Source organism: Polypterus senegalus, chromosome 1, assembly GCF_016835505.1.
Source record: "Polypterus senegalus isolate Bchr_013 chromosome 1, ASM1683550v1, whole genome shotgun sequence".
Classification (NCBI taxonomy): Eukaryota; Metazoa; Chordata; class Cladistia; order Polypteriformes; family Polypteridae; genus Polypterus; species Polypterus senegalus.
This window is the reverse complement of record NC_053154.1, coordinates 205,023,098-205,263,064: the sequence shown is the minus strand read 5'-3', so window position 1 is coordinate 205,263,064 and position 239,967 is coordinate 205,023,098. Positions and strand designations below refer to the sequence as shown.

At 37.8% G+C, this 239,967-nt stretch overlaps 1 protein-coding gene across 1 annotated transcript; it reads right to left on the bottom strand.

Moving 5' to 3' along the window:
- Positions 1-57,750: 57,750 nt before the first annotated feature.
- On the bottom strand, positions 57,751-223,276 carry ints3 (integrator complex subunit 3). The gene is made up of 30 exons (XM_039767729.1): positions 222,879-223,276; positions 192,403-192,486; positions 183,782-183,865; positions 181,964-182,077; positions 181,608-181,692; positions 181,433-181,499; positions 168,383-168,527; positions 168,165-168,294; positions 159,477-159,574; positions 145,382-145,573; positions 144,481-144,568; positions 144,313-144,392; positions 141,817-141,908; positions 141,614-141,720; positions 141,264-141,383; positions 140,172-140,301; positions 140,012-140,066; positions 137,822-137,925; positions 136,705-136,749; positions 130,556-130,675; positions 128,561-128,714; positions 127,000-127,068; positions 104,478-104,553; positions 103,984-104,097; positions 98,660-98,708; positions 95,049-95,216; positions 91,862-91,962; positions 87,817-87,889; positions 72,952-73,108; positions 57,751-59,198 (listed from the first exon to the last, which is right to left on the bottom strand). The coding sequence occupies exons 1-30, from the start codon at positions 222,960-222,962 to the stop codon at positions 59,121-59,123; spliced, it is 3,063 nt and encodes a 1,020-aa protein (XP_039623663.1). The 5' UTR covers positions 222,963-223,276; the 3' UTR covers positions 57,751-59,120.
- Between the last annotated feature and the right edge of the window lie 16,691 nt (positions 223,277-239,967).

Here is a 239,967-nt window from a genome sequence, read left to right as displayed (position 1 = left end):
CACATTAGCTGTCATTGTTTCTGGTTCCTTAGCAATCCAGATAAAAATAGCCTGATCCAGCAATGCAAACATTAAACAAAAGGCTTGCAAACAAGCCGTGACGTAATGAGAATGAAAGCGGAATGAAAACAGAATTCTAGAGAACTCATTCCCAGCATCAAGCACTACACCATAGAACACAAATCGACTAAGTGTCAAACAAGGTCGACCAAGTTAAGAATGAAGGTTTTATAAAAGACTGCCTGTGTGACCCACTTATAAGGGCCTTCATTTTGCATTTTGTACAGCGCACGTCAGAATGCACATAATCCACAAGCTGTTTATGCAATATATGTTGCAGGGTTTTTTGAGCAAAACGCTTCCCTGTCTGTAGCTCAGTCAGGCAGAGTGAAAAATTCCAATCTAATAGTCTCACTGGCTGAATCAGCGACTTTAGGAGTTAAAACCCCTGTAAGCATCTAACTACATCTAAGCTCCATTGTTTTATTTCAACTAGCTAAAGGTGTCCACAGTCCTTCAGTGTTCCTTGTTGCCCAAGGGTGTCAGGGAGTACACAATGTTCTTTATGCCCCCTTGTGGTGTGACCTACATACTACAACCATACACACACTTTCCAGTTCAAGATTATGACACTTTGGGATTTGGGAATGGGATTGGGATTCAGGGTGGGTTGCAGGAGTGTGAAGGGGGGAGTTCAACCCCTTAAAAACCTGGTTCAAAACCCAGACTGGTTGTTATTGGAGTAGAGACTGCATATTTTTACATGTCTGCATTGTCTTTGGCTGGATATTTTGGTTTCCCTCCACATACTAAAGTCGTGTTGTTAAGGCAGATAGATAGATGGGTCAGTCTAAAGTTGGCAAGTGTTGTTCAGGTTAGGACTGGGGTCCCAGATATCTAACTCTAGGGAAGGCAGGCTCAGAAAATACAATAGATGGATGCAGTATTTGTTCAAAATAATTGTAAACAGTTATATTGGTAATTATATCTGCAACACCTTCATTTTTTAAGCAAAAAATCCAGCTTTTGAGCTAATTCAGGTGATATTTAAATGGTAACACAAACATGACATAAAGTTCTTAAATGTGCTTAATTCAATTAAGGGTTTCAGGAGGTGAGAACTTGGGAACAAGGCAGGAGACAGTTGTGGACAGGGCTTCAGATCTTTACAGAGCCCACTCATGTTCTGCAGGGACAATTTACAGTCACTAATATAACCTCTACATCATTTTGGAGGTGTGAGAAAAGAAAAGACAGACTACCTGAAGACAAACCCACATACACACACACACAGTGAGAACATGCAAATTACATACAGAGAGTGACCAGGCAGGAGAAAAGAGTGCTAGCTACTGCACCATCCATATTCCCCTTCTTTGTTCACTCAGTCATTGCAAAGTTATGTAGTGAGTATACAATATATACATACGTCTGTCGAGTGTGGTGATGCAGAGGCAGAGCAGTGTTTTCTGTTCTATTGTAGTAGTGTTTGCTTGTCTCAGGTAACATGTAAGTAATGCAGATATGCAAACCTGAATATTCCTTTTCATTTATGTAGAAGCTAAACTGTATGGCAGCTTTGATCTTCATTTTGAGCTGTATAAAATGTAAACTTTTCATCCATCTATTTTTGATCCTGCTTAGTCATTTCAGGATCACAGGGAGACACATTAGCAGCATTAGATGCAGAAGCATCAAGCACTACACCATAGAGAAGTCAGGAGCTACACGCAGAGGTCAGGAGCTAAATCTGAATGGTCTGACTGTCGTTCACATAGCATGTCATTTTGCGCTGAGTAATGTCTGAGCTCTCTCTTTCCATCTTTGCTGTACCCTTAATATGCTATTGACATTTCCTGGCTTCTTGGTTATTGACCTTACACATTTTGCCCACAGCTCTTTCATCTGTAAGTCATGACTTCAAGTGACACTAACATTATTGTCAACATCTAAAATGTTCTTCTAGCTGCATTAGGACAAATAAATCACTATGATAAAGTATGGCATTCTATCATATTTCTTTGATCAAAACCTCCTCCTGTTGTACCTTGGTGTTTCATTGTTCAGTATTCAATGAACTATCTGTCTACTTATTAATTATACAGTGCATTTTCTATCTATCTATCTATCTATCTATCTATCTATCTATCTATCTATCTATCTATCTATCTATCTATCTATTTTTTCTCTGGAGATCTAATAAAAGAGGCAGAACCTCCTGAATGTGACATTACAATTAAACCGAATGTTAAAGAATTTATCAGTCCTAAAAACTCAATTTTAAAAATTAATCTCATAAATGGAATTTTGTTCCAAGATTTAACAAAAAAAGAATTGTATGACTGGTGTCTTAAAGTATCCAATTTTATGCATTTGAAGGAGATGACTGATACCCTCTGGAGGAACACTCTCTGTCTGCATGACACGACATCTCCAGCATGAAGGACTTAATATTAACCTCCCATTGAAAAAAGAGTTGGGGACCTGCAGTGGAGGATTCTACATGTAGCAGTAGCCACCAATTCATTCTTAAAAACCATTTGCGCTAGTGCAACAGATCAGTGTCCATTTTGCCTTCAGAAAGAAACAGTTTATCATTTATTTCTGTTGTGATAATTAAGAGTCCAAGACATTATAAAGGTTTGGGGCAGCCACCCGTATATTGTTTTTCACAGCTTCAAAAGGGTTTTTCGTATCAAAAGCACAATGTGCATATCACCGAGTCCAAAACAGAACTGACTTTAGTAGCCCAAGATGGAGGCTTTAAAGGGTTTGAGAGGAAATGATGTCATCAGAATGGCTGAAACCAGAAGTGACGTCAGCAAAGGGGCCGGCTTCGGAAGTGACGTCTTCTGAGGCGCCAGAACCTTGCAGGATTTCCCGGGAAAGGTCTGTAGGGAACTGAGAAAGACAGTCAGTGCACTCCGCCGTGACACTGTATTGTACCAGATTACAACCACTGCTGCATTTCCTTGCTTTATTGTTGATGGATTTGGGAATTGTATTTAACTAACTCATTTATATTTCTGGAATGTCTGTGTCAAGAATTTGTAAAAGGGAATGTTTACTTTGCAATTTTTTATTAGGGCAGGCCAAGATGGCAACTTTAAAACAAGAAGAAATAGAGATAAAGATCTGAAAACCACTGATGCTCTATTAATGTTTAAGGTCCTCCTTCAAAGGAGACTGAAGATTGAATTTGCATGTTTTAAACTAATTAATCAATTAGATATATTTAGAGAAATCTGGGCTGTAAATGATGTTTTATGTTCCATGGAAAATTAATGTCTAGTACTAAAGCATGAGTAGAAAAACTTTATTATTAAATGTTGTTGAATTTTCGCTGTTAATTTGACTGCAATTATGTTGTAATTGTTAATAAAGGTCTATTTAAAATTTTAAAAAATCTATCTATCTATTATATAGTACCTTTCATATTTATCTATCTACAGTATCTCACAAAAGTGAGTACACCCTTCACATTTTTGTAAATATTTTATTATCACTTTTGTTGCCAGCGGTTTAGACATTAATGGCTGTGTGTTGAGTTATTTTGAGGGGACAGCAAATTTACACTGTTATACAAGCTGTACACTGACTACTTTACATTGTATCAAAGTGTCATATCTTCAGTGTTGTCCCATGAAAAGATATAAAAAAATATTTACAAAAATGTGAGCGGTGTACTCACTTTTGTGAGATTATCTATCTATCTATCTATCTATCTATCTATCTATCTATCTATCTATCTATCTATCTATCTATCTATCTATCTATCTATCTATCTATTATTATTATTAAATTCTTATTTGAGGCAAATAGATTTTTAGCTCCTCGCTGGTCTGAAGTCAAACTCTGAAGTCAGTTAACCCCTGACGGTCTCTCCACACACTTGTCTCCAGACCCTCTCTAGTCCATTTTATACTGGAAGGTGAATGAACTTCTTAAAGAGTCAAATCCTAGCTGGATCACAGACAAGGTGTTAATCCTTTGTGTTTTTATAAACTGTGGCGAGCAACTGGGGGTGGTAGCTAGCTGGGACGCCCAGAAGGACCAGAGGGGGGCTTACGCCTCCTCTAGACCATGAGAGGGCGTCCGCTCTGGTGGCTTTGGAGACCACGGGAACAGAGCTTAGAAGTTCAACACTATAGGGGCCTGTGGTCACTGCCAGGGGACGTCACAATGCCTGTGGAGCCATTGCCCTCAGCACTTCTGCCACATCCAGAGTTGCTTGGGGAAGGAAAACCAGGGACACCCGGAGTGCTTCTGGGTGCACAGCCAGGACTTTCGCCACATCTGGGAGGACCGGCAGAAGGTTATCAGGAGGCACCCGGAGCACGTCCAAATGAGCATAAAAGGAGCCGCCTCCCTCCATTCGATGGCTGGAGTCGGGTGGAAGAGGACCGAGCTTGGAGGAGAGGAGTGGAGGTGGACCTGAAGAGAGAAAGAGGCATTGGAAGGGCCTGGACTGAGGGTAATTGGTGCTGCGGCACTGGGTTGTGTGTAAATATTGTAAATAAACGTGTGTGGGTTTAAACAACGATGTCTTCCTGTCTGTGTCCGGGCTGTTTCCCACAAAACGTTTAGTCATCCTACATTAGAACATCTTTCTGATTCTATCTTATGTAGCACCTTTCTTATTCTATCTGTCCATCAATCTGTCTGTCTGTTTTATGTAACATTCTGACAATCTATCCAGTATTGTTATCCTAATGTATGTATGTGAATTTCTTTTTCATCTTCTCCTACATGCTGAAAGAGATAGGACATATTCAGCATTGAGTGTAATTAATTTCAGCTTTTAATCATGGTAATGGAGCAGAGTAACAAAGGAGTCCCAGAGTATTTCTCGGCTGCTATAGGTGTTAACTATAGTCAACATCAGCTTGTCCTACAGCCTCTCCTTGGGGAACTTGCTTTCTCAATTCCAGGCACTTATGGGCCCCTACTGCTATCAACACCAAGACACTAATCAATGAACTTGTACGTGTGAGTGATATATTGTAGGCTTTCATCTTGGACAATTAGGTCTCTTTGGGTCACACGTATATATATATGTGTGTTTTATATATATATATATATATATATATAAATATATATATATACTGTATATATATATATATATATATATATATATATATATATATATGTGAGTTTTTCTTTCTTCTTTCAATAAAAGATCACACATTGCTAAAATGCTTACAATAAACGTGTCTCACTGAAGCTGTCATTTTCATTGGTCTTCAAACGATTACCCACACAGTGACAGAAAATAAATTAAACCTCTTACTGTCTTGCTGCTCTTTTGCTCTGCTGCCATTTTTCCACTCAGCATCTTCAAAGTGGTGACTTCATGTTACTACAGTCCTGGAGAGTCAAGACAACAGAAGAAAACTGAACATAGGTAGTGCAGGCCAAAGTCAAGCAAATGCTCACTCAGAATATTTCGACATATCCCCTGAAAAAAGAAAAACAAGGAAAAAATGTGTGAATACTCTAAAACATTTTTAAACATTTTTTAAATGCCAAAATGTCTATAATATTTCATTTTTAAAGCTCTGAAATGGACAAATTCTAAAAGACATGCACTGTATGTGGTTTGACTCTAGCTGTGAGAAATAAAGGAATGGGTAAAACTCTTATTTATTCAGCTGTTAGGAAGAATGACATCCTTTTATTCTCCTTATTGGTCAGATGTTGTGTTAAAAGCAGCAATACAGCACTGTCACCATGGCATGGATGTGGCAGGCGGCAGTTTTTCTGATTATTGTTTCTTCAGTTTCCCATTGGGATCAATAAAATGTTCAAAGTGAATCACCAATTAACCTAACATGGACACCTTTAGGATGGTGGTGTGTGTATGTGTGTGTTTTGGTGGTTCAAATTAACTGGAGGAAAACAACCCACCCAAATATGGAGTGAATGTTAATTCACACAATTAATGACTGGCACAGATTTGAAGTGAGGCGTCTGGAGCTGCAAGACAGGAACACTAACCAATATGCCACTCTAAATCAAAAAGAGCAAATTGAAATAGATATTAAAAATTATAACATTGACAGGTACCACAAAGAGCTAAGGGGTATAATTTAGCAAATTTTAAGCAAAGTTCCGTCAAAAGAACCTTTACAGTTCAAATATTCAGGAGGTACAATGCATATCATCGCAAGTGAAGAGCTCAGAAGAGCTCTACTGTAACGCTTGATCCTGAAAAGTACCCTGACTGATGTTTACTCGATTGTGGCATCTTTTATAAGTCACTTTGGACAAAAGCGTCTGCTAAGCAAATAAATAAACAATGTACTTGGACATGAGACCCGGTTATGGTACAGGATGGCAGAGTCTGACAGCTAGAGGTCCAAATCTGACTGACTCGGTTTTAGGGTTGTGCTGCTGATGCATTCATTCAGCACCCTCCCCAAAAAAATAATTGTAAAGTAACCATTTTCTAACCCGCTTAATCCAGACCTCAGGTTAGGAGGTGAAGCTAGAGCCTATCCAAGTTAGCATAGGGCACAAGGAAGAACAAACAGGGTACCAGTCCATCATAGGCCAAATATGCACACACACCCACACACACTAAGTCCAATTTTGTATGGCAATTCACCTAACCTGTATGTCTTTGGACAGCGAGAGGAAACAAGAACACTTGGAGGAAACCCACACAGACACAGGTAGAACATGTCAACTCCACGTAGGTAGGATCTGGGACATGAACCCTGGTCTCCTTACTGTGAGGGAGCAGTGCTACCACTGCACCACCCCAGAGGAAATTAGCAAATCCAGGATCTGTCATATTGACACCATATGATCAGTGACATTTCAGCATTAAGGCCCAGTGGGGCAGAGCCTACCAAATGTTGTGCAATAAATGTGATCAACTTCTCTCAGTAATATAGCCTAATATTGACATCTTTATCCCAACATTCCACTCTATCTTCTTAAACATATTTTTCCAATTTTCTATCATATACTCAAGGAAAAATATTGTTTTTGTAGTATGTGAAATTGTTTTAATTGTGGGTGCAGCAAGCCTGTTTCCGGCCAAGGGGCAGGACCAATTGGCCCTGCAGTGTTTTCTATACACTTGTGTGTGGGGGGGTATGTGCAACGTGAACTTTCTAGTCATCGTCTGTGTTAAAATGAGTAACACCTGCTATTGTTTTGTTAATTGTATGTGTGCTCTTTTGGTCTCCAGCATCATTTCCTCCCTTAAAGGTAGGTACAGACATTTGAAAAAAGACAAGGAGATCAATATCAGTAATGCATTGTCAACGAGACTTAATTAAAATCTGGATTCACCCCATACTGTGGAAAAAGGCTTCATAGAACATTGTTTTTTCAGTTTGTTGGCCTTGTGATCACCAGAAAACACTTGGCTACATGGTAGTTAACACTGCTATGGACATGCACGGAGCTGTCTGAATGGTGAAGTGCATGTAGTTGGTGTGTTCTTGTCAGATTATTTTGGTTTACCCTTTTCTTGATCTGATGCCAACCAGGACAGACCAGGCACCGGCATCTTATTGTCTGATTGATTTCTGTTACATTAAAGATGTGTATAGATGCAGCTTTCACTAGCCATTTCACTATGTTCATAGATAGATAGATAGATAGATACTTTATTAATCCCAAGAGGAAATTCACATACTCCAGCAGCAGCATACTGATAAAAAACAATATTAAATTAAAGAGTGATAACAATGCAGGTAAAAGGACAGGCCGGAAGTCATTCAGCTCACTAGGACATGATACCTTTGGGACTGGGGTGATGCAAGACGTTTTCCAAAGCCTTGGGACTCTCCCCTGTTCCAGGCTCAGGTTGAAGATGTGCTGTAGAGGACTCCCCAGCTCCAACGCACAGGCCCTCAGCAGTCATGGCGATACTCCATCTGGGCCCACTGCTTTGCTGGCACGAAGTCTCCTCAGCTCTCTGCTCACCTGGGCTGCTGTAATTGTGGGTGGAGATGTCTTTCCTATGCTGGTCTCAGCAGAAGGATGGGTGGAGGGTGCAGTACTCCAAGGTGAGAGTGGGTGTTAACAATCGAGAAGTCTGCACATATTGAAGAAATTTCCCACCAGAGGTTTTAAGCCAAAACCAACACTGAACATGATTACATTCCCATGGAAGACTATAACAAAGTCTGTCAAAATACATGCATGATTGTTTTGTGAAATTCATGAACTATTTTGGTGATAGATAGATAGATAGATAGATAGATAGATAGATAGATAGATAGATAGATAGATAGATAGATAGATGTGAAAGGAACTATATAGTAGATAGATAGATAGATAGATAGATAGATAGATAGATAGATAGATAGATAGATAGATAGATTTTTTTTTATTTTTAAAATGACCTTTATTATGAACAATAACAAAAAATACAGTCATAAGACAAACAATCCCAATATTCAGGATATTAACAAAAAAGTCTGTATCAGACAACCACCACTATTCCCCCTTTACACTCCTCCTACTCCGCACATAAATAATATAATCAAAAATTTAACAATTCATTATAATACAAATACCACCACTATTCCCCCTTTACACTCCTCCTACTCTGCACATTAATAAGAAAATCAGATGGTAATTCATTATAACACAAAGACCACCATTACTCCCCCTTTACACTCCTCCCACTCTGCATATTAATAGATTATTTTAATATTAAAATTAAACTTTACTTCGTGCAATGACAAAAAAAAAAAAAAACACATGAACACAGCAGTAATATGCAGTTAATAAATATGTTGCATTACTCCACTACTATTGCCCCGTGCACGCTTCTTACTCCACACATAAAGTACAGAATTTCCATATTAAATAAGTAATTCATAATTTGTTCATTAACCCACTATTCCCTTATACATGCCTCCAGATCCACAAATATAAATAATTGCTCATAATAAACACACATTTCATAATCAGTTTACTCCACCATCACTCCCCCTGTACTCGTCTCCTACTCCGTACATCGCTCTCCATTATACACACAGTATTGTATTCCCCAGGACTCTCCTATTCTGTGCTTTCAGTCATCCAGTATATAAATATTTTGAAGGACACTTAAAGAAGTCACCACCCAGTCACCAGCTTGCCCTTCTCAACAGAACACAAAGCCCCCCCAAGCCCCCATAAATCACAGAAGGTCTGCATGTCTCCAATGAGTTGATGGTAAGTGAATTCCAACTTCAATCGGCACTTTACCAGCACTTTAAACATCAAGAGCACATCGGTGGTCTTTGAGTTTTTTTCTCTGTTCCTCCTGGTTTTGAGGATTGACAGTTTTGCTTGGCCCAGTAGATAATTTCCCAGCACACACTTGTTTCTCTGTCTCTGAGTATACTTAATACCAAAAATAAAGCCAACAGTTGACAATGACAGTCCTATTCTATCCAAAAGTATCTTGAGAAATATAAAAAATGGTTCGAGCCGTTTGCAGTTAACAAAAAGATGAAAGACAGTCTCTCGCTGTTGACAAAACGGACAACAGTCAGATGTTCCTGGTGAAATAACCGATAAAAAGGAGTTGGTGGCGAGAGCCCCATGAAGAATCCTCCATTGCAGGTCGCCAATTCTTTTTTGCAGTGGTTGTTTATAAAAAGTTCTCCACGCTGGAGTTTATAGATAGATAGATAGATAGATAGATAGATAGATAGATAGATAGATATGAAAGGCACTACAGTATATAATAGATAGATAGATAGATATGAAAGGCACTACAGTATATAATAGATAGATAGATAGATAGATAGATAGATAGATAGATATGAAAGGAACTACAGTATATAATAGATAGATAGATAGATATGAAAGGAACTATATAGTAGATAGATAGATAGATAGATAGATAGATAGATAGATAGATAGATAGATAGATAGATGATTTATTGATCTCTATAAATTGAGAAATTACTTTGGCATAGACGTAGCACCAACAATCTGACAACCACAAAAACTACAGTTTTTCAGGTAAAGAAGTCATAGTTAAGAAAACAATGAACCACTCACTGTTATAATCTCATTTATGTGTGAGTGGAGAATCTTAATGTATTTATTATGGAAACACTCACTAAGCATTTAGTGACAATGGTTGCTTATATCCAAAGTGATCATTTTAAACATGCTCTAAAACCACAGTACTCTACAAGTAAAGCAGCCTCTAGTTGATGTGGAAACTGTTGTAAGGGAAACATTACACAACAATCCACAAAAGAAAAAATGCAAAAATAAATAAACACCTCTTTCCAAAAAAAAAAAAACAAACTACAGGTTTTCCTCTTTTTTGAATTTGGAGATTTGAGAGTCTGTTTTGCCAAATATGTAAACTTATGTTCTTCTTTTCTCTGGTAATTAGCTCAGAAGTGCAGCCCCAGTTTTATTACAAAGAACACTAAAACTAAATTAGGAAGTTTTCTAGAAACAAGGATGGGCATGTGTGAAGATTGCCCTCACCCACCCCCCTGCATAAAGGCATAGGCATCTCCTGAGACTGGCAAGGCTGGTAAAAAGGACATCATTGGAGATTGGGTAATGTCAGGTTAATGTTATAGCTGTAAGAAAGAACTAGCAGGGCAAGTTCTTAAGCAAGACAAGGAGAAGGCAATGAGGACAAAACTGTGATCTAATAACATGCAAAGAGTAAAAGTTACCAAAAGCAAAACATGAATCAATACCTGAAGTATAAAAACTGAGCAAAAATCCCAACACGAGTAAAGGCTTTTATTGCTAAAAACTCACGCCATGACAATTCATTTTCATGTCCAGGATGAAGGTCATAGCATACCACTGTCTTTATTGCTATCCCAGCTGTGACGTCATGAATCTTTGCTTCCAATGCTACACCATTATTACCAACAAACTACTGTGGCAGTGACTGTGACCAAAACAAAATACTCAATGTTGCTGTATAAATACATTTATACAAAGTCTGAGGTATGAAAATGGATGGAAACGAAACCAGAAAGCTCAAAGTGCTAACATCCTGACATTTTCAGGGACTACTAATGAAGGAGTGGCTGGTTAAATGAGCTGTAAGTGACTGCAGGATGTATGGTGGATATAAAGCCTCAGATTCTGTTTTTGATTCTTTGTTTATTTCAGCAGATGATGCACACAGATTGTTTAGTTTGCCTTTGATGACTGGTGATGACGCTACTTACCTGCACAGAAGCGTATATATGCAACTTTATTTTATGTTACGTGACACTGGCAATGGGGAAAAAAAGAGGATCACTAAATTAATAAGAAGAATGAGTGTAAAAACGAAATCCCCAACCGTGAAAAGAGCAAAACAACTTCAAATTGCTATGAGCAGCCATATAAAGCAGGGACCTGCAGCTCCATGAATGGACCAGGTAAGAAATCAGTGGAAAAGGCAGGTTAGAAATATACTGCTCAAAAGAATTAAAGGAACACTTTTTAATCAGAGTATAGCATACAGTCAATGAAACTTATGGGATATTAATCTGGTCAGTTAAGTAGCAGAGGGGGTTGTTAATCAGTTTCAGCTGCTGTGGTGTTAATGAAATTAACAACAGATGCACTAGAGGGGCAACAATGAGATGACCCCCAAAACAGGAATGGTTTAACAGGTGGAGGCCACTGACATTTTTCCCTCCTCATCTTTTCTGACTGTTTCTTCACTAGTTTTGCATTTGGCTACAGTCAGTGTTACTACTGGTAGCATGAGGCGATACCTGGACCCTACAGAGGTTGCACAGGTAGTCCAACTTCTCCAGGATGACACATCAATATGTGTCATTGCCAGAAGGTTTGCTGTGTCTCCTTGCACAGTCTCAAGGGCATGGAGGAGATTCTAGGAGACAAGCAGTTACTCTAGGAGAGCTGGAGAGGACCATAGAAGGTCCATAACCCATCAGCAGGACCAGTATCTGCTCCTTTGGGCAAGGAGGAACAGGATGAGCACTGCCAGAGCCCTACAAAATGACCTCCAGCAGGCCACTGGTGTAAATGTCTCTGACCAAACAACCAGAAAGACTTCATGAGGGTGACCCAAGGGCCCCATGTCCTCTAATGGGCTCTGAGCTCACTGCCCAGCAGCATGCAGCTCGATTGGCATTCGCCATAGAATACCAGAATTGGCAGATGCACCACTGGTGCCCTGTGCTTTTTACAGATGAGAGCAGGTTCACCCTGAGCACATGACAGAAGTGAAAGGGTCTGGAGAAGCCATGGAGAACATTATGCTGCCTGTAACAACATTCAGCATGAGCAGTTTGGTGGTGGATTAATGATTGTCTGGGGAGGCATATCCATGGAGGGTCACACAGAACGCTACAGGCTTGACAAAGGCACCTTGGCTGCAATTAGGTATCAGGATGAAATCCTTGGACCCATTGTCAGACCCTATGCTGGTACAGTGGCTCCTGGTGCACGACAGTTCCTGGCCTCATGTGGTGAGAGTATGCAGGCAGTTCCTGGAGGATGAAGGAATTGATACCATTGACTGGCCACCACACTTTCCTGACCTAAATCCAATAGAACACCTCTGGGACATTATGTTTTGGTCCATCCAATGCCACCAGGTTGCACCTCAGATTGTCCAGGAGCTCAGTGATGCCCTGGTCCAGATCTGGGAGGAGATCCCCCACAACACCATCTGTCATCTCATTAGAAGCATGCACCGATGTTGTCAGGCATGTATACAAGAACACAGGGGCCATACAAAGTGCTGCGTACAATTTTGAGTTGCTGCAATTAAATTTTGGCAAAATGGACTAGCCTGCCACATAATTTTTTCACTCTGATTTTTGGGGCGCCTTTGAATTCAGGGCTCTGTAGGTTGATCATTTTCATTTCCATCAAACGATGTGGCATCCTTTTGTTCCTAACACACTACCCAGTCTATATCAGTATAGATATCCAGGAGGATTTCTTTTTCCCATTGAGATCTGATGTGTTTTCAAAGTGTTCCTTTAATTTTTTTGAGCAGTTTATATGGACCTTGCACTGCAGAAAGGTTATTTGGCTTACATTGCCACCTCAAAGTCACAACTGTAACAAAATAATTAACAACAACAAAAACAATTCACAACTTAAATAACAATTTTAAAAAGAGCTTGTATTAAAGAATTTTTTTCAATATAATAAATCATGTTGGTTTCACCAGGCACATTGAATAATGGCAGGGTGAATGTTGCTGTAGCAATCAGGACACTCAACGTCTCTCTTTTATACTCTCCTTCTCTGTTTGCTGAGGCTGCCTCAGTGCGCTGTCTGTTGTCTGGTCACTGTGTGCATTCAGGTCTGGAGGCTATAAAGAGCTGCAGTCAGCAGTTGTGGTGCTTAAGTGTGTCTGGAGTCCAGTGGTTGTGGGGTCTAAATGCCAAGGAATAGTAATGCATCTTCCAACTTTAAGATAATACTAGCTGTGCTAGCTTTCTGAGACAAGTTGAAATCTAAGTAGTAAACATAGAACTCAGCATTAACATTTGCAGTGCACCATCTATTGAAATGTATTTTGTTATGCATGTAGTAATAAAGTGCATTGCATTTGTCATTCCACCAGATGAAACATCACAAAATTTTTCTAATAATAAAATGCATTGCATGTGTCATTCCAACAGAGGGTGCACCACAAACATTTACTTTAATAAAATGCATTGGATTTGTCATTATACCAGATGGCACATCACAAACATTTGCACAAATAAAATGCTTACCATTTATTATTCCAACAGATGGCACATCACAAACATTTGTAGCAATAAAACAAATTGAATTGGTCACAAGCATTGCCAATGTTTTAATGAATCTCATATCAAATGGAATATAACAGAGAATACCAACCAATCAGACACACAGATACACAGACAGTTGTCCTTATATTAAGATGGATTTATTTGGTACAATAAACCAGTTGGTGTTTAACACAAAGGTTCACCAATCCTCACCCATGCCTGAAATCTAAAAATGATTCCTGGCAAAGCCTAAGAAATACTTCCTCATAGACTGATACGGTGGAGGAAGACGAGGTTAGGAGCACACACTGATACAGTGCATTGCTGCGCCCACCACACGACAAACCAACTCAGGATCCAGATTAGGACCCGAGTGCAGCCATGCAACGGGTGACACCTCAGCACCACACTAGTTCAGAGCATTACTGAAAATAAAAATAAGGATTGTTGAATAAAACCAAGCAGCAAGTACTATATCTCCACAATAGGAAGGAAATATACACTGCATATGAAAGAATAACATGCCATAAGTCTGCTATGTATTATAGTTCAAAGTTTTATTAAATACACAGATGACTTTGATCTATTGAGTACTGACTGAACTATACTGCTGCCTAGTTAAAGTCAACGATGCCTGTGTAACTTGCAATGCTGACATTATGAACACTGTAGTAGGAAGATATTAAATTTGAAAAAGATATTCTATTCTGAATTGTTTTCAATAGACTCTGGTAAACCTGATTATTTCTATTGATAAAACAATATTTAAACCCCACACCCAAAATTCTGAGAATTTGCTCCCACATTGCACTGCATTCTTCTGTGAGGTCCTGAGAAGTGGTGTGTCTTGCATGCATGTCAGAGGGTCACTAGCCGGGTTCCTCCCAGGTATGTAATACCACAGTTGGTCGACAGGGGGTGTGCCACTCGCTGTATTATCTTCCTTTGCCTCCACAGTGCTGAGAAACTGCCCATTAAGGGCAACTGACTCCGCCCCTTCTGAGCCCAGACATTTAAAAGCCCTGCTGCCCTGAAGGAGGTGTCGCTCACTGAATGGACAGTAGAGGAGTTGGAGCTCCTACAGTCTCAGAAAAAGCACCCGAAAGAAGTATTGAATGGCAGTGTCCTCATTTGTTAGAACACCAGAGGGCGATATTTTTGCTTGTACTCTCACCATCAAGCACTGTTTAATTTTTCTTTTTCAAGTAAACAGGGAAAGCCGGGTTGGTACCCCAACATTCATCTTGCCTTTTGACCTGGTATACCATTGGACGACTGCAGAAGACCACATCCCTCCTAGCACATTAATTGGTTAATGGCTCTAGCTATCTCTCAGTCAGGATTCATGGTGCTCCTGGTAATCTGATCCATCCCATACAGGCACCAGTTTCACACATCCTTGAAGTGAAGAAGTGGGTGTAGGTCTAAAAATGAATGGCATGAACTTTGACAGAATGGACAGAGAGAGAGAGGCATTCTAACTGCAATGTAACCAGGTATATGCTGGCCAAAGCATGCTTGCTGCCTCTGTCTTGCTGGCCAAAACACAGTTTTATCCAAAAACAATGGTGCCAAGGCTGATTTTTCCCCACACAGAAGGAGTAAGCACCTCTTCCTTGGCTGCTTTGTGTTGGTGATACATTCATAGCTTGCAATGCAACCCACTGTCATCATTAAGACATGCTGACTGACAAGAGTGTTGACTGCAGTGAGAGATTATGTACCTTTCATGCTCCTTCTTTGTTTTGCAAGGAATATGGAGCATAGGCAGGATGCTATTATTCTCTAGAAAGAATAAGGTTCTTTTTTACCTAGGGATGATGCTCTTATTTTCTAGGCAGGATGCCTTTATTCTGAATACATGGTGGTCTTATTATGTAGATAAGATGTTCTTATACTGCATGGAGAGCGTTCTTGGAGGCAGGATAGCCTTGCTCTCCAGAGGTGGTGTCTTTATTTTGTAGTCAGAGTAGACTTATTTTGTAGGGACTATGCCCTATTCTGAAGGCAGTGTGCCTTTTTTATAGAAACTGCTCTTATTTCATATCTAGTAAGTGCTATGAAAAGTTGAAATCTAGGTAATCAACACAGACCTAAGTGTTACTGTTTGCAGTGTACAATGCAAAGTGTATGTCTCTGTTATGTGCCATTTGGTATGGAATTTGTAAAAGCAGTGATAATATCTGTGATGCACCATCTATTTGAATGATAACGGCTATGCATTTTATTACTAAAAATGTTTGTGATGTGCCATCATATGGAATGACAGAGACATAGCAACTGGACAGACACACAGATAGACACGCAGACACTTATCCTTTTATTAAAAATGAAGAGCAGTTATGTCTATGCATTAAGAGCAAGTGTGGAACTGCTCTCACATTCCCCCTGTTGTGCAGAAATTCAATATGCAATGAAGTTGCCTCAATACTTTAACGTATTGTTAAAATTTGTGCCACAAACTCAACCTAGTCATATTCTTCCATTTGTCTATTATATATGTGCTACAATTTCTTATCAAGAAACATATTTCATTTTTTTTTAGTGTATGTGAATTTTCTTTATGCCTGACATTGCTGTCCTGTTTCTGGGTTGCTTGGGCAGCCTCACGCAATGTTCTTACCAGACATTTGCTGATGTACTGTATGTCCATGTGTAGCCTGAATGTTTTGGTTCCATCTTGGGGATTGAACACTAGCGTCTGCTTTAGTGTTATATTGATTGATTTTTTTTTTTTGTAATGCAATTTATTGGGTGTATGAACATGCACATCTCATTATTTTGGAGTTGTCATCAACATTATCATGAATCACAAAGATTATTTACAAAAATTGTCAATTAATGAATATTCACTTTGATTTGTGTTTTCGATGTTGAACATTTGATGATGTTAAGATATCTTTTAATACGGTCCTTTAATTTTAATGTATGACAAAATAATATGTCAACAGCTGTTCATTTTGTGTGATGACATTTGTGACAGATTAAGGGCTCTCTTGCTCCTCTGAACCCTCAGGCCACTCGTCAGACACCAGGTAAAAGTCCAATAATAATATTTATTATTATAAAAAAGTGTACAAAGCACACTCCTCTCCACAATTCTCATATAACAAACCAATAATCCAATAAACAATCCTCCAATCTCCCAGACGCTTAGCCACCCTGCCTCCCAACTCAGCTCGTCTGTCTGGGATCGCCCACAGTCCTTTATAGTCCTCGACCCGGAAGTGTTTCTGAGCCCTCAGTCCATGTAATTATCCAACACTTCCGGGTCAGGTAAAAACTGCTCTTTTTCTTCAGCCCAGAAGTATATCATTTCTTCCATTCCCGTGACTTGGAAATACTTCCAGGCTATACGGGAAATGTAAATCCCTGGGCCTTCCTGCAGTGACTCCTGGCGACCCCCCTGATATCCAGCAGGGCTGTATATTATAATCCCACTGTCCATGATTCCCTGCTGGCATTCGGGGCACCTCTATGCTGCAAGGAGGGCTCCATCTGGCGGCCTGGGGGTATTGGCCGGGATGAATGGCCGGCCATATCTCACACATTATATAGTTGTCATTTTATCAACCCTGGTGTTGGCAGCCTAATACCTTGAAAACTGCAGCGTCTCTCCCTCACTTAATGATGCAAGGTTTTCTGGAGGATGTTTCCATCTTTGGTCGCAGTTCAATGGCTTCTTCCATGCAGCTCCAATTAACTTTTGTCTGCCACGTCCACTGACTGCATATTCACGTTGTTTGCACAACCTCATACCACTCACGTTTGGTCAGGGGCACCAAATCTACACTCAGTGTCTCCAACTCTACCAACCAATCCAAGTCAGGCTCCTTCCTAAAATCACTGGTGGCCATCTGCTGAAGCCAACAGATGTAAACAGTATAGGTTCTGCTCTTGAGATGCTTGATTATCCAACCCTCACTCACACAGATAGACACACTATGTCTGTATGGCTATGCCCATTCTGATGGTGTCTCTTCCAGGATCATCTTGTCCCAACAGAATTTTCATTCCAAAGATCCTACTGATTAAGAAGGCACTTTTGTTCCAAAAGAAGGTATCCTTCATTTATAGTGTCTATAAAAAGTGTATTTTGCCTACAAGTTTTCACATTTTAAAGTTATGCAACATTGAACCACAGTACATTTAATTTGGGTTTTTTTCATGCTGATCAGCAGAAAAAACTCTTTAATGTCAAAGTGAAAACGAATCTCTGCCAAATGGTCGAAATTAATTACAAATATAAAACACCAAATAATTGATTTAATTAGTATTAACCTCCTTTAATATGAGACCCTAAATCATTACTGATGCAGCAAATTTATCTTAAAAGTCACAGCATTAGTTCAATGGAGATCATGGGTCTGTAGTCAAGGGGTTTAGTACAAATGTGGAAGGTCCAGCTTATGGTGAGACAGTATTGTGACCTAACCAACACAATGCAGACAAAAGAATACTTCAAGCAAGTCCTTGATTGAGAATCATACGACAAGGAGATGGAGATCAGAAAAAATCCAAGCCACTGGACAATCATTTAGAACTGTAATGAGTTTGGCACAGCTGTACATCTGCTTTGAATAGCGAGGGAGACCACCATGAGACCTCTGAGCTCTAGTGGCTGAAATTGGAGAAACTGTGCAGACAAGAAGTGTTTCCTGGGTGCTTCACTACTTCTGGAAAACAGAAAGTCACTGTTTAAAAAATTGGTAGTGGTCTCCCTAGTCTTTTTTGTATAGTCAGATACAGGGAAGAATATTTGAGGAGTGAACTGCAAGACAATGATTATATTTTTATATTATGTACATTATAGAACCATCAGCAACAAATCAAATCAAATGAATAATATATTGAACAATTATCATAAAAGTAAAGTAAAGTAAAATCAGACTCCGCAGCGGCATGAAACAAAAAGAACCACTTCCGGTTAGTGGAAATAGCTCAAAAGTTGAAAGAAATCTACATTTTGTACCTAATACTTGTGTGTAAAATTTGGTTCACCTAACTGAAAGCGTACTCAAGTTATCGTGTTGACATACAAACACAAACAGACAGACACACAGAGAGAATTCTAAAAATGGTAGTTTTGGACTGAGGGAGGTCTAAAACATCGAGATTCATGAAAATCTCGAAATTGAATTTCTGGACGATTGCAATACTTCCTATACAAGAAAGTAAAAAACACACACATTACATCTCGGCAGAAGGCATAAGGGAGACTCTGAAGTCAGCTGGAAGAAGGATCTACGGTCTGATTAGGCACAAATTGAGCTTTTTGGCCATCAGACTAAATATCATGTATGGTGTAAGCACTATACATCATCAAAAATACACTATCCCCACCATGAAGCATGGTGGTGGCAGCATCATGCTGTGGTGATATGTCTCTGCCCTGGAAGACTTGAGAGGGTAGAGAATAAAATAAATGTGGCAAAATACAAAGAAATCAGGAAAACCTAATGCAGTCTGCAAGAAACCTACAACTCGTAAGAAGATATGTTTTCTAGCAATACAACAACCCCAAGTATAAAGCCAAAGATACACAGGAATGGCTTAAAAACAACGTTGATGTTATGGTGTGGACAAGTCAGAGTCCTGATCTCAATCCAATTGAGAACTTATGGCTGGACTTGAAAAAGGCTGTTCACTCATGATCTCCATGCAACTTGACAAAGCTTGAGCAATGGTGAAAATGTCCAGATGTGTAAAGCTGATAGAGACAAATGCACAAAGACTCAAGGCTGGAATTACTGTCAAAGGTGCAGCTACTAAATGCTGACAGAAGGTGAATACCTATTTTGTGTTTTATATTTGTTTAGACTACTTAGTAGAGATTAGTTTTCACGTTGACGTTACAGAGTCTGTTTCTGTTGATTAGTGTCCAACTTTGTTTAGTAATAATACTAAAATGTGTAAACTTCCATTAATCCATTTTCTAAAACAGCTTCCATCCGAGTAGGATGGACATCAGCTCATCACAGGCCGAAAATACACACACTTGAGACAATTTTGCATCACCTATTCTCCTAACTTGTATGGCTTTGAATATGAACTCTGGTCTCCCTGGCAGCAACACTACCAATGTGCCACTACACTGCCTATATAAACGTCCAAGAGGGTGAATACATTTTATAAGCAGAATGCCCCCGCTGCACCTAGCTAGCTGGCCAACAGTTTGGTACACAATATGCAGCAAGCACTAAGGTAAACAGTGTCACATATGGTTGTCTGGGGATCAACTACAGGTTTTAAGCAAGGTAAGTAATGCCACCCTGAACTGAGAGAAGGTGTTGTCACTAACTGTCTTTTCCCTTCCATCTGCAGTTCTCAGAAGAACCCCAGCAAAGGCATGTGACTTTGCCCAGAGTAAGGCCCGCCCCTTTTGGCGAGGGATGATATAAAAGGAGGTGTGCCCAGAGAGAAAAGTATCACTTTGGATCTGAAACTCCTAGGAGACGGAGCTCCTAAGTTACTCAAAGCATACACTCAAATATTATCTGTTGTAATGGCTGGATTGGCCTAATTTTTGCTTATTATATCTACAGGCTTGTTTTGTTCAAATTAAATGGAGTTGCTTGGCTGGCTCCCCAACTATTATGCTGGGCTCCTTGAGTCCTTCAGGCAATTACAACAGCATCTGAATAGGTGGGACACAAAAACCCCAGAGATGTCACATTAGCTGAACTCACCAAATGCAGCCTGAAATGGTTTCTAACAACTTAAGAAAATGAAAGTGAGTCAACATGAGGTATTATAATTGTCATTGTGATTTAGTGGGATTTAAATGTATGGCTTAAACCAGAACTCAGGAAGGCGTCTAGTCAAAATTCATGTAAAAATGTAATAAATTCAGTTGCCGAATCGAATTAACTTTGAAGGTGTAAAATTAGTATCAGTTGCATTGTCATGTATACAGAGTATAGAGGTCTGACATTGTGGTTAGCAGCAGGGCACTGTACTTTCTCCGGTCCTGTTCAGCTGGAAATACATCGGAAATACATTGGATTTCCAATACAACTCGGAGTCCTGCCACGTTCAGAAGTTCACTGACGACACTGCTATTGTGGGTTGCATCAGGAGTGGGCAGGAGGAGGAGTATAGGAACCTAATCAAGGACTTTGTTAAATGGTGCGACTCAAACCAACTACAACTGAACACCAGCAAAACGAAAGAGTTGGTGGTGGATTTTAGGTGGCCCTAGCCCCTCCTGGACCCCGTGATTATCAAAGGCAACTGTGTGCAGAGGGTGCAGACCTATAAATACCTGGGAGTGTAGCTGGATGATAAATTGGACTGGACTGCCAATACTGATGCTCTGTGCAAGAAAGGTCAGAGCCGACTATACTTCCTTAGAAGGCTGGCATCTCAACATCTGCAATAAGATGCTTCAGATGTTCTATCAGACGGTTGTGGCGAGTGCAGCATAAAGAAGAAGGACGCCTCATGCCTGGACAAACTGGTGAAGAAGGCAGGCTCTATTGTAGGCACGGAGCTGGACAGTTTGACATCTGTGGCAGAGCAACGGGTGCTGTGCAGGCTCCTGTCAATCATGGAGAATCCTCTGCCTCCACTGAACAGGATCATCTGAAGACAGAGGAGCAGCTTCAGCAACAGACTGCTGTCACTGTCCTCCTCCACTGACAGACTGAGGTGATCGTTCCACCCCCAAACTATGCGACTCTTCAATTCCACCCGGGGTGTAAACATTAAAATTATACAACATTATAGACTGTTATACCTGCCTCACACTTTCCACTTTGCATTTTTTAACTTGCATTGCGTTTTTATCACTCTTTAATTAATATTGTTTTTATCAGTATGCTGCTGCTGGAGTATGTGAATTCACCCTTGGGGATTAATAAAGTATCTATCTATCTATCTATCTATCTATCTATCTATATACTGTATATATATATATATGACTAGGAATATCTAATTACACAATTGCTTTATGGTATTTCATCTCTGGTTAAAATTTTTGCACTGTCCCAGGAAACTATCATAAGGTCATGTAATTTTGGCAACCAACTGCACAAAACATGCAGGTTCCAAAGTTTGAAGAGCCTCTTGAAACCCTGACCTTCCTGTTTTCCCTTGAAGCCACCTTTTCACTTTACTTCTTGTGGAGTTTGCACTTCCAGGTAAGTGCTCATTGGCTGGAGGCTCTTGCTATGAGAAAATCAATGATTTTGATTTTTTAGTATTAAGTCAGACAGAGTTGTAGGGCTGTGAAAGGTGATATGACTGAGCTGCTGGTGGTGTCACACTACTGGCAGTGGTGAGCATGTTCTGTGACTGTCTAGAACTCTCCATGGCTTTCTTAAGATTATGTAAAAAATATAATATTGGCCTGCGGTGGGCTGGATGGATGGATGGATGGATGGATATAATATTGGCTTTAAGAATATATATACTGTATAACATAATTATTAAATGGACATCAAAGTTGTGAATATACAGCATTTATCTCAAAACACAAGGTGAACTACCACAGCTATGGCAGATGACATGCAGTTTTACCAATCTATAGAACCTGATGACCTCTGGGCTTCCTGACCTAACATCTGTCTTGTCTTTCTGAACGGACAAATAGTAATTTCCCTGAGCTAAATAAAAACATACTGAAATCTTGGGCTTTAGTAAAAGTGGAAATAATCAGGGATTTAGAAATGCACTAGATTATTTAGAACTGAAAATCAAGGCAGAAGTAAAGAAGGCAATCATTGGCTCTGACCTAAATTTTATATCACATATTAACCAGCTTACTAAGGCTGCATTTTTCTCTTTAAGGAACATTGCCAAAGTTATTCCTCTTATAACACTGCATGATGCTGAGAAATTAATTCACACTTTTGTTTTTATTCAGTTCAGATTACTGTAACACACTCCTAAGTGGTTTACCGAAGAAAGACATCAGAATGCAGCAGCAAGAATCTTAACTAGAAAAAGAAAATCTGAGCACATCTCACCAGGTTTAAGTGTCATTACATTGGCTACCTGTGTCTTTTTGAATTGACTTTAAAATAATACTAATGGTAAATAAAGATTTAAATAATCTTCCTAAATTTTGGAGTGCCTGCCCCCCCGTACATTCCAAGTTGTAGCTGTAGATCTTCTAATAATGATCTGCTTATTATTCTAAGAGTCAAGCATAAAAAAGTGGTGAGGCAGCCTTCTGCTATTGTGCACCAAAAATCTGGAATATTTTACCAGTAGAGATATGTCAGGATAACACTATGGATAATTAATAAAAAAAAAAACTCCTAAAAACCCATTTTTTTTAAATTTGGCTTTCTTATAACTACAATTTAGTTCTACCCTTCATAAACTAGACATGCATACAATTATCATACTTTTCATTGTATGAAGAGTCTTCAATGAATTTATAATCTTTATTAATCTTTACTTTTCTCTTTTTTTTTCTGGTTCTTCTGTTATGACGTTCTGTGCCACCACCACCTGATTAAAGTCCTGAGCAGATGCCTGTGATTTGGATTTTGATTTAATACACTTTATTAATTCCTAAGAGGAAATTGTCTTGTCACATGACCTTTGGGGGTCAGAGCATTAGCGTCTGTTATGTTTGAATGTCTGAGTAAAAGTGGATACCCCAACCTGCCGTGAGACCCACTGCATCCAATCCTCTAAGGCGAAGCTTTACAAAAGCACCAACTTAAGAACATTTATGTTAGGTGGAGTGTCTAGTGGGGGCTCGGCAGTCTTTTTTAAACTTAACTGGAGTTTTTCTTTTTCTTTTTTGTTTTCTATCCATCCTGGCCAACTGACTTCATCATTGAGAGACTTAAAAATCCAATTGTACTAATATTTCTCTTAATTATGTATCTATCTTATGTAAGTGTGCATTATTAATTGTGTTGTATACTATTTATGCAGTATTTGTTTGATCTAATTTTAATTTGTTTTTCTTTGCATGTAGCTACTTCTTTGACATCTTGTAAAGTTCTTTGAGTTACAGCATTTGTAGGATAATGTGCTTTAAAAATGTTGTTGTTGCAGGTTTTAACATGTCATACAGTAATTAGTAGTAGCTTTATGCCATTTTCAGGATACAGTGAAATTCTCCCTTGCATGTCTAATCATGCAGCATGTCCACTTTCTAGTGCCATGATTAAAAAGCTTACTTATACTTTTTAAATTATGTTAAACATTTTCAGATTGTTGCCAGGCATTATGGCTATTCTGCTTATTGTGATGTTGGCACTTACAGCTGTGTGGGTAAAAAGGATAAATAATATGTAACTTGCTCTCTTTCTTTTCATACAACCCCACCATTACCACCCTTCACCGGGTCCCAGTCATCTGACATGCCAAGGGACAGGGCACATCCAGAACAAAACCAACCCCCAGTAGCAGTGTGGTAAGGATTGTGGAATAATAAAAATTTTAATCAATATATTAAATAATAGTTGAACAAAGAATCTTGGGCTGAGGACCTTTTGACCTAGGGAGGGGAAAAAGATTTCTGTCAAACTGCTGACCTTTTAGTCTGTACTCAGGAAACTGTTAATCTTAACAAACATCTAGGACTGTAAAATCAACAGCAACAGACTTTTTTCACTTCATCTTTAGTAGTTGAACAAATGTGTTGTCATTTTTGGGCATATTACTGAATCCCCCCAAAGAATTGTGTAACCTTGTCTCGTGATAGGATATCTCTGTAAGATGTAAAAATGTCTGTTATAAAATGGAAACTCACCCCGCCAAGATTGGGCTATTGCTGGTGACTGTCAGTGACACTAGCTGACAGGGCTGGAGTGGTCTCTCTGCCACCAAGAATAAAGAAATTGCTTTTTACTTTACATTGGCTGTCTGCCTGCTGTTTGCCTCGAACCTTCGTCCACAGGACTAAATTGAGATATCCTATGATAGTACAGTCCAGATACAATAAAGCTAGGGTATGATGTTAAATAGTCTTAAGAAAAGAAAGGAAAAGAAAAAAGTGGAAAGTTTAATGTCACATTCAATTGCTACAGGTGTTTAACAGTTACCTAAATACAACTGAATATATATTTAATATAGTAACTGAAAAAGTAGTCACAAAAGGAAATAGAGGGTGTAGTTATGGCAAATGCTACATTAAAGATAGACCAAGTTGCAAGAAGAATCTCTTTCGCATTACCAAGTCATAATATGACTCATGTTTATATTTTAAAGGACGTCATGGTCAGTGTTTTCAGCTCTTTTTCTGCTTCTTCAGGACAACTAAATATACAGAACTGTTACTTTCAGTTTATTAGGAAAACAAGCGGTTGTATCTGATTTCATCTTTGCCTAAGTTTGCTATACTGTAGAATGCAGCTCATTTGGCAGCTATTGAATGAGAGAAATCTGTGAAAATACGAATGTGCTTAGTTTCAGATATATTCTCTTTCCTTCTGAGAGTTGATATCAAATTTTCTTCAACCTGTAGTTTGTCAAATCTGACAATCATATTTCTAGGCTTTGAGGAATCCAATCCAAGTATGCGATAAGCTGCTAAGATCTTAGGGCCTGATTTAAAGTCTTCTACTATTTTGGAAAAGGTTCACTGGGTTTGGACTTTTGAAGTCCTTTAATTCTGATTGTTGTTCCTTCTGTATCTGTCTTCAAGTGCTGCTAATTTATCACAAGGCATTTTGCATTTTGGAGTTGGCTTTTGTCGGCAGTGGACGTTAATTTGTTCTGCTCCTTCAATACGACTTGTAATGTTTGCTTAACTTCTTCTAGGTGAGCACTAATTACTCTGATTTTATCCTCAGTTTTGCTCATATATATATATATATATATATATATATATATATATGCCAGTGCTTCGCGCCATTGTAAAGAGTGGGGCTGAGCGCATCGCAAGGAGATGCAGCCGCTCCTCTGAAACCCCTCTTAAACGGTGATACATTAGGAAACAAGTAACAGTTGGTTTTTTTACCTCCTCTTTGCTCAATCAGCTATTGGCTTGCTGCTGCCTTCGTTTCATGTGATTGGCATTACGGGTGGTACTTCAAAAGTGTAAAAGCCTGTACAGCACCTGTCCTTTTGTCCTATGTGATCTCTTTTTGCTTTTCCATTATTTCACAGAGGAATATTTTCTGTTTGTTTCTGCTAATGTGATCTTTTCACTCCTTTTTTTGAGCCTTTCAAATTTTCCTACTTCCATTATCTCTAACCTGCTCTGCACGTGTATCACAGGACTTGCTTACAAAGGTTGTAAGTATGATGTGACGTGCCTGTCTCATGGGATCTTGGGATATATATATATATTTGAAGTCCCGTGAGAGACACATTAACTTGCTCCCAGCTCTTAAAACAATGACAAGTGACAAGCAAAACACGCAGCTCGCAGCCAATGATCTGACCACTTCTCCTTGCGTGCGTTGAGCCTCGTTAACCCCCCTCTTCACAATGCGAGCAGCAGAGACACGAAGTGGCAAAAAGGACAGCGGCTGTACAGGCTTTAAAATGATTGATGGGCAGCGCGACAGCAGCTGCCCCCCCCCTTCACAACGCAAGCAGCATTATACATCCTGCGAAAAAAAAAATTTAACCACGCCCGGGGCCGGAAATAAAGGACAAGTATTGTTTTTACAACATCATGCGAGACAAGGCAGTGAGCCATCATTTAAAACAAGTCCACGGTCATCTAACCTAGGAGTTGTTGGATTGCTTTTGGCAGACACGCATCATGTGCTCCCAGCTCTTGAAATAATGACATGCAACAAGCAGAACAGGCAGCTCGCCAGCAGCAGAAAGACAACAGATGATCCGACGGCATCTCCTTAGCGTACATTCAACCGCCCCCTTCACAATGCGAGCAGCTTTATACGTTCTGCAAGAAAGAGATGTAACCACGCACGGGGCCGGAAATAAAGGACAAGTATTGTTTTTACAAACGTTTTTAAAGTTAAGGTGAAAATAATGCATATAGATAGATAGATAGATAGATAGATAGATAGATAGATAGATAGATAGATAGATAGATAGATAGATAGATAGATAGATAGATAGATAGATAGATAGATAGATACTTTATTCATCCCAAGAGGAAATTCACATACTCCAGCAGCAGCATATTGATACAAGAACAATATTAAATTAAAGAGTAATAAAAATGCAGGTAAAAATAGACAATAACTTTGAATAACTTTGAACTGAAGCTGCTCCACTGTCTGTAGGTAATACTGTTAAGTGGATGCAGTGGATTCTCCATGATTGATAGGAGCCTGCTCAGCGCCCGTCGCTCTGCCACGGATGTCAAACTGTCCAGCTCCATGCCTACAATAGAGCCTGCCTTCCTCACCAGTTTGTCCAGGCATCCCCAGCACAACACCGCGTAGAAGAGGGCACTCGCCACAACCGTCTGGTAGAACATCTGCAGCATCTTATTATATGTAACAATTCCCATGAAAATAATAATCTCTTTAAATTGTATATCCGGTAAACCAAACAGGGGGGTGGGCGAGCGAAGCGAGCAGGGGGCAGAGCCCCCTAGTGTATATATATACAGTGCATCCGGAAAGTATTCACAGTGCATTCACACCTATCCTTGGCCAGTTTCGCTCATTCCTCTTTGCAGCACCTCTCAAGCTCCATCAGGTTGAATGGGAAGCATCAGTGCACAGCCATTTTAAGATCTCTCCAGAGATGTTCAATCAGATTCAAGTCTGGGATCTGGCTGGGCCACTCAAGGACATTCACAGAGTTGTCCTGAAGCCACTGCTTTGATATCTTGGCTGTGTGCTTAGGGTCATTGGCCTGCTGAAAGATGAACCGTCGCCCCAGTCTGAGGTCAAGTGCGCTCTGGAGCAGATTTTCATCCAGGATGTCTCTGTACATTGCTGCAGTCATCTTTCCCTTTATCCTGACTAGTCTCCCAGTTCCTGCCGCTGAAAAACATCCCCACAGCATGATGCTGCCACCACCATGCTTCACTGTAGGAATGGTATTGGCCTGGTGATGAGCGGTGCCTGGTTTCCTCCAAACGTGACGCTTGGCATTCACACCAAAGAGTTCAATCTTTGTCTCATCAGACCAGAGAATTTTGTTTCTCATGGTCTGAGAGTCCTTCAGGTGCCTTTTGGCAAACTCCAGGTGGGCTGCCTGTGCCTTTTACTGAGTGGCTTCCGTCTGGCCACTCTACCATACAGGCCTGATTGTTAAGTTTGCTTCAGAGATGGTTGTCCTTCTGGAAGGTTCTCCTCTCTCCACAGAGGACCTCTGGAGTTCTGACAGAGTGACCATCGGGTTCTTGGTCACCTCCCTGACTAAGGCCCTTCTCCCCCGATCGCTCAGTTTAGATGGCGGCCAGCTCTAGGAAGAGTCCTGGTGGTTTCGAACTTCTTCCACTTACGGATGATGGAGGCCACTGTGCTCATTGGGGCCTTCAAAGCAGCAGAATTTTTTCTGTAACCTTCCCTAGATTTGTGCGTTGAGACAATCCTGTCTCGGAGGTCTACAGACAATTCCTTTGACTTCATGCTTGGTTTGTGCTCTGACATGAACTGTCAACTGTGGGACCTTATATAGACAGGTGTGTGCCTTTCCAAATCATGTCCAATCAACTGAATTTACCACAGGTGGACTCCAATTAAGCTGCAGAAACATCCCAGGATGATCAGGAGAAACAGGATGCACCTGAGCTCAATTTTGAGCTTCATGGCAATGGCTCTGAATATTTACGTACATGTGCTTTCTCAATTTTTTTATTTTTAATAAACTTGCAAAAACCTCAAACTTTTTCCATGTTGTCATTATGGGGTGTTGTGTGTAGAATTCTGAGGAAAAAAATGAATTTAATCCATTTTGGAATAAGGCTGTGACATAACAAAATGTGGAAAAAAGTGATGCGCTGTGAATACTTTCTGGATGCACTGTATATATATATATATATGTATTTTTTCATTAATTTTTGTTGATGTTTCTTAGGTTTACATGGAAGTTATTGCTTAAACATAATTCTTGCTCTTTTATATTCTGAAGCAGCTTGTCTATTTTGTTGTGTGGTTGCTTTAGTGTATATCCTTTTTTAGATCCTCCTTTACATCACTTATTTTTATCCCGAGTGCGGTAATCAATAACTTCAGCTCAGACAGCTTGTTTCCATCTTTTCTGTGTTCCAATGGATATATTTATCCCAATGAAGCTCATGTTGTTGACTCACGGGGGTGTTGGTAGCAGTTGACAGCGGGGACAAAGAGGCCATGCTCGGTTCTGATACACTGCCTGAGATTGGCAATTTTTAATTGCCCACCTCATTCACAGTTTTGCTCCCAGATTCACTCTCAGTTGGAACAGAGGCTGTAGCGTGAGGTCTGGCTGCTCCATTCCTTCACCTGTCCCTTCCAGCTCAGTCTATGGCAGGCTATATAGTGAACTTGAGACCGGCTAAGACTTTTATGAAACTTTAATAACCTTTTCCTTCTCTTTCTGATCTCTTGCTCTTTTGCTGAAGTTTTTAATATACTGTACTTGTAACTGATTCCTCTCAGAATGATTAAATACATGTTATCTTGCATAGATAATAACCTATATACAGAAACCAACACCAGTGGAGCACCATCCCAGACATCCGTCTCTCGCAATAAATGAGACCAACTCCATTTTAAACTTTTAAAAGAGACCAAATTGCCCTAATGTGAAAGTAAACTATCTATGGGTGGCAGAGCTTTCAGTGTGATAGCCCCTAAAATTTGGAATGCTCTTCTTCTCAGCCTTCATGAGGAAAAATCTATTATTCATTACAAACTCCTGTTAAAAACACATCTCTTCAATGAGTATTATTTATGTCATTTCTATTGTCTTGTTAATGTGTTTATTGAATTGTAAAGTGTCCTTGAGTGTATGAAAATAAAACTTAATATTATTATTATTAAACACAATTATCATCTCCAGGAATGCTTGTGTGAATACAGTCTCTGATGGACTGGCATCCTATTCAGGGATGGTCTTGGGTCTGCCACTACCTGAATAACTTCAGTTTCACCACAACTCTGTAATGCGAAAAGTTGAGTATTAAAAGCAATGCATAGACAAATTATTTGACTGCTAGGAGATGAGTAGCAAAATTAAATACAGACATACATACATAAATAAATTGGGCAGTAAGTAGTCCAAGGATCAGATTAGAGTGTTGAGGTGGCTCATTAACATTATTGTATAATAGTGACAGAAATTTTTATTTCATTTATAACAAACTTTAAACAATCAGAATTATTTATTTCCTTTTTTGTCTGGAACAGCGCCTGTGTCAACACGTTTAGAGACAAGATTGAAACACTCTAGTGCAACAGGGTGCAAATTGAAATAGCAGCATGATTGATAGAAGTACTCACAATGCATTCACATTACCAAGAATGCTTGTTAGCAACCTGAATAAACGTAAAGGAATAAAACTGATTTTTTTACCCACTCAAAGTCTTCTGTTTAGCCAGTCCTTTATCTGTAGAATCCAGCAAGGGGATGTGTCATAGGGTTTATGATACCGTTAAAAAATAACAGCAATCTCTGCTATACAAGTGTAAACACATGGCTTGCAAAAGCTTATCAGCCTAGAAAAGGACAAGAGTGGTTCAATATTGAGTGTATCAAAAATCCATGAATAAATGAGATGTGGTACTAAAACACAATGTGTATTATTACTTTTTAAGTAATACTTGGGGCTTTCCTGTCCAGGACCCTCACTCACTTCGCACCTCTTTTGAACTTTCTTCTTAACCGCAACAGAGCCAACAGAATGTCTGATCCAGCAAACCGTCCTGGAGACTCTTAAAATGATGGCTGAGCAGATGCAACAACTCCAAATTGCCAATCAATAAACAATGATGTTAGATGGGGATATTAGGAGAGTGATGGACGGATGATATTTCAACCCCAGAGGAAATTGGTTAAACCAGCCCATTTGCTTCTTTGACTGATCAGCCATGTGCTATCATTTGCACCAACAAGACTAGGCCAACAACCTCACAGTCACTTGAAAGAGCTACTTGGGGAGTGTGGCCACATCATGGCAAACTGCCCCGACTTCAGAGTGCCTAAGGGGTTCAGTTGGGAAACCTCAAGTGGTGCTATGTACCTGTGGATCTTTTTTTCTTAATCTAAGAAACACACAACCCCATCACCACTATTGTAGCCAACCAAATGGTACCCTTGCAACAAATTAGTTACAAAATTGGCCAATAACTTACTTATGTGGGATGGAGAGACAAGACCTTATCAGACTGATGTAGTTTTTATAATGTTAAGGAGTGTGAAAGGATATGTCTGAATAGCAGTTCCCCCCAACCTATTATATGAGGTAAGCATAGGTTGTGATTGGTCTAAAACTAAAAGCAGGATGCAGAACCAGGAGCAGCCTTCAAACTCCTAAAGAGTCGGTGTTGGTGTAGAGCATGGTGGACAAAAAGCTCAGTGTGGTGTTGCTTATTAACATCATTTAAAGTATTGTACGGTATATAGCAGAAGTAGTTTTTATTTAATTCCCAACAAATCAAATTCAGTATGCTTAGAGTAAATGGTAAAATGAAAAGCAAGGTTGTCATAATGCAGTACAACCTATCAGGCAGCATAGATGATATATCTGAGGGCACACCACCAATGGCTTTGATAAATGAGATGACATCAGAACCAGATGGACAGCCCCTGCAATGTTGCTGCTTGCCAATTTATGATGCGGTTTCACAACCTAGAAACATTTTCCCATATGATATTATCTCTTATTATTGAAAAGATAATAGGGGAATGATGATTTTTTCTTTAAGCATACAGAAGATTCATTTGTCTACATGAATGGACATCCTTTTGAGGGGTAATGCCACAGGGACCCTATTTAATGTCTTGTGATTTCATTCAAATATTTTAATGTACTGCATGGTTAATCGGTTAATCACCAGGATGAAGAATGGAAGTAGTAGCTTTTACCCATCAGAAGAATAATGAAATATAATATGTCTCTTAGTACACAACACAACCATATTATGGGTGTTCACCAGGAACTAAACAAACTATGGTTTTACTGCCCAGTAACAGATGCAGAGTTTAGATAATTCTGTGCATCCTGCCTCGAGTGTCACTTAAACCAGTTTCCTACAAGCTAGTGTGCACAGATTCCCCTAACTCTAATAGACATATCTTTTGAAAGACTCAAAATATGGTCATAAGTATATGCTGGTCATTGTTGATTATGCTATCCTGTAATTATGAAGCCATGCCTCTTGATTTCCAAATTCTAAAATAAGACCACAGGAGTTATTTGTGGTCCTTTTACAAATTGCAGGTCTTAAAGACTGGGGATCTCCATTTACTTTAGAATTCTTTAATAATTAGGCTGTTTGCTCCTAAAAAGTCACCAAAAACAATCTGTAAAATTAATAAAAGTTAGTCGCAAGAATTAGGATCGAGTATTCCATCTTGTTCTATTTGCATATAGAGAAGCACCCCAAGTGCCAAGCAGCTTTTCTTCCTTCCCATTTGTATACAGAAGGCAACCCAGAGGGAGGCTAAACTTGATAATGGAAGTTCGGTTGCTCAAAACAAAAGGTGTAGGCTTGGTTACTGTATATAATCATGGAACCATGCTACAAAAATTCAAACTAGGGGAACAGGTTATGGTTTTAGTCCGTTCTTCTCATTTAAAGTCACACGTTTATGGTGGCTATATTTCAGACTAATACAAGGCCAAGAGAGAAGCCCTATCACCTTAACCTGCTGAAGCTCTGATGTTCCAAAAGAAAGCAGATTTTGTTGCCTCCACACCAGGGCTCACTCATTTACTTTCACAAGACACCAGGGGTTGGTTCAAGAAAAATCATATTGCCTTCCTACAGTGACGTTTGTAGAGGTGACACTGGAAAGAAGATGTTAGTTCAGAGTTAGTAAGGAAAGTGTGTCTTCCTGCACCAGACCCACTGTACCTTTTTCTTAAACCTGATGGCTCCTGGTGCTCACACAAAGTGAAAAGAAGTTTATGGCATTCTCAGTGGACATTAGTGATGTTGTGTCCTACCCTTTGTTTAAAAACCACATAGGCATGTAGTAGCTGGCTTTGGTTGATTACTCATATTTTAGTTTTGTTTATTTAACCTTCCATCATGTGCTTTATTTTTTGATACATTAGGCCTGCTTGGCATTATTTGTATGTTTTGTTGGACCACTGAATACAGCACAGGTTTTTTGAGATAATTCGAGAACCTAAGTGATGATGATACTCCTGGAAATGTCACCTGTGTAAGGAGACCCAAGACACCCTTGAGGAAGAAGAACCAGGGAAGATTAAAGATTAATTGAATATTGCTGGGGATACAAAGGTCTGAAGAGCCCATTTCGGAAAATTCTCACCAAATGAGAATGAAAATCAGAGGGGTGTGCTTGTGAAATGTTTTTTCTGCTTTATATAAATGTTTTATGTGAATCTTCTTCTTCTTCTTCTTTCGGCTGCTTCTGTTAGGGGTTGCCACAGCGGATCATCTTCTCCCATATCGTCCTGTCTTCTGCATCTTGCTCTGTTACACCCACCACCTGCATGTCCTCTATCATAACATCCATAAACCTCCTCTTAGGCCTTCCTCTTTTCCTGTTACCTGAAAGCTCTATCCTTAGCATCCTTCTCCCAATATACCCAGCATCTCTCCTCTGCACATGTCCAAACCAACGCAATCTCGACTCTCTGACTTTGTCTCCCAACCGTCCAACTTGAGCTGACCCTCTAATGCACTCATTTCTAATCCTATCCATCCTCGTCACACCCAATGCAAATCTTAGCATCTTTAACTCTGCCACCTCCTGCTTTCTGGTCAGTGCCACTGTCACCAACCCATATAACATAGCTGGTCTCACTACCGTCCTGTAGACCTTCCCTTTCACTCTTGCTGATACCCGTCTGTCACAAATTACTCCTGACACTCTTCTCCACCCATTCCACCCTGCCTGCACTCTCTTTTTCACCTCTCTTCCACAATCCCCATTACTCTGTACTGTTGATCCCAAGTATTTAAACTCATCCACCTTTGCCAACGCTATTCCCTGCATCCTCACCATTCCACTGACCTCTCTCTCATTTACACACATATATTCTGTCTTGTTCCTACTGACCTTCATGCCTCTCCTCTCTAGAGCATATCTCCACCTCTCCAGGGTCTCATCAACCCGCTCCCTACTATCACTACAAATCTCAATGTCATCAGCAAACATCATAGTCCACCGGGACTCCTGTCTAATCTCGTCTGTCAACCTGTCCATCACCACTGCAAATAAGAAAAGGCTCAGAGCCGATCCCTGATGTAATCCCACCTCCAACTTGAATGCATCTGTCACTTCTACCGCAGACCTCACCACTGTCACACTTCCCTCTACATATCCTGTACAACTGTTACGTACTTCTCTGCCACTCCCGACTTCCTCATACAATACCACAACTCCTCTCTAGGCACCCTGTCATATGCTTTCTCCAGCTCCACAAAGATGCAATGCAACTCCTATTTAAAACAAATTTCCCAAATGACTAAATAATTAAAGCACTTAGGTCTATTGATGCACTATGGTTGCAAAAGTGAGGAAAGTCCATTTTGTATTCAAAATTACAGTAATATATTTATAAAAAATGTCATAGTGACATATGTAAGCTACAAAATGGCATGTTTAGGTGGTGTTAGAATGACACCCAACTTTCTAAGCTTTCAGAACTCTTACTCTTTGAATGTCTGTGTCTCAAAATGCAGAGGTCAGATTCAGATTCTGCTACAGATGAACAACACCTTCAAGGTAAACTCTTTAAGAATACCCTGAATGATCCAAAAATCAATCTGTTCACCTCCTCCTCCTCTTCCTCTACTCCTACTCATTCAGAGTTCTTGAGATTAGTTCTCCCCCTTGGTCAAGTGAATCAGAAGAATAATCCCACTCATGCTGTCTTTCGCTCTTCGCAGTTGCCCCTCCATCACCATATCCACACCAACTCCATCACTCACAATTAATCAGAGGTTAGTTAACACATCCCCTAATCCCTCTTCTCTGTTTTGCCTCTTCATCAGACCTGACTTGATCCAAATGATCCTGTAGAACTATACAAACTGACAAACTCTAGGGAAAACTTAATTTTAGTGATTTCACCCTTTCAATACTTATTCAAGCCTCTAAATGTGCCTCTGGGGAAAAGCTCAGTTAATCCCCTTATGCCCTCAATCATCACCTCATATCTCACATGCTGGTGTGCTCCTGACAATGCTTGATTCTCACTTGTGCAGAATTCCTCAGTTACACTGTTGCCTGTGTGCACAAATACCACCGCATACATCTGGGCTCCTTCTTTCTATTGAAACCCAAATATACTGCTGAGGGCAGCAATGCACTGCAAGCACCTCCACTCTATCATTCAGAGCACCCATGCACCACCACCCTCTTTCTGTTTAACTATTTACACTTAGCTAAGCCCAAAATTAACCTGAATGTTAAATTACACTGTGACGCTTACAATGCCAGGCAGTTGTGGCATTGGTAGAACAGAAGCAGACAAAGAAGACATTCTACGCTTTGGCTATAGAAAAAATCATTTCTTCCAGCCCCATGGGGAAGAAAGAGAGGGATTGGGAGCATGCACTGATTACATGGCTTTGCCGCTCCCACCACACAGCGAACCACCTGGATTTTGAACCAAGTGCAGCTGCACAGAAGGTGACTCCTCAGCACCACACTGAACAGTGTGAGGTTTTTTACGGAGGCTGGAGTGCCAATCCTGCCTCCAACCCCAGAGTTTTCCCTGCAAGTTGGAGGACCTGTTTGCAGAGCTGGATGCAGATAAGAAAGAGTTTGTTCTTTTGATGACTAAATTTACCTCATGACTGTATGAGAAGCCAAGTGATACAAAAAGGACATAGCAGCGCTAGAAAAGGCCCAGAGAAGAGTAACTGGGCTGATTCCAGGGCTACAGTGGATAAATTATGAAGAAAGATTTAAAGAGTCGAGCCTTTTCAGTTTTAGCAAAAGAAGATTAAGAGGAGACATGACTGAAGTGTTTAAAATTATGAAGGGAATTAGTACAGTGGATAGAGAATTATTTTAAAATTAGTTCAGCAAGAACACAGGGGCACAGTTAGGAAGTTTTTCTTTACACAAAGAACCACAGACACTTGGAATAAGCCACTAAGTAGCATGGTAGACAGTAGGACTTTAAGAACTTTCAAGACTCGACTTGATGTTTTTTTAGAAGAATTAAGTGGATAGGACTGGCGAACTTTGTTGGGCTGAATGGCCTGTTCTTGTCTAGATTGCTCTAATATTCTGGAAAAAGCAGGCAAAATAGAGAGACCAGAGGAACTGGAAACTTGGCCATAAGCAGTGTAAGCATTGGCCAGTGAACTGAAGATCCGTCAGAGCAGTAGGTAGTCATCAGGGAAACCTTACAAGAAGAGAATAAATTGGCAGGATCTCCTCAAGTGATCATTAAACAGTGTCATAGTGAAGGGGTGGATTGGGCCTACATAGAACTGGGAACAGGATTAGCATTCCAAAAAGACTGCTGGAAAAAAAAGGTGCACTGAATCAAGTGAACTTCCATTTTCAAAATCTGCTGTTTTTCTCTCATGGGCTAGACAACCCCAACATGAAGGAGGTGGAAACACACATACATCAGGTTCATTTGGTGGTTCTAATGAACTTACTGTTTGAAATGAAAGTTCCTGTAGCAGAGTTAAAACACGCAAAGTCAACACAAGATAAGGTCCGGCTGAACACTAAATCCAGGTCACGAAGCTGCAAAAAGGCAGTACCACAGCACATGAGGTGGACAGTTCAATTTGATAAAGGTTTAAGTTAGTTCAGCTAAATGAGCCGCTCAAGCCGTGATTACTCTAGAGGATACAAAGTGGTTCAGTAAAAGTCTCTTCACTGGCTTGGCTGCCTTTGATTGCCATGGCTGTATTTGAAATATTAATTTTCCATGTTATATTTCCATCCATCCATTATCCAAGCTGCAATATTTTAACTACAGGGTCATGGGGGTGTGCTGGAGCCAATCCCAGCCAACACAGGGCACAAGGCAGAAAACAAACCCTGGGCAGGGCGCCAGCCCACCGCAGGGCATGCACACACCAGGGCCAATTTAGAATCGCCAATGCACCTAACCTCCATGTCTTTGGACTGTGGGAGGAAACCGGAGTACCCAGAGGAAACCCATGCAGACACAGGTAGAACATGCAAGCTCCAAGCAGGGAGGACCGGGGAAGCGAACCTGGGTCTTCTAACTGTGAGGCAGCAGCGCTACCATTCTATCCCATGTTATATTTTCTTAATCTATTTCATGACATCATAAATACTAATCTGTGGTGCTACCTTCAATACATGTAAAGCTGCTTTCAGGTGCTATGGGAGAGATGCATACAGGTGCATATGGGGACAAGGAAATGTGGTATTTGTCTGGAAAATCCTGGGAGGTCTCTAGTGATGTGTTAGTTTATTTATATATATAAACTTAAGAATATGTATATTGTATATCCAAATTTTTATGTATACTCTGGCAGGCCGTGTGGTGTAGGGATTAAGGTTTTAGACTTCAGCCCCTGAGATTGAGGGTTCAAATCCTTCTGTTGACACTGTGTGACCATGAGCATGCCATTTCACCTATCTGTGGTCCAATTGGTAAAAATAAAAGTAATGTATTTGAAATGCTGTAAGCTGCCTTGGATAAAGGCATCAGCCATATATGTGTGTGTGTAAATATATATTGCTCAAAAAAATTAAAGGAACATTTTTTAGTAGAGCATCAAGTCAATGACACTTGTGGGCTATTGATCAGGTCAGTTAAGTAGCAGAGAGGGTTGTTAATCAGTTTCAGCTGCTGTGGTGTTAATGAAATTAACAACAGATGCACTAGAGGGGCAAAAATGAGATGACCCCCAAAACAGGAATGGTTTAACAGGTGGAGGCACTGACATTTTTCCATCCTCATCTTTTCTGACTGTTTCTTCACTAGTTTTGCATTTGGCTACAGTCAGTGTCACTACTGGTAGCATGAGGCAATACCTGGACCCTACAGAGGTTGCACAGGTAGTCCAACTTCTCCAGGATGGCACATCAATACGTGTCATTGCCAGAAGGTTTGCTGTGTCTCCCTGCACAGTCTCAAGGGCATGAAGGAGATTCTAGGAGACAGGCAGTTACTCTAGAAGAGATGGACAGGCCATAGAAGGTCCATAACCCATCAGCAGGACCAGTATCTGCTCCTTTCGGAAAGGAGGAAAAGGATGAAAACTGCCAGAGCCCTACAAAATGACCTCCAGCAGGCCACTGGTGTGAATGTCTCTGACCAAACAAACAGAAACTGACTTCATGAGGGTGGCCTGAGAGCCCGACATCCTCTAGAGGCCCTGTGCTCACTGCCTGGCACCATGCAGCTCGATTGGCATTTGCCATAGAATACCAGCATTGGCAGGTCCACCACTGGCGGCCTGTGCTTTTCACAGATGAGAGCAGGTTCACTCTGAGCACTTGTGACTTCCATGAAAGGGTCTGGAGAAGCCATGGAGAACGTTATGCTGCAACATCATTCAGCATGACCAGTTTGGTGGTGGGTCAGTGATAGTCTGGGGAGGCAAATCCATGGAGGGACACACAGATCTCTACAGGGTAGACAACGACACCTTGACTGCCATTAGGTATCAGGATGAAATCCTTGGACCCATTGTCAGACCCTATGCTGATGCAGTGGGTCCTGGGTTCCTCCTGGTGCACGACAATGCTGGCCTCATGTAGCGAGAGTATGCAGGCAGTTCCTGGAGGATAAAGGATTTTATACCATTGACTGGCCCCCACGCTGACCTAAATCCAATAGAACACCTCTGGGACATTATGTTTCTGTCCATCCGACACCACCTGGTTTCACCTCAGATTGTCCAGGAGCTCAGTGATGCCCTGGTCCAGATCTGGGAGGAGATCCCCCAGGACACCATCCATCATCTCATTAGGAACATGCCCTGATGTTGTCAGGCATGCATGCAAGCATGTTGGGGCCACAGAAAATACTGAGTACAATTTTGAGTTGCTGCAATGAAATTTTGGCAAAATAGACTAACCTGCCACATCATTTTTTCACTTTAATATTTAGGGGGACTTTGAATTCAGCCCTCTGTAAGCTGATAATTTTCATTTCCATCAAACAGTGTGGCATCCTTTCATTCCTAACACATTACCCAGTCCATATCATTATAGATATCCAGCAGGATTTTTGTTTCCCATTGAAATCTGATGTGTTTTCAAAGTGCTCCTTTAATTCTTTTGAGCAGTTTATATATATATATATATATATATATATATATATATATATATATATATATATATATATATATATACATACAGTGGTGTGAAAAACTATTTGCCCCTTCCTGATTTCTTATTCTTTTGCATGTTTGTCACACAAAATGTTTCTGATCATCAAACACATTTAACCATTAGTCAAATATAACACAAGTAAACACAAAATGCAGTTTTTAAATGATGGTTTTATTATTTAGGGAAAAAAAATCCAAACCTACATGGCCCTGTGTGAAAAGTAATTGCCCCTGAACCTAATAACTGGTTGGGCCACCCTTAGCAGCAATAACTGCAATCAAGCGTTTGCGATAACTTGCAATGAGTCTTTTACAGCGCTCTGGAGGAATTTTGGCCCACTCATCTTTGCAGAATTGTTGTAATTGGGCTTTATTTGAGGGTTTTCTAGCATGAACCGCCTTTTTAAGGTCATGCCATAGCATCTCAATTGGATTCAGGTCAGGACTTTGACTAGGCCACTCCAAAGTCTTCGTTTTGTTTTTCTTCAGCCATTCAGAGGTGGATTTGCAGGTGTGTTCTGGGTCATTGTCCTGTTGCAGCACCCAAGATCGCTTCAGCTTGAGTTGACGAACAGATGGCCAGACATTCTCCTTCAGGATTTTTTGGTAGACAGTAGAATTCATGGTTCCATCTATCACAGCAAGCCTTCCAGGTCCTGAAGCAGCAAAACAACCCCAGACCATCACACTACCACTACCATATTTTACTGTTGGTATGATGTCGTTTTTCTGAAATGCTGTGTTCCTTTTACGCCAGATGTAACGGGACATTTGCCTTCCAAAAAGTTCAACTTTTGTCTCATCAGTCCACAAGGTATTTTCCCAAAAGTCTTGGCAATCATTGAGATGTTTCTTAGCAAAATTGAGACGAGCCCTAATGTTCTTTTTGCTTAACAGTGGTTTGCGTCTTGGAAATCTGCCATGCAGGCCGTTTTTGCCCAGTCTCTTTCTTATGGTGGAGTCGTGAACACTGACCTTAATTGAGGCAAGTGAGGCCTGCAGTTCTTTAGACGTTGTCCTGGGGTTTTTGTGACCTCTCGGATGAGTCGTCTCTGCGCTCTTGGGGTAATTTTGGTCGGCCGGCCACTCCTGGGAAGGTTCACCACTTTCCATGTTTTTGCCATTTGTGGATAATGGCTCTCACTGTGGTTCACTGGAGTACCAAAGCTTTAGAAATGGCTTTATAACCTTTACCAGACTGATAGATCTCAATTACTTCTGTTCTCATTTGTTCCTGAATTTCTTTGGATCTTGGCATGATGTCCAGCTTTTGAGGTGCTTTTGGTCTACTTCTCTGTGTCAGGCAGCTCCTATTTAAGTGATTTCTTGATTGAAACAGTAATCAGGCCTGGGGGTGGCTACGGTAATTGAACTCAGGTGTGATACACCACAGTTAGGTTATTTTTTAACAAGGGGGCAATTACTTTTTCACACAGGGCCATGTAGGTTTGGATTTTTTCTCCCTAAATAATAAAAACTATCATTTAAAAACTGCATTTTGTGTTTACTTGTGTTATATTTGACTAATGGTTAAATGTGTTTGATGATCATGCACACATGCACATATATCTGCAAACAAATGTGGAAACTGGACTCTACAAGTATATATTTTTCTTTTGTAAAGGGCAACTAATGAGGAGATGATGAGAAGACGTGGAAAGAGCCCCTTGAGAATTGGTATAAAAGGTGTGAGGTGGAGGTGGTAATGATGAACATGAAGGTTTTATGTAGTTTGGTAAAAGGAAGAGAAATTAAATCCATTCATCACATTTTATTGTCCCAGATGTGAAAAACAAGAAATTAGAGAAATCAGGATCCACAGAAGTGAGTGTTGTCTGGTGATGACCTTTTCTGTTGATAAACTTTGCCAAAAATAATCAAACGTGAACAATGGGAGCATCACTGCCACCTCCTGACTGATTCAATCCGCCATGTGAAGAATTACATTAAAGACTCCATTGACATTAATCTTGTATGACTATTTTATTGTTCTCTACTAAGTAAGCAAATTCTAATTTTTATTTTATTAATAAATGTAAAACAAAATCAGACTTACAAAAATGACAGTTTTAGTTTGCACCTCACCTGAAAGGTATTGGAAGGTGCAGAGTGCAACTGAATGACTGCTTGGTTGGGGCAGACGGAGTCTGGATTGTTTTTCTTTTGATTGACAACTGATTTGCAATTAGTGTATTCACAATTTTTCAGGTAATTATTAATAATTAAAGGCAGAATTTTGAAGAAGAGTTCCCTGCACAGATAATATGCAGTATTTCTAAAGTGTGTGGGCTCTTGTGTTTTTCTGTATGTGCAGCACTCTTGGCTTGCAAATGGTGGTAATTCGTTAAAAATAAAATTCGGCTGAATGCCTTTTCACAGTCACAGCTGTTCTCCATGTATAAAGAAATCCAAACTGTGCTGATCGTCCCCTGTGGTCAGCCTTCATGCACTAGAAGTGTGGACAGCTGTTTCTTTTTGGATGCCATCCTTTTAAAGCATCATTTTGGACCAGTGTGGTCCCAGAGCATAGACCTTCCTCACTACTATAACCTACTTGCGTTGATAATTCTTTTATTTTAAATCTACTATGACTTCACATTCACATTTTTATCTACACAGTATGCAATATTTTGTGCCCTAAAATACCAGGCGCCTCATGCATAACGCTGTGCGTAGAATTCGCACTATAACATGACATAAGCACAAAAGCAGAAATGTATGGCAAGCCGAATTAACATTTAGAGATATCTCAAAATGGATTTTAAGATATCTGGAAATGCATTTTAGATATCTCAAATTGACTTACAGATATCTAAAAATGCATCTATTTTACGATATCTAAAAAGCATTTTATGATATCTTAAATAGATTTCAAGATATCTTGAAATGATATGCTGTACATTTTGAAATATCTGAAATGCATTTTAAGATATCTTTAATGCAATTCGAGATATCTTGAAATACGTTCCTGTGCATTTTGAGATATCGCAAATACATTTCGAGATATCTTAAAATAACTTCCTGTGCATTTCAAGATATCTCAAATACATTTTGAGATATCTCAAAATCACTTCCTGTAACATTTCCTATTCTTTCAATGGGACTTCCTGTCTATTTCGAGATATCTCAAAATGAATTTGAGATATCTTGAAATACACAGGAAGTTATTTTAAGATATCTTGAAATGTATTTGAGATATCTTGAAATGTGCAGGAAGTCATTTTAAGATATCTGAAAATGCATTTCAGATATCTCAAAATGAATTTGGGATATCTTAAAATGAGAAAGAAGTTATTTTGAGATATCTCGAAATATAATTTAGATATCTTAAAAGCATTCAAGATATCTTGAAATTCATTTTTTTTCAGATATCTGAAATACATTTTTAGATATCTAAAATTAATTTCATGATATCTTAAAATGGGTCTCTGCTCCATTTCAGATATCTAACAATGTATTTCAAGATATCTAAAATGCATTTTAAGATATCTTTTAAAGGACACTCAATTATTTCAAGATATCTCAATAGCATTTTCAGATATCTACAATACAATTTCAGATATCTCAAATACATTTTAAGATATCTTATAATTAACAAGTAGTCCCATTGAAATAATAGGCAATTTTACAGGAAATGATTTTGAGATATCTTGAAATGCATTAAAGATATCTTAAAATGCATGAAAGGTCAATTTAAGATATCTGAAAATTCATTTGAGATATCTTGAAATGCAGACACAATTATTTTGAGATATCTGAAACTGTATTTGAGATATCTTGAAATACATTTGAGATATCTCAAAATGTATTGCAGATATCTTAAAATGTAAAGGAAATTATTTTAAGATTTCTCAAAGCGAGTTTCAGATATCTTAAAAAGTAAATTACATTTTAAGATATCCAAAATTCATTTTGAGATATCTCTAAATGTTAATTTGGCTTGCCATAGAAATGTGCTTATGCACAAAAAAATCCAGATGCATAAATCTGTGCAAACGCCAACTTCCACGTTCTTCCGCTCCATAAATCCCGATCAGCATGAAAAGTAACGCACGTGCATGTGCCTGCTGTCCCGCCTCAAGTCCTCCCAGAATTACACCTCTTTGAATATGCAAATCAATATCAATAGCCCTTAAACTCAGCCTTCTGTGAAAAGACAATAGCAAAAGCACAGGGGAAAATATAAGAATTTCAGTGAATACCAAGTGGAGGCAAAGAAAAAAGTACTATTAGTTGGTTTAAACAGTTGTATAAACAAGAAAATGAAGTTGATCGAGTGACATAGCGTGTCTGAGAAACTCAAAAGCTCAAGTTCACAAAGTCACACAGTGCTTGAAATAAAGAAGAAGTTGTCAGATATCGAAGTCCCCGTGAAAAGACGAGTCGTAGCCCACCGTCTGAGTGTCATATGAAAGCTTATTAGGGTACAGAGAAGAAAAAATAGGCACACAGTCGGGAAAAAGTACAAAATGTCAACTTTAATCTCTAAATTTCCACTTTAATCACGTAGTTTATTTTGTCATTAAAGTAGAACATCATAAAGTTCATCTTAAAATCGTTTAATTTACTAGTTTCTCAAATTCCATCGTAACTAAAGTAGCACGTTAAATGCTTTGCTTTGTATTTGATCTTCTATGTGCTCTATGTGTGTGAATCACTACGTGCTTCTTAAATAGGCTTTCTCTTCCTCCGACAGGACACAGAATCCATTACATTTGTAATATTACAGCTCTCTGAGTAATTAAAATATTGAGATGTATACGTGATATAATTTTCACGATGATAGGAGTTAAATCATGTTATTAAACATGGGAACATGGTGGAGCAGTGATTGTTCATGCCTCATGCAAGATGCTTGCTGCGCCGTGCGCGGCCTTCGATTAAATAGTTTATTGTAGCAGTACTGTCTCTTTCAAACGTACTAACCTCCTATTCCTTTCCTTACTTTTCTTTCTCCAAGTGACCAATCGCCACACAATCAGCTCTTTAATAGATGTTAAGCCATCTGTAAGTTTAGAACAGCGATTCTTCAAAACTTTTAAGGAACATTGAAATATCTTCATAGTACGTGTTTAATTATTCTATCCATCTATTCTTCCAGTGTCGCGCCAGCCCAGCAAGAATACAGCGTGAGGCGGGAACAATCCGTTAACGGTGCACCAGCGGCTCACCAGCGCTGCTGCACCGTGTCCTCACATGTTTAACTATTAACAATATAGATTATTTAAATGAAGTTAGCTTTATCTGTATAATATAATAAACATATTTTGCTGCATTTCATCTTAAAAATGATATCGTCATCATATGTAAATATGCGCTTTATAAAGTGACTCAGGTTGTGCAATATTATAACTGTATCATAAGTTTACAGTGAGGTGATTGTACTTATAAGTACAAACAGTTCTACAAGGAGCACTTGATGGACTGAATGAGTGCGTTTAGAGTTCTTGGGATTAAAACTGTTTCTGAACTGCGAGGTCAGTACAGGAAAGGCTTTGAAACATTTGCCATATAAGAACAGTTCAATAGACAGCATGACTGAGGCAGCGTATGCTTGATGCTGTATACCGATAATTCTCTTTCCGATCAGCTGCTGCTGTGATTCACACTCAGATACAGTGATATAAATACTCCGAGTCGTGCAGTGAGAGTAATATGGAAAAAGATGATCCGATGTGGCAACCCCTAACAGGAGCAGCTGAAAGAAGAAGAAGAAGGAGCAGTGAGAGTAACAACGCTAAAGCAGTTATGGTATTTAGAATAGTTTGGCCATTCTGTGGACCATTATATTGTTACAGGTTAATTACAATCAGATGCATTAAACTAATAAACAATATGCGGTTAATTTCAGTGTATTTATAAAGCCGCATCAGGGATGTGGATCTAAAAAAGATAGGGAAACCACAAAGGAACAGTAGATGTGCTTTGACGCTGGGTGCCGCCAGTCTGCAAAACCGAGCACAGAACTTGCGTACGCCAGGGTATGAGGTACCGTGGAAATTTGCGTGGCTTTACGCTAAATTTAGGTTTTATACATCACAATTTGAACGTGGAAACGTTCTTATGCAACATTTTTGTGCATACACACCATTTATACATGAGGCCCCTTTCTTCACTGCTCTGCAAGTAGGTCAAAACTAGAATTAACAATGAATGGTCACATGGAATGAAGCAAACAAAAACTCTCTACACTTACTTTACTTTCCATTTTCTGCACCCTGCTTACAGGATCATGAAGAGCCAGAACTCACAAACTGTCTGTGCATGGGGTGCCAGTCCATTACAGGGAACACTCCCTCACTTTTTAAAGAGAAATTAAGCAAATTTATATTTATGTTTTATATGGGATGAAGACAGAGGAACAGGGAGAACATTATTGAGAGATAAGGCCAGGATTGAAACCCAGGACACTACAGTGTGTAGGCCACTCTGTGCCCCATTCTGCCTTTATCTTCTTTTTTATAAATTCATTTAATCAGTAGTAAGTATATACAGAATTTTAGTATCACTGTGCCATTATACTATACAGAGTATTCCAGATCTAATTATGCAACTCTGAATGCAATGGAGGAAAACAATACAACTTCGGGTGATTGACGCTACCAGTCCGGTCAAACATTTCATTGATTTGGGAGATCGTGTTCCTGTGCACTGCAGGCAGTCCAAATTCCTCCAACATCCTGCGTTGCATGTTGTTATAATGTAATGAAAATTGCATAATTAGATCTGGACCAACCTATATTATACTGTTTCTATGCTGGTCAAAGGCAAGAAAATGGCAGTTAAATATATGAAGTTTCTGTTTGTGAATCTTAATATAAATGTAATGCGTATAAATTGTTAAAAAAAAATTTAAAGGAACACTTTGAAAACACATCAGACCTCAATGGAAAAATAAAATCCTGCTGGATATCTATACTGATAAGGACTGGGTTAGGAATGAATGGATGCCACATTGTTTGATGGAAATGAAAATTAACCTACAGAGGGCTGAATTCGAAGACACCCCGAAAATCAAATAGAAAAATATCATGTCCTTTTTACCGAAATTTCATTGCAGCAACTCAGAATCGTACTCTGTGGTTTGTTTGGCCCCCACATGCTTGCATGTATGCCTGACAGCGTCGGGGTGGGCATGCTCCTAATGAGACGACGGATGGTGTCCTGGGGAATCTCCCAGATATGGACCAGGGCATCACTGAGCTCCTGGACAACCTGAGGTGAAACATGGCAGCGTCGGATGGACCGAAACACAATGTCCCAGAGGTTTTCTATTGCATTTAGGTCAGGCGAGTGCGGGGGCCAATCAATGGTATCAATTCCTTCATCCTCCAGGAACTGCTTGCATACTCTCGCCACATGAGGCCAGCATTGTCATGCACCAGAAGGAACCCAGGAACCACTGCACTAGCATAGGGTCTGACAATGGGTCCAAGGATTTCATCTCGATACCTAATGGCAGTCAAGGTGCCATTTTCTAACCTGTAGAGGTCTGTGTGTCCCTCCATGGATATGCCTCCCCAGACCATCACTAATTCCACCAGCAAACCGGTCTTGCTGAATGATGTTACAGGCAGCATAACGCTCCTCACACCTTCTCCAGACCCTTTCACATCTGTCACATGTGCTCAGGGTGAACCTGCTCTCATCTGTGAAAAGCACAGGGCGCCAGTGGTGGACCTGCCAATTCTGGTATTCTATGACAAATGTCAATCGAGCTCCACAGTGCTGGGCAGTGAGCACAGGGCCCACTAGAGGATGTCGGGCCCTCAGGCCATCCTCATAAAGTCTGTTTCTGATTGTTTGGTCAGAGACATTCACACCAGTGGCCTGCTGGAGGTCATTTTGTAGGGCTCTGGCAGTGCTCATCCTGTTCCTCCTTGCCCAAAGGAGTAGATATCGATCCTGCTAATGAGTTAAGGACCTTCTATGGCCCTGTCCAGCTCTCATAAAGTAACTGCCTGTCTCTTGGAATCTCCTCCATGCCCTTGAGACTGTGCTGGAACACACAGCAAAACTTATGGCAATGTCACGTATTGATGTGCCATCCTGGAGAAGTTACACTACCTGAGCATCCTCTGTAGGGTCCAGATATTGCCTCATGCTACCAGTAGTGACACTGACCATAGCCAAATGCAAAGCTACTGAAAAAAAGATGAGGTAGGAAAAATGTCAGTGGCCTCCACCTGTTACACCATTCCTGTTTTGGGGGTCATCTCATTGTTGCCCCTCTAGTGCACCTGTTGTTAATTCCATTAACACCACAGCAGCTGAAACTGATTAACAACCCCCTCTGCTACTTAACTGACCAGATCAATAGCCCATAAGTTTCATTGACTTGATGCTATACTCTGATTAAAAAGTGTTCCTTTAATGTTTTTGAGCAGTATATAATATAACGTATAAAGAAGAGGTGAGTATTTTGCTACATGCAGACATGCCCTCATACTCACAGTTAATTATTTATAGATTTTAAGGTGCTGATGCATGGCAATGAAGATACTTCAGAGGCAAAAAGGAATGCCTGATTTTAGGGTGGAAGAAGTTAACCAGTTGTTGTTAAACTTGGAAGAAAGAAAGCAGTTAAAAAGGAGCATAGCAGGTCCTATGGGATGGTGGGCTCAACCGAGTTCAAGGTCTTCTCCACCTTGTCAATTTCACAGTCTTCATAAACTGGCCAGTGTTGTGAGGGCTCTGCGTGGTGGAGTTTGAAACATAAAGTACAAAGAGTGAGTCAGCAGCCTTCCCTCGCTAAAAGAAAAGCGTCAAAGTGTGAATCAGACTTTTATTCACAGTCCAAGACTAATCTGGAGCAGCAACCATTTCTAGATGCTTAGTATGTGCAGCTCAGTATTGAAAGGAAGGTGCAGAATGCAGAAGAACCGTAATTGAAGTAACACCCTGCCATATTTGGAGAGCTAAGGGAGTCTAGAGTTTGTAAGCCATGTTAGACGGTGGCACAGTGATGTCATGATGGTATTGAAATCAAAATGAAAACAACCACTAAACAACCACTACTTCTCTTTATTCATCCATCCATCCATCCATTTTCTAAACCTGTTTTATCCTCTGCAGGGTGGTGAGGAAGCTCGAGTCTACCCCAGCAAGCATAGAGCTCATTTGTTTCTGTTTTGCTCCCTTTGTTCATCCCTCCCTTGTGTCTTTTTGGTACAATAAAGCCATGATTACCTAAAATACAGTCAGGTCCATAAGTGTTTGGACAGTGACACAATTTTCATAATTTTGGCTCTGTATGCCACCACAATGGATTTGAAACAAAGCAATCATTATGTGATTAAAGTGTAGACATTCAGCTTTAATTGAAGGGATTTAACAAATATGTTGTATGAGCTGTTAGGAATGACAGCCATTTTTATATATGGCCCCATATTTTCAGGGGCTCAAAAGTATTTGGACAAACTAACACAATCATAACTATAATGATCATTTTCAATATTTGGTTGAAAATTCTTTCAATAACTGCTTGAAGACTGGAACTCAAGGCCATCTCCAAGTGCTGGGTTTCCACCCTAGTGATTGCAATAAGTTTATATGTTTAATATGTCACTGTGCTCTGTACAAAAAATATTTTATAAATCTGCTTCTTCTCGCATGTACAGATAACACAAGGCCAGATTTAGCACACGGAGGCTCATCATTTAGAACTGCTAGGCAAGCATTAGAAGACAAGAAAGGGACAACTGTGAAATGGGCATTGTACTATTTCTGTGTGACAGAGTCAACATGACATTGGATCTTCTTTTCCTTGTTTGGAATGGCATGATTTACCTAAGTAGGGGCCTGCACATGGAGAAGCCTTGGTACATTGCCCGGCCCACCTTGGAAGCCGACAGACGGATGGGAGATAATGTCATCCGATTATGAAAATCAGATGAAAATGGCAGACAAAGGTTTTGTCATGGCTTCCCGTCTGTTATGCCACATAAATCGTCATTAAAGAAAGCTAAGTTATTTCACTATGTGATTTCTTACCACCGTATCACTAAGGGAGGGGTATCACCTTTTAAGATTATATCTATATAGTTTCGGGATACTTAAGATGCCGCAATTACCAAACAAATGTATTTCCAGGGAGCTAGTGCCCCCTATAGGAAAACGGTGATACTTTGCTGCTGCTGCTGTCTTCAGGTGCTGCTTGCTCATTGGACTTTCTGCCATGAGCTTTGTCTTCAGTAAGTGAAATCCAAGTCTAATTGGATTGAGGTCAGGTGATTGACTTGGCCATTGAAGACTATTCCTCTTGTTTGCATTGAAAAGCAGTTGGTTTGCCTTTGCATTATGTTTTGGCTCATTGTTCATTTGTACTGTGAGGTATCATCCTATTAGTTTTGCAGCATTTGGCTGAGTCTGAGCAGACAAAATAGCCCTATACAATTCAGACCAGCAGTCATATCATCAATAAACACTAGTTACTGACTTCATTTGCAACCAAACCTGATCAAGCCCTAAAACTGCTTCCACCATGTTTCACAGATGATGTGGTATTCATTGGATCATGAGGCATTTCTTCTCTTCTCCGTGTTCTTCTTTCTAACATTCTGGTACATATTGATCTTAGTTTCCTTTGCTCAAAGAAAATTGTGCAGAACTGGACAGGTTTTTAAAAAATGTCATTTAATCTTCCTTTTCTATGCTTCATGTTTACTAGTGGCTTGCACCTTGTGGTACACCCTCTGTCTTTAGTTTCATGAAGTCTTCTCTTGATTGTAGACTTTGGCAATGACAGGTCTACCTCCTGGAGAGCGGTCTTGGTTTGGCTAAATATTACAAAAGGATTCTTCTTCACCAAGGATAGAATTCTGCAGTTTTACAGCACAGTTGTTTTCTGTGGTTTTCCAGAAATTCTGATGTTGCTGAGTTCACCAGTGTGTTCCTTCTTTTTAAGAATGTACCAAATGGTTGATTTGACCACTCATTGTGGTCAAAGATTTTGTTTCATTTTCTCATCCTAATGATGGACTGTTTTTACTTGCATTGGCAGCTCTTTGGACCTCATATTGAGAGTTCACAGTGACAGCTTCCAAGTGCAAATTCCACAGTTGGAATCAATTCCACACCTTTTACCTACTTAGTAGTTAATGCAGGAGTGTCGAACTCCGGGCCTGGAAGGCCACAGTGGCTGCAGGTTTTCATTCTGACCCTTTTCCTAATCACTGACCAGTTTTCACTGCTAATTAACTAATTTTCCCTTCATTTTAATAGCCCAGTTTTTAAGGATTCAGTCCTCTGAATTGATTCGTTTTTTTCATTAAATGGCAGTCAAACAGAAATGAGATGTGAAATGAGCCAACAGATGACTAGCTAAATGGGAACGTCAAACTCCAGCCAATCTCTTAATGAAAAGCTGATTCTTGCTGTTAATTAAACCCGTTGTTTAATTCCACGGCCTGTTGCTGCTCTCATTCTGCCACAGGAGACATTTCCAAAACCGTTGATTTTTCTGTTTTTTTTCTAAGAACACCGTTAAAATGTTTTGGTCACTCGAGAAATCAACCTTCCTGCGACCTTCACCTTTTTTTATTTTCAGATATTGTGTGATGGACACAGCTGAGCTGGTCATGTAGTGGCTTGTTTTGTGTCTCATTATTGTTTAGCTGCTAAAGGAAAAATAAACCACTAAGAGGCCTGAGTCAAGTTAATTAAATTAAGACAAAAGAACTTAATTAGCAGCAAAACTGGTCACTAGTTAAGAAGATGATTAGAATGAAAATCTGCAGCCACTGTGGCCCTTTAGGACAGGAGTTGGACTCCGGTGAGTTAATGAAATCATGAGGATCTGCTCCCACATGGCTATGGAATAGCTTGTCAGTCAAATGTCCACATATTTTTTAGTCCCTGGAAAGGTTTGGGGGTTGTTGGGGGTTTGGTTTGGTGCTATACAGAAAGATGGCTGTCATTCCCAAACGGCTCATAAGATATTTTTGGTAAACCTCTTAAATTAAATCTGAAAGTCTACACTTCAATCACATGATGATAGCTTAATTTCAAATCCATGGTGGCAGCATACAGATCCTAAATTATAAAAATTGTGCCACCGTCTAAATACTTATGGACCTGACTGTATATGATATTTCATTCTTTGGGCTACAGTGTCCTGTAGGACTCGCTCTTCTCTTAACATTTTTAACACTTTCAACCCCATTTATATCATTGTATGTGTCCAATCAACTGGTAACTCAACACTGGCCTGCCTTGACCGAGTGTGCCCTGAAACATACTAGGCCTTCCGTTCAATTTGTTGTGCTGAATAAAGAATCAGCATCAGAGAAAGGAATAAAGGACCATCCATCCTCAATATGAAAACCAAAAACGCAAGTCGAAAATATGGAAGCCAAAATGTTCTTCAATATTAACCAAAAAAATGGAATGGGAAAATGAATGCAAGCAATGGCTTTTAAGGTGTTCCTGCCATCTTGGATAGTGGCCAGGGCAGATGGGTGATCCTTTTATCTTGTCATGTAAATGATGTTACACACAAGCTCTAGCAGGTCATAATCAGGGCAAGAAAACAACTAATGTTGGTGTCCTTGAGAATAAACATGACAAGAAAATAATTTTAGACTGGGGTGGGCAGGGTCGGTCCTGGAGAGCCGCAGTGGCTGCAGGTTTTTGTTCCAACCCTGTTCCTTAATGAGAAGTCAATCATTGCTAATGAAGCATTTACTGCTCAAGTGACATTTTTTGGTTCATTTTAATGGTCTCGCTTGTTAAGGTTCCCTACCCTTATTTGCTTATTTCAGTCTTAAAGAGCTGCAATCTCTATTTTTAATAGCTCCTTATTAGCAATAAGATGCAAATGACAAAGGAGCCAGCAGTTCTCCATCCAACTTGTTTCCATTTACATGTGGATTCATCGTGAACTGTTGAATTTAATAAAACACCTAAGATGGTGGTTCTCAACCTGTGGGGCGAAGGGAGCGCAAAGATGTGAAAAAAAGAAAACAAGAATCAAAAATATGAAAAATACATCTATTGAAACCAAAACAAATTAACTTAAACTACATTCTGATACTAGAAAAATAAATATAGAGTTAGATAAATGTTGATAAAAGTTGGTAAGTAGGTATAATAAAACTTGTAGCGGTGTATCACCAGCAAAAAAATATAGGAATAAATTTTATTAGGGTTTCAAAAAAACGTTAGGGGGGCGCGATTAAAACTGTTATCAAAACTCAGGTCTCAAATACTTAAAGAAGAATGTGGAACATTGAAAATTATCCATTTTAGACTTCAAATCTTTTGGGTGATATCCTTGGAAAGGAATAAATCTACAATATAAGAACCTAACATTGCAGACTAACAAGCCATAAAATTAAATAAGGTTTGACACTGGCAAAAATTGGTTTCTAATTAAGTAACTGGGTTGGAATGAAAATCTGCAGCCACTGCGGCCCTCCAGGACTGAGACTGCCAATCCCCGTTTGAAATCATTCAAATAGCCAATAGTATTAATTACTGCTGATATAAATTCTCCAGAATTCAAAACGTCAAAGGGATTAAAAAAAACAGAAGAAAGATGATAATAATTTAACATTAAATAATGAATAAAAATAATGCACAATACCACATTGGTTCTCCCTGTTGCTGTGAGACACCAGCTTTCCATACCACTAGACGGATAACTGATCAATCCATGGTGAGCATCCCCTTCCCTGATAAGAGGATTTTTTTTGGACGGTTTTCAGCTATCCCATCCATATTTGATTCCTACCTAGCATTTAACGCTGTCCAGATAAACATCTGCCTAAGGACTCTTAACTGAACAATGTGGTTATGGAAAAAAAGTGATGAATTTATTAGTAAAGGATGTGTCAGTAGGCAGGCCTGATTTGCTCAGCAGAACATCTTTGACCAGCCTGCTTATGAGATTTCCAATTAGAAAAACATAAAAGATGCCTAATTTAAGGGCGATTTATAGGATTTAGAGAAATTTGTCATCACCGCACAACATTCAGTCGTGTATCTGGAGTTATGCCATCGAGAATTGTTTAGCCGGTGATGATCCACTGCTGCCGAGAGCTGTGAGATACGCAGGATAATGAGAACTTGTGAGATTGTCGTAATCGCCTGCTGATTAAAATGAAGCGTGAATTGGAGGAGCATAATGCTGAGATTTATTCATTGGCTACCACAAAGCTCACATATGCAGTCTTGGTTAGCTAATGAGAAGTAGAGCCTGTCTCAGCTTTGTATAAAAACTGACATTAAAAAAAAAAACTAAAAGGAGCAACCAAAATACTTTACAAGCATTTCAGACCTTGTCCCAGTTGCACATCTCACATAACCTTGTTGGTTTGTATTTCTTTTTCAAATAATGAGTCGAGAATGAGCAGGGAGACATAAAATGCCACCTGAACACAAAAGCACCCCTGCACACCAGTGTGGGAAGTCAGGGGGCAACTAGTCGGTAATAGACCCAATGCTCAATACTGGAATCGCAAAAGCGGAAACTGCTTATGCCAGTGGTTCCCAAACTCAGTCCTGCCACACCAATGTGGCTGCAGATTTTTGTTCTAACTAAAATCACAGTAAGTGATATTAATTGATTCTAATTGTTATCATTTTGTTAGCTAGTCTTTTTTTGGATCTCTTCTCTTATTCTGCATTCAGAAAAGTACAGCAGTATGATTTTTACTCTTTAAGACATTTATAAATATCTCTGTTTTTTGCTATGGATTTAGTAGTAGGTTGTGAGGTACCATGTTAGCCATTATGGATGTAGTGAGAAGTCAAGTAAAATGATACCTTTTATTGGCTAACTAAAAAGATTACAATATGGAAGCTTTTGAGGCAACTGAGACCCCTTCTTCAGGCAAAATGTAATTACATCTTACCTGAAGGTGTTGAAAGCTTGCATATTGTAATCTGTTCAGTTAGCTATTATAAGGTGTCATTTTGCTTGACTTCTCACTGTTGTGGCTTTAAATGCTTTGCTTTTTTGTTGTTTTTCTGTTAGTTTTCCCTTATTCTGTGTAATCTGCTCCCTTCATCGTATCCTAACAGTGACAAATAAAAACACAGACACATTGGCAAACAACAAATGATGAACGGCTGCAAATGCTTCAGCATCAGACCCACTAATTAGTCAATAATGGACAGACAGAACAGAAAATTTAGGATGAGCATAAATAAAAAGTAAAAAAAAAAAAATATATACTTTATCCACATGTAACTGCTTAGTTTTTATTAAAATATACTGACAAACTTATTTTTGTAATTTCTTCATTGATCCCAAGACACGGAAACTGCGAGATAACAGCTCACTTAATAGGGCTAGGAGTCCAGTTTGGTTGGAACAAAAGCCTGTAGCTCCAGGGGGTCCCCAGAACTGAGTTTCAGAGCCACTGTCATAGAGCCGCAGAAAGTGTGCGAGGCTGAGGAGAAACTACTTTCTGAATGTTCAAGAACAGAAGGGCAAAAGATGTTAACCACAGGACGTACATGCCTCATGATGGCACTAAGGGGATATTCCTTGCAGAAGCAGACACCAAACTACCTCCATGAAGAACAGCATATCATCCCGAGGGTCTGTCAAGATGCCATAAAACCTCCACACTTAGTTGAAAGCTCCTAGCTCGAAAAATGGGGGCTATGTTTTCCTTTTAAAGGTGAGTGTGGTCAACACTGACAAGAAGCCAGTAGTTTCTGCCCAGTCTGTTAGACACCAGTGCATGGGGATGAGTGGGACCTGTGTTTCTAGGCATACACCAGACTCATGGAGAAAAGAGAGAGAGAGAGAGAGAGAGAGAGAGAGAGGAGGATGGGAGCATGCGCTGATAGCGCGTTGCTACACCCACCACATAATGAACCACCTGGACTGAGTACAGTAGGTGATACCACAACTCCACACTGGAACAATGTTTTTTTTTTTTTTGCAATGGCTGGAGTGACAATCCTACCACCAACCCAAGGTTTCCTCTGTAAGTTGGAGGACCTGCTTGCAGGGATGGATGCAGATTACCCAGGATGGAGCAATTAAAGGTTAAGGGCCTTGCTCAAAGGCCCAATGGAGTAGAGTCACTTCTGGCGTTTTCGGGATTCGAACCGACAACCTTCCGATCCCTAGCCTCAGAGCCACCACCCCACCGAGAAGGGGGACTGCTAAAGGGAAGTGTAGTGTACTAAGCACTTCCCTGATCTTGGATTTGCATTTAAACAGCACTGGAGGCTCAAGGCATTTTGAAGGAGAGAATGGGGTGTAGATCAACTGGTAGGCAAGGATGAAACCAAGATGTCAGGCAGACCTGAGATTTGGGTAGATGGGCAAGTCAGCGGAGCAAACAGTTAAGGGGTTAAGCCTGCACAGCAAAATCCTAGAATGATAAGGACAAGATTTTTTTTGTTTTGTCTGATCCCTGCGAATTAAAGTTGCCCCCTACTACTATATACTGCACTTGTTTCCTCTGATGAGATGACTTACAACCATAATGCCAAAATTATATAAAGCTGTCCGCAACTACAAATACAATCTCAAATAAGATTCCATTTCGTTTATATGCTTACCTTTCAGCACCTATCATATGCTATTGTTGAATCTACGACCTGTAATAATTGTCATAAAAAATGCAATTCAGAAGTGGTAAGGAACCATGAAAGAGCACAGTATACCAGACTTAAACAGAATTTTTTGATATGGACCAGTAATACAAACCCACCTACTATCGACCCTCAGTTTAGATTTGTTTTTGATCCTCATTCATTTTAGCAGTTCCCAATCCCAGTTTGAAATAATTTAATTTAATCTAAAGAAAAGAAGCTGGAAAATATGAAATATGATTAAAGCAATCATGGCCATACATGCAGAAGCCAAAGAGGTTGTAAAACCAACATGATATCAATTAATCAGAGTTAGGATGCTTCGAGAGGAGCTGTGGTATTGTATGAGTTAGTTGGGAGTGGCAGTGAAGTACGTAAGAGTTGTACAGGATATGTATGAGGGAAGTGTGACAATGGTGAGGTCTGTGGTAGGAGCGATGGATTTATTTAAGTTGGAGGTGGGATTACATCAGGGATTGGCTCTGAGCCCTTTCTTATTTGCAATGGTGATGGACAGGTTGACAGATGAGATTAGACAGGAGTCCCCATGGACTATGATGTTTGCTGATGACATTGTGATCTGTAGCGAGAGTAAGGAGCAGTTTGAGGAGACCCTGGGGATGTGGAGATATGTTCTAGAAAGGAGAGGAATGAAGGTCAGTAGGAAAAAAACAGAATACATGTGTGTAAATGAAATAGAGGTCAGAGGAATGGTGAGGATGAAGGGAGTAGAGCTGAAGAAGATGAATGAGTTGAAATACTTGGGATCAGCAGTACAGAGTAACATGGATTGTGGAAAGAGGTGAAAAAGAGAGTGCAGACAGAGTGGAATGGGTGAGAAGAGTGTCAGGAGTGATTTGTGACAGACGGATATCAGCAAGAGTGAAAGAGCTGGTCTCACTACCATCCTGTAGACCTTCCATGTTATATGGGCTGGAGACGGTGGCACTGACCAGAAAGCAGGAGACAGAGCTGGAAGTGGCAGAGTTAAAGATGCTAAGATTTACACTGGGTGTGATGAGGATGGACAGGGTTAGAAATTAGAGGGTCAGCTCAAGTTGGATGGTTGACAAAGTCAGAGAGGCGAGATTGTGTTGGTTTGGACAGGTGCAGAGGAGAGATGCTGGGTATGTTGGGAGAAGGATGCTAAGGATAGAGCTGCCAGGCAAGAGAAAAAGAGGAAGGCCTAAGTAAAGGTTTATGGATGTGGTGAGACAGGACATGCAGGTGATGGGTGTAACAGAACTAGATGTAGAGAGACAGGAAAATAAGGAAAAGGAGGATCTACTGTGGCAAACCCTAACAGGAACAGTTGAAAGAAAAAGAAAAACCATAGCAATGAAACTAAGAGTGTCTCAGACTCTGTAGATTTTTGTAACTTTCTCCCTCTAAGGAGTGGCATATAGTGAGCAAAAAGCATTGTTTATGAGTGACATTTTGTTTAAGCCAAAAATTTATGAGCACCAATTTTCGGGATAAGTACGAGCGACGCCGTCGGAATGAGCGATCATGCGGGAAGTAAGAGCGATGCTCTGAATTCGTGTGACCGATCGCTCACGCGCTCAGCTTAAAGAGAACATTGGTCACAATTAAGCTTACCTGATGTAGCAATGTAGCAAGTCTGGATAAGTCTATGGAATCTGGAAGATCTACTCATATTGCAATTTAACCATTGTATTTGTTAACAATGTTAATGTTTATAAATGAGTACCTGGTATCACCTTTAAAAGTTGGAAATAACAGTAAAAACCAAACAATGAACACCATCAAAATGTTGTATATAAATGTTTCAACTTTTCTTCATCACTTTCTCATATGAAAATTTAAAATGTCTGTGGGTATTATTACAAAGTGCTGTTCAAGGAATGCTTAAAAAAAAACAAAACAGTGAGACACTGCCACTTGCTGGATATCAGAGGTAGTATTTCTTTTGAAAAATAAAATGTCTGCTAGTTACAACTGGATAATGCAGACAGATTACTGCAATGGCTACTTTAATTTTTTTTCATTAATTTCACTATATTTTGGCATTAACCTAGCTATACAGAGGTACACAGTAGAACATTGATCATCCTGGAAGTGTCAAGGATTCTACCATAAATTAGCCTTACCTTTGAGGTCGTAGTTCAGTTAAAAACCTGTATGACCAAACAAAGCAAAAATGTGCAGCAAAACACTATTTTCTTTGTTTTATTAAAAAAATACAAACAAGATTATCAGATTTAAGAGCTTTCACTAAAACCAAGGCTGTGATATCTGTATGGGGGTCTCCAGGTAATTATAAAGTGTAATATTTTTTGCCAAGATTTCAAAGACATACAAATCATGTCTGACATTAACAAAGAGGTTAAGTTTGCTTTTGTGAAGAGTTTACTCTCAAGATGGCGTATGTTGTTCTAGGCAGCTTTCTTAAAGTGATTAATCTTAATATGGGTTACACAGAATGGATTTCACTAAACACTTAACATACTATGTTAAAGGACTGAGGCGCTTGTGGGTAGGGAGAGTGCCAAGACTATCAACATTGTCATTTGGGGTTCATTCTGCAGAGCACGGCTACATTAGCCTCTTAAGCAAAGCATACTGGGTGCTATAATTCATCACCATTAAAAGGAACCTCTCATTTTCTTTTGATGGACACTGAGGGATGACAAATGTTAACAGTTGTGAAGATGAACATTTTCAAAATATAGAAATTGAGTGGTGAAGGCAAAGGTGAGAAAGGCAAAAGAATAAACCCAACTAAAAACCATATCTTGCCCAAGTGTTAATAAAGTTGTCCCTTCATCCCTGAGTATGGGATAGTAGATTAAATGTAGGAAACAATCATTTTATCTCCCCAACTGTTATAAAAAGTGAGGATTAAGTTGCTGTTGCTACCCAAAGACAATTGTAAAAGTATACAGGTCCATATTAATAACTTTTTCGCAAATGAAAATGGGCCAGCACATACAGTGGCTTTGAATAAAAGTTTATAGTTCTTTCCATGGACCAATAACTCAATGTTTGCCTCCACTTTTTGTCTACTGACACTTTCATATGGCTGACCATTTTACCATAAAAGTCCCAAAAATAAAAGGTCCTTTACACATGGGACTTGACTGAAATCATCAGCCTCACAACATCACAGCTAATAGGATTGGTAGAAAAGTTAGAGTGCTTTACAAAACTTAATTCAATTGGTTTAGAAATCTTGCCATTGGCCTCCATAATCTTCTTCCTTTTGCCAAATGAGGGAGGAAAAAGAACAGTTTTCAGACTCAAAGTTGCAAACTAATGTTGGTCTAGTCTTGCAGGCAAAGAGGAAACTGTCAAGAAAGAGTCACAAAAGCCCCAAATGACACACCAAATCAAGTGTATGGCTAACTGTGTTAGACAGGGCCGCTCCATCAGCAAAGCAGATCAAAATGAAAGGCTGAGCTGGGATCTCCATTGATCAATCTGTAAGACAGATAGAACAGTCAAGTACTTAGCAGCAGTAGACGCACTTGGACCATCTTCTTGGCTGTTAGGTGTAGTAAGAAGCAAACAGTGAGGTAAGACTTCAGTCACTGTCTGATCCTACAGCTGAAGAACCTTTTCTTTTTCTCTTTGGAGCTTTAGGCTTGGTATCTTCCTCCTCCTACAGGGAAAAACAGAAAAAATATTAATACAGGGTTGTGGCAAACTATTACACATTAGTAGAAAAAAATGAATGACCACACACAGTACAGGTGGGTCAGTGGCTAATGTAGTCTCGACTCAAAGAGGTTTTGAACATATGACGTTTGTGGACTTAGTTAACCGGTTTAAAATTTGGAACATTTTGCATTTTTTGTTACTGTACATTTTTGTTTATATAATAGTTTTGTAACAGTGAGTCACACACAAAAGTAACAGTGATAACAGAATGCAATCACATCCATTAGTAGATATACCATACATGCTTTTTAATGGTATTTTACAATATTATGCAGTTAAAAACACAGGCCAAACAGACTTACAGTGGGCCAAAAACTTTAACAGACAAACAAAATAAACTAGCTTTGATGTGGATAAATCTGCAGCAACCATCAATAACAGTGACGTACAATACTGTGTGGATTGTACTTTGTCACCATTTTCAATCATTTTGTATGCTTTAAATTTTCACTTGTCATCAAATGCACAGTCATGTAAAAAAGAAAGTCCACCCTCTTACAGTTCTATGGTTTTACATATCAGGACATAATAAAAAAAAATCTGGTCTTTTCCAGGTTCAAAAATCATTTAAATCTAACCTCAGGTGTAAAACACCATGCAACAGATTCCACCGTGTCATTATTTATTTAACAAAAATGAAGCCAAAATGGAGAAGATGTGTGTACACCCCATGATTCAACAAGCTTGTAGAACCACCTTTAGCAGCAATAACTTGAAGTAATCATTTTTTGTATGGCTTTATCAGCCTCTCACATTGTTACTGAGGGGTTTTGGCCTGCTCTTCTTTACAATGTTGCTTCATTGCAATGATTTTTGCAGGCATTCATTTCTGCACAGGTCTCTCTAGGTTCCTTCCCAATTGGATTGAGGTCAGGACTTTGCCTGGACCATTGCAACACCTTGATTCTTTTCTTTTTCAGCCATTCTGTTGCAGATTTGCTGGTGTACTTGGGATTATTGTCTTGTTGCATGATCCAATTTCATGTTTATTGTCCTGTTGAATGTTCCAATTTTTTAGCTGTCGGATACATGGCCTCACATTTGACACTACAATAATTTGGTTTACAGTGGAGTTCATGGTCAACTCAATGACTGCAAGGTGCTCAGGTCCTATGGCTGCAAAACAAGCCTAAATCATCACCCCTCCTCCACTGTGCTCGACAGTTGGTATGAAGTGTTTGTGCTGATATGCTATGTTTGGTTTTTGCCAAATGTGGCGCTGTGCATTATAGCCAAGCATCTCCACTTTGGTCTTGCCTGTTGAAAGGACATTGCTAGAGAAGTACTGCGATTTGTTTAGATGCAACTTTGCAAACCTAAGCCGTATTGCCATGTTCTTTTTAAGAAGAGAAGAGGCTTTCTTCTGGCATCCCTTCCAAACAAGCCATACTCACTCAAGTCTTTTTCTAATTGTACTATCACTTTAACATTAAACATGCTAAGTGGGGCCTGTAGAGTCTGAGATGTAGCTCTTGGGTTTTTGTTTTTGAAGTTTCTCTGAGTATTACCTGGAATGATCTTGGGGTGAATTTGCTGGGAAGTCCACTCTTGGGAAGACTAGCAACTGTCTGGAAAGTTTTCTACTTGTGAATAATCTTTTTCACTGTAGAATGATGGACTTCAAATAGTTTGCAAATGGTCACAGATTGATGGGCTGTAACAATTGCTTCTCTGAGATCACTTCTAATCATTCTGATGTCTTTCTTCCTTGGCATTGTGCTATCACACACATGAATGCTCCGGACCAGCAAACTGCCAAAACGTCTGCTTTTATAGAGGTGGACACATTTGCTGATGATCAATTAATCAAGTGTGGCTGCTACCAACTCTCTGGATTCCTATGGAAGCAGTAAGTGTGTACTTAATTTCTCACACACTGCTTCTACATTTTGGCTTAGTTTTTGTTAAATAAATAATGACACGGTGTAATATGTCATATGCTGTATTTCATCTGAAGTTGTATTTAACACCAGAATTACCAGAGCCTACGAAAAAACTCAAAAATCCATCCCACCTTAAATCGCTTCTCACCTTTCCTTCAGCGTCCTTTGTCCTGTAAATGTGTGGATAAGCACCAAACAGCAAGCAGCCTGCTATCACATCCCCGACCCCACTCAGTTTTCTCAACTCTAGTCTGTTTACCTGCGTGTCAGTTGCTTAGAGGTGTAGAGTGAGAAGTCAAGCAAAATGACACCTTTTATGAATACTATATCGTTATTTGGAACACTTGCATTTCATGTGTGTTCTGTGTCTACAATGATCTAAGCACAGTAAACACATTTTTAAAACAGAAACGTTTTTCATATTTTAGTAGTAAATGCAAAATATAGGCATAAACTATATAATGTATGAAGCCTGAAGTCCAAAGATCAATTAAACACTTTCACAAAAGGTTCAAGGAAAAGACAACAGCTTCCGTGGCATAGCGGTAAGAAAAAAAGCAGCGTTAGCATGCGACATTGACACACATTTATTATGACTGCCTCCGAGGCGCAACGGTATCAGCTGCTGACTGGTAATCAAAAGGTCATGAGTTCGATTCCCGACGAGTCCGTATTGAAAACTGAGCTGCTCATATTCTTACTATTTTAAAATAAAAACATACATTTGATTTAACATTCCCTATTTACCTTTATTTATTTACTTACTTCCCACAGCGTAAAGTCACGAGTGCAGAGCTTCCCATGTACATATACAAAGTACAGAGATGGCAAAAGTGCATTCTTGATCCGATGTAGAATCGTCTTTGTGATTTGTGTTTACCTCTGTTATAGCGCGTCTATGTGAACACAGCAGTGTCAAATGCGGGGGTGGGGGGTTTGGGGAGTTAGGATCGTGAACGCGGCCGAGAGAATAAAAATTTAAAAAAAAAAGCTAACCTTTACAAGTACCATAAATTACACTGGCTGTTACAGACTGGAATCAATGTATATTTTTATTCTAAAATAGAAATTTGTTTTATGACCTGTATATTACACTTCGGAAAACTTTGTGGCACGGATGCAACATTATTCATATTCATTCGCATAACATCTTACGGTTTGTAATCAGTGACCACATGTTTTTTTTTCCCCCGATCTTGCCAGTCCCCACATGTTGCTGTATGCTTTTTCTTTTGTACTCCAGGACATGCAGAGGTCAGAATAGTACAGAGCAGTAAGTTCAGCACTATATGCAATCATCAGATTCAAATGTTAACAGTTCACACACACGCAAGGATCGTCCTTCCTACATTTACAACATGTGTACCTGTTACAATGTATACACTTCTCTCAATGCTGTGGTTTCTATTACACACCTGAAAGAAAGAGACAACATATGTGAAAACATCATTGCACTAATGCAATATTATTTGAAAACGAACAGCGTCAGATTGGGTGTGAATGTATGCTGGCACTGTTACTTACAGTCAGATCAGGAGTTTATTTAGTGTGCGTAAGAACATGCAGGTGGCCAGTTGCTGTGTGCTACGACATGCTGGTGGTGATCAACGAACATGTATGGTGCAAGGCATGCACGGGGGGCCACTGTGAAAAGAAGAGTGTTCATGGCTTAGCTTGCAGAGGAACTTTGTTGTCGCATCTTACTAGAAAAGGCGATGGAAAAAGAAAAGGAGGATTCAACATCGACAAGCTTTTGTTCCAGACAGCCGCTTTCCCCAGGAAAGTAAACTGAGTCAGTCACCCCAACCTGCCCCACCGAATTTGCTACGAGCGCTTTGGTGGCGCAACGTTATCAGCTGTTGTAGACTGGTAATCAAAACTTCATGGGTTCGATCCCTGACGAGTCTGTTTTGAGAACTGAGCTGCTCGTATTCTTACTATTTTAGAATAAAAACATACATTTGATTCCAGTCTGTAACAGCCGGTGTAATTTATGATACTGGTAGAGGTTAGGGTTTTTTTTTTTTTTTATTTTCTCAGCTGCGTTCATGATCCCAACTCCCTAATACACCCCCACCCCCCTTTTCACATAGACGTGCTATAACAGAGGTAAACTCAAATCACAAAGACGATTCTACATCGGATCAAGAATGCACTTTTGCCATCGCTGCACTTTGTATATGTACATGCGAAGCTCTGCATTCGTGACTTTACGCTGTAGGAAGTAAGTAAATAAATAAAGGTAAATAGGTAATGCCTTATCGTGGTGGAGGGGTTTGCGTGTCCCAATGATCCTAGGAGCTATGTTGTCCGGGGCTTTATGCCCCTGGTAGGGCCACCCAAGGCAAACTGGTCCTAGGTGAGGGATGAGACAAAGAGCGGTTCAATAAGCCTCCAATGAAAATAAAACTTGGACGACGCTTTCCCTTGCCCGACGCTGGTCACCGGGCCCCCTCTGGAGCCAGGCCTGGAGGTGGGGCTCGATGGCGGCGCCTGGTGGCCGGGCCTGCACCCATGGGGCTCGCCGGGCACAGCCCAAGAGGTAACGTGGGTCCTCCTCCCCATGGGCTCACCACCTATAGGAGGGGCCAAGGAGGTTGGGTGCAGTGTGAGTTGGGTGGTGGCGGGCGGGACCTTGGCGGTCTGATCCTCGGCTACAGAAACTGGCTCTTGGGACGTGGAATGTCACCTCTCTGAAGGGGAAGGAGCCTGAGCTAGTGCGCGAGGTGAGAGGTTCCGCTAGATATAGTGGACTCACCTCGGCGCACAGCTTGGACTCTGGAGCCAATCTCCTTGAGAGGGGCTGGACTCTCTACCACTCTGGAGTTGCCCCGGTGAGAGGCCGAGCAGGTGTGGGCATACTTATTGCCCCCACTGGAGCCTGTGCATTGGGGTTTTACCCCGGTGGACGAGAGGGTGGCCTCCCTCTGCCTTCGGGTGGGGGGAAAGGGTCCTGACTGTTGTTTGTGCATATGCCGAACAGCAGTTTGGAGTATCCACCCTTTTGGAGTCTCTGGAGGGTTGCTAGAGGGCATACCTTCTGGGATTCCCTCGTTTTGCTGGGAGACTTCAATGCTCCGTGGGCAATGACAGTGAGACCTGGAAGGGCGTGATTGGGAGGAATGGCCCCCCCGATCTGAACCCGAGCGGTGTTTTGTTATTGGACTTCTGTGCTCGCCACGGATTGTCCATAACGAACACCATGTTCAAGCATAAGGGTGTTCATATGTGCACTTGGCACCAGGACACCCTAGGCCTCAGGTCGATGATCGACTTTGTGGTCGTGTCGTGGACTTGCGCCATATGTCTTGGACACTTTCGGGTGAAGAGAGGGGCGGAGCTGTCAACTGATCACCACCTGGTGGTGAGTTGGCTTCATGGTGGGGAAGATGCCGGTCAGACCTGGTAGGCCCAAGCGTGTTGTGAGGGTCTGCTGGGAGCGGCTGGCAGAGTCCCCTGTCAGAAGTAGCTTCAACTCCCACCTCCGGCAGAACTTCAACCACGTCCCGAGGGAGGTGGGGACATTGAGTCGAATGGGCCATGTTCCGTGCCTCTATTGTTGAGGCGGCTGACCGGAGCTGTGGCCGCTAGGTGGTCGGTGCCTGTCGTGGCGGCAATCCCGAACCCGTTGGTGGACACCGGTGAGGGATGCCGTCAAGCTGAAGAAGGAGTCCTATAGGACTTTTTGTCCTGTGGGTCTCTGGAGGCAGCTGATAGGTACCGGCAGGCCAAGCGAACGGCTTCGGTTGTTGCTGAGGCAAAACTCGGGCATGGGAGGAGTTTGGAGGCCATGGAGAGCACTTTGGACGGCTTCGAGGAGATTCTGGTCCACCGTCCGGCGTCTCAGGAGGGGAAGCAGTGCAGTGTCAACACCGTATATGGTGGGGATGGTGCGCTGCTGACCTCACTTCGACGCGTTGGGTCGGTGGGAGGAGTACTTCGAAGTCCTCCTCAATCCCACTAACATGCCTTCCAATGAGGAAGCAGAGCCTGGGGACTCTGAGGTGGGCTCTCCCATCTCTGGGACTGAAGTCACCGAGGTGGTCAAAAACTCCTTGGTGGCAGGGCCCGGGGTGGATGAGATACCGGAGTTCCTTAAGGCTCTGGATGTTGTAGGACTGTCTTGGTTGACACGTCTCTGCAACATCGCATGGACATCGGGACAGTGCCTCTGGATTGGCAGACGGGGTGGTGGTCCCCTCTTTAAAAGGGGACCGGAGGGTGTGTTCCAACTATAGAGGGATCACACTCCTCAGCCTCCCTGGAAAAGTCTATTGGGGTTCTGGAGAGGAGGGTCCGTCGGATAGTGAACCTCGGATTCAGGAGGAACAGTGTGGTTTTAGTCCTGGTCGCGAACAGTGGGCCAGCTCTTCACCCTTAGCAGAGTCCTGGAGGGTGCATGGGAGTTTGCCCGACCGGTCTACATGTGTTTTGTGGACTTGGAAAAGGCATTCGACCGTGTCCCTCGGGAATCCTGTGGGGGTGCTCGGGAGTATGGGGTACGGACCCCTGATAAGAGCTGTTCGGTCTCTGTACAACCGTGTCAGAGCTTGGTCCGCATTGCGGCAGTAAGTCGAGCCCGCTTCCAGTGAGAGTTGGACTCCGCCAGGGCTGCCCTTTGTCACCGATTCTGTTCATAACTTTTATGGACAGAATTTCTAGGCGCAGCCAGGGTGTTGAAGGGGTCGGTTTGGTGGACTCAGGATTGGGTCACTGCTTTTGCAGATGATGTTGTCCTGTTTGCTTCATCAGGCCGTGATCTTCAGCTCTCTGGATCGGTTCGCAGCTGAGTGTGAAGCGGCTGGGATGAGAATCAGCACCTCCAAATCCGAGAGCATGGTCCTCAGCCGGAAAAGGGTGGAGTGCCCTCTCAGGGTTGGGGAGAGATCCTGCCCCAAGTGGAGGAGTTCAAGTATCTCGGGGTCTTGTTCACGAGTGAGGGAAGAATAGAGCGTGAGATCGACAGGCGGATCGGTGCGGCATCCGCAGTGATGCGGGCTCTGCATCGGTCTGTCGTAGTGAAAAAGGAGCTGAGCCGTAAGGCAAAGCTCTCAATTTACCAGTCGATCTACGCTCCTACCCTCACCTATGGTCATGAGCTATGGGTAGTGACCGAAAGAACGAGATCGCAATACAAGCGCTGAAATGAGTTTCCTCCGCAGGGTGTCTGGGCTTTCCCTTAAAGATAGGGCGAGAAGCTCAGTCATCCGGGAGGGGCTCAGAGTAGAGCCGCTGCTCCTCCGCATCGAGAGGAGTCAGATGAGGTGGCTCGGGCATCTGATCAGGATGCCTCCTGGACGCCTCCCTGGTGAGGTGTTCCGGGCACGTCCAACCGGGAGGAGACCCCGGGGAAGACCCAGGACACGCTGGAGGGACTATGTCTCCCGGCTGGCCTGGGAACGCCTTGGGATTCTCCCGGAAGAGCTGGAAGAAGTGGCCGGGGAGAGGGAAGTCTGGGCCTCTCTGCTTAAGCTGCTGCCCTCGCGACCCGACCTCGGATAAGCGGAAGAGGATGGATGGATGGATAAATAGGTAATGTGAAATCAAATGTATATTTTTATTCTAAAATAGTAAGAATACGAGCAGCTCAGTTCTCAAAACGTACTCGTCGGGGATCAAACTCGTGACCTTTTGATTACCAGTCAGCAGCTGATACCGTTGCGCCACAGAGGCAGTCATAGTAAATGCGTGTCAATGTCACATGCTAACACAGCATTTTTTTCTGCCATGGAACCTGTTGTCTTTTCCTTGAACCTTTTGTGAAAGTGTTTATTTGATCTATGGACTTCAGGCTTCATACATTATATAGTTTATGCCTACATTTTATCATTTACTACTAAAATATGAAAAACGTTTCTGTTTGAAAATGTGTTTACACAGATTACTGTAGAAAAGGAACACACATGAAATGCGTGTGTTCCAAATAATGATCTATTATTTCCACTCTAAAACTCCACTTCACTCCCAGATAATCAATCAAGGCATGAGCTGGGAGAAGTTCGTGCATATTCTAAGTTGGCATGGGCAAGGAATAGCTGGCTGCTTGCAGATTGTCTTTATCGGCACATCTGAAGGACAAAAGGGGAGAGGTGCAAATGGATTTAAGGTGAGCCGGATCTACAAGTTTTTTCGTAGACTCTGGTAATTCTAGTGTTAAATAATTTTAAGACCTTCTAAGGATCAGATTATTTTTATGATGTCCTGATATGAAAAAACTTAGAACTGAAAGAGGGTGTACTTTCTTTTTCACATGACAGGTAAACAGATTGGCAGTCAGCGTTTTAGCTGAGCAATAGAAGCTGACATACTGTACACACCTAAGGTTAAATCCCTATTAGTTTAAATTATTTTGTATCTTGTGATTTAAACTAACATAATATTGATTCAATGCTATTTTATTAATAAGTTTGAAACCTTATTGAGTAAACTTAGCAATACAGTGCAATGGATTTTGTGCCATTTTCCTATTAATAGGAATTTTTCAGAGAAGGTTCTAAGTGCCCAAACACAATAAACAAGACTTGAACGTCAGCAGAAAATAACTTGTAACTCAAGTCCAAAATCTGTAAATGCAGGTTAGGTCCATATAAATTTCAATGTAATTTAAAACATTTCATGAAGACATAGTAATCCAGGTCAGTATTCTCAAAGTACTACTCTTGAAAACATGTAAAATGTGTTACTAAAGAATGCTACACAGAATATGAGAGAAGGTTAAGAAGAAGTTGTGCCTTCATTGTTTTATAAATAAATGCTCATCACATTTCAAATTGGAAATGTGTTCACTTTATGTACAATATGGTCTGTGTTACTGAAAACAAACCTTTACAATAAAACCACACTGTATGTGAAAGTTAAAAATGTGTTTACATTTGGAATTGCCTTAAACTGAACTTAACAGATCATTTTAGGATTATTGTGACTTTTCACCATTAAAAAAACATAAGCTACGTTTACCCTTAAAAACCTAAAACATTTCCATTCCGACACAGACTGGCATATCTTCCAGAGTTAGCTTCACATGCCTTGTGACTGAGGCTGTTGAAATGTGCTCCACTCCCCAGAGTCCCACAACCTCCAGGATATGATAAATTCAAACTGATTGAGAAACATGGTTCTCTGAAATAGATTAACTGATTCCTGAAAGTAGATGGAAGAATAAATGGGAGGCACTCAGTTGCTCTCCTCTGCACAGCTTTAACAGTCATTAGGTCTGTTTTATAGAGTGGTGACCAGAACTACACACAATACTTCAGATGTACAGTAGTCTCATTAGTGCATATACACTGCATATACAGTGCATATGAGTATGATGTCCCTTGATTTATATTCAAGTTTTTAAGACATAACCTAACTGTCTTGCTCCACTGACAGACTGAGGAGATCGTTCCTCCCCAACACTATGCGACTCTTCAATTCCCCCGGGTTGGTAAATGTTAAAACTACACAATATTATAGACTGTTATACCGGCCTCACAATTTCCACCTTGCATTTTTTAACTTGCACTGTGCTTTTATTGCTCTTTAATTAATATTGTTTTTATCAGTATGCTGCTGCTGCTGGAGTATGTGAATTTCCCCTTGGGGATTAATAAAGTATCTATCCATCCATCCATCCAATTTTTTTTCTCTTCATTTAATATTCCACTGTTTATTTTGTCAATAAATATGTCTAACTGCCATCATACACATGCGCATGGGAGGCAACTAAAGGGCTCAATTAAATGTAATTATATACTGGAGAAGGGGATGGCAGGGTTTTCAAACTTTTTCTCCCATTCCTCTGCAGACCAGCCAAAAGAAATACCGCCCAAGTCTAAAGCCATCACTTCTGGTTCCAGTCCTTATAACATCACTTCCAGTGCCTGTCAGTCAGTTCCGACTCCAACCATTCTGACATTTTTTCCAGTCTGCCGATAGAACCTCCTTGTTGATAGTTACCCTAAATTCTGTTTTGGAGTATACGAGGTGGCTAACCCAAACCTTTTTTCTGCCTTTGTGACCTCTTTTTATCTCCACACTGACAAATTAAATCAGTATTATACTGTATACAATTAAATGTAACATTGACGAGTATAAAAAACAGCTACCCAATGAGCTAGATCAACCAAGAAATCCGACATAGTGCCTAGTAAAAGTATTCAGTTCTTTAATCAAATCTCCAGTTTTACTGTATAATAAACCATGACTTGAAGATTTGTTCTGTTTAGGGCTGCAACGATTAGTCGACATAATCAATGACAAAAAATCGTCGACACGGACTTTTTATTGTCGACGCGTCATAAACAGAACATTCAATAGAGGCTCCAGTCACATAGAACCACATTGGTTTTTGTAACTGCAATGAACTACATGAACGTCTGGGGCAGTATCGTTTGTTATTGTTTGTCCAGATGCACACAGTCCTACCAACGCAAGCATCCTGGAGCTGTGATGTCGCCGTCTCTCGAGAGGTAAGTTTTAGCGAGTAAAGTTAGTGTCACGTGTTAATGTTGATGTTTGTACTATAATGTGTATATTAAGGTTTCGACAATGATAGTTAACCCTTAAACCAACACATACTTGGGGGTTAATGCACCCCTGGACACCAAATACTTTTTAGCTGCACTTTTTAAGTAAACATGGCAATTCACAAAGAAAATGTGAGATTTTAACAGAACACATTTTTTTCATGCAAAGAGCATCACAATTACTGCAATACTAATCATTTTACACACTGCAAATGAACTGTAAAAACTATAAAAAAAAAAAAAACCTACTGCAACAATCTATTACTATATGTTCAATATGCAACTGAAGTCACTGATGAAATTCAGTATGTCACCAAGCCAAATGCGCTTGAACTGGCTGCATGCAAACACACAGGGGTAAACATTGATGATTACAGGCTCGTCTAGTGCAGTGGCTGAATCTCAGAGACAGTGTTGCTGTAGTTCTGCTGGGGTTGTGAGCTGGCTGCTCAATGAATATACAGCACTGACTGATCAGCTCCGGCGTGCTGGCAATTGCACCGAGAAACAACTTTAGCCGGTTGCAGAGTTCAATGAATGTATGTCGCTGAATATATGTCGGCGCATATACTCGGCTTCAGCATGCTTCAAAATTGCACTGGAAACCGACTCTAGCTGGTTGCGGCGTTCAACAAATGTACTTTTCTGAATATAATCGGCTCTGGTGTGCTGGCAGTAATTACCTTGTTACATATTTTAGTCTGTTATTTTTTTATTTTGGCATAATATAGTACATGATGTGATAAACTATAACACTTTTCTTTCAGAGTGTGATGATCAAAACATCTTTCTCTGTCAGCAATATCATTGTTATGTATTCCTGCTACCTCTACTCCCTCTGGGCGTTGCTTCTCAGCAGCTGGGAAAATTGTCTCAAAGAAGAGAGCCAGCCTCACATCAGAGCACGTCGAAATGCTCAAGTTCCTGCACTGCAATCAGGAATATATATAAATTGAATCTTTTATAAACTGTACATTACTGTTTTATTTTATTTGGATTGAAGCTTTATTTAAACTTTTGGACTTTAAGACACATCAGTGCCCATTTTTGGTTAAGTTAAATGCACTTTTTGCATTTAAAGACTATGTGCACTTTAGTTTGCATTGTTTAATGAATTTCTTTTTTATTGTGATGGTCACACTAATATAAAACATTTGATTATTTTCAAATTTGTATGTTTCACTGGTTGTTATTTTAATTTGATTATTATTAATTTTAATTGTGTTAATACAGAGACATCAGGGTGACATTCACAGGTGGACAGACGTGAGCAGATGAGGTAAGACATGCACTGGAGCCAAGAATAGGATGTGCAACCACAGGTCGCAGGCATCAAAATAGTCAGACATGAAATAAATGTGACTAATCAAAAAAAAATTGAACATTTAGTTGACTACCAAAATAATCATTAGTTGCAGCCCTAGTTCTGTTATAGTAAAATTTCATAGAACTGACATCAAAATTTGCTGTTTTTTCTTTTTGCAATATTGTGACATTTTTATGTTAGAAAACAATTTTGGGAATAAAAGGAAATATGCCGTATTCAGAATCGCATGTTATACATTTTGACAGGTAAAAATAGTTGCCTAATGAGAACACATTTGCTTTACAACAGGATAAACCTCACAGTTAAGGTATCATTATGCAGGTTAGGAATTTGTATAATAACTCTGAAAAGTTAGACTGAACAGTATTCCACAGAGGTCAGAGATAAAATATTTGACATGCATACATTAGGAAAAAGATAAAAGCAACATCCAAGTGTAATGATGTAGCCAAATAAAATCAAATAGATGTTGCCTAGAAAAGCTTTTTGATGATCATTTCATCTTCTACTCACTTAACTATTCACAGTAATAGACATTTTAAGCAAGGGTGCCCAAGCCTTTACATGCTACTGTATGCCAGATAGATGCTGTTACCCAGTGCCCTAGGGAACACGTGTTAACCTCCATACCAGGCAAAGGAATATCTTGGCTGGGATGAGCACCATTCGTACTATACAATCACGTTAGTTTTCTGGCACAGTAAGGGAGCACCATTCATCCAGATCGGTAAGGCAGTCCATTAACGACATCAGTCACAATGGGTAATACTTTTTAGTACAATGTGACACTCCTCTTTAGTCAAACGTATTATGCCCCTGGCATGCTTTCATCATAGGATCACAGCAAAGTATGTCTAATCTATTAATTATTAAATCTACATAGCCAGGGTTCAGGGTGAAAAAAGGTCAGAGCCTATTCTGGGAGCAAACAATCACACACTGACCATTTAAAATTTGCCCCCTGTCTTTCCTAATAAAAGTATGGTATAGGATTCAGATGGTATCTATGATCACAACCACTAAATAATTAGTAAATACCCATATTTGACATGTACTGTATCTCTCTGCAACCTTCCAGGATATTATAAATCTAAACTGATACAAAAACATGCTTCCCTTAAGTGCAAATAAAAAATTTACTTGGAAAAAAATTCCTTGATTTAGCAAGAAGAAAGGGCGCATAGAAACCAACACTGCATAAGGCTCACTACCCCTTTTACCTACAAGGAACCTTAAAACACATTGTGTCTACCTTAACACATACACACAAAATGTGCATTATGGCCACATAAAAAGAGGTTTCTAGTAAATAAAATGTATAAGTACTATACATTCTGTAAATAAATGTATAAGTACTATACATTCTGTAACTGAACTACTTTTTATTTAAAAAAATGTACAGTAAATGTGTTTCAGCTTCCTAATTATGTTAAGGCTGAAGCATGCTTTGTAAAAACAAAAACTATACATTACAGAAAAAAACAAAACACATATGTACATGTCAGAATAAACTTTCATTAGACCTGCTGGTGAAGCATTTGTTGAAAGAATCAACAATGTCCTTAGATAACATTCTCAGAGGTAGAATCTTTTCGATTCAATTATGTATCTGTATTAAGCCCAAAAGGAATGTGTTCTTTTGTATGCTTCACTTTTCTACTCCTGCTTTTAAATGTTACTTTATAAATTACTGTCACAGAACTATAAGCCTTAAGCAAGGAGGATACTTAGAATTTACAAAGAATGAATGGAAATAAAAATACTATACTTCTTAATAGTGCAGATCAGCCTGCTTTTAAAAGGAAATGTTAAAACAAACTTTAGTTAGTTTAGTAGTGGATTGAAACGCTGCTTAGAGAACTAGTGTGAACGGGAGTAACTGCAGGAGAAATAGACAATATAATCTCTTTGTGAGTTCAATTTTATATTATGGGCCTGTTGGACCCTCAAGTGTACGGAAAACAAAATACTCACTGAGGCACTGCTGGAGGCACTCTCTTCTTCATTGCTAGTGGGCTGAGCAACGCCCTTTCGACTTCGGGGACTACAAACAGTTGCTTTTCTTCTTGACTTTGGGGGCTTGGAAGACGAGTCTTCATATTCTTCAGCCAGAGAGAATAAATCACTGAACCTACAGGGAGAAACATAAACCTGTCTTCAAACTAGGTAGTTGAAGAGACGTCATTTGACAATTCCATCCCCGACAGCGATTCTAGCCTGGTTCCAAGCATCTGTGTTAAAACTAATTTCAATCTGAAAGAATTTTAAAACAAAGTAATCTTCTACTGAAGTCTGTGAGAAATTCCTCTAATTCTTCAGTAACAAAATTAAAGATCCAAATAATTCAACTAACATAAATACATCATCTGTTTATATCACTCCCTGTTTTCCCACTCCATCCAGCTCCTTCTCTAAGTACTCATCAGTCACATCTGCTTTTGTTAATGACCTGCTTTGTAAGATGAGGCCGACTACTTGTGTACTGGACCCCATCCCCACTACACTACTTAAATCCTGCCTTCATGCCATAATCCTGACTATTACAACAATAATAAAGTCATCCTTTGACACTGGCTTTGTGCCGCTCACTTTTAAAATCGCTTCTGTAACCCCAGTGTTAAAAACGTCTGGACTTGATGTTGACAATCTTAACAATTTTCTGTCAAAAGTTCTTGAGCATTTTGTAGCTTCGTAACTTACCAACTACTTAACATCTAATAATTTGATGGAACCCTTTCAGTCTGGTTTCAGAGCACAGCACAGCTGTGAAACTGCTCTGCTACAGGTAACCAATGATTTGCTTACTGCAGCAGACTGTGGACAAACCAGCATATTAATTCTGTTAAACCTCAGTGAAGCATTTGACACTGTCAGACATGACATTCTACTGTCCAGAATGGAGAACATGCTGGGTATCTCTGGCACTGCCCTCCAGTGGTTCATGTCCTATCTGACTGATAGGCAAGAGTTTGTTAGTCTTGGCAACAGCAGATCCAGCTCAGCGCAAGCCACACAAGGTTCCTAAGGGCTCTGTCCTCGGTCCTCTGCTTTCTATGTATTTATATGTTTCCCCTTGGGCATATTATTTGTAGCTTTGGACTGGGTTATCATTTTTATGCAGATGACACTCAACTCTATTTCAAAGTTAAAAGTGGAACTTCATCAGAGCTTTCTCAGCTCACAACTTGCCTCAGTGAAGTTAAAACCTGGATGGAGCAGAACTCTTTAAAATTAAATTATAACAAAATTGAACACCTGCAAATTGGGACTAAAGTGCAACTTATAAAATGAGCTCCTTCCCAGTCAATCTTGGAGCTGATCTCATCAAACCTGCCTCTACTGCAAAGAATTTTGGTGTCATTTTTGATTTGTCCCTTTCTTATTCCGCCCACATAAATAACATTAAGAAACATTCTTACTTTCACCTCCGTAACATATCCCGTGTTCGTTCATTCCTTTCCTTTTCTAACGCTGAGAAACTTGTCCATGCTTTTATCACATCCTGCATCAATTATTGTAACTCGCTGCTGGCAGGTGCCCCATCTAATCTTATATCACAGCTCCAGCTTATTCAAAACTTGGCTTTAAGAGTTCTTACATGAACCAGCAGCAGCAAGCACATAACACCCATCCTGCTTTGTCTTCACTGGCTCACTGTGGCTTACAGAATCGAATATAAAATTCTACTAATAAACTACAAAGCCTTAAACGACCTTGCGCCAAACTACATCAGTGACCTACTAAGGTCCTCTGATTCTGGCACTCCATGGGTGACAGGGCCTTCAGCTGTATAGCGCCCAGACTCTGGAATGACCTACCGGAATTAATTAGATCAGCTGACTCCATGAATTCTTTTAAAGAACAACTCAAAACTGATCTGTTCAGGAAGGCTTTTAGCTCTACCTGACTTTATTACCCTTCTCTCAGTTTACCTCTATGTCAAGATGCTCATGTAACCTGTGCGTGTGTGCTAGACCATCAATTATGTTGTCTGTTAGGCTTTTTCTCAGAATTTACTATCTTACTCTTCTTTATTTATTTATTTGGTTTAGTACAATGCTTATCTATACTAATAAAAGGCAAAGCCCTCACTCACTCACTCACTCACCACTAATTCTCCAACTTCCCGTGTAGGTAGAAGGCTGAAATTTGGCAGGCTCATTCCTAACAGCTTACTTACAAAAGTTGGGCAGGTTTCATTTCGATATTCTACGCCTAATGGTCATAACTGGAAGGTATTTTTCTCCATTAACTGTACTGGAGTTGAGCTGGAATGACATGGGGGGGCGGAGTTTCGTGTGACATCATCACGCCTCCCACGTAATCACGTGAACTGACTGTAAACGCAGTGCGTAGAAAACCAGGAAGACCTCCAAAAAGCGCTTAAGAAAACATGCATTATATAATTGAGAAGGCAGCGAAACAGTAAGAAGCGAGCGAGTGACATATACTACCATATTCATGAGTGCTGCTACCTCGGATAAGAAAGCAAGGTGTAAACCTAAACTTTAAATTAAGTTCATAGACAGGCTACCACTGTCGTTTCACATGCCCACAGGTAATGCGGGATACAAGTTTAATGAGAGGACGCAAGATATAAACGAGAGTTTTGATCACTTTGTAACTAAGTTAAAATTGTAGGTGAAGGGGTGTGCTTATGCAAATTCCGAGACTGTGTTTGTGGGGGATTGACAGTTAAGGCGGGTGGGGGAGTCACATCATCATCTCCCCTCCCATTCATCTCATTTCGGTCTGAGCTGAGCTCCGCGGCTAACGCCGTCTTCCGAAGCAACTTCGTCAGACTGCCACCAAATACTCACAGAAAAATCCACAAGTTAATACACACGCTGTCTCTAGAGTTTCTCCACACTGAATCCTCCAGGCACTACTTACAAAAGGTTACATTGACAATCGTGTTACGTTATTTTTAAAATCTTTCCTTTTCTTAGCACAAGCACAGCTGAGAAGCTTCGATGCATGTGCTCCATAACGCGCTAAAAATAATGCATTTAATCACACTTTGCATTACAAGCAAAGGGAGCTTTTGTCAATGCATGATTTCCTGGTACACCGATTACATTGATCAGCGCATCCCGATTCATTTTACCCTCGCACCACCTTAGTTTGAGAAGAAGTATGAAAAAATATGAGGTTAACACAGAAAAACAGATCACCAATTCAAGCTTTATGAATAATCGATTCAGCCATCAATAATTGTTTTGGTAAAGCCATCCTCCTTCCATTATATAATTTTTCCGCCATTAGCCATGATTAAATGAACGGTAAATAAAGTAAGAGCAAAGCGAGGGTGACTTATTTAGGCAGGCATATATATGACAGCAACACTCATGACAATGTCAATCATGTTACGTTATTATTAAAATGTTTCCTTTTCTTTTTCATTACTTCTTTAACACACTACTTCTGCACTGCGAGGCGCGGGTATTTTGATATATATATATATCATATAATATATGAATGACCTCCAAAGAGCGCTGAGACTTTTGATATCATGAACATGTCTGCAAAAACTGTGGTCTCCTGCCCTGCAAAAGTCGAGCAGCCAGCGCGCGTGCATAGCTGTGCCGGCCTTTGAGACGCTGACTGCGCTTCTGCCTTAAGTCAAAGTGAGCACTTTTAATTTTTTTCATCCTCCCCCTGTGCTATAGCCCAGACAAGTGCAAACACAGGACCCCTTTTCTACACCACGGCAAAATAATATTAAGGCGATTCACACTTTCTTTTGCACGTATACGATTATGAGGTCCTCACCTCGGATTATGAAGACACGCACATGAGTGGAGGACTGACAGTGCCATCACAGCCGATTAATGGCAGGGACATCTCACCAGTCTACACAAGACCCACCGCGACTGTCCCCAAAAGGCGATCATAACGTCAGCGAACACATCTCTCTATACTATATAAAAGAAAAAGGCAACTTTCCTTTCTTTACACCTTTTTTCCTTTTATCCCAAACCAAAGCCTTTCTCTCTTAACACTGCAGAGGACACAAAACTAATTTTCTTTAAATGCCGGTAAGGCACATTACCAGAGGCACAAATTTGAACGTTCACATAGAAAATGTAATTTCTATACCACAGCCGTCGTGTAGCGCCTTTCAAAAGGGATCTACTACCGAGAGATGATCCATATATATTTTAGCTGCTGTTAGTTACTTACCTGTTGTGTTACACAGTCTTTAAAATGTAGTTTACCATAACCACTCCAGTAGTGCTCAATGTACCTGTACTTCTTAAAACGTTAATGTTTTACTGTTTAATAACTTATAGACTATATTTTATTATTTTTCCCTTGCACTCAGTGACCATATACACACACATATAGACACATACAAACATACACACAAGTATATGTATGTGTGTATATATATATATATATATATATATATATATATATATATATATATATATATATATATATATATATATATATATATATACACACACACACCCATCTACATTTTTATATATATATATGTATATATATATATATATATATACACACACACACACACATACATACATACATACACACACACATATATATAATTTGTGTGTGTGTATGTATGTATGTATGTATGTGTGTGTATATACTATGATGTAGAGAGGTATGTGTATATATATATATATATATATATGTGTATATGTAGATATGTATATAGATATGTAAATATGAAGATATGTATGTGTATATATATATATGTATGTGTGTGTGTGTGTGTGTGTGTGTGTGTATATATATATATATATATATATATATATATATATATGACAGCAGCAATCAAGCTGTGAGAAAACAGTAAAAGGAGGCGTGTCAGGCGTCGTGGTACATTTTCTGATGCAGCTACGAAAACAACTTCGTGACGCCGCCAAATACACAAAACAATTACTTTGACAATCATGTTACATTATTTTTAAAATGTTTCCTTTTCTTTTCATAACTTCTTTAACACATGACATCGCTAAGCGCTGGTATTTTATATATATATATATATATATATATATATATATATATATATATATATATATATATATATATATATCTCACAGCGACACTCATAACAGTGACAAAACAATTACATTGACAATCATGTTACGTTATTTTCAAAATGTTTCCTTTTCTTTCTCTTTCCTTCTTTAACACACTACTTCTCCGCTGCCAAGCGGGGGTGTGTATATATATATATATATATATATATATAGATAGAGATATATATATATCTATACTAATAAAAGGCAAAGAAAGCACGCACGCACGCACGCACTCACGCACTCACGCACTCACTCACTAATTCTCCAACTTCCCGTGTGGGTGGAAGGCTGAAATTTGGCAGGTTCATTCCTTACAGCTTCCTTACAAAAGTTGGGCAGGTTTTATATCGAAATTCTACGCGTAATGGTCATAACTGGAAGCAGTTTTTCTCCATTTACTGTAATGGAGATGAGCTTCAACGCCGTGAGGGCGGAGTTTCTTGTGACATCATCACGCCTCTCACGTAATCACGCAGTACGTAGAAAACCAGGAAGACCTCAAAAAGCGCTGAAGAAAACATGCATTACATAATTGAGAAGGCAGCGAAACAATAAGAAGTGAGCGAGTGACATATACAACCATATTCATGAGTTCTGCTACTTCGGAAACAAAGCACGATGTAAACCTACACTTTAAATTAAGTTCATAGACAGGCTGCGCTGGCGTTTGTAATTTAGTGCCTGCCCATATAAGGCCGTCCGTCAGCGGCAATCCAATAGCAAACTGCCACGGGTAAATATTCACGGGTGAAGGACTGTGCTTATGGAGAGGAAGATGAGATGGTCAGGGTGGTGTTTGACACAAACTCAGCGAAACTGCGAGAGAAAGTTTTAAGTGCCAGGACTAAGGTAACATTAAATACAGCCATGGACATAGCACGAGATGGCACCAGCACAGCTGGGAACCTTCGATGCATGTACACCGAGTGGCTCACGTGAACTGGCGCAGTGCACAGATAAAAGCAACAGTTCCAAAGAGCGCTGAACAAAAACCGAATTACACAATTGAAAAGGCAGCAAAAAATATGAAGCGTCTGATAAGCATATTCATAAATCCAGCTACTGCGGAAACAAAGCACACGGTGGAAAAGTCAATGTCCGCTAAAGGAAGACAGTGTAAAAAACCCGTGCATGCAGTGTGTCAGGTCTCAGATAAAGAAGAAGACGAGCTGTTTATTGATGCAGTAAGAAACGAATCGATGAATGAAACCTGTCATCTTTACACGATTGACAAACACGGAATGTAACTTGAACACAACACATCCTACAAATACGAACCTGATTGAAAGAAATAATGATAATCAAATCCTTGATGACAGCAACACTCAGTAACACTCACAAAACAAATACTGTATATTGACAGTCATGTTACGTTATTTTTAAAATGTTCCCTTTTCTTTTCTAGCTTTTTTAACACAGTACTTCTCCGCTGCGATACGCGGGTATATATATATGTATATATATATACCGATCTACATACTCGAATAATGGATACTTTATTCGCCATCAATGATTGTTTTGGTAAAGCCATACTCAGTGTATTCATTAGATGAGCGGTAAAAAGTAAGAGCGAGGGAGGATGACTCATTGAGGCATGCAGGCTGTAGTCTTGGCGTCAACTCTATCTGAATTGCGCGATCACATTTGAAAAATATATCTTTTCAAGTTCTATTTAGTCCATATGTGTCAAACTCAAGGGCATGGGCCACATCCGCCCGGCGTAATTATATCCGCCCCGAGATCATTTTATATACTGTATTATTGTTATTAATGGCCCGGGTATATGAAGCGCTGGTAACACAATAAACTACAGATCCCATAATGCAGCACTTCAGCTGCCTTGCCGAACACTTACCGCGTTAATCAAGTCTACCTTATGATGATGCAAGTTATTGCGAAGCTAGAGTTATTGCGCACTGAGTTTGCGGCGCTTTGGTGACTTTGAAGAACAAAAAAAGTCCGTCTACATGCGGCTCGAACCTTGTGCATGTTTGGTAGCACATATCTGTGTGAGAAGCTCTTCTCAGTGATAAAGACTAACAAAACAGCACACAGGAGTCGCCTCACTGATGAGCACCTGCAGTCCATCCTGAGAATCTCCACAACACAGAACCTCACACCAAACAGAAACAAACCTGTAGCCAAAAAGATGCCAGGCGTCCAGCTCTAAAATGACATATGAGCAAAGACAACTGAATGATTTGATTTGTTATTGCACGTAAGAGCGGAGTCAACGTTTTAACAAACAGCGTATTGCACTGATCTGAAATAGCTGTGTGTGTGTATATATGTAGATATGTATGTATATATATATATATATATATATATATATATATATATGTATTTGTGTGTATATATGTGTGTGTATGTATGTATGTGTGTGTATATATGTGTGTGTATATATGTAGATATATATATGTATGTATATATGTGTATATGTATAGATATGTATATATATATATATATGTTTATGTGTGTGTGTGTAAATATATATATATATATATATATATATATATATATATATATATATATGTGACAACAACACTCATCACTCACAACAGTGACAAAACAATTACATTGACAATCAGGTTACGTTATTTTCAAAATGTTTCCTTTTCTTTTCATTGCTTCTTTAACACACTACTTCTCCTTTCTAAGCGGGGTATTTTGCTAGTAGATAGATATGAGAACAATATATATATATATATATATATATATATATGTATAGATAGATATGAGAACAGCACTCATATCAATGACAAAACAATTACATTAACAATCATGTTACGTTATTTTTAAAATTTATCCTATTCTTTTTCGTACCTTCTTTAACACACTACTTCTCCGCTGCGAAGCGCGGGTATTCTGCTAGTATACTATATACCCTGTCATTCTTTCTTAAACTCTGTGAAGTGCATAGGAAAGGGGCTATATAAATAAAATGTATTATTATTATTAATCTTATTGTAGCTTTATATAACTTTTGGGCAATTTATAAAACTATGAAGTATATCAAAGTCACAGCTTTCTAACATAAATAACTTAAACTGATTGAAAGAGTTTGGTAACATTTATAAAAGTCTTTAAACATTTTCCTAATTTTGTGTTTTTAAAAGAAGGCTTAACAGGTTAGGAACTGTGGATGGCAGGGTGAGAAATGATTGTAGTAGTACACATAATATGAAAAATAACCACAATTCAAGTGATTTAATCAAAATGTTTAAAAACGCAACTATTACATTAACAGAATATAATAATAGCCAGAAATTACTCAAATTTGAAATTATTTTACTTAAGCTATACGTCAGCAGGTAAAAATTAGTTTCTCAAGTGTAAAATGTCACGGATAGATGAGGTACCTTGATAGTCCAACTTCTACCTATAAAACTGGGCCTGACAAATATAATTAAATATAATAATTATTGCATTATTTTGCATGGTTTTAATGCTTTATATATTCTGTGGCAGGTAAATGTAAATAGGCTTTTTTTTTTTTAAAGTAATTTTGTGTACACAAAGATACATATCCTTTAATGTACAGCCAAACTTGGGAAACAGTAGGTCTGGCAGCAGATGCCTGAATGACATGATATCATCACTACAAGGTCCAAGTGTATTATTTTTTGCTTCAGGTTTACTTAAAGCAAAGAAAAGCACAGCGAGGAAAAAGAATGTCAATGCTTATATGATGTTTGTTTATATTTATATTCATATTATGTTTGTCTATATGATCACTGTATCATCCACTAAGCAGCAGTTAATATAGAAGAAAAAAAAACTATGACTAGTTGGGAAAGAGTGGGACTGTTTATTTATATTAACTGTCAGAATATGACAGAGCAAGCACTGAGTCAGTAAAGGTTGAAAATAAAATCCTTTCCTACACGCAGACGGTTGGTAATTGTCAGGTTAACCAAGCCAGGAATTTGGGGAGTTTTATGTTTCAAACATATCACAACAGCATGGCACTTTCCAATATCAACAGTGTTTTCACATGTCAGTGGTAACAATTTTGTTCTTAGGTATTATCCAGGATATCTGTTTGTAATTAACAAAATTTGGAAACTTTTAGCAGCCGCAGGAGCAGACTCATTGCTGAGAAGGATCAAAAGGTTGCAGACACTCTTAAAAGACCAATGAAATAACAGACCACAGCACCATTTCCACATTTACAATCAAATTAACGCAGAAATTACTTTTGTTAATATTACTAAACAGGTTTGTTTCTGTTGATCTGAGTGCCCTTCTTGCAAAACTGAATTGCATGTATAGCAAGGCATAATATTAGGTTACTGCAAAACATTACCTGCTACATTATCAAACCTCTCAAGTCATTCACTTGTGTAATACTTCATGTGTATATTCCACCAAGCTAATTTCTAAACACAGGTTTATCTACACTATGTGGTTAAAGTTTGCACAATTTTGAAAGACTTTTGATACTTCACAAGTAATACAATGCATACTGCTATGAAAGAGCTATTGAGCACAAGAGGTTTGAAATTAGTAGTTGCTATTATTAAATTTATATTTTTGATAAATATAAGGTATGCTATTATACTTCAATTTCATCAGTCTTTTCCATTTTATTTTGAATTATACAATTTCATTTTAAGGTGAAAAAATTCTCTATATAGCCATAATATTTATTATGTTTGTTTAAGAAATGTTTTTGTTAAAGCAAAGTTCATATCCTGAACTGGGACTGGACCCCAGATTCCAATGCCAGTCACACATTGACACCATTACTCCAAGGCACCACTTTGTTGAAAAGGCCAGGCAAAATACACTGTTTAAAAAATTAGGGGGACACAGGGCTCTGGCAGTGCTCTTCCTATTCCTTCTCACACAAAGGAGCAGATACTGGTCCTGCTGCTGGGTTGACGCCCTTCTACAACCCTGTCCAGCTCTCCTTGTGTAATGACCCATCTCCTGGGATCTCCTCCATGCTCTTGAGATTGTGCTGGGAGACACAGCAAACCTTCTTGTGGCAGCATAAATGGAAATGCCATCCCGGAGGAGCTGGATTACCTGTGTAACCTGAATTGGCTGCAGGTACTGACTGCCTCATACTACCAGGAGTTACAAGGACACTGGTAAAACACAAAACTTGAGAAGAATCAGCCAGGAACAATAAGGAGAGTGCAATTGTCTGCAGCCACCACCTGCATTCTCTTTATTGGGGGTTGTCTTGTCCCTCTCCAGTGAACCTTTTGTCACTTTCATCATTCATTCAACACTGAATAAGTGTTCCTTTAATTTTTGAGCAGTTTATTTCCAACTAATTACAAGTGAATGAGTTGAATGCATATGTCATCAAATAAAGTGCACTACAGTAATACTTCAAGCTACTTTGCATACTTATGACTGATAATGTCTATCTTAGGGTCATTAGCCTGTCTACAATTGGTATAGCATTGCCATTACTGAAGGAACAGAAGTGATGGAATTCATTATCATATTTAGTGTATAAAGTTTTGTTGCTGGGCTATGACAAATATGTTCTAAAACTTTTTTGCCAAGAAAGACAGATTTGAAGGAAGGTAGTTATTTTAAATTAAGGATGACAGCTGTTTCAAGGTAGTTCTACTCTATTAATCATGGTGAAGGAGAGTGACAACGTATTGTATGTTTATTAGCAAATGTAGGTATAATTTTTACTGTGCTCTATATATATGACCATAATGTCCCTATTAATTTATATAATATACCGATATACTTAAATAAATAGCAATTTTAATTTCTTCAGACTGACGAATTTATATTATATATAAAAGTATGTATTATTTTATTGATATAATGAGCTGTAGTATTCACAGAAAAGTTTAAATCATAAAACGTTTTTATTAGCATGAGAAACATTACACAGTCAGTATGGGTATCTTTAAACTTTCCAGAATAAACCACAGTACAAGGGGGGGACCGAAATATTTCCAGAATTGTAAAAAAAAAAACAAAAACAAAAAAAAACTATATTATAAAACTTACTGCTATAAAATTTCTGCAAGCGCTTCTCTCATTCCAGGTAACATTTCCTTTATACATCTTTTGTTACCATATCTATAGCCTATGGTGATTTTTCCTGTATTTCTTCTATTCACTCGCAATTTTAACAAAAACAAAAAAAAAAAAAAAACTCACAGTGAGCAAGTAATGGTGAATACAGGGGGTTTGAAGTAACAACCATAATGTTTATAATCAAAAACTTTTTGATAATCCAATGTGTGCAACTTCTCTGAACAATTTTTTTCTGATGCTTTCCTCTAGACACTTTAGCACTTCAAAGCAATGTCACTGTTTGAATCTGTTCATGGGGAACAAACTCTTTATGAATGAGTCCATCAGTGTTGGAAAAAGAGATCAGCATTGTCTTTTGAATAGCTGCCCTATTCATTTGGAGAAAACAATATTGCCAAAGTCAATTGCATAATTGTAGAAGAAACACCAGATACATGCAATCATTCAACCCAGCACAGTGGCACCTGGCGAAGTGATTAACCACACTTGTAGGCACACGATACCTAGAAGCAAACTTGAGTAACTACATTCTATTCTTGTGTTATTGATGGTTTCTAGGAAGTTTTGGGTCCCCCTTGTAAGTGAAAAAGTAAAATTGACTCTCCAGGCACTGTGCTATGCATAAGCCTTTTTACAGAAGCATCGTTTTTTTTTTTTTTTTATAAAAAGAGATTTTAAGGAATGTAAGGTGGGCTATATTAAAGATTCCTGTACTCAGCTGGTAGCACTGTGATCACCACCGTCAAAGGAGCTACCTCAGACCATATCAGTGGAACTGCTCGCCCGGGGATGGCAAGGACAAAGATTCAGAGTGATGATAAATGTCAAGGTGGAAATGAGACAAAACTTGAGAGCCTAGATTGCTTTTCAAGTTGAAAGAAGTATCACATCTCATGGTTGAGTTACAGCTAATTCAGGTAAGGCATTTTGGGTATTTTGCATAACTGTCTTAAAGCTCCTACTTCAGATACTACTTAATAGTGGATGGGTTTCATCTGATATGATCAGATGGGAATGGAAAAAGCAGGAGACGGTCTGAAGGAGACTTAGGTGAATAAGATATACTAAAAAAGTGAGCATATTTCAATTTAAGCTGTAATGTGCAATCCAGACTTGGAAATGCAGTCTGACTTCATCAATGTTATCAACTGGGGGGTGGGGGTGTTGCACGATTATGTTGGTGCTTATTTTTAAAACTCTGAAACAGATGATTCACTCTGTTCTAAACATTTTGAATATTAGTCATTCAACCAGACATATTTGGAGGGAACGGACTACAAAATGGCATGTTGCTTTTGTGGACAAGAAAAACTGGAGCTTCTGTATTCAAATTTTAATGACTTTAAATGCAAAGCTGTGGTACATGTTCACAGATCTCACCATTTTGCTGCCACCTACAAGCCAGTTATTGACAGTAGTATCTCTTCATTATCCAAGCCAGATGTCCTTATGTGTATATGGGGAGGAGTATTGTTTATTATAATATTTAGATCAGGGTTCTCTAACCTTTTTTCTCCTCAGAGCTACTTTTACAAAATGAAAATGGCCGACAGCTACTCATTTTTTCTAACATTTATTCTCATAGCTTATTTTAACCCAAGCAAACTGAATAAGCTTGTTTTGACTGAACACTTACAAAATGTTGGTGTCCACAACTCACATTTTGAATTAAAACATCACAAAAAACATTTAGTTCACCTGCAAGTGCATTTTGTATGTCTGTATGCATTTTCTAGAGTATCTCACACTATTTAATTAAAACATGAATGCTGTCAAAACAAAACAATGCAATTACAAATACACAGATATCATTTATTCATTTGTCATTTTGTTACATGCAATTTCACTTCACAAGAGTATTCACATGTCCAGTTGCATGTGTGATGTGTTTTTTAGTTAGTCAGATGACTTGCACTGCATGGAGTCAACAAGAGAGGTGTATGGTGGAGTGTGTTCACTCTTATGGAGTCATTTAAATGTTCATCTGTCAGTCTTGTTCTGAACTTTGATTTCATGACATTCATGTCAGAAAAGGCAGACTCACTGAGGTATGTAGACCCAAATAAAGCAGACATTTTCAGAGCTGCTTGGTGAAGATTTTTATAGTTATCTGGCTCTACTAAGCTCCAGAAATGCCGAGAATGCTGTTGAGACTGCACATTATTTTGAAGGTTTAGTAATATATAATATATAAAATCCAATTTCTGTCTGTCTGTATGTATGTCTGTCCACTTTTCACGAGAGAACTACTTAATGGATTCAGATCAGGTTTTTTTCTATAATTTGCTTGAGTATTCTGGTTGATTTTGCGACTTCTCTCATTTCGCTATATATCATAGTTCGTTTGTGGTACCGATATATTTGGGCAAACCACACTGCGGGCCAAGGGAAGAGGCCTTCCTCACTCACTCACCAGCTTCAGGGCGTGTTCCTTAACTCCGCTTAGCTAGTGAACAAGAGAACAATTGAATTCAACTTTGTTTGATATTTAAAATAACGTGTTACTTAGGTCTCAATGAGTTTGAGTCCAGATATTCTCTTAAGCGTATGCCACACTGAAAAGATAGATTGCAATTCAGATTGTGGATCGTGATATGATTTTTTTGAAAGATTGCTCACCCCTAATTTGACTAATCAAGTTTTCAAATTTATGTAGGATTCATTAACCCTTTGGCGAGCTACTTGGAAAGGGGTTGTGAGCTACCAGTAGCTCGAGAGCAATATGTTCGAGACCCCTGATTTAGATAGATATCACTTTTCTTCTCGAGCGGTTGTAAAGTTACATTTAATTTCACCTTGGGGTCAAATAAAAGTACTGTATATCTAAACACTTTGATGTATAAAATGTTTATGAAGAAAGTGGAATATTGTGTATTTTTATTTAAACTATCACTCTCAGTACAGTACACGGTTTGATAATATATTTACATTCCTAAATTAGTATCATGATATTCAGAAATGCTATAAGCTGCAAAAAGTTTCTTTAACTGTAAATTTCCATGTAAACATTCCATATTTGGCAGGTTGAACAAACACGGTAAAGAGATTTAAGGAAGAAATTGCTTCATTAATAAGTAATGCACGACAAGCACAACTAGCCAGTCATTTTGGTCAGGCAAGCATGTAGTACAGTTTTACCATGCATTTTGAAAGGTTACATCTAAAAATTCTCACACCATGTGAATGCAGCACACCTGTATTGTGCTTTGTAAGCTGGTTTCAGTTACAGAAACTGCTACTGCAGTGAATATAAGAGGTACCGGTACAACTTTTGGTACAAATATTGATGCATTGTCAGTACTACTGTATATATTACAAACACATTATGCCAATGTAAGCAGCAAGACACATTTATGCTACTATTAAAATCAAATGCAAGCACTAATATAATGAACAAAAAAACATATCAGAAACCTCAACAATTCTACTAGGAACAGTAAACTCTTAACACTTTATATAAATGACACAACATTTTAAAAGATGAAGTAGGAGCTCCAAGAACACTTGGGTAATCTTACATTTCAATAATATTTTCACTTCCCCCAAGTCATTATTGCATGTGAAAATGAGATTATTCAAAATCCACTAAGGCAAAGTGCCATAAATTGGAACAACAGATTAAATAGAGAAACATTATTTTAAAAAAATTCTAACTTTCCATTGCTAGCTAATCTTAAAAAACCCTCATTAAAGGAATAAAAGTAGACCAGGATTTATCTAGTCATTCTTCTAAAATAATGTAGTTAAACAATTAAATATTCCTCACCGCATCTTGTGAGCTTCATCACAGCTTGCCTGGACATGTTGTAATGCCTGCAGAATAGGGGTTTGGTTGAAAACTAAAGGGAAAAAAGAACAGAGATAAGTCTGAAAAACAATGTACTCATATCAAAGTCATTAGAATTATGATAACAGGTTAATTCCGAGTGTTGCTCAGAAAGTTATGTACTGCCAGTCTATAGATGATTTTGACATATTTTTTTAATATTATTAAGGTAATTAGGTATAATATACAACTTATAAAAATAATTTTTGGTATTATGTTCAAAAGTCTGCTGAAATAACAATAAAGTACTTTAGAAAAGTATATTTATTTTCAGGCATCAAAGTATTTAACTCTAGAAAACTTCCATAGGTCTAATTTAATTTCATTCTAGTGGTTTACATGAAAAGCAGTAATTGTTCAGTTTTTTTCACAGCCAGCAAATGACAGTGAAACAGGCACGTGAAAGTTAACACACAAACTTGAAAAAATAAATGTTAAATAGAAAAGTGGCTAATATAATCAGATTTGGTGTAGTATTAAACTTTGGTATCATGTTGAATGCAACCACAAAAATAAAATATTTCAAATTATATTAAAAAAAAAAAAAAAAAAGGAAAACTCATATATTGCTGATATTCTTTTAACATCAGTGTTTTAACTATAATTTGGAAAGGTAATTTCTTTTGCCATATTTGATTTTTTTTTTGCCACGGTCACTCTGCTAAGTTAGAGTGCTGAAAATACATGCATACATGTGTATTTACAAAATATGGATGCAAAGAAACTTATGTCTCCGTCTGTGCAGAAAACTGTTTATTTTTTTCAGTCTTGTATGCAAAGGAAATCAAAAACTCTAGTACCATACAGATACAAAAAAGCAGCGAGTACAGCACATCAACTGTGAAAGGTGCATTGCTCATTCCGAGTCAAAAGGTAGGAGTGGGGTAGAAAAGTGTAGGTTTCAGACTAGTTGTCTATTGGGCTCCAACTGGCTTTTATACAATCTGGACGAAGACGGGACAATGTGCAAGTACTGCTGCAGCAAGCCCAATTTAGCCTATAAACAGATTTTATGGCAGCACCACAGAGTTTCAACTATGAAAATCTACCAGCACACGCTTGACAGCAAATGATATGCAGCAGGCTGCGACAGTATGTTCACTGCAAATAAATATGCCAAAGTATCTGCAATAGTAAGAGGTTTGCAGACAAAAAAAAATGATGCAAAAAGACCTTTCAATTAAAATAAACAGCATATTACCAGAGGAAGAACAACACACAAATGAAACCACTTGTTTTGCTGCAAAAGAAAAATAATATGGACATTTCCCCAATATGACAACAATGTTTTTTGTGCTGAACTAATTTCAAACACTGCTGTAGACCTAAACAAAAAAAAAAAAAAATGAAACTAATAAAGTAATGATGGTGCAACAGACTTCTGTGGTGAACTATTGTGATGGTTGCATATTTTTATTATGCTTTACCAGTAAGACATAGCTTTTACAGAAAATAAAACTAGTAACTTAAACTACATGTTTAATTTTGAAGTGTTTATTTAATGTGATTATAAATGTATAAGCCACTTTACCAGTTTAATACTAGAATTACCACAGCCTACAAAAAAACTTGTAGATCCGGCCCACCTTAAATCCGTTCGCACCTCTCCGCCAGCGTCCTTTGTCCTGTAAATGTGGTGATAAAGACAAGCAGCTGGCTATTCCCCCCCACGACTTAGAATGTGCATGAACTTCTCCCAGCTCATGCCCAGTTTTAGAATGGAAATAACAGATAGTTATTTGGAACACACGCATTTCATATGTGTTCCGTTTCTACAATAATCTGTGTGAACACATTTTTAAAACAGAAATGTTTTTCATATTTTAGTAGTAAATGACAAAATGTAGGAATAAACTATATAATGTATGAAGCCTGAAGTACAAAGATCAAATAAACACTTTCACAAAAGGTTCAATTAAAATACAACAGCTTCCGTGGTGTAGCGGTAAGATTTGCTGACTTGTAATCAAAAGTCCCCGGTTTGATCCCGGCTCACTCCTATATTTACCGTTTTAAGTAGTGAGCTGCTTTTACTGTTAATATTATATAGTACACACATACACTTGATTTGCGTCTGTAGCACACGGTGTACATTTATAGCACTTGTAAAAGTTACCTTTTTTTTCACTTTTATTCTCTCTTAATCACGATCACGATACATACTACCGCCCCCCACCCAGGGATCTGATGCTGTTAGTTTTTATTTGAAACTGGGAATAACTGGAGAGGTGAGTGGTGTTTTGAGACAATGAAACTGGACATTCTCTCATCTGGAGGGATTAAAGCTGACACACAGACGCTGGCGAATTTGCCTTCTTTGTATCTCACCGTCACTTGATTTTTTTTTTATTCAGTTTTATTGAGTGTTCCTGCTCACGCTGAATTAGTATGCACCTTATGGTGTATGATGTCAAAAAAAACCCCCCAAAAAACACAGGTATATATGATATTTGGAATTATTCATTTTATGACCTATATAGTACATTTGAGATAACTTTGTGGCATATTATTCATATTATTCATATTCATTCACATAAAATCTTGCGGTTTGTAATCAGTGACCGCATTTTTTTTCCCCTGATCTTGCCAGTCCCCACATGTTGCTGTATGCTGTTTCTTTTGTACTCCAGGACATGCAGAGGACAGAATAGTACAAAGCAGTAAGTTCAGCGCTATATGCAATCATCAGATTCAAATGTTAACAGTTCACACACATGCAAGGATCGTCCTTCCTACATTTACAACATGTGTACCTGTTACAATGTACACACTTCTCACTATGCTGTGATTTCTATTACACACCTGAAAGAAAGAGACAATATATGTGAAAACATCATCACACTAATGCAATATTATTTGAAAACAAACAGCGTCAGATCGGGTGTGAATTTATGCTGGCGCTATTACTTAGAGTCATATCAGGAGCTTATTCAGTGCGCGCAAGAACATGCAGGTGGCCAGTTGCTGTGTGCTACAACATACTGGCGGTGATCAACGCACATGTACTCTGCAAGGTATTCACAGCGGCCACTAAGAAAAGAAGAGTGTTCATGGCTCAGCTTGCTTGTTTTATTAAAACATGAAAAACGCTTCTTTTTTAACTATGTGTTTACATAGATCGCTGTAGACACGGAACACACATGAAATGCATGTGTTCCAAATAACGATATAGTATTTATAAAAGGTGTGATTTTGCTTGACTTCTCACTCTATACAACTCCAAGCAACTGACACGCAGGTAAGCAGACTTGAGCTGAGAAAACTGTGCGCTGGTGGAGGATGTGATAGCAGACTGGTTGCTGCTTATAAACACATTTAAAGGACAAAAGACAATGATGGAGGGGTTAGAAGCGATTTAAGGTGGGACGGGATCTACAACTTTTTTCGTAGGCTCTGGTAATTCTAGTGTTAATTAATTTAATGAAAATTTTGGGGTTTTTAAGTAGCTGTGTGTGTGTGTGTTCATTGCACAACCAGAACCACAAGTGCCATTAAATGTTTTATTTTTATTAACATTTACTTTCAATTTATTATATAAATGTTTTATAAAACCTATTATTTTGTTTAATATATCTACAAGTAGTTCATTTTAAAAACACTTTTCTGAAAATTATATACAAGCTTGTTTTTTGGTGAAAAGTTCCATTCCATACACTTTAAGCATTTAATTTGAAATGAAAAAAAAAAAAATCTTGGATTTCTTTAAACAATCCAACTAATCGATTAATTGACAAAATAACCAACAGATTAATTGTCAATATAATCATTGTTGCAGCCCTAATGTACTGCACATTTTGTTGCTAAATTAAACAGTTCATTTTGTAAGAGAACTGATGAGCAAAGTCTATCATTACTTTCTAAGGGAGAAAACACTTTTCTTGGCCATATTATAACATAACTATCAGTCTTTACTTGTGAATGGCTACAGGAGTAGTGACTGCACCAAGAGTTTGTCAAGTGCTTAAATTTCTACCTGTATACTTACAGTTCTGCTTGGTGTTAATCAGACTCAGCCTCAGGTTGTCCAAATGCTCTAGGATCTGTTCCAAAGTCAACTGGGCAAGCTTACTGCTTGAACTTCGCAAACTGGACAGTGAGAAAGGGGAAACAAAGAAGTATTAAAAGCTAACATTGACTCTGAAAAATAAATCACAATTAAGACCATTTGAAAAAATTAGCTCTGCAACTAAAAATAAATGTATGTTTTTTACTTGTCAAATAATTTAAGAACTTATGGTACTGAAATTAAGAATTTGAATATGTATTTATATTTCTCATAACTATAAAAAATGGCTCATCACTACATTCAGCTACTGGGCCAGAAATTCAGCTCTACAAATATAAAAATGTACTTCTTTTCAATTTTACATAAAAAAAATTGCAGATGACATCAATAAGCATAAATGACAGTTCTTAAATGGAAGCCCTGCAGGAGCCCCAGCTGGCAGATGGAGAACCGCACCTTATACTTTTATCAGCAAGGGCCCTTCAGTGAGAAGGTGGGTTACACAGAGAAAGAGGGAGTAACAGAAAAATGAGAAAAAATGCATACAGGCTCAAGTGAAGAGATACTTTATTAATATCATCCTACTTTAGCTCTGAGGATTGGGTGCAGAGGACAAGGCTGCCAGTAACTTAGGCACAGACCCATATAATGAGTTACATACATTTCTTTTTTTACATCACATCTGTACTAAATACTAGGCAAGTAAATAAAAATTACATTTTTGGTAGAGCAGCAGCTTTCATTAGAATAATACTGTGACTGTTTAAATTAGAAGCGGAGAGAGACATTTCTAAATGCTAAACCATTTATGGGGGTGCATTATAAAAACACACTACATACAGCCAAAAAAAATCCTTTTCCAACCTTATACACCATAAAAAGACAGATGAAAACTATTATAATTAGCTAACATAAATAAATCAGCAGGTGGCACTCAAGCACTGGTGATATAAAACAAGTTACACTTGCAAAAAACTGTAAATATTACGGTTCAGCACAAATTAGACAAACAAATGAACATCAACCTGACTTAGCATAACTTAAAATTCAAGAAATTAAGTTTGGTCAGATAACTATTGTTTACACACTAAGGTATATTTTCATACTGAGTGTCGCCATTAGAGGAATAGGACCAAGGTAGTTTCTTACAACAGGGCAAAACTCTTCTGACGCAGCCTCATTTTGAAGTGAAATTACACATTTATTAAACAAAGCAGCAGAAACAAATCTGCATTATCAATTCACTTTTTTTTGCCACTAAGGGGTTGCTGGGAATCAGGGCCTAACATGAACCAATAATGCCAGTTCATCACAATGCACAAACAAATATACACCTAAAGCAACAGTAGGCATAGGATTTCACGCACTGAGCAGTCTAACCATTATCAAAATGCAAGCTGTTGCCCTACTTAATCATCTAAAGCTCCAGTGGATTCAGAAAGTATTTCGACCCTTTCTCTTTCTGTACTTTATTGAGTTGTATATTTAATTTAAAATGGATTAATTTGCCATTTTGCCAATTCCATCTACACTCGATAACCTACTACACTCATTTATTAAAAGTCAAAAACTAAAATCTTGCATTCACACAAGTATTCAGAACCTTAATTCAGTATTTTGAAGAAGTTACTTTGGCAGCAATTACAGCTTAGAGTCTTCTTGAGTAAATATGGAAATGCTTTGCATATCCAGATTTGGCCAGGTTACCCCAGTCTTCCTGACAGACCTACTCAAGCTCTGTTACATTGGACAGGAAGCAACAGTAAACTGCCATCTTCAGGTCTCTCCATACGTTCTATGAGGTTTAAGTCTGAATCCTGTCCTGAAATCACCCCAGCATTGCCTTGGCTATATGCTTGGGGTCATTTTCAGGCTGAAAGATTAAATTTTGTTCAAGTTTCAAGTCGTGGGCACTCTGCAGGAAGCTTTCTTCAAGGATCTCTCTGTATTTGGCTGTAATGATACTTCTCTCAATTCTGACCAGTCTCTCTGTACCTGCCGCTGAAACACACCTCCACAGCAAGATGCTGCCACCACCATGCTTCAGCAAAGGGATGGTATTAGGCAGGTGATGATCAGTGTCTGGTCTTTGTCATACATAGTTCTTGGAGTTCTGAAAAACAGTTTAATTTTGACCTCACCAGATGAGAGAATCCTTTCCCTCATGCTATTGGGTCCTTTGCATACCATATGGCAGGCTCCATAAGATTGTCTTCTGTCTAGCCACTCTATCATACATGTGTTATTGATGGAATGTTGCTGACATGGGAGTCCAACTGGTTCTAAACTACTTTCATTCACAAATATTGAGGCCACTGTGCTCCTGCCAACAGCCCAAGCTTAAGAAACGGCTATATATGTTGATATGGCTTTGCCCTGGTCTATGCATCACCACAATGTTATCACAGATGTCGACAGAGAATGGCTTGGTTTTTGCCCTGGCTTTCAGTGTGAATTGTGGGCCCTGATATAGGCACAGGTGTGTGCCTTTCTAAATGATATCCAGTAAATTCAATTTGACATGTTACAAGGATAATTAAAGAAAACAGCATGTGCCTGACCAAAATTTTGGAGTGCCACAACAAGGGATTTGAATATTTAAATAAATGAGAGATTCCAATTTTTGCTTTTTAGTATATCTGTAAACCTTCCTGAAAACATGCTTTTAATTTGACATTATGGGTTATTGAGTGTAGACTGATGAGCAAAAATTTCAAATTGATCAATTTAAAATTAAATCTACAACACAAGTATGCAAAAAAAGAGGTTGAGTCTGAACACTTTTTAATCCATATGCTTTAAAAACATCAACTGAATTTGTATTAAAAATGTTATTTGACATATTATCAATATATAATTTTTTCAGGTGCCGCAACAACTCTGTCCTGTGTCTTTTTCTAAGTTTTGCTATTCTCAACTTCAAAGCCCTAACAAACCACTACTGTTCTAAGCAGTCTTTATTTAAGAAGGATGGCAATGCTCAGATCACAATGAAAATGGTGAACACCCAGGCAAAGTTTCACTGTCTTAATTAACTGTAGATTAATAGAAACACTTGAACACAACTGCTAAAGAGAATGACCCTTTCCTCAGCTTAATTATTAATGTATACTGCTGTAAATGTGTGTTTTAGTTAGCATTAGAAGCAACAAACTCAAGCAAGAACCTCTGGCGTTTCCTTGGAAGACTGTTATTCTTAATTAACAGGGCCTTTATATGTTCAGAAAGCAAGTCTTCATGCTTGGCTGCCCAGTGCCGGAGTATACTGGTTGTAAACTGGTCTTCAGTATGACAGGGTCGACTTAAGACCATTTTTACCATCTCCTCACTTGGCCTATCAGAGGAAAACAAACATAAAAAAGATAATTTGTGTTGAAGTAAACTTAAAATAATGAACCTAAGAAGATTTTTGTTAAAAGTTAATTTAATTAATTAAAACTGTCATATAGAACATCGTACAGAATGAGTATTAAAAAGGATGAATGGTTAGTTTAAACTAATCACTTTGCAACATTATTAAAGCAAATGAAAAGTAAAGGACACATTGCACCTTTGTTATCTTAAAGAAACAGCATTTCATGAAAACTTAATGTTAGAATAAAAGCCAACAAGCTACACAAACCATACAATCAAAAGTTTAATTAGATGCTTCCATCTGCTAAGGGTAAAGCAGCAACCATTTCATTAACAATAAATTAACTATAAAAATAACCCAGAGTCAGCTAGAAAAGTTACTTCAATACGATAAGGAAAACAGATTTTACACGAGGGCTGAAAAATCACATCCAAACTTTCAATCATAACTATGAAAACAGATTAAAAAAATGTGTGTTAAACTTTAACCTGTATATTCTTGTGTAAAACCAAAAAAACATGGCAAATCTGTCTAAATTAAAACTAACAATGGTTTGCATTAAAATCACATAATGGAAAACACCTGCTGCCAATAAATAAATCAATCATTGAAAATCCAACTACTGGGATGTTACAATAAATTATGATTATTAAAGCCATTCAAGAAAAACAGCAGCTCCGCAGGTGCAAAAATTCTAGCGAACAGTCTGTCCTATCTGGTCACTCTGTTAGCTACATCATACTAACTATGAAACTAAAGAAAATCAGTGTTTTGTTTGGGAAGAAGAAAAATAAAACAGCTTTCTGCTACATATACATTTGGTTTCTAGCTTATGTTTTTCCTAACAATTAGCCTAACATTATATTTTTAAATACTAGCACAACCCTTATAATTTCAGTTATACAGTCATACTTTCAAAAACTAAAAAATGACTTTTATTAGATATAAAATGTGTATAGAAAACATTATCAATAAAAAAAATTAATCCAGAAGCAAACTAGAAATATTTACTTTTATACAGCAGTATTCCTTCTGATTATTCACACTTTCTAAATAACTAGGGTCATGAGGTTGCTGGAAAGGGGTGTGTGGCGCTCCCGATATCTATGCAAAAGGACAAAGGTCCAAGTCTTTACAGTCCTGGTGCTTCCTGTCTTGCTATATAGTTTTGAGACATGGATGCTATCCAGTGACCTGAGACAAAGACTGTACTCCTTTGGTACTGTGTCTCACTGGAAAATCCTTGAGTACCATTGGTTTGACTTTCAAGCGGTTGCTCATGGAGTCCCGAATGAGGCACATTACCTGCATTGCGAGGGGGCGTCAGTTATGGCACTACGGCCATGTATATATTTATATACAGTCATATGGAAAAGTTTGGGAACCCCTCTCAGCCTTTATAATAATTTACTCTACTTTCAACAAAAAAGATAACAGTGATATGTCTTTCATTTCCTAGGAACATCTGAGTACTGGGATGTTTTCCGAACAAAGATTTTTAGTGAAGCAGTATTTAGTTGTATGAAATTAAATCAAATGTGAAAAACTGGCTATGCAGAAATTTGGGTATCCTTATAATTTTTCTGATTTGAATGTATGTAACTGCTCAATACTGATTACTTGCAACACCAAATTGGTTGGATTAGCTCGTTAAGCCTTGAACTTCATAGACAGGTGTGTCCAATCATGAGAAATGGTATTTAAGGTGGTCAATTGCAAGTTGTGCTTCCCTTTGACTCTCCTCGGAAGAGTGACAGCATGGGATCCTCAAAGCAACTCTCAAAAGATCTGAAAACAAATATTGTTCAGTATTATGGTTTAGGGGAAGGCTACAAAAAGCTATCTCAGAGGTTTAAACTGTCAGTTTCAACTGTAAGGAACGTAATCAGGAAATGGAAGGCTACAGGCACAGTTGCTGTTAAACCTAGGTCTGACAGGCCAAGAAAAATACAGGAGAGGCATATGCGCAGGATTGTAAGAGTGGTTACAGACAACCTACAGATCACATCCAAAGACCTGCAAGAAAATCTTGCTGCAGATGGTGTATCTGTACATCTTTTTACAATTCAGCGCAATTTGCGCAAAGAACATCTGTATGGCAGGGTGATGAGAAAGAAGCCCTTTCTGAACTCATGCCACAAACAGAGTTGTTTGTTGTATGCAAAAGCTCATTCAGACAAGCAAGATTCATTTTGGAACAAAGTGCTTTGGACTGATGAGACAAAAATTGAGTTATCTGGTCATAACAAAAAGAGCTTTGCATGGTGGAAGAACAACACCTCATTCCAAGAAAAACACCTGCTACCTATTGTCAAATTTGGTGGAGGTTCCATCATGCTGTGGGGCTGTGTGGCTAGTTCAGGGACTATGACCCTTGTTAAAGTCGAGGGTCGGATGAATTCAACCCAATATCAGCAAAATCTTCAGGATAATGTCCAAGCATCAGTCACAAAGTTGAAGTTATGCAGGGGTTGAATATTCCAACAAGACAATGACCCAAAACACAGTTCAAAATCTACAAAGGCATTCATGCAGAGGGAGAAGTACAATGTTCTGGAATGGCCATCACAGTCCCCTGACTTTAATATCAATATCATCGAAAGTCTATGGGATGATTTGAAGCAGGCTGTCCATGCTCGGCAGCCATCAAATCTAACTGAACTGGAGAGATTTTATATGGAAGAATGGTCAAAAATACCTCCATCTAGAATACAGACACTCATCAAAGGCTATAGGAGGCATCTAGAGGCTGTTATATTTGCAAAAGGAGGAACAATTAAGTTTTGATGTAATATCTCTGTTGGGGTGCCCAAATGTATGCACCTGTGTAATTTTGTTATGATGCATATTTTCTGTTAATCCAATAAACTTTATGTCACTGCTGAAATACTACTGTTTCCATAAGGCAAGTCATATATTAAAAGGAAGTTTCTACTTTGAAAGCTCAGCCAATGATAAACAAAAATCCAAAGAAGTAAGAGGAGTTCTCAAACATTTTCATATGACTGTATATATTATGTCTGTAGTTCTTCATATATTACTTATGTTATCCCAGGCTCAAATAGCTTTCACTCAAAACATAAATGATAAACCATCTAAATATATCAACTTATTTTTATTTTGCCAATAATTATTGTGAAGGTTAGTTGAGGCTAAAGGCAAAAAAATCACAAAGACGATCAATCCATTATAGCATGATATTACAAAATAAAAACAACACAAAACAAATTAAAATCTATACATTTCTAAGTACAGTATAATGTAAAGTCCTTATAGCTTTAAGACGATAAGTGAGAGCAGTCTACGTAAATTTCTAATTAACCAAAAAAAAAAAACACAACTAAATAAAACTTGACAAATACCAATAGCAAAAAACAAAGGCTCTATTTTTCTTAAACTATCCTACAGAGAAATATACTTACTTTTCTCTTCTTAGTTGTAGCAAAAGACAAGATAGAGCTTCAGGATGCTCTGCAAAAAAATATACATATTAATCACTTTCAATAAAATGGAATATTTATTATTTTTAATAAATATAAGGTAGTTATCTGTATTATTCCCATGATGAGAAAACAAAAGTAGAACTAAATAAAATTTTATTCCATTGAAAAAGTATGATCCACTAAAATGTGTATCTTTTGACATTGAATGATTTATCATATCTTCCAAAACATACTAGTAACAGAAATGTTTTTACTTTAATGGCAGAATAATCTACTATGTTGATATTTATTTAATTTATTTAATAAATAAAGCAATCTAAAATGCAATCAAAAATTTGAATCAAGTCTCTCAGAGCATGGGAGAACTTTAACTCATTTCTTCATGGCAAACTGCTTAAGTTCAATAAACTAAGTAAAGAGTGCTTTTTAAACACCTGTTAAGACATTGTAATACAGTTCTAAAAAATATTTTTAAGCAAAAGTTTTCCTGGAGGAGCTACATAGTACTTCTACCTAGTTTACACTGAGCTTTTGCTTTAACAATTGCCTCAAGGTCTCCAACACTGAGGCTACATTGAATTATGTGACCAATGATAACCTATCTACCTAATTGGTACATGTTGATACTAAAAACATTGTTTTTCAGCAATCTCAAATATTAAGGTGAAACCTTGTCCACCAAAGCTAAAACAAAATATCTGAACTTAATTGTCGCTGGTGCCTTAACAAGACTAGATAGAGGGAATGTCACATATAGCAGACTACATTTCCTTCAATGTTAGCAAGAGACAAAGTATGCAAATAAGTGCACTGCTTTTGTTAATAATGTGATAGTTCTTGGAAAATTTCTGGAGCTTTTAAGAAAGACATTTATTATTTTAACTGAAGGTGATCTTTTATTTTATCTTGAATGATAGCAGAAGAAGTGCCTAACTGACTAATCAGAGTACCACCCACACCATAGCTGCAGGATCTTAAATCACAGGTTGTCTTTAATCCCACTTGTTAGTTTTCTGTAACTGCCTACTAAAAATCACTGTTGTGTTGTACTCAAAACTTGAGTTATGAAAAAAATGTAAGGTACATAAACATCATTAACTCCTACTGTAAATGGCATTTTAATATCTCCTGATGAAATGCTACAGCAATTATATTGTAAGATTTAAGGGTGGCGTTCAATATTACTGACCACTCTATTCTTTTTACATATGCTAGAAAATGATGTTGGGCTCCAATGCACTGTGTGGTTTAGTTTGTATCTATCAAATCAATTTCAGAATGTACAGAAATGTGCTGACAGTACTACATTATTATATATAGAAGTTACATATGGTACCCCAAAGGGCTCTATACTGAGACCTTCCCTATTTACACTTTACATGTATCTGGTGGGATATGGAATTAGAAAACATAACATTCATTATTACTTGTATGCAGATAACACTTTGATACACCCCTTTTTCAGACCAAATGATATTTGTCCTATAGTGTCCTCAATAAATTGTTTAAACGAATTAAAAGAGTGGGTGGATAGCAACTACTTGTTTTTGAAGACAGAAAAAAAACCCAGAAGTGTTATTTTTGGTGAGATGGAGGTATTAAAAAAACAATCTGTCTGTTTTTAATTCAGCAGGTCTACGGCTGAATTACTTTTACTACTACTAGTTTTACTGAATCAATTTAAGCATTATCTGTTAACAACAGTTTGGCTTTTAAACACACATTACAACATTACCTAAATATAATATAGCATAAAATGTTGGAAAATTAAGAAAGTTTCTAAATACGGAGGACACTGAAACATTAATTAATGCATTTTTGTCAAGCAGAAACCAACTAAAATGCTTTAATCACTGGATGTTCAAATCTTTCTATATTCAAAATCCTACTGGAATAATTATTACTAAAGCCAGAAAATATAACCAAATAACTCATATTCTTAAGTAATTACACTGACTTCCTGTTTAATAACTCCTATTCTAAAGACGATACAACGACTTTCACATTAGCTTAGGGCTAATGTCAAAATGCTCCTTCTTACATACAATTCCATAAATAGCTCGGCCATACTGAACCTATGTGGACTTGTTAAATACAAACCAGAGTGCACTTTAAGATGTCAAAATGCCAAACTATTAAGGGTTCCATGAGTAATTAATAAAACAAAACTGGTTGAGCATTTAGTTACAGAACCTCAAAGCTATGGAATGATCTACCTGCTTATATAAGTGATGCCCCTTCAATCTCAGGTAGAGATGCACCAATGCTACCCATATGGTTATGATATTACCCTCAGGTATTTATACTTTGCAACGGGAGACTAGACATAAAATATAGTAAGTTGCAAAACTGTAAGGATGGAAGTAAATCAGTAGGCGACTGAAATCTGGTTCTGATATACAAGACAGAGAGAGAATGCAGTAGTAGAAAAACTTAAGACTATTGTTTTTCACCAAGAAAATAAGGACACTGTCTGTGCTAAACAATCCCCAATAAACACGCAGCCTTTATGTACCAGTCAGATTTCCTTATTTTTATGCTCATGTGAATGAAAGTATAGATGCTGTGTGCCTTAGTATCCTTTCACCTGTGGATTTTGTTGTCTTACTAGACTGTCCAGCACAACTTATATAATACTGTAGAATGCCCAGGACGGAGTGAGCAGCTAGAGGACATAGGTCTCCAGAACTGTGACTATGTCAGCCTTTGTTGTTTGATTTTTTTTTTTTTTTACCAGTGATGTCAATAATTGTGAAGTAGACTAAGAATACATAAACTCAACATATAAAGTGTTACACAGGATATACACTTTCATCCTTCTACAATTCCTGCAATTTTCTTTTGTTCTTCATTGTTAGTATTAAAGAAACAAAATTATGATGACTGTTATGATGGCAAACACTGTATTCATTGTGTTTATAGTGACAACTCTCTTAATCTAGCTTATAAGTACATAAAAATCTAACTTTGGATACAAAATGCTCTACCACCCAAGGTTTAATTCAGTGAAATGATACTGTTAAAAGGACATCAGCTGGGCATTTCCTTTCAATTAACAAAGTACAGAAAAATAGCAAAAGCAACACCTCAGACATACAGTGGTGTGAAAAACTATTTGCCCCCTTCCTGATTTCTTATTCTTTTGCATGTTTGTCACACAAAATGTTTCTGATCATCAAACACATTTAACCATTAGTCAAATATAACACAACTAAACACAAAATGCAGTTTTTAAATGATGGTTTTATTATTTAGGGAGAAAAAAAATCCAAACCTACATGGCCCTGTGTGAAAATGTAATTGCCCCCTTGTTAAAAAATAACTGTGGTGTATCACACCTGAGTTCAATTTCCGTAGCCACACCCAGGCCTGATTACTGCCACACCTGTTTCAATCAAGAAATCACTTAAATAGGAGCTGCCTGGCACAGAGAAGTAGACCAAAAGCACCTCAAAAGCTAGATATCATGCCAAGATCCAAAGAAATTCAGGAACAAATGAGAACAGAAGTAATTGAGATCTATCAGTCTGGTAAAGGTTATAAAGCCATTTCTAAAGCTTTGGGACTCCAGCAACCACAGTGAGAGCCATTATCCACAAATGGCAAAAACATGGAACAGTGGTGAACCTTCCCAGGAGTGGCCGGCTGACCAAAATTACCCCAAGAGCGCAGAGACGACTTATCCGAGAGGTCACAAAAGCCCCCAGGACAACGTCTAAAGAACTGCAGGCCTCACTTGCCTCAATTAAGGTCAGTGTTCACGACTCCACCATAAGAAAGAGACTGGGCAAAAACGGCCTGCATGGCAGATTTCCAAGACGCAAACCACTGTTAAGCAAAAAGAACATTAGGGCTCGTCTCAATTTTGCTAAGAAACATCTCAATGATTGCCAAGGCTTTTGGGAAAATACCTTGTAGACTGATGAGACAAAAGTTGAACTTTTTTGGAAGGCAAATGTCCCGTTATATCTGGAGTAAAAGGAACACAGCATTTCAGAAAAAGAACATCATACCAACAGTAAAATATGGTGGTGGTAGTGTGATGGTCTGGGGTTGTTTTGCTGCTTCAGAACCTGGAAGGCTTGCTATGATAGATGGAACCATGAATTCTACTGTCTAGAAAAAAATCCTGAAGGAGAATGTCCGGCCATCTGTTCGTCAACTCAAGCTGAAGCGATCTTGGGTGCTGCAACAGGACAATGACCCAAAACACACCAGCAAATCCACCTCTGAATGGCTGAAGAAAAACAAAATGAAGACTTTGGAGTGGCCTAGTCAAAGTCCTGACCTGAATCCAATTGAGATGCTATGGCATGACCTTAAAAAGGTGGTTCATGCTAGAAAACCCTCAAATAAAGATGAATTGCAACAATTCTGCAAAGATGAGTGGGCCAAAATTCCTCCAGAGCACTGTAAAAGACTCATTGCAAGTTATTGCAAATGCTTGATTGCAGTTATTGCTGCTAAGGGTGGCCCAACCAGTTATTAGGTTCAGGGGGCAATTACTTTTTCACACAGGGCCATGTAGGTTTGGATTTTTTTTTCTCCATAAATACTAAAAACCATCATTTAAAAACTGCATTTTGTGTTTACTTGTGTTATATTTGACTAATGGTTAAATGTGTTTGATGATCAGAAACATTTTGTGTGACAAACATGCAAAAGAATAAGAAATCAGGGAGGGGGCAAATAGTTTTTCACACCACTGTAATTAGCATGTGTATGTATTGCTTTTTGAAAGTGGGGATTTTAGTGGAGTCTATTTGCTTTGACTGTTCTAGACTTTGGGTCAAGTGTACAAAAAATAAAACAATCATACAGAAATGCATAGGTTGCTTTCACCTATAAGCTTTTATCAAGGTAAGAAAATGACAAAGAAATTTAAATGAAATTCACTGTGGAATTGGAAGTTCCTCGGGACTTTAGAGGTGTTAGTTATCAGCATTAATTAGCAGGATACTGGGTTAATTAGACCCAGAAATGCCTTTCATACCATTCAGTGTTCAATGTTTTTGTTACTTAGCTCATTTAAATGAACCATTCTCTTTGTTATTAATAGAGGTGGAACTTGCTTACTGGCAACCCTACCCCATTCATGACAAATGCCTTTTTAATCTGCACAAGTTGTCAGCTTTCATCAGTCCCATTCATTAATGTTCAGTGTCCAACCACAGACCCACTGTTTGACTGAATGATTTTTGGGTGGTTCCACACTCTTGACAATGACCTCACAATCTAAGAATTACTGCAAATGTACAGAGTTTACATCAAGTATATTAATGACCAATTGAACAAAATCCTACCCTTGTACTTAAGGTGCTGTAGTATTGGAATAATAGTCTCGAGTGGGATGTTATGAGCTAGGAAAAGCTGCCAGGTACTGTACTGTTCAAATGTCTCCCAGTCGAGGCTCTGAACTGAAAAAAAAGAAAATATTTACCTAATTAGAAAACTACCCATTAAAGAAAACATATAAAATTATCATCAACTTGGTGGCGGTATTGCATTTCAAAAAAAAAAAAAATCCTTAAGTGCAGGTAGCCATTTTATTTTTCTCTAAAATGTTTCAAGAGCATGAGTTTTGATTAGAATTTAACCTTAAAAATATTTTGTTAGTTATCAAAAGGCTTAAAAGTTAAGATTTGGTTTTACAGCCTGGTTAAAAAAAAACCAAAACCAAACTTAACATGAAGTCAGAAACTATTGTGTTAAATGTACATAATCTAAGACTTTTTAAGTGCAAACTGTAGAATCTCATATTCTAGCTGAAATGTTTGCACACTACAAAAAAACTTACTAAGGATGTTGAGCACAGAATCCTTGCGAAACATCACTAGGTTTCCCATCATTACATGACACATCAACTCCTGGAGCTAAAAGAGAAAGATAAAAAGATAAAAAGAGAACAGAGATATAATGTAGAGTATATGCATGCTTTGCCTGTGAACTGACTCTGCAAACTGCATTTCTTCTGTTTGACTTGCATATTAGGTCAATAAAGATAATTATAATAAGGCAGAATTTTAGAAAGTGGCCACGAAAAACCCCAAATTTTGTTTGCTGTATTTAATAAGCTACTTCTGCATGCACTTGGTTATATTACAACTCTTCCAAAGCAGGAATGTGAAAAAGTTTTCACAATTACAGTGATAAAATTAAATGCTTAACTAGTTCAATCTATGTTGGTTCCTCATCCTCTTCTATTCCTCAGTGTCTTCCCTTTTTTCCAGGTCCTTTATCAAACTTGTCAATGACCTGTTGTGTAAAATGAGGCCTATTACATGTGCGCTGGATCCCATTCCCACCACCTTCAAAGACTGCCTTCATGTCATAATTGTTGCTGTTAAAACAATAATAAACATATTCCTCCTTGAGTCTGGGCTGGCTGCTTTGAAAATTGCTTCTGTAACTCCAAAATTACAAATATCCAGTATATCTCTCACTTATCTTTTCACATAAAGTAATTTTAAGGTGTATTGTGGCTTCCTGATTCGCCAATAAATTAGACATCTAGAAAACAGAAGGAACCCTTTGATTCTGTTACACCTTTGAGCATCAATTGGTACTGTCAATCACAATATTCTGTTCAGAATGGTAAGCATGTGAGGTACCTCTGGCTCTTTCTTTGGTGTTTTAGGTTATGAGTTTTGTGTGGGTACTATAAATCAAGCCCTGATCCACCCACATCTGCTGAAGTTCAACCCAAACACACAACCCATACATGCAGCAGTTGTACTTGTGCATTAATTAACCCTACATTCAGTTTACATTTCCTAAGTCAGTACAACAGTCTCTTTTTACTTAATAATAAACAAAATATCAGTCCTCATTAAAGTATAGAAGGATATTTATAAATGGATTTTATTTGCAACTAGCCAAATACCCGCGCTTCGCAGCGGAGTAGTGTGTTAAAGAAGTTATGAAAAAGAAAAGGAAACATTTTAAAAATAATGTAACATGATTGTCAATGTAATTGTTTTGTTATGAGTGTTGCTGTCATTAAGGATTTGATTATCATTATTTGTTTCAATCAGGTTCGCATTTGGAGGATGTGTTGTGTTCAAGTTACATTCTGTATTTGTCTAGTCTATCCCTGATCATCTCATCTTCGTTGTCAACCGTTGTAAAGGTAACAGGTTTCATTCATCGAAGTAATCACTACCCAAATCGGTACTCGTGAATCTAAGATGTTCAACAGGCATTCCCGGTATTAAGTTGTGGATTTGCTTGCGAATATTTAGTGGCAGCGTGTCTATGAATGTAAAAAAGTTTCTCTCGCACTTTTGCTGAGTTTGTGCCAAAAACTATTCTATCCCTGACCATCCCATCTTCTTTTGCATAAGCACAGTCCTTCACCAGTAATTTTAACTCCGTTACAAAGTGATCAAAAGTCTCATTTATACCCTGCGTCTTCTCATTAAACTTGTATCTCGCGAATATCGTATTCGTCATAGGCATGACAAACGCCAGCGGCAGGGTGTCTATGAACTTAATTTAAACTTAAGGTTTACAACATGCTTTGTTTCCGCAGTAGCTGCACTTAAGAATATGCTTGTATCCGTCACTCGTTTCAAATTCTTTTGCTGCCGTCTCAATTGTGTAACGCGTTTTTTGTTCAGTGCTTGTTCTCTGTGTACTGCGTTCACAGTCAGTTCACGTGAGCCGCTCGGAGTACATGCATTGAAGGTTCTCAGCTGTGCTTGTGCTGTCTCATGTGATCTTGCGATGTCCACAGCTTTATTTAATGTTAGCTAAGACCCGGCACTTAAAAGTTTCTCTCGCACTTTCGCTGAGTTTGTGCCAAACACTAGTCTATCCCTGACCATCTCACCTTCATTTGCATAAGCACAGTCCTTCACCCGCGAATATTTAGCGGCAGCGTGTCTATTGGATTGCTGCTGATGGATGGCCTTATATGGGCAGGCACTCAATTACGTGGGAGGCGTGATGATGGGGGATGCAACTCCGCCTCACACGGCGACCGAGCTGCAGGCTATGGCCGTATATATGTATGCAAGTAGGCTCCAGTTATGACCGTTACGCAGAGAATTTTGAAATGAAACCTGCTTAACTTTTGTAAGTAAGCTGTAAGGAATGAGCCTGCCAAATTTCAGCCTTCTACCTACACGGGAAGTTGGAGAATTAGTGATGAGTGAGTGAGTGAGTCAGTCAGTCAGTGAGGGCTTTGCCTTTTATTAGTATAGATAACTTATGTGTTGAGGTCCCAGTCCAGCCACTGACTGAATGGATTCAGCAAGGTAAATTCATATGGGTTTACAAGTCATGGATGAATGGTGACTCTAAATAGTCATGTGATAAGTGTGTGTGTTTGTGCCATGTTGACTGGTACTCTATCTTAAGTTGTTTTATTGTGTGGTGTCTATTTCCACTGCCTCCTGAATGCCTGCACTGGTAGTGGGTGGCTATAAAGAAAACACAACCCAATACAAATATAATGGACATTTTCCTCCTTTCAATGAGTGCTCTTAATGTATAAATAAAATTGAATAGTCCAGGAAGGCATCATCTCAAACATTTGCCAATTACTGATTCACCCAGTGTGTGTACCAATAAAGCGTCATACATTGAGTTAAGGTTCAGTTTAACTTGTGCAGTCTTTGAACATGGACAACTTGTTTGTTCATTACATGAAATAGTATTGTTGCATTATCCTGTTATTACATTTACTGTTAACTGAATGTGATTTTTATACTTAACAGTACTGTTTATTTGATATGTTGAACTAATTATTACTGTGGCTTGAAAGACACAAGCCTTCTTATGCACCTGGGAGGGCATTAACATGAACATGGAAAATATCATAATTTTGAAGTATCTACAAAATGCTGTAATGTACATTCCAAATGCAGAGTCAGGGTGAATCACATGTGCCAAGTTCGATCAATGTAGATAACCTGGGAACAGGCAATCCTATGAAGGTTAAAGTGAACAAATACTGAAGGAGCTCCATAAAGGGGGAGTTGTTACTTTTGTTACCAGTTGGACAAGCTGCTGGCAATTTGTAAATTCTTTGTATTAATATTTAATTTACATAATGTTTTTTTTCCACAGTCATTAAATGAAGTAAATAAATTCCATAAAGTATTATAATTCCCACATGTTGCTGGTTCTTCAGTCATCGAGGGTTAGTCACAGGTATCAATAGGTATGCACAAGGGAGATGATACTCACTATTACCAAGCAGCCATCCAACAGTAAACTCACTGTGTCTTGCCTTTTGACATACTCAAAACACTTCACTTGTTTCAGTGAAGACACTGTGGGTACACCCAGGGCACCTTGCCACAATATCCATAAAAAGTCCTTAGCGATTAAGTACGTAAATATTGCATTAAGTTAAGTAATCTGACTACAGGCCAAATTCCGTTACAATGCCATGCCAGGGACCTAAAAATATTTTGTTGTAATGAAAATTTTGTAGTAATGAGATTCTGTATTTGTCACTATAGTGCCTTCTTTAACTTGTGTCATGGTGTTTGCAATTTTTTCAATAGCTTCTTTCACGATAATTTTCACCTACTCCTGTCTACAAGTTATGCTGACGAGAATTTTTCTCAGCACTTCTTGCGATAATACACTTTCAGGGTGTGAATGATGCCCAAATCCAATGGCTGAAGCACTGCCGTGTAATTGGGTGGGAGGAATTCAACGCAAACATGATCTAAATGGGGAAACATGCTGTTGGCAGCACAGTTATCAATCAGAAGCAGAATCATCCTTTTCTTCTTCTTCTTCATATTGTGAGGTTTCTCTTTTGGGAACTCTTTTTGTTGACGAGCATTAAGCAAAAGGTATCACTGAAAACCACAGAAAACAAACACAGTAAAAAACAGTACAAGGAAAGTTTGATGAAAGAAAAAATTTACAATGTTTCTGTATGGGGATCATTGAGCACAACTGAGCTGCGACCACTGAACTAAATGCTCTGTGGATGATTCATTCAGGCATTTCAAGGTCTTTTGGGCACTTTGTTGTAATGAAAGTATCTGCTGAATGTACTTCGTAGTGATGAGATTTCTATAGACTCTGTCATATGGGGAAACTGTTGTGACCATAAAAATACTTAGTTGTAATGAACATTTTGTTGTAAATATATTTGCTGTAATGTAATTTGGCCTGTATTTGATACACATTATTTGTAATATGTTAGCACCAACTCTGCTAGCAGTCATCCTCAAATGTGAGTCAAGTTATCCGCAAGCTGTCAGTGATTGGGCAAACTGACTTTCAAATCACTCAGACACGTCTATTATACATAAGCAAATATTTGTAACAATCAAGAATACTAGCTGATATCAGTGCCACTAAATCAATATACTTTGATAATTGAGAAACTACCACCATGAAGCACACCAACGTTCTCGAGGATGGCAACAATATTTATCTGTAATCCACACCTTCTTGGTCTATTTTTATTTGATTGATGTGGTCACCTCTCTGTCACCTACATGTATAAGGTGGTTCTTAATATGGTCCAGTGGCTGAAACCTGGAACTTTGAAACACAAATCTAGCAATGTTGGATTTGAATCTTAGCATTCCTCACATAAATGCCTTTTATAAAATAAATTTGTGAAATGAAAAATGGTATTATGCCAACAGGTAACTGTATGACTTAAGTGGACCACTGTTACATTTGACTTTTTGAAAAGTGGTCCTCGGTACAAAACACTCTCTATGCGTGACATCCATAAAGATTGGAAAGCAACAAAACTGCTGAATAAGGACTAATGTTGGATTGCCACTCAAATTTTGACTTTGGTATCGATACCAGCTTTTGGACATTAGTAACAGTATAAAAATGGGACTGAAGCAAAGAAGAGATAACTCCTCAAAACCTTCCCAGGCTTGCAAAATCGAAAGCCTACCTGGTATGCTGCACAAACTCATGGTGCCCCTGTTGTGCTGCATAATCACATGTCTCCCTACTTTGCTACAAGTTATAGTTTCCCTTGGAATTCTTCCGTATGTCAAAATTTGCTGTCCCTTGAGTCTATAGTACGATGAAGAGAAGAAAGGGTAGGGTATGGTGATTTGACTACCACAGCGTCTAAAGCATGTCAAAGGGCAGGAGTAGGTTTAGGGGTATTGCCCCATGTACAGCATGCCTTAGTGCCTTGCAAGAAACAACGGATCCCCTTTGAATTCTCTAGGCAAGAATAATTAAACATTTTATTCTAAGGATCCAAATAAAAAAAAACAAATTATTATCATAATGACAGCAGTCATAAAGAGACAAAAAAATAATGGCCATATAATAAAAAAAGAGTAGAGTTTTTGTTTCTTTCAAGCATATTTCTCACATTCATATTACTAAAAGTGAAAAGTGGGAAACAAACTTAATGTTAAAACAGTACTCCATCCATTCAAACCTGTTTATCCCGAACAGGGACACAGGGCAGTTGGTACCTATCCCAGCAAGCATAATGAGCAATGCAGGAACAACCCCAGAACTGGATTCCAGTCCATTGCAAATGTGAACACACAAAAGAAATACACACTAGGACCAGTTTAGCATTGCCAATTCAACTTACTGTTGTATCTTTGAACTGTGGCAGGACACACAAACACCTGCAGGAAACACACTTATACACAGGGAGAACATGCACACTCTACAAAGTGGAGCACCTGGGGTTTGAATCTAAAACAATTACATTCAAAACAGGGAATACAGTAGATTCTTTTTTTTTTATTTAAGTTTTTATTGAAGAGAGATACAATCCAATACATCTGTTTATGAATTTTGTCATGTTTACAACAGATATAGCTTATATATTATCAAAAAAGCTCTTCATGGCATAAAACAGATCAATATCTCTCTTTGGGTTATCTCTCAATTATAGAAAAAAAGAAAAAAAAAACTATTTACAGAAGACAGGGGATGTATAGACAATACCTATTCATAAAACACAGGTTCTATAACAGAAAAACATCTGGTTCAATCCACCTAGACCAAATATCGACAAACAGATCTATTTGGTTATTCATACTGAAAGTAATTTTCTCCATTATAAACACATTTTTTACAACATCAATCCAATCCTGTATTTGTGGCGGATTAGGTGTGTACCAGCATCTAGTAATAGCTTTTTTTACTTGAAGCAAGAATTATTCTATACATGTATTTATTTTTCCCTTCCCAGGAAACCATTGACACCGTTCCCATATAAAGTACCTTAAAACTGAAATCAATTGTAATGTTTAAAATAATTTCCAATACCTTATGTATATCTTTCCAAAAACCTCTAATTTTAGGACATCCCCAAAATATGTGAAAATGGTTCGCATCCTGTGAGCCACAATGTCTCCAACAATTTGAGTTGCCTTGAAAATTATTTTTCTGTTTTGGGGTAAGGAAAAACCTAATAGTATTTCTCCAGCAGAATTCTCTCCAATATGGAGAGCGGGAAGTTGCCCATTGTTGTTTACATATATTTTCCCAGTCCTCGGTTGAGAAGATAATCCCACTTTCTTTCTCCCATCTTTCTTTAATGTACAAGGATAAATCTCCTTGTAAATTCATCAAGGCTCTATAAAGTTTTGTAATAGTCTTAAACATTGGTTCAGCCTTCTAAGCTGAGGAGAATATTTTAACTAGAGCACTCTTATTTGGATCCTCATCGATCCCTTTTTTAATTTTCTGGCAGAAATGTTGTTGGAGGTATCTGTAAAAGTCTTTGGATTCCAAACTAAATTTTTCTTTTAGAGAATTAAAATCTAATAATTGTCCTTTATCCATGATTGAGCAATAAGCAGTGAGCCCTTTCTTAGCCCATATCTTAAAAAGAATGCCCTTAAGGAAAAGCCAATTAACAGAGTTGAACGCCTTCTCCGCATCAAGGCTTAGGAGAACCGCTTGTAATTTAGAGTCTTGAATATGATTGATAATCTGGAGAGTCCTTCTGATGTTGTCTTGTGTTTGCCTACCCCTAATAAAACCAGTCTGGTCAGAGTTAATTAGTTCCAGCATTATCAATTCTAATCTTTTAGCTAGGATTGAGACAAACAACTTGTAGTCCATGTTTAGGACAGAGATTGATCTATAAGTTGAACAATCTTGTTTGTTTTTCCCCTCCTTTGGAATAACAGAAATAGTGGCTTCTCTCCACGAGGGCGGCAAATCTCCTCCATGTAAAACATGATTAAATGCTGGTAATAAAATGGGGATAAGTTGTTGTTTAAATACCTTATACCACTCACATGAGAAACCATCTGGCCACGGTGATTTGTTTGTTTTAAGCCTGAATATTGCTTTATTTAACTCCTCCTCAGTTATATCTGCAGTTAATTCAGCATTCCAAGTCTCACTAACCGAAGAAAGTTTTAAGGGAGTTAGAAAAGAATCAATTTCGTCAGAATTTACAGTCTGTGCTTGAGTATAGAGTTTTATGTAGTACTCTTCGAACACTCTCTGAATATCTTCTGACTTATGGAATAGCTGTTTTGATATTGGGTCTTGTATCTTCTGTATTGTCTCATCGGCCTGTTGCTTACGTAGCTTTCTAGCTAATAGCTTCATTGCTTTGCCTCCAGACTCATAATATTTTTGTTTTAAAAATGTTATTTTTTTCTTTATTTCTTGTGTATATAGGCAATTCAACTCTGTTCTGACTTTCTTAATTTCTTGAGATAATTTTTTATTAGGATCCTTCTTGTTTTCCAATTCTAATTTATTTAGCCTGTTTGTAAGTCTGTTAAGTTTTTTAAGTCTACATTTCTTTAATTTACACGTGATGGCTATAATTTTACCCCTAAGAACTTTAAATGCATCCCATATTATAGAAGGCGGAACTAAGCCATTATCATTCTGCTCCACATATTGTTTAATTTCTACTACAAGCTGTTCCCTAATCACTCTATTATTTAAAATGCCAGAATTTAATCTCCAGAGAGTGTTTTTTGGCTTAATCTCTAAATTTAGATAAAGTGATATTAATGCATGATCAGATATATCAATTAATCCTATATTGCAAATTTTTATTCTAAATTTGTTTTGTCTAAATGCTAAAAAGTAATCAATTCTTGAGTATGATGTATGTCGATGTGAGTAATACGTATAGTCTCTATGTCCTGGATGAAAGTCTCTCCATACATCAATCAGACCTATTTCTTTTATCATTGTATTTATATGTTTTCTTAATGGACTCGCCAAATGGGTGGAAGTGTTCAAAGAATTTAATTTAGGATCCAATAAAACATTTAAATCCACACAGAAGAGAAAGATGCCTTGCCAAACCAATTCGAACAGTTCGTCCTTTCCTTCGGTAATATTTGCACTTAACACGCATGTCTTCTCAAGTCGGGATGTGAAACTTTAGTTAAGAAACTAGTAGAAACTAATAAAGTCAGTGTAATAAATCAGTGTACCTTCAATGTCTGTCCCAAAGAAAAGGTGTTTCTTATCCCTCACTTATCTTCTGTTTGTAAACGTCTGAATGCAAGAAGTTTGTCTTTGTAGGATGGATGTACGCGAGCAGGTGTACCACTCTTCTTGCCAGTCTTTCTCCAGGTCAGCCGCTGAACACGCTCAATCAGTGAGGAAGGTGTGTTTAGAGCGGTCACCGGGAGACCTCTTTTCACCATATCGGTCATTGCCTCCTCCGCGGAGTTGTAGATAACCGTGCCTTCAGTGTAAAACACCCTTAACCTGGCCGGAATCGCGTTTGAAATCTGATGCCGTGTTCCCTCAGCATCCTTTTTGCACCTTGATATTTCCTCCGTTTCCACAGCACATCGGGAGCGTAGTCATGATCATAAAAAATCCTGTTACCTTTCCATTCGATCGCTTTCTTCTCCCAGGCCGTTTTGATTACCAACTCTTTCGTTCTGCAGTTAAGGAACTTGACGATTATCGAGCGTGGTTTGGCTTTGGGTCAGATCCAGAGTCGATTTAAGTACAGTAAATCCTCCAGAAAAGAAATGAAGTCGGAAGAGTTCGCCTCCGCTTTTTCAGGTACGCCATAGATCCTGATGTTTGATCGTCTGGCTCGGCCCTCTTGGTCATTTAGCCTGGCTTCAATTTGCTCAGTTAGCCGTATCATCTCTTCCAGCACTTCTTCCGTGTTTTGGATTCGGGTCTCAGCCTCATCTATTCTATTTTCAGCCTCTTCAATTCTTTTATTAGACTTATTCAATTCTTCTTTTATATCTTGAAGTTGTTTGTGGCTGTCCTGTCGAAAGTCCTTAATCTCGTTAAGAATCTTTGCTAGGCTAATTTGTTCTCCCTCATGTGCTCCGTCACCTTGCGGTATTCTGTTCGTGTACGTTTGGGATGTTATCATCGTCTTTTGTAGCATTTTTTCTTGGTCTTCCCCTTTTCTCGATATTTTCTCCCTCCATAATTTTGTCAGCATTTAGAAATTTGTTAATATCTCACTCTGGGGCACCGAATTCATGCAAATTTACGGAGCTAATAAATTATGCTGCCATTTAGGAAAGGACTCAAACCAGAAGCCATCGGAATACAGTAGATTCTTGAGGTATATCACTGCCAGTGGAAATGCTTAGTGTAAGATTTAATAAAGTTGAAAGAAATTCTTGGGATGCAGCACTAGAAATACAGGATTTTTGAAAGGACCATATGAAAACCTAACAAATGGTACTAGATAAGGAATGAAGTAGTTCAAAAATTATCAATCAATGCAGCTTATTTACCTTGTCTAAAATGGCATTATTTTAAAATAATTTCTACCATTAATAATACATTTTTAAATGAGTTTGTGAAAAGTTTAATATACTTCAAGTTCCATTTAACATTTCAATTAACTGAGTAAAAAACATACAAAAAAGCTATTTGTGAAAACTTGATAGCATTGATTCAAATACTGCTGCAATAAAAATTATGATAAATAGAGCATGGATTTCACACTTGAATGAACTTTTGTAATTTTACTACATAATCATGTGGCAACCCATCTCAAACACGTGACCTATAGTATACAAAACACAGCTCTATTGTGATGAAACGGGAAAGGAGGGTTTGTCCTCTGTGGAGTTTAGAGTGTGTTGGAGAACAGATGAATGATGAGATGAGCACAAGGTCTTTCAAAACTACCATTTACTTCCAGTATAAAGTTCCCAAAATACTGGTATCATACCATTTTAAAAAATGGGGTTTTCTGTACTTTTTCTGTGCTGGTATACTGTACAACCCAAATAATGATGCACAAGGGCTAACGGATATCAGTGCATGATTTGAAACAGGTTTCATTTAGACATCAGCGGAAAATGATTAATCAAACAGAAACTGAATCATTATCTGAGCTATCCTAATCAAGTGCTCTGATCAGCTTTTTATTTGCATACCTACCTGACCAAGCTTGAATATCCTAGTCCAGGGGTGCCCAATACGTCGATCGCGATCGACCGGTAGATCGCAAAGGTAGTGCAGGTAGATCGTGTTGCATTCAAAAAAATTTTTTTTGAATGTTAGTCTATATATCCTCCCTATGGCATTTGATTGACATACAGGGCGGCCAGTCTGAAATCTCTTTTCTTCTAACACACTGGTCAACCCGCACGCATGATCAAACGCGCAAGCTACTGCAAAACTCAGGCTGTGATCTAGTTAGCCCTCCAATTTATATCGACTAAAGAAGGGATTTAAAAAAAAAATTGTTTGGGGAGGGTATGGGCTGGATGTGGAATTGGAAGAGTATTTATTTTCATCTCACAATCGAAGTGCGTTTGTCTGATCTGTCAATCTATCATTGCTATTCCAAAGAAGGAAAATGTGGAAAGGCACTTTTGAACTGTTCATAAAAACTACGAAACAGACTTCCTTCCGAAAAGCGATCTAAGAAAGAGAAAGGAGAGGGAACTAAAATCGCAGTTAATCGGACAGCTGTCATTTTTCACTTGGCTGAATTCAAAAGGTAGACACACGAAGCGTCGTTCCAGGCGAGTCACTCGATAATTAAGTATAAGACGTCCTTCCAAGATGGAGAGATGATAAAAGAGGCCTTCGTTGAGACAGATGGCTAGGGACAAATTCCTGCTGAGATTTCAAGACCCCTGGCTGGAGAAAAATGAGTTTCTCCATGTCATTAAACATAGAGAATATAAGCAACTTAATAACGATCAATGGCCGCTAGACTTGGCATTTTGTTTGCGATCTGACCAATATGTTGAATGAGCTTAATTTACAGCTGCAAGGATAGAGAACTCCATGGTCAATATGATTAGCTCAGTTAATGGTTTCAAACGAAAAATGCAACATCTGTCCTCAAAGCTGCAGTGCCTTGATTTGAGGAACATCCAAAACCTTGCGTCAATGGAAGACGTGCGCGCAACTTGGCAGCATATGCTACACAGAGCAGATTGAAAATTGCCTGTCAGACTTTGACAGACGGTTTCAAGACTCAGCTTTATCTGAGCCAATCGCTACATTTAAGTGCTATCCATTTAGGGAAGATGTTGTGGTTGATTCACACGCATCAAAAATTACAACACTGTTTCACCTAAAACTCCTCTACAGTGGAGGATGAGATTTTGACACTACAGGATGACACTCAGCTGAAGTCAGGGGCTCTTGGACAGTTTTGGAACTTACTCACAGAGGAAAAGTACCCAAACATGAGCAAATGTGCTACCTCCTTGACTGCATTATTCAACTCTACTTATTTATGCGAGTCAGCCTTTTCCCCACATGAAGATTATTAAATCCAAATACTGCAGTAACCACAAATGTATTCAACTGTTATTGTGCCATAAAGGTTATTCAGTTATGCAAGGTACAACAACATATATTTTATGTATAAAGTATTCACAATCCCTTCATTTCAGGGGCTCAAAAGTAATTGGACAATTGACTCAAAGGCTATTTCATAGGCAGGTGTGGGCAAGTCCGTCATTATGTCATTATCAATTAAGCAGATAAAACGCCTGGAGTTGATTTGAGGTGTGGTGCTTGCATGTGGAAGATTTTGCTGTGAACAGACAACATGCAGTCAAAGGAGCTCTCCATACAGGTGAAAGAAGCCATCCTTAAGCTGCGAAAACAGTAAAAACCCATCCAAGAAATTGCTACAATATTACGAGTGGCAGTTTGGTACATCCTGAGAAAGAAAGCAAGCACTGGTGAACTCAGCAACGCAAAAAGACCTGGACGTCCACGGAAGACAACAGTGGTGGATGATCGCAGAATCATTTCCATGGAGAAGAGAAACTCCTTCACAACAGCCAACCAAGTGAACAACACTCTCCAGGGGGTAGGCGTATCGATATCCAAGTCTACCATAAAGAGAAGACTGCATGAAAGTAAATACAGAGGATGCACTGCAAGGTGCAAGCCACTCATAAGCCTCAAGAATAGAAAGGCTAGATGGGACTTTGCTAAAGAACATCTAAAAAAAAGCCAGCACAGTTCTGGAAAAACATTCTTTGGACAGATGAAACCAAGATCAACCTCTACCAGAATGGTGGCAAGAAAAAAGTATGGAGAAGGCGTGGAACAGCTCATTATCCAAATCATACCACATCATCTGTAAAACACGGTGGAGGCAGTGTGATGGCTTGGGTGTGCATGGCTGCCAGTGGCACTGGGAAACTAGTGTTTATTGATGATGTGACACAGGACAGAAGCAGCCGAATGAATTCTGAGGTGTTCAGAGACATAGTGTCTGCTCAAATCCAGGTAAATGCAGTCAAATTGATTGGGCGGCGTTTCATAATATAGATGGACAATGACCCAAAACATACAGCCAAAGCAACCCAGGAGTTTCATCAAGCAAAGAAGTGGAAAATTCTTGAATGGCCAAGTCAGTCACCTAATCTTAACCCAATTGAGCATGCATTTCACTTGTTGAAGACTAACTTCAGATAGAAAGGCCCACAAACAAACAGCAACTGAAAGCCGCTGCAGTAAAGGCCTGGCAGAGCATTAAAAAGGAGGAAACCCAGCATCTGGTAATGTCCATGAGTTCAAGACTGCAGGCAGTCATTGCCAGCAAAGGGGTTTCAACCAAGTATTAGAAATGAACATTTTATTTCCAGTTATTTAATTTGTCCAATTACTTTTGAGCCCCTGAAATGAAGGGATTGTGTTAAAAAATGCTTTAGTTGCCTGACATTTTTATGCAATCTTTTTGTTCAACCCACTGAATTAAAGCTGAAAGTCTGCACTTCAACTGCATCTGAGTTGTTCCATTTAAATTTCATTATGGTAATGTACAGAACCTGCGAACCAGCGAAAAATCTGTGATATATATTTAGATATGCTTACATTTAAAATCCGCGATAGAGTGAAGCCGCGAAAGTTGAAGCGCGATATAGCAAGGAATTACTGTATATATCATTTTTAATGTAGGTAGATCATTTCGACCTGGTCATTTTAAAAGTAGCTTGCAAGCCAAAAAAATGTGGGCACCCCTGTCCTAGTCAAATCTAATGGTGAATATGGCACATCACTTTGTATTGCAGCAGTGTTTATTATCACATTATTTGAAAAGATGGATTCCTAAGTTAAAGCATGAGTATTATTTTCTTAGCCTAAATATAGGTACAACAGTGAAATTCATTCACTAACTTATGTTATCATATTTGCAGAGATGTGAAACAGGCACCTTTCTTTAGTTTTAGGGCCAGTACACATGGACATCTGCACTGAGAGTTTTTCTGCCGTCTGTAGTGTCAAGTGAGGGCGGATTGAAGGCTGAGCAGTTTTAAACTCATTGCAGTGAATCAGACCATCCACAAAGGCATTAGGTCAGATGCACATTTGGATGACATCAAAAAAACCATCCCATGCAACTTTTTCTTGGTGCCAGTTTCAGCTAAAATCCTGATGATTTTATGATGGCGTGGTTAAATCTCTTGGCACTTGAAAGTGTCTTTCTGAGCCAGTCACATCTCTTCTCTCTGCACAGGTCTCATCTCATCCAAGTTTTTTTTTTATATAATAGAGATAGAGATATATACATACACACACACACATATATACAGTGCATCCGTAAAGTATTCACAGCGCATCACTTTTTCCACATTTTGTTATGTTACAGCCTTATTCCAAAATGGATTAAATTAATTTTTTTCCTCAGAATTCTACACAGAACACCCCATAATGACAATGTGAAAAAAGTTTACTTGAGATTTTTGCAAATTTATTAAAAATAAAAAAAACTGAGAAAGCACATGTACATAAGTATTCACAGCCTTTGCCATTAAGCTCAAAATTGAGCTCAGGTGCATCCTGTTTCCCCTGATCATCCTTGAGATGTTTCTGCTGCTTAATTGGAGTCCATCTGTGGTAAATTCAGTTGATTGGACATGATTTGGAAAGGCACACACCTGTCTATATAAGGTCCCACAGTTGACAGTTCATGTCAGAGCACAAGCCAAGCATGAAGTCAAAGGAATTGTCTCGAGGCACAAATCTGGGGAAGGTTACAGAAAAATTTCTGCTGCTTTGAAGGTCCCAATGAGCACAGTGACCTCCATCATCCGTAAGTAGAAGAAGTTCGAAACCACCAGGACTCTTCCTAGAGCTGGCCGGCCATCTAAACGGAGCGATCGGGGGAGAAGGGACTTAGTCAGGGAGTTGACCAAGAACCCGATGGTCCTCTGTGGAGAGAGGAGAACTTTCCAGATGGACAACCTTCTCTGCAGCAATTCACCAATCAGGCCTGTATGGAAGAGTGGCCAGATGGAAGCCACTCCTTACTAAAAGGCACATGGCAGCCCACCTGGAGTTTGCCAAAAGGCACCTGAAGGACTCTCAGACCATGAGAAATAAAATTCTCTGGACTGATGAGACAAAGTCTGAATTATTTGGTGTAAATGCCAGGCGTCACATTTGGAGTAAACCAGGCACTGCTCATCACCAGACCAATACCATACCTACAGTGAAGCATGGTGGCGGCAGCATCATGCTGTGGGGATGTTTTTCAGCGGCAGGAACTGGGAGACTAGTGAGGATAAAGGGAAAGATGACTGCAGCAATGAACAGAGACATCCTGGATGAAAACCTGCTCCAGAGCGCTCTTGACCTCAGACTGGGGCGATGGGTCATCTTTCAGCAAGACAACGACCCTAAGCACACAGCCAAGATATCAAAGGAGTGGCTTCAGGACAACTCTGTGAATGTCCTTGAGTGGCCCAGCCAGAGCCCAGACTTGAATCTGATTGAACATCTCTGGAGAGATCTTAAAATGCTTCCCATCTAACCTGATGGAGCTTGAGAGGTGCTGCAAAGAGGAATGGGCGAAACTGGCCAAGGATAGGTTGAGGCTGTAATTGCTGCCAAAGGTGCATCGACAAAGTATTGAGCAAAGGCTGTGAATACTTATGTACATGTGATTTCTCAGGTTTTTTTTTTTACAAATTTGCAAAAACCTCAAGTAAACTTTTTCACGTTGTCATTAAGGGTTGTTGTGTGTAGAATTCTGCGGAAAAAAATGAATTTAATCTATTTTGGAATAAGGCTGTAACATAACAAAATGTGGAAAAAGTGATGCGCTGTGAATACTTTCCGGATGCACTGTACACACATACATACACACACATATACTGTACACACAATCAACAAAATAATACTGATAACAAGGGAGAATTAAACACAGTTTGTAGGTCTGTGGGCATACTGTAACTAGCAACTAAAGGATTAACAGTGGATTAGTGCATACACAAGTACTATCTGTATATTGCTTACTTCTAGGGGACAAGTATCTACTATTCAGGGTCAACACTGACTTGCATATTGGTTGACCTGTGTGTAATATGGTGTTGCACCAGCTGCAGCAGGCAATCAAAACTCAAAACTGACATCCAACAGTATTTGATGAACTTATGTGGAAATTGCAGTCATTCTTATAAATTACACACATGCTGTGCAGTCAGAGGGTGAACCCTGTAGTAGTGACAATGTTTTCTCTGCTTACATCGCTGTATCAGGAGGATTTTTAACACAAGGATGTCAATGTTTATATCTAATAAAGCCAACTGATCCAATTTTTGCGAATCCAAAAAAGGATGAACCACAAACCCTATAGGTTTAAAACATGGGACTGCCTGTTAACTGCCCACCAAAGGTAAATACACAAAAGTACAATCTGGGCTGCAGGCTGGCATTTACCAGAGGCAAATGAATGTGAATGTAACGTATTGAAGTCAATTAAGTGCCACTACAAAACGCAACTTGAATGCCTGGATCCCTCAGACTGCATTCATTTAACCAAGATTTGAATGCCTGTGTGGACAGGGCCTTATGGTTTCACTTATCACTGACAAGAACAGTCATTTAATTTTTATTTGAAAAGCTGCATATATCATATTTATTTATCCCCTTTAAATCTTTAGGAGTACCTGTTAAGTTTTGTGCTGAATATATGGAAGTGTATCAAGTTTTCTAGTACTTGCATTATGCTGGGCTACATTCAAATGCACTCTTTTAAAGTGACCCAAACATAATGCTGCCATTGAGTGGCCACTAAACATCTTACTCTGACGTGTGCTGTAGATATGCGAGTGTGCAAAATTTGCCAAAAAAAACCCCCCACTATTGTATCCAAATTTAGCCAAGAAAAACCTAACTGCAATATAAACTGCAAGTTCTCATGTTACATAACTGTAAAATGGAAGTGGGCCAAAGTGATTTAACCATTTAGAGCACCACTAAAATATTATAATTAGTCTAGTGTTGTTTATATGATGGGACAGAAGAGGTAATGTATGTGCTTAGGGCAGCTAATGACCCAGTGTGCCAGGTTTAACAAAGTACTTAACTGTGTTATTCAAGTTTGGCCAGTTACAAAGAGAGAGTAGGACAGGAAAAAATGCCTGGTGGGTTGCAATGTTGATGTGGGAGAAGGAAGTTGCTTGATTTTTAGGGTGCAGAGTCTGGCTGATCTGTTATTGAATAAGTGTCAGTAAAAAAAGAAAAAAAGAGATGCTTCAAAAAACTAGTCACTTAATCTTCACTACACTTTAACATATTCATGCAACATTCAAAGATTAAAGATTGAACATGAACTCCACATTTTGCAGTTTTATCTCTTAAATTATAATGGAAAACACTTGCAAACTTAAATTATGTATGTCACTTACTATAACCTCGATCCACAAAACAAAAATGAATTACTAAACGGAATACTGCCTTGGTGATATAATAAAATATCTCCTGTAATGCTGACTGCTTTGCTTTGCAACCAGGCCACCCGCTGCACTTCAGATCACATCCTGGTCAACCACACACCCACCAGAGCTGCTTCTGCAGTATGCAAATTAAATTGGCTCTGAATTTCTACATTTGATGCAATAGGTTAAAACACCATCCCTGCCCCTCCTAGTTGATAACAAAATATTAAGGTGAAACCCTTGATTAATGGCATAAGGGAAAGGGCAAGTACAGTATTTATGTAGTGATCTATCCCAGACTGGAAGCTCAAAGCAAGTGTGCTAACCACATCATACAGGGTGCATTCCAAACTGAACTATAACATACATAAAAACAAATATACACATTTACGGAAACTCAACTTTATTTATATAGATTATAATTATAACAATTTATACTAAATTATATTTATATTTTAGAGCCTCTCTGTAATTTCACTAGTACAATGCAAACAACCAGCACAATGTTGCAAATCAGGAAAATTCTTTGGATGGAACGTTCATGTGGTGTTATAGGAAAGCGCTTTTGAATTTCATTTTTTCCAGAGAATGCCATAATATTTCTTTGTGCTTTTGATTCTTGAAAGATTTTTTTGTAGACATGCACACTAAATAAAGGTACCTTTAATAAACCACCATGCTGTTTCTGTCCTTGGCCTCAGTGTTCTCTGTTTCTCTGAGATCTTTGATTACTTATAAAAAGTAAAAAGGATTTTTCACAAATACTGTAGTTATATCATGCTTTTTGTTTGCTTAATTCGATCTGTTAGGTGGGGTATGGGGAACATGCACTGTTTTAATTGTAAACTAAAATGTATTCCAAACTGGGTCTTGTGCCATACACTTACACAACTATAATTAACCATGGGTACTTTGAGTATGTCGTGCTTATGCTTATACATCCTATAGTTATTGATTGTGACACCATAACTTGCAGAGCTGAAAAAGAGATAATGATGGCATGTAAACCAACTACTAATTGAGAGTGATCGTTTGATCAGCAGAAACATACTGCACTCGTTAAAGGATCACAAAGTGTCACCCCTCCCAGCAGCTGTACTCCCAGAGACAGCACAGCTTCTAAGTCTACTTTGGACACTAGGGATTACAAACAGCAAAATGGACAGCTAGACAATTTGTTATTGTATATTAAAAAAGATATACAGGGCTTTTCAGATAGTCTTATCTCACTATATAAATAAAATGCATTATTATGTTTATTATCATCTTTGACATCTTCTTCGTTTTTTTTATTTCACATACTGTATTTGAAATAGATACATTCTTTTTAGAAAATAAAGTCTACCAATACAGCCCAGTCAAATGTGGCTGGTATGGACTTTTTAAACTCATTTTTATGATTATGTCTATTCTCTTTTGTATGTATAATATAATTAAGGGTTTTTGTACTAAACTTTATTTCTAAACTGTAAAAAAGTACATGCATTGCTAGTGCGAAAGACACAAATTCGAACTGTCCTCTTCAAAAATCAATATTTTGATGCAGAAGATGTTATATATTGGTAAAACTCCGTTACAACGAATATCTTTACAACAAAATTTTCATTACAATGAAGTATTTTAATGGTCCCGACAGCTTCCCCATATGACATGAGTGTATAGAAATCTCGTTACTACGAAATACATTCAGCAGATGCTTTCATTACAACGAAGTGCACAAAAGACCTTGAAATGCCTGAATGAATCGTCCACAGAGCAGTTAGTTCTCTGGCCGAAGCTCAGTTGTGCACAATGATCCCCAAACAGAAACACTGTATTTTTTTTTTCTTTCTTCAAACTTTCCTCGTACTGTTTTTGCCTTTTTTGTTTCCTGCGGTTTTCAGTGATACCTTTTGCTTATTGCTCGTCAACATTTGAAAAACATCCATTGGAATTTAACTCATTGTCACCCTCCTATAGAAACAGCAGACACGAAAAAACGCTAACAGTTCATATTAGAAAAAAAAAAACGTTAAATTTGTGCAGCTCTCGATTGTGGCAAAACGAAAAAAGATGTTGCCAGTGAATTCGGAATTTCGCCATCGACACTGTCAACTTTCTTGAAAGACCGAGAAAAAAGAGAAGAAAAATCTTGAGTTGCAAACGTATGTGAACTGCTGCATTTGAAGACTTGAAAAAGCAGTTTTTATGTGGTTCAGTGATGCTCGTTCAAGAAACATTCCTATTAATGCGGCACTCATTCAAGAAAATGTGAAGTTTGTAAACTCTCTTGGGACCTCCCCCAACTAGACAGCACATCGAAGAGTGTCCCTAAGTGCAATCTCTGCGTCTGTACGGGGCAACAGCAGGCTCACAGCTATGCTGCGTCTCTCCGCCAAAGTAAACAGAAAAGATCTCAAAGGGTGATGCAAAGTTAGGGGTATGTAAATTGTAAATGCAGATAACAGGGTTACTTGGTCAATGACATGGCCACAACCCTGCCCAACTCCCCAGCAACAGACAAACAATCTTCCACAGATGCTGCAATCGCGCTTCGGGGCGCACTTCAGCATGTTGTTCCCATTGGGTGGGGAGTGGGGGGGATCCCAAAAGTGTTCAGAAACCTCACAATACGAAGAAGAAGAAAAGGATGATTCGGCTTCTGATTGATAACTGTGCTGCACACAACAGGCTTCCACATTTAGATAATGTTCATGTTCCTCGCACCTAATTGCACAGCAGTGCTTCAGCCATTGGATTTGGGCATCATTTGCACCCTGAAAGTGTATTATGGCAAGGAAATGCTGAGAAAAATTCTCGTCAGCATAATTTGTAGGCAGGAGGAGATTAAAATTAATGCGAAAGAAGCTATTGAAATGATTGCAAACGCCTGGATGCAAGTTAAAGAAAGCACTATAGTAACAAATACAGAATCTCATTACAACGAAACTTCCGTTACAATTAAATACTTTTAGGTCCCTGGGAGTTCATTGTAACGGAATTTTACCTGTAGTGTAATGTGCAAAATATTATAACAAAGCAGACAGATTACACAGTCAACGAACAGAAAGGAGCTTAGCGCAAATAGTCAATTTAATGTTTATTCCACCTTGGCTTTTTCTTAACCTTCCGTCTGTTTTTTACCCACTTTCATTATAATCCTGCTCACAAAGAAATTGACAAAGCAGACTATTTCCACATAAATTCTTTTTTTATGAAAAGATATGTTCTACATAATATAACTGTTACGGACACTCTCACAAAAGAGTGAGAATGTGCTTAATTTGTCTCATAGCTCTCTACTCCATCTTGTGGTTGAAAAAACAACTGCAGAATTTGCAATTCAAACAAAAAAATAGATGAGTCTTCATGTCACACTGATGGAAGGAAACTCAAACTTCAAGTGCTTATGTAATCAGCAATATATATATTTTAAAGAGGCCCTGCAGCATCTGAGTAAGGATTCTTCTGTTGAGGAATGTTGAGATATTTGGTAATGGTAACAGTACACCTAGCAATGTGTCACTTAGATGAATGCTCATGTTCATATCTAAACCCTTAAACTTGTATTAATGAAAAGGTCTGTTCTACATAATACAACTGCTACAAACCCTCTCATTTGCAAGCATGTGGCACAAGTGGGAAAATAATATGGTTAAATTAAAGTGCAAACTTTGTACACAACTAGCTTCTTCCAAATTTTGTTATCAAAGGTGAAGGGCCATATTGTCCCTAACACTACTGTACTTTTAGTAAGAGGTTATTTTGCTTGTAGACAGGACAAAGAACTAAACAAATATGATTCATAGTTTCTTTACTAGGCTAAACACAGAAGTCCCTGGATGCATTCAACTCACTGACTGTTCTTGGGTTGACATGGAATGTACAGTGCATATACAGAATTAGCACCCCCTTTGAAAACTTTCACATTATGTTGCATTACAGCCTAAAATGAAAACACATAAAAAAATATTTTTTCAGCTTTATTTACTCAATGCAACCTATAACATCCAAGCCAAACATATATAAGCAACAGTACAGAAAAATATTAAATAAAAAACTAATAAAAGTCTGAGTTGATAAAGGATCACCCCCAAACCCCTCCCTCTCTCCCAACCCCTGTGTCAGTACTTTGTGGAACCACTTTTTACTTTAATTACAGACTTGAGTCTGTCGGGATCCTTTTCTACCAAATGTGCACATCTAGACTGAGCAATATTTGCCCTTATGTCTTTACAGAACTGTTCAAGCTCTGTCAAATTGGATGGTGAGTGCTAGTGGACTGTAAACTTAAAATCATTCCACAGATTTTTAATAGGGTTTAAGTCTGGGCTCTGACTAGGCCGCGAAAGGACATTCACCCTTTTCCTCCTTCAGCCACTGTGTGGTCAATTATGCTGCATGCTTTGAGGCCAAATAATTTGAATATGGTCTCATCTGACCATAACACCTTTTTCCACTTGACCTCAGGATCTTCAAGGTGCATTTTAGCAAAGTTCAAATGAGACTTAATGTGACCTTTCTTTAGGAGTGAGTGGCACTTTTTTCTTGCGACCCTTCAGTACAAGCCACATTTGTGGAGGGATCCAGGAAGGTTCCTTGTAGTACTAAACATTTTCCACTTCTTAATTATGGACTTTACTGTGCTCCTAAGGATTGATAAAGCTTTTTAAATCCTTTTGTATCTATCTCCTTACTTGTGCCTGCCTACAATGTTATCCCTGAGATCTTTTGAAAATGTCTTACCTCCCCATAGTCAATCGTTTGCTTTTAGTTGTACTACGTAGCCCTGGAATTCTCCAGGAATGGCATTTTTTATGCTAAACCAAACACAAGGATTGCAATGGATCATTGGTGAAAGACAGTTACGTTGGTATTCAATGGAGAAGGTGATTACTTATACCTGATTGAGTTTACAAGAATTGTTTGGGTGGGGGTAATCCTTTATCAATCTCAGTGGTGGTTGTTTTTTTGTATTTATTATTATTTTTATGAATTGTTGCTATTTTATCTTTGACTTGGATGTTATGGATTGTATCAAGCAGAAAAAAAGCTGAAAATATTATTTTTGTGTGTGTTTTCATTTTATGCTATAAAACAACAAAATGTGAACATTTTCAAAGGGGGTGATTCTTTTCTACATCCGCTGTATTTAAACCATAATAACTGAAAGTTTTACATAATTAGTCATTAGATATGAAAAAAAGAAAAACACATAAAATAATGTAGACTGCAAATAGAGGAAAGTACCTGGGTAGAGTCAATGACTGCCACTATCATGTTGAGAAGCTCACCACTGCGCAATGTCTCATCTGGAAACTGGGTAACAAGAAAGGAAAAAAAAAATCATATAGCAAGCAAAAATTATTATTATTTTTTTTTTTAACTAATCCTACCCTCCTCAGATATTTTATATATATTTTAATCATGCTTCTATACAGTAAACTTAATATTAATTACTGACCGGTTAAAAATGCTATTAATGTTATACTGTATCTGATGGAGACAAAATTCTACAGAAAATGTTCTCTCGATAAACTTGTCTATCGCTTCACAATAGAAAAAGTGCACTGCACTCCAGGAGTTAGTTCTGCACATGATACAAATTGGAGTATGTCCTCAACCCACAACTCATCTCAAGGATGAATATTATGTAGTAGACCTTCATAGAAAGCATAAATGGCCCTCATGATATTTACAGGATACTTCCTTAATTATGAAAACCAAATTCACACAGAAACTCCAAACCATACTTTAACATATGAAGCACATTCAGGGATACTGATTTTCAAAATGTGATCTTAACAAGACACCCCCCTACTTCAATGTAAATATAAATTTTTTTATTTGATCAATGTGCTTTAGAAAATAAGTTCTTTGATTTCAGTAATAAAGTCATCCGCAAATCATTACTACACTATTATAAAATAATTACATCATTATTATTTCATTGACAGCTATATTTAATAAAGGTACTTCGAATATTAGGGTACAGTATAATTATCGTATATATCATATATATAGATTTTTTTTTTAAATGGCTTGCCCAAGGTCAAAGATTGCAACTGGCAACCTTGTAATTTTAAGTTTAATGCCATGAAAATCCAAGCCAAACATCAACCTTACAATGACAACCCTTACTGCGACTGTTGCCTGGAGGATCTTTGAAATAAGAAAGCAAAACATGCTCAGTACAGTACAGTTAAATCCTGGATGAAAGCAATCTGCAGGTAACTTAGGACTTCATATTCATTTCCTTAGGTATTCATTTTCCAGTAGAAGAATAATATAAAAAGCCGAAGTTTTAGTAAAGTTGCTTAAGAAGAAAGATGACCTATTGCTTCATAATGCTTTTTATTCTTGAACTTGAGGAAGGGTGAATAGTTTTGCAAAGAATGGGCAAATAAATTGAATGCGAAATAAATTCTAATGTGCAAAAATTGTGCTTTCCTAAAACATGTCACTACTAAGTATACCCAAAACGTATGCAGTTATATTTAGAAGGAAATGCATGGTTCTGTTTTCATCCTGTACTGAATAAAAAATATGTAACAACTAAGTTTCATATTTTATGAACATAAATAAAAAATATATTTATATTTTTTGTAACTTAAAAATTAAGGAGTATTTTTGTAAATTACGCCATTTTTGTGCTGAACAATATGCACAACAATCTACTTAAAAACATGCACTTCACCAGACTGTACATATTGCGATCAATTTCCACTTTGGTTTGACTTGTAATGTGAAAGAGGTTGTAGTAACCTAAAACTGCAGTGTTGGAAAATTAAATAAGAAGATTACAACAAACCTCAGAGTAAATGGATGGAGTAAGGTAACAAAGCAATCTGACATCATCTTCTTGACAGGCCTTCATGTCCATCATTAGACATGTGTGTAAGTCTCCAAGTGCAGTAGCCTGCGCAAAGGATTCATACAAACTCATTTTACCAGAGGCTGCCTTGCTGTAAAAAATAAAGAAGGGCACAAGAATTCTTCACTGTAATATTTACTGTAAGAGCAAAGATGGATGGAATAATATTAAGCAGAAATCATACATTCCTATTGCCACAGCTGATGATTAATATACCACATATCAGAAGAAAAAAAATAACTATTAATGGTTCGTATGTTAAAAACAAGTCACACAATCACCTATTTAAATGATGTTCATTGCATTGTTTTCCCCACATATAAATTTTGACTTGGTTTTCGAAGGGTATTCATGTATTAAGCATCCCTAAACACGACTTGACCATTTTCAGAGTAGTCTTTGCCACAGCCCTAATACTTAACTTACAGTCTCCTTGCTGGTGTTTATGCTATGTCACTCCACACAGGGTTTCCTTTTATCATCATGCAAAACTTGGAATTCTGTGCTTTCAATTCAGAATTATGGAGAGAAGGGGTGTTGGGAGATTACTGCGTTCTTGTTTCCTCCTTGTGAATAATTGTATGCTTTCTAGTATATTCTATTGTCCACAAACTCTAGCCCCTAACTGGTTAAGCACACTATAGATACCACTAAACAAGAACTTTACAATGAGATTCCTTGCTTTTAGGTTTCTCAATCATAGCCTGACTCAACAGCTAGGCAGCACTATCATTTTTGCCCACAAAGAGTGTGTCAGTATGCGTCCCACTGAAATATGAATTTTGTATCACACATACAGTATAACTGAAATTAGTCTAAATTCTTGGCAAGACATGGAGTAATAATCAGTGACAAATCTATTTAAATCTTTTCTAAGCATGTACATTTATTGATATACTTTTTCCTTCTTATCTGTGGCTTATACAAAATTATAGCAGCATTTAATACATAAACTTAAGGGTAAATTTCGCACAAACATTAGGAAGTTTTTCTTTACATACAGACACTTGGAACAAACTACTAAATAGTGTGGTAGACAGTAGACTTTAGGGACTTTCAAAACTCGACTTGAATTTTTTTTTGGAAGAAATAAGTGGATAGGACTAGCGAGCTTTGTTGGGCTGAATGGCCTGTTTCTCGCCTAGATTGTCCTAATGTTCTAATTAGATTCGGGAATGATTAAAACCTCCTTAGGGAGTATGCAGATGGAACCTGTCTTATTTCAATTGCAGTCATGTAGTGTTTGGTGTTTTCTTTGCTCTTTCTGTGTAAGGTTTCATCATGCCAAGATCAAAAGAACTCAGAAAGAAGAGACTGCCATATTATTTTAAAAAGTTGACGTTTTGAAGATAAAAGAAGTCTTCAAGAACTCCAAAGTTTTACTGCAGGGTCTGCAGGTAACTCTTGCAAATGTTTGTGTCAAAGTGCATGCATCTACAATCAGAAAGAGATTGTCTAATCTGACCTGCATGCAAAGCTGTTCAGTAAAATGCTTTTGCTGTTCAAAAAGAACATTAGAGCAAGACTACTGTTTACCATTTAATATAAAAGCAAAGACCAGATGAAACTGAACTGGAAATTGGCCTTTCAACATGCTAATGAACTAAAGCACACTAACAAATCCACCATGGAATGTCTCACAACGAAGAAATGGAGAGAGAGAGAGAGAGAGAGAGAGAGACCACAATGCTTATCTAAACACTATTTGCTGACGTTAAGCCATATAGTGATGCAATAGTCAAAACGGCAGAGTTATATAAAATATTCATCCCACCCTCTGTGTGGAGCTTTTTAAGATCTTTTCACTACAAACTTCTCATTACAGAATCACATCTGGCCCTGCAGAACTACTGATTAAATTAGATGTAAAACTAAAAGGAGATAAAAATGAATGCTAAGAAATCCAGTATAACTTAAATATATTAATCTTACCTGGCCTTTAGGTAGTATAGCAGGTGATAACCAATTTTAGGTTGTTTCTGGTAGAGCTCCGCCAACAGGTCCAAAAGTATAGAGAAACCACTATTATCCTCCTGCATTTGGCACAGATTCCTATTTCAAGCAGAAAAATTTAAAAACAACAATTACACTATAAAACCTTCAATTTACATTGTGAGAAATCATTATCACCAACAACATCATCTGAAATTAATGGCTATATTTGCAGTTTTACCCAGGTTGACCAGTTGACCTATAATTTTTTTCCTCCACTCTCAGTAGCCCCCAAATTTTTGGGGTAAGACCACTTCTTGTCATATCATCACCACCCACCACCTTGTCTCTAACTTCCTCCTCCTCCAAAGCTACAGGCCTTTAAAACACGTCCAAATCTTCCATTCAGACTGGATGGATGCCATTTGGAAAATAATTTGCTCACCTGATTTGGAGTATTTATCGGTTAATTTTTAGAAAACATTTAAAATTCGTTCCCCACATGTTGTTTACAACAAAACACATAAAATTAATTATTTAATCAGCTTAAATAGATCATTTTTTTTCACATCCTTCTTTAACTGTAATGAAAAAGTTAACACGTTTATGATCAGACAGTAGGAGAAAAAAAGAATACAGGACTGGGAAAAAAAACTAATTCAAGCAGCAAGCTGGGGTCTAGACCAATAGATCAAAGAGATGTGTACCTAAACCAAAATGCTAACCAAAAACCAGTCAAAAGAATGTGCTACAATTTGTTGTCAAATGATGCAACTCTCACTAAACTCTACTGTATTTATAATTTTGGATAACTAATGGTGGCGTTGCACTTATTGACATCATACCAGCTTAACATCCTCTCAAATATTCCTTAAGTGATACATAAAAATAATCCAAATACCAATATTACATAACACAATAAACCAACTAACAGAAGAAAATATTGGAGAAAAAAAAAAAACTATTTTCAAGATCCAAAGTAATGGCACTGAGGTATGTGAACCCATTCAATTACAGATTCTATTAAAATTTTATCACAACATATTATTCAATCAGAACTAACCTTTTTTCACCTGTGTGTAATTACCAATTTCATATGCTGGCTAAGATGAAATCAAGCATCTACTCGAAAAACAGAATTAACAAAGAATTTGTGCAGGTTTAAAATTAAATGAACCCCAAACTGGAGGTTTAAGCCAAGTTGGTAAGTAGAATCAGATGGGGTTTTCACTGGGAACCAAATTAACTAAAATAAATGAGACACCTTAAGGAAAGAGATTGGGCAAGATAAATGGAAACTGCATTACAAGCTGATGGGAAGATGAAAGAAGCTTATAGACGACAACAAGAAATGTTTGGAGGCAATTACCATTGCCAAAGGTTATGCAAAAGAAAGGTAAGGATCTGTAATACATTTGTACTGTAGGTGTGGAACGCACTACTGCCACAGGTACAAAATACAGTGAAATACTTACTTGCATTAGCTAATCAATATACCACATGTAACCACTCTCAATTGCTATTATGTTCTGAGATTTCTCAGGCAAGAAAGATATTTTTTGAGGTAGGGTAGTTATTTCAGGCAAGAAAGGCAGAAATTTGAAGGTGAGGTTATATTCACTATTCATCCCACTGGATAGTGGCAACATGTTGCATGTTAATTAGCACATGCAAATAAGACCTTCATTGCACTCTGTACACATGACAGTAATGACTTGTACACCTACATACAAACTTATAATATCAATAAAAAATCTAAAATTCTTGAGTTGCTCTGATTCACAGAAGTGAAAAGTGTATTGTCTTAAGCACTGGTTGGAGGAATCACTACAAACTGGATACGTCAGGATTTTTTTAAGAAAACCTGGATAATTAAGGTGGTTTTGGAGGGCCGGGGACAATATGATCATTGGCAGGGTTTTAGAGAATATTAAAAGTTCATTGCCAAGATTGGATTTTGATTACATATGTCAAAAAGTAAATAATGTTGCTTTCTAAACATTTATATTTTTAAAGCAATCACAACACAGTTTACCTATTATCTACGCAAAGGTTTAATGACCTTCGCAAACGTGAATGAAGCAGTAAGTACGCCCTATGAAATGGTTTTTTCTTTTTTAACTTGTGGAAATATAGCAGGATTTCATTTAAACAGTATAAATAGATACAAGTGATATAAAAATCATCATGCCACATTTAGATATGTGCAGTCCATTGTATAATTGAAATAAACAAAAATGCAAACTTTGAATGTGAAAAAAGTCATGTATGCTTCTGTATGTATCATTACCTAAAATCAGAATCAGGTGCCCCAGATCCTGTGCAATGATCATCTTATTTAAACCTCAGACATTTATTCTGGTTCGCTCTTTGTTGCTGTAGGTGGAAGGACTCGATGACACCTTCACAAAGAGTCTGGGAAGGGAATTACAAAAATCTCCAAAAAAACTGGATATCAATAAATCCATTCTCTGAAAGATCATCTACAAGTGGGAAAGATTTCAAATAATTGCCAACTTGTCCAGGCCAGGATATTTTATCTTGGGACATACAGGTAGCTCAAGCCACTGCTGATGTCTAAGTGCACAAGTGTACCATTAGAAAGAGGATGCAAAAATTAGGTATACATGGGAGATGTGCCAGGAGGAAACCTTTAAAATCTAGAAAAAACACAGGGACAAGACTAAAGACTAAAGCTTGCCATTGAACAACTAGACAGACTTGACTTTTGGAACAATGTGCTCTGAGCAGGCGAGGTAAAGATGGGAAATATTTGGAAATAGGATTCGGAAGGCATGTATGGAGAAAACCAGAAAGCATTTGAGAAGAACCACCTGATATAAACTGTACATTATGGTGGTGGAAATGTTATAGTTTGGGGTTGCTTTGTTGCATCCTAGTCTGGATAGAAAACCATCATAGAATCGATTATGAATTCTTCATTTTACCAGAGGGTGCTTGATTATAATGTGAGACCACTTGACTGAGGACTGAAGTTTAACCGAAAGTGAATCTATCAGCATGACAGTGACCCTAAACATAGACACTAAATCTTCCAAGGATTAGCTGAAAAGAAAGAAGGGTGGGGGGAGTGTTTCAAATGGCCAAGTCAAAATCTGAAACTGAGTCTCATTGATATGCTGTAGGGGGAGTTGAAACAGGCTGTGTGTACAAGACATCCTTCAAACATTGCACAGCTGAAAGAATACAACATGGAGGAAGGTTTACAACATTGGCAAAAAATTATATCTCGATATTTTCTGGGACTTTGATGATAATGATAATTGGACAATATTTTGCATCCTTTAAGGATGTGTTTGTAAAAGTTATTGATCTAGCTTGGTCTTGTTGACAGGATATTAATTACAGCTTACTAATAAGATTAATGTAAATTATAGGAAAACAGTTTTTATTTACTTAAAAGTGAAGTAAAATAACACAAAAACATTAAAATCACCAAAGTATTACTTAGATCAAAAAGTGCAAGTGTCAGTAAACCATTTCAAAGTGGCCTAGAGGACAGCACTTTAAACAGACATTTACCCTTAATGTAAACAAGATAATAATTCACAGTTGAACTATAGGGCATGAGCATTACAGTCTGGATAAACATAAACTGCTCTGCTGTAAGGTGAATTGTGCAGCATACAAGCAAGAGCAAAAACCTAACATACTGTACTATAGAGTAAAAAGTCAAAGTTTTGTCAAATGCAGTACAGGAAAAAAAAAGTATAGCATTTGTAAACAAGTACTGTCATAATTGCAAAAAGATATCAGAAAAAATAAAACAATTGTAAAATTCTACTGCACTCTGTCTATAGCACCTGGCTTCAGAGCAACACGGTTACATCATTTCCTCTGGTGCCCTCTCAGAAGGGCTTCTTGAGGCAGGAATGCACGGGTACTTTTTTTGCAAGTTTCCCCAGTTTGGAAAAATGCACTTCTTGTGTTTTCCACCACTCAAGTAGATTTGCATCACTGTCCACTTCAGGTATCATCAAGTATCTCTTGAGCTCTTTTTCAGTGGGAGTGTGCAGTACCGTGCCTTCTCTTTTTTTTTTTTTTACAAATAGCTATTAAAATACTTTTTTTTCTTTTTTTGCTCCCTCCCATGTATCATCCACCTGCTTCAACTTCTGCAGCCACAGGGGTGGGATGGAGCAGGGTAAGGAGTCAGAGATGGTAAGGAGTCAGAGATCTGTGCAAGTGTTTTAAATAATGAAAGAAAAAATGTGCTTTGCAATCAAAGACTCCCAACAAGATGGCCTGTGAAATAAAACACACCCAATAGGCATATGTTTCTTTAGGAAATAAAAATAATCCATTCAAACTAATTTATTTTGCCTGACACCTATGGGGCTTTGTACTAGATCAATTTCACTTAAACTGCATTTTATAGAGGAATGACAGCTTTCACCATGCCAGCTATGAATGCCATGACTCATTCATCTCGATCTCAGTTTATTGCCTGCAGTGCTTTCAATTATGTTCAGTTACATTTGTCTTACAATTACAGGAAAAAAGGCAATTGTTCTCAACACAAAAATGAAGGTGATCAAGCAGTATGAGGAAATAAAGAAAGTGGATGAGATTGCATAGAACTTCCCACTGTAACAGATGTTTACTGCACGTGATGTATCAGTGTGCTCTACCCTTGAAACCGGTTAACCTCTCAAGCTTTTATGTTATGACTCACAATGTGCTGCATCGTGTGAATAGCGATGAAGGGGTAATGAAACCACACTGAACTACTTTATCTGTTAATGTTTATTATTAACAGGCTTAAATGTTAAAACAGAAAACATACGAGTGCTCAGACTCTTCCGGTAAAGTTCCTCCTCTCACAGTTAACACAACGAACACTGGGAGAGAATCACACTGATGACATAACATAACACAACACAGAAAAAGAGGCATGCTTTCGATTGTTTTTTGCAAATGCAGTGACACACTCGATAATTTCAGCTCGCACTTTGTTAGAACAAAAATTAAGATATTATCATAGACGATACATATCAAAACACTTCTATGGAGGAGTGCATAAAACTTTCTCCAAGTCAGGGAATGGTAAACAGTTGCCAGCCTACTCGAGGTTGTTTCTTTCAAAGGGGCCAATACAGGTTATTAGAACCAAGGGTGTACATTTCGCACAGATGGAAATAGTATACATTGAAAAGTTCATACTTTGCCTGTTACTGCTTTCATGTCACACTTGCTTGTTTATAACAAGACAAGTATTGGAAAACCCAATTTTTTTAATAAAAAATATTACTTTAATATGAACTAATATGAAGTCTTAATTAGACTCAGTTAGTTCTAATGTTCCAACCTCAACACATCATTAAAATGATATATAATATTTTTTAACCTGCTTAATAAATTTTATAGCACAGCCTCCACCATTCTTTCATCTGACCAATTTATTAACTTAGTCACATATAGGTGGGCTCGGGGTTGCAAACATCAGTCATGAGTTTTCAAAGAAAAAATCATTTAATAGAAAGATTGTCAAAAATGCACAATGCCTTATTACTTATTTTTGTACTTTAAATCACAGAAAATAAACAGTTTAAACTAATAAAACATTAAAAATGGCCTGAGAAGAAAAATACCCTGGTGTATACAAACAAGCCTGACATGTTTTATAAGAATCTATATCTCTGTATTTACAACTAGACCAAACATTTTTATAGAAAGCATTTGAATATCAAAGTGGAAATAATAATGGCTAAATAAAAAAAAAAAAACTTGCTCAAAATTAACCAAAACCACTAAATGCAGTACATTATCTGCCTCTTCAAAAATAGCTATCCATTTAATAAACAAGTTTACTTATAAAAGTATTTTAAATGAGACTTTAAATACTATGCTCACCGGAAGTTAACAGTTTTAGAATGGAAAATCCAACCACTTTTATGTGATTAAATAAAAAATTCAATTACAATATCAGCAGAGTGCAGAAGAAGGAAAAAAGTTTAATTTTATGTAGTGTAAAGTAGCAATGCTTCTTGAATCCGTTCTGAAAAAGCATAATAAAAAACAAACAGCAGTTCCTACTTTCATTGTGTTTTATCAATCTAAGAACCAAGGATAAAAAAGAAAAAGTATAGACACAAAATGAGCACAAACAATTAATTTTAAATACTCACCTGAAAATTAAACAGACTGGCCTTCCAACGGACTCTTCCAGAGACCTAAAATCAGGATTAATAGAAAATTACAGCCCAGTGATGATTAGAAAATGTAGTAGAAGGTATTTTAAGCATTGATCATTAATTGAGAAAATGAACAAGAAGGAATTTTAAGCACTGATCATTAATTTAATCCACTTAAAATATTTAGTTTTCATTCAAGTCAAAATATGATTTATTTAATTTCTGAAGTATGGCTAGTCCACAACACTGAATTAACCTATTTACCATAAAAGTCCTACAAAAACCTGTTTTTTGTTTAAAAGACTAAAAACATACTGCTCTAGCTGCCAACAGATGTGCAAACATGAATTAATTCCTCAAAAGGCTACATACTAGCACATTCAAGTTTTAGCATACATTATTTTATGTTAAAGCCCTGCCAGCAAGTATGTACTGCTACACTTTACCAAAAAAATCTCTAAAATGACAATGCAATAAAAAGAAGAAAAAAAATGTATCCTGGTCTAAATAAAGGAACTGTATTATTTTGTCAATTTACTCTGAGAACTAAGAACACATTACTCCACTTCGCAATTACCTTTTTTACTAAAATCTGAAAACAGTTTGATATTTTCAAAACTATTTCTGAAGATTACCTTGCAGAAAAATGTAAATATGATGTAAATATATACTACATAAATATAATACATATGTAAATTTATAATACAAATATATAAGCTTCTCTGCTTCTTAAGTTTGACAACAAAAATACCTAAAGTTCCATGGATCTCAAAAAATAAACTTGCGCTTGTGCTGTAATACAAGAAAGTCTATGCTCTGATGAAAAGAACTGTGCTAAAAGTCAAGTTGACTAGAAAAATGTAACCAAAATTTACTGTGATAATTCCTATCCTGCACATGGCTTAAACATTTCCCATTACTTGGTAAGTGGATGCAGTCCATCCAAATAAGGAATTTAGTCTTAATCAAATGATGGAGGATTGATTCTTCCAAGTTTTGGCCAAAACAAAAAAAACTCTAGGATGAGCAATTATCTTCTACAAATTGCTAAATTAAAAAAAGGTTAAGAAAGTCCGTTTTTTGTAACATGGTTTGAGTTATAAATACTTACTCATCTGTGATTTCTTCTGGCAAAACATCACCCCTAAAGTGCCCTTTGAACAGCTCTGCCAGGCAGGAAGCCAGAGTAGACATTTGCTCGGCGTCAAAGTCCTCCTAAATCAAATTTAGAAATTAAATAAACTAACTAAAAATTGCAAACGACTGTTTGTTATTTTCATGATTATGTATTGTTATTATCAGAACACGAAATATGATTCTGCTATTTGACATTTAATAAAGGAGCAAATAAATAAATTCCAATGAAAACCAGATCCTTGAAGCTTTATCCATACAACAAAGAACCAGCAAAAATATTTTGAAATCTCTTCTGTTACAAAGTGTGTGGCAATCTGTTGCAGGCAACACACATACAAGGGCACCATGAGGTTAATACAAAGGAGACCTAAAGCCAGCAGATAGTTTCCAAAAGGGAGTATCACACTGGCAACAGTAAAGGACCTGATGACACAGGAGTCATTTGGGGGTAATATTCCCCTTATGTGTGCTACATTGCAATGGTTTCCATCCTTTAATTAGAACAGACCTGAGGAAGCATCTGACAAATGAGAAACCTGGGTTTACAAAGGCAAACACTAACAAATAGGGAATTGCTTAAGCATACAGAGGCTAATATAATTTGCATAACATCAGCATAAAACAATTCATTCTGCACCAATCAAGATGAAGACAAAAGTACAGCCAATCATACACCCTACATTATGTTAGGTATAGATAGGAAAGCATCAAAATCTTTAATAGAATAGGAACTTCATATATGTAAATACTAGAGAGTTAATGAAAGATATGATCTCATTATCTCAATGACAGATACAGTATACTGTATAGTACTGGAACTGATAGCTATGCACATTAAGTCTTAGTAACATTGAAAAGAACACAAACAATTTCCCTTACAGTTCCACCCTTTTTATTCTTTTAATACTAAACAAATATTTAACTTCAACATAGTAAAGCAAGAATGAAAGAAAATCTTGATTCTACCTTCGATTTGCTCTCGCATCCTCTGGAGCAGCCATATTATTAACAATGTTTTTTTAACACATTGACATACGACACTTGAATATCATAAAGGAAGTAACAATTACAAAAACATAGTTAATAGAATTAGTGGCAGCTCCTAACAAGTGGATATTTTTTGCACATTGAAGGTATCTATGTCAAGACCTTACACAGTGTTGGGAATCTGTTGAGAAGCACTGGGGATTCGCCAATGAGTAAGAATGGTATCAGAAGATATTTTGGGAATTCGCTGAAACCAGCCAGGGATTAGCTGGTAAATAGGCACCATGGATTTCCCTTTGGGAAAGATGATGGGTCTCTAAAGGACAAAAAGAAAATTTCCTTTACAGCGCCAACATTAGAGGGCAAGAGTGTGCTTAGTGATAGCAAATTATGTTCCTCTTTGGAGACTATGGGAGTGGTTATTTAGCTGCTGGAAGAAATGTTTAACCCCATCTGTTGTAAGCAAAGTGAGACAAAAAAGGGAGCAGCAGAGGTGGCAACACTATCTAGCCACTACAAGATCCAGAGATGCATTACACAGCTAAAAGATAGTCAGCAGCCTTGAAAACCTGAATCTTTATAAATAACTGAAGAATCCGGGTTACTGGAAGACCAAGACCTGCTACAGGGAGTTATACATAACGCAAAAATAAAGCAAAAGCAATACTGCCAGACACTAAAAGTGATTCCAAGTTGTTTAGAAGGGACCCCAAGATGAGGTATAAAGCCACCTCAGAGACAAAGGACAACCGACAGCAGAATCAGAAAAAGAATAAAATAAACACTCAAATAGTAGGCATGAAAGAAGCCACAGTCTGGAATCTTGGGAGAAATCAGGAGCTGGGTAATAAATGAGTGCTTAGTATAGTACTGTGGTAGGCAAGCTGTCAGTCCAACCTACTTGAAAGACTGGGTTTTAACCATGTTGAGACTGACCCTGTGGGGCAATGGGTATTGTTATTGCACCTTAGTTTATGATGTTTTTTTTCAGTTATACAATTTGTATTGCCTGCTTTTAGTTAATTATAAGGTGCCATTTGTAGATTGTGTCCTACAGGAGTATGTCTGTATTCTAGGATGCTTTGATGTTAATTTGTTTACAGCAGACACAAAAATGATTTTTACACATAAACACAAGTATTTTCATTTGTGCATCACAAACTGAACCATGGCTCACCTCAAGAATGAGTTCAACTATCTCTTGCATTACTTCACATTGGGTTTCTGTATCACTGTTGTGGTGTAAAACAGTAGAGAACATTAGCATATAGATTTATCTTTATGTTGTGCACTGATACATAAAGAGCAGCAAGCCAATGCATTATATTATTCCTTGCCTTCCTTTCTGTAACTGCAGGACTTTTTCCTTCAGCGTCTCATCTAACTGATCCACATATGGTGTAATATCAGCTGGCTCTTCAATAATGGCTTCCTTAATTGGATGGAATCGAAACTCACGCTTTTTCCCTGAAAAAGATGGTTTAAATCTGGAGTACATACAAGAAGCTCTTAATGAGACTAGGTATACATTTTCTATGTTTGCCCAGTTTAATTTTAATTGACTCTTAAGTTGATAACTATTGATGTTAATTATTTTGTGAAGTAAGAAACAAAACCAAAAAACTGAAACACACCATCATGTTTTTAATTAAAAAAAGGTAAGTTATTAAGAACATAAATATTCCTGAAATTATGCTATTAAGCTTACCAATTTCTGATAAAATTGTCTGACCAAAATAAAGTACAACTCTAATGACAATCTTAACAGCTTAGAATATATTTTTGCGTACTGTTACATGTGCAGTGCTGATAAAGACTAAACTTAATTAATGGGTGAGAATTAAATCATTTAACAAAGCTAATTAAAAGTGAACATGAAATCAAGGGAAAACATGGTTAGCCTTGGAAGGCACAGTTTTCAGTTTAGAAAGACAAACAGCAGAATGCACTAAGTAAATAAGAATCCCTTTATATTTTAGGCCACACAAATAATCCTTGCTAGGCCATGAAAGAGATAAAATCTAACCATCTTCCACATTAGACTGCACTATTTTCATAGCTGATATTGGCAATGTTAACCTATTGGGAAGAAGCTGTACATGTGGACTCTCTGCAGTATTAGTTTTAGATTTATGACTCTTAGGGCCTAGTATGCAGAAATGCAATATCCTAGCTGTAAATTCAAAGATGCTATCTGAATGTTGGAGGTTACAAATGGTACTGCATCTTTTCCAACATCATCTACTTTGCTCTCTCCCTTCACATTGTTAACCTATACCCCTAACTGAAATAACAACTGTGCTAAAAATAACATCAAGTATATACAATTAATGCTATTAAATCATCTTTGAGTAATGGGGGAGAAACCAGATTTATACTTCTCCTCTTTAACTTTGTTTTTGGCTCAAAGTGTTAAATCCACTCTTTACCTTTACTGTTCAGCTCCTCCTCATCATCACTAAAGGCAGCCTCTGTGTTGTCATAACAACCATCTTCTTTGTCAGATGCATGATTGTCCATCTCCAAGGAAACAGACTCCTCTAGCTTCACTGTTTGTAGAGAGGACAACATGCCAATTTAAAATACGATAAAACAAAAAAATATAAAAACATTTGACATATCAAAAATATTGTAAATACAAGCAAAACTTTCATCACTAAATGTCAGTTGTTTTAACACAAGCTTTTCCTAACTGTAAGAGCCAGATAACTCATTAACTGAAGTAGTACTTGTTAATAAAGTAAATTTAGAATGAAAAAAAAGATAGGAAATACTTAACCTTCAACGGGGGGTGATGGGGAACTACAAAATTCAGGAAATCTCTCTCTTAGCATGGCTCGAAGCTCTTTGTCCAATTTAGGATTATCAAAAAGAGGGGCCAGGTGACTATATAAAATGAAAAGTAAAATACATATTTTGTCTGGTCTGTTACAGGGATGATAGAAGAATACGCCAAAAAAAAAAAAACACACACACACTTACGCTAAGACTCTTTTTTCCACTATATGGGTTAGTGAGTTAAAGACACCATGCCTCACATGACCCTCCAGAGGTGGGTAAAAGTTGGGAATGATCTGAGAAAAAAAATTACATGCAGCAAATCAATCATGTTTGACTTGTCCTGTGTGGCTTAAACTTTCTTTTTGAGGTTAATAATTTAGCAAATGTCAAGAATACTGATGGATAACAAACAGTAAAACAGATGTATATATGTTAACACAATAGTGTTTCTTAATATTTTCAAAAGAAAAACACATAATAAATTCCAAACACTTTAAGAAACCTAAAGACTGAAATTATCTGAATATATATTTTGTATTATTGAGAAGATACAACTATATCAGCTGATCTGACTATGCAGGTGGCTACCCTTGATTTAAAAGGCAACTTTTAAAATGGTCTGTACTTAACTGATGAGGAAGCAATCTCTTATTGCACATATACAGTGGTGTGAAAAACTATTTGCCCCCTTCCTGATTTCTTATTCTTTTGCATGTTTGCCACACAAAATGTTTCTGATCATCAAACACATTTAACCATTAGTCAAATATAACACAAGTAAACACAAAATGCAGTTTTTAAATGATGGTTTTATTATTTAGGAGAAAAAAATCCAAACCTACATGGCCCTGTGTGAAAAAGTAATTGCCCCCTGAACCTAATAACTGGTTGGGCCACCCTTAGCAGCAATAACTGCAATCAAGCGTTTGCAATAACTTGCAATGAGTCTTTTACGGAGCTCTGGAGGAATTATGGCCCACTCATCGTTGCAGAATTGTTGTAATTCAGCTTTATTTGAGGGTTTTTTAGCATGAACCGCCTTTTTAAGGTCATGCCATAGCATCTCAATTGGATTCAGGTCAGGACTTTGACTAGGCCACTCCAAAGTCTTCATTTTGTTTTTCTTCAGCCATTCAGAGGTGGATTTGCAGGTGTGTTCTGGGTCATTGTCCTGTTGCAGCACCCAAGATCGCTTCAGCTTGAGTTGACGAACAGATGGCTGGACATTCTCCTTCAGGATTTTTTGCTAGACAGTAGAATTCATGGTTCCATCTATCACAGCAAGCCTTCCAGGTCCTGAAGCAGCAAAACAACCCCAGACCATCACACTACCACCACCATATTTTACGGTTGGTATGATGTTCTTTTTCTGAAATGCTGTGTTCCTTTTACGCCAGATGTAACGGGACATTTGCCTTCCAAAAGTTCAACTTTTGTCTCATCAGTCCACAAGGTATTTTCCCAAAAGTCTTGGCAATCATTGAGATGTTTCTTAGCAAAATTGAGACGAGCCCTAATGTTCTTTTTGCTTAACAGTGGTTTGCGTCTTGGAAATCTGCCATGCAGGCCGTTTTTGCCCAGTCTCTTTCTTATGGTGGAGTCGTGAACACTGACCTTAATTGAGGCAAGTGAGGCCTGCAGTTCTTTAGACGTTGTCCTGGGGTCTTTGTGACCTCTCGGATGAGTCGTCTCTGCGCTCTTGGGGTAATTTCTGTCAACCGGCCACTCCTGGGAAGGTTCACCACTGTTCCATGTTTTTGCCATTTGTGGATAATGGCTCTCACTGTGGTTCGCTGGAGTCCCAAAGCTTTAGAAATGGCTTTATAACCTTTACCAGACTGATAGATCTCAATTACTTCTGTTCTCATTTATTCCTGAATTTCTTTGGATCTTGGCATGATGTCTAGCTTTTGAGGTGCTTTTGGTCTACTTCTCTGTGTCAGGTAGCTCCTATTTAAGTGATTTCTTGATTGAAACAGGTGTGGCAGTAATCAGGCCTGGGGGTGGCTACAGAAATTGAACTCAGGTGTGATACACCACAGTTAGGTTATTTTTAACAAGGGGCAATTACTTTTTCACACAGGGCCATGTAGGTTTGGATTTTTTCTCCCTAAATAATAAAAACCATCATTTAAAAACTGCATTTTGTGTTTACTTGCGTTATATTTGACTAATGGTTAAATATGTTTGATGATCAGAAACATTTTGTGTGAATAACATGCAAAAGAATAAGAAATCAGGAAGGGGGCAAAGAGTTTTTCACACCACTGTACAATAATTACATTCTAGTAAAATTGTTATGCACAGATTCTGGAATGCATTACTGAAACTACTGTCTTGAGACAAGAAGTAAAAGTATTTTAATTGAGACCCTGTATGCTCTATCCATGGATGGGCAGTTGTGTGTAAATTTGGGAATTACTCTAAGGGTAAACCCTCATTAACCCTGTGGATGGACTGTGAGTATACATTCTGGGAGTAAATTCAAGGAAGTGACATAAACCATGGTAACCGCAAACCCAGTCTTTGTTACAGTACATTAAAAATAGAAGGCAATGGAAAACAAAGAAAGATGAGGGATCTTAGGAAAACCTCTCACTCTCTTAGTATATTATTATGTTTGCTTAATGTGTACCAAAATGAATGATACTTGTTTTATGCAACTGGAAAACAGTTTTATTCTTACTACAAACTCACCCTACACATGAAATCTAGAAGAGTGGCTGTAATGGCTGGGTGTGGCTTCATTGAATGATGCATAACCAAGATAGCAGGTTCTGTAAAATGTAAAACAAATAATTTACTACACCAAACACAAAATGGCATTAGAAATAAAATAATTCAAGAGGAAAAGACTACTCTCACCTATATTCATAATACTATCCTTATCAGGGTTGAAGAATAGCCAGTCATAGAAGAGAGCCAGCTTGGCATTAGACGCAGCAACATTTGACTATAAAATGAAATGAAGGAAAATACCATTTAAATGACTTATTTCTCATCATCAAAGAGGCCAACAAAAATTTACATACAGTGTAAGTTGATACTAAAGGTAATACTCTGGCTAAAAAAACCATATCTATAACAATTTATATTAAAATGGTGGAATAGGTAGACATTACAGTGGGAGTCAACTGTACTGTAAATAAACAGTAACATGGCTCATTATGAAAAAACATCCACTTTTATTAAGGTTATTATTGGTATGTTAAGCTCCCAGACTAGTAGAAGTAATTACATCTTTCTAAAATCACTTAATCTGCAAGTTAAATAAGATCAGACTGGAAACAAGTGTGGTCATAGCAGTGGTTAACAATTAGTTCAGATGGCAAAAAAATTGTAAAATTTTTAGTACTACGAAACAAAAGTGTTCACTATTAAAATGTTCTACTTTAGAGGGGGTACTTTTTAATATTTAACTGCGAGGTTTTAAAATATCACTAATTATGCAGGAGGACTTTGGGAAGTGTAAATTACCTTACACTAAGAGAGTCACCCAAGCAGTTTTAATGCACATGCACTATGCCAGCATGTTAGTGGCAATTATTACGAATAGAATGAATGCTTCAAACTGTGAAACCTAACATGGAAAATTGAAGAAAACGCATGCTTATACTAATGAAAATAGGATGTTAGAAAAAGTCAAAATGAACCACATGGTTCATGATATTCGATAGGTTTTGCCTGGTAAGTGATACTACTCTGACTATAAATGCGGTGTTTATGGACTAGATATTTCCAGTTTGCATTCAAAATGTTGACTTACAGTGCAGGTGGTTAGCAGCCAGCCAATGATTGCCCAGCGTGGAAGGATGTCAGAACTTAGTACTTCATTGGATGGATGCACAACACCACAGATGTAGCGAATCAGATCACACCTTAGTGACTGGCTGTCTGGAGTAGACAGATACTGACGCTGAAACCAGTCCTGGTACCGTTTTTGCTGACCAAACCGTACCTACAAGCCAAATAGCCAATGGGGAAAAACACAAGCCATAAATTTATTTTAAAAAACATTGTTTCAAAATGATACACCTGATAACCAATATAAAATAAAGCATTTAAGCAGTTAATAAAACTAATTCTAGAAGTGTTTTTTCTCATCTATACATTAAAATTCTGAGAGTACAATTTCACCAAAACAAACATTAGAATTTAGTGAAAATTACAACAGTATTACAAAAGCTATATATAAAGCGTACACATATTTCTTTATACAGCACATATTCCCTAGTTCTTTTCAATTTTTGTAATATATTTTTGTAGCATTTCATTCCATATTGTATTCTGCCATACATTTGCAATTAGCATTTACCATGAAAGGCTTGTAGGTAAAAATGTGCTTTATTATGAGAGGAACAGGAAATACAATCTAAAAACAACAGTAATAGTCATTGCCCTACAATCCCCAAACATACAAATTTCCCTTCCAAACTTTACTGAAGACTCCTAGTTAAATACATTAAAGCTTACATTCAAGTACTTACTTGTATTATGAAACCATGGTTTTGAAAATTATAATCAATTTTCCAGACAATAGGATAGTAAACATAGGGTTAACAAAATGATATAAGTAAGACAAAACAGTTTTCGGTTTTAGTCTGGAAGAACAGTACCATGATGGCATTCAATATTAGAAGGTTTGCTTACGATTTTCAAAGAAAACTGCGTTTATAACACTGATGGAAAAGGAACATTGTTCCAAGACATTTTAAAATAACTCGAAGAACAAGGGGTTATATACATATAACATATTAGCTAAAATAATGTATTTCAAACACAAGCAGAATAAAAAAAGAGGTTTCCTTTTAAAATTAATTAAAGATTATACATTTTCTTCAAGCATAACACTATCAAAGTAGAAAAAGTAAAGATCTGATAAAAATGAACATTTGGATAGACTCTTCAAGGTGGGCAAGTTTGATAATACAAAAACGTATATTAGGATTCCAACATAATGAGTATTTGATGGGTACTGAAGTAAGATGCCAGTAACAAAAAATTATTAGTATAAATGTTCAGCATCACAGAAGATGTTGTCAACGCTTTGACTTCCATTTTTAAACTGATACGGGGAATGCATAAAATAATTTTTTTCCACAAATGTGATTTATGACTATGCTCATAGTTCAATACAGTTGCTTTAATCACTCATGCCAGCAGAAGATAATGCTACTGAACATATGACCTGGAATTAAAAACAGATGGTCATGGTGAATTAATGACAGAAAAATCTTTACATTTCCCAAAGTATCACTACATAATTCTCTTAGAACTTTTGGAAAATATTGGAAAATTAAGATGGGTTCTAAATATGTGGGGAATAGAGAAATTATTTCATTCATATATTTTTAGTAGGACCGAGTAATGTAAAGTATTATTCACTGGCTATTCTATTCATTCCATGTGCAACTTTCAGTTAATTTAAAATGTTACTTGCAAGAATCATTACAAGACTTAAAAAGCATAACCATATGTTTTTAATTCTTTACAATATTGGGACTGATTTCAGAATTCTTCTTCTTACATATAAAGACTTGAATCACCAATGCCCTGGTTACTTATCTGAACTTCTCATTATAGGCCGTAAGGTGAAGCAGCTTTTCGTTTCATTCCGTTCCCATATATGGGGCACTACATTCTTTTTATTCCAATAAAAGGATCAATTGGTATTGAATGAAAAAATAAAAATTCTCCATGTATAATCCAGCAGTTATTTTTTTACAAGTGTATAAAGTTGGCAATAGTCCCATCCTTGCGTAATCATTTTTTAAAGGTGAGAGATGTGGCTTCGCGTCACGTGCTTGCCGCTAGACCAATGAGATGGCATAACGTCAGAACGACATGTAAACATGGTCCAAGATGGCAGCGCCCTTGTCGTCACTATCGAGTAGCGAAGAGGATGAAATTATTGTCAGACCTCCACCAAAAGTCAGTAAAAGGGTTTATAAACAATGCTATATGCATCTCATGTCCATAAAAAAAGAAGAAATGAAGGATTTTACATGCACACGGTGGGATACATTTAGAAACTGCATCAAACGGTGGCCTGAAGCTGGTGATGATCGTAACACAGACCAGTCTGTGTCATCGGGAAATAGTATTTCGTCAACGTATTGCCCAACAAAAAAACTTAGGTCCAGTGCCGGACTGCCGATAGCTTGTTCGGGTCCTGTACTTCCTGCTTTGTGCATAATTTGCAAGAAAATGGACAAGTACATCACTGTGGCAGGCAAACGCCAGAAGGACAATCTTTCACAAGCGAAGACGCTGTCGGCAGGTATAAAGCACACAAGCACACGTTTGAACTTAAAAGTTATATGCCATATGCTGAGAACCATAACTAACTTTCAAATACATCAATATTTATATTACATGTACATTATAATGTTTATAGTGCAGTCAGTTTTTGCATACACATATGCATGAACAGTCAGAACTGTTATGTTTTTTTAAATACATATTTATTTACAATTTCATTTAATTAAATGTTTGTTTTTTTTCAGGCCAGTTGCTCAAAGCAGCTGAGATGAAGGAAGACACTAGCATTCTTGTGCATATTAAAGACAAAGACTGTGTGTCTCTGGAAGTACAATATCACAAGTCCTGTTACAGACAGTACACCAGGTTCTTGACAAAGTCTACTGGAACAAATACACAGACCTCATAAAAACAGTAAGTTGTTATATTGCGTTTTAAAATAATTCATAATTGATTTGAATGATTGCTAATTTGAAAAGAAATTAATCATTAATCTACATGGACCGCTTGTTACAATAATTCAGCATAATAAAATGTCTAGTCATTTGTGAGGGCAAAAGAATATTTAAAATAATTTATTGTAAGTATTTTCTTTCTGAAGAATAAAAAAAAAACTCAATTGGTTTGTCAGTTGCTTTTAGTTTGTACATGCACACAATATATGCAAATATAGAAGCCAGTGTAATAGTTACAGAACATAAAATATTTGATGGTTTTAATAGAAATGAGCCAACCTATGATGTCAGCTACAAGATCTTCTCTGAGAGAATCATCCGCCATCGAATAATTGTAAACCAAGAGGTGATGACAATGACACGGCTAAGAAGAATGTTTTTAAATCTTGTAAAAAGCCATGAAGATCTTGATGCTTCAAACTACAGGTAATTTAAATACCATAAGTTTATTTTGCAGATTTGGAATAAACATTTATGCAAACTTTTTTTCTCAGAAAAATTTAATAAATAATAATATTCACATAATCCTATTTTATCATAATAAGCTGACAATGTTTATTGTGTGTGAGATTTATATTTTGTGATTATGATCATAATTTATTGTATTTCAGGCAGGATAAATTGAAGAGGAGGCTGTCCTGTGATTTCCCCCAGCTGGTGTTTCACTCTCCCAACAAGCGCAACATCAGTGAATTGGCTTTTGTTGAGACACTTTCTGCAGATAAGCTGGTAGACAGAATACCTCATCCATCAGGTACAGAAACAACTGAGTCAACGGAAGTAACTAGTCAAAGTGACGGTGAAAGCACAGCAAGTAGAATAGTTGGTACTACAGAGAACACAAGGACACTTTTTAGTGCGCCATTGATATTAAAGAGAATTCTAAATGACTCTCCTTGTATGACATGCCCGTGGCCACCCACGTCAGATGATTTAAATGTTAGTGCAGCTAAATCTGTTGTGCCATTCGAACTGTACAATTTAATTTCATGGATTATTGGTGCAACTGAAGAACCGGCACTGGCCCATTATGCTGATATTCCAGATGATTTGAACCTAAAAGTTATCTCTGTTTGTCAAGACATTGTCTATCTTGCATCTAAGGGCCGGAGGCAGACACCTAAATCATTGTGTCTGGGTCTAACAGTGCGCCATTTAACAGGTTCATCACAAATTCTGTCACTTCTAAATAGACTAGGACATTGTGCATCAAGAGACACAGTTGTCAGTCTAGACACTAGCCTTGCCCAAATTCAGCTGGTTGAGGGCAGAGACAAAAATACCAAAGGGATTCTCAAAGAAGGTTCCCACAGTACTTGTGTGGGACAATATTGACTTTGGTGAGAAAACACTGTCTGGTCGTGGAACTACCCACCACACAAATGGCATTATGCTGCAAAGTTCTGTAGCTGTAGCCGAAACCCTTACAAACAGACAACCACTAAAGAAGGGAGTTTCTTCATACAAAGCCCCACCTAGCATCCCTGTTGAACAGTATCATCAGTCTAAAAGACAGGGACCACAGAACTTGTTTCATCATGAAACTATTCCATTACACGTAGACAAATACAAATTAAACACTGTGTCTGCTGCAAAAACTGAACTGGCATATGTTTTTGTAAACCCAATTGATGCTGAAAGATGCACGGTTCCAAGCTGGACAGGTTTCCATACATTTATTCAAGGTGACAACACTGCAAAAGTCAGCACTGTATTATCTTCCTGTCATTGAGGCTTCACCGACAGAGATGTCAACAGTAAACATGATTCTGAAGAGAAGTGTCCATATTGCTGATCAGCTAGAATTGGGTCATATAGTGTTAGTCTTTGATCAAGCTCTATATGCCAAAGCTCAGCAAATACGCTGGAAAAATGATGAATTCACTCAGCGTGTAGTGATTAGATTAGGTGAGTTTCACACATGCATGTCCTACCTGGGCATTCTGGGAAAAAGGTTTGGAGATGCAGGACTGCAAGACATACTAATTGAGTCAGACGTTGTTGCTCCAGGATCTTTCAATGGAGCGATGAGTGGTCATCACTATAACCGCAGCATGAGGGCACACAAACTTCTGTATGAGAGTCTGCACCGCATCAGATTTCTCAGTTTCTTAGACTCTTTGCCACCAGAAGACCGAGATGAGTGTATGGCTGTCATAAGTGAGATCACATGTGCATTCCAGAACAGGAATATGGATATTTTGTATGAAAATGAGAAATTTGACAAAATGTGTTTTCAATATGTAGATTTTGTGGAAAGAAGAAGTGTTGAAAACCCGACGTTTGCCTTCTGGAGTTCATACATCGACATGGTACAGATTCTTCTCCTGTTTGTTAGAGCAACACGTGAATCAGACTGGCAGCTTCACCTGTCAACAGTGCGCTTGATGTTGACATGGTTTTTTGCTTATGACCATGTAAATTATGCTAGGTATTTACCTTCATACTGGCTGGAAATGGTCAATTTGCCCTTCACACATCCTTCTTGCCACAGAGAGATCAGTGTTAAAGGCCAGTGGACTGTTCAATGTCAAAGTGTACATGGATTTACCTCGATTGCTTGTGACCAGGCTATTGCGCAAACATGCAACAGAGATTCCAAGACAAAGGGAGGTTTGACAGGATTAACACAGAATCGAGATGCAGTACATCGCTGGATATTGTCTCAACATGAAAGGGCTGCCATAGCAAGACAGTGTGAGGCAATGGCTGGTAAATCTCCTGACATAAGGAAACGAAAAGACCTTGACAGCACACGCATTCATGGTGATGAAAAAGCTGTGACCAGAATAATTTCTACCATAGATTCCATGCTGAATCCTTTTGACTCACACCAAGATGGCATTGTGTGTCTTAGCTCTGGAATAGTTGCAGCTGAAGAAATTATGACGGATTTGCTCACAGCTTCAGAAAAGGGGGAAAGTGCTGTTCAGGAATTTATGGACCAAAGACTGCTATCACCATCAGTTGACGTATTTGCCCCCATCAAAAAACTAAAACTAAAGACATTCAGTGATCAAGCCAAGACAAAGAAGAAATCTGCAGCAGGTAAGGAAGTAATTCTACGTGCAGACAAGAAGCTTTTCTCCAGACTGCTCGTCATAGGTCAAAGAAGAAAGATAGACTTGAGGGAAATTCTCTCCTACTCCTTCGGGAACTGTGTCATATACTTTATCCATTGCTGACGGTTCTCTTGCAAAAACAAGCAAATCAGCTCTCATGGATGTTCTGGAAACCAAAGGTGGAGACTGTTTAGTTGATAGAGTACCAGTAAATGGAGCTATACTTTTTGATGGCATGGCAGTCATTCAAGCCATTCAGTCCATACCAAGTACCTTCGGGGAGCTTGCTGACACTATACTACAGTACTTAGTCAAGCTTGCTCTCAAGCACAACTGTACACGGATGGATTTTGTGATAGACAAGTATCCAGAAATTAGTATTAAAAATGTAGAACGATCACGCAGAGCTGTTGGTGGCACACAACAGGTAAAAATTTATGGACAGGATCAAAAGACACCAACACAATGGAAGAAGTTTCTGTCGGATGGGACAAACAAAGAAGCACTGGCAGAATTCCTCCATGTAATGTGGCGAGACGCTGATCTTACCATTTTAGGTAAGGACTTACATTTATACATAACACATGGAGACCTGTGTCACTGCATGGCTGTAACAGAGGGTTTACAAACTGTCAGTGCTGTTGAAAATCTGACATGTGATCATGAGGAATGTGACACCAGGTTGTTTTTTCATGCAAAACATGCCTGCACAGGAACACCAAACTGTAGTCATCAAGAGCCCTGACAAGTGCCTTTTATGGCAAGGGGGAAAAAAAGTAATTTTCTGTTGCTTGCGAGAAAGAGGAATACCTGACTGCATTTAGAAATCTGGGTAGCAGTTTTAATTTGGACCAGTCTACCTTTGAAGTGCTCTTCAAATATGTCTGTCACCTATATGGCCAATCATGTGCTAAAAGTCTGAACGATGCACGATACAAAGTATTCTGCATGGCATCATCAGCTTTGCCAGAACGATCCATGCCTCCGACAAGTGATGCTTTGTACCAACACTGCAAAAGGGCAAACTACCAAGCAGCCATAATGAGACATTCTCTTAAAGGTAAAATGTGTGCCCCTTCACCTGTTGGCAATGGATGGCACCTCGAGGATGGGGAGTTAACAGTGACGTGGATGACTAGAAATCCAGCCCCTGATAGTGTGTTGCAGGTTGTCCACTGCAGTTGCAAGCAAGACAAATGTGAGACTGGAAGATGTTCCAGTATATCTGCAAATCTGTACTGTACAGATGTATGTCCCTGTCTCAATTGCACAAATGTTTCCCAGGAAACAGAGGAAAGAGCTACATGTGAAGATGGTTCTGATGATCGTGATAAGGATAGTAGTGATGAGTAAAGGTGATCTGTGTCACAGGTTAGTTGGATTTGAGCTGTAATGAAGCTGCTGTAAAATGTTTAATATTTGTCGTTATTGAAAAATTAGTGCAGCAGTCCAGCATTTCAAGTCATTTTAGCCAACTTGGACCAAAAACTGTTTTTATCTTTAACTTTGTGTGATTCCTAAGTGCCTACTGAACATTTTGATGAATAAAACATAACAAAAATGTTTAAGTTTCAATTTGTTCTTCAGTTTTATTTGGTGCCAATCTGTGAAGTTGAAGTGCGTTATAAAAAAATTGCATTATTTCATGGTCTTCCTTCAAAATTGAGTTGATTAATGCACCAATACTTGTCTCAGATATGTAGCTACATGTATAAATGTGGATTTGACATATACTTTGTGTTGATTAAATGCGTCTTAATAAAGTTACAGGCCAAACTAGCAGCATGAGATTTTTGTTTTTTGTAAATTCCTAATTATACACATTTTTGCATCCTGACAAAAAACTGCAGTATTTTTTGTGGAGAACTTTTAACATAGAATCCATAAGACTGTTGTCTATCCAGAAATTGATTAAAAAAAGTAGTGCCCAGACGTGGGAACGAAAAGTGATTTCTAGCCACTTTTTCTAGGTTCACCTTATGGCCTATTACTAACAAACCAGAGCACGCATTAAGATCTCAAGATGTTAGCCTACTAAAGATTCCAAGATTAAATAAAATAATAGTTGGAGTTTGGGCTTTAAATTACAAGGCCCGGAAGCTGTGTAATGATTTGTCTGCTTATATAAGAAAAGTCTCTTTGACTTCTGCTTTTAAATCCAGGCTGAAGACTAACTGCATTAGTCTACCATATCTAGATTAGAGATACAAGTTAGATTTGCCAGCAGCAATGCCACATGCCCTTCAAAACCGGTCATCCACCTGTAGCTAAGTATGTTCAAGGTCTGACAGTACTTAGATAGACCAACCAGGAAAAAGCTTGGGAAGCTGCTGGAAGAGTTGTTGGTGAGGCCAGCAGTGGACACCTATCCTGTGGCCTAAATGTGGATCCCAATGACCCAGTGCACTGCTGTAAAACTGGCGCTGTCTTTTGGATGAGATGTAAAACCGAGGTCCTGAATCTCTGTGGTCATTAAAATCCCTGGACATCCTTTATAAAGAGCAGGGTATATCCTGCTGTCCTGGCTAAAATTGTCCACCATGGCCTTGTCCCCAAATCATCCCCGTCTCTGATTGGCTACATATCTCTCAACCCTTCACCAGCTAACAGCTAATGTGTGGTAAGCGCACTGGTGCAAAATGGCTGCTGTTGCATTATCTAGGTGGAAGCTGCACATTAGTGGTGGTTGAAGTGCCTCCCCACTCACTGTGTAAAGCACTTTGAGCACCTTTAAGTGCTATATAAATGTAATGTATTATTATTATTACTATTTGCATATTGCAACTATGATTATTAGATAGAAAAACCGAAGTAATACACATGTAGAAAAAATTAAGTCATACATTAATTATGAATGATTACTAACCCTCTTTTATTCTGTTTTCCTTCTTAGTGTCTGGCTGTGGCACTTGGCGCCACTGCTCTACTTCTAAGGCGTTTTTCTACTCTTGGAAAGACATCGGAGTTGCTGTGTGCCTTGGAAGTAAAGGATGGAAAGATTCTGTCATCATATTAGACAGCTCTGCTCATACTTTACTGTTGAAGACCTAAGAGGGGGTGAATGGCCAGTTGGCCAAGGTCTCCAAGACTGTGTCAGTTATAACTTACCATGGAATCCGCAGAGTTTTATTTTATACAGATTTTCTGCTCACTGGAGTTTTTATTTTTCTTTTCTCTGCTGTCAGCTAGCCATAGTTCAATGATGATGTTTATGGACAGATACTGTTAGGCTACATTTATCTTAATCAATTTGAAAATACTTTGTTTACTGTGTTTAAACAAATCTGTATCTTTACATCCTTTCTGGGAATCACCACCTTATCATGATGGAGAGGTTTGTGTACCCCTGTGGCCCTGGGAGCTCTATTTTCTGTAGCAGAAGCACCTGGTAGGCCCTCATGGCAAATTGGTACCAGGTGAGGGGTCAAAGAGCTTTCAAAGCTCCTAATGAAGCAACCCCATGAATTTAAAGAGAGTACCTTGCCTACTATTGGGATACGAGGGCTTCTTCCTGCAACCAAACTTGGGAGGAATGCCTGCAGGTGAGGGCCTGATGGCAAGGCCTACCATTGCACTCAGTCGTGCAAAAGACAACATGTAACTGCCACCCCTCCTATGAGCCCACCACCTACAGGAGGAACAAGGGCAAGTGAAATGTGACCTGGGCAGCTGGAATTTGTAATGTCGCTTGGGAGGAAAGTGCTGGAGCTGGTGAGTGATGTGGAGAGCTAGTAACTAGATATAGCTGGGCTCACGACAACCCACTAACTTGGTTCTGGAAAAAAAAAAACCTTCAAAAGAGGCTGGACTCTTCCTTACTCTGGAGGTACCCAGGAAGAAAGGCGTCGGGTTGAAGTGGGCATCTTACTGAGTGCCGGTCTGGTAGATGAAATGTTTGAATTTGCCCCAGAGAACGAGAAGGCTGCCTCTGTGTGGCTGATGGTTGTGGCAGGAAGGACTCTGCCATATGTGCTTACACACCAAATGTCAGCTCAGAGTACCAAGCCTTCTTGGAGTGCCTGAAGATGATTCTGGAAAGGGTCACAGTTAGGGACTTCATAGTTCTGCTGGGAAACTTCAATGCTCAGTAACAATGAAGACACCTAGAGAGGCATGATTGGGAGGAATAGCATCCCTGATCTAAATGGAGCAATGTTTTGTTATTGGACTTCTGTGTTAGACATGGTTTGTCCATAACAAACAGCATGTCTGAACATAAGGTGGCTAATAAATGTACTTGGTACCTGAGCACCTTAGGCCAAAGATCTGTGCTCGATTTCAAAATCAATCATAAGATTTGCAGCCAGATTTCTGGACACTCAGGTGAAGAGAGAGGCAGGTCTGTAAACTGATCACCACCTGGTGGTGAGTTGGGTCAGATGTTGGGGGAGGCACCTGGACAGACCCAGAAAGCACAAGCAAGTAGTAAGGGTTGATTGGGAACACCTGGAGGAGACCCCTGAACAGAAGACTTTTAACTCCAACCTCCAAAAGAGCTTTTCCCACATACCAGGGGAGGCTGGGGACATAGAGTTAAAACGGGCATTGATCAAAGCCTCCACTGAAGGCCATAGGTTCCTCTTGAGGTGGCAACCCAAAGACTTAATGGTAAACACCAGAGGTGTGGAATACCATCGGGCTGAAAAAAAGGCATTCTATGTATGGCCAGCATGGGAGACTTCCAAAGCAGCAGCAGAAAGGTACCAACAGGCCTAAAGGGCTGTGACCTTGATGGTCTGGGAAACAAAAACCCAGGTGTGGGAGGAGTTCGGAGAGACCATGGAAAGCAACTGTTGATCGGGCTCAAAGAGGTTCTGGCAAACCATCAGGCAATTCATACACGGAAGGCAGGAATTCACCCAGACTGTTCTTAGCAAGAGTGGAGAAATGTTGACCAGGACTGAGGATGTTGTCTAGAAGCTGAAGGAACACTTTGAGGAGTTTGATGGACATGCCCTCTGTAAAGGAAGCAGAGCCAAAAGCTGATAAGAGATCAATGTCTATTTAACTGAGGGAGGTCACAAAGGTAATTAAGCAGCTTCGCAGATGCAAGGCCCTGGGGGGTGGATGATATTAGCCCAAAAATTACTAAGGCTCTGGACATTGTTGGGACTGTCATGGCTGACATGTCTTTTCAATGCTGCATGGTCACTGAGAGCTGTACCATTTAAGTGGCAGACCAGGGTGGTGGCCCTCATTTTTAAAAAGAAAGACAGGAGGGTGTGATCAAACTATCAGGGATTATACACATAAGCCTCCCTGGAAAAGCTTATGCCTGGGAACTAGAAAGGAGGTGGTACCTTAGAACGAGGAAGAGCAATGTGGATTTCATCCAGGATGTGGAAACAGTGTACCAGTTCTTTACCCTCACAAGGATTCTGGAAGGGGCATGGGAGTACATCCACTCTGCCTACATGTGGTTTGTTGACTTAGAGAAGGCATGTTCCTTGAGGGAGTTAGGGGTTGGGTGGGGAGTGGCTGGGGTTTTAGGGCCCCTAATTAAGGGCTATTTGGTACCTGTATAATTGCAGTGAGAATTGTGTCCACATACTAGGAAAATTATCAGCATCGTTTCCAGTAGGTGTGGAACTCCACCAGGACTGTGCTTTGTCTCCTATCCTATTTGTGACTTTCATGTACAGGATATCAAAGCACAGCTGGGTTGGGGAGGGGGGTCCAGTTTGGTGGCCTTAGAATCACATTACTGCTTTGTGCTGTCATTCAAATCTGAGGCCATGGTGCTCAGTAGGAAAAAGGTGGACAATCTCCTTTGAGTGGGAGGTGAGTTACTGCCTCGCATGGAGGAGTTTAAGTACCTCAGGGTCTTGTTCACAAGTGAGTGGAAAAGGGATAGCGAGATCCATGGATGGATTGGAGCAGCTAGCGCATTTATGCAGTCACTATACCGATCTGTAGTGGTGAATAAGGAGCTCAGTCAGAAGGCGAAAATCTTGATTTACTAGTTGATCTTTGTTCCTACAATTAAATACGGTCATGAGCTTTGAGTAATGACTGAAAGAATGAGATTGCGGGTACAAACGGCCAAAATTAGCTTTTTCCACAGTGTGGCTAAGCTCTCCCTTAGAGACAGTGTGAGAAGTGCAGACATCTGGGAGAGACTCGAGTACAGCTGATGACCCTCAGTATTGAGAGGAGCCAACTGAGGTGGTTCGGGCATCAAACACAGATGTCTCCTGGACAACTGGAGGTTTTACAGGCATGAACAGCTGGAAGGAGACCATGGGAGGATAATACATCCCAGATGACCTGGGAAGCCCTTGGAATCCCACAGTACGAGCTGGCAAACATGGCTGGGAAAAGGGATGTATGGACAGCTGCCTTCACGACCCATCTTCAGATAAGCATTTGAAAATGAAGAATGAATATATCTTTACATATATACATTATAGAATTAGTAATGTGTAAAGTTTGTAATTGCTTTTACCTGGGAACTTATTATACAGATCTGAGACTGCACTCACTAAACAGCACTAAACAAAAATGAACTGAACTGAATTAACAGAATCCTTCAAGAAGAGATTTCTGTTTGACTTTAGATACGTCAACATAATTCTCTATTCTCTAGCACACCTTCTTTACATTCTTTTGTTAATTTCATTTACAGCAGCAGATATTTCTTCATAACCCTTGCAAATGGGCAGGTAATGGGGGTATAAACACAAACATTTTACAAACACCTATAACTAAATGTTAAGGGATGTGGCCTTAAAGGTTGTTCGCATCAGAAACACAGCTGATGCATTAAGATTTTCATTTTGAAACCGCAGCATGTAATAGTACAATCTTTTAAGATAACAGAGTGGATATTCAAGTTTTTAACTTTCATTCAATGTCATTATTGCCACAGCACAAATTGTAGTTAATGTTGAATGATGAATTCTAGCTGTTTGCAATATTTCACCATCTGTATGATTTCTGTTTGTGCACTTCTTCCAGCGAGTCCAACCCGACTCCCAAGATTAAATCAGCTGTTTAAATTAATTTATTCTGTTGGCATCACTTACACTAATGTCCTGTCCCCAGTTCACTACTGCAAAGAAAAATACACTAGCCAATACAGACTGGTAGAAAACATGTTAAGAGTGGTCTGCATACACCAAATGACCTTAACCTTCTGAGGAAATAGAAGACTCTGACCCTTCTTGTACACAACCTCTGTGTTGGTACTCCATTCAAGCATATTGTTATATTTGTATTTGTATGTGCTCACCACCTACTTCATCATAAATGAGAACCAGGGGCAGAAAGGACTTATCCTTACTGAAGTCTATAATTAGCTCCTTTGTCTTTACTAATGTTGAGGTTCAGGTGGTTCAACTCGCACCATTCAACAAAATCCTTCACTAGTGTCCTATATTCATTTTATTGCCCATCACTGATACACCCAACTATGACTACTTCATCAGAAAATTTCTGGAAATGACAAGATTCAATATTGTACTGAGTTGTACAGGGTGCACAGAAAGGAAGCAAGTAAAGTTCCTTGTGCAGCCCCATGTGCTACTCATGGATAAAGTTCTAAAACCGCAAAAACTGCAGTCTACCAGTTAAGTAGTTAAATATTCAAGGAACAATGGTAGACTCAGATCCTCACTGACTGGAGTTTCGGATGTATGATGTTGAATGCACTAAACATAAAGTCAAATACTGCTATACTGCACAAATGCAAAACCTGGAACAAATGTAAAAGAACTGCAAACTGCAATAATCAGAGGCATTCTTAAAAGCTAAAATGTTTGACAAACATCATGGATTCACCACATAAGACACTAATTTGTGAAAAAGGTAAAAAAAAAAAAAAAAATGGAAAAGGAAAACAAAAAGGATATTTGAAGAGTGAACTTAAAGAATTGCAAAATTATGTCTTTCACAGAAAACATGACAAATTATCCTCTGCTGGATTCTAGGAATCACAAATGACTACGAAAATAGTACAAAAAAGAATAAAAAACAGCTCAAGTTGATGTTTTCAACAAGGGCCTTAATCTTTTGTAAATCTTTGCCATACAAAAATCCAGCTAAACTATGAAAGATTATTTTTAGAATATCAGATATCGCTTACCCGTGAGGTCATGAACAGCAATTTTGTTTCCATGTCAGGAGTCAACCGGCAAGCAAGAAATTTTCTAGATGTTCTAGATGAAAGGAGTTGCAAAACTCCTTAACAAAAAGTAAATAATAAAAATCAGAAATCTTTTTTCTACTTACATGAAGTAATAAATGCAAACAGCATATCACAGACCAAGTAAGACAGCATTAAACTATCAGGCACATAACTAAAACTATGCATGGCGAATGGTTTTCAAGATGACATAATATCTCTGCAGATATTAATTAATCAATAAAGCATTAGCAATTCAGCATGGTAGATATATAATTATAGCATTTCAAATGACAGGCTACAGTAATTAAGAATTAATACATTTTGTAAAGCATAGTTAATAAGCATGCACTGTTCACCACATCCTACCTCTTTACATCTGATACATTAACTCAGTGATTCAATGACTGCACATAGTCCAACTCAGGGTTGCAGGAGTGAGGAGGTTATTTTAGAAGCATTAAATAAGCTGTATACTTGTATGACTGGTTCACTTCACCTATATTATGAGCTTGCCCAGACATTTGTCTTAATGGACATTCAAATGTCATAAGAGTATATGTAAAAATATTTTACATTTTAAAACTATATTTTAGTTCTGACCTATCTGTCTATTTTATAGGCGAACAAATCATAAACCCAATCAAAAGAAAACAAAACTAACTATAAACAGATGAATATCAAAAAGTCATATTTGATATGTACTGATTATAAAAACCCACATAAGTAAAAGCTATTAATTGAACAATATTTTAAAAATATGGATGCACCTATTATGCTCCAGCTCTCAGAATTTACTTTTTCAATTGAAGGGCCTTGGTTGTTGATAAATTTTAGCGAAACCTTTATTATTAAAATTCCTTGTATATTGCTATTATGTCAAACATTTTGCTTCCAACTGCTACTAAAAATTCAACCCCATTCAGCATTACTCCATTGTGGGATTCATTCATTTTCTCTGGTTGATATACAGTATACTGATGTTTACCGTTCTTTAATTATACATAGTAATTAGTGGTTTATACATAGTGTATAATAAGACATTCAATTTTTTTTCAAGATTAATACCAAAAGCATAAATGAGAAAACATTTTATAATGTTAACAGATGAAAAGACAGCGTTTTGTTGTGCACATGATAACCAAAAATCTATCTCCATGTCCAGACTCATTTCTAAGCAAAGCCAAGGCTTAATTATATTCCTGATAATGCATCCCTGAAAGCTAATTCAGTCATACTAATCTATGCAAGATATATTTCTACTTAATTCAGCATCACTATCACATAAGCAGCAATATCATGTTTTGACTGGAAACATTTTTCCTTGTCTGCTCCATGAATAAAAATTGTGTTTCAATTTGTATTAACAACATTATTTCAGACTACTTCAAACTAGAACATGGTACTCGACAACAATGCCGCTTATGACCTCTTGATTGTCAGAGAAGGACTTGAACAGAAAATATCACTATATGCAGATTATATAGTACTATATATATCTGACCCACAAAATTCTGTGCCCGCAGTCCTAAAAGCAGTAAAAGATTTTCAAAAGATATCTGGACTCAAAATAAAATTGAATAAAACTAGTGCACAATATCAGACTGGGAGCCTTCCCATTTATCCTAGCAGGTCAGTTTAAATATCTAGGGGTAAATATAAAGCTCTTTACCAACAAAATGTTGCTGTCTGCATGAAAAAAGTCAAACAAGACATGAATAGATGGTCTACCCTCCATCTTACATTAGCAGGGAGAATCAACATTGTTAAGATGACCATCCTTCCCAAGATTCTCTTTCTATTTCTAAGCATCCCCATATACATTAACTAATCATTTTTTAAGAAATTAGACTCAATTAAAAATTCTTTTATTTGGAATTTGAAACATCCAAGCATTCAATGGGTGACTCTAGAAAAACTTAAAGCAGAAGGGGGTATGGTATGGCTATAAAGACCTGGGACCTCATGAATAATACCGTGCATAGAAATCACACTAAAATATGGAGTATGGACAAAAGTGGAAATTTACGTACGCACAAAAAAAATTGGATGCAAAAAACTGTGTGTAAGACAACTTCTACACACTTTCACACTACATAAATTCCAGTCAGTGTGAAAAGTAACACTTGTGCACGCCCCTGCTGTTCCACCCCAACTCCGCCCAGAATTTTGCATATTTTAATATCCAAATCAATATAAATAGTTCTTTCAATTTAGTGTTTGGTAAAAAGACAATGGAAAAAGTACGTGAAAAAAACAATTTCAGCGAATATGAAGTGGAGGCAAGGAAAAATGTACTATTTGTTGGCTTAAGCAGTGGTATAAACAACAAAACGAAGTGACACAGAGTGCGGAGAAACTTGAAAGTGGAAGTTCAGAAAGTTGCACAGAGCCCGAAATAAAAAAAGAAGTGGTCAGATATCAAAGACACCGTAAAAAGGCGAGTTGTTGCCCGCCATCTGAGTGTCATATGGAAGTGTATCAGGGTACAGAGAAAAGAAAAAAAAAATAGGGACACAGTGGAAAAAAAGGTCAAAATGTGCATTTCAATCTTGCAGTTTATTTTGTAATTAAAGTAGAATGATGTAAACTTAATCTTAAAATCAATGTTTAATTTACTAGAGTTTCTCAGATCCCATTGTAACTAAAGTAGCACGTTAAATGCTTCGTATTGTATGTGTTCTTCTATGTGCTCTGTGTGTGAATCAGTACGTGCTTCTTAAACAGGCTTTCTCTTACGCTAACAGGACACAGAATACATTACATTCATGATATTACAGCTCACTGAACAATTTAAATACTAAGATGTTTACTTGAAATCATGTTCATGTGAAATGAATTAAAGCATGTATTAAACAAGGGGGCACGGTGGCGCAGTGGTAGTGATGAGCTGGCTCCCCGTCCAGAGATTGTTCCTGGCTTTTGCAAGATGCTTGCTGGGACATGGGAGACCCATGATGAAATAATTAATTGCAGCAGTACTAACCCCAATTCCTGTCCTTCCTTTTCTTTCTCCAAGTAACCAATCACCACACAATTAGTTCAGTAATAAATATCAAGCCATCTGTAAGCTGAGTCAAGCCATTAGAATCCTAATTAGGAATTGAAAATCCGAACACATTTCTCCAGTTTTAATGTCACTACACTGGTTACCTGTGTCATTCAGGATTGACTTTAACATTCTGCATATGGTTTATAAAGCCTTAAATAATCTCGCCCCATCTTATATATCGGAATGTCTGACACCTTATATTCAAAATCGTAACCTTAAATCCTCAAATGAGTGTCTCCTTAGAATTCCAAGAACAAAACTTAAAAGAAGTGGTGAGGTGGCCTTCTGCTGCTATGCACCTAAAATCTGGAATAGCCTGCCAATAGGAATTCGCCAGGCTAGTACAGTAGAGCACTTTAAAAAAAAAAAACTGCTGAAAACATATTACTTTAACATGGCCTTTCTATAACTTCAATTTAACTTAATCCTGATACTCTGTATGTTCAATTCTTCATAATAACTATTCATAGTGGCTCTAAAATCCGTACTGACCCCTACTCTCTCTTCTGTTTCTTTTTCCGGTTTCTTTGTGGTGGTGGCCAGCGCCACCTCCACCTACTCAAAGCTTAATGATGCTCCAACAATGATGGATGGATTAAAAGGCAGAAGTCTACGTGACCATCATCATCAAGTCCTTCCGTGAGAACTCTAAATCCAAAGAGGACTGTTTCATGTATGTTAGGTAGAATGCCCAGAGGGGACTGGGCAGTCTAATGGTCTGGAATCCCTACAGATTTTATTTTTTTTCTCCAGCCATCTGGAGTTTTTTTTTTTTTTCTGTACCCCCTGGACATTGGACCTTACTCTTATTTTATGTTAATTAACGTTGACTTATTTTGTTTTCTTATTGTGTCTTTTATTTTTCTATTCTTTATTATGTAAAGCACTTTGAGCTACTGTTTGTATGAAAATGTGCTATATAAATAAATGTTGTTGTTGTTATCTGTAAGCTTAGAATGCCGATCCTTCAAAACTTTTAAGGAACAATGAAATTTCTCCATAGTGCATGTTTAATTATTCCATCCATCTGTCCATCCTGGGTCACGCCAATCCCAGCAAGCATACAGTGCAAGGCAGGACCAATCCCTGAAAGGAGCGCCACCTCATCGCTACTGCTGCACCACCATGCCCACATATTTAATTACTAACAATATACATTATTTAAATGAAGTTAACAATTTATCTGTATAATGTAATATACACACTTTAATGAATTTTAAAAATGATATCAAGTGCTCCAAGAAGATGGCTCTTGGAAATCTAAATTGACTTAGAAGCCAGTCCTCATCATTTGTTAATACACGCTCTCTTCTATTGAATTCCTTTATTGTAATTGTATGGTACGATGAGATTCAATATACAAATCCTCCATAAACTTATTTTCCTATAAAATAATAATAAGATAAACACAATGAAAAATACACAATATGAAAGCATAAGTACAATATACATGTACTGTACATATATAGTGCAAATCATGCAAATGGTTCATAAAGTGGCTCAGGTTGTTCAATATTATAACCATAGTGCAAGTTTACGGTGAGGTAGTTGTATTTAGAAGTACAAACAGTTCTACCAGGAGAACTTGATGGACTGATTGAGTGCGTTTATAACTCTTGGGATGAAACTGTTTCTGAACTTCAAGGTTCATGCAGGAAAGGCTCGGAAGTGTGTGCCAAATGGGAGAAGTTCAAACAGACTGTGTTCATGACTGAGGTCAGCGAGTATTGCACTGAAAGTAATAATGCTAAAACAGCTGTGGTATTTGGAATAGTTTGGCCACTCCGTGGACCATAATACTGTTGCAGGATGACTACAGTCAGATGCCTTAAATTTATAAACAATATGCAGTTATTTTCACTGTATTTGATGAAGTTTCATCAGGGATGTGAATAAAAAAATAAAGGGAAACCACACAGGAACAGCAGCACTGCTTTGATGCTTGGTGCCGCCAATTTGCAAAACCGAGCCAAAAACTTGAGTACACAATGGATTGAGCTGGGCTGAGAACATGCATGGCTTTACGCCAAGTTTAGTTTTTAAACATTGTGATGCAACCATGGAAATGGGCGTACACAACATTTTTATGTGTACACACTGTTTATACATGAGGCCCCTGTTATAGGGTTATATAAGTTATAGGGTCTCTGATTCTAAGTAATCTTATATGTCATTTCAGTTTAGTATTATACACCTTGTAATCGTCTGAGAGGGTAATGTCAGTTTTCCCAAGCTACATGACCACTGTAACTGTAGTCTTGATCCCATTCACTATTTAGTGATGAATTTCTAATTTACATACTGTATGTATAAAAAACGGGCGGCACGGTGGCGCAGTGGTAGCGCTGCTGCCTCGCAGTTAGGAGACATGGGTTCGCTTCCCGGGTCCTCCCTGCGTGGAGTTTGCATGTTCTCCCCGTGTCTGCGTGGGTTTCCTCCCACAATCCAAAGACATGCAGGTTAGGTGGATTGGCGATTCTAAATTGACCCTAGTGTGTGCTTGGTGTGTGGGTGTGTTTGTGTGTGTCCTGCGGTGGGTTGGCACCCTGCCCAGGATTGGTTCCTGCCTTGTGCCCTGTGTTAGCTGGGATTGGCTCCAGCAGACCCCCGTGACCCTGTGTTCGGATTCAGCGGGTTAGAAAATGGATGGATGTATAAAAAACATTTTGTGACTGAAATTTTGTTATTATTTATTAATTATAAATACAAGTTGGCAATACTGACCTACAGGAAACAACCTATAAAAAGGATTTAGGCGTTTTCTCAGGATTTACATTGCGCAGAAGCAATTAAAAAGAAAAATAAAATATTAGGTTAAATAATAAAAACTGTTGAATACAATTCTAATATGTTTAACTCAGATGATCATGTTCTGGAAAAAAATATAAAATATAGTTTTACTAAAGGCTGTATAGAGATGAGCATCCAACTGTGTCTTGTACTAAAGGACACTTCCTGCTCTGACAAACTAAGGAATCTAAAGATCCTCAATCTGAGCTAAGAAGCATACATGGAGACATAATTCAGGTCTTTAAAACTCTCAAAAACATATCTAACACTGGTCAATCAGCCAGTCATTTTCAAACCTGCTATATCCTAACACAGGGTCACGAGGGACCGCTGGAGCCAATCCTAACCAGCACAGTGCGCAGGAACAAACCCTGGGCAGGGCACCAGCCCACCGCAGACATTGATCAATCAGTATTCATTTAATTCAGTTGATTAGGTACTCAAGGACTCACTGTAAATTACTGTCAAGCAACAGGATGAAAGGGAGTTAAACACTGAATTGAGAAGGTGGATTAGTTTCACTATTGCTGAATTTAATTTAAAAATATATAGGTTTAAAGCAAGGTTAAGTACCTTTCAAGGTGAAAATATACATTAATAGCACATGTGAAATTGCGTTCTTAAATAAATCTTTTTTTTATTATTATTATTTTATTGAAATCACACAACCATACAAATAAATCAATTTTTACAAAAATAAGATTGAAAACAAATCAACCCCTACCCCTGAGAAGGAGAGCTAAGCCAGTGGAGTAAAATTTAAATCTAGTAAAAATAAGTAAACAGATGAATTAATAAGTGAATAAAGATAAATGGAGAAGGAAAAAAGGGGAGTGAATCTGCTTTATTAGTGCTTTAAAAGCTTATTCTAGAATGTTATTGATTAGATCCTGCCAGGATTTGAAAAGGTTCTGGACAGATCCTCTAAGTACGAATTAGATTTTCTCCAGTTTCAAATAGTATATATCATCAGTTACCCACTGACTTAGAATAGGAGAGTTAGGTTTCTTCCAGTTGAGCAAGATAAGTCTATGTGCCAATAGTGTAGTAAAGGCAATCACAGTTTGTTTATCCTTCTCCACTTTAAGCCCATCTGGGAGTATACCAAACACAGCAGTTAATGGGTTAGGAGGGATTGTGACACCAAAGCTGTCTGACAGGCATTTAAAGATTTTGGTCCACAGTGATGTTAATTTGGTGCAGGTCCAGAACATGTGGCCTAATGAGGCTGGAACTTGATTGAATCATTTTTTTAAAGAATTTTAAAAAAAATGCATGGTTTGTTCTTGTGGTTTAAAAATGGGGTCTATTGGCATCAGTGGAAAAACTTATCTGTCATCCTCTATTTTTTTCTCTGCTTTAGATGAGTCAGTCCTTCAATGCAGCTCCTTTCTAAACAATTTATCTAAGTTGCTTTTTCAAGTTAAAATTTCTATTTGTTTGCACTGTCACATGCTCTTTTGATTTAATTTAGATCAATATACTCAAAATTGCCCACAAACTAAACAGTTTTGCCATTTAAAATGAAAGGTCCACAAAATTACATGTAATATTATTAATATATGTAAGATAATGTTTCCATGACTTTTTTTTTTTTTGTTAAATGATTCTCCCTCTCCCGTTGCATGCTAACTACGTGAACTGTTTCTCTGTATGCCTTACTACTGCAAAACCTCCAACACAACAGCCTACAACCATTACTCTATTTACCAACCATTGCAAAATGGATGTTAGAATGACTCAAAATAGAAATCCCTGCTGATAAAACATGTCTAAAGATTTCCTTTAGTAAAGTGCCAGTGCAATACAATACATGGTTTTCCAGCACCAACTGACCATGTCTGCATATGATGAGTGATAATTAATCTCACCCTATACAGGTTTATTTAGGTAGCCAGCAGACGGAATAATGTCAGATAAAATGTTATGTTGGCAAGCCAAGTAAGGAACTTAAATTAGTGTTTCTCCAAGCGTGGTCTACATATCACCTGTACATTATTATATGCATACTTAGGTAATAATTTACAGCATTCAGGCTCCTGTGCTACAAAGTAAAAACTGGTCTGTAAGAAATAAATCTAAAACTACCACCATCATGTAATTTTTTTCTGCATGTTATGACACTAAATACATTTCTTTCACGGTTCTGATAAAATAAAATATTTAACATATATTTTGTGAAATGCCCCAAAATATTTATAAAATATTCCTAAATTGTATTCAGCTGGAGAATCCTCTGCTCTTTTGTTAACCTTTCTGCAGTTTTTTGATAGCGTATTATTTTACAGTAACTATTTTCTACATATTAATACTAAATGTTATATTGAAATATCTTTTAAAATGTTCATATTCTGCATCTTATGCTGGCAGCATTGGGCAGAAGCTCCTGGTATTTTTGCCTACTTCAGTCAAATACTTTAAAACAAAATTTGCCAAAATAAATGTAATAAAATATCCTTTAACATTGCACATATCTTGAAGTGAACTGTTGCTTGCACTTGGTTAGTGGCCTAAGCACCTACATCAATCGATACTAAGTAAATCATACCAAAGTAGCTGTAATACTGCCAAATGGAGACAGCAACTTTGTAAACAGTTTTCTGTGAATAATTACTTGTGAATAATTACAATTTCATTACTAGTTATGATTTTGTTTTTATAGTTCTGCCAAAGGTCTTCCACAGCACCGCCTCTGCAATAATAATTATCAAAGCGACTGTAACTAAAAGACAGAACCCCACAGAATATCAGTGAAAGACACAATGTAAGTGCTTTAAAGTGAAAAAGTTGCTGATTTTATGTAGTACCTGTAAACTGAGGGCTGAGAGCTTGAGGATTGTGCAACAGGTCTTTCCAAAGTAATTCAAATTCTGGAATACGAGCTACATTTTGTAAAAGACGAACCAGATCCCTTCCAATAATGAAACAGTCCATAAACTGAAAAAAGAGAAAAGAAAACAATGGAAAAAATAAATACATCAGAAATGTAGTTTCTGTATAAACCACATCTCTTTCCACATCTTACCCGCTCTCGCAGCATCCCAATGCAAAAGTCCACTTCCTTCTGTCGAAGAGACAAAAGTGCAGGAGTGCCATGATGATCCACTATGAGCCGCAGGTATGTATATACAGACATTGCGATCAGCATGCCACTTTTCAAGACCCACTCTCTAAAACACAGAACATGACAGGTAAATGAAAGACAATGACTAGCAACAGCTTTTATACTAAATTCAACAAAATATTTTTCTCACGTTACAGTGGAAAAAATTCAGTCTTTGAACTGAAGTTAAAATAATACAGTATTTTCCATTTATTGTTTTAATAACCCACTAAGCTGGGGATTCAGTACAAATTCACAGTTACAAGAGCTGCCAATGGATGGGAGGCTAGTCCATCACAAGGAAGATTCACGAGGAAATTCCTCACAGACAGTGACTGGGCCAGGATTCAAACAGCCAACAAAAAAAAAATCACTGCACCTTTGTGATGTTCCTTTTTTTAAAGTTTAAATAAAAATTTCAACCCAAGAAGAAGAAAATTTTTAAAGTTAAACAAGAACTTGTGCAAAATAACAACCAGCATAGCTTCTCAGGATTAATAATACAATGTATTGTTAACTATTAATTATGTTTAAATCAAGCTACAAAAATATTGGAAAGAAAAAAAAAAGATAATGCAGCATCATGAGAGCATTCCGGGTGCAAATAATGACACCCATTTGTATAAGTCTTGCACTGAATGGACAATTTTAAATCAGTTTCAGACTACCAATTTTTTTGAACAAGATGACTATCCAATTTGAACCAACTAGTCAATGCATGAACTACCAAGTGTCAAATGGATAACTGAAGAAGAGTTTCAACTTAACTGCAATAAAAACATTTATCAGAAACCTCAGCTGGGTGAGATAAAAGGGAACGTGATAAAAGAGAAGGAAGGGCCCATGAGGATGAGGACTTGAAGGAGCAAAGAGCAAAGGAATGGCTGAAGAAAGGATCGTGTACAGTGATTTGGCCACATAATACCAGAGGGCAGCAGCAGGAGGACACTTCCCGATCATATGGAGAAAGGTACCAGAGAGATACAAGAGGGGAGAGATATCAAAGGATATCTAGGTTGTAAACTCATAAGGTATCTACTCTGGGAGTAGTATATAATCAAAGGACAAATTAAAATTGACTGTACTGATGGTTAGGCTTTTTGGAACAATTTCTGATGTTTTGAAATATGGTAACAAATATAAACATAAAGGGCACGGTCTCTGCAGAGCAGTGTGAGCTAACAGGTAAGACACATTTTTTCAATTTTTACTAAGCCAGTTATGTCATTTGTATCTACACCACAGTGGACCTGAGGAAAACAGGATAAGAGATTCCAGATCACCACTTGGGATGAAACTGAGTTTAATACTTAATATGTCTATAAATATGTTAACATGTTTATATGTTTTAGTAATTAATGTGTTCATTATGACAAAGACTAATCAGCAGATAAATCTTACATTGAACAAATGTCACATTTTTATATCACTAACACAAAAAACATCACTTTGACAGCATTACACTTAAACAGTGTTAAAAGGACTTCATCCTAATATGTTGTTCACCAGTAAAGTGAGACTATATTTCTGCTCCAAAATTGAGGTAGTAAATGAAAAACTCAAAAGTCATATATGATATGCAAGAACTGCCTGCCTGGCATCCTGATTAGCTATTATGGAGATAGCCAATTATTTCATCACATGAGAACAGATACTCATAATAAATTATTTTCTGCTTTATTTTGATGTATAACATTGTAATATGTTGTAATTGTAATAACATGCATTTTAAACTGCAGTGTTCTCTCTAGCGTCTTTTAGCCGGGTGCTCTGCCCGGCTAATTTAGTTGAGCGCCCAGCTGTTGCCTCTGGCTGGCAACAAATGATGGCTGATATGTGATTGGTTAAATGATTTAATATGAAAATACATGCCTGGAAGTAGCACAACCATCGGAAAAGCTATGAAAGGAAGCGGACAGACTATTTGGAATTATTTAATAATTATTCATGGACAAAATATAATTAGCATCAGTTTGTGATTCAGATATTTTTACTTATGAATATGCTAAGCACAGTCCTTGACCAACGAATATTTACCTTATATGGGCAGGCACTCAATTACGTGGGAGGCGTGATGATGCAAGACGCAACTCCGCCTCCCACGGCCATCGAGCTGCAGTCTATTACAGTATATGGACGAAAATAGGTTCCAGTTATGACCATTACGCGTAGAATTTCGAAATGAAACCTGCCCAACTTTTGTAAGTAAGCTGTAAGGAATGAGCCTGCCAAATTTCAGCCTTCTACTCACACGGGAAGTTGGAGAATTAGTGATTAATGAGTCAGTGAGTGAGTGAGTGAGGGCTTTGCCTTTTATTAGTATATATATCTATAATAATAAAAGGCAAAGCCCTCCCTCCCTCCCTCCCTCACTCACTCACTCACTCACTCATCACTAATTCTCCAACTTCCCGTGTGGGTGGAAGGCTGAAATTTGGCAGGTTCATTCCTTACAGCTTCCTTACAAAAGTTGGGCAGGTTTTATATCGAAATTCTACGCGTAATGGTCATAACTGGAAGCTGTTTTTCTCCATTTACTGTAATGGAGATGAGCTTGAACGCCGTGGGGGCGGAGTTTCGTGTGACATCATCACGCCTCCCACGTAATCACGCAGTACGTAGAAAATCAGGAAGACCTCCAAAAAGCGCTGAAGAAAACATGCATTATATAATTGAGAAGGCAGCGAAACAATAAGAAGCGAGCGAGTGACATATACAACTATATTGATGAGTTCTGCTACTTCGGAAACAAAGCACGATGTAAACCTACACTTTAAATTAAGTTCATAGACAAGCTGCCGCTGGCGTTTGTAATTTAGTGCCTGCCCATATAAGGCCGTCCGTCAGCGGCAATCCAATAGCAAACTCCACTAAATATTCACGGGTTAAGGACTGTGCTTATGGAGAGGAAGATGAGATGGTCAGGGTGGTGTTTGACACAAACTCAGCGAAACTGCGAGAGAAAGTTTTAAGTGTCAGGACTAAGGTAACATTAAATACAGCCATGGACATCGCGAGATGGCACCAGCACAACTGGGAACTTCGCTGCATGTACACCGAGCGGCTCATGTGAACTGGCGCGTGCACAGATAAAAGGCAACAGTTCCAAAGAGCGCTGAACAAAAACCGAATTACACAATTGAAAAGGCAGCAAAAAATATGAAGCGTCTGATACATACAGGCATATTCATAAATGCTGCTACTGTGGAAACAAAGCACACGGTGGAAAAAGTCAATGTCCGCTAAAGGAAGACAGTGTAAAAAAACCCGTGCATGCAGTGTGTCAGGTCTCGGATAAAGAAGAAGACGAGCTGTTTATTGATGCAGTAAGAAACGAATCGATGAATGAAACCTGTCATCTTTACAGCGATTGACAAACACGGAATGTAACTTGAACACAACACATCCTACAAATACAAACCTGATTGAAAGAAATAATGATAATCAAATCCTTGATGACAGCAACACTCAGTAACACTCACAAAACAAATACTGTATATTGACAGTCATGTTACGTTATTTTTAAAATGTTCCCTTTTCTTTTTCATAACTTCTACTTCTCCACTGCGATACGCGGGTATATATTTAAATGTATATATAAACCCGATCTACAGTACATACTCTGCATAGACAAGCCACACGCTGTGGCTAATTGTAGAGTCTTAAGCCTCTAATGCGACATTGAGGTTCGATTCGAGAGGGATGCACTGAGTATGTCGCGCTATCCGATTCATTTTACCTTCGCATCTTCTTGGTTTGGGACGTATGAAAAAATATTCGGTTAACGCAGAATCATGTTACGTTATTTTTAAAATGTTTCCCTTTATTAGCACAAGCACAGCTGAGAAGCTTCGATGCATGTCCTCCATAACGCGTTAAAAATAGCGCATTTAATCACACTTTCAATTCCAAGCAAGCGGGAACTTTTGTCAATGCATGATTTCCTGGTACATCCATTACACTGATGCACACATCACAGCTACAAAAATGTTAGAGTCGGAATAAAGCGCGTTCCTACGACTGATCATTTCGACTTCCGAAAGCCTTGATAAAAGCATGGTTTTGTGCACACTGAAAAGCAAGCAAAATTAGATGCATTACAGAAAGCAGACTTTGTGGCTCTTACTGGGGATCATTGGACTTCCGTGACCGTTAGTAATTCTAATTACATCTAATTACAAAATGTTCAATGATCACACTGTTTTAGCCTAATGTACAAAATAATTTTGGCTAATGTTACTCAGAGTTTAAAGATTAAGTTGGTCAAATTACCTTTTATGTTTCTGACTTATTTTTTTAAGAAGAAAAACTGTACTTTATGTTGAAATTTTGGTTATTATTATTTAAAGACAATACTATTCTGAAAATCTACTTAAAGTACTTAAACTACCACTTTATTTTTAAGTCTGCCCAATTTTAACCAGGGATGATATTTTTGTTTCTGTTTTGAATTCAAATGCAGTTTAAAGGCTTTTTTTCAGAAATTAAAACAGCTTCAGTTTACAATATTCATGTACATGTCTATTATTTGATTCTGTAAGCCCACTAAAACACTTTTAAATTAAAAAAAACATTTGCGATTTGGGGCAAATTTCGTGTCGATTACATACGATTAATCCTCTAATTAATTGGATTAATTTTTTAATCGAGTCCCACCTAATATATATATATGTGGATATATATATATATATATATATTTGATATATATATATGTGTATATACAGTATATATGTAGATATGTATATGTGTATATACAGTATGTATATATGTGTGTGTGTGTATATATACAGTATGTATATATATGTATGTGTGTATATGTGTATATATATATATAACTGTGTATATATATGTGTATAGATGTATATATATATTTATATATATATATATGTTTGTATATGTGTCAGAGTGTGTGTGTGTGTGTGTATATATATATATATATATATATATATATATATATATGCCAGCAACACTCATGACAATGACAAAACAATTACATTGTCAATCATGTTACGTTATTATTAAAATGTTTCCTTTTCTTTTACTTCTCACTGCCAATCACAGGTATTTTGCTATATATATATATATATATATATATATATATATATATATATATATATATATATATATATATATATATATATATATATAGAGAGAGAGATATATATAAATATATACAGATATATATATATATATAAATATATATATATATATAAATAGATAGATATGACAACAACACTCAATATCAATGACAAAACAATTACATTAACAATCATCTTACGTTATTTTTAAAATGTTTGCTTTTCTTTTCATAACTTCTTTAACACACTACTTCTCCGCTGGCCTGGTATTTTAGTATATATATATATATATATATATATATATATATATATACAGTGGTGTGAAAAACTATTTGCCCCTTCCTGATTTCTTATTCTTTTGCATGTTTGTCACACAAAATGTTTCTGATCATCAAACACATTTAACCATTAGTCAAATATAACACAAGTAAACACAAAATGCAGTTTTTAAATGATGGTTTTTACTATTTAGGGAGAAAAAATCCAAACCTACATGGCCCTGTGTGAAAAAGTAATTGCCCCTTGTTAAAAATAACCCAACTGTGGTGTATCACACCTGAGTTCAATTTCCGTAGCCACCTCCAGGCATGATTACTGCCACACCTGTTTCAATCAAGAAATCACTTAAATAGGAGCTGCCTGACACAGAGAAGTAGACCAAAAGCACCTCAAAAGCTAGACATCATGCCAAGATCCAAAGAAATTCAGGAACAAATGAGAACAGAAGTAATTGAGATCTATCAGTCTGGTAAAGGTTATAAAGCCATTTCTAAAGCTTTGGGACTCCAGTGAACCACAGTGAGAGCCATTATCCACAAATGGCAAAAACATGGAACAGTGGTGAACCTTCCCAGGAGTGGCCGGCTGACCAAAATTACCCCAAGAGCGCAGAGACGACTCATCCGAGAGGTCACAAAAGACCCCAGGACAACGTCTAAAGAACTGCAGGCCTCACTTGCCTCAATTAAGGTCAGTGTTCACGACTCCACCATAAGAAAGAGACTGGGCAAAAACGGCCTGCATGGCAGATTTCCAAGACGCAAACCACTGTTAAGCAAAAAGAACATTGGGGCTCATCAATTTTGCTAAGAAACATCTCAATGATTGCCAAGACTTTTGGGAAAATACCTTGTGGACTGATGAGACAAAAGTTGAACTTTTTGGAAGGCAAATGTCCCGTTACATCTGGCGTAAAAGGAACACAGCATTTCAGAAAAAGAACATCATACCAACAGTAAAATATGGTGGTGGTAGTGTGATGGTCTGGGGTTGTTTTGCTGCATCAGTACCTGGAAGGCTTGCTGTGATAGATGGAACCAGGAATTCTACTGTCTACCAAAAAATCCTGAAGGAGAATGTCCGGCCATCTGTTCGTCAACTCAAGCTGAAGCGATCTTGGGTGCTGCCACAGGACAATGACCCAAAACACACCAGCAAATCCACCTCTGAATGGCTGAAGAAAAACAAAATGAAGACTTTGGAGTGGCCTAGTCAAAGTCCTGACCTGAATCAATTGAGATGCTATGGCATGACCTTAAAAAGGCGGTTCATGCTAGAAAACCCTCAAATAAAGCTGAATTACAACAATTCTGCAAAGATGAGTGGGCCAAAATTCCTCCAGAGCGCTGTAAAAGACTCATTGCAAGTTATCGCAAACGCTTGATTGCAGTTATTGCTGCTAAGGGTGGCCCAACCAGTTATTAGGTTCAGGGGCAATTACTTTTCACACAGGGCCATGTAAGTTTGGATTTTTTCTCCTAAATAATAAAACCATCATTTAAAAACTGCATTTTGTGTTTACTTGTGTTATATTTGACTAATGGTTAAATGTGTTTGATGATCAGAAACATTTTGTGTGACAAACATGCAAAAGAATAAGAAATCAGGAAGGGGCAAATAGTTTTCACACCACTGTATATATATATATATTATATATATATATATATATATATATAAAATATTTTCATGTCTCCTTGGGCGCAGTGCCTTAATCACCCACCGCAGGAAGCAATTGAGAACAATCGCACACACACGTGCAGGTACGACTTGCCCCAACTACCTCAAACTCCCCGCGGCCGTGCAATTGTGCGACACGGCCCTATGGATTTAACACTGGTAACCCTGCTATACCACATTCTTTTCAAACATTACTCCAAAAATGGTAGCCCTTCAATTTTAAAATATGAAGTAGCAGGCAACAATGGACAGTTGCGTCAAAAATGATCAGAAGTCAATCATACAAAGACTTCAGTCCAAAACAGATTTTACTAAAAATGGCAACATCAGAGCTCTATGAGTCATTTCCAAATTTAGCCAAACTAGCTCATATTGGGGTAGTGATCCCAGTGAGCAGAGCTGAATGTGTAAAAGGATCAAGACATGTTTGAGAAATCGCATGAATCAAAGTACGCTAAATAATCTCATGCTGATCTCCTTGAAAGGCCCAGATCCTGGGGACTTGATTATGGAAAAGCTGCAGACAACTGGGCCTCTAGGAAGAAAAGAAGAATAAGTATTTAACTGAAGACACCTTCTGCATATGCAAGTTGGCTTTGAAGAATATTTTTTAAATTTTTCTTTATTAGGTTTCCCATACTTTTTTTCATTGTTTTCACTTTTCTTCCCGAGACAATACTTGTGCCTCTTGGTTTATGTCATAACAATTGTTATTTAAAATTTTTTTTAGGTTTGCAGGATCTAGAATTGGATACTTCTTAAATTTAATAACAATATTCTGACACAAGTGTCAAACCTTAAAAAAGGAAGTCATATTGAGCAATCGAAAATAATTAATAATAATTAACTAATAAAAATAGTGAACATTTAATTTTCCCCACCACCAAATTTCCCTGTCCCTCCCTACCCGGCTACTTTTTTATGCCACCTGGCTGGAAAAAAATTCTGGGGAGAACACTGAACTGCTTGTTTTGGATTGTCAATGCAGTATTTTTTTATGATTGTGTCCTGTGGATCTCTCAGGATTCCCAAAGGAATACCATCCTCTGCATAGTTATATGTTAAATGTGTTTCTCAAGTTTAATAAGCCACAACTCTGTTTTTTGAAAATTTCTTTGATTTTTAATTCTCATACTTTCATTTTTTTTCAAATAAAATGGGATGAGGTCAAGGAAACTGTGTTGTCTATGGATTATGGAATAATTGGTAAAACAGAATCATGATTACTTGAAAGTGGTTATAAACCGTTAATAAAAGATCAACAAGATAGGAGAAGGAGACTTATGGCAACATATGTCAAAAATAATATTTAGGTGTAAAGGACTAACACAGGCAAAGAGAGCATATCAATTGTAAATCATTGTTGAGTAATTCAGAAATAAAAGGATAAGTGTCTGTGTGTCAATCTGGTTGCTGTGCCTCTGTCATTCCAAAAGATGGCACATCACAAACATTTTTAGCAATAACATGCATTGCATTTGTCATTCCCATAGATGATGCATCACAAACATTAACACTGCTTTTATGATTTCTATAACATATGCCATATAACAGAGAAATATGCATTGCATTTGTCATTCCAATAGATGCCACATCACAAACAATTGTACTAATAAAATGCATTATTATATGCATTACAAAATACATTCTAATAGTGATCTGCAAATGTTAAAAGCTGTGGTCTAAACTGATTACATAGATTTCAACCTGTCTTAGACAGGTAGCATAGCTAATTTATTCAATAAAGAGATATTTGTATGTTGTGACCATTGGCTTAAAATGTAAAGAAATTTTGTGGGGGTAGAAAATACTTATTAAACAAAGAAAGGAAAAACAAAAATATGGTTATTATAAAGAATAGACGTTGTTACTACAAGGACATTCTGCCTCAAAAATAAAATAACCTAAACCAATAAAATGAAAACATAAAAGCAACAGTTTAAATTGATTAATAAAAATGCTATTAAAGCATAAAATTAAAAAGATCACTTTACTGGAAAATTAAAAGTAGCAAAATAACTCGGACAGAAGAGGAATCCAGAAAACTGCAGCTAGCAATAAAAAAGCAATGGTTAAAAAAAAAATTAGCACAATTAAGTAACCTCTAAGGGGCTTCATCAGTATTTCATCCAAGTTTTTCAAAAAAAAAATGAATCATTGCCAGTAGATTTAACTTAAAGTAAAATTTCAAATTGTTTAAAAGTCAAAGACAAAGAGTACAGGGTCACTGGTGAAGTCCTTAAGGAATCTGTGATCTTATTTAAATTAATGCACTAATTTTGCTATACTTAGTAAACTTGTAAAATTGTTGATGCCAAAACTTTAAAATGACCCACAAAATATTCAAAAAAGGGAAACACTTAGATGTAAGCAAGTTCAAAGTATTACAGGCGCACAAAACAAGCACTAATTCTAAATACAAACATGATGGACCACAATGACTTAAAGAAAGCAATCTATAGCAATTATTTAACACTAGAATTACCAGAGCCTACGAAAAAACTCGTAGATCCATCCCACCTTAAAACGCTTCACACCTCTTCGTCACATCTTTTGTCTTCTAAATTTGTTTCTAAGCAGCAAACAGCAAGCAGCCTACTATCACATCCCACCGGGACACAGTTTTCTCAGCTCAAGTCTGTTTACCTGTGTGTCAGTTGCTTGGAGTTGTATAGAGTGAGAAGTCAAGCAAAATGACACCTTTTATAAATACTATATCGTTATTTGGAACACTTGCATTTCATGTGTGTTCCGTGTCTATATAGATCTATGTATATACATCGTTACAAAAGAAATGTTTTTCATGTTTTAGTTATAATTGACAAAATGTAGACATGAAGTTTATAATGTGTGAAGCCTGAAGTCCAAATATCAAAGAAACAGTTTCACAAAAAGTACAAATATAATAGAACAAGTGTGCTTTTATTCAAAAATATAACTACAGAAAAACAACCCGTGTTAGAATGTGATATTGACACGAATTTGCTAAGAGCGCTGTGGTGGCGCAACAGTATCAGCTTTTGACTGGTAGTCTGAACTTTATGGGTTCGATTCCAGATGTGTCCATTTTGAAAAGTGAGCTGCACATATTCTTACTATTTTAAAATAAAAACATACATTTGATTACAGTCTGTAACAGCCGGTGTAATTTATGATACTTGTAAAGGTTAGCTTTTTTTTTTATTCTGTTATTCTCTCAGCCGCGTTCACGATCCCAACTCAAACCCGCTGCATTTGACACTGCTGTTTTCTCAGACGCGCTATAACAGAGGCAAACTCAAATCATGATGACTGTTCTTCATCGGATCAAGAATGCACTTTTGCCATCGCTGTACTTTGCAGATGTACATGGGAAGCACTGCACTATGCTGTAGGAAGTAAATAAATAAAGGTAATAACATTAGATCTGGCTCTTACATACAAAGGACGGTGCATGCGCCCAAAACATTGACATTTATATGTGACTTACATAAAAGCCAGATCTAATGTTATTTACCTTGAGTTATTTACTTACATGACGCTGGTTCTACATCGGATCAAGAATGCACTTTTGCCATCGCTGTACTTTGTATATGTACATGGGAAGCTCTGTACTTGTGACTTTACGTTGTAGGAAGTAAGTAAATAAATAATATCTATATAGCAATAACAGTAATTTTATTATTATATAGCAGCTCCCCTGTCTGCCTATCATATAGTGCCTTTCCTTGCTATCTATCTATATATCAATCTACTTAGCTGTTTTTTTATATATCGATTATAGAGTGCCCTATGGGGTGCCAAACTTGCAATTACAATGATTTTCAGAATATATAAAGTTATTCCTGAATATATAAAGTCACAGTTAGAATATATAAAGTCACTCCCAAAAATGTAAATTCAAAGCCTGATTATATAAAGTCAGCGTCAGAATATATAAAGTCATTACCAAATATATAAAGTCAGTGTCGGAATATATAACCTCATTCCTGAATATATAAATTTAAAGTCAGATTATATTGATATTGATTGAAATGACTCAGGCAAATTTTTAGTAAACTCAATGAGTTCCTACTACAAAGTAATGAACCAAGTTAACAAAAACATCTTCAGAAAAATAAAAAAAAAACCCACTGTTCAGTTAATTTATTCAAAAAGATGTAAATGCCTGGCATTTTGAACACTATATTTATTTATTCTTTTTGTATGGGTGCATTTTTGGACGAACCTCACAAGCCCGATCGACTCCGAGTGCCTTACTATATAGATAGACAGGGAGTTCAGGCATGCAGAACGGCAAAGTTAAAAACAAAAAAAAAAAAAAAAATTCTCCCCAGAGGGGAATCAAACTCAGGTCTCTGAGGTACAGCAAGTCTGCTGCGCTCTGTGAGGAAATCTAACCGGTACGCCACGGAAGCTGTTGTGACATTCTTGAACCTTTTGTGAAAGTGTTTATTTGACCTTTGGCCTTCAGGCGTCACACATTTTATAGTTTATGCCTACATTTTGTAACATTTATTACTAAAATATGAAAAAGTTTCTGTTTTAACAATGTGTTTACACAGATTACTGTAGAAGCGGAACACACATGAAATGAGTGTATTCCAAATAATGATCTATTATTTCCACTCTAAAACTCCACTTCACTCCCAGATAATCAATCAAGGCATTAGCTGGTAGAAGTTTGTGCACGTTCTAAGTCGGTGGGGGGATGGAATAGCTGGCTGCTTGCAGCTTGTGTTTATCAGCACATTTAGATGAACAAAAGACGCTGGCGGAGAGGTGAGAACGGTTTTAAGAAGTGATTTAAGGTGGGACGGATCTACAAGTTTTTTCGTAGGCTCTGGTAATTCTAGTGTTAAGGGTTTGCGTTAATTTAATATTTTCATCTTCTAGCAAAGCCCAGAAGAGTACCAGGTGGGATTTTGTTTAACTCAGAGACACAACAGTTATTTAAGTTTTGCAAAGAGGATTGACTAAGTAAACTAAAGGGCATGTCTCATTCTGACTAGCTACAGGAGTTACATGCTATACTCCATTCTAATCTAGTTCTTCAACATTTTCAAAAGTATCAATCAAGCTGATCCAGCAACATTTTTTCATTTAAATATTGAATTACATACAGAAGCATTCCAGTGGTAATACATAGCAATGCATTCAAGAGAGAAAGCACTTCTACACTCAAAGGTTTGTTAGCCATGCAGCTGCAGCAGAAATGGATGAGAGGCTATGGACAAGCAAATGATATTGATGGATAGGATAGACTCCTCTGGTTTGTGAGAAGTGTTTATATTATCTCAGAAATCAACAGACAAACAGAAATTATACAATTAACATTGTCCATTGTCACCAGTCAATCAATAAAATGTTAAATTTGAAAGAAATAACATTGCTGCACTGTTGCCTTACAATTCTAGACTCCTTGGTTCAAACTCTGACTTAGACACTGTCTGATGGTAGCTTGCATTTCTTGTGATGGCTTCCAAGTACTCCAATTTCCTCCCATATACCACAGAAATTCCTGTTAAGTTGACTAGTCTTTTTAAAGATTGTTCTGTAAAAGTGCCCTGACGATACCTATCTTGTACATGATGTTGCAATGATTGGCACTTGCCTATGCACCAGCTGGACTAAGCACATTAAATAACTGATTAATTGATTGATGGATGAATACAATATTTCTTACATAACAGCCATAGTCATAGCATACACTGTAGATGAGATTAAAAAGGACACAACACCATAATTGAACACTAACAAAATTTTACTAAAAAAATAAAAAAAAATAAAAATAATTTTGTATGAAAGCATCTTGATTGGTTTTAATCCGCCCAGAAGAACTATATAATTTTGGTTGAATGAAAGACTGAAGTAAACTTTGTAATCAAGTACATATGTACTTTACACATTAGAGGAATTCAAAAGAAAATAATAAATATATTAAAGTTCATTAATTTACCTTTGGTCCACCAAGATATCCAGAACATTCTCTGCTAGCCAGATGTTTTTTAGGGACACATCACCACCTAAATTAGCATACAAAGTTAAAATGTGCAACAGCATATTATAGTCAAATAATAATACTCTAGTAATTATTGTTAGCAATCAGACCAAAAAGAAGTGAACATATTCACCTGCTATTTGTTTCATTAAAGTCATGCACACCCCATCAGCTCCTATTACTGTACTTTTCACCAGCTCCCTCACAAGCCAAACCATCTGAAAGGAGAACACTAATAGTTGAAACAACAAGGCTGGCAAACAGATTTACAAAAGGTACAGTACAGCATGACTGCTGATTCTTATCTGGTTACATAATATGCTCTGGCAAACAATACAGTACATTAGACTGCACATGAATTAAGTTGTTGTCTCCTTGTTGCAAAGCTAACAGACATTGAGATTCTGTCCTACTTGCCTGGACCAAGACAGTGATACAATTTTTTTTTTGTTTTACTAGATAAGGACCACTCTAGCTACTTCTAAATACCTGTGAACGACACGTGTCCTGCAGCCTCAGGAATTTTTCCATAAGAATCTGGTTTATCTTCATTAACACAATGTTCATACCATCTCTGTTGATCAGTGTTAAGTCCCTGTAACACTGGATAACAAAAGATAATAAGAAAAATCTAACAAGAAAAACCACAGAGGCACTAATAAATGAATATAACAAAAAAGTTAATTATTATATTAAAAATGCTCAGATGTTTCAAAAAGTATCTTAACAAATTACATTTACTAATGATTTAAGATTGTTAAGCATTAGAACTCCAATCATTTAGCATCTCTTATCAATTCTGTTTTGCTTCATAGTACTTTTGCACACTGACTTCATTAAGCAATCAGGGGACCCGACATAAGCTTGAAAATACCGTTAGGTCCATAAGCATGTGGACAGTGACACAATTTTTATAATTCTGGCTCTGTACGCCACCACAATGGATTTGAAAAAAGCAATCAAGTCTGAAACCCATGGCCATCTCCAAGTGCTGGGATTCCACCCTAGTTGTTTACTGTAGCTGTCTGAAGTTGTTGTTTGTTTATTGGACTTTCTGCCATGAGCTTTGTCTTCAGTAAGTGAAATCCAAGTCTAATTGGATTGAGGTCAGGTGATTGACTTGGCCATTGAAGACTATTCCTCTTGTTTGCATTGAAAAGCAGTTGGTTTGCCTTTGCATTATGTTTTGGCTCATTGTTCATTTGTACTGTGAGGTATCATCCTATTAGTTTTGCAGCATTTGGCTGAGTCTGAGCAGACAAAATAGCCCTATACAATTCAGACCAGCAGTCATATCATCAATAAACACTAGTTACTGACTTCATTTGCAACCAAACCTGATCAAGCCCTAAAACTGCTTCCACCATGTTTCACAGATGATGTGGTATTCATTGGATCATGAGCCATTTCTTCTCTTCTCCATGTTCTTCTTTCTAACATTCTGGTATATATTGATCTTAGTTTCCTTTGCCCAAAGAAAATTGTTCCAGAACTAGACAGGTTTTTAAAAAAATGTTTTCTGGCAATTTAACAGTACAGTTGTCTTCTGTGGTTTTCCAGGCCTTCTGGTGTTGCTGAATTCACCAGTGTGTTCCTTGGGTTGATTTGACCACTCCATGTTTCTGCTGTCTTTCTGAAGATTTTATTTTATTTTCTCGATCTAATGATGGACTGCTTTTATTTGCATGAACATCACTTTGGACCTTATATTGAGAGTTCACAGCAACAGCTGTATGCAAATTTCATGCTTGGAATCAATTCTAGACCTTTTGCTTAATAGTTAATGAAATAATGAGGGAACTGCTGATACCCTGCTAGGGAACATTTTGTCAGTTACCTGTCCAAATACTTCTGATCCCATGGAAATTTTTTGGGGGGTGTTAGGGGGAGTTTCAGGGTTGGGCTATGCAGAAAAATGTCTGGCATCCCTAAATGGTTCACACAATATTTCTAGTAAACCCTTTAAATTAAAGTCGAAAGTCTACATTTCAATCACATAAATGTTTGCTTTATTTCAAATTCATTGTAGTGGAGTAAAAAGCCAAAAAAATGAAAATTGAATCACTGTCCAAATACTTATGGACCTGACTGTATGTGCTACCAGTAAAATACATTCATGCCAATCTTTAAAAACAAATGTTTTGTTTTAGAAGCAGATTGCCAGGTTTGAAATACCACCAGTCATACAACTCAGATAAGTATATTTTATTTAAATATAAGGTGTTAAAATCTGGGATGTGCTGCTCCTGTAAAAAGGGCTTACCAAATATTTTGAGGATAAAAAAATTAACTAATGGAAAGTCATACCCTTTGTGATTGAGCAGATTCTGTAAGAAGTAGGGTGAAGAGCCCGAGACAAACCTCCTCATGCTGCTGGGCACCTTTGCACACCTGACATGTGAAAAATAAAAGGTGAAATGAACAAGAAGAATACATATCCTTATTGAAGGTACCCATTAATAGACCTAAATTACTGTCTATCATTTGAAAAATAAGGAAAAATGTTACAGGCTTGAGAGAGAGATTTGAAAATAATAGAAACTTCCTCAAAAAATGTAAAAGGTAAAAAACTCAACAGTTAAAGAAGTGTTTCATGTCCCTGACTAGTTAAACAAATATTTAAACACTCAAATTTATTATTGTTAATTTTAGCATAATTGCACACTTAGTGACAACCGTATTACTGACACCAAACTAACAGCAAATTTGTCCTTCTTTTACCTAAGCAACCTTTTCCTTGTAAAATACTTAGTGAGTTGCAAATTGTTACTGACATACTGTCTGTAGATTCATACTTAGTACATAGTACATACATAGTACTCGGACCTTTTAACTTTCTGCTTACTTCATGGTGTTGAAATTTAATTTTAAATAAATAAATTTGCCATTTTTGCCAATCAATCTACAATTAATAACCCGATGATATTGTGAAAACATGCTTTCAGAAGGGTTTGCAAATGTATTAATAGTCAGAAACTGTAACCTTTCATTCAAATAAGTATTTAGACTCCTAATTCAGTACTCTGTATGAGCCCCTTTGGCAACAATTACAGCTTTGAATGTTTAACACTCTAGACGAGAACAGGCCATTCAGCCCAACAAAGCTCGCCAGTCCTATCCACTTATTTCTTCCAAGAAAACATCATGTCCCTAACGTTTTAGTCTACCACACTATTGGTAGCTTATTCCAAATGACTATCGTTCTTTGTGTAAAGAAAAACTTCTTAATGTTTGTGCGAAATTTACCCTTAACAAGTTTCCAACTGTGTCCCCATGTTCTTGATGAACTCATTTTAAAATAACAGTCTTGATCCACTGTACTAACTCCCTTCATAATTTTAAACACTTCAATCATGTCACCTCTTAATCTTATTTTGCTTAAACTGTAAAGGCTCAGCTCTTTTAATCTTTTCTTATAATTCAACCCCTGTAGCCCTGGAATCAGCCTAGTCATTCTTCTCTGGACCTTTTCTAGTGCTGCTATGTCCTTTATGTAGCCTGGAGACCAAAACTGCACACAGTACTCAAGATAACTCCTCACCAGTACATTATAAAGGTTGAGCATAACCCCCTTGGACTTGTACTCCACACATTGTGCTATATATCCTAACATTCTGTTAGCCATCTTAATGGCTTCTGAACACTGTCGGGAAGTCGATAGCTTAGAGTCCACTATGACTCCTAAATCCTTTTCATAAGGTGTACTCTCGATTTTCCGACCACCCATTGTGTATTCAAACCCAACATTTTTACTTCCTATGTGTAATAATTTATATTTACTGACATTAAATTTCATCTGCCACAAATCTGCCCAATTCTGTATGCTATCCAAGTCCTTCTGTAGTGATTTAACGGATTCCAAATTATCTGCTAATCCACCTATCTTAGGTATCATCTGCAAACTTAACTAGCTTGTTACTTATATTCCTATCTAAATCATTTATATATATATATATATTAAAAATAGCAGCGGCCCTAGCACTGACCCCTGTGGAACACCACTCTTAACATCGGCCAGTTCTGATGAGGTTCCTCGCACCATCACCCACTGCTTCCTGTGTCTGAGCCAATTCTGTACCCATCTAAAAATATCACCCTGAACTCGCACTTCTTTTAATTTGATGCCCAACCTTTCATGTGGCACCTTATCAAATGCTTTCTGAAAGTCCAGATAAATAATATCATAAGTTCCACTTTGATCGTATCCTTTCGTTGCCTCTCATAGAATTCCAGCATGTTAGGAAAACACAACCTCCCTCTTCTGAACCCATGCTGACTATTCAGAATAACACCTGTCCTTGCCAGATGTTGCTCAATCTTATCCTTAATAATTCCTTCCATTAATTTTCCTGTGATGCATATTAAGCTTACTGGCCTATAGTTGCTTAGATCTGCCCTGTCACCCTTTTTATATAATGGGATGGTATTTGTAATTTTCCAGTCCTTCGGACTCTCTCCAGTGTGCAGTGACTTCCTAAAAATGTGGGTCAAGGGTTTATATATGTACTCACTTGCCTCCTTAAGAACACAAGGATAAATATTATCTGGTCCTGGTGATTTGTTTGATTTCATCTTATTTAATCTGAGCAGCACTTCTCCCTCTACAATTTCCAAATCCCTCAGTACCTTCTTTGTAGTCGCGTTTACCTGGTTTTTGTTTTTTTTACGTTTCGGGGTAAGTTGTCTTGGCTGTATGCTTCGGGTCACTGTTGTGCTGAAAAGAGCCTGTCTGAGGTTGCATGTACTCTGGAGGTTTTCTTCAAAGACCTCTTTGAATTTGGCTGTAATCATTCTTCCCTCAATTCTGACCAGTCTTTCTGTCCCTGCCGAATGAGAAGCACCCCCACTACATAATGCTTTATCACAGGGATGTAGTAGGCAGGTGATGGGCAGTGTCTGGTCTTTACCAGACATAGTGCTTGGAGTTTTGCCCAAAGAACACCTTTATTATCTCATCAGAATGGATCATTTTCCTCATGCTGTCAAAGTCAATTAAACTGTCATAAGCCTTTAACTCAAGAGTGGCTTTTGTCTAGCTATGCTACAATTAATGCTTGATTGACTGAGTGTTGCGGAGATGCTGGTCCTTTTGACAGGTTCTTCCATCTCAAAAGAGAACTTCTGAAGCTTTATTAGAGTGATCATTGGGTTCTCAGTCCTTTTCCAAAATAGTAGCAACTGCTTTTTAATCATTATAACAATTTATTTGTAGTGCTCATTCACACAAGGTATTAAGATAGCCAAGTCTGCACGTGTCTTTTTTGCTTCACGAACTTCCTGTAAAAAGAGATCAGTTAGGCAGACTTTAGCAAAGAAAGAAGTCCTGAATATTGGCCTTTACATAAAAGAAAGTGGAGTAATGAACTGAGGAAAATTGTGGAATTAGACAAATGGCAAAAAAAAGCTTTTCTATTTTGTCCTTTAATTGATACAAACACCACCTGTCTGAATGTGGATAGTGAGTGAGCTTGTGTTTAGTCCAGCAGTTCATGTTTTCAATAATAAAAAAAAAAAATAAGAGATGAATATGAAATTGCTCTTTAGTAAACCATAAGCTTGTTAGCTTAAGAGTGAAATTTGTCTATTTTAGTTGTAAACTTGTGTGATGGACAGCCGGCAACTCATCCAAGACGGTAGATGGCGTCTTCCCTGCAGCATGGAGCTGTCCCGGATTCCCATGGCACCAGGGCACCATGGGAGATGAAGTTCGGCTTCACAGCCCTGCTGGTTGCTGTGGATGCCATCGTGTGACACTGCAGGGAGATGCAGGGATTTTTATTTTCCCTGTAGCCCGGAAGTACTCCCAAGTCACAGGGTCGGAAGAACAGAAGTACTTCTGGGCTGAAGAAAAATAAAAGGACAGGCGCACTTCCAGGTCAAGGACTATATAAAGGACTATGGGAGACCCAGGAAACCAAGCTGGAGTTGGGTGGTAATATGACGGAGCTGTTGGGAGAGGAGGATTGATTTATTGGATTGTGATTATTGATTTATTGTTTAGTGGGGTGACTGTGGTGTCTGCTGTGACCCAATTTCGAAAAGAAAAGAAATTAAAAAATATTTCTAGTACTTTAACTTGGTGTCCTGGACGTTTGTCTGTGGGGTTTGAGGAGCGACAGTGCCCTCTAGTGTCACACTTGTTAAGCATGTTAACCTTGTATTTTCTTGATAAACATCTTATGAACATTTGGATAGATTTGCTGCTTTCTTCTTTTTTGGGGTTTGTACTATGTTTATTATTTGTCTGTGTGTCATAAAGTATATGATTTGGTAAGTACTGCATAATTAAAGTACTGCATAATTAAAATATTAATCCATATTTACAATTACATTTTATGAATAAGGAATGTGTAGCTGGTACAAAATTTAAAAAAATGTATACAATAAATGTATATGTAACAGTAAAAAAAAAGTCTAATTAATGATTAAAAATGATTTAAAATGTATATGTGCATGTACAGTGGTGTGAAAAACTATTTGCCCCCTTCCTGATTTCTTATTCTTTTGCATGTTTGTCACACAAAATGTTTCTGATCATCAAACACATTTAACCATTAGTCAAATAAAACACAAGTAAACACAAAATGCAGTTTTTAAATGATGGTTTTTATTATTTAGGGAGAAAAAAAATCCAAACCTACATGGCCCTGTGTGAAAAAGTAATTGTCCCCTTGTTAAAAAATAACCTAACTGTGGTGTATCACACCTGAGTTCAATTTCCGTAGCCACCCCCAAGCCTGATTACTGCCACACCTGTTTCAATCAAGAAATCACTTAAATAGGAGCTGCCTGACGCAGAGAAGTAGACCAAAAGCACCTCAAAATCTAGACATCATGCCAAGATGTAAAGAAATTCAGGAATAAATGAGAACAGAAGTAATTGAGATCTATCAGTCTGGTAAAGGTTATAAAGTCATTTCTAAAGCTTTGGGACTCCAGCGAACCACAGTGAGAGCCATTATCCACAAATGGCAAAAACATGGAACAGTGGTGAACCTTCCCAGGAGTGGCCAGCCGACCAGAATTACCCCCAAGAGCGCAGAGACAACTCATCCGAGAGGTCACAAAAGACCCCAGGACAACGTCTAAAGAATTGCAGGCCTCACTTGCCTCAATTAAGGTCAGTGTTCACGACTCCACCATAAGAAAGAGACTGGGCAAAAATGGCCTGCATGGCAGATTTCCAAGACACAAACCACTGTTAAGCAAAAAGAACATTGGGGCTCGTCTCAATTTTGCTAAGAAACATCTCAATGATTGACAAGACTTTTGGGAAAATACCTTGTGGACTGATGAAACAAAAGTTAAACTTTTTGGAAGGCAAATGTCCCGTTACATCTGGCGTAAAAGGAACACAGCATTTCAGAAAAAGAACATCATACCAACAGTAAAATATGTTGGTGGTAGTGTGATGGTCTGGGGTTGTTTTGCTGCTTCAGGACCTGGAAGGCTTGCTGTGATAGATGGAACCATGAATTCTACTGTCTACCAAAAAATCCTGAAGGAGAATGTCTGGACATCTGTTCGTCAACTCAAGCTGAAGCGATCTTGGGTGTTGCAACAGGGCAATGCCCCAAAACACACCAGCAAATCCACCTCTGAATGGCTGAAGAAAAACAAAATGAAGACTTTGGAGTGGCCTAGTCAAAGTCCTGACCTGAATCCAATTGAGATGCTATGACATGACCTTAAAAAGGCGGTTCATGCTAGAAAACCCTCAAATAAAGCTGAATTACAACAATTCTGCAAAGATGAGTGAGCCAAAATTCCTCCAGAGTGCTGTAAAAGACTCATTGCAAGTTATCGCAAACGCCTGATTGCAGTTATTGCTGCTAAGGGTGGCCCAACCAGTTATTAGGTTCAGGGGGCAATTACTTTTTCACACAGGGCCATGTAGGTTTGGATTTTTTCTCCCTAAATAATAAAAACCATCATTTAAAAACTGCATTTTGTGTTTACTTGTGTTATATTTGACTAATGGTTAAATGTGTTTGATGATCAGAAACATTTTGTGTGACAAACATGCAAAAGAATAAGAAATCAGGAAGGGGGCAAATAGTTTTTCACACCACTGTATATTTAAAATTAAGCACTGTTTAAACTGCTAATATCAACCAATCAAATCAATATGTAAGAAGATATAAATATTTTTTGTTAGACAAATTGTGAAAACATTTTAAATTAAGCTTAGTTTCAGATAAATACATTACAAAAGAAGTTAAAGAATATGACAACCTGCAATTTCATAATTTTTATTGAAGGATTTAATTTTATTTTATTCCATACACATTAATTTCCCCTTGGGGACAAATAAAGTATGATCTATCTATACAATATAGATAAATATTTTATGTATTTTTATTAGTTACAGATGTATTTTAGGGGAATGTCTATTTTAGTATTTTATGGTCTCTGAACAGTAAGCCAACAGTATTTCATTTTTGTAAAAAGAAAACAAAAAAAAAAAAACAAGTAACATATGTGATCTACAGTTTAATTATAAAAATACCACTGTTAAACTTTAATATAAAACATAAGCTTTTACTGTACATATCTGGTTATGCAGAAGCTTAGTATAAAAAGTTTCTTTAAAGCGATAAAGAAAACAAAATCATTATTGGAATTGGTCAATTCTAATAACCAATTCTAATAACATGAAATCAGTGTTGACCCTTATAAAAACAGACCAGAGCATCCACAGTCCTTGTGGTTCCAAACTTCTTCCATTTTACTGTTACTGAGGTCACTGTGCTTCTAGGAACACTGTAAGCTTTAGAAAGCTTTATACCCTTGTCCTGATCTATGCCTCACCATAATCTGATCGTGAAGGTCTATAGTCCTTAGATGTCATGGCTTGTTTTTTATACTGACATTAGGAATGAATTGTGGGGCCTTACATACATAGGTGTGTGCCTTTCTAAACTATGCCCAACTAATTCAGTTTGATAAATGTGGACTCGGATCAAGTTCTAGGCATATCTAAATGGCAATTAATGCAAAAAGAATACTTATGTTAATGAGAGATGTAAGCCTTTGACCTTTATTTATCCTTTTTAACAAAAGCACATTTTCACATAGACATTACAAGTTATTAAGTGTAGACTGATAGGTAAAGTTGTCACATTTATCCATTTAAAATTAAGTGCTTCATCTGAAAGAGCATTCAGCATATGTGAATGGATTTAAGAAGAAAGACACTCTGTGCTAAAGCCAAATTCCATGAACAACACACTATTCACCCATGGGTATTTCAAATACAGTACATTAGTTTAGGACAGTTTACCCAAATTATTATAATATGTTGTGGTTCAGTTGTCATTGTATTTTTTTTTTTGATCTTGTAAAAATAACACTTTCAGAAGCTTGTCGAGTAACTTCATGGACTATGGAATATTGTCTTTAATGGTAGGTGTTGCTAAGCCCACTGTAATTCCATGTAGACTATATTTTATTGTGTATTTTAATGTTTTGAAAAGCATACAGATTTGCATATTCTGATAGTATTGTGAAAAAGAATTGTATGTACTGTAGTTCTAACCCCTTTAGATTCTGATATATTAAGAATCCACTTGTGCTATACATGCCAAATTCATGTATCTTTTAGACTTGAGCAGACTTGACATTTTGGGTTTGGAGATGGCAGACAAACCATAATAAATAATAGCATTTTTTAAAGTCACAACCATATTTCTACATATTTGAATTAGATTTCAAGTCTTATGTAACAAATCGTTATTAATATAAAAAGTTATAATATGAAGTAAATCTCACAATAGTACAATTAATATATTTAAATGACAGGAAAGGTTACCTTTTTATGGTTGACTATTCATTGTAAATGTGGCAAAAATAAGCACTTTTTTTAAATGAGTTGGTAAACTAAGGAGTGGTGTTACTGTCAGAAGCGTCTGGGACAGAGATGATCATTTTTAATATTTTACTTTATCAAAGACACATATAACATTTTTGGTTATTAAATATATAGTGGCAGTGGTTTATGTGATGAGTGATGGAGATTTGCTCAGACCATAACGCCACTGTACACGTGGTACAAGAACGTACAGCAACACTTCCTGCCATTTTAAACTATTCGGACTGACTTGCGAACAAGAACAGCTATCTGACGTGTTAAAGAGAAAAATACTAAATATGAAATATACAAGTTGTGAACCCCTCTCACATTTAATTATGAAACATTAAATTATGCCATAATTGAATCAGTACAGAATGTTTCTCTGTTCTGTTTTAAGGATATAAGACATGCAAGAAGAGAGTTGCCAGGACCCGTAGTCATCTCGCCTGTGCTTTTGATGGGGAAAGCAAACAGAAGTGGCATCAATTTTTGGTTGGGAATGGGATAATGAAGGCGAGAGCTGTAGAAAATGGTAAGGATCTCTCTTGGGAGAGGCTGGGAGCAGGCTGAAACTACAGTATGAGCAGTCAGGAGCATGAAAGAAAAATTAGTACCATGCAAACCTCCACCCCAATGTTCAAATATACTCCAGGAAGCAAGATTTGATTTACATGTAGAAAGTCAATTTATGACGCAAAAACATATTTCATATCATTATTTAGCCATCACCAGTCTTCACTCCTAACATGCAAAAAGCTGGATCCATAAACACATCTTGTGTTTCCCATATACAGGTTATTTAAATAAATAAATCAAATTTAAATCATAAAACACCAGGATTTGGTTTATCAGACTATGTGTGCAGTAATTGTGCTCCTTAGCTATCTACAATTACATTAAATTCAGGTAACAAATTTATCTCTGAACTGTCCTATTGAAAGCTATCATATAGATTGACATTCACATGAAATTTACCATGAGATGACACTGACTATAACTGAAGTTAAGATACAAATATGACAGCCCTCTTCTGCTCTGTTTATGAAATATCTTCATGTATACAGAAAATACTCACATGTGCATTAAGAGCATCATTGGCTTCACGTTCTGAAAGACCATTCATCAATGATGTAACAACAGTGACGCATCGATCAAGCCTCTGAAGGAAGAGTAAAAGAAAGATATTCAGAATGGATTCTTTTATAAGTCTCCAGAAAAGAAAACTACTCAGAGGAAACGTTTAAGAGCTCCATAATCAATAGAAAACACAAAATTCAATTAAAAACCTGATGTGCACATGACTTCACCATATTAACAGAACGGGCACAAAATGCAATGTGAATCAAAATAAATGCTATATGCAATACCACTGAAATTTTTTTCACAAGGCAGATGCAACTTTTTTTTTGTTGTTTTTGTAATTAAATTACAAATATGAAACATTTTAATAATTGCCCTAAATATGAAAAAGTAATTAATATATCACTGTTTCCAGAGTAATGACATACATTTTATATGTGAAGTTTATTAAATGTTTTAATGTTATTGATATCAGTATTAAAAAGTTCACATTTTCAAAATAAATAATCATAGCTTACTAAAAATCTAATCATCTCTTAAGACTGACAAGTGCAATTGTTCCACATAATTGCAAAATAATCAGTCCTTTCAATCTCAACATTCTGTGTCTACAAGCCCTTTACGTCAGACGCAGTTTTCCAATCATGGAAACAATACTATTTCTATACAATAATATTAAATATGGAGACAGTAAAATTGTAAAAGTAAAATCCAAGAAAAGTTTAATAGAATATACAAAAATGCCTTCCAATCTCACATATTTGTCTTTAAATTAATACCTCACATCACCAGAGTTTTCTCTTTAATACTAATATGTCTACAGAAAAAAAAATAGATTAAATATGCTCTGCACACTTTAAAAGAATAAAATAAAAGTTTTGTATGTCTGCAAAGCAACTTTATGATTTGTGCTTGCAGCATTTTGCTCTAGTAATTTAGTAACCTTCAGAAACAGTAAAAATGAATATTGTTAATGGCACCTTTGAAATCAATGTGCTTATGGGTAACAGGGAACTGATTAAAGTTCCTTTCGACTGAGACACTCTGATGTCACCAATGGAAGGCAAGTACAAATGAAACCTAACCTCTAGGAATGAAGGTAATATATTGCAGTGTGTGTGATTTACTAAAAGTTGGCTTAATTTAAGCATTCTCCCTTAATAAAAATAATATGAAATAAAACAAAAAATTAAGTTGCGCACTTTAACATTGAAGCAAGATTCTATTAACCATTGAGATGAAGAAAAAAAATCATAAATTTCATTACACAGACTTTCTATTAACTATAACATGTGGCATATATTCAAAATAACAAGTACTTACACTACAACTTTAGATCCAAACCAAATACCATTTGTAAATTTATTTTCAAAATCATGGCATATTTTAATTTGCCACAAACATTAGATTAAGCTGTATTTAGTAATTCTTTGTAAATCTTGCCTCTCTCCTAATAGCATAAATAGTAGCAGCCAACGAAATACCAGGACAAAAATAAAACAAAAGCCCTAAAGGTTAGTGAATAATCCAATTTAAATCAGCAAAGTTTCATGTTTCACAAAACACATCATTCGGGTTTTGGATATACAGTGTTGTTGAAAAGTATTTACCCCCTTCCTGACTTGTTCTATTTTTGCTTGATTATAAAAAATGTAGTATAATATAAAAGGCAACCTGAGTAAAAACAATACCCAGTCTTTAAATGATTATATGATTTATTGAAGGAAAAAATGTTCACCAACACCTATATCATCCATGTGAAAAAGTGAATGTACCCTGAGAAACCACATACTTGGTTGTGCCACCTTTAGGAGCAACAACTACAATCAAACACTTCTCTGGTAATAGGAAGTCTTTGGCATCTCTGTAGAGAGATACTGGCCCATTATTCTCTACAAAATTGTTTTAATTCAGCCGCCTGGGACTGTTTTTAAATACAAAGTAAATTTAGAAAATCCACTTGTCCGCCAGTTAAATTAACTTGCCCATAAACAAATAACAAAAGTGAAAAATAGTTTATTTTTTTCTGATCTCTTTTATTGATACCAAAACTGCCTTCCATTTTAAAACTGAAAAAAGTTCTTTCAGGGAGTAGTATTTTGCCACCTTGCTCTAGAACATTATATAAAATATTCCCTTATCATTTTAACTCACTAATAAACAATGCCTTCATTATAGCTACACTAGTTCTGTTTCACATATTACAGTTACATAACAGAACACTGTCCTGATTCATTTTCTGCCATGTTCTTCAGCTTTTGTCTTGCAACATCTTCTCCCCCAAGAATCTTTACGACCTCAGACAGCATGGGCTGAATGCTGTTCATTTCTGCTTGAGCTGAACTGCATGGTTCCTGGACTGATGGTCCTGCAGAAGTGGATGCTGATGACCTTTCAGGCTTTTTATGAGTGATGTGCATGTTGCCAGATGACAGCCAGAATTCCACAGCTGGCACGGGGTAAAACTCTTCTAAAGGTTTGCCATCAACAACAATGCGCATCTGGTTTTGAAGGTTTTCCTGAGTCAGGCGGGTTCTTAGAGAACTCTTTACTAAATTCATATTGGAGAATAATCTCTCACAAGAAGCTATGGAAGGAGAAACTGTAAGAAACAGTGATCTCAGCACACTAACATTCTTCAGAGACTCTTCCTTCCTCTGCAGAACTGAGGTATGGACAGCAAGTGGATAGTACTGCCGTTGCATTGATATCTGCACTTTAAGTGCTTGCCATTCAGATGGTGCATGTTTAACTTCCTCATCAGTCAACAAATCACTATACTGCTGACACAAGTTCTTGATTTCAAAGTTTCCATAAGTGCTCAGTTCAGACAGAGTGTGTGGCCAGATTCTGAAATCAAACACCCTCATATCTGACACAGGAGGCTTATCGAGGTCACGGTCCCTTTCAGCTTTTGTTTTTCTTTTGTTACCCTCATTGTCAGGCTTTTCACGGCATGTTGTGCCAGTTTTAATCAAGAAACGATCCATTTCTCATCCGCGATGCTACTTGCTTCAGTTTCAGCAACACGCATATAGTGAGAAAAATGTGCTTACTGCAGTGCATTATGGGTTACGCAGGTAATTTCTAATGACGTATTAGAAATTCTGCAAGATGGTACATTTCCAAAGAAGTAAATATTACCGATGTTGTCGGGAAAAAATAATCGCGTCTAAGTGAAGATTTTTATAGATATTTCATAACATTTGGAAACCGTTAGAATGTTTTCTTCTTTATTTTTAATAAACTGACAGCGTAAAACCAACTTGTTTTATATGAAAAATTCTCTAATCAAAAACGATCTAAAGACAGTTCTTTAAAATTGATATCGTCACGCAATAAATTTCTTAACTCCTCAATATATCACAACCTACGCAAAATAGCAAATTTCAGGAAAGATTAACTGCCTAACAAGCTTTGTTATGTGATGAAAAAAACTGCATTGTAAGTAAAATGACCACATTTTCAATTAAAATGAAAAATCATCAGATTACATCGTAATGTCGGCATGAAAAAAAATTAACGCATCTCCAAGTGTGTAAATAGTAGGGTAAAATACTTATGTAAGACTGTAAGATTGCTTTCCCTTTGAAAATCAGCCGTCATTTTGTAAACAATATTAAAGTCCAATTTGAGACATGAAGAACATGCCTAAGCAGACTGTTTCCATACGAAGTACATACCCAAATATTTAAAATTTGAAAGTAGTGATAAAAATGTGCCCTGCACAGCACATATGATATTTTCTCCAGAAAATTGCACTTGTCCGCAGACAACTGAAACCAGAAAAACACGCTTGTCCGACGGTCAATTTACCTGTGTCGGACGAGTTGGGCGTTGGATTTCCGCACCCCTGCAAACTGCCCATTTAAGGTCTCACCATAAACATATCAATTGGGTTTAAGTGAGAGGTTTGACCAGGCCATTCCAAAACCTCAATTTTGTTTTATTTTTCAGTCAATCAGAGGTCAACTTGCACTTGTGCTTCAAATCACTGTCCTGCTGCCTAACCCATTTGCACTTCAGCTTAAGATCATGAACTGCTGACTGGACCTTCTCCTTCAGCATTTTCTGGTAGAGAGCTGAATTCATGCTTCTCTCAAAAATGGCAAGTCACCCAGACCCTGAAGCAGCAAAGCATCTCCACACCATTACACTACCACCTCCATGGTTAATTGTGGGTATGATATTCACATTGTGAAAAGGTGTGGTAGTTTAATGACAGATATAACGGAACCAGCATCTTTCATAAAGTTCCTCTTTTGACTCATCAGTCCAGAGAACATTATACATTACCCCAAAGATTTTCAGGGTATTCAAGACATTGCTTACCAAATGTTAGAAAAGTCTACTGTTTAGCAGTGTTTTTTGTTTTGTAACTCTCTCATGAATGTCATTTTTGCCCAGTATATTCCTAATGGCTGAACCATCAATGTCTCCTTTAAAATAAACTGAGAAAGGCCTGCACAGAATTAAAAGACAGAGAGTAAAAGACAAAGTAGAACTTCATAAAGACGTTCACAAACGTTGGCACTATAAAAAAAGAAGCAGGTTAGAGATTATGAAAATAATCACCACGGACCAGGTGTCACTGAAAAAATAACAGAACAAAGCGATGTCAGAAATAAAAGACAAGAGTAGAAAACAAAGTAAAACATCATAAAGAGGTTTAAAAACAGGTGGGCCAAACACATGCAGAGAAGGTTAGAGATAATGAAAACTGGAATTCAAAAGACTCAAAAAAAACGTAGGAGCGAAACACATGCAGAGCAAGATACAGAATATGCAAGCAGAAAAAAATGACAGTTTCAAAACAAAGAAAAAACATTGCATTAGCTTAAAGAAAGAGAAATTATTACTCAGAGAAATAACAAAAAGGCAAATAGAGATCGAATATATGGACATAGGTGATACATCAGAAGTATGTAAATAATGTAAGGCTTTGAAGTTTAAGTAAAGGAATTTCAAAAATGGGGTTTACCTCACATGCATTTATTAGTTACTTTGCAAAAAAATTATTAACTGCTGATGATGTAGATCATTTTGTCTGTGCTGAAATTCCAAACAGAGAAACCTATCCTGATTTATGGTACAAAGTCATTAAACACGCCTTACTGACCTTATTTAAAAGATTCAGCATATTGGGACTCGAAAGATTCCAAATATTGTTTTTACAGAAGTTCTAAAATAAAAGTGAAACTAATGAAATAGCAACAATTCAAAGAAAAAAAAAATCTTAAAAGTATGTATCTGGAAAATCAAAAACGGGTGTTGGTGAGTGAAGCGAGCAGGGGGCAAAGCCCTCTAGTTATACTAAATTTATTAGAAGATCAGAAACAAGTGTTATGAATAAGCAGAAAAAGAGGAAATTGTGAAAGGTCAAATACTTTTTTTACGGCACTGTATAACAATGGGAGGACACTTAGGATTTTCAAAGCTCACAACATCTTTTGTGGGTTGCATCTTTATATATATGGAACATTCTAGGGGGCCAGTGGAAAGAAGTTGGGTTACAACTATCCAGAAGTAAAGCACTTCTATAACTGTTTAGCACAAAATTTCCTACTGTCAAAACAGCCAAATTTGTGCAAAAATAAGACTGAAAATAAAAGAAAAAAAATAATGTGCCCACACATTCTCCTCCTAAGTAATCCAGATACTTTGCAGCTACAGCTAATAGTACTTAGTTTAGTTTTAAAATTCCCAAATGAAGAATTTTGGGAAACTGATCTAGGAGATTGTGGTGCACATTTTTGCAAGAATGATTATTTATTGCCTTGCAGGAAAATATATTCCTAATTGTCTTTATCTGAATCCTGCTGCAGTGGCAAATGTTACCCAAAAAGCAACTTCCCTAAAGCAGAAAGTTGACCTAGGGTAAGAAAATCAACTGTTTCAATAGTTATCTGACAATGTCCTTTGCCAGCAAAGTAAATACTGACTAGTGGCTGATATGTAGCTGCCAAGAAGTATTATGGAACAGGTAGTGTCATGTATTTACTAGCTGTAATAACCAGTATATTATACAGTGAATTTTTTTGTTAAAGAAGACAAACCTTATTCATGTAAAGTATTGGCATTTGAGCTGGCAACAGTACCAACTGAAAGTTACACAGGAAGACATACTTAGACTATGTCCATTTTTCAAATCTGACATATAATAATAACCTATAATCCTAAAATATATACATTTGCAGAGGTGGGCATCAATATTCTTTGAATTTAGTTAAACTTTGGATACTCAATAAAAATGTTATGAAATTCTAATAGAGTGCACTTCCTCTAAGCCTCCACATACAAGTTTCATGGCTTTCTGTCATATAGATGTGGAAAAATTTGCTGGTACCTCTCCTTGAAAAATGAAGAACACAAAACTGCCTCAGAACTAACTTGAAACTGACAAAAATAATTGGCACCCATCATTGTTTATTCTGTATCTAACAATAATCAGACGTTGTTTTAGAGTTCTAACTCAACATAATATTTCAAATAATAACAATAATTATTATTGAGAGGGAAGTCTGGGCCTCTCTGCTTAAGCTGCTGCCCCCGCGACCCGACCTCGGATAAGCGGAAGAGGATGGATGGATAACAGTAAATGGCATGGACAATCACTGCAAACAAGCAACTCCTGTAACTCTTTATGAGACCCCTGCACTTGTCAACAGGTAGTTTGGCTCACTCTTCCTTAGCACACTGCTCCAGCAGTGTCAGGTTTGAAAGGTGCCTTCTCCAGACTGCATGTTTCAGTTCTTTCCAATGATGTTCTACAGAGTTTAAATCAAGGCTCATAAAAGGCCACTTCAGAATAGTCCAATGGGTTTTCTTAGACATTTTGGGTGCTTTCAGCTGAAAACTTTGGGTCACTATCCTGTTGGAGGATCAATGATCTGCAAATGAAACAGAGCTTTCTGATAATAGGCAGTACATTTAGCTCCAAAATATCTTGATAGTCTTGTGTTTAAGTGGATCATACTAGAGCAGAAGCTGTAAGCAGAAAGTATGATTAAGCACGAAAAAGAAAAAGCAATGGTAAGTAAATCTCTTGTTGTGAAGTGGTCATATTCTTTATTTCATGGTAACAGGGTTTTTTCTTCCCATGTTGGCAGGTTTGCCTTTACCTCCAATGTACAATGAATTTCTATGCAGCTTTTAACAACCTTTAACTAAAATCTAACCGATCAGGTAAAGTATATGTTGTTATTCATTTAGTTACACTTCACCACACTAATACATCATCTATTACAGTAAGACACATATAATTATTTCATTCACATTTCCTCTGAGATATTTCAAGATATTTCTATTTTATTTCTTATCACATGTTTTTCTCACACTGATCTTAGCAAGCAAACAATGCAACAGGAGCCACAAACAGTAGCCGTGCTCTCAGACCATAGTATTACATCAAGCACTGTACTACCTGCCAGGATGTTTAAAGAAAACAGCACTGCAAAAAAGCACTAACTGTCAGTGTGAAAAAATAATTTATATTTATACAGATCAAAGCTAATGCTACTCCTGAAGCAACAGGAGTAGAACATAGCACACAGCTAATGTTCCTCCAGTGCGTCAAACAACCTCTGCTCTGGTGTATGGTAAGGTCATGACTTATGCAGTCCCAAAAATCACAAGAGACATTGTACATAATATAACATTAAATTGTTAAGGATATCACAGGGATTCACCAAGCCATCCATTTTAGTAATGTAGACCAACATGTTCAAAAAAAAAAACACAAAAATGAACTTTATTTTCTGAACCTTTTAAATTACACATAATATTACATATGATATCACTAAAAATGTAATAGGTAAGACTGTCACTATCTTACTACTACTTTGCTTTGACACTCTGGTTCCATTTAACACTTTTTTCTGCTTACCTATCCCGCATTAACACAGACTGAATGACATAAATGCTCTCAATTGTAAAAATGGATTCTTTGTATGACCAGCTACAAGATAAGAAAGATAACACCACTAGCAAAACACCTGTAACTATATAGGTTCTATTATAACCAACTGAAAGTTGAAGTTAGTTTGTCTTGAAGCTGAAATAGCTTGCTGATAAAAATACCTAAAAATGTCATGCAAATGGCTTGCATAAAAGCATAAAAATATAGAGTCAGAACATGTTGCCAGAAGCTTTGTTGTTAAAACAGACAAAGAGCATGGCCCAATTATGACAGAATGGCAGTCTATGGTGAAAAATGTTGGACGTCAGCAAACAGTGTCAAAGAGGTTTAGGGGGTTGGTGGGAATCACATTACTCATATCACTTTAGTTACACAGGTGTTTAATCACAACGCTCAAGACACATGTATTTCTTGCTAAAATACTGTTAAATAATCAGAACATAATTGCATAAACAGATAACACAATTTGAATATGACTCATCTTTTGAACTGAAGCTCTGTCGCTCTCCCACATTCACTGGTCAAAAGTCCTTACTTTCTTGGTACTGTTTACTGTGGTCCAATGATGGTCACCACAGACCACTATTCCATCTATGATAAATTTCCCTGGGAATGAATAAAGATCTCTCTCTCTCATATAATAGCTTTATTTGTTCTTTCGTAAAAACATGTGATTAGAAATATAAAAATATAGCAAAATCAATTTAATTTACCAAAATGGAATTAAACCAGCTTTTTTTTTTTATAGGTTGCTCTCAAAACTCTTTCCAGCATTCTGTTTCTGCTGGCTTTAATAGAATTCTCATTTTAGTGTCCATTTTTTGATATTTTAATACTTGGTGTGAGCCGAACCTAGTATCTTCCTATATAATACGTTACCGTGGCTGTTCGTTTGTCTGTCCAGGATTTTAAATCACCTGTAGCTCGCAAACCATTTCACCTATTCACTTGAAATTTGGTACACATATACTATGTGACGTCTACTATCCGCTTTTGGGGTGATGATTTTTATTACTTTTTATTTTTATTTTATTTTACTGTAGAATCAACTCTCGGCAGTGCGCAGCAGGGCGGCCATGCGGCGCATGCGTATGGGCGCCGTTCTCATTCCCTGCCACCTTCGCGGTCACGTCCCCTACTTCTTCATATCTTTAATCATTCTTGAGGCAGACTGAAGACTTAAGTGCCAGCTTAAGTGAAAAATTAAAGAAAACGTACTAAGTAATTGCAACACAGAAACTAACTTAATCAGTTTTAACGTGAAAATATGCAGATGAAAGAGGAGAAGCAGCGGGCCGCTAGGGTGGAGAAAAGAAGACCTGCGCAAGAAGCAGCAAGCGCATCAACCTCTGAGCAAACGAATGCTAAACAGAGACAGAGTATGAAAACTATGAATGCTCAAGTCAAGTGTATTCACTGCACGTTATCGTGCAGTACGCCGTTACTGGTATTATATATTTTTTGTTACTGTGTTAAAAGGAACTTTGAAATGTTACTAATAAGTCACTTTCGGAGGAAAAACTATTTGAGAAGAAGTAGCCAACCAGTGCATGTACACAAAGAAAAATGGCATGCATTCTATACAGTTTGTATAGAAATTCACTTAATTTCAAGTTTTATAAATCACAGTTTATATAGCAATTTTTACACAGCATGAAATCCATGGTATTTTAGACAAATACAAAATAAATAATCACATGGAAAAAGTATATATATATATATATATATATATATATATATATATATATATATATATATATATATATATATATATATATATATATATATATATATATATATATATATATACACATATATACACATATATACACTCACCTAAAGGATTATTAGGAACACCATACTAATACGGTGTTTGACCCCCTTTCGCCTTCAGAACTGCCTTAATTCTACATGGCATTGATTCAACAAGGTGCTGAAAGCATTCTTTAGAAATGTTGGCCCATATTGATAGGATAGCATCTTGCAGTTGATAGAGATTTGAGGGATGCACATCCAGGGCACGAAGCTCCCGTTCCACCACATCCCAAAGATGCTCTATTGGGTTGAGATCTGGTGACTGTGGGGGCCATTTTACTACAGTGAACTCATTGTCATGTTCAAGAAACCAATTTGAAATGATTCGAGCTTTGTGACATGGTGCATTATCCTGCTGGAAGTAGCCATCAGAGGATGGGTACATGGTGGTCATGAAGGGATGGACATGGTCAGAAACAATGCTCAGGTAGCCCGTGGCATTTAAACGATGCCCAATTGGCACTAAGGGGCCTAAAGTGTGCCAAGAAAACATCCCCCACACCATTACACCACCACCACCAGCCTGCACAGTGGTAACAAAGCATGATGGATCAATGTTCTCATTCTGTTTACGCCAAATTCTGACTCTACCATTTGAATGTCTCAACAGAAATCAAGACTCATCAGACCAGGCAACATTTTTCCAGTCTTCAACTGTCCAATTTTGGTGAGCTCGTGCAAATTGTAGCCTCTTTTTCCTATTTGTAGTGGAGATGAGTGGTACCCGGTGGGGTCTTCTGCTGTTGTAGCCCATCAAGGTTGTGCATGTTGTGGCTTCACAAATGCTTTGCTGCATACCTCGGTTGTAACGAGTGGTTATTTCAGTCAAAGTTGCTCTTCTATCAGCTTGAATCAGCCGGCCCATTCTCCTCTGACCTCTAGCATCAACAAGGCATTTTCGCCCACAGGACTGCCGCATACTGGATGTTTTTCCCTTTTCACACCATTCTTTGTAAACCCTAGAAATGGTTGTGCGTGAAAATCCCAGTAACTGAGCAGATTGTGAAATACTCAGACCAGCCCGTCTGGCACCAACAGCCATGCCACGTTCAAAATTGCTTAAATCACCTTTCTTTCCCATTCTGACATTCAGTTTGGAGTTCAGGAGATTGTCATGACCAGGACCACACCCCTAAATGCATTGAAGCAACTGCCATGTGATTGGTTGATTAGATAATTGCATTAATTTGAAATTGAACAGGTGTTCCTAATAATCCTTTAGGTGAGTGTATATATATATATATATATATATATATATATATATATATATATATATATATATAGAGAGAGAGAGAGAGAGAGAGAGAGAGAGAGAGAGAGAGAGAGAGAGAGAGAGAGAGAGAGAGAGAGAGAGAGAGAGAGAGAGAGAGAGAGAGAGAGAGAGAGAGAAATACACACACACAAAAATGAGTGAATAAAATGAAAAGAAAAAAAAAGAAGCAGAATTCCATAAAGGTCAGCGAATTGATAATATAACAACTTCATCGTTTTATTTATTTCAATGATATACTTACATTAAAATCAATTATTGCAGATTTTATTTAAAAATGACCTTATTCTTACAAACAGTTTTGTTTAAAAATTGAGCTTTTCTGAATGTCTCTTTTAGTGCCAGTGCTAATAATTTCAGAAAGCCCATTTTATAATGTTTATTGCCCATTATGAAATTGAATTTAAATACGATCATTATGAACTGATTATTTAATAATTTCCTTTTAATTTAATTTGGCAAAGTGGTACTCCATAGTAAAATTCCAATAACAAAAGCTTTATATTTCTTTTTTATTCTCTTGATAGAGCAGTGGAATTTTACCCTTTTTTACTTTCTTGTATATGAAGTATCGGGAAAGTATTGGAATCCTCCAAAAATTCCATTTCGAGATTTTGATGAATCGACGTTTTAGACCTTCCCGGGTCCGAAAATACCATTTTTGGAATTATGCCTGTGTGTCTGTGTGTGTGTGTATGTAAACACAATAACTTGAGCACGCTTTCACTTAGATCAACCAAATTGTGCATACAAGTATTAGGTACAAAACATAGATTTCTATTAACTTTTGGGCAGTTTTCATTACCAGGAAGTGGTACTTTACCTTTTATTCATGCAGCTGCAGAGTCAGATTTATTCAACTTTAGTTTTATAATAACTGCTCAAAATATTAATTTGATTTGTTGTTGATTGTTCTTTAAGGTACATAATATAAAAATATAATCATTGTCTTGCAGTTTATTCCTTAAAAATCCATCCCCATATCTGAGTATACGAGAAAGCCTAGGGGACACCACTCCCGATTTTTTAAGTTGAATGGTGTGGGTGGATAATTCCTGCAATCCTACACTGCAATTCAAGCACTGAATCAATGTATAAACAGTGAAATTTCAGCTTGTATGTAAACAAACACAAAACCACAACTGTTCCTAAAACAATCGGGTGACCATTAGTACCACATGTTTAACTGGTGGTGGCTATCTGTTTTGCTTTCGATAAACTGGACTCACTTTGTTTTGTCCAAGACATGAATTTAATTACTTACATAAGAAAAAATGTGGATGGAAGCCACAAAATTGTAAAAGTAAAAAAGCACAATTTCCTGACCTGATCCTGCAAATCGGTGACGCATGACACTTGCGAGTACTGGAAAGTCAAATATCTCTTCAGCATATGTGACCAAGAAAATTTCTGGATTACTTATTACTGGTATTTACTGGGATTTTTACATTTAGATATTAGAGTGACACAGCAATTTCTCAAGCAAATAGTTTTCACCCATATACTTCTCATATCATGTAAGTTGACAGAGACCCTAGAAAGGCACACAAACTAATATTGAGGTTTTATTTTATAGTATGAGTCTAAACACCTTGGCCAACACTAATGATTAAGTGAGGAGTTGGTTGCATTTATTAATTATTATTTATATACTGAACTTGAAACACTAAGATCCTGTTTTTATAGCAGACACGTTAATCTGTCTCAAAAATGTGTCCTCACAGTTCTTCCTCAGACAAAAGGAAACTTTTTAAAATAAGGATCTAGAGCTAATGCTTGTTAACAGCGGCGCTGGATGAATGTACATAAAAGACAAAGAACCAGCCATTGTGACTAACAACAATGCGATACAGCTTATGAAACTACTTCACATTGCCTGCTTTTTGCGCACACACTCACTTTGGTATCACAGGTTGCTCTGAAAATTCCAACAATGGCCTGCTTGCTCGGCCGGGTGAGGTGTGTTGAAAACTTTTCCCACCATAGCAGTACAGCTAGCCAAATGCTTAAATACAAGCAACATTTAATGGACTTGCCAACACACAAACTTTTGATTTGTGTAATCTTGCGATGGCCAGTGCATTGGAAATGCTAGGAAGTTTTTGGAACAACAGCTTGGCATATAGGCAGGAAGGCTGCTCAGAGTGTGACTGGTATGCAGTCTGCAACACATCCACCACAGGTGCCCAATAGTTTTTAATGCACTTGTCATATGGGAATCTGCTGCCCTGCACGTCCAGCTGTCACAACGTAGGGATACTCCTTCCACTGACCTGAGAGGCGAGGCAATGTTTTGCTCGAGAACTTCATAAAGCCTAGGTAATACAACTTTACTCTTGTAAAAACAAAGTGCTTGTTTTCAACAACGGTGTAGGATCTCATATCTTTACAGAGAAAAACTGCACTAGATTCTGCTATTTTTTGGACACAGGGTCAATTAAATGGAAGGTTGGAGCTAAACGTCGTCTCCAGTGTAGATTTAGGCTCTATTTGTTTGGATGTTGACTAAGATTATGTTTATGGGTGATACCAGGATAAATGATTTCTCAAATTTGTTGTGTTACAAACAACACTTAACTTCTGAATTGCACAGCTTAAATATAGCTTTGCTTTAATCCAGTTGTTCTTTACTAATGCACTGTTTGAATCCATAGGAAGTCCACACATATTATTCAACTGTCAAAGGAGCTAATTTCAGTTAAGGAGGAAAGATCATTTTATGTGAGGTAGTAAAGCACTTTTTCCATAGAAAGCTTTAACAAATGCATTAGCAACATCTACTGAATGAAACACCAGAAACAAAGATAAGCAAACAAATCTACATATAGTAATTGAGCAGGATACAGATTAACAAGATCGATCTTGAGCATTTAGGAATCGATATTGATACGTTTAAACAAAAAATAACGCTTAATCAGAAAATCGATATTTTTACCCATGCCTAATCCTTACCATCAAGTAGAATAAGTCAAGATTAAAAGGAAATTTGTAGCAAGCGATTGCTGATTTTCCTGTTGTAATGGACACAATTTGCTGTACAGGTGTTGTGATAAAACCACCGTCACAGAATTAATTTGCTTTTGTAAACACAAATCAATTCCAATTCAATTACTATATAGATAAAATATATGTTGCTCAAATTTCTCTGACTAATGTTAGGATATAGCGGGTTAGATAATGGATGGATGGATGTTAATCTATACTAATAAAAGGCAAAGCCCTCACTGACTGACTGACTGACTCATCACTAATTCTCCAACTTCCCGTGTAGGTAGAAGACTGAAATTTGGCAGGCTTATTCCTTACAGCTTACTTGCAAAAGTTAAGCAGGTTTCATTTCGAAATTCTACACGTAACGGTCATAACGGTCGACAATGTCTGCCATGTTGAACTTTCTTATTAATGGCCCCATCTTCACGAAATTTGGTAGGCGGCTTCCCTGCGCTAACCGAAACCGATGTACGTACTTATTTCGGTGATATGACGCCACTGTCGGCCGCCATATTGAATTTTCCAAACGTCACTAATTCTCCAACTTCCTGTGTAGGTAGAAAGCTGAAATTTGGCAGGCTCATTCCTTACAGCTTACTTACAAAAGTTAAGCAGGTTTCATTTCGAAATTCTACGCGTAACGGTCATAACGGTCAACAATATCCGCCATGTTGAACTTTCTTATTCATGGCCCCATCTTCCTAAAATTTGGTAGGCGGTTCCCTGTGCTAACCAAAATCGATATACGTACTTATTTCAGTGGTATGATGCCACTGTCGGCCGCCACATTGAAGTTTCCAATGTCACTAATTCCCCAACTTCCCGTGTAGGTAGAAAGCTGAAATTTGGTACTTATTTTGGTGGTATGATGCCACTTTCGGCCGCCATATTGAACTTTTCAACAGTTCTTGTTACTTATAGGCCCATCTTCAAGAAATTTGATACGCAGGTTCCCAACGCTAACTGAATCCTACTTACGTACATATATACGTCCATAGCCTGCAGCTCGGTCACCGTGTGAGGCGGTGTTGGGTCCCCCATCCAAACACCTCCCATGTTGTTGGCTGCCTGCCTATATAAGGCCGTCCGTTGCACCAGTCTCTACATTCCCTTACTTGCTTCGCCACGGGATTCACGTCTCCCTGCTGATAACTACAGCCTTTTTATTTAATCCACGGCTTCTCCTCTGTTTCATTGTTCATTTATTACAATTATAGTTATTGTGTAGGTATTTTAGACTTACTTTACATTGTTCAGGTACCCATTTCCTTTATCATTCCAACCGTACCCGCATTAACATGTCTATCGAGGTAATCACCATCGATCAAAGAACTGTCACTTACCGAGTGGTTTCCATGCCCGGAGATGGCACCTACCTTTTCCATTCTCTTTGTTACATATTGCATGGCCATATCAGGCTCACTCTTGATATCCGGAGGAACTTTGTGTCTTATGTATTGAATGACTGGGACAGGTTCAAGGTGTGGACTGATGACGGTACAGGAGATAATTATTCTACACAGGAGCACTATAAGTGTGAAATGCTTAACTCTTTTAGGGCGGATGTCGACTTTTGTCGACAGGAGGGGTTGAGGGCGAATGTCGAATCCAGGGATAGAGGGCGATAATCAGCTGTTAATGGCGATAAATCTCACTGTCACGTCACAGGCATTCCCTCTGTGCTTGGAGGAATGCTAGACTCATTGACTCGGCAACTAATCCTAGCGTGTGCGTGAGTTGCGAAATGTAAACAATGGCAAGATGGCATCGACATGCGACAAGGGAGCGAAGTGAGTGCAGAAAAGAAAACACTCGGCAGACAATGTTTTGCGCATTATCGCGGAGTCGGACTCTGATTTTTCAGAATCGGATTTTATTGACAGTGATCAGGAGATCGAGCAAGGGAGTGAGAAGCCGGCATCAGCTGATCAAACAACAGCCGATACCACGCCAGCGAATCTGCTGCCAGTTGAGCGCTTTGCGCAGTCGATGCATCTACGGCAAGGTTCGCGTGGGATAAATACACAGACATTGATCTGTTGAGAGCCGATCTGGCTGCTGGACTTCACAAGACGGCATGGCTTGCTGTTGGACACGACAGATCACCAGCTGCTGTACTTTAGGCTGCTCTCTCCTGATGCTGCTTTTCAGCTACCGTCAGACGAGATAAACAGGTAGGCAGAGAAATTTTTTGAATCGCGGGCTGCGTTTGCATCACATTCTCGTTTTCAAAGTGTAAACCCACAACAAAAGACAAGATGAAGCGTGCTGTGGTATTACAAATAGAGATGGGACAGAACTGGTGATATAACTTCAGGGAGCATTGGTCCAAACGTGCTTTGTCCCCTGGTGGCTTTGGACAGGTTATGCAGCATGGTGATTGGTACGTGCTGCTGCAAAGTTTTATTCACTTCTGTAATAAACAGAAGCAAATCCCATGGGGTGAGCCAGGCTATAATGCCATGCATAAAGTTCATAAAGTTTCAGAAGATGAAAAGAGGTGACAATACGGTTTTCATGCGGGCAGGAAACTTGATGGCAGTGGAATGGCACAATGGCAAAAGGGTGACTTATCTCTCTACAGTACACACTAACAATATATGTGAGAAAGAGCAGCAACAGACAATTGAAAAGTAGGCACCAAAGCAACACGTATTGTAAGCAGTGCAATGTGGCAATGACTGAAATTGGCTGCTTTGAGCGAGATCAGACTTTGCAGGACTTTGCTGTGTAAAATGTATGTGATATGTATGTGAAATAATAGAGTATGCAGGCTCATACAACATGCAAGACAGGAACATTTGTCAAAAGTAAATATTTTTTGTTGATTTGATATGTTAAACAATTGTTTTGTGTTCTTTTTTAAAAAATGTTAGTTTTTGAAAAAATATTCAGCCCTGGGAGATAAGAAACAAAAAAAAAAATTAGCCCTAAAAGAGTTAAGCCCTTCACCTATGCATCTGCATGTGAGTTGATGGATGCCACTGAATTGTTCGGTTGTCGCTTTCAAGTGTACCGAAATGGCCAAATATTTTACACCTTTGGACAACCGCCAATGCCTCTTCAACATCTTAGATTCACAGATGACAATTTCAGTAGTGGACACTTTGATGTTTATGAATGTTTAAACTCTCAAAAGCTGGATGTGAAGATATCAATGAAACTGGTTGTATACTTACAGCGCTTGACAGATGCCGAATGTCTCTTCAACACAAGTCCTACAAATACTGTCGCAATTGAAACAAACCATGAAACTCAAACCGATTATGACAGCAGCAATCCAACCTGTAAGATTTGGTCATATTACAACTGGAGGGCCGAACTCACAATGTGGTATACAAAGAGATCCTTAACAAATAATTATTGGTATATTTTCCCTCAGTTTAAAAAAAGATTAAGATTTCTTCTTAATAAAACTTTTAAGGCGGTACTTTGCCGCTTCGAAATTTTGCTAGTATATATGTGTGTGTGTGTGTGTATATATGTAGATCTATACTAATAAAAGGCAAAGCACTGACTGACTGACTCACTCACTCCTCACTAATTCTCCAAGTTCCCGTGTAGGTAGAAGGCTGAAATTTGGCAGGCTCATTCTTTACAGCTTCCTTACAAAAGTTGGGCAGGTTTCATTTTGAAATTCTATGCGTAATGGTCATAACTGGAAGCTATTTTTCTCCATTTACTGTAATGGAGTTGAGCTCGAAAGCCGTGGAGGCGGAGTTTCGTGTGACATCATCACGCCTCCCATGTAATCATGTGAACTGACTGTCAACGCAGTACGTAGAAAACCAGGAAGAGCTCCAAAAAGCGCTGAAGAAAACATGCATTATATAATTGAGAAGGCAGCGAAACAATAAGAAGCAAGCGAGTGACATATACTACCATATTCATGAGATCTGCTACTTCGGAAACAAAGCACGGTGTAAACCTAAAGTTTAAATTAAGTTCACTGACAGGCTGCCGCTGGCGTTTGTCATGCCCACGGGTAATGCGGGATACAAGTTTAATGAGAGGACGCAGGATATAAACAAGAGTTTTGATAACTTTGTAACTAAGTTAAAATTGCAGTTGAGGGGCTGTGCTTATGCAAATTCCGAGAGACTGTGTTTGTGGGGGATTGACAGTTAAGGCGGGTGGGGGAGTCACGTCATCATCTCCCCTCCCATTCACCTCATTTCGCTCTGAGCTGAGCTTCGCAGCTAACACAGTGTAAAACGGAAGCGATTTTGTGACGCTGCCACCAAATACTCACAGAAAAATCCACAATACAGAATCTGTCTCTACAGTTTTTCCACACTGAATCCTCCAGGCACTACTTACAAAAGGCTACATAGACAATCGTGTTACGTTAAAATGTTTCCTTTTCTTAGCACAAGCACAGCTGAGAAGCTTCGATGCATGTGCTCCATAACACGTTAAAAAATCACACATTTAATCACACTTTGCATTACAAACAAAGGGGAACTTCTGTCAATGCATGATTTCCTGGTGCACTGATTACATTGATCAGCGCTTCCCGATTCATTTTACCCTCACTCCCCCTTGGTTTGAGAAGAAGTATGAAAAAATATGAGGTTAACACAGAAAAACAGATCACCAATTGAAGCTTTATGAATAAAAAAATCGATTCGCCATCAATAAATGTTTTGGTAAAGCCATACTCAGTGTAATCCTCCTTCCATTTTATAATTTTTCCGCCACTAGCCATGATTAAATGAACGGTAAAAAAGTAAGAGCGAAGCGAGGGTGACTTATTCAGGCAGGCAGGTGACGGCTCAGTAGTTTGAATTTGGAAATAAGTGGGTTCTATTTAGTCGCCAGAAATATCTTTGTTAGGAATGGAAGTTGAATTTAGTCTTTAAATTTCTATGGTAAAGAAAAAGTTATGCAATGATGACTAAATTTAACTATATAAAGTCAAAACTTTTATATATAAAGTCATTCCCGAATATATAAAGTCAAAACTTGATTATATAAAGTCACTGTAGGAATAAATAAAGCCAAAACATGAATATATAAAGTCAGCGTCGGAATATATAAAGTCAAAACTTGAATATATAAAGTCAACGCTGGAATATATAAAGTCAAAACTTGAATATATAAAGTCATTCCGAAATATATAAAGGCGGCGTTGGAATATTTCTGAATATATAAAGTCAGCGCTGGGATATATAAAGTCAAAACTTCAATATATAAAGTCAGCATCGGAATACACAAAGTCAGCGCTGTAATATCCATCCGTTTCCCAACCCGTTGAATCCGACCACAGGGTCACAGGGATCTGCTGGAGCCAATCCCAGCCAACACTGGACACAAGGCAGGAACCAATCCTGGGCAGGGCACATGCATCATTTTCAAAACATTAACCGAACAGTGTTTTTTAAATTTATTTTTCTGAATACATTTTTGTTAACTTAGTTCAGTTCAGAGTCGTTTCAATCAATAGATTTTGACTTTCACTTTATATATTCAGGAGTGAGTTTACATACTCCGATGTTGACTTTATATAATCAGGAATGACTTTATAAATTCCGACGCTGACTTTATATACAGTATTCAGGTTTTGACTTTATATATTCCAGCACTGACTTTATATATTCAAGTTTTGACTTTATATATTCCAGCGCTGACTTTATATATTCAAGTTTTCACTTTATATATTCCAGCGATGACTTTATACATTCAAGTTTTGACTTTATATATTCCAGCGCTGACTTTATATATTCAAGTTTTGACTTTATATATTCAAGTTTTAACATTATATATTCTAACGCCAACTTTATATATTCATAAAATCAATGTATTTGCCTGTTTGGCACCCCATATTATATGTGTGTTTGTATATACATATATATATGCCAGCAACACTCATGACAAAACAATTACATTGACAATCATGTTACGTTATTTTTAAAATGTTTCCTTTTCTTTTTCATAACTTCTTTAACACACTACTTCTCCTCTGCGAAGCGCGGGTATTTTGCTAGTAATAATATAAAATGAATAATAATAATGCAATACTGTATATACCTTCAAAATATGTCTTTTGTGTAGTATACTGTATCTTTGAATGGGAAAACTGCTTAGGTGTACGATAATTTACCTAATACTATTCAGCATAACTGTTTGTCTCAAAAACAATTCTTTGGATTATGTCATGATAAAGAAATAACTTCAGGTTAGTAAGTGGATCATGGCTGTCAACAATCATTTTAATTTGTGGCTGTCCTATAGAATCAAAACGAGGTGAAGCTGGTTTATTTGAAGCAGGGTCAACAGAAACCCAAACATGAGTGTCACCTTCAGATTCATCAGAATCACATTCGGTTTCACTGTCCGTTTCAATTTCAACGACTAATGACAGATTTACTTCATTATCACTGCTGATGAGAGACTCCTCAACATCACTGCTTGTATCATTGTCAAGTGTGTGAAACACCTGGGCTGCTGAGAAATGCTTCCTACGAGATGCAGTGAGGGTAGGAGAAGACACATCCCCACCAGTTCCTGTATAACGTTCAGGCCTGATGCTTATGTAAGACAAGCAGTTACCGTTGCCCAACTAATGCTTGGGACTGATGCTGTTAGCAATTTTATAGCCCGAGTAATCCTTGGGTCTAACGCTTACACGAGACGCACCTACACAGTTGCCAAAATGACACTTGGAATTAACACTTGTTTTCACAGCACGAGTGATGCTCAAATCTAATGCCAAAAGGTTAAGTTTAGTACATTTACAGGCAAATTGTAAATTCATTCTTTCTTGTGATAGTAGGTATATCACAAGAGAGGAGATAAAATGAAAGGTACTCCAACACATATCAGTGATAGAATAGACCATAGCTTTGTTTGGAATGCTGTACAGCACCATAAAGGTTTGCCTCATTATGATGGCTTGTGCAGTACTGAACAGCATAATGCAGAAACATGGCCGGCCTAACTCCATCAATGAAATGGCAATTCAAAGCTGTTTGGATGCTGTATGTTGAATGGAAAGAGATTAGTATTACAACATTAGCAATTACTTAACTTTATTTATTCACAGTTCAATAACAATGTTTTTAATATCTTGCAGTTCTGTGCATATAGCCTGTGTGAATTCATACTGTGTACTGGCGGCGGTCTGGGCACTGCATGATGGTACATTGTTATTGCTGTTTCCACTCAGCTGGTGCTACTCATTTTGGTTTTTTTTTTTTGGTTTTTTATTTGTGATTCAGAGATACCATCAAAAAGAATGTTTTCTGATTTTCCACCAGCAAAGGGGCCACTCAGGAACACATGCAAAATTTTTATATTGATTAAATCATAAATACACATGCATATGACATTTTTACCTTTCCAGCATAGGCAAAATTTTACTCTGAAATCTAAACAAAGCGTCATACACGAGGCCCCTGATAATTACATTTGGTCTTGATCTGGAACACTGCTGGGTCAACTTTACTAAGATTTTTGTCAACATAGGAACTAACCAGTGAATTCCAGATATAATCTTCATATATACGAAAGAAATTCAAATCTCTGAAGGTACTGTATAATAGTAATGAATCCTAATCAATGCACCACTCCCAGTAATGGTGGGTTGCAGTGACTGCATAGTTTTATTCCAAATAATTTTCAATTAAGCAGACTTTCTTTAGAAAAAAAAATGTCATTTCTCAGTTTTGACTTTTATTGTGTTAATCACAAATTTTCTTTCATTAACTTTTTTGACATCACAATGGATTTGGGAGCAAGCAGCCAACCTGTATAAACCCAGAAAATCATAATTTAATCCAGTTGATGTTTATTATGATGTTTCTCTTCAATTTATTCTCTTGTTTAAGAAATGTAAGTATAAATAGGTTTTCCTGATTTTTCTTGGCAATATATTGCTTTCTTTTCTATGTTGAAATGCAGGTAGACAGTTTAGTTTAGTGGTTAAGGCTTTGAACTTCAAACCCTAAGACAGTGGTTCAAATCCTGCTACTGACACTGCATAACCTTGAGCAACTCACTTGACCTGCCTGTGCTCCAATAGAAATAGAAAAAAAAGTATCATAAATGTTGTAAGTTGCCTTATAATATTCATATTCATTATGATAGAATTACAGTTTAAGAAATATGGCAAAATACAAAAAAAAGAAAATCAATATGTAGTAAAAGGGAACTAATATTTATCCTTAAAAATGCCCATATAGAATTCTGAGAGACTGAACTAGTCTCATAAGCCTATTGTTTCAAATAATTTTTAAAGAGTACTAAATAATAAGTACTTGATGCCCAATTCACTTGTCTATTATATATGCCTGCTAAGTTCTTGGATGTCCTGAATAACAGATATACATTGCTTTGCTGTTTTTTGTCATTGGCAACCATGTCAAAAGCATTACCTGCTGCAATAAATTTTTGGTGACAGTTGGTTAAAACTGATACTTGAGAAGTAAACAGTGTCTGAACTTCCCATTTTTATGATGGAACTTAAGCTGAGCAAGACTGCACAGTAAGTTAGTACACAGGGCATTCAATCATCTCCATCACCCAGTAATCCATAAGCTCCCTAATGCCTTACTTCAACGGGAGAAAGTAAAGGCTACTTATTCTAATAAGTTTAAGGATGTGCCTCAAGTATGAAACTTGTATGCCCAGCAACAGGGGATGCACAAACCATTGTGTTTTTTCATGCCGTCTCAAGCCCGGATAAATGGTTAAGGTTACGTCAGTAAGGCCATCTGGTATAAAATTTTGCAGACAACAATACAGATTTCCATAGCAGATCGGTGGAGTTCCAGGATAACAACGACCGCCACCAGTACTGTTAGCCAACAGGGTGCTAGCAGAGATTGGGCTACTGTTGGCCAAAGAAGGAGAAGAAGAGGGGAGAGATGTATCAGCAGACGGGAGGAGGGGAGGAAGGTAAAGAGAATAGAACTGAGGGTAGGAACTTTGAATGCTGACAGTATGCCTGGTAAGTGGAGAGAGTTAGCTGATGTGATGGAGAGAAGGAAGGTTAATATATTGTGTGTGCAAGAGACTACATGGAAGGGGAGTAAGGCCAGGTGGATTGGAGGTGGATTCAAATTGTTCTATCATGGTGTGGGTGGGAGCAGAAATGAGGTGGGGGTTATTCTGGAGGAACGGTATGTCAAGAGTGTTTTGGAGGTGAAATGAGTGTCAGACAGTGCTGGGCAGTATGAGCAAAATTCTATATCACAGTTTTTTTCAAAATTGTACCGGTTTCACAGTATTCGATGGTATTTTTTTCCCCATGCATGAGTTAACCACATTTTCCACTGCAATTACTGCAATAGACTGGCTAAGAATAACCTATTCCACTGTCATGAGAATTGTACATACTCTCTCTTCTGTTTCTTTTTCCAGTTTCTTTGTGGTGGCGGCCTGCGCCACCACCACCTACTCAAAGCATCATGATGCACCAACATTGATGGACTGAAAGCCAGAAGTCTACGTGACCATCATCATCAGGTCCTTCCATGAAAACCCTAAATACAAAGAGGACTGTTTGACCGACTGTTTGCAGTTTACCGTATATCAAACTGGCTCATTCGCCTTGTGATCGTCTTTTCCGATACACCATATAGATCTGTAATCTGTCGTACTTTTAAACCGCATAACAGAAGGTGTTCTATTGACTCAGATGGAATGTCAAAGGATGGACGTCCAGAGCAGGGAACTGCGTCACCTGAACTGGAGTGTAGTAGAGTCCGTTCCACTTGTTCTTCGATAATTTCAAAAATAGTTTCATCTATATCGGAGTCTAAAAGGGCCGCCAACATTGTAATTTCTTCCGATAAATCTTCAATTCTCTCTCTGAAATACGTAATATCTTCGGCAGAATCCATTTCATCGGCAGTAGTAAGCATTTTTCTAATTAATTCTTGTGCTATCGATTCACCAATCAGTAACTAGAGGGCGTGTTAGAGCCCACCCTCTCAACTTTGACGAGTGAAAGTGACAGTTTTATTTCAAGCCGTATTTCATGACGGTTTGCAGGAATGTTAAGGACAAAATGAAATAAATAAATAAGCAACGAAAAACACAATTCGTGACACATTATTTATGCTCTCATTTCATGATACATTTATTTATTAAGGCTTCACTTCATGATACATTTATTTATTTATGCTCACATTTCACAGTACTTTTATTTATTTACGCATTTATTTATTTATTTATTTAATTTTGTCCGAAATATTCCGCCATAGACAGAGAGGTGATTATGAGGCTGGAAATTGAAGATGTGATGATGAATGTTGTTAGTGCATATGCTCAGCAAGTTGGGTGTGTGATGGATGAAAAAGAAGATTTCTGGAGTGTTTTGGATGAAGTGATGGACACTGCACCCAAGGGATAGAGAGTGCTGATTGGAGTGGATTTCAATGAACATGTTGGTGAAGGGAACAGAGGAGATGAGTAGGTATGGTGTCAAGGAGAGGAATTAAGAAGGTTTAGATGACAGCAGATTTTGCAAAAAGGAATGACATGACTGTGGTGAATATTTATTTTAAGAAGACGGAGGAACATAGGGTTACATAAAAGAGTGGAGGAAGATGCACTCAGGTAGATTACATCCTAGGCAGGAGGGTCAATCTGAGGTAGATTGAACACTGCAAAGTTGTGACACGGGAAAGTGTAGTTAGGCAGCATAGGATGGTGGTCTGTAGTATAACATTGGAGATCAAGAAGAGGAGGAGAGTGAGGAGAGAGCCAAGGTTCAAATGGTGGAATTTGAAAAAGGAAGTCTGTAAGGTTGAGTTCAGGGAGGAGGTAAGACAGGCACTGGGTGGCAGTGAAGAATTACCAGACAGCTGGGCAACTACAGCAGAAGGGTGACAGCAAGAAGGATGCTTGGTGTGACATCTGGACAAAGGAAGGAGGAAAAGGAAACATAGTGGTGTAATGGGGGAAAGAAAGGAGAGTATACAGAGGAAGAGGATGACAATGAAGAAGTGGGATAGTCAGAGAAAAGCAGATAGTAGACTAGATTACAAGGAGATATGGCGTAAGTTGAAAAGAGAGGTGGCGAATGCTAAAGAAAAGACCTATGTATGAAAGGTTGGACACTAAGAAGGGAGAAAATGACCTGTACTGATTGGCTAGACAGAGGGACTGAGCTGGGAAAGATGTGCAGCAGGTTAGCGTGATTAAGGATAAAGATGGGAATGTACTCACAAGCAAGTAGGGTGTGTTGAGTAGATGGAAAGAGTACTGTGAGAGGCTGATGAATGAAGAGAATGAGAGACAGGGAGAAGCTTGGATGATTTGGTGATAATGAATCAGGAAGTACAACGAGTTAGCAAGGGGAAAGAAAGGACAGCTATGAAAAGGATGAAGAAAGGAAAGGCCACTGGTCCAGATGACATACCTGTGAACGCATGGAAGTGTTTAGGAGAGATGAGAGTGGAGTTTTTAACCAAAATGTTTAATGTAATCTTGGAAAGTGAGAGGATGCCTGAGAAGTGGAGAAGAAGTGAATTGGTACCGATTTATAAAAATAATGGAGATGTGCAGAGCTGTACTAACTACAGGGGGATAAAGTTGATGAGCCACAGCATGAAGTTATGGGAAAGAGTAGTGAAAGATAGGTTAAGAAGGGAGGTGATGATTAATGAGCAGCAGTATGGTTTCATGCTAGGAAAGAGAACAATGTTTGCTCTGAGGGGGTTGATGAAGAACTATAGAGAAGGCCAGAAGAAGTTGCATTGCGTCTCTGTGGACCTGGAGAAAGCATATGACAGGGTGCCTTGGGAGGACTTGTGGTATTCTATAAGAAAGTCGGGAGTGGCAGAGAAGTATGTTAAGAGTTGTACAGGATATGTACGTTTGAAGTGTGACAGTGGTGACGGCTGAGGTAGAAGTAACAGATACATTCAACATGGAGGTGGTGTTACATAAGGGATTGGCTCTGAGCTCTTTCTTATTTGCAATGGTGATGACAGGTTGACAGACAAGATTACACGGGAGTCCCATGGACTATGATGTTTGCTTATGACATTGTGATCTGTGACGAGTGTAGGGAGCAGGTTGAGGAGACCCTGGAGAGGTGGAGATGTGCTGTAAAGGTCAGTATGAACATGACATGAGGAATGAAGGTTAGTATGAACATGACAGAATACATGTGTGTAAATGAGAGGGAGGTTAGTGGAATGGTTAGGATGCAAGGAGTATAGCTGGCAAAGGAGGATGAGTTTAAATACTTGGAATCAACAGCACAGAGTAACGGAGATTGTGGAAGAGAGGTGAAAAAGAGAATGCAGGCAGGGAGGAGAAGAGTGTCAGGAGTAGTTTGTGACAGATGGGTATCAGTGAGAGTAAAAAAGAAAGTCTACAGGACGGTAGCGAGACCAGCTGGGTTATATGCGTTGGAGAAAGTGGCACTGACCAAAAAACAGGAGACAGAGCTGGAGGTGGCAGAGTTAAAGATGCTAAGGTTTGCACTGGGTGTGATGAGGATGGATAGGATTAGGAACGAGTACATTAGAGGATCAGCTCAGGTTGGATCGTTTTTTAGACAAAGTCAGAAAAGCGAGATTGCTTTGGTTTGGACATTTGCTGAGGAGTGATGCTGGGTATGTTGGGAAAATGATGCTAATGATAGAGCTGCCAGGCTAAAGGAAAAGAGGAACACCCAAGAGAAGGTTTACAGATGTGCTGAGAGAGGACATGCAGGTGATGGGGGTAACAAAGCAAGATGTAGGACAGGAAGATATCGAAAAAGATTATCCACTGTGGGAGCAGCCAAAAGAAGAAGAAGAAGATGTTGATGGTTTCTTTTTCTTGGCATGCCGTTTACAAATGCAATTTAATTTATAATTTGTATATATGCCTCTTTAAATAAGTATATTTTATTGTAATTCAATTGGAAACATGTAATGATGTATGATGTAAAAAACATTTTTGCATTGTTCATTTATTGTAAAAAAATTAATAATAATAATTATAATAATAATTGTATTATTTATTACTAGTGCTACTGCTCGATGAGGCCATATCCCCAATAACCTATCAATACCACTGACTAATAAAATGCTTAGGGGGAACACTGAATTATCTATCTAAAATCAAAACCAGAATGTTTGTGCTTTTTAATGTTGGAAACTCATTTATTAACAAACATACATCCTGTCCTTTATAACATGTATATCATAAGATACCAACAAATTAAAACGTTTTACTGTCTTTATCCAGCACTTGTAAGAGGAACAAAGCTTACTGATATAAAACAAGAGATACAGTGAGATAAAAAAGGGAGAAAAGGTTAAATTAATAAATACAAAAGATAGCATTTTGGCTTTGGGGAAAAAACATATTTAGCACATATTGTGTAGAGCTCTCCTTTGCTACTAAAAGAAACACATCCAAGACGCAGTCACTCCTGCTTTAGCCAAGTATACATATCAGGTACACTTGCAAAGGCAAAAACCATAAAAAACTCCCGCATGCATAAAGAAAAAAATATCTATACTATAACCTGCACATCACAAAAGACATGGTCCAGTACATATAATTAGTTACATAAAGTTTCCCTCAGGTGTATGAAAGCCAGATGAGACAAAAATATCCCAGGCACACAGCTACCCAGGAACCTGAATGAGCAACAGTCTTTCCAATGCACATAACATTAATTCAGTAATTGAAACATGTAATAATATCAAATATCTCATCATCCCCATTTACACCCAAGCACCCCCATTTTTTTATCAGTTAGTTACTGTGTATTGTTTGCAATAAATGGCAAACAAATATTTTAATACTGTGTTTTACGGAGAACAGAGATAAAGTTTCCAGACACCATTGGCTTCAATGGGAACTAGAGCTGAACATACAGCAAACAGTATCAAAACGCCCAAGAAAATAAATCTTAATTTACTCATGTCACATAATCCATGTATCAGCTATACTGTAGTTTTGAACAACCTAATGCTTTTTCAATTGTGATGTTACAGTATACTACTCTAGACTATACTTGTCTATTTTGTATCTTATTACTGTTACAATTTTATCATTTGTGCTAAGCAAAGCTACCTTTAAAAAAAAAAACTCCACAAACAGACTCCGACTGTTTGTCAGTTAAAGAATCTTTGGAAGACAGAACATATTTGTGACTTTAGAAAGCAATACCATCTGCTTGACATTAGCATGTGCCCCCAAGTATAGATTTCCTCTAGAGACTCTGGTTTCGTGACGAGACTTTGGTTTCCTACCACAGTCACAGACACACTTTTAGGATGATCCAAGATGTAAAGAAGTGATCCTGAATATTCTTTGCATAATGCAGACATGCATGTTAGTAACGTTTCTAAACAATGTGGCTTAACTCATACATAACGTTTATGGTATAATCAATTCTGAAATCTGGACACTTATATCTACAACTATAAGCTGTTGCAACCACAAAGATAAAATGCATAACCTCATAGGAAAATAATGAAGTCAACCCAGGTTGTGCTATGAAAATACAACGTAAATGGTAGCTCATGCACGCTCACTAATTACTGCATACTGTCAATGCATAGAAGTCTTCTGTTACATTTCACATTATACATAACAATTGTGATGTTTTTGAAATCTCATTCAGTAAACAATTATTTTTACAATACTGTTTTACAAAATTTAAGTTTGCAGATTTGAAGCCATTTTTCACTATATACCCATTAAGATCTTAAGATTGTCACAGAAAACTGAGTTTTTGTTGTGTCACAAGTACTCAATAATCCAACTTGTAAATACTTAATTGTATAAGGCACAAAGATTGTGTATGTGCATTTATACTGGATAACATGGAAAAAAATTCAAAATGCATCACATAAAAATAATTCAGGAAAGGAGGCTCATATAAATCTTTGCACACTTATTACACCCATTTCCAATAGTAGCTTTTAGTTCACTTTAACTTGCACTACTACTTAATTATCACAATGTAAAGCTCACTTTTAAAAATGAAAAAAATCAAACCCTCAATATAATAAAAATGCACATCTCTTACATAATAAAACCTTCTCTTTAATAAATGTGCTGAAAGACCTACTTATTAAAACTAATTTCAATATCTCCACATTGATCATCTATACTCAGCTATATTTGCTATGCAAGTATACTTTCAAGACACTTCCCTATCAAACAATGCATTAGAATCAAATACTGAGCAAATTATAGTTATTGCATTTTTCCCAAAAGATCAAGTCATACTAACAAAGTCAACTGGACTTTTTTAGGAAATGATTCTTCTATGTCATTTTATTTAGAACTTGGCCTTCTGTTAAAAAACACTCCAGTGTACACTATAACGATATGGAAAGTGAAATACTTATTAATCCATTCATCTATTTTCAAATCTGCTTGTCCAGTCTAGAGTTGCGGTGTGCAGGAGCATACATTGGTAATGTAGAGCAAATGGTAGAAACCAACAGTGCTTGTTGCACCTCTCCAACTCAAGGTATACTGCCAGACACAGGTGTGGTTTAGTGGTTACAGGGTTTAAATGATCATGTGACACTGAACAAAATTTGTCACTGACATGTGAACTAATTGTTAGTGTGTAAACATTTGTACTACAGTTCATAATTGTAAAACATTTTGAGGAAGTGGTCACAACAAAAACACCCTATTTAATTTCATGTGTGTATTACATGTGTGTATTATGTACACTCTTGGGCAGCTAAATATACAGCATGCTATCAAAATGTTTTACATAAAATGTATGGCAGATTTTGGTAACACCCCAGGGGATTCAAATCTGAGATTAGTTATCAGAGGGCTACATTGTTAATCTGATACTGTTCTAAAACACAGGGACTGGTCAATAGACACAAACTTAATTATTAAACTGTTGGCAATTTGAAGGCGATGTCAGAGAATGGGTTTACAAGATATAAAGTGAACTTTTCAAATGTGTAATCCTAGCTTTTCGTGATGGGGCAAATTAATGGAAAACAGAATCAAGAATGTAATAAAACAATGTAGCATCAGTAAAAAAAAATAAATCTGAATATTGATAAATGTCAAATTTGTTCAAGGAGTTTGATGTAGTCACTGGCATATGTTAAAAGTAAATGATAAGTAGAAAAGAATAAAAATCAGTGGTGATTTGGGAACAATGCGTGAACTACTCATTTTCCTCAAATTAATTGCTGGGGGTTTCCTTTGTGACCTGCCATAAATGGAATAAATTAAAAAGTAAGATTTATTGGACAGCCAATCAGAACATAGCCGCGTGACAAGTTCAGTATCCTTTAGGTACTGTCCCACACTTCAGTCAAATGTCTTGAAGACTGCGTGCCTGCTTTCAGGTAGCACTGGGCTGCAGACCCCGATGCACATACTGGCGGAGAGACGGATCAGAGCGTAGACTTCAAAACGATTAAAGATGCAGGAGCCCCGGACTGATAACCTAAGGCCCTAAGGCTGGCTGCCTGCCTGTCCGTTTCTCCTACCTCCTTTACCCCCTTCCCTCATAGCGGCGCCATTGCTTTACCTCCTCTAGTTCATCCTTGGCATCGAGGCTAGTGGAGACGAGTAGTCGGCCTTGGCTCTTTCCTTTCGGTGGCGGGGGTTCCATGGTGTGACCCCTGTAGTCGCTGGCGCTTCTAAGTTACTCTGTGGTGGGGGGAGGCGCTACCTTTGATGACTCCCCCCGTCGCCTTGTGTTTACCAACCCGCTTGCTCCGTAAATGCAGTCACAAACTCTGTTTTTAAGCTACGCCCCCCACTTTCTGAATCCTAGCCAGAACAAGGTCTGAACTTAATAGCTAATACACTCGACAAAGTTGGGCGACACTTTTCTCTGTTAGATACCCCTAAGAGTCTGCAGGGTAAAAGTCGGCTTACCCACAGACAACAAGCACACCTTCCGGAAGGCATGCATAGTACAGGAAGCAGTTGGGCGGAACTCAACCTTCGCCCGCTACGCGAATGAAAACATTGACCAATGAAACGCGACAAACTGATTGTGAGACGGAAAAGAAAGCCAATCGTGCTGCACACCAGGTAATAATAGACGTCTACTTCAACCACTAGGAAATGACATAGAAAACCAGTATTAAAAGCCATCTTTAATAAGAAGGCGGCTTTTAGCTTAAACGCTCCTTGAAGAAATATTCAAGGTAGGTGTGGTTTAATTTGAAAATATGTCAAGAACGTTCCGCGAGGTCAGGTGTCAGACGTTATGCGCTTTTATGTGGAAGGTGATTACTTTATATCTGTTTTCATTAAAGTTTTGCAGAATTTGTTGTTTGCCTGGTCAAAGCTATTTAAATATTTACTGTAGCAAACGTTTAAACTATTTTTGACTATTATTATAGCAAGTTACGTTGAGATGAAAGATGAAAAAGTGGGGTTATTACTGAAGTAAATGTAACAGCTTACATTTAAAATATCAATTAACGCATTTTAAAGTGTTAGGAGTGAGATGAATTTGTATTTGAGGAAAGACTTGACCGATGGCAAATATGTCACGTTGCGTGGTGTAACGGCGTTTGTAAAAATGAATGCGTTATATACGTTAAATATATCGGTTATAAGACTACACGGTGCGGCTTAGGCTCGTTTTAAAGCCTGAATGCGTATGATTTTGGTAATTATCAAGCTTTGAGCTATACTACAATACACATAGCTTTTCTGACAAGATGAATACCAGTTAGTTGCCCCATCCATGGTTTGTTTTCACTTTGCCTTCCACACTGCCGATATTAACTCCTGCTCCCCGCAGCTCTGAAAATTGGAATAAGCGAGTTCAATGAATAGATCAGTGTTGGTATAATAAGAATGTCCCACCGTAAAATGGGGCGGGGGATTCTCGAAACACAGCGTTAGCGTAGTATTCTACTCGACCCGCTGCATTTTATTTGTCGGTGCGTTTACGAAAATTACGATTTGAAGGTCTCTCGATACAGTACAGCCATCCGTAAAGGCGTTGGCAAAGATATGTAAAGATTGTCGAAGAAAACCTCATCTTCTCAATGTGTTGTATGTCTCCTTTTTGGTAATATGAATTTAAAAAAGTCAACACAATTACATGCGTGAACAGCTGCAGTGTAGTATTATCTACCTGAGTGTCACGCGTTTGTGTTACACGTCTGAACCTGTGTAACATAAGATAAAGACGTGGCTTGTCATGCCACACATGCTGTTTGAGGTCACTGCATAGAAAGCGCTCATAAGGAGATAACGTTAGACACATCTGTCTACGAGCCTATGAAGAAACTAACAGATTGCGAGTATCGTTCAGTCTTTAAGCAGATGTTAAAGGAAATCCATCAGAGGTTAAATGTTCTGTATAATAATAATACATTTTATTTATATAGCACCTTTCCCATGCTTAAGGCGCTTCACAGAGTCTCATAAAGAAACAGCAGGTATATGTAACAATGGATACAGATGTTTCCTGAACAGAACACTAAAACAGATACATACAGGATATACAAAGGCATTAAATAGAAAAAAGGACAATAATTAAAGCCTAGTAAATAACATAATTTGTGATATAACACACACACACAAATTATACTGAGCATCTGGTCAGAGAGTAAGACCGAAAGAGGAGGCAGAATGTCAGGTTATGTTAAAAGCCTTTCTGAACAGATGAGTTTTAAGTTGTTTTTTAAAAGAATGAATGGAGTCCGCTGATCTAATTAATTTAGGCAGGTCATTCAAAAGAGTGGGTGATATACAGGTAAAGGCTCCATCACCCATAGAGTGCAGGTTAGAATGGGGTACAAGAAGATTTCCAGAATTCAAGGACCTTAGTGGGCGAACAGGAGCATAGTGATGGAGAAGGTCACTGATGTAGTCTGGTGCAAGGCCATCTAAAGATTTATAGGGTAAAAGTAGAATTTTTATATTCAGTTCTATAAGGCACGGGGAGCCAGTGGATGCCAAAACAGGATGGGTGTTTTGTGTTACTGGTCCTTTGTTAGGACTCTTGCAGCAGAGTTTTGAATCGGCTGGAGCTGTGTTATAAGATTAGAAACGGCAATTGCCAGTAGACAGTTAAAAATAATTTTTGTGGGATGTGATAAAAGCACAGACAAGTTTTTCAGCATCAGAAAAGTATACATACAATTCTAAACAAATGGACACCATTTGCATGTGAATTAAATGTTTCACGCATATTTGTTAGACTCCTTTACCCAAAGTAAAAACTGTTGTTCAAAGTCTATGAAAAGTACGGACAAGTTTCTCAGCATTAAAAATGTAGAGGAATGAGCAAACACTGGATATGTTACAGAGGTGAAAGTAGGAAAGTTTCTTAATATGGTTTATGTGGGCAGAATAGGAAAGGGAGGAATCAAAGATGACACAAAGATTCCTTGCATTAGAAGAGGGTCTGATGAGGTCACTGGTCAAGAGTAACTGAAAAGAAGCTCATTTTCTGAACTAAAAATCTGTCACTGAAACTGCAGTTTTCCAAAAAGCAGTCTACAAATAGATGGGCCCTAGCATTTTATTTTTTGTTTGAGTATATGGATGTGCTGCAATGACAACACATCCAGCAAGAGTTTCAAAAAACCGACAGATCCAGGATCATGCCAAATCGTCAGCAATTACATCCGGCTAAACGAGTACAGTAATCCCTCCTCGATCGCGGGGGTTGCGTTCCAGAACCCCCCGCGATAGGTGAAAATCCGCAAAGTAGAAACCGTATGTTTGTATGGTTATTTTTATATATTTTAAGCCCTTAGAAACTCTCCCACACTGTTTATAAATATTCTCCGCACAGTTATACAGTAAATCCTTGTTTATCGCGGTTAATCTGCTCCAGACAGATAAATGAATTTCCACGAAGTAGGATTCTTTATTTATAAATCTAATATTTTCGCAGTTAGATCATTGAAAACCTGTTTATGATCTTCTAAATACATTTTTTAACATTATTAGATCCCTCTAGACATGAAATAACACCCTTTAGTCAAAAGTTTACACTGTGCTCCATGACAAGTCAGAGATGACCGTTCTTTCTCACAATGAAAAGAATGCAAACAAATCTTCCTCTTCAAAGTGCGTGTCAGGAGCAGAGAATGTCAGAGAGAGAGAAAAAAGTAAACAATCAAAAATCAATAGGGCTGTTGGGCTTTTATGTATGCGATGCACTGCGACAAAGCGGCCGCAATGAAGGGATCAATGTGAAGGTAGTCTTTTCAGCGTTTTTTAGAGGAGCGTCTGTATCTTCTAAGCAAACGGCCCCTCTGCTCACACCCCCTCCGTCAGGAGCAGAGAATGTCCGAGAGAGACAGAGAAAAGCAAACAATCAAAAATCAATATGGGCTGTTAGAGCTTTGAAGTGTGCGAAGCACCGCGCGGGAAGCATATCGTATATCATTGAGGAGTTTTATTTAAAACGTAATACGTGCTCTAATTGGGTAGCTTCTCAGCCATCGGCCAATAGCGTCCCTTGTATGAAATCAACTGGGCAAACAAACTGAGGAAGCATGTACCATAAATTAAAAGACCCATTGTCCGCAGAAATCCGCGAACCAGCGGAAAATCCGTGATATATATTTAGATATGCTTACATTTAAAATCCGCGATGGAGTGAAGCCGCAAAAGTCGAAGCGCGATATATCGAGGGATCACTGTAATCCACGTACGAAAATACCCCCCAGGTCATACTTGTATATCATAACTGATGAGGATCTATTTGGATTTGCACCTTCTTCCTGTCTTCATTAGTTTTCTCTAGTGATGTGGGTAGGGCTGTGCGATATGACCAAAATCTTATATCCCGATATTTCATTTCATATCACGATATAGTACATTTTCTTTGTATTCAGTGAATAGTTTATATAATCACCACTCCTTTTTTTTTTTCATTTAAATTAAAAAAATCAAAAATGAGAAGTACTCAACTTGTAATTATTTCTGTTCTTTTATTTAGAACATTTGAGCAAATGTTTGACTTAGAATGTAAACATAAAATGTTAATGTATCAAATAATAAACACTTTTCAAAAACAAATTACTAAAGGCCCAATATAAAATACTGCTATATAAAATGCCTGACATAAACAAAATGTGAACTGTAGCAGCAATAACTCTCACAACATATATTAAATATAAAAGGATCAAAGCACTAACAACTAAACTATATAAGGCCAATAAACCCTTAAAACAAAATAAATACAAAGTCTAACAGTCTAAAGTCTAACATTAACCGTCAAAACCAAATGTAAACATTGTACTTCAAACTGTAGCAGCAATAAGGCTTACGAAAAAAATATATTAAATATATAATATTAAATATAATATTTTTAGGCTACATTCTAGTAAAATGTTAATTTGCACATCGTAGTGTGGCAAATCTCCGTTAATGAGTTACAGCTGATCGCCCGTGCGGATTGGACGGCGCTAGCGTGTTGATGCCGTCCAGCCCCAAGCAGGGCGATCCGCGTAACTCGTTAACGGAGATTTGCTGTGTTAATGCAGTTGTGGCGTAAACGTAATGTAGCGTTCTGTTCTTTATTGTAGAGTTCTGTTCTGCAGTTTGTGTTCTGTGATTTACATCCCTCTCAGTTATTTATTCTGTTGTCCCTGTTATTTCTGATGGACTGTAATAGAGTGGAAGGTAAAGGAGGTTCGGAGGGATGGGGGTGGAGCCGAGGGGTGGGGGTGTTAGCGCTGTGAAAAGGAGGAGTGGGCGGCGATCTTGTCGCCTAGCTAAGAGAGTTTGTTTTGGATTGCTGTCTGTTGGCGTGGTTGTGGCCAACAGCAACCATTTTTTTTTTGTATGTGTTTAATAAAGAGGGAACTAACCAAGTGACTGTCTCGGATCGTCATTACGTCTGGAAGACGCTACAGTAATTTTAACAAGATTAACGCTGACAGCAAACGCTGCAGGGAAAATTATGCCTTAAGCAAATTGTTTTGGTAGCAATTAATCTTCCAAGCTTTTAACATGCTCGTTTAAATAGTACCTTTACAACTGTAATATCCTACGTGGCCTGCCTCTCAGTTGTAAACTCTCTGCATGCTCGCTCACGTGCTTTTTGCGGAGGTGGTAGAAGAGGTTTGTCGTGTTGGTGTCTGTGGTAGCGATCGGTTTGCAGCATAATTTGCACAGTACCGTTTTCTGGTCCGTGTCAGACTCTTCAAATCCAAACCATCTCCATACTACAGAGGTAGCCCCTCGTTTAGGAACAAGGTCCTTCTGTGTGGAGCTACCTTGTGTTGCCTCGTCTTCATCAGCCATGCTAGTGTGTCTGCATCCACGTGGTGGCCATCAAAACAATGAAAAAAATATTGCCGTAAACAGTTTATTTTGCGACACCACGAAACAAACGATAGCGTAATGTGCAGCGATAGACGTTTTCATATTGTCATCCGATATATATCGTTATATCGAACAGCCCTAGATGTGGGTACCTCCTAATGGGTAGAAACATGAACCATATTGATTAATAGATCTACATTGGCCCTGGATTAAGTAACTATGTAGGTGTGTAAATCATTTTGACCTACAGTTTTTTGATATCCTGTCTAGGGTGGGTTCCTATCTTGTGCATGTTGCTACCTATTGCCCTGACAAGGGGGAAGATGGATGGATGGATGGATGAATAAAATAAGTATAAAAATCTGTTTTATTAAGTGGCCATCAACCTATTTTCTTAACCATCTTGGCTCAATCCAGGGTTACATAATGTAAAGCCTATCTTAGGAGTTTTGGGTCCAAGGCAGGAACCAAATTTGGATAGTTAGGGCATATTAATACAGTATCCCACATTTACTCATAAGTTTCCAATTTTTAGCCTCCATTTAATATAATATGCCACTATTTCTGATTTTATGAGAAAACGATTACTTTTTAATCTTATTGTTTATGGTCACTACGAATCATACTTTTGTTTCCATCTTTGAGCATCCTGATTTGCTTTTAAATGGGCTCAATATAAATTCAAGATTGACAAAAGATTCAGGGAGAGCATGTAAACTCCACATGAGCCATGACTATGTTGGCAATTGACCACAAATGACAGAGCTGGGATAGAGTAGGGTTTTTACATAGTCACAGTTCTTAAACTAATTGTAATGTCAAAGAACACATTAGTGTACTAACAGGAATTTGTTGATTGAAAGACACATTCCTTCCTATAATTAAACTGCTTGCATTCATATCCTAAAGGATTTTATAGATTCCTTTTTACTATTTATTCTTTTTTTTATTTTGTGTTGGACACATAACCCAGAGATTGAATGGGCTTTGTGGTGGAATGCCTTGACCCAGGACCTTTTCCTACCTTGTATTCAGTACTGCAGGGATGGAAACTGGCCCCTCCTGACATCAAATTTAATTCAGTGAGTTTAAGAATTTTTGTTTTGTATTGAGTAATAGGTGATACTGTGAATAATGTGTTTTCAACATTTCCCACAAATTTTCAAAGTTTCTTCACTTGTGCATCATTTTCTGTATTCAGGTTATGTGTAATGCCTTTCAGTTGTCTTCCAGTCTTACATTTTTGTAAGCAACCACTCATTTTTTTTGTTTCCTAAGTGTAATGGTATTCATGAATACTGCGATAAGGATAGTTTTTTACATCCTTAGGATGTGAACCACCTGCAGTTGTTGCTGTATTTAGGAGATCGATTGTGTGCTTCTATGTTCTTTGGCAGACAGCACACTATTGTTTTGGTATTTCTTTCGTTCCTTTCCGTTTCATCATTACTGAGTGGTGTATGTGTTTGCAGCTATTGAGTATTATACTCTGATAGACCCCTTATCCAGAGGTGCATACCCAGTTCTTGACTGAAATGTAACTTTTTTTTTTTTTTTTAATTTAATTTTTTTTTATTTCACCTCTCTGAACAAACCAACCTGGGATTTCATGGGGGAAACCGCTAGTATGGGGAATAAGAACTATGAGTCTGTCCTGCACTATTCTAAAGAGGTAATGGAAATCCATCAGAAACAACCTTCCCCAAAGGGGTTATGGTGATGTGCAGGCAGCCACTAAGAAATGGAACAAAGTGTAATGTGTGAACTGTCCCTTTCAGTCATGTGATTCTTAGAGACAGTTTTGTTTTATCGAAAAGACTAGCTGTGTTACCTGGCTTATTTCAAAAGATAATGGGCCTCACTAAGTACTATTCTGTATCAAATATTTGTAGTTAGGTTATGGTTGGCGAGGGCGCAAAGCAAAAACAGTCATCTGTCAGGGTGGAATGAATGCTTTAGATTTGTCAAAAATTTTAATCTTTAGTTTTCGACAGATCTTGACATTTTAGGGACCCCTGATACCAAAACATCAATATCTCAATGATGGGTAAGAGTCTGTCTGTGTGTCAGTTTCTTGAGGACATTCTAGAGCTAAAACAGTTGGGCGAAAAAATACCATACTCGAAACTAAAGCCTGTTATAAGATGACTATGTGCTAAATAGTTTTTAAGCCAAATCATGCAAGAGAAAGAGGCTCTTTAGAGGAACTCTCAAATACTGTAATTCTGCAATTATGAATTCTTCTCATCAATTGCTGTCATAATGACCTATTTTATGATCAGAAAGATCAGCATCAGAGCGATAAATTACTGAAATGTTCTAGTACAGTATAGTTTGGGTAATTTGGTTCCTACGGCACAAAGTCTACTGATGCTCATGTCTGAATTTTTTCACTAAAGCCTAATATTGGCAGGCAGTGCTTCGTAGTTAGTTAAAGCTTCAATCCTAGAACGTCACACTGTGATGTAGTGGGTTCAAATCCTACTACTAACACTGTGTGACCCTGAGCAAGTTACTTCACATGCCAGTGCTCCAAATGGTAAAACTTGTATCTCAGATGTAAGTTGCTGTAGATAAAGTTGTCAGCCAAATATGTAATATGTAATAACAACATTATTAGGTCACTGGAGCGGCTTACTCTTAAACATGCAGCCATCCATCCCGCTATATCCTAATTACAGGGTCACGGGGGTCTGCTTGAGCCAATCCCAGCCAACAAAGGGCACAAGGCAGGAAACAAACCCCGGGCAGGGTGCCAGCCCACCGCAGGGCATGCGCACACACACACACACATACACCAAGCACACACTAGGGACAATTTTGAATCGGCAATGCACCTAACCTGAATGTCTTCGGACTGTGGAAAGAAACCGGAGTACCTGGAGGAAACCCACACAGACACGGAGAGAACATGCAAATTCCACACAGGGTGGACCCGGGAAGCGAACCCAGGTCTCCTAACTATGTGGCAGCAGCGCTACCCACTGTGCCACCATGCCACCCTTACTCTTAAACATGATATATACAATTGCCCGTGAGTTTATGATCATTGTAATAATAATAATTCTTTGCATTTATATAGCACTTTTCATTGTAAAACACAGTTTTACTGGAAACTGTATTCTTTGGAATTGAAATGGATAATCTATAGGAATAATGTGAAATTAGAGTATATAGTATTATTAGATGTTTATGTTATTCACTCAAGTATTTATTTTGTCCTACATCAGTTGTACGTTCAAGCTTGTAATTTTTTAGCCATAGCTATAGGCAGATAATAAATTGCTAATTCTGAAACATGTTTCACTTTAACTTATTACAAACGGCAATGATATTTACAGACTGCATGTTTTGGCAGCTCATGCAATTAAGTGGTTTTACTTTTGCTGTTGTTTTCGGTGTTGTGGAAGAAAATAATTGCTGTTACTATGTTTTGAAGGTTTCTTAAACTTTCAGGGATCCTCATTTAAAGTCGGCAGATGTGAGTATATATTTAAAATCTTTTGAGGATCTTTGAGTTAGGTATCCCAATTTAAAATAGTCAGACACTTCTGTAAGTGTAAACAATTTAAGAGGGGTGTGTGGGGATCCCATTTCAATCCTGTTGATGCAAATGTATATTACAATAAAGTAGCTCATGTTGTCTATCCTCTTTATCTTGGGTCTGAGGACACCACTTCTGCTTCTACTTTTCTCTCCCTCATTTTTTGCTTCTACTTTTCTCTCCCTCCCTTTTTGCTTCTACTTTTCTCTCCCTCCCTTTTTGTTCACAGCCACAGCAGGTAGCACAAGCATTCGAGATTTATAGTGCATTTGCTAACCATTGAACTTCAATTAACTTTCTTTTTCCATTTCAAACATCCATGTACGTGGGCAGATGAATATGTGATCATGTCTCTTTTTTTTCCTCTCCAGGGCACCGCATCTTCTTCAGTCATCCATCCACCCTATTGCTTATTGGTGCAGTCGATCAATTCCGTTGTCTTTTGTTTGCGTAAAGCCATGTCCATGTTCATACGTTCGTGTAATAGTAATACATATTGACATATAAAACAATGTATCCACAAGTTTAAAAACAAATAAATAAATAAATAAAGGATCGGTAATTTTCTTTTTTCTGTATTGCCATCAAATTTTAAATTAAAACAGTTAAAGCATTTTTGAGACTTAGAGGTGTTTTGTTTTCTATTCTTTTAACCCTAAATATTGATATATCAAAATGTCCTTTTTCAGTGGATGCTGCTGCCCAAATTTCAGCTTTGTAACTAAACGGGAAATGTTTTTCCTAGTGAGTGCGTTAGCTTTGCATTACATATATACAGTAGATGAATGACCAGTTCACCTATAGCTTTAGCCAGAAAGTAATTTTAGTTTGAGGGTCTGCTCAAGGGCACTGTTAACCAAAGTTAAAAAAAAAAAAGAATGGCAACTAATACTCTACAAGCTTATCTCACCTTAACTAACAGTATCATTGATTTCTATATAAGGAGAATGGGATCTGTGGAAAACATTGCTTACCAATTAGAATTTGAGGTCTTACCTTAGATTTGCCAACATGCACATTTTCTGCTTTGGGTTAATTCCCCAGCAGTTCCAATTGTCCTTCAAGGGCACACCCCCAGTGTTCCATTTCTGATATTCACCTGAAAATATGAGTAGAAGCAGGCACTGAGGCATCTTCAGCATTCAGGCTCACTTTTTGGGGTTTCTCGCTTGCTTCTAACAAATCAAGGAAATACAAACTATGACAATTTTAATATAAAATGCTTTAAACGTCTTGAAAGATGGATGGATGGTATAACCGATAAAAAGCATCATTTTGCAGTGTTAAGTATTGAAACTTACTTTATTAGTGATAGGAAAATTGATTTTATTACACTAAGTGAAACGTGGCTTAGCTCAGATGGTGTAGCTGTTTTAATCAAATCTGCACCTCCGAATTACAGCTTTGCTCATGCAGATCGCCAAGGAAAGAAAGGGAGCAGCTTAGCAAACATTTATTCGAGCCGGTTAAAGTGTAAAGATGTCAGTTTTGGTAAATTCAAGTCCTTTGAAACTCCATGAATAACAACGGCAAGATACTCAAAGTTTCTAGTGTTATTTGTGTACAGACCTCCTAAATACAATTCGTCTTTCTCTGAGGAATTCTCAGACTTGGTATCAATTATAATTACGAACTATGACACACTCTTAATAGTTGGTGACTTTAACTTTCATATTGATAATCAGTGTAACCCAAAAGTAAAAATTCATGAACCTCCTGAACTCTTTTGATTTGAGACAGCTTGTTAGTCAGCCTACTCATAAAGCAGGTCATACATTAGACTTAGTAATTACCAAAGGACTAAAAGTTGATGTGAAGCAGATCATTGATATTGGTCTATCAGACCATTTTCTTTTACTATTTAACATAGAAATAATGATAGAAAACATTTGTGAGAAGCATATTGATAAAAAACGCTTCTTTGATTTATCAGCAGCTTCAAAACTTACAAACACTCTAAGCAACCAGTCCGTTTATTTAGTGCTAACGAAAATAACGAGGATAATGTAAATATTAATGTAGAAATATTGAATACTAAGGTGAGAGTTGCTACTGACATAGTTGCACCTGAAAAGACAGTTAAAAAATCTTCTAGCATTGTCATACCATGGAAGACCCAAAGAGTGTCTGATTTAAAGAGAACATGCCGGAGAGCTGAGCGTAAATGGAGAAGAACTAAACAACTATACACTATGAGATATTGAAAGTTAAAATAACAGAATACAATAACATGGTTCGTCTTGAGAGGCGCTGCTATTTCTCTAGAATTATAAATAACAATGCTAGTAATCCCAGAGTCTTATTCTCTATGATTGATTGTCTGCTAAACCCAGGTAACTCAAAGGAATGCCTCCAAAATACTTCCAGTGAAACTTGTGAGGCTATTGCTGTATTTTCCAATCAAAAAATTAATGATATTAGAAATAATATAGTATATCTCCCCAACACTGCGGATCCTTTTAACCCCCAGTATTCTGTTATAAACAAATTAAACTCTTTCACCAGGATAGATTTACCTGATTTACAAAAAATAATAATTAAAACCCTCCACCTGCGTCCTTGATCCAATACCAACAAATTATTTCAAAGAAGTATCGGGCGTGCTAATTGATAATTCTTGACATAGTAAATTTGTCATTAGATATTAGTGATGGGAAGTTCGGTTCATTTTACTGACTCGGATCTTTGAGTCTCGTTCAGCAAAATGAACGAATCATTTTTCGAGTCATTTCGTTCAATTCTGTTTCCGGCTCAGACTGCATTGGTTAAGCTTATGGGGCTGTCACGTGATGAACGAACGACTCGAAAAACCCGAAGACTCGAAACAGGTGAATCAATTCCAATACAGAAACTATAGGAAGTTGTGCAAATGCGCATGCGCGACTGAACGAATCACTCCCACGAGACGACTCGTTCTTCCCGAGTCACATTAAAGATTCGTTCAAAATGAACGAATCGTTCAAGAACGACCCATCACTATTAGATATGGGGGTCTTCCCAGACTGTCTTAAGGCTGCTGTAGTTAAACCCCTACTTAAGAAAAATAATCTTGACCCCTCGGCTCTTGAAAATTTTAGACCCATCTCTAACCTGCCTTTCTTAAGTAAAGTTCTGGAGAAGGCAGTCATTATGCAGTTAAATGACCACCTAAATAAACATGCTATTCTTGATAAATTTCAGTCGGGTTTTAGAACAAATCACAGCAAAGAAACTGCACTCGTTAAAGTAGTAAATGATTTGCGAGTGAATGCAGACAGAGGCCATTTATCTGTTCTCATCCTCTTAGATCTGAGTGCTGCATTTGACACCATTGATCATAATATTCTTAGAAGTCAATGGGTGGGCCTCTCTGGCAGTGTCTTAAATTGGTTTGAATCCTACCTGACAGGGAGAAAATTCTTTGTTAGTTGTGGTAATTACAACTCAAAGACACATGATATCCAATATGGTGTTCCACAAGGCTCTATCCTGGGTCCGTTGCTCTTCTCAATCTACATGCTTCCATTAGGTCAGATTATTTTAGGGCACAACGTGAGCTACCACAGCTATGCTGATGACACACAGCTGTACTTATCAATAGCACCTGATGACCCCAGTGTCTGACTTGTATATCAGAATGGATGAATAGTAACTTTCTCAAGTTAAATAAAGAGAAAACTGAAATCTTAGTGATTGGTAATAATGGATACAATGAGGCTATTAGAAATAAACTGGATACTTTGGAATTAAAAGTCAAGACGGAGGTAAAAAGCTTAGGGGTAATTGTTGACTGTAATCTGAATTTTAAATCGCATATTAATCAGATCACTAGGACAGCATTTTTTCCACTTAAGAAACATAGCTAAAGTTAGACCTCTTATATCACTGAAAGATGCTGAGAAATTACTTCAAGCGTTTGTTTTCAGTCGACTAGATTACTGTAATGCACTCCTCTCAGGACTACCCAAAAAAGACAGAAATCGTTTACAACTAGTGCAGAATGCAGCTGCTAGAATCCTAACTAGGAAAAGAAAATCCAAGCACATCTCTCCAGTTTTGATGTCACTACACTAGTTACCTGTGACATTCAGGATTGACTTTAAAATTCTGCTTATGGTTTATAAAGCCTTAAATAATCTCGCCCCATCTTGTATATCAGAATGTCTGACACCTTATATTCCAAATCATAACCTTAGATCCTCAAATGAATATCTCCTTAGAATTCCAAGAACAAAACTTAAAGGAAGTGGTGAGGCAGCCTTCTGCTGATATGCACCTAAAATCTGGAATAGCCTGCCAATTGGAATTCACCAGGCTAATACAGTACCGCACTTTAAAACACTGCTGAAAACATATTACTTTAACATGGCCTTTTTATAACTTCACTTTAATTTAATCCTGATACTCTGTATGTTCAATTCATCATAATAACTATTCATGGTGGCTCTAAAATCTGTATTGACCCCTACTCTCTCTTCTGTTTCTTTTTCCGGTTTCTCTGTGGTGGTGGCCTGCGCCTACTCAAAGCATCATGATGCTCCAATAATGATGGATGGATTAAAAGGCAGAAGTCTACGTCACCATCATCAAGTCCTTCCATGAGATCCCTAAATCAAACAGAGGACTGTTTCATTTATGTTGGTGACTGGGCAGTCTAATGGTCTGGAATCCCTACAGATTTTATTTTTTTCTCCAGCCGTCTGGAGTTTTTTTTTTTTTTTTTTTTTTTGTTTTGTTTTTTCTGTCCACCCTGGCCATTGGACCTTACTCTTATTCTATGTTAATTAATGTTGACTTATTTTATTTTCTTACTGTGTCTTTTATTTTTGAATTCTTCATTATGTAAAGCACTTTGAGCTACTTTTTGTTTGAAAATGTGCTATATAAATAAATGTTGTTGTTGTTAGGTAGAATGCCCAGAGTGGCCTGGAACCCCTGCAGATTTTTTTTTTTTTTTTCTGTCCTCCCTGGCCATCGGACCTTACTTTTATTCTATGTTAATGAGTTTTGTCTTATTTTAATTCTTACTTTGCCTTTTTTCTCTTCATCATGTAAAGCACTTTGAGCTACATTATTTGTATGAAAATGTGCTATATAAATGTTGTTGAAATTGTTTAGGTCCAGCAGAGAGAATTTGAATTTTGGCCTAATCAGTGTGAAATATGGACATATTTTCACATCCACATGTTTTTTTTGTCAAGGAATGTGAGTAGCAACTTTAAATTGGCCTGTTATGTGTACATTGCAGTAGAACACTGTTCAGGATTTATTTTTGCCCTGCACTTACGGTAGATTCAAAAAGTGTTCTGCCCCCTTCACATTCTACACACTTTATTGTGTTGTAAATTTAATTTTAAATACATTCTGCCATTCCATTGGAACTCCAGATAATGGTCAGGTGCATCCTGTTTGCTTTAGTTATCCCTGAGATGTGTCTAAAATTTTGTTGGAGTCCACCTGTGGCAAACTGAATTGGCAGAACATAATTTTCAAAGGCATACACCTGTGTATATAATGTCTTACAATTCACACTGCATGTCAGGTCAAACGTCAAGCCATGAATTCCAAGGAACTTTCTGTAGACCTCTGCGATCAAATTGTGGAGAGGCATAAATCAGGACAAGGGTATTAAACCATTTCTAAAGCTTTCAATGTTCACCGAAGTAAAGTAGCCTCAATAATTGTGAAATGAAAAGATAACCAAGAACCAGGTGATCACTGTAAGGCTGGGTTTATACTTTATGCGACACGTGCTCCTGCAGACGGTACTGCTACGCAAGCGTTGTACTGTTCATATTTGCGCACTTACTTCACATAAATCTGGAAGATTCCACCAGGTGGCAGTGCGAGATATCGTCACGGTGAGAAAATGTTCGACTTTGCTGTGTTGTGAATTACCTGAAACATCATTTAAATTCCAAGTACACCTTGACACAATATCTCTGAAAAGGACGTTTAATGATTACATCCACCAATCCAGGGATGCGCTCATTCCAACAAGCATCGGGCGTAAGACAGAAACAATTCCTGGATGGGGAATCCGCTGAATGCAAGGTGAGCACAAGCATACACGTACGGTAGTGTCATTTTAGCATCACTAAATTCCCAAACATTCATGTCTTTGGAATGAAACCCACCAGGAAAACATGCAAACTCCAGGCACGGAACACCAGGGACATAGCTAACCTGTGAGGCAGCAGCACTAACGCTCTGCCACCGTGCCACTCCCACATGTGTAATTATTAACAGTATTCATTATTTAAATGAAGTTAATGACTTATCTGTAAAATGTAACGTACATGCTTTAATGCATTTCATCATGAAAGTGATATCGAGTATAAACCTAAGGATTCTAAATGTGCAGATAGCTGGAGTATTGAAATTTAATGTGTTCTGTGTGGCGATTGCTCTTGCTGCTGCTCTCACTGCAGGTGGGAGCTCCAGAAGCACATAGAGATTAACAGCTGGGTCGGTTTTAAGATAACATTTATGATGGTCTGAATTAATGATAAAATAAAATTTCCACTTTAATCACAAAAAAGACCTTTTCACAGTGTCTTTAATTTTTTTTCTCTGGGCTCAAATATGCCGCCGCACATTCAGAAGCTCAAAAGATGGTATATGAGACTTTTAAAATGTCTCGCGTCATTACGTTGGGAAATACGCAACGCTTGAATATAAAAGCACCACTAATGCATTTGTATATCTGCATTTTGCTTCATCACATCGAACCATTCGTCAAACATTGAAGCAGGCACATCAGTCCCGTAGGATCCACAAAGTGGCATTCTGTTACATGTAGATAGTAAACGGAGACTTTGACATCATGTTCAAACTTGATCACACTGTGCCCCCCAACTTTTTGTTGGTACTGCAACCCGCGCACACATCGCGTTAATTTCCGAGGACGTGCTCAGAGGACACGTCAAGTGAATGCTGGCAATGAATGGCAGCCATGATGCTTGCGCGTTCTGAGCGTGAAGTATAAATGGGTCCTTGCAGAGCTTCAGAAGTCCTTAACCAAGATGGGAGAACCTATAGAAAAAACGACCATCCCAGCAGCACTCCATCAAACATTTTTATGTTAGAGCTGCTAGATGGAAGCCACTTGAGTAAAAGGCATTTGACCACCCACTTAAAGTTTGACAAACTGTTTTTCTTCATGGTCTCAAGAGTTCTTTAAATACTTTCTCAGGTCTGCGGAGACTAAATTGTACTCTTCATGAAAGACCTTCAAGCACTTTGTCTAATGCTCATTGTCTGCCTAATACCAGTGACATGGTCGGAATTGATTGAAGGATGAATGCAGCAGAGAGGTCCTTGAAGAAGACCTACTCCAGAGTTTATACAACCTCAGACTGGGGTGACAATTCACCTTTCCTCATGACAGTGACCCAAAGCATACAACCAAGACTGTAGTGACGTGACTTTGAGACACGTCTTTGACTGCCCTTGAGTGGCCCAACCAAATCCCAGACCAAAACCCAGTAGAACATCTGTGGAGAGACCTGAAGATGGTAGTTTTCAGACATTTCCCATCCATTCTAACAGAGCTTGAGGGCATCTGCAAGGAAGAATGGAATAAACTGCCAAAATCTGGGTGTGCAAAGCTTTTAGAGACTTGCCTAAGAAGACTCAAAGCTGTAATTGCTGCCACAGGGGCTTCTAAGGGAACTAAGGGTTTGAATGCTTATATGAATGTCAGATTTCAGTATTTGATTTTTAATAAATTTGCAAACATTTCACTTTGTCATAATGTGTCACTGAGTGTACATTTATGGACAAAGATGTTAAATTTACTCCTTTAAAATGAAATCAACAACACAGTGAAGTTTGC

Coding starts and splice junctions, on each gene's coding strand:
- ints3 (XM_039767729.1), bottom strand. CDS start 222,962: ATGGAACCCCCGCCACCGAAAGGAAAGAGCCAAGGCCGACTACTCGTC. Junction 130,676..136,704: donor CCAGTCTGTTTAATTTTCAG/GTGAGTATTTAA, acceptor TGCTTGAAATAG/GAATCTGTGCCAAATGCAGG. Junction 59,199..72,951: donor GTGCCTCCAGCAGTGCCTCA/GTGAGTATTTTG, acceptor TTTTCCCTGTAG/GAGGAGGAAGATACCAAGCC.